The sequence below is a fragment of the Phaenicophaeus curvirostris genome, chromosome 8 (assembly GCF_032191515.1).
Source record: "Phaenicophaeus curvirostris isolate KB17595 chromosome 8, BPBGC_Pcur_1.0, whole genome shotgun sequence".
NCBI classification, from domain to species: domain Eukaryota; kingdom Metazoa; phylum Chordata; class Aves; order Cuculiformes; family Cuculidae; genus Phaenicophaeus; species Phaenicophaeus curvirostris.
The window spans coordinates 3,339,170-3,627,527 of NC_091399.1; the positions used below are offsets into that span (position 1 = coordinate 3,339,170).

Sequence of the window (288,358 nt, forward strand, 5' to 3'; positions counted from 1 at the left end):
GGTCAGGACTTAATAAATTATAAAGGTGATTAATAATAGAATCATAGAATAACCAGGTTGGAAGAAACCCACCGGATCATGGAGTCCAACCATTCCTATCAATCACTAAACCCTGTCCCTCAGCACCTCGTCCACCCGTGCCTTAAACACCTCCAGGGAAGGTGACTCAATCACCTCCCTGGGCAGCCTGTTCCAGTGCCCAATGACCCTTTCTGTAAAGAATTTTTTCCTAATGTCCAGCCTAAATCTCCCCTGGTGGAGTTTGAGGCCATTCCCTCTCGTCCTGTCCCCTGTCACTTGGGAGAAGAGGCCAGCACCCTCCTCTCTACAACGTCCTTTCAGGCAGTTGTAGAGAGCAATGAGGTCTCCCCTCAGCCTCCTCTTCTCCAGGCTAAACAAGCCCAGCTCTCTCAGCCGCTCCTCGTAAGTCTTGTTCTCCAGCCCCCTCACCAGCTTCGTTGCTCTTCTCTGGACTCGCTCCAGAGCCTCAACATCCTTCTTGTGGTGAGGGGCCCAGAACTGAACACAGTACTCGAGGAGCGAAACACAAAAGAGAAAACAATATTGCCAAACTATTCAGTTTGTGGATTTTTCCATAAATTATTTTTAATCCCACGTGTAACTACAGCCTCTTTTTTGAACTATAATACTATTTATTTAAAGCAATAAAGGAAAAATCCACGTAATCGAAATGAAACACCGCCGGGAACATAAACTATCACTGTCCCGCAGCACGGTAAAGGCCCTCAGGAATGCCATCCAGCAATAAAAACCACACAGCCTTTTACAGAAACACCGGACTTGCTCAGAATGTGCAAATAAATAACAAAACCAAACCCTCTCCACATTAACCCCTTAAAAAGCAACTAAATCAAATGATGAGACAGAGGACCCTTCCTTGTTCAGTCACTCCCAGTAGTGCCTTTCAGGCCAAATACTACACCCCGTCCCTTCTCTTTCCACTTAAGGGTAACTTTATAAAGTTTGCTTAGTTCCAAGTGAAAATAACTGCAGACAGAGGCTTTTGCACACAGGTTTGCATGTTGCAAGAAATACATACATAAGCAATACTTAAAAAATGCAGAATTAAGGGCTACAGCCTGAAAGAGAGAGACAAGTGCGGGTTCAAGGAACAGGGCGTTTCCTAGAGCCCTCCTGCGAGACTGGCTGGGTAACCGATTCCAATGCAAACCTGAAAAGCATTGACACAGTTCCACAAAGAGCTTGTACAAAGAGAGTTTTGAGGAAAACGCTGCGCAGGCAACATACTTAGTGCATTATGAGAATCGGGAGAAATAAATTCAAGAATTATAGTAAGCAATGCAGATTGTATAGATGCTGCTTGTTATAAACGTATGGAGTAATTTGAAAAGGAAAGCGACATGAAGGCAAAAGACAAGCTAATAATCAATGAGAATCCTTATACCTGACTGGATATGAAAAACAATGTTTGCTGTGGGGAGAGTCAAGCAGTGGAGCTCTGGAATATGTGCCGTCTCCACCCTTGGAGGTTTTCAAGACCTGAATGTATAAAGTCCTAATCAATCTGGTCTAACTAACCCTGCTTTAGGCTGAAGGCTGGGCAAGGTCTCTTGGTCCCTTGCACTCTGCGTTATGGGAGCATCCCAAACCTCTGCAAGTCTTAGTGGGCTGCTGCAGTACAGACAGGACTTCTTAAAAATGAAGACATCAAAAATAGTTATATCACATGGAAAACAGTAACAAGAAGACACTTCCGGTGTTAAGGACACTAAGTTGATTGCAGAGAGAAAATCAAAGACCCCCAAAGAGGGGAAAAGGAACAAATGCAAACAACAACAGCACGAGAGAGAAAAGTACTTTACTTCTCTTCCTAACTGAACCATGCCTACGAGCGGCACCACGGCAGCAACACTTCAGCCACCGTTAGCCAAGTCCCTTTTCATCAGTTTTTTCATTGTGACACCTAGAAGATCGACTATGAACTCACTGGGCTGTACAGCTGTTAGAAAGTCTGCCCCAAGGGTAAGAAGAAATGGGAATACTGGCAAAGCCAAGGGGAGCATAAAGAAACAGGACAAAGGAATTATTACTGTTTGCACAAAACTTTCCAGTGACATCCAAAACAGCAATAGCTGCATACAGAAAGAACCCAACATGGTACCTCCTGCCCTTTAAACCCTGGGGAAATATCTAGTTAATAATGCTTTCTGGCAGAATTATAAATGAACCAAATATTTCTGACAGCCATTAAAAAAAAATAGTACTTGAAATTTACAGGCAAAGTTGCCCAAACAATACTGCTATCTTAAATAATTTTAAAGTTGAGTATTTTCAGAAAAATCTGATAATCTGATAAGGTTACTCAATCACAAGGTGCATTTTTTTTTTTAACTCTCTCCCCAGCAACTTAAAACTTTACATCAATGTCAATCAAATTTAATTGAAAATTAGAGGAGTCCAAAATACTGCCTGCCCAAGCTTTTATGGAAACCAGTAGTGACAAAAAGGTTCATCAATTCACACCTCAGCTAAAAGAGGCTGAAACAGAAGCTCAGGGAATAGCTGACTGGCAAGCACACCCTGCAAGTACAGCCTACAGCCGTGTGAACACTGCGCAGCACATCTCAACCCCGGCTCACACAGAACAACATGAGCACTTGCTGGACACAGCGTGTGGCAAAACAGAAGGCATCAGAAAAAGCAAAAGAAGGGAAAAGATATAGAACACGAAACAAATCCCTCATCAGCCATGTTGTACATGAAGCAACTTCTGTTACTACTACTGAGCAGCCTGAGCAACAGACATTGGAGTGTTGCTCACTGTGCAACACCAAAGCTTGCCTTTCTTTTCTTACAATCACAAAAGGTTATAAATCATAACTAAAGGGGAACTGATGCCATCTCTGGTCCTATAACAGTAGCAGAAGCCTTCCAAACTCACTCTGACTCCAAGTCAGCTCTCAGATCACCTTGTGCACTGTACGCTGCTAACAGATCCCACTGAGTATTTTCAGAAAGATCATTATCAAATGGTAAAAATTAATAAAGGCAATATATGACCAAATGTTAAAATTTAATATACAGTAATAACATACTTACATTATTTTTATTTAAAAATATGCGTTTTTTATCTTATTATTTGCTTACTTTATATAAATTATATACATTATTTATACTAGAATATATATGTGTGTATGCTGAATTTCAGGACATTTTCAATCCTATTATGGTCAATGCTGAACTAAACCCTTCACAACCAAACTATTTATCAATATTTTCTATTACAGAACTTGCCAGCAGCACCTCTGACAAGAGATGAGTTACACACATACTTTAAACTGAATTTACTAATTCACTGATGTAAAGACTGAAGCCTGAAAAGACCACAATCCATGAAGCTATATTTTGTGTTCAGAATTAACAGCATGCTTTCATATAATTATTTTTTAAGTAAACTTTAATTTAAATAAAAATTAATTTACTTTTACATTTAAATTAATTTAAATGTAGATACCTAATAATTTGATAAAGCTCCCTTCTAAATTCTCACTGCAGGACATTCCCTAAACCTCAGTTTGCACAAGATGCAATATTGAAAGAAGAAAAAAACACCACAACCACAGCATTCTGTAAAAACTTTTATAACGAATAAGTTGTTCCAGCTTGTTATTTTTCTTCAAGTCTTAATTGCGAAATTTCTTCTTCTTCCGATTCCTCTTCCCTGCTGCAAAAGCTGCTTTTTCACTCATGATCTCCTGATACTTCTTTTTATTATATCTGAACAAAATAGATAATTTACTTTTAAGCATTATAAACCAAAGTTCAGTAGAAGATAACATGGAAAGTACTCTACAGACATAATTTGCCAAACTGAGTTCTCTCATATTTTCTCATAAGTTAGATCTCTTTGATTTTGCACACCTTTTGGTAAAGGGAAATCAACATTTGGATTAAAAATAAGTGTACATAAATTAGTATTGGAAGTAAATTTGATTGAGAAATCATTGATTTTGATATAACCAGGGGATTCCTCATTGCATATGCAACCACATTTTGGACAGTTGGCTAAAACACTGCTACTGCTCACAGCAAGAAGATTCACAAATTCCGACAATACTAAGGACAGGTTCTAGACATTTTTATATTGCCTTTTCAGCAAACTCAAGATAATCAAACCTTCTCTACTCAAGACTGAAAGCTGAGACAAGATTTGCACTAAATAATGAACAGGACCTACTTACTGAACATGAGTTGCTAGCTCCTCTATTAGAGATTCTTATGTACCTATACCACAACAGACCATTGCACACTGAGCAGTACTGAGGCTTTTAATTTCAAGACTGAAACCTGACAAACACCTGCACTAACGCTACAGTATTTGCTTAAAGCACTTAATTAGTCACAATAAATTAACCGATCAAATTTCAAATACCTTGATTTTCAAAAATGGCTTCTAATAAATAAATTATAAACCAGGTCAAGTCAGAAAAATAGTTAAGAAACAGCTACACTAACTTGCCTTCCCAACTTAAGTAATTAATTTACAAGCCTGAAATTAACCTTATAATCCCCAGTCACGTACTATTTCCAAGAAAACACGTCAGTGTGTGACAACAGTGTAGATTAACATCACATCATAACCAATATCAAAATGGATCAACTAAGGGATCTGCTCCAGGAATTGTAGGTTAGGCAAACATTAATTAATCCAGTCATATTCTCAAGTAAAACTTCCAGCGAAACTTTGATTCCTATGACAGATGGCAGCCTGACACGCTTATAAAATGAAATCACATTGACTTCCATAGAATTACAGTCAGCACTTTTCTATCAATTATGCCAAGAAAAATTAATCAGCCTTTAAACAACAATAAAAAGTTCATACATAGACATAAATCCCTCATTCAGAACCCATGGCTTTTGGTGTAAGCCTGGGTAGACACTTTTTTAGAATAGGGCTGATTGTTCTCTCTTCATCACTGACATTATTTTAAGAGTGCCTGCCAGTAGTGATGACCTGAGTTGGATAAAATCCTTTTATAAAGATAAAAAATATGCTGTCTCTGTCTAATTTTCCCATCCCTTAGATCTTTTCAATGGCAGTGCTGCTCGAGTGCTATAACAGACTAAAGTTTTCTTTGAAGTATAAAAAAACCTCATATAAGCTGAATAAAAACAACAAATAAAGCTAGACAGTTAAAAATACTCATCTCTTAAGATATTAGAATTACAAAACTGTTTTTAAATACCTTCTGAACTCAGAATCCGCAAGCAGCTCTTCAACAATTGTTCTTTTCCTTTGTTTCTTAGGGATTCGACTATGGTAAAAGTCTATAGGAGAATCAACCACAGTTCCAACCTAGAAAACCAGAATGAAAACATTCTCACTATAGAGCAATAAATTGATTGTTTTGCTTTTTTTTTTTGTTTAAATTCTCTGCAACAACCTACTAAGATCAGAATGGTATCTTAAGAAAGTGCAGGACATAAAAAAGGACTAAGCGATGTTTTGTATGTAGAGCCACTTTTTGTCTCATGGCCTGGGTTTTAAGACTGTAGAGTTTTCAACACTGGGCTACTGCATCAACATTTGTATTCACAAAGAAAACCAAGTCTTCACTTTTAAACATTTTCCTAAGGACAGGAAGGACTCCCTTATGACCATCTCAACTCTTCACTATCCTGTCACTGTGGTGGTTTTGCTAGATGGTTCCACAGCAATTAATTCAGCTCTAATACAGGGGCTGGCATGCGTCGCAGCTTGCATGTCAGCCAGTCCTGATGATTCAGGTTAGCAGTGGAGATACAGAAAGCACACGTTTCATATACTGAAAACAGACCTGCACAGACCTTATTATGTGCAACATGTACAAATTTTTCTGTGCCCTGAAACTTCAAGACATACAAGGCCTACCCCTGAGAGTGAAGTAAAATTTTAAGAAATGAAAACAACTTCCTCAGGCACGCTAGCTGTTTAAAAAGGCACAACTAGATGGAAACTTGTTTCTAAGGTTTCTGCAGTAGGTATCTTCTTTACGCAAACCACTGCAAAGCTGAAAGTTACAGCAGCAGAAATTTTGGCTGATGACAAAGCTAGCTGTCTCCACTCAAACTGTATTACCTAGTAAGAAAACAAACATTAATTATTTCCTATACATTTGTTAGAAAAGGCTAATACAAAGTGAAGATCTAGTCCACTGAGGGTTCAGAATACAATGTTTGTTCAGTACTATGAGATAAACTGAAAGAAACACAGCATATACACATACGTAGTAGAGAGGTAAGCAGTTGTAAACTGCAGCCAAATAATCAAAATACTTTAATAATTAAGATATGAAATTAAATCAACATAGAGGCTACCTACAAGACAGGCAGAGAATAAGAACAGCTATTGAAAACTTCAGCAGTACAATGTCACCTTCTGCTGCTTCCTTACCTGGAAGTACTTGGGCAGACCATCTCTATCATTCTTCTTATAAAAATGTTTAGGATCCAAGGAAGCTCTCATCTTCAAAACTTTAAGATCATTTTTCAGTTCACTTGTCATTTCTGGGGCTTTCATACCAAACCAGCCATCACCTGTTGTTTTCTCTCGCTCTGCCTAGGACGCAATACCAAAAAATAATAAATTTGCATTCAGTGCCTAGGACAGGGTAGGGCAGGAAACTCTTCCCTCTAAAAGATGGATAAAGCATTCAGAACACAACTCTGTATATTTAAATAAAAGTATTATATGATCCTTCAAATACAAAAGTCACCAGCACTGTATTAATGACAGATTTGTACCATTTGAGCACATTATCTTTCACTTTATGGTCCTGGTGACTAAAAGGATGGCTTCTCAATGAATGGCTCAGGGAAGACATCAAATTGCAGCTCATCACTTCCAAGGCCTGTGTACGCACACAGTCCCGGCACGAGGCTTTCAACCAAAGCTTCTTCTGTTATTTGAGGCATTATCAGCTCTCTTCACTTACCCTGCGCTGTTTCTTCAGCTGGTGAAGTGATTCCCTGAAGGGTGGAACACATTCCTTTTTTTCAAAATCTGGAGTTATTATGCTGTTCTGCAAGAGCTGTAAGAATTCAACATTAGACAGTCATCTCACTGATAGAAATGTTACTGCTTCGCCATATTTACGGAACCTGCTAAAGGTATCATGAAGAATCTAAGCATGCACTACAATACAATACTTGAGCTTCTCTGATCCACAACAAATGCAGCAGGGATTTTCAAAACAGAGACCTGGCCAACAACAGAGAGCAGCTGGCTAGTTCTGGAAGAAGCGAGAGAGTAAATGCTCTAGAATGAAGAGGGTTATCATGGGTGAGAAAAAAGTCTCACTGAAAACAACACATTCCCTTTATCTCGAAAGTTGCATTCAAAATTAAACTGGTAATTCCTCATTAGGGAGAATATAGACCTTTATTTAGAATCATAGAATAACCAGGTTGGAAGAGATCCACCGGATCATTGAGTCCAACCATTCCTATCAAACACTAAACCATGTCCCTTAGCACCTCGTCCACCCGTGCCTTAAACACCTCCAGGGAAGGTGAATCAACCACCTCCCTGGGCAGCCCGTTCCAGTGCCCAATGACCCTTTCTGTGAAAAATTTTTTCCTAATGTCCAGCCTAAATCTCCCCTGGTGGAGCTTGAGGCCATTCCCTCTTGTCCTGTCCCCCATCACTTGGGAGAAGAGGCCAGCACCCTCCTCTCTACAACCTCCTTTCAGGTAGTTATAGAGAGCAATGAGGTCTCCCTTCAGCCTCTTCTTCTCCAGGCTAAACAACCCCAGCTCTCTCAGCCGTTCCTCATAAGACTTCCTTGCTCTTCTCTGGACTCGCTCCAGAGCCTCAACATCCTTCTTGTGGTGAGGGGCCCAGAACTGAACACAGGATTCAAGGAGCGGTCTCACCAGTGCAGAATACAGAGAATACCTCCCTGGACCTGCTGGTCATGCCATTTCTGATACAAGCCAAGATGCCATTGGCCTTCTTGGCCACCTGGGCACACTGCTGGCTCATGTTCAGTCAGCTGTCAACCAACACCCCCAGGTCCTTCTCCTCCAGGCAGCTTTCCAGCCAGACTTCTCCCAGTCTGTAGCACTGCACAGGGTTGTTGTGCCCCAAGTGCAGGACCCGGCATTTGGCCTTGTTAAACCTCATGCCATTGGACTCAGCCCAGTGGTCCAGCCTGTTCAGATCCCTTTGCAGAGCCTCCCTACCCTCCAGCAGATTGACACTTCCACCCAGCTTAGTGCCTTGCTGCAGTATTTAGGGATACGGTTCAGTGGTGGACTTGGCAGTGTCAGATTAAACGTTGGAGTCAATGATCATAAAGGTCTTTTCAAACCTAAATGATCCCATGGCTATAAATAGCAGACCTTCAGCTCGCGTACCATTAGGCAAGACTGCAGGCATAATCAGCTTTGTCTTATTTTACAAGATAATGCTGGTATTTGCACTGCTTTTCAGTTTCTGAAGCATCACATATATTTACATATCCCTAAAATCAAATGTAAATCCACACTTGGGCCAAAAAGCATGGAAGTTCTCAGCAAACAGTAAAGCAGGATACGTCTTTAAAAATAAGCAAACCAACCTTATTAAATTAACACCTTTGTGTTACTGTAGTCACAGGTAACTGCATACTCGTAAACACATTACCTGGTCCTTCTTTCTCTCCTTCAGTTGTTTAATTACATTTGGTCTAGGCTTCTGTTTTTTTGCATCAAAACTAATATATAAACCTCCAAGCTTCTTGATATTCAAACCAGGGTCTATGCTGCTGGAAAGATGTAAACTAAAAGAGAAAGAGTTAATGATTAGAATATTTTAACAAGCACGCAGCTAAACTGTCCTCTGAGAAAAATCAACAAAAAAAATATTTTTCTTATTCTTCCCACTTAGTTCTGCAATGATTTTAAGTTTCAGTATCTAGAAGAAATACATAATTTAAAGATGAGGATGAAAAAAACCCATGCCATTACATGGAGTGGGAGCTTATTAAAGAACAGTATCTGTGGAATCACTTCCACAAATCTTTCCTATTACCTCTAATGCTGTATTCTTACCTTAGGCATTACTATCTTCTATAAAACTGAATTCTTAGTTCACTTAACCTTCCCAAAAGAACCCATGAACAGCATCCTCCTTCTACACACTGAGAAGCTTGCTAGCTGAAGAGAAAAAAACCCACAAAAGAAAAAAAATATGGGTGGTAAAAATATTGTCAGCTCTCAGTGAAAAGTATAAAAAAGCCAGAATCCACTGCAGGAATGTTTAAGCCCTTGCCTGTAGAGCAGTACTAGGAATAATGCTGTTACACATCTGAAAGCTGGTATATTTCACATTTTTTCATTACTTCATTCAAGCAGGCAGAGGAATGTATTCCCTAACAATGTACTATAGCTGACTCAAAAGGTTTCTGATTACAAGGATGCTTAGAAACTATAAAGTATCATGGAAAAATACAGTAGTACCTAATGAGGTACAATGGGTATTTATTGGAGCTTGAATGCTTATTAATAAGAGACCTTTGCAACTTTCTATTCATTTATGACTAATCTTCCTTAACGCCTTGACAGTGAATGCTTGGCTAATTTTTTGTAAGACTCCTGGCCTACCTGAAGGTTTTAGTAGATTAAGACTTATTTATTCAACCCAGACAGAGCATTATGCTTTAAACTCACAAAGTAAGGGATTTGAGCAGGAGCTGGACTACAAGAGCCCAAGAGGTCCCACCCAAACTCAATTATTCTATTCTATGCTGGGCTGATTTTACTTGATGTCTCACCATCCCACAGCACAAGAAAAACTGAAAATACAAAAGTACATGTGACTGTTTAGGATTAAAAAGCATGATCTAATTAAGCAATGTGTAAGGAATTTACTGGTTTTTATTATTTATATACATTACTAAAAAATCAGCTTCAGAAAACTGTGACCTGAATATGCAATTAAGTCAGCCTGACATTTTGGTTTTTAAGCCGAAAAAATACAAGGCCTCCAGAGGCTCAAGTATTTCAGTGAGTTCTGTTCTGCTACACACAAAACTAAAAAAAAGCCAAACCCTGAATTTACAGACTATATTTTAAAATCCATGCAACCTCATCTTCCACATTAACACGACTTACTTGATGAGACCACTCCTCATTTATTCACTTTATCATTTAGAACTTAATGTACATATCATGTACATGTGCTTGAATGAAATGCAGATTCTTTATTCCCAGAAAGATACTTACACGTCAATCTTGGTTTTCAACAAATCATCATCTTCATCTTTCTCATCTTCATCTATCAAGTCCTCTTCAGCCTCTTCCAGATCTGAGGATTCTTCACCTTTTTCACTTACCTCATGCTTACTTCCAGCATCACTACCTTGGTCTATCTGATCTAGGTAATACTTTTGGCTGGAACTCATGCCAGGCTCAGTATCAATTACAAAAAGCCCTTCAGCATGCAGTGAACTGTTTTTTAAAGATTTTCTTCGGGGAGAAGTCCCTTCACCTGTCTCTTCCATACATAGATTGTCCTCATCTGTATCTATGTCTGCTACATCGCTATTTTCAGATTCATCACTTTCATCTTTGCTCAGAAACAATGCAAAAGAATTGTTTCCACTGCTTGATCTTTCACTGCTGTGCGATACAGATTCAGCATATTCTTCTGTTTGGTGTTCACCGCTGTCTACACCAATTTCAAGCACCTCGCATCCACCAGCGCTATCAGTTCCTTGTGCAGCAGCGGTGTCCTTTTGTGGGCTGCCTACTGCACCAGACTGGTTACCCTTTTTTAATTTACCAACAGGGGCAAAAGACTGCTGTGCATCTGCCTCAGTATCTGCAATTCTGCATTCTGGAATTTTTTTACTTTCATTTGGCATTATTTGTCCTTGGGACTCTGACAACCGTTTGGGATTCATACAGTCAGTCAAAGAAATAGTCACGCTCTTCGATTTTCCTTCCCTCACAAGTATTTTACTGTGCTGTATTTGGCTACATGCTTCTTCTGAATCATCTACCCCAGGAGACTGTGTATTTTGTAATGCTTTCTTTCCAGGCGATTCAGTGTCCCTTTGCTTCATTTTTGTAAGACTGCCGGGTATCACATCACTCATAACCTGTTCTTTAACATCTTCCCTTGGGGTTGTATTGGCAGATTTGGAAGGCGAATTGGGTTCTTCACCATCCTCAGCGACAGAGGAAATATCTTCTGTGTCAGAGTGAAGTTCTACAGCCGGTCTAGAATCAGAAATTATTACTGGCTCAGATTTAACGGTGTCCTCAGTTGAATTCTCATCTAATGAAACAATTTGTTTTCCCTTCTGCTTAGTACTTGCTGCTTGCAATTTCATTTGCATACTCCTAGTAATTCGTTTGGTAGTGACGGATGGTTCCATGTGAGAACTTGAGCAGCACGACTCTGTATCACAAATATCTTCAGTCTGGGCTTCACAAACTATATCTGGTTGCAATTTCTTTTTGCTTTGCCTGCTTCTCATAGTTCTGCTAACACTAGACATCTGGACACCAGAAACGGCAGAGGAACAAGACTCAGCTTCAGAGACATCATCTTCACCCATAATCCTGCTTAAGTTACTAAGAAAATCTGTCTTGTCTTGTCTTCTTCTGTCAGGAGAATCTGATTGATAAGGAACTCCAATCTGTCGTCTTCTTGTTACTCTAACAAACAAAGGCGTTTGAAGACCAGACACAGTAGAGCAGTCGGATTCTGTTTCTGACATATCCCCTGCAGCTTGTGGTTCAGCAGGTGATTGTGCTGAATGAACAGCTGTGTTCTCATTTCTAGCAATCTGCATCTCTAAGCTATCACTGACATCTGACTTTGTTTCTGCATGTTCCAACTCTTCAGTCTGAGATTCCTGAATTGCCTCTGGATTATGAACTGATTTAGCTCTCCTTCTAGTCATCCTGACTGGTACAGGAGTGCTGACTTCAGCGGACGCCACCTAGAAAGTGAGCGGAAAAAGCGCGCTATCGACAGACAAAACGACAGTAGGAGCAGGGCGCCGCGCGCCTCACTAACCCCTCTGCACAGACCTCTCGGACCTGACGGTACCTTTTCTGCCTCTGGGAAGAAGCGCTAAGGAGCCACCACTCGCTCACTCGTTCCCCTACCGACCTTTAGTGGAGGCGGGAGACGCGCGGTCACAAACGCAAACCGACGCCTTAAGGCGCCCGGGCGGGCCCTCACGGCAGCCCCGCGCGGAGGCCCCGTCCAGGAGCGCCCGAAGCCGGGCTGCGGGCGCGAAGCATGCGGCCGCCACGGGCACGGCCGGGGAGCCCCACCGCCCCGCCACCCCGGGGCCCTCACCTCCACCCCGGGGCCCTCACCTCCGCCCCGGCCCCCTGTGCCCCGCCACCCCGGAGCTCTCACCTCCGCCCCGGCGCCCTGCGCCCCACGCCGCGCCCCACGCCTGGTTGCCACCATCTTGCGCCCGTGCCAGCCCCGCCCCTTCCGGCGGAAGCTCGGGGCCCCGTGGGGCGGGGCCTCACACAGGGCAGAACCCAGAGGGAGGTGCTGGTGTCCTGGGTCCCTCGCCCCGAGGAGGATGTTGAGGCTCTGGAGCGTGTCCAAAGAGCAAGGAAGCTGGTAAAGGGGCTGGAGAACAGGCCTTATGAGGAGCGGCTGAGAGAGCTGGGGTTGTTTAGCCTGGAGAAGAGGAGGCTGATAGACCTTATTGCTCTCTATGACTATCTGAAAGGAGGGTGTGGAGAGCAAGGAGCTGGCCTCTTCTCCCAAGTGACAGGGAACAGGACAAGAGGGAATGGCCTCAAGCTGCACCAGGGGAGGTTCAGACTGGACATCGTGAAAAAAATTTTCCACCACAAGGGTCACTGGGCACTGGCTGCCCAGGGAGGTGGTTGTGTCGCCATCCCTGGAGGTATTTAGAAGATGGGTAGATGAGGCGCTTAGAGACATGGTTTAGTGGCAGATAGGAATGGTTGAACTCGATGATCCAAGAGGTCTTTTCCAACTTGGTGATTCTATGATTCTAATTCAAACACTGAAGCATCTGACAGAAGGCGATCCTATCTCCCACCCTCACATGTTCTCTCTAACCCTACAGTGTTATATGAGCAGGCACTTGAAGAAAGAAATGATTTGGCATAAGTTGCTAACCTAGTATATATCTGAATGTTATGTATAGATTTTGTGATCTTAGAACTAAAATGTAGGATTAGCTTGAATAATAACTAGCCTGTGCCTGGATATTTTTGCTTAAGTAAGGACTTCTAGCAAAGCTGCAGTTAGAAAGAATGGGAAAGAATGTGATTGGATCTAATTAAGCCAGATAACAGTGTCTACAACAATAAGAGAAAGAACTGGCTAGGACCAGATGCAACCTTGAAGAGGTGCCCAAGGAGTCTAAGAGCACGCACAAGAAGGAGAGTTGAAAAGTTCAACCTACCACCTTCATCCAGAGGCCCCTGGAGACCCCCAGAGAGCAGAGCACATGCACCAAAGGGAGGAAACTTATGTAAACAAATTCCAGGAACTGATTATATTAGATACACCTGTTCCAGGAAAAGTGATGAACACGTATGCTTTGACTACATGGAGCCTTTGTGAATTGCAGTAGGTACAGTTATCCCCTGTGCACCCACGTCACAACAAAATACCTTGCTTAATAATCAGATTGGCATTGACTATTGAGTCTGGCTCTTCATGGCATCACACTCTAGAAAAATAAGACCCGATGTCTTGAAGTTCCCATGCCTTAGAGAGTGCACTCCTAAAACAAGTGAACTGTGAGCACCTTACAGAAAGGAAATAAATAACTGCCCCATGAGCTCATTCTTTGCAGGGTTTTAGCAAGGTTCTTGTTCTGTAGCGTTTCCATTAATAAAAGTGGAGACTGGAGACAGGTGCCAGTCCAATGCCACACACAGAGGGACGGCATGGACCATGGGCAGCAGCAGCAGTGACAGCATGGAAAGCTGGTAGGGAAGCCTAAAGTGAGACCCATGTCACTTTGAAATCCTGATACACGCCAACCCATTGCTAAAAGAAAAACCAGAAACCAAAAAAAAAAACCCAAAACAAAAAAAAACCCAAAAAAACAAAACAAAAAAAAAAACCACCGGACTACATTGTGATTAGGAGGAAAAAAATATCAAACTTTTATTGATGCAGTTCCAGTTCCCCCTCCCTCTCTCCTTTATCGGAACTGGAGAAGTGCAGTTGAATTTCCCAGTATTTACCACCTACAGATATTTAAGGACTTAAAAAACATTAATCTTTTAACTTAGTGGAATGGATTAGAGAAAGCTGACACTCCAGACCCTGCCTAAAGCATACAAATCCCACTAGCTGCCTGCATGACAGAACTTGAAAGATGTATGTTGGTAAGAATTAATTCCCTTACAGTGCAAAGCACAAATTAAAGTACAACTAAGTTAGCAAGTACTACTAGTGTGAAGCCCTGCTCCTGCATGAAATCAAAAGGAAAACAACTATTTTAGAAAGTACCAAGCTCCTGCTGAACTACAAGTTGAGCTTTTGCTATCTATTCTGATTTAAAGGCCAAGGAAATGTAAAGGCCTTTATGATAGAAAGACTATATGAAGCCAGAAGCCTTGCCTCAGCTGCAGCAATCTCTAAGATTCAAAAGCCAGTGCCAAATATATATCTAACTTCAACCTAACCCTTGCCTGCATCATTTCTGAATGGTGCTCAGCACCAACATCTCCTTAGCAACCCCAAAAGAAGTCATCCATGTTACATAATCCTACAGTGAACAGCTTCAACGTTTACTGCGTGTTCCGACTTGGCCAATTCTGGTTGTGTAGTTCACTAGTATCAAAAAACAAGCCACAGTTGAGAAGACAGGCACAATTCCATTTTTGATTAAGAGTTTTTTTTCATCACTTGTTTTCAGTTCTTATTTTAAACATTCACACAACAATACACTTCCTATTTCAAACAGTAAAGATGCTATCACACTTGTGCAAACACTAAACAAAGCATATTGAGGCACAAAGAAGCCAGAAGGAATTCAAGTAACAGAAAGTAATTTGGAAGATTCATTTTTTTCTGAATCATAGTGGTCTTTTACACTATATTAAAAATAAACCAATTTTCCCATCCACACAAATTAAACAGCTGACTTTCCTTTATATACATACCAAGTAATGAGTTACTACTTTAATTTTCTGGGGTAATGTTTCATAAAAGATGTCAATTTTCTATAAAAAACTAGTCCTTGAATGCTTGAAATCCATGTACCTACCAGATAAGTAACTATTATTTAAGAGAAATTCATTTTTTCAAAAAAAATAAAAATATATAAGTTTCTCTATACTACCTAACGGCAGCTAAAATATAATGATAATTTTACAGTGAACTGGTCATACAAAGAAAAATATTTTAAACTGTTTCTCTATAGATAACTTCAATTAAAAACAAGCAGACCCCAAATATTTTGTATTTCAAATGAATTGGTCAATAGGTTAAGAAAGAAAAATAATGCTAGATCATTGCAGACACTCTTGCTGACATTACACTGAATAATTACAACTTTTGGTCTTGGTTACAAATGCTGTAAAAGTATTTCTATGAAAAAAAATGTTGCCCCCATCCTCAAGAAATTAAAACAGTAAGCCATTAAAAAAAAACCAAAAAGTTTTAAGAGGCATTTCTTTTAGCTTGCATGATATAGCCTTTGGACTTGATAATTCCTCTGCTTTTAACAATGACTGAATACCGGAGAAGCCATAAAGGAATCCACTCGTGCGCTTTCGTGTTCTGGATGCTTTCCTGAAGAGCTTCTTGGAAACTTGCTTCACTAAGTAATTCTGAAGTTAAAAAGGGATATTCATGCTTTAAATAATGTCATATAAACAGCTGCACAAAGCTAAACTTAGTAAGAGAAGCCTTTTCCTACAGTTAAAAATCTTAAGCAGTGCCACATACTCCACAGATCTACTCTTCTGGAATGCACATACAATAAGAGCAGCTGAATATTACAGAGGAAATCCTCAGGACACTTTTTTTGCAACATTATTTCCCACAAAACTAATTAACGGAAGTTTCTAGAACATCAAATGGAGCTCATCAGCAGAGCCATTAGCAGGAAGAAATAAAAATTTAATTTAAGAAGCTAACTAGACAAACCAGAGGCGAGTAAAGCATAGTGCTGAAATCAGCAAAGTGCTAAGCATTTCTGCAGCCATTGTAAACTAAACATTTATAGCACCTCCCATAACTGGGCTCATAATAACCACAAGCTCAGAAAGCATTATGAAAAATGGGCTTAAGTGCCACAAAGCAGAAAAAGGCGGCATTCCTACTTTTCTCTGGGAAGTCAGTCAAGGAACAATCTCCTTGATGAGGAGTGTTCCCAAAAGATAGTCTCATTACTCTTCAGCTGACCATCACAGAAAGTTAAGTGTAGTAAACAAAGCATAAGGAAACCACTACTTGCTTTGTTTCTATCCAAATGCTCCTCTTCTTCATTTCACTACTCTCTAGAGAATATTTACTAAACTGCAAGTTGCACTTTCAACTTCACAGGACATGGAAACTGTCAGATCGAATGGCAATTAATCTTGTATACTGCCACAGCAGTGCTGATACATGCTCAAGCACTTATGAAATTGATTAGTTGTAACAGCGGTGCTGTAATGCATGTACTTCATAACAGCATTTCAAGTATTGTTTTTATTTGACAGGGGAATGGCAAGGAAGGCAAAGGAAAGAAAAGTATGATCATCGTGAATAGTTGGTAATAAGAAATAATGTAGGAAAGGAATGAACTAAATATTAAAGGCTTCTTGCTTACAATTCCAGCAAAATATTTAAGACATCATTATAGTGAAAGAGATTAAATGATGTTGAGAGAAACTAATACAATATCCAAGAATATTATAGGGAGGTGGTAACTCAGAGTTCTAGAGTCTAAAGGAAAGCCTCCAAGTCCTTCAAGCATTCGGTAAGTGAATCACTACACAAAACAGGCAAAGAATTTACAGCAACTCTTTTTGTAATAATGTTATTTTAAGAAGTCACCACTTTGAAAGAATCCTGCCAAAGCATAATAATTTTACATGTCTAACATTACCAAACTACTCAAAAGTCAACCGACAATCAACGTTTTTATGCACCCTATCTCATAGACAACTTCTAGGCAAGTGGTCTTTCATTTGTCATTTACTGGCCTTCAGCAATACAACTGTCATTTCAATCTGTGTTTTGTGGAAATTGCATATTTTTCGAACATAAGCAGTAAAAATTTCTCAGTAGTTTGTTCTTCTATTTACTTTATTCCTCTGATTAAAATTATGTCAATAAACTATCCAAGACTGGAAGACTCTCTTTTTCCTCCCTTTCTCAAAGAAAAAGCAAGAACTTAATAGAGATACTTTACAGAGGAGAAACTTTTGGAATCCTTTGTTCAGCATTCAAATGTAACGAACTCTGAATTTCAGAGAAAGATTATTGCTGGTTTTGTACTGAATAAATGCATTTACAAGTCTTCTCTTAACTTCTCTGGCAAAGCCTTACCTTTTGGGTCATTGTGAGTTAACAGCTGTATGTCAAACTGTTTTGCAAACGCTGTGAGATCAGGTGGCATCACACAACAGGAAGCTAGGTTCACCTGATTACTACTTGGTTTCACCTGGAAGTAACAGAATACTTTTTTAAGAAAAAAATTAATGTACTTATTCTAATTGTTTCCTCCCTGCCCTCTATTACAACAGAAATTTTGCTTTTGATCCTTGTTTTGATATCTGAACAAGGCCAGTTCTGCATGATGCTGAACAGGCAATTCCCACATCCGCAATTTCCTGCACCACAGAGCCCAAAACAAAAATAAGATCTAACTTCAGGTGCTGCTACAGCAAGATGAGTCCTAACCCATTCTGGCTTCTGTTTCTTTTTTTTCTCACCTCTCTAGTAAAAACATTATAGCAGCGTTAGTTCAAGAAAACTTCAACTAAAATATCCAAACAACTTTTTGTTAAGGATATATGATTTGCAGTCTTCTCTGCCTTCAGGTAGGTGCCTAAACCAGATTAAGTAAAAAGGGACTTCCACTGACTCTTTCTCTGATCATCACAAACTGCGTTTGTGATCACCATGCAGGTGGTCATTAATCCCCTCAATAATCCTCCTCTCAACATACTGAAAACAGTAAGGAGCACCAGTCGGGACTCTCAGCAGATAAAGCGTGGTCACGTACCACAAAAAAAAAAGTGTTCTGAGAGAAGTATTCAAAGAACTAACAAAAGAACAGTAAATCCACAAGCTTACATGAGCATGCGCACACAGGTACAGACCTCCATCACTCAAAGGTTAGGAGGCAATGAATCACACTGGACAACAAAACATTGTGCCACCTCATTCACAGCCTGTCTTCCTCCTTACATTTAAGCAGCATTTTTCCAAGGGGAAATCCCTCAATTTGTAACACAGCTTAAAGTGTAAACAGCTACATTTTCAGAAACACTGGAATAAATCTGAAGGTTTGAGTAACGTTTATACTTCATCCTAAATATAAAAGCATTCAAAACTCAAACCTTCAGTACTTCAGAGAACCTGCTACTGGATAGACCCATGGTTTCCAGCCTTTGCTGGTCTGTACACAACACTGAACTACTAACAGTCACACTTTGAGCCTCCCCCACTTTGAATAACATTGTTACCATCCATAAGATGCAGCAAATAACAGCCTAATTAACATTCTGTATATAAATCCATATCTAACAGACATTTGTAACAACGTGGCAGCCAACAATTACTCTGTCCTAGAAATGCTACAAGTAGGAAGTTTGTTCTCACCTGTGCCCACAGATACAGCTGCTCTAACAGTGTTTTATCTAGGTCAGAGGTACCTATGGCAACGATCTTTTTGTTTTGAACTAGATTTTCAAGTTCTTGCCAATAAGGCTGCAAATACTCCAAGGAGAGGGTAGTTCCATCGTCAAGGGGAGGTGGGGCAATAATGACCGAGTCTAACTGAGCAACTCCGAGGGCAGAACACGCTGAGGAAGAAGAACAGAGACACAGCAAAATCTTGTGTGACAAAAACGTAAGCAGTATGACTCTTCAAGTTCAGCAAAACCCACACCTCCTGTTTCATTCTGCTAGCTTCCCATTCACTGTTTGAAACTGAGTGTATCAGCAAAGATAGCAACACAATGTTTTTAGCAAAGAATCAAATATAGAGCTAACGTCCAAGTTTCAAGGTTCAAATCATGAGGTCTCTTCTGTACAGCAAAAATATTTAAACTAAGCAGCTAAGTAAATTCTTTTTCTGGAGGTTTCCATCAATGTATTTTTAACAAATGATGCTACAACCTAAAATATTAAGAGGCTATTAACTGGGCTATCAATAGAAAAGAATGATATCTGACCCTTTGTTCTTTGGTAACCCCTTATGCCCAACAATTTTCCAGTTCAGTGCTGCTCTCTTACTGCTACATTAGGCTAACAAAACTTCATGTATCATTATAGCCATTGTACTGTATTTTCAATAAAATTTAATTATTTCATCGACTGCTTGCAGCATTGTTTTACTTTCTAAATAATCTCAGAAGTACTGCAGTTAGTAGTGAAGTTAATACTGTTAAAAACAACTGTCAACTAACAACAACTGGTAAGGACTACTGTATCGCTGTTACCGAAACATCACATGCTATTCACTCTTTTAACAAGCTCTGTGTTAAAGAATCACAATTTGCCCCTGCTTGAAGCAAGGAAACAGACTGGAGTTTGGGGACTCAAAGTTACAGCGATCCACATTTAATAAGTTTACTGACTGAACTAATGTGTAAATAGTTTTGATTACCTAAGTCTCTCTTAATAAGAAAACAGGATATACTTGCAACAGTCACTAAGTACACCTCTTAGACTGAAAAGGTTCTATTTTTATTTGTAAATACTTGAGTTAAGAAGAAACACTACCAGAAATTTGCATTGCATACTTACCCAGGTCAACTGCATCTCTGATCGATGAAGAGTTTGATCCAACGATGAAAAGCTTTGCTATTTTCAAATAAATTGGAATCAATAACTTAAACAGCTATTATCAAATACATAGCCATTTACTTTTGCTACATACACTACTTAAGAGTTCTTGAGTAAAGGGTTCTTAGAATATACATCAATCGCTTCAAAAATTGGAAAAAACCCAACCTTCTGAAAAGTGATTACCCAATAAAGATACTGTTCTCCTTAAATTTCAGAGTTGTTGTGCAGTCTCAAAACAAGAAATCATCCATTTAGATGATCTAATAAACTGTAAATCTAGGACTCTAACATTAAGACACTAAGTAATAACCGTAACAACCTGTATAAAAACCCCAAATGTAATAGTACAAACAGACCTCTTCACAACTTACTAAGACTCAAAATGTACTAGTGTTAATTTGGATTGCCTCCTTCAAGTTCACCATATTCAACCTGGAAAAATTATGCAAATAAATGTGCTTCCAATGCTATTTCTTAACTGCAGTATAATCTGTAGTATTTTGCTTCAGAAAGTCAAAGACTCGCAAAATACATGTAAAATGTCCTGAGGGGATACAAGTTAAACTAGAAAAATGCCAAGCTGGTTTAAAATATGACACATGAATTCAAGTCTTCCTTAGCCAACTTCTAGATTTGCCAGAGTACGAGAGCATGCACTGATGTAATTTGACTTTGCAATTAGAAAACACGGTGGAAAAATTATACATATATGAACATTCTAGTAATGACTGCACATGAAACCCTTTCTACGCCACCAGATTTTTGACTATGTTCTTACCTGATACCTTCAGCTCATCCCTTTCTTCAGGATTTATTTTTTCTATAGCTTGAGCTACAGTACATTCCAGAACCTCCAGTATTTCCTGTAGTAAGTACATGAGACTTAGGAACAATTCATGAAGAGGAGACAGTAAGTTCTTGAGAATGTTTTTAAGCAATATAAAAAAAAAAAAAAGCCTTACAGCAGTTAGAAACAAAAAAACCCAAAAATAGTGTAAAAAAAGCAACATCAGAAAGAAAGTAAAACCCAATGCTTCTTCATCCCTGAGGGGAGGTCAGGAAAATGAAGCTTTAGGAACGGCACTACATGTCCCTAATATAAAAAATACAAATTGCTTTTAAGAGTTATTGGAATAAGATTTAGTAGTGTTCTGATTTTCTGAAGTGAACCGATCTCTGTGCCAATTCAAGCTTCCTTGCTTTAAAAAAAAAAAAAAAAAAAAAAAGCCTCATGGCCAGCTAAAAAAAAACCACTCAGAATTAGGAGTTTCGTGTGTTGGGTAGGAACATCTTTGCATAAAAAAATTTTGCAGTTTCTGTGAAGCCTATGAAAAGCCTACAGTGAAAATGCTGTAAAGCACAGATTTAAAACAATAATTTTGAAACTAAAAATTAGGTACATTTCAGAGATTTCACCCTCTGACCTCATTTAAAACCAGGCTGAGGTTGACATCTCATGTCAGTTGGCACAAGGTGACCTTAAGTCTATTGCCTACATGAGATTTTGTATCATACACACAGACACCATCCTGCCCCCAAGCAACAACTCTTTAGTAATTATTGCTGCCCTACCATAAGATCCCTAAGTGAGCCTTCGGGTTGTTCCATACAGTCAGTGTTTTAAACAAAAGTTAACTTTTTTTTAATTACTGGAAACTAATATAATTCATAAAAGAATTATGCAGTTGACATGTTTTGACAAGTAAAACCTTGCTTATGCTAAATAATTAGCTTTAAGTATCTTGGAGACAAATTTTCCCTCCTTGAGCAATGACTGCTCTTCTACAAATCATTCAGCAATCACTGCTTCAGCACGCTCCAGCATGGAACACAGCGATGGGCACTTGATGCCACCATTACACAAGAATAGGTAACAAAACCCAAGGGATGGATGGAAAATTTCTTTTTTTTAATGAAACATGCTAATATTTCACGAAGCAAATAACGTATTTCGTGGGAACCTACCGCTGCTTTGCTGAATTTCAGAAGCAATAGTGAAAGTGGAGTAGGCAAATACACCAAGACCTTGATGTCAGCTGCCTGTGACTGATTCTAAAATTATGTGGAAGTCTTTAACTCTTAAGGGAAAAATTACCAGTTCAGCATCTTCAGAAATATTTTGGAGATAATCAAGGCTACACTTAAGATATCCCCTCCAAACAGGAGGATGTTCTGCTATCTAGCTTGTCACCACCATGGTTTAGATAAATGTGCACTGAGTTTTTACAGGCATGTTAAAATTTATAGCAAACTTCTCAGGTACACGGATTATGTGGTGTGTTTTGGGTTTTTTTTTGTGATTGCCCCAACAATTAACCTGAAATCTTATAGACCAGGACTTTTATTTTCCTAGGAATTGTCTTACTTGTCATCAATGGGTTTCTTTACTTTGGTATTTCTTAACCTCTCCAAATTTACTAAATATTAAAAAAAAAGAGGGAGGTGTTGAGAAATACTCTTTCAAGATGCCTGGAGCTGCAGATACTTTCATAGAAATCTAGTAGATCAATTTATATTTTAAAAGGTGTAACAAACTGCATATTTCTTTGTTTTCACATGTAACATGGATAACGTGCCTAACAACTTTCCTACCTGATTTAGGTCTTGTCCAGTCTTTGAGCTCCATTCCGTCAGCGTTTTCTGAATGCAGTCGCGCACCTACGAAATATTTCTTACAGTGAAGTGCAGGTATATTACAGCTACACAGAAATACAGTGATTCATAGGTGCGCAGAACAGACTGAGAAGGTAAACTAATGACGCCATTCCTTCAACCACAGATGATTCCTCCTCATAGCTTCTGTCTGAAACTTGTTCAAACTAGTTTACTTACATATTTTTCTCTCCTCTTTCACTAAGAGTTTTAGCAGTAATACAAGTAGTGTACTTCAATTTCTCAGACAAATGCCATCCTTAAAGGAAAGAACAATACTAAGAAAGAACTAGGCTGTGGGGTATTTGTTTGGGTATTTTTTTGTTGGTGGGTTTTTTTGTGCAGAGATTCTTATGTTGAAAGGTAGCCAGGTAACAGCATAGGTGCCATGACACTGTTAGAAATGAGACTTTACAATCAATCACTAAATACTGATATTAATTACTTCTCTTTCCAAGATAAATCTGACCCTTTTCATTCATTGCCTACTGACTCCACTGTGCCAGACCACTGATGCTTTTAAGTACTTCATTACTGAACCTTCAGATCCTACCCCATCCTTAAATTTTCCTGCATCCACAGATGCAAAATAGCCTTGACTAGGATTCTGGTCATGGATTTTCTTAAACATAGTAAGGTACAACAATTTTATGACTGCATATTGTACCAGTGTTCGGCTGTAACAAGCTCTAGCTTCCCTATGACAAATCTGGGGACTTGCTACCTTCAGGCTAAGTTAAATGCACTGTTGAGATTGCTGTCTGCCACAGGTAGGAGCACTTTCATGAGTTATAACTTCACTTTTAGCAACATATTTTATAACTATGTGGATATTTACTTTTTGCATCCTTAAATGGGATTTCCTGTGACATCTAACATTAATTCAGAGAGCCCTTAGTACCATGCACAAACTAGAAGCCAACTTCCCCCACAAAACTGGATATCACAAAGTTTAAGATATAATACAATAACAACTTGTGAAAACAAACAAGATGGAAAAAAAAAAACCAAACTGAGTCAAAAGGCACAAATTGACTGCTCCCTAGAAGAGCTTTCCACAATACTGGAACTCTTTAGCCTGTCTTGATGCAATTCAGAATGTTATTCTTTCCTTCCTGAAAGAAAGTGAGACGGCGCTAAATACCTATATTCTATATATTGCTACTTTGCAGCTGTCACACTTCCACATTTCTACTGCAGTCAGTATGCACAAGCCTCTCTCTAAAGCTCCCAAACACATGTGAGAAGCGCAGTGTACTTGACTGCTCTGACCAGCTTTTCCAAATGCAGTTACACCCCCAGACTCCCCATCTTAGGGTTCATAATCTATGAAGTTTTACCTTATGTTCTGCCACTGAGAACGATACACCCGCTAAGTATACCAAATAGAAGAGTTAAAAGCCAATTTATTTCTGATAATTAATGCCAATTATCGGCTTTCTGAATTCCAGTAACTCTGAAAAGCAGGCAGCCTTGTATTTAAATGCAGATTTTCCTGTAAACAAATGAATTTAAATACCTTAACTGATTAGTTGTGCACACTGGACACTCTTTATTTAACATTCTTTCAGAAACTACTCGCACAAGGGTGTCTAACACGATACAGCTACAATTTGCTATGGAACATAGCCTTATTTCACACAGGTCACAGGATGCTGTGATAAGCAGCTAGGCCAAATAAAAAAGTTATTATCACATGAGAGCTAAACACAAGCATGATGATTTTTTCCTTCTTGTTACATCATCCTGCCAGTCACCTTTCTCACCGTTTGTGCGTGGTTAATATGCAATCAACCAACTTCTGGAGGATCAACAGTGCCACTGCATAACCCAGCCAAGCCCAGAGTTCTTCTGATTATTAAAGGCCCATTTCCAGATCGCTGTGTCAGGACAAGGCAGCAAATACAGCGGTTCTCAAGTTCACGGCAGCAGGATCTCCGTTTTATCAGGACTATTCAGTGTCGACACACGCTGCCAAAGGTAATCGCTTTAAAGTGGCGATTAAAAAGTTCTTTCAACTTTTTAATAAAGAATGACCTCTATACTCTTTAAACCAGCAACGACTAATTTTCCGGAGACCTGTCAGCACTAGAAAATTCAATTAATTTCAGGTTAGAAAAGAGAATTTTCACCGTTTGTCATGCAAGCTCCCATCAATCCCATCTTTCTCCTGCTGAAGCAGCATCGAGGGTCTCCTTTGCCCTCACAGGCGGCGCTTAAAGCCGTAAGCGCTTGGATTCTTCATTCCCCGCGCCCAGAAACGCGCTCCGGTTCCCTCAGAGCCCGGGACGGAGCGGGCCGGGCCGGGGGGAGCTCCCGAGCAGGGCAGAACGGGCGAGAAAGCCGTCAAAAAAAAATAAAAAAAGAGGACGAAATCGGCCCGTTTCGCCTCTCCCCCGCAGCCCGGGGCACCGCGCCCGCCCCTCGCCGCCCCGCTCACCTCCTCGCCGGGGGTGGCCGGGCACTTCTTGCGCAGGCAGCCCCAGTTGAGGAGGTTGCCGGTCTGCAGCGTGAGCGTCCCCGCCCGCTCCAGCAGAGCGCGGGCGCGCTCCGTGCCCATGGGGAAGCGGCCCCGGGCAGCGCCGCGCCGTGACTCAGCGCGAGCGGCGGCGGGAGGCGAGCGGAGGGGAGGGCGCCGCTTCCCAGCCGCCCCGGTCACATGGCGCGGGGACAATGGGCGGCGGGGCGGGCCCGGGGCGGGCGGCGCGAGGAGCGGCAGCGCGACTCGATAGCGCCGCCCCGCGGCCGCGCCCTGCAACCGCGCCACCCCGAGCCCCGGCGCCGGGCGGGGGCCTCGGGGCGCTCACGGCCCTCACGGCGCGGTCACGGCCCCCGCTCGTTGCTGTCACAGCCCCGCTCGGTGCGGTCACAGCCCCGCGCCTCCGCCATCTCCTCACGAACGCGGCCGTGCGGTCTCAGTAGAATGAATGACGCCAGGCGATGGTAGCCGCGACAAGGTAACAAGTGGTCCCCGCCAGGCACCGAGATAAGGCCCAGAAGAGGAAGCTAAATACTGGCTTAGGTCGGTTCCGTGTCCGTCCTGGTGAAACGAAACTCGGTGTCGGGGCGTCGCTCCGGTTCTGGTTCTGCTCCAGCGATGAACACACGCTGGGTGAAAGGCCGCTCCCTGGGGATTGTTTTTAAAACCAGATTTCTGGAAAGCCGCACTTTGAGCTTCTCCTACATCAGAGATTCTGAGATTCAATGGGACTGTGCTCTTTCCCCTTTCCCTTTCCCCCTTCCCTTCCCCTCCCTTTCCCTTCCCCTCCCTTTCCCTTTCCCTTTCCCTTTCCCTTTCCCTTTCCCTTTCCCCTCCCTTTCACTTTCCCTTCCCCCCTTTCCCCCCCGCTTTTTTCCCTTCGTAGCTACATTAAGGGGAACTGCACGCCTCGAACTGCAGTTTTGCTGTCAGCTCAGGAATTTGCGCTGTTCCTGACAGATTTTCCTTCCCGAGGCTGCACGTGGCGCTAACAGAGCCGATTTGCATAACTTCTGTCCGCCTGAAGCTCTGCCTGAACGCTTTGTTACTTTGTACGTTCTTTGCGTTCGGATTACTTTCCCGTATTGGATTGATTTCCCGTAGTTGAAACGTTTTATTCGCTGTATGAATTCAGAGCACCTGGAAGTGAAGCATACTGAGGGAAACGTCCGCTTATTTGGAAAAGCATTAATTTTGTTTTCTTTAACACAGAAATCCCCAAGGCCTAACTGTGCCCAGAGGTTAACCTCCCACACTCCATCGGCTTGAGAAGGGGCTCACACCTCCACTCGCCTCCACAGGTTTGCCCGTGTTTACACTCATCATTTACACCCTGTTGGGGCTTCCCGATCGTCATCTGGCTTTCCAGCAGAAATTTCTATTTGTGATGCTTATTCTTTGCTATTAAGAAGCTTTGGCCATTACAATGGTGTGGAGGCAGGTGAAACTGGGGGATTGCAGCGGGTTTTGCCAGCGCACAGCACCGGTCTTTCTAACAGAAATGTACGGCGGTGGGAAGCCGCGCTCCTTTCTAGCGCTGTGGAATTACCTTAAGCTCTGGGAAAAGGCCAGCACGTCATGAAAAGCGGTTGGAGGAAAAGCAACTCCAGCCTCCGTCTGCTCCGTGCCGTGCATTGAATTCCCGGCAACCCGCCGCAGGAGAAGGGATCTCCGCAGAGTTCTGCCCTCGCTCCAACCACCCCCGGAACGCGAGGGGAACTGGCTCAGAGAGAGGGGAGGCTGCTCTCTAGCTCACGGTCAGTCGCGGTTTCGCACGTTACCTCGTTCAGCTACTCCAGATCCGCAAAGATCAGGGAAGGCGATTGATTCCCTGCAGTAATTCCGCACCGTGCGGAGGAGCGCCAGCCGCCCTCTCGAACGGAACGCCGCTCGCCGCCGCTCGCCGCCGGGCTCGGAGCCCCCGGGGGCCGCAGGGCTCGGGCGGCGCTGCCGCAGGGCGCCCCGGGCGGGCGGGGCGGGGGGTCCGGGCGCCTCCCCCCGCGGCCGCAGCGCGGGGACCCGCGGACGGCGGCCCGCAGCATGGGCGGCAGAGCCGGCTTCTTCGAGGTGGGTGCGGGCGGCGCCGGGGCCGGGGAGGGGGGGGCGCGGAACGGGAGGGGGCCGCCCGGGGTCCCGGCGGAGGGAGCCCCCCGGGGGACCTTCCCCTCGCCGCTCCTCCTCCTGCCACCGCTCGGGGGGTCCCTGCGGATCCTCCCGGGGCGGGTCCGGCAGCGCATCCCGGCCGGGAGCGAGCGGGGACGAGGAACGCTCTCGGCACCTCCTGTCCCCAACTTCTCGGGAGCCGATGAGCCTCGCCCCCGGGGCTGTTCGGCGGCGGTGACGGTGCCGGTGCGCCCCGGGGAGGCTCCGGCGGCCGCGGCTGCACCGGGCGGTCGAGTCTTGCTGGGGAGAGTAAGGAATAGCCGGGGAGACTTCAGTGCAGCCGTTCCTCCGCGGGCAGGAGCGCCGAGCGCCCGGGGACAGCGAGGGGAAACGCGTCTCCTCAGCTCGCACCGGCTCCCGGCTGGAATTAACCAGGCGGGCTCACACGAGCGCTCCTGGAAGTGGCTGGTATTGCAAAATCGGGTCGGTACGAGCTCAATGCCACCGATCCTGAACGTGTTTCTGCAGACGCTTGGGTTTCTCCAGCACCAGACTCACCTAAATATGAAGGCAATCCCTACCCTCCCCCCTCCCCCTGTGCAAAATACAGGATAATCGTTGTTAGAATATTAACAGAATCTAAAACGATCTGAAAAAAACAGCCGGTCCTCTGGTTACCATTACCTAAAAGTTCAGATTTTGCTTTTCAAAGCAATAGAAGTGTTTTGGACATCGCTAACAACTCAGCAAAATAAGCTGTCTCTAGCTTTTGTGAGTCTGAGGTAGCCGCTTGCACCATTCCTTTCCCTCTGCAGCGTTGACTTTCCTGGTTTGTTTTTTTTTTAGGAAAAACAATCAAGGTGTTCACTGCCTCCTGCTTTTCTAGTAGTGTCCCAAACTCTTGTGCGATCCAAACGCAGGAGCGGGCATAAGTGCGTTGCCCTCCGGAACGTGTCCAGTCATTGAGTGGAATGGTCTGCAGGTTTGCTCTTCTGCCTTAGTCGCACTGACCTTCTGAAAAGCACTTGTTACTAAAAGACCTCAAAGCGCAGACATCGTCATTGTTACCTGATTTTGCAGATGGAGAAACATGAGAAAGTAGAATCATGGAATGCTTTGGTTTGGGGTGGAATGACCTGATCGGTCTTGCTAGGCAGAACAATAGCAGCAGATAGAGGTCTTTGAGTCCTAAATCAAGATCCTGTGTCTAAGCAACACTAATTCAAACTCAGAATGCCTCGTGAATTTGCATGTCAACCTTGCATGTCTTAGCCCTTTTCTTTGTACAGCATATAATGGGTGGAAACAGATTTGCCTGGATCATCCAGCATGTGTCTGAGCTGAGTCAGGGTGTAGGATGTGGACAAAGACAGCCTAGGTAGCACTGAGCAGTGCTGGTGTGTATCACTTTCTGCTCTGTTCTCCCCACTGATTTGCTTTCTGTTGTAAATTTGATGAATTTGAATTCTGAATTGTATTTCCCCACCATGCATTCAAAACTAATGTATCAAAAGAGAGAAGGCAAATGTTTCACCTCTCCCAATGCTTCTGGGGGCCAGGGGAGGCAGAAATCTCTATTGGCATTACAAATATTAGCATTCCCTGTTTGAGGTACTGGATAGTTCTGAACTTTTCTTTGTACATCTCTAAACCATTTGCCCTCTATTTCCCTTCTGTGGTGCTTCCTTGTAAGAATCATGAAGAGCTTTACAATCACCAAACTGTTGCTGCCTGAATTTTTTAGAATACGACTGTTACAAGTTTAGCAGAGGTTTATTGGTGGAATATTTCTTTCTGTTTGGTTGAGTTTGTGCATTTGATCAAGCTTAGTAGACGACCAGTGTCATAGGCTTCTGAGTATGTAGGAAGGTCCTCTCCCTCATCTGTGGGTAAAATTACTCTTTGGTGAACAGACCTACAAAAAGATGGGCAAGAACATGAGACCGACTGAAAGGGCTGCCAAGTACTGGCACAGGCTGCCCAGGGAAGTGGTTGAGTCACCATCCCTGGAGGGATTTAAAAGACTTGTAAGGACATGGTTTAGTGGTGGACTTGTCAGTGTTAGGTTTATTGTTGGACTTGATGATCTTGAAGTTCTTTCCCAATCTACACGATTTTGTGATTCTGTGGCTATGAGTGCTAAGACACTGGCTGTTATTTCTCTTCCTTTTCTTTATGAGTCTTTCTCAGGCAGCTAAAGACAGGAACACTTACAAAATACGCAATATTGTCTTATGGTGACTATTAAGACGCCAGCAAAAGGCAGAGTCAGCTTTGAAAGTACTTTTAACTCCTTATTTTGAATTGTCTGTGTTCAAACTTAATACCAAGAATTATAAGCAACCATCAAATTAAGCTGAAGTATGCTGGACCTAATGGATGAACAGCAAAAAAACCCTGAAGTGGCTGAGTGATTTCCATCTAAATGTGAGATGATTGTATTAGAAATTATACGCAAAGTTAGATTGATGTACTTCTAGACCTGTCTCTCGATGACTGCCTCTACGTTTCTTACTCTGTAATAATGCTATAATAGGTCTTGTTTACATCATGTATTGGTACGATTCTAATTTCACCTCAGCTTTTTTACCACTAGTAGCTTGAGAGAAGCCTAGCAGGAACAACTACAGTTTAAAGAAATAGATGCGTATTGGAAAGTACTGCACTTGATAATTTGAGGAGATTCCCCTCCAAAAATTTAGGTATTTATGATAGAGACTTGTATCTATATAAGTAATACTATCTAGGAGCGCTCATATCTCCAAATTGATAAGAGAACAACTCTTCTGACCTATTTTAGATGTCTTTCAGAGCTTATGATGCAGTTTGTTCTAAAAGTGCCTGCTTTTCTCCTTTCCATACAAAGTATGTCTGTGACACGCTTAGATGTGAACGTCTGTAGTAGAGAGAGCTCTGAAGTTAGGCTAATGAATTCTACTCTTTCTTTCTACCTGACAGGTTTAGGTTTTCAAAAGCATTTCATAGAAAGAAAATAGCATGGTGCTCTGACTTCCTTGAGGAAAGATACTTGAACAAATACTCTCATACTGTAGAAAATTAGTGTCATAAGAGCCACAGTTATACTTTTCCTCACTGAACTGATTTGGATGGGAAGTGCCTTTTGTAAGCAGTGGTAACCAAAAACGTTTTGGAGTTTTTCACTCCCTGAGGGTAGGTTGAAGTGATATATGCAGTACAGTTTAAAAGCAATAATGTGCTGCCACCCCCCACCTTGCTGGCATTTAAACTTTCTCCCCCTTCTGACTGTGATAAAAACCCTCTGAATGCAAGGGGAGGTGTGAGTGCTGCCTAGCAAGCATTGCTGAGATGACAGAGCTCCTGTTACAAAGGTTTCTCCCACTCAGAGCTATGCTGTCTAAAGCCTCAAGTAAGAGCACTGAAAGCAAGTGCCAAAAGCAGGACTGCAGAGGATTTTAAGATTCTGTATCCTCCAAGAGTTGCCTGAAGAAGACGAGGCCATGTATGAGATACTTGAATGGTCATTTAAAGGGACACTGCTGAAAATTGACCTGCTCTTTGAAAACATCTGCTCTGTTTTCACAAATAACTTGTAAGATTATTATCACACTAAAAGATGAGATGATTGGGAAAAGCACTCTCCCTTTTTCTTCCCTCAGCATTTCTCCATACACTTACCAACATCTTCTACATTCGGTTGCTCTTCTTAACTTAAAAGGGAAATTTGTCCTTTACCTTTATGAGGCTTGAGAGAGAAATTTTTAATTTTGTATAGGAAAATCTGATAGAAAAACATTACTTGGCAGGAAGTACCTGGAGCTACGCAGAATCTGAAGGCTAGGTTAGAAATCGAAAGTCTTATTTTAGAAAAAATAATGGACTTCTTTGAGGTATGTTTTAGAGATTAATACAAATCTTTTGAGTTCACATGTCAGTATAAGGGCTCCAGACTTCCCAGGGCTTCCAGTCTCGGTCAAAAGAAAGCAGACCCATCATTGATACCTCTAGGTAAAAAAAAAAAAAATAAAAAATCTCTCTTCAGTCTCTTGAATTCCATGCCAAAAGCATTCACTGGATGTACATTTTGACATCCATGTACCAACTATACCAAAAATAACCCATGAAGAGTAGTAGTGGAACTATAAATACTGATGTTTGACATTGCAAATCACAGTGCTGGTGCAAAGAAATGATTGTGATATCACAAAAAAATTATAAACCTCTTCTGCCTGAATATTGTCATTATAGAAAATAATCGCTGTAAACTAAAATCCTGAGGCAGTGAATATTCTCTTGCACATGAAAAAGGCTATGCAGTGGTGTTGAAAAACCTGGATGTCTACTTAGTATTGAGTGAAAGTTGGCTTAGGTTCTTAGATGGAGGCACTCCAGTCTGCTGCATAGTGACAGTGATACTCAGTGAATGATGTGACTCTTGAGTATGCCTGGGAAATTGGCAACATGCGGCTCTGTGTTAGCCAGTGAAATTAAATACCCTCTGAGTCATTATAAAGTGGTGCAGGTTCCTTTCCCGTCTTGTGTATCCTCCTGGAAGATGTCATGCTGGTAAAATCTGGAAAGCTTTCATAGGCATTCAAGAGCCAGAATTCACTGTGAAAGCACAAATCTCTATCAGCTGTTTGTGAAAAATAAACCAACCTCCCTCTCCAAGGCAATATACCTTCCTTTCCCTTCCCGACAGACTCATTTTATCCCCTGTCAATTATAGAAATGGATTTGTCTTTCTAAGGGGTGGCCATTGCAGCTCTACACCTGCTACTATCCTCAGGACCAGCTTCACAAAGCGACTTGGGCTTTTCCAAGTCTTCAGATTAGACACCCAGGTTCAAGAGTGGGTATAGCAACTTAGCTAAGGAATTCAAGTTTATGCCACCGTGTGGTGTGCCAAAAGGCATCATCTGTAGGGGAATGCTGAACAAAATGACAATGGAAGGGAGCAGTGTCTGAAGCAGCCCATAGAGACAGGCATTTAAGATTTCTTTTCTCTAGGTCACTGCCCCTTTCACTAGAATACACTCTTGTGCTCTCCTGTCTGTACTTTTTGGTCTCTCTTGAATCCTTGATTCCTTGCTTGGTGGCCCAAGCCATCCAACCCTTCTGTGGGAGGAGTGGGGAGTAGTAGAAGACAGACTAAAGTAATTTTCCCGCTTCCTGGAGGTGTGTCTGACCATTACATATAAAGTATGAAGACCTAGATCATCTCCATTGCTGACAGTTTATTTTCATTTAGATTATTTTCGGAAATAATCTAAATGCTGTGCATTGTGCTGACCTTGGGATAAAGGTGCTTACTGGATCAAGGTCCTTGAGGATTTAGATGCAGTCATGCTTAACTAACAAATCTGAAACAGGTGGAAGACATAAAAATGTACTGAGTTTCAGCACAGTTCTACTGGTGGTTCTCATTGGCTTGCACAGGAGCAGAACTTAGAAAGCTGAAGTGTAAATACCTAGTGTGTCTTGTGAGCTTTTAAATGTTAGGCATTTAAATATTACAAAAGTGCAATTTAGTTGTATAGAACCTTTTGAGTATGCGTGACACTATCTCTTCTCTTGCTGCACAGAGAAATAATGTAATAAGAGTCTAGGCTAATGAAATATGAGCCTGTAGTTTCAGGGAGGAAAGGCTTTACTTAGTTGGACTGCTTACAGAGTAAGGTACAGCACTGCACAGGTAAGACTTTGTGGTTAAACATTTGCCTTGGTTCAGCTTTGGGAATTCTTCAAGCAGCATGTGGCTAAGCTGAGGAACTCCCTGCCTCAGGACACTGTGCATGCAAGAAATTTACGCAGGTTTAAAAGGCAAGTGGATAAACTAATTGAGAAGTCCATTAAAAGCTACTAAATACAAATGCAGCACTTCTGGTGCAGGAGAATCACAGCCTATGTGCCTGCATTCTCCCTTCCCCTCAGTCACTACATTCTTGCCCTGTTTAGTTACTTTTCCTAAAGCCCCTGCTGTTGCAGAGAGAAGGGTGTAGTTGTAGATAGATTGTTTGATTCATCCTCAGCAACAGTTTGTACATTCCTGTGCAAGGGAAATCTCAGACTGGAAGTCATTTGTAGCAGCAGGAGGAGCATAGTTTTCAGTGTTAAGTACACTTACATCAATTTCCCTTTGGCTTAACTCTACTGACTTCAAGAAAGTTATTCTTTGTATGCCCTAGTGTGAGAACACACTAAAGCATGCTTACTTCCTTCAGGAACAACACACTAGACCTGAACAGTCTAAAGATATAAAGAAAATGACTGATCCCATAGGAAAATGAAATGTTTAGAAAGATCTAATTAGGACTGTGGCAACCACTGATTTTATTTTTTAGTGTTAAATTCAAAGAACCCAACAGATGTAAGCACTCTAGTAGTTCAGGGAGAATTAATTCATTCTGCATTACTTTTTCTCTAGCTGGCTGGTTCCTAGACTGTAAAATAAGCAATTTTTTTACTGAGTAATTTAAAAAAAAATCAATACAATATATGCTTGTGTCAGTGCTCATAATCTCGCTCAGCTACAGTTTACTGAATCTGCTGAGTACAAATGCTGCAAATAAAACTTCCAAGATGCACAGACATGATAAGTGTGTCAGTATTTCCGTAACAGTTATCACGTAATTATTGAAGATCTGTTGATCCATAAGCGTTTGATATGGCTTTAGATTGTGGGAGTTAGATCTACTTTGTTTTTGTAATCCTATTGAAGGGACACTGCATCTTATTTTTTTTTTAAACACTTTGCTCAACTCTTCTTCCCCTATGAATAAACTTTTCCCCCTTTTATTTTCTGAATATAAGTTTAACAGTTGAATGTACTTTTTTTCTGCTTATATCATACATTGATTATTCTTCGCCCTCAACTTGTTCTAAACAATAATAATCTTCTGTTTTGAAAAACACTGTCAATCTTTAATCATTGCATACTAGAACAAATTTATCTTCTCAGCATTGAAGATCTATATTTGTAGTCACTTATAAAATAGTTTTAACATAGCTATCTTGCACAAATCTGCCTGTTGACTAAGCTCTACTCAAAGTAGATCTAGCAAAGCTGCAATTTAAAATGCCTTTAAGAAGTCACCAAAATAAGTGGACTGTAAGTCATCCTGCACTGGTGCAGGCCAACAGTCAGTGTTCTATTGTGCTAAATGCTTTGAAAACACATAGAAATTAAAGTTCTCTGAGCCAAACGATTTATGTTGAAAGGAATGATACGCATCACTAAGTGTTCCAAGAACAGATTGCTGGGTATCTAAAAACTGTTGCCAACCAATACATTAACTGACTTGGTGCTGCGCCTGAAGACTGGAAACACTGTGTTCAGTGCCATGTGGGTTCAAGTGGTTGGCCCTTATGTTCAGAAAAGAGAACAGCTTTTGCCTCGGATCAGGCTTTTCTGTCCTTTATGCGGGGAACATCTAAACACTGGGGGATGTTCTGATTCTGCAAAGAGGCGTGATAATTAGAGGAAACAGTCACTTTGTTCTCACTCTGTTATTGCACAACTTTTTATAAGCTGGAGTGGAATCTAAAGTCGTGTACCTACATCTGTCTTCCCGAAAAGGGAGAGAATTTGGTATTTGCTTAGTCTTGAAAGTAACTGAAAGTAACTGAAATGTTTGACATTCAGGAATGGATGTCCAAAAAAATACAGAAACATTGAATTATCTAGATAGCAAAGGACTTCTGGAAGTCATGTAGCCCTACTCCTCCTCAAAGTAGATGATACAATTAGATCAAATAGCACTGAGTCTTGTCCAGTCTAGTTTTAAATACCTTCAAGGATGGAGATCCCACATCCCCTCTAGGCAATTTCTAATATTTGCCCAAGCTCATGGTGAAAAAGTTCCCTTGTATCTGGTTGGATTTTCCCATATTGCAGCTGGTGTCCGTTGCCTCTCACCATTATCACTGTGCACCTTCAAGAGAGTCTGGGTCTTATAGGGTCCTTTTATGTATTTGAAGAAACAGGCCTGTAGAGGTAGATATGTCAGTTTGGCATTTCAAAGAGACATGCTGGAATGGAAACAAGTAACAGTATAGAAGAACTTGGATGATTTGTTTGTTTGTTTTTCACATTAATTCCAAAAGTTCACAGAATTACCTAGTTTTCTTCACAGCCACTTCCATGAAAACCACAGAGTAGAAGAATAAAAAATGCTCTGTAATTTTCAGTCTGGCTTTATGCATAAGAAAAAAAATAAGAATAATTCAATGTAAAGAGTGTAGGTGGCAAAAAGATATACAAAGCACTCTGTAATTGGCCCAGAGAAGATTTCTCTGATACAGCCACTGAAGACCATGGACTAAAACTGCCACTGAGGAGTTCTGAGCCAATATCTATATACTGGGAGTGGATATGGAACAGGAAGAAGACTGTTAAAGCTGTGGCTGCTGCTGCAGTTTGTAGGCAGCCCAAAGGTATTCATTGACAGAAGAGCTTTGAGTTACACCAAAGGTTTCAATAACCCTTGGAGCAACTCAGCATCAAAAGGGACAAGAATCATAGAATCACTAGGTTCGAAAGGACCCACTGGATCATCAAGTCCAACCATTCCTATCAAAGAAGTATCAGTACAGTCCCCACAGTACTTGTTCTGTGGGCTGCAAGAATCAGAATGCTGTATTTCAAGAATATCCCTCTGGGAAGGCAATCTACTTCATTTGCTTTCCGACAGAGATGTCCCACAGACAGAGACATTAAAACTTGAAATGTGTGTTCTTTCAAACGTAAAAAATTATGGGAAAATGTACAATATCCCAGTGATCTGTCACACATTTGTTACATATCACAAAGGAGGAAAAGTGCTTACCTCCCTTGATGTTCCACTTAGAGCTTGCAATACGCAAGTGAAAAACATCACTGGATTAGTATTTCTTGTGGAGATTAGCTTTGATACTTCTGACTGGAGCTGAAGTGCCCCATTGCTGCACCAACAGAGAAAGAATAATTTGGGCCAAGTAAAAGAAGGAAATAGGATACTTGAACCAAGTGATCTCTTCAAAGCAACCCTATTACAAAGATACTGAACTGTGACTCCTATTTTTAGTAAGGAATCATATTTGAAGTCCAATGTTAATCTATCCACTTGGCCAGTTAATACCAAACATAATTAATGCTACATGTGTATTTTTAAAAAAAACAAGAAACTTTTTTGGTACTGAGTGATGATAGTCCCAGTCATTTAGTGTGACAGATAAGCTTTGAACTTTCACTCTTAGCTATACCACAAAGTTCCATTACAAAGTGTTTGTTGAGAACAAATTAAATTAAAACACCATCACTTGATTTTAGGTTTTGTTAGCTTGCTGCAACTGGGCTTTGAAATGTCTGGGGACTTTTTTCTTGGCTATTGATTAAAATCATAACCTTTTACCAAAGTGTCATTTGATCCAGAAATAAACTGCCCTTTCTCTTTTAGAACTGTAGATAAACCACTGCTTGGAATATGAAATGCTAATAGTTACTAATATGGGTGGTTTGAGAGGCAGGAGACCTCTTAAAGATTTGGGAAGCCCAGAGTTTTAACTGCATCTGTTCGTTATGTCCGCCAAGGTTTTCCACTTGCTTTACAATTCAAATATTCTAGGAACAATGCACATTAATCTTCAAGCTGTATGTACTCAGAATATTTGCTTACATTCGTATATATGCATTTTTTTCTCTCTGTTTCTAGTTTTGCAAACCATAACAGTTCTGTTCCTTAGTGATTCTTGTGAAACTTCTCTACCTTTTGCTCTAGCATAAGAAAATGTCCCAGATCAATGTGTTTTGATCAATAAGTTAGCTACTTATGTTTCTGAATATACCTAGCAAGACAGTTTATTTGGCAAGAATAGTATTTTTTGCAAGCTGAGTGCTCTGAGAACCTGACTGTGATTAAAGCTCTCCCTTGAGCCCATCAGAAGTGCTTTTAGCATAGTGTACAGATCAGATTAAAATGCTGTCTCACTCTTAACAATGATTGTGAATTTGGGAATCAGCTAAGAGTTTAGAGGTTATTTAGCCAATAATTAGTAATGATCATTTTGTGTCCTGTCAGGTGGAAATCCTTGATTGGAAGACAAAGGAACAGCTATGCTTCCTAGATAAGGTAAACCAAAAATCTGTTTAAAATGCTAGGTGACTATTTAAAAATTACTAACTTCTTTTAGGTAATGTTAGTGTTTATGAAAGGTATTTATTTAATCTTCTGGTAGCCTTTCTCTGGCCACTGAGGAAGCAACAATTATGCACACTTCATACTGACTGCAGAGTTCTTAACTCCTCTTCCAGATGAAGTTTTTGGGCAAAGAGCACAACTTCAGCTGCTTCAATAAGATGGTGCCAGTTTTGCCTTACTCATTTATAACCCATCAAAGTGTCACTGCTGCTGTAGTAACTCTAGATCACTGCTAGAGAAGCTGCCTCTGAAACAGATGCCACAAATTGCCCTCTGTTTTTCCTTTAAGAAGTACTTTGAATCACCTATACCAATCCTGGCCATCTGCAAGAAAGTTATACTGTTATCTTGTCTGAGTTGCATTTCTCCTTGAATGGTCTTACACCTAGCAGCTGTCTTTCAAAATATGTATCTTACATATGCAATGTTTTCTGTTGCCTAGGTGGAACCAAATGCCACAATTAGGGAGATCAGATTGATGTTCCATAAATTATGTGAGTATAACTTTTGCAGCAGTTCACATCACATCAGAATATCCAGTATATAAATAGGAGAAAATGACATAATCTGAAACATGTCATGCACACACACATAATGCTAAGTAACCTGCACATGATTGCAATCATAGCGAGATTGCAGTATCGTATTTTTATACTATCTTATATACCTTTGTATTTTTTCTGCTGCATTATTTCTCACAGATATTAATGTTGAATAAATATCCCTAAAAATCTTTTCTTGTTGTGTTGCATTCATTATAGTAGCGGATGCTCTAAAACAAACATTGTATATCACACAATTCTGTGTGGTCTTACAGATCCTCGGTGGTATCCAGCAAGGCAGTCGATAAAACTCGATCCAAGTAAGTACTCATGAGGACTAGAGTCACAGAGCTCTGAGCAGGGGCCTGGCACAAAAAGTGTACTTTGCATGAGTGTTAGCTCTTAAGAGTGGGTGTCCAGCTATATTAATTAGCTCTATAGAGGCCGAAGAGAATCCAGAAAAAAAACAATTCTTTGAAAGCATTGAACAGAGTTCCACCCACGTTCCTAGTGCTTGGTAATTAACTCAGGAGTCTGCACATTGTTCCAAAGCACTTTCTAACTACTGAGCACTTTTGCTTTCAAGATAGGCAGTACAGAATCTAGATACTAATTTCCCTTAGCTGCACTGAAATCATCTCCATAATGATGCTCAGCTGGGAGTACTAAAAAGAGGCACGAGTTAGAGCTATCAATTCACATAATCCTCTGCTCTCAGTCAGGAATTACAGTTCTTTTGAGGTAAGCTAATGCAAACCACATTGCCATGGATGTAGGATTTGCTGACAATGCTGATGCCAGCTGGCTGACTTAATTAATACAGTAGTAGGTAGAAGCCTCCTGGTACTTGGCCTGGGTGCACAAAAGAAAGTATAATTGCCAAACTGTGTTAGCATTCTTATTGTTCAGTATAAAAGGTAGCACTTTTTTCTTATGCTTCCTTTAAGCATGATTTTATTTAAACACTCTCTTAAATGTATGCTGGTGAAGATTATTTCATTGTGTACAATCTGTTCATGGAAAACAGGCATTATGGGTATCTTATTTCCTTCTTCAAAGATCTACCTTGTCAGATTCCTCTATGGACTTATCTTGTGAGACTTGCTGTGAGAAAATGCTTGCCTTATGGAGATGCCCCAAAATCTAGGTGCTAAAAAGCTTGAGTACTAGCTCAAGTCCTTCTAGCTGGTTGGTTGCAAAAAAAAAAGGAGGCAATGAAAACCCCTGTAGGAGAGCCTTCCAGTCTCAGCTTATCCTTGCTTCTGTTTGTCTGACAATGAGTGATGAGGAGAGAGGAGAGAGATGGAGGTACAGCTAACTAGGAGGTCAGTAAACTATATTCAAGGGCAGTGACTCATCAGCAAATTCTGCTGTAGCAGTAACGAAGCCAGTCTACTAGGCTAGTCAGGCATATAGGACTGAAAATTCTCCTGACTGTCTTGGTGCAAACAGAGGATCCAGGCTTATGTGTGATTACAGGGATAAATAAAAATAAAGTATAAACATCCTTAGTTTGTTTATTGAGATTCCAATAAACCCACATCACATCAAAGAATCTCACAAATTGGTTAAAGTGCAATGTAAAGCTAGTATGTTACCAAAGTTTTTGATAGGAATGGTTGGACTCAATGATCCTGTGGGTCTTTTCCAACCTAGTGATTCTGTAATTCTGTGATTCTGTAAAAGTTGACTTGAATTTCACTGAGATGTAATTGCTTCTTTCCTTCTCAGAAGGAAAGTCTCTGAGGGATGAGGAAGTCCTGCAGCACCTCCCTGTTGGCACAACTGCTACCTTATACTTTAAAGATTTAGGGCCACAGATAGGATGGACTACGGTGAGCTATGCTTCAAGCCTGAGCCATTCTAATGGCTATTTTTCCATAATTAATCCTTACATCACTTTTTGTCTCTCTCCAATATTTCTGCATGATGCCTGCTCTGGTAGTGGATGCAGGCAATGAATTGTCATTGCTTCAGTTCCTTTAGTCAGGGAAAGAAGTAACAGAATATTCTGAATGCCTAGATCCCTGGGAGAGCAGCAGTGGACAGCTTGCTGCAGGGTAGGTTGGCTCTACTGAACTAAGGTGCAGATTTCAAATGGATTAACATGCCTGCTGCAAAATCACTGAGAACTAAGTGTCTAAGAGCCTTTGAGGATCTGGTTCTCAGGGCCTGCATAATCTTCCAGTCAAAGATCAGGATGATACTCCCACAAGTTTGTCCTGCAAAGAGGCATGTGAGCAACTTCACATGTCAGTGACTGAAGTGACTTTAACAGGAAAACGTACAAAAGTCAGATCAGTTAGCTGTCTGCATGTGGTTGCGTCCCAGGACACTAGTGACAGGCTAGTGACGTGTGATGATTTCTGTAATATTAATAACCCTCCACAAAGATCTTGCATATTTGCTTATCTTAGCACAAATTCAGATTCTCTTACAGCTCACACAGCAGGCAGCACAGCACTGCTGTTTATGCAGCGAGGTGACCGATGCCCCTTCCCATTCTTCAGAAGGTCCATAATGCACGTATTACACTAGTTCTAATGAAACAGCACAGCACAAAGGGGAAAGTAACCTGTAGTTTAAAGGCACGTTTACCATTTCTTAGCTTGAGACATTAATAAAATCTTGTGTTAATGACAAATAGCAAAGACAACAGGAGGTAAAATAAAAAGAATCGAATGTTCTGCAAGACTGAATCTCCCCATCATTACTTTGGATGCAATGCTGAATAAATCAGGCAGCTGTTACACAATCCAAAAAAACAGTAGGACAGGCAAAAAATTCTAATGGCAATGTAGACTCCAGGACACATTCATCAATAGATACCAAAGTATCACAGTGCTGAGTAACACCAGACTTCTGCCATTCCATAATCTCGCCTTTACATTCTGCTCTCACTGCCCTTCAAGCTACTTCATTCAAGTGTAAGCCAAGGAATACTTCAGTTTTACCAAATAAAAAAGACAAACCTCGTCTACAATCTAATCTAATCTTCACCAGAGAAAATGCTGATTGTTACAGAAGTTGATAACACAACTTTCTTGTCAAAATATCTCTAAACACTTTAGAAAACAATGAAAACAGTGGTTGGGTTCAGGTTTTTTTTGGTTTTTGGGTTTTTTTTTGACAGAAGTGCAATCCATTTCCCTTCTTTTGCCGTAACTGAGGTATGGGCCTGTCTTCCTCACTTACAGAAGTGTGGAAGATGTAGCTGTTAATGTTTGGCCCAAAGTCAACTTCAGTTTAAAGTGGTGTTCCTAAGAAATACTCACCCATCTGAAGTGAAATCAAGTTAAATAACAGCTGGTCTTGTTTTCTTTTTTTTTTTTTTCCCCTTTTAAAAAAAATTGTGTTCAAATTAAAGATTGTTTGAACATAGAACGCATTGTTTCCCAGGACATCTGCTGTGCTAACCATTCATACAGATGAGGTCACCTGTGAACACTTATAAGCTGTATTTCCTATATTTATAAGCTGTATTTCCTATATTTATAAGCTGTATTTCCAGTTTCAACAAAATCTGTTGAAAAAAAGCTCCTCTTTTTCAATATAAATTTTTAACCAAATTTCCTTCTAATCCAAAATAAAGCAACGGGTTTTGAGGGCAAGAGGAGAGTGAGAACTGTGTAAATGTAACATGCATGCATATTTATCATTATTATGCCATTATTATCTTTTCATGCCCATCCGGCGTCAGCTGCACTGGCAATGGCTGTTTGTATACAACTGAGGCAAGTGCATTGCGAAGCATCTATGTGCATGTCTACCACTTTCATAGCCCAAGCCCAAGCCCAAACCTGCTGTTCCCTCCCTGCCTCTCTAAATGCCATCCTGGGTCAGCGGAGGTGTTTATCCTACTGCATTAGTTGTCACAAAGAAACCAAAGCAAACCCACCATCTAATTCAGCTGTCTAATTATTTTCTCTCTTTTTGCAGGTATTTTTGATAGAATATACAGGTCCATTGTTCATCTATTTTCTGTTTTATTTCCGCATGCCTTTTGTCTATGGACTGGATGAGAGGTTTACATCAAGCCCACATCCAGTAGTTAAGTAAGTTTGTTTGCAGGCTTGAGCAGTATTTCTTGTTAGCATTGTAGTCTTATTCCAAATGTCTTGCTACACTTGTGTTTTTAAGCACACTTAAATGCTTTTGTCTTGCTGTTTCTAGCTTGGCATGTATCTGCCATTCTTTCCACTACATCAAAAGGTTGATTGAAACAGTATTTGTTCATCGGTTCTCCCATGGGACTATGCCACTGAGGAATATTGTGAAGGTAAATTGTGTCAGAATCTATCCATAGCCCCCTTACAAATCCAACCTAGCCAACCTATGCTCTGCCTCTGCAGCACAGATTTTTTTTGGCGTGCCTTTTGTGGTAATGCACAGCAAACCTCACCCATAAAACTGTAGTTATTTCAAAAGAGTTTTTAATGTCACTGTTGTATAACCCACATGTTGCCAATACTGTAATTCATGTTATAGCATTCTCATTGCTCCTTTAGATTTTAAACCTTCAGCATACTCTTCCCTCAGCTATCTCCTTCTGCTGAAGTTTTTAGTAAGAATGTTAACTTTTAGGGTAGTACAGGTTGGCATAATGTTGGGAGGGTTGCTTTCTCATAAAAAATCTAAGTTCTGTACTAGTGATTTTACATCATCTTTGCCCTTAACACTCTGCTTGCTGTTAAGCAACTGTTAACTTACCTTTCACCCAGTGCAAAGCAACCTGGTTGTTGAGCATTTTCTTCTCCCACAGGAGTGCTCCATCGCCGCTGTGGCAAAGGGCAGCTGTTGAGATGCAGACACCCTGTTTCCTAGATTTCTTTGAAGCTGCACTGTGTGGTTCTGCATTGGCTGTAGTTATTTTACAAACGTTTGCAAGAGAGTACACACCAGTGTTAAAATATACTTTATAGTCAATAAGACAGGAGATTATCATCTACAACTGGAAAAGCATATATATTGGTATTTGGTTATTTGATGTTTGGTATTTAGTCAGGGATACTATGGCAATGATACTTCCAGCAGCTGAAGCTCTATCTTGTGGCTAACTCCCTTCAGCTGTGCATCAGCTCTGGTAGTTCTGACAATAGCTTCATGCTTTCTAAATGGAAGGAGGGTCTGTAGTTGAGCAGTGGCCCTCAGAAAGAATCCTCTCCAGCAATTTACTGTGTTTTCTGGAGCAGAAAAGTGTGAGCCTTGTTAAAAGACTCACAGATCTCTTAAGACTTGTTCTTGACGTAGTAGTAGCTAATGCATGCTACACAGCAGATAAATGAGCAACTTTACCTTGAAAAAGAATCTGTACAGGGTGGTAAATATTTTCTCACAGCTATCTCTGAATTACTCACCTGTTTCAGGCCATACAAGTGTTGTTGCTAAAATTGACATTTGTAGCTGTTATTTTGATCACGTCTACTTTTTCACCTTCTCTGTTTGGTAGTACTTGCTTTCATCTGTAAAGTTGCTCACAGTTCTTCTATAATACCTGCTTAGCACTGCTTGAGTTTTATTTGCTTTTATAATTTCATTGACTTTGGTGTCAACGTTACTCCAAGATTGTGCCAGTGGGAAAAATACCACATCCTCTTCCTTTTTTCTCACACATACAGATGGTAGACAAAGCTTCTTACTTTAAGTGTTTGATCACATACATAGCGGATATAGACAGCTTATTTCCTAAGCATAATGGAAAGCTACCTTTAACAATAGGCACTTCAGTCTCAATAAGCAGAGATCTGAGGCAGGAACTGATGAGGTTTGGGATTTTCATCCTTTGTTTACCAAATGAAAACAGTAATAAATGATGTCATAAAATGCAGCACAGATTCACCAAAACCAGTTTATGTTAGATACTAACAGTATAATTCTTTCTAAGATATATAACTTTTCTAGGCAGTGGAAAGGTAGAATGCCTGATTTATCTGGACTTAGTAAAAAATTGGCTCACGGTGAATGAAATAGGGATGAATACAAAAATTGCATAGTGATAAAGGAACTAAATGAAGGAAAGATGATCATGGTTGTGCCAGAAAAGGCACAAGATTGTTGTAAAGTGTTATTGCTTGCATGGATTCTGAAAGATTCACAGAACAAATTTCTTTCATTCAAGTGGGTTTGTGAAGTCTGCATGTTCTTTGCTGTTCCTATTTGAACCCCACTGGAGGCTTTTGTATGAACAATAAGGCTCCTAGTGGCAGCTGGAAGTTTGTAGTGTTCCTGCTAATGACCTTAGCTGTGGCAGACTCCACTCATCTTAAAGCTCCTTTTCTTATAACTGAGGAATGCTCTTGCAGTAAATCATGTTCTTTGGATGAATAGTACTTGTTCAGTTTAATTACAGCACGTATTGTTGGAAGCTGAGCCATGATAATTTATTTATTTAATTTTCCTTTACTGAAATCCACTGCCAAGCCTAAAAATTAGGGAAAGGTTTTTCATAAGATGCCATTTCAGGATTACAAGAAATTGCTTCCACCTAAGTTTGTACAGCAGTTAGTAAATTATAGGTGGTGGTGGGAGAAACTAGTGTTAGGGAGGAAGCAGCAGTTTATGGATAGGTTGTTCCTCACTGGACTCATTCTTCCTGCTCTGGAACGCAACATGTTCTTTGATACGACTGCTTGCAGCAGATGAGGGGGCTTACCCCTAGCCAGCATTTTTAGTAAAAAGCACCATCAGACATGCAGTCAGCTCGTGGGGGTTGCAGATGCTGAGGTAATCACTTTTTGGGGTATTATTGCTATAAATGCAGCTCTGGTATATACAGGGGGAAAAGGCTGCAAAATTCAAGGTGAAAAAAAATTAAACCAGTCAGGAAAGGAAAGAATGCAGCCTTGGATAAGAATTTTGGCTGTCTGAGCAGGAGGGGAAAGCTGTGAAGGAGAAAGCAGAAAGACCTAGAAGTGTCTAAGGTGTGTGAACCTATTGGAAAGACAAGAAAAAAGCATCACCAGAAAGAGTGAGAGGATTACTCAGGAGTGAGAATAGGAGGGAAGGAAAGATAAGGGGAAGGAAAAGAACAGGTGAAGTGGTGAATGGAAGATGAAGAGCTCAGTTTTGGTTTTGCTGAAGTCCAGACAGTAACCAAACATGCCACAAAACATTAAAAACTGAGGCACTGGGTTTGATAATGGAAGAAATCTTAACAGGTGAGAGGCAAATTTATGATTTGTCAATGATGGTTAATGTCTGTCTGTAAGAGAATGGCACCTAGACATGAGAGCATGGAGAAAGAAGAGGAATGAGCCAAGAAAGGGCCTCCCTCCTACCTACAAATATGTAAAGAGGGAGAAAATAACCTGTCACCAAGATATTAAAACAGCAATGAATATCAGAAGAAAAAACACAACAGGCAGGACCAGGAAAACCAAACAAGCGGTAGAGATTGTCATTGTAAGTATTTTTTTTCATGGATGAGGCCTGTGAACAAACTCTGAGATTGGTCAGGAATGAGTCAGTACAGCCATTAATGACAGTTGTTTTATCAGAGTTTAGAGAATGGAAGCTGGATCACAGAAAGCCAAGGGCAGCAGCCAGAGTGACAAACTAAAGATACTACAGTGAAAGGGCAAATGAGAGTGTCAGGCATGCTAAATGTTACCGCATAGGAAAGAAAGAAAACCAATGGGGCGAAGGAGAAGAGGAAAGGCAAGAGATTGGACAATGCAAAGTAATAAACAGGGAAGAGAGCACAACACCTAAATCTGGTTTTACAGTCTCAGGGATTAGCAAAACAAGTCTCCCTTTAACACAAAGTCTGTATGGTACTTAATCTTTAGATAAGTGGCTTGCCAGACAAGATAAATCTGTTTTCAGTAGTACGATCATACTTTATAAAACTGTTAATAAACTTAAAAGCTCCAAGATATTTGAGGTTAAATCTGACTCTATGAGCACTAGTTCCTTCCGCTTATTTCCCGTTGTCTGCTTCCACTTTACCACACTTAGTATTGTCGTTTTTTGTTGTATTATCGACAACTTGAAGGATCAGCCCAAATCATTGTTATCAGTGGTCCTTGCAGTGAATACTGGCCTAGAGGATTGTACTAAAACAAAGAAAAATTCCCTGTTTTTCAGAACTGCTTATATTACTGGGGATTTGCAGCTTGGCTTGCTTATTACATCAATCATCCTCTTTACACTCCTCCTTGTAAGTAGCCTGACAGCCTTCAGTATGATTTAAGTATTTGTGTGTTTGTATATTAGTACTAATCACATTTAATTTATTTTTTTTATAGCTTATGGGAAAAAACAGATAAATTTTGCTGTGGTCATGTTTCTGGTAGGTTTGCTGCTCTTTTTATACAATATTAAATCATATTTCATGGAGGACTGCATAGGATAAGCAGATACTTAAAACTTGACACTTGGAAAATACTACTAAAACTGACCACTTGAACATTTCAGACATGCAGAAACAACATTAGCGTAGATGATAAAGATGGACCCATTTTTCCTGTGTATGAATAACTTGTTTAGAACATCAGCTGTTCACTTGCTTTGAGAAGCTAATAGTCCATGACGGCAGGATCTCAAAGCAGTTTCCCAGTATGAAAATTCTGTGAGTTGATAATCTATTCCCTATTTATAGAGAGACTACATAACTGAAAGTGCAGAGCTGGGAATAAAACTCAGGACCTCTGACCACTAGTCATTTGCTTTGATAGTTATGTTTTGCAGACTCTAGAGACTGTCCATAATCATATGAATGGGTCATTTCAATACACTTTCTGCATAATTGATTGGGGAAGCATTACTCAGAACCACTGGAGGAAGCTGGGTCAATTACATTTCATGATTCATATAGATTATACTCCAGAGAAGAAAACTTCAACCTGTATCTTCCTTGGGATTTTAGCAACTTTTGAGAAAGCCAAATATCCAAATCAATTTTTGGGGTGTTTTTAAAGACATAAGAATAACCAAAAGATAAAGAAAGTATCTTTTGGATTTCCTGTTATTTCCTTTAGTTTATTGCCTTTAGATCTCATGGGGATTTTATAAGTAATAAATTTGGTCCTTTGGACACTGAGTCCACATTTGCTCGCAAATATCATAGATATATAACAGAGTATAATATGATATTTAGTATCTCAAGATAAATACATAATTCTCCCTTCCCCCCCCCTTTTTTTTAAAAAAAAGTAACCCACAAAATAACAAAAGAGAGAAGAGTAAATAGAAGGAAAGCACTTTTTTAACTCTGTCATGCCTTTTCTTTCAGCTATGTGAAGCTGGAAATTTTTCCATTCATGTTGCACTCAGTGACCTCCAGAGAAATGGTAAAAACTGCATTATCATTTTTCACTTTTGCACAGCCATTCGGTATTTTTACAGTTACTCTGTCTCATGAAAGATCTGATCCTGCAGGGCATTGTTACCCACCATCTGACTGCTATGGGTGTGCAGGTGGCTCAGCACTGTAAAGACTGGATTGTAGGGGAGATCAGACAGTGCAAGGAATCCAGTACTGGACTGTTAAATAGCACTTACTGTAATTTTTATTGGTTTGGGCCAGATTGTGCTGGGAGGGAGCAGTTATTTTAGCTGTACTGGTAAGTGTAAAAGGAAACAGAGCTAGTATAAGCCAAACATCTTACAGATATAACCTATGTCAGCTAAAATCCCATTCTGTGATCATTTAAGTACACCTTAAACTTCTAAATCTAAAACTAGAGGTACCTCTTCTTACAAGAGTAATTCTGATCAAAGACATATGTTGATGACTGTCTATTGCCCAGGGCATTTCCTCAAAGATATTCTTGTGGATTCAGAAGATTGCATATTTTCCCCACATACTGCTTGTCCCCCTGGTAGTGATGAGACACAAATAGGCAGAATTGGGTTGTCTTAGGGAACAATGTATTTAGGAGTGTGAATATTTTTTGATTTGTTTTCTAATCTATAGGATCCAAAATCCGTAAGATCCCATATCCAACAAAGAATCCTTTCACATGGCTGTTTTTCTTTGTATCTTGCCCTAACTATACGTATGAGGTATGTATTTTCAAACAAGACGTTAAGATTTTAGTTTTGATGAATGTATTTTCATTTATTTTGGAATATTAAATATGGAAGGAACCTCTGAAACTGTTCAGCTGAATACATTTCCCCTGCTCCCTTAGACCCCATGAAATCAAATTGTAGACAGGAACTTGTCTGTTCTTCCTCTCCTCCCTTGAAGCAGTACTTATGGACTAACCTTAAAAAGTTATCTCAGACTCCGGCGTGTGCTTCAGTGTGGCTGCTGAATGAGACAGTAAATACATTTAAAAGCAGTGTGGATTTTGCAGCTGGGAACATGGAGATTGCCACTGATCATGTGTTGCAATGAAGGGATGACAGCGTCTGGTGGATTTATAAGAGACCACAGGAATATCACAGTAGGCAAAAAGATGATGGGCAGACAAACAGAAGATATTTTGGTGACAAAACGGAGGGAAAGGCCCAGGTCTCCTTCCCTATTTTCTTAAGACATACGGTTGCTTCTGTTAGTGGTGACTGCTTCAGAAACTTGAACCAATTTATTGCTTCATATTCCTTAATTGGGAGCCAAGCTTCTGACTCAGTTCAAAACCAATTCACACCAGCGCAACCGTGTAAAATTCACCCTTGAACAGTCCTGTTTTGTCTTAGGTGGAGATTAACAGTTGTTAATGAGAACAGCATTTGGCCTCAGGCTATAGAAAGTTATCATTCCTAGCACTGATGGAGGTATGACAAATACAAATTAGGTAGAGAAACAGGAAAGACACTACGCTGTAAAGCTTAACATTTTGTCACGATGATAACTATGGAAGCAGATACAAACATTTTGTTTGTGACAATAAGGCATTGTTCACCTTTTTGGCTAAAGGTTATTAGCACTGGAAACTGATCTGGCTGACCTTGACTTTTTTATTTACCTATACTAGGAAAAGGTTGGTTTTGATCAATAGAGACATAAATTCAAATGCTGTCACCAGAAATATTTTACATTTCCTTGGCCAAACAGGTGGGGACCTGGATCAGTTTCACTATCATGACTCAATGTGTTCCAGGTGAGTAATGTTTTGGTACTTTACCCTGAAATGATGTCAGCAACAAGAACGTCTTTTTAATCTGACAACAAAATGCATCTTTTTCTTCCTTCCTTCCAGTGGGGCTGTTTACCTTGCTTTGCTTCATTCAGATGACAGTCTGGGCAAAGGATAAACACTGCACCTACCTACGAGAATTCAAAGATTATCCAAGTCTTCGAATGCCAATTATTCCCTTTTTGTTGTAAGAAGAAAGGTTTAATTTGAATATTGCATGGAACTTCAAGAAGAAAAAGCTCATAGAAACTCCTGCCAAATAAGTGAATTAATTTAAAGGATTTTGGTGCATGTTCAATCTCCACTGCTGAGGAAAACTGTATGCACTTGAAAGCTACACTTCCTTACATCCAAGAATTCTCAGCTCAGAAGCACCTTCAAAAAAATAAGACTTGCTTGCACAGCTAGTAGTCAAAAGCCCCTACAGTTCACTGTAACATGATTGACTTAGATTTTCCTGTACTAGTCTATTTAGATTGATGCATCAGAGATACTGAGAAGTCTGTGCTGAAAAGCAGTTCCAAATTTAGCAGTGGCATTCTGCAAGACATAAGTACATTGGAACGAGGACATACCAGCTAACTACTAGAGAGCTCAGCTCAGCCAGCAGGGCCAGCTGGCCTGAAGACAGTTGCATGATCTGCCTTCTTTGACTTGAAGAAGAGTGTGTGCTGCCTGGAGGCAGGTGCTTATTAATATTATTTGGTAATAATATTACCAAAGAATACAAATGGTTTCTGGAATAAAGAAATAGGCAATATCTTAAATAACTGGTTTGGGTCTAACCCTGAATTTGCCAGAAGAATCTGAAGTAAGGAGTATTTGTAGTATTTGTAGATGTAACATCCTGCGTTGTTGAGGGTTTTTCGCTTGTTTTTAGTTTTCTTCATTAGTAAATTGCATACTAGTAAATAAGGTTCAGAAGATCCGATCTATGCTGTATCTGTGGTATTTGGCCTGTTTTCTTATAACAAGTCCGTGTGATGCTAAAGGACCTTCTACTTAGCGTTTATGCTGGCATTCTCTGAATAATTTTTAATACACTTTGTAAATACATGAAGTGACTGCTAGTCCTCAGAATTCCAGCTCCCTTCTATTTTCTGAGCCAGGGAGAAAAATCAACCACATTTTGGACTTCCTGTGTTCTTTTTCACAAGATGTTCAGTGGGACTTAGTTGGTTTTGTGCAAATCTAGTAAAAAAAGGCTATTGCAATCTATCTGAATGACATTTTAAGGAAGCTATTTTAAAGTATGAAGAGAATGCATAGATACTGTTTTGTTTAACAATTAATTTATTTCTCTATAATGGATGTATAGGAAGATTTTTGCAACTATTTGTAAGGGTGAAATAGGCAATAAATTCCAGAATATATTTTGGAATCGGTTGAAGTAATTATGGCAAAAGAAGACTACAGCTGGTTGCTGAAGTTTTGTAATATTTTGTACAGTAAAAAGCAAGTGTCCTTATATTAAAAATGAGAAAAAAAATCTACATCAATTGAAGAAAAACCCTAACAAAGCAAAAATACATGACCCAGATTTTATTTCTGTCTAACATATTTTAGAGAAGATTTCTTAAAAGTGGTTAGATCTGGTAGGTAACTGAAACAATACCTCATTATGAATTTGTTTTCGGTATTGTTATGTTCCTCTAGTTTAACTGTGAAGCAGAGAAAATAGCTAAATGTCAAATGATTTCCCACTGAATGCAGCATGGAGTACAAGCAGGTTGAAATTTTTGTTTTGAGCACAGAACAAGCACATACCCTATTCACACTTCACACCCACTTAAGGTCCAGTCACAGGAAAGAAGAAAAATCTGATCTTGATAGATAGTAACAAAGATATCTTTCCAGGCCTCCATGAAAAAAGAAAACTTTTGGCTGATTTGGACACACTTCTTTTTCCTTTTAATCTCCATTTTGACATTCTGCTTCCATTTGAGAAGCTTGAAGGTGAGTGCGAGATCATTTTCATTAAGATTCTGGTTTTTTTAAAAGCAGATTTCTTGTCTGGGTCTGAGATCTGAATTAATTCTTCTCATTCTTGCTGAGACAACTGTTTTCACTGGCAGCCTGGTGAAACACTGAAGCAGTCTCCAAGCACTACTCCCATCAGCCGGCACTGATCTTCTGACCTTGGTAGTCCGGTGCACTCAGCATGTCAGGAATCCCCTTCTAAGCTGGGCAATGGTCTCTGCATTGGGACATGTCTGCTGGCTGGTAGCAGTTGACTTAGGAGTTCAACAAGAAAAACCTACCAACCTGAAAGGACCAGACAGAAAAACTGTCTTTAATGCTCTCTACCTGCCAACGAGGGCGAATGAGACTTCTCTTCTTCTATCTTGCAATGAACTTTATATTAGATGAAGATCCTGTTCTATAGCAAGGACCTGCCTTTCCTTTGACACTTTCAGCATTTTGTATTCCTGATAGAGCAGTAGAAGTTTGCTGTTGCTAAGGCTGTTGCTGTTGTGAGCACAGTGCTCAGAAAGGTGCAAAAATTTCAGTATAACACTGAGCGTGGAAACCTTTGTGTTATCCTTGTACTGCTCTGGTATGGCACATCTTTGCACTGTGCACACTCTAAGTGCTAGTGACTGCAGGAATAGTCTACGCAACTGCCTGCTGCTGCGATGCAGGGGACACCTTTGCTTCTCGGCTGGCTCCAGCTGCACGGGGATGCAAAGGAATTTCCTCATCCTCCATCTGCTGTTTAGCAAAGTTCACAAAAACCTGTGTAAGGAAAGCAGAAAATGTCACATCCCATCAACTGAGATGAGTTAGGGGAGAGACTGTGCAATTGCATCATCTTGGCCTCTCTGCAGGGAAGAGGTAGAAAGGGGAATCCATAGACGTGAACTGAATTGAGACACTGCATATCAGGAGGGATCATTAATTCCTTCTTTATTTTAACTTCTTTGCAACTTTCTTCATTCAGATCCACTTATCTGCAGCTAAAATCCTCTTTTCTCTTAAGCAGGAGATGGGTTCAGGAAGGTTTGCGTGGCTTGCATAATGTAAGTGAGTTTGGTTGTGATGGGAGGGAGGAGACAGTGTGTTTTATTAGGACGCTGTAAGGCAGCCAGGAATGTCTCTTTAGCATTCCCATCAAAGACAGTTTTGCATATGTAGACCCTCAGGTACTCAGGAAAACGGGCAGATGGCGCTAATACCCTCTAGCAAGTGGCTGTTGCCAACAGTCCCCATGTACCTTCCGGTATTTCTGTGTCTACTTAAAGTGCATGACAGAGACATACAAACATTTCACTAGATATCACAGTATCTGACACAACACAGTCAAAATCTCTGATTTAGAATAAAATGTTATTCCAACTTAGCAAGCCTCATTCTGAAGAGATGACCTTGCTCAGACCGCTGCTCTTGAAGGAATGGGTTGTGTGAATTCTGACATCTGGGAAACACTGTCTTACTGGCTTTTAAATGGCTCCTATTTACACATGGAATTAGTAACGGGTTTCATACCTGGTACACCTGCCTTGACAAGGGGCTGGGAATTTTGCCTAAGAAAGAAGTGCAAGATAATTCTCTACTCTGAACAGTTTGGCGCTTTAGTTGTTTGGATATATTCCCATTGCATTGCCTAATTCTCACCAGACAGGCTTTCTCATAGATGCTTTATTTTTTACTCACCTGATCTAAAGTTGTCTGAGACACAGAATATTCTTCAATATACAAGTTTTCCTTATTGGAGATAATTAACCGAAAAATCTTAGCCAGAGAGGAGGAGCAGATCTGATATTGCAGCATGTTGTAGTGTTTCTCTCTCTGTAAACTCCCTGGGAAATTCTTCTGTATGAATTGCTCAGCAGGAGTAGGATCTGGAGGCAGCCCAGACTTTGGAGCTTTGATTTTCAGAGTGACGATGTAGCCATCTCCAAACCTGAGAAGCACATGCGGATTTGGGAATTGGATGAAGAGATGGTTTCATTATTCATGAAGGAAATGAATTATCAGCAGCTGTGAAAACCTTACCAATATCTGAAAGATTATGCTTTAAGATCTAGCTTTGTATGAAGCTCTGTATTTGTCCCACCAAAGTGGTGTTTAATGTAACAGATCTGAAATGAGGTGATACCACAGAGTTGCATCCAGAAATGGATCTGTTTAGACACAGCTCTACATATTGGATTGCTGTATTAAGAACAGTACATGTCACAAACACTAAGTTTTCCCTTTACAAACACCAGAAAAATATTCTACTTACTTGTATTTTAGCTGCTGAATGGTGCCCAGGCATTTGAATGTACCTTTTACCATGATGGCTAAACGAGTACAGAGGGCTTCACATTCTTCCATACTTTGAAAACAGGGAACAGATATTTAAGGTAAAAGCCGGCAGATGAACTTCAGCGACTTTGGAATTCTGAATTCTAAGTCTTTTTACCTGTGTGATGTTAGAACCACAGCTCGCCCATCTCTGAGCACGCTGACAATAGAGTCCCAAAGGAGGCGCCGGGACTGAGGGTCCATTCCAGTAGTTGGTTCATCCTTGTAAGAGAAAGATTAAGACAATCAGAGTCATAAAAGCAGATAAGAAAATCCAGTTAGAATCAAGTTACCATGTGTCTAGGCCTTAGCATTTTACTGCCTCCTTGCTGAAATCTGTGCCATGAGAAATCACTCGCGCCTTGAGAAGTATGTGGGTGAGTGGGTATTAATGTGCTTCTTGGCACAAAGCAGTAAGGAAAGAAGTACAAGAAATTACAGGTCAGAACATAATGCTGTCTCTGTAGGGCACAGCTACTGGGAAGGTGATGCAGGGACCATTACGTCAAAGACAGTCCCCAGTCCAGGGTTTTAGATATAAAAAATGTAAGCATTTGTTGTACCCCCTTATAAAAACATCTAGGCCCCAAAATAGAAATAAATGGAAAAAAGCTCGTACAGTAACAGCTACATCAGATTGTGTCAAGTTTAGCTCCTGTGTTTTGATGGACATTAGAGAAGTAGGTCAGTATAGGGGAGAAATAACGAAAAGAATCCTACATCTGTAATGCCAATTTTAAGACAGAGATTGACACTTCAAATAAAATCTTCCTTTTCTGGGGCAACAGCTTTTGTAAGAGGGGAGTGAGTTCTCTCCAGCAACCTCCTTCCTTACTTAAACACATCGGACACATTTCTCAATACAAGAAGCTAGTGAAGTCATTCTGACTTACACCAGCTGAGGATCTAGTCCTGCATAAATCAGTTAACTGAGTTTGTAACAAAAAATTCTAAACAAATCTTGGAGAAAAAAAATTCATGCAACATTTTGTCTTAGGAAATAATGAGAAAACATTTTATCTGTCTTTTTTACTATGTATGGGTAGAATCATAGAATCATAGGATAACGAGGTTGGAAGAGACCCACCGGATCATTGAGTCCAACCATTCCTATCAAACACTAAAACATGCCCCTCAGCACCTCGTCCACCCGTGCCTTAAACACCTCCAGGGAAGGTGACTCAACCACCTCCCTGGGCAGCCTGTTCCAGTGCCCAATGACCCTTTCTGTGAAGTTTTTTTTCCTAATATCCAGCCTAAACCTCCCCTGGAGGAGCTTGAGGCCATTCATTTGTGTGAATACACGTAAACACATATTAAATGACACTGGGAACCTTACTATTAAGATGTTATGAAAATGTTTATTTTTAGCCTACAAATCAAGGTGGTACTGTATAATCTAAATAAAGAATATTTGTAGCAATTGCACTTAGAATTTCCCTTGAGATACACAATTATCTGATAACTTAGTTTATTTGGTGAGAACGCATTTCAACGTTTCCATAGTTTAGTCTAAATTTGCATAATTTGTTCCAAAGATAATAAAGGCTGCGAAAGGGTGACTGTCTTCCTCTGGTCTGCTGGATAAAGCAGCAAGGTATATGAGTATGTTGTAAAATTATCTTTTACATGAGTGATTATACTCTGACAAGAAAAGTCTACTAGACTGAAACCAAGCATGTATTTAAATTCAGATTTTTCTGGAGTATAGATTCAATCTCAAACTGTTCTTTGTTGAAGATCTTTCTTTCATGATCCCTTGGAGTCCATTGGAAACATAGTTACACATACCAGTCTGTCCCTGAGATTAAAACACTCAGAATTACAACAAGGCAGATGTAAACTGAGGGCAGAAAGGAGCTTGCAAGGACTGTCATAAACATCCCTGTACCTCTTTAGCATGTAGTTTTATGAGATATCGTACCGAACTACCATAGAGCTATGTTACCATGACACTTACTAGCAAGATGAGTGGTGGACAGCCTATCAGTGCAATGGCAGTGGAGAGCTTGCGCTTGTTGCCACCGCTGTAGGTACCAGCCAAGTGGTCTGCATACATAGGAAATCCCAGCTTCTGGATGCCCCATTCAGCAACCTATGAGAAAGACCATCTTTTTCACACACCTGCTGACGCATAGCAGACGGGATTGCTGATACCTCCCTCTTCTGGCAGAGACATGGCAATCCCCTGGGGTTTAGCACATTATTTTAGAACTGGAGCAGGGGAGCTGAAAAAATTTGTGATGATGAGGGGAATTCTAACTACTTGAGGGAATGCCATAAAGCAGACTCAGCTGTAGGCTTCTTATCTGTGCAAGAATTTAAATTATTTTCTTCTGGAATCTTCTTCATGCTTTCTTTTTTATACATGAACAACTTTAAAGAACAGAACAAACCAGAAACCAGTCCAGTTCTGAGTCAGAGCAATCACATCTTTAGCCTTCCACAGTTGGTGCTGCAGTTTTGCAAGCACCATTAATGCCTAAGAACTTGCGCTTGTTAGCTCAGTCTTTTATTAAACTGTCCAAATGACAGGAACCACTCGCAGGGCTTCTGCACACAGAATGGTAAACCCACTTTGGAAATTCTGGCCCTTGGCATGCTACGAACCCAGTTAATCATCACAAATACTCACTATAATAATGTATAAGTCAAAAGCAAGAATGTTTTACCCTCTTGATTTCCTCTGCTGGAACCCCCCGCAGGCGTGCATATAAGTAGAGATGTTCTCGCCCTGTGAGCAGGTCATCAATGGCATCAAACTGAGGGCAGTATCCCATGTTTTGATGGACATTAGAAATGTGGGTCAATATACTGGAGAAACAAAGAAAAGAATCTTAGTTCTGTAATACTAGCTTGAAGGCAGAGACGGACAAATCTTCCTTTGCTGGGGAAACGGCTCTTGCAAGAGGAGAATGAATTTCTCCTGATACGACATTCTACTAAAATACCTGTCTGTTCACAATAGCAAGGAATATAGTTTAATCTGAGTCAGCACTGGCCATAGTAGTAGAAGTACAGAACCAGAGAATGGTTGAGGTTGGAAGGGGCCTCTGGAGGTCATCTTTTCCCCCATCCTGCTCATGCAAGGTCACCTACAGCAGGTTGCCCAGGACCATGTCCTGACAACAAAATAGCTGTTGAATCACATCAATGGGCACAGAATCAAATCTCAATTACAACTAACAAATCAAGACACACAACCTGGAACTAAACTCACATAAGCTAATTCCAGATCATGCTGTATTAACTTGTGATATTATGCCAGCACTGTGTAAATAAAGATGCTAGAAATAGCCAGCGGAAAGTCCCAAAGCTCAGATCGAAGTACCTTGTTAAACTGGTTATCTTATCTTTGCAAGCTCCTGCCGTTAGATCCAGTTGCCTCCTCCCACTCTTAGCTTTAATTTACCCACAGATTTTACAACGGAATGTTAAAAGTATAAAGTGCCAGTGTGTATTAACTGTGGTCTTGTTCAGTAACATAAAACATAAAAATAACTGCTAGGTCACCGAGACTATGATCTGGGCAGTTCTACTGTGGTAAATGGACTGTCATGGGAGTATTTTTAAGGTACTTACCTATTGCCAGCCACTACAGCATCTCCAGATGTCACATCAGTATCTCCAGTCAGCATTTTGAATGTTGTTGTTTTGCCAGCACCATTCACTCCCAAAAGACCAAAGCACTAAATTACAAAATTTATCACGTTCTTTAGTTATTTCCAACTTGCAAATCAGCAGGGACTTGAAATCTGAACTGATCTATGGAATGTGATCTAGTGTTATTGAACAACCTACCTCTCCGGGACGGATGCCAACACAGAGTCTGTCCACTGCAGGCTTCTGTGTACCTGCATAAAACTGAATCGGTAGAAAAAAAAAGAAAAATCCAATTTCAAGACATTAGACAAAGAAAATACTATTTTTTTTCTGTTTGATGCTATTTGGATGAGGCAAGTTTAGAAACAAGATAGGAGTAAATAAAAAAAAATAAAAGAAAGAGTAAGCATTCTACAAAGTTACACATTTATTTATGATAAATAACTGTGTAGTGACCCTTGAAATTAACAATTTTTCTTCATACAGCCTTTTAATTCATATCTTTAGCACTAGGAGAAAGACCTGATGCTTTGCTGGGACAAAGTATCTCTGATATATCAAACCACAGTGGAATAATATAGCAAGATAGTCTGAAGTATGATACTCCAATTCTCTATTTATGACATCCCAGCAATGTGAGTAATTTTTGTATTTCTGTAGCTAAAGCTCGGATGCATTCTGATAGCATAACACTGACACGTTCAGTGTCTGGAAAGATGATAAATTAGCAATAACTACAGCCCTTAGTGTGAAAACAACCAAATGGTTAACTTGAGATTAAAACTCACTTCTGGAAAAAACAGCTTTGTAAAAGGAAAGATTAGTAGTAGAAATGGACACTTCACAGATAACAGTTGTGTCAGATTATGTGAGGTAAAAACAAACCCCAGACTTAAGCAGGGACAGTTGTACTGTCCTTGCTGAACTTCACTTTGGTTTGATTTTTAATCAAAGGAAATGTCCAAATAACATGTTAAGCTTTGACTGCTACAGTTTGTTGTTTTCTAAGGCACAATTATTGTTTTGAAAACAACATCATCTGAATCCATGGCTGACATACATACTGAAAGAATAAATTTACACTACACTAGATTGTTTCATTCTCCTCAAAATATTACCTTGGTCAGTTCTTGTAATTCTAAGATATTAGTTTTGTTCCCTCCGTTCATAATTCTTTTTCTTTCTTCTGCAACGTCTTCATCTTCACAAATAACAGGTGACATGGCAGTCTCAGCAAACCTGGAGAAACCCAAGAGACTGCTTGCAGAAACAAAGAGTTGCCCTGGCTTCAGTTTAGAATAACAGCATGAAACAACAGCAAATCAATTGCCAAAAATGTGACTAGTGGAAGCAGTGGGATTGAAACTTCACAATGTGACATTGGCTTGAGTATTCCTACTGTTGGGAGCATCCTTGACCTTTGGTAGTTAATCCCTGAATACTAAAAAGGGAGGAAATGGCTTACTTAAAAAAGTATGCCTTGCCAGGTACTGACATAACCTGTCCCTCAGCCACAGCTTCCACTACTTGTCTTCCCTTCAGTAGATGGTGGTTGTACTACAGAACTTTTGATTAGACCACCCTGTAAGACAATATTTTTATGACTGTACCAATTAGTACTTGTATTGGCAGTTGTGAACAGGAGTGAATGACCCACTCACACCTAGAAGGTAGCTGCTTTCATTGAAATAGAGGCACATTTGTAAAGCAAAGTGGGGAAGCTGCAACTGTCCTGTGCAGTGAGCTAGAATTACTGCTTTGGAATGTCAGGCTAGTATCTCATGCCAGTACTTGTGACACTACAAACTTTCTAAATAATTTTATAATCTCACTGTTATAGTGTCTTACACTAAAAAAAATTTCTTAAATACATTAGAATTAAAATTCTTAAATACTTTCTTAAATCCTGTTATGATAATGCACATTTGTGAATGATTTCTTGAACCATGATATCAACAGTTTAGGATGAAATCAGGTAAGTAAGCAGGAAAAAAAAACCCAGACAAATTCAGAGAAAAAAAGAAAAAAGATGCAGAAGGGACTTGGAGAATAACAAAAGCATGGAGAATAAGAAAAAATTCCTGTTAATAAAGGAATATTAATACAAGCTTTCAGACATACCATCTCGTGGAGAACAAACGTTGCTGCATAAGGAGATTCAGAAGAAAGAATGCAACCCCTTGAACAGCCATGGCAACCAGGTTCTTCCCAACAAAGTCCCACTGAAATGGATTGGAAACGTGCTCCTCACCTTTGGAGAAAGAGCAAGGTGAAATACTGCTGAGGCAAAGCACTGTTTCTCTGAACAAAAGGCATAATCATAATGATTTATGATGAATATCTGTACTTTATTTGATCATGACCAGTCAATGTTTTCATTTTCCAGTGTCTTATAAAGATTCTTAAGAAAATACATTTCAAGCTCAGCTGCTGCATGGGAGCAAAAATGAATATAGGATTTCTGAATATGCACTGATTTAGAAATCATAAAATAGAATTTGCATGGATTATATGAAAGACATAAATTTTCTTAATAACAACACTTGAGGTCTGCTATATGACTATTCCTTTAATAAGAGGTTGTCTGATATCAGACAGCCATATCCCAAGAGGATGCATTTGAAGAATAGCAGTCATTTTAAGCTTTAACATGAGGGCTGCTGAAGTATTCAAATTATATGAAATAATATATTCTCGTGTAACGATCTAAGAACTTCAGAACAAGTGATAAAAAGACACCAGAGTCTGGCTGTGAACAATGAGTTCATTTCCAATACGGATTCCTGGTTGGACCATAGAGTTCTGGAAGATGTATCAGAAGCTGTGATTTCATCAAAGAGGTTGAACTTTCATACTCCTCATCCACTTGATGATGTGAAAGGGGAGAATTTCAGAAACCGCCACTAAGTTTCCAAGATAACACTTCCAACCATGTCATCCAAGGTCAGGACATGTGACGCTGATATAACTTGTTGCTTATTGGCTCTCACTTACCAAACCTGGCATATACTTCAGTCACAGCTTGGTTCATGGCCAAGTCAATGAGTCCACGGCCCAGGCAAAAATGTGGGAAGACAATCAGCACATTTTTCAATGTTTTATTAAACTTCAACAAAGACTATAAGAAACAGAAACAACATAATAAGCAACTGAAACTAGACTTTTTAAAGAAAACATAGCAACGTGAATGAAGAGGTGGTCTTGCCAGAGAAAATGGATGTTCTGTGTTATTACAACAGAAAAAAAAGACTATTTATGAAGTTACATCTAAAACATCTGCAACCTACAATGCAACACAACAGAATGCTGGCATACATGGCACCAGACAAGGTACTTGTGAAAAACTGCCAGTGGGGAGAGGAAGTTAAACTTTGTAATGAAATGTTTCTCTGTGCTTCAGAGGTAACGTGTAATTCTTGTGTCAGCTGTTATAAACAGCTATGAGCATCAAGAAAGAGTGATATTTTTCTGTTGTAATACTACGTATTTCCATACTTCCAGACTGCCACAATATTGAAAAGTACCAGTATGTGGGCATAGCTATGCAGTAGACTTTGGTTTGACAGAGAGATACTCAAAACAGTGTAAGTGCCAGGAACAACCTAGCTGCACCAACACTGAATCCAGAGAACGGCAATTTTCCCTCTGGACACACAATGTGTACAAGAGAGACATATTCTTGAAGATAACGATACTGGCCTACTATCCCACAGACTGAACGGCACTAGATTGAACCTTGCACTGGCAAGGAGCATGGCTGAGAATCAGGAGCATCAGGGACTGAAAGTGTTGTAAAGCTGGCCCTTGAAACCATGAACTGAACCAAGATCTGTTTCTTCATCCTGGCAAACTTGATCAGCACGTGGTGTTTGAAAGTGTACTGTCAGTAATGATAGCTAATTTTGTTGCTGTCAGATGTAGACAGGGTGTCAGTCTCTGTGGCCAGAATATCAGCAACTGCAGAAGTGGTAGCAGTAATAGTAGTACATACAAGCCAAGTGTTTTATAAACTCATCTCTTAGTCTTTTCAAGAACTAATTTTGGCACCCACTATATTCTGCCTGTTCTTGTACTTTCTGTCACCTTCCTGGTGGGGTTAAACCATTTGGGGGTATAGAAGCCTCTGTAAGCAGAATATCTCTAACACAATGACTAGCAGGACTTTCTTTCTTTAATTAGCACCGATTCCATGATTTTCTACCATCTATCTCTTCCTGTACAATCCAAGTTGCAGAAGCAAGCAAAAAGTGCCATGTCCCCTCCTCTCCAGCTGTGAAAATGTACAGAAATTTGCTCACAGGAATGAAAAACAATGTCATTCCTTGTGTGTAGCCCAAGGTATCAACTGGCCTGAGTTGCTTCTCTGGGTTATTTTCCTCACCCGTCCTTGCAATTACTCAGCAATTCCCCACTTGTTTAATGCCAGTAAAAATGGCAAGGTAGAGAAAGACAGCTACTGTTAGGGATGGTTATGCTTGGACACCATTTGCACAGCTCTTTAAAACCAGGCATCAACAAAATTGTTACTTACAGGGTTATTTTCAAATAACTCCAGGATGAATGTAATGGCACTGCTGTTGATCCCCACAAAGAGATTAATACAAGACAATGCAACATAAGCAGTGCTAGGAACACTGAAGAAAGAAGAAGCAGGGTACATCATGGGAATTACTGCCCATCTGCATGCAAAAGATAGAAAAACTCTTATAACAGCTTCTTGGTATTCTTTCTGCTCAGTCTTTTTTTTTCTGTTAAAATGCAGGGCAATAGAAACTGCTAAAATTGAGAAAAATTAATGCTAGTGAGGTTATTGTCACCTCAGGTATTCTTATATTGTGCACCTGGAGGGAGAAAAAATGTTAGATAAAGCAAAGCTGATATGTCATGCTTTGCAAGGTACCCCTCAACCTTTGGAACCGTTCAGAGAAATCAGAAACTCTGTACCTTTTGAAGTTTTTTCCTAACTTCTCTACCATGGATTTTTATGCAAAGTTTTAAGATTTCTATGCCATGATTTTCCTGTGCCATGATTTCTAACACACGTTCACCAGCAGCAGAGGGGTACTCCCGTGGAATATATTTAAAATGCTTAGGAGCATTTACTGTGAGTAGGAGGAATTCAGTAACAATCTGGATTGCTTAACATCACAATACATATATGGTCAGAAAGAATCATTCTAAGTTTCCCATTGTGACTGGAGCTGTATTCAAAGGCTAATATAAAACCCTATGACTTTACATTCCTTTTTGGTTTTAATTTTGAGTAGTAAATTGTGAAAACATGACTGAAGTGGCTGCCATTATATTACATTTATTCTTAAAATTTTATCTTGGTAAAGTTTTAAAATATGCAGAGACATTTTAAATGTCCATCCACATGGTCATGAATATGCAGAGGCACAAACAACTTATTCAAGATACCAATATTGCCCTTTAAAAGGTGCAGTATGAATAAAAAATTAAACCAAATGAGCATTCTGTTAGAATTTTTTCACAACAAGAATTTTACAGAGATTAAATGTTCTCAGAATTTTCATTCAAGGAACACACAAACTTCCAAAAATTAAAGGTAGTTTGCCCAGAAAAGAACTGTTTTTTCTTAGGCTTAATTTGTGATACACATAGGAGAATGTGAAAAGTTTAATTTCTTTCTTTAACTATAGAAATAAATCTGATCGATCATTCTGTGTAACCTACATCAGTTGCAGGGCTACCAGGAATATGATTTTATAGATAAAAATATATGATCACTAATTAAATGAGAGAAAGTGATTTTCACTAAGCCTTGTAAAATGCTATTTTGCCAGCACAGATACTAATTTGAAGTTAAAAAAATGTTGAAGACTCAGTACTCTCTGCCCTTGGGTTAAATTCTGAGAGATATTTTAGTATTGGCTGTCAATGAGACAAATAAACACTAAATTCCTACACAATGTACATGTTAGAGAGCAGCAAACCAAATAAATGTATTTTCCAGTAAGGACCATATGTTATGCTTAAATATGTGAGGATGTGACAGAAAAAATTCTCCTTTACAGCACGTGGCCAGATAGAGTGTGTAAATATACTGGAGCAGGGGGAGAATGCAGTTCTAACCTCTATTGTACACACACAGTTTTATTCTTTAAAGCTGGATTACACTAAGTACAAAGCTCAATAACATGAAATCATTTCCATGTGAAATACAGGGCCCCACATGCAGGAATAAACCTTGAACACTCACCCATACAAAAGCAGCAAGGCAACAAGCACAGGAAGATTAGTCGGAGAAGTGTATGCTTTCTTGTTGAATCCAGCGAATATAACCACAACCATTCCAGCACTCAGTGCATAATTCACCTGCCACATCACAGGGTGAAGATCATTGTGTAAGACCTGGGAAGGTCTGCAGACATATCCAAATCCTACGCATTATTCGAAGAGGATTTTGTGCCAAGGAACACCAGAATTTCTGAGCTAGAGTAGTCACACCCAGGCTTTTGGATCAATGAGTCCCTGGCAGCACTTGACATTTTCCTGAGACATCTTTTATCAGACTGTTCATCAAAAATACAACACACATTATTGTTTATTAGATTGTGGTTTGGGAGTCAATTATTTCATGGTCCTGCCAGCCAGCTGCCCACAGAAAAAAAGGCTGTGGGTATGCAAGGAAAATGCAGTTTCTGGTGATGCAAAGGATGTGTAGGAGGGAAAAAGATAGTTACTTGAGCCACATTCCTGGGAGGAGGCTAAAGAGAATTTGCTTGGCCACCGCTTTTCTCAACTTCTCTGTTCCGCATTAGTAGTGCTAGTCTACCACAACACACAGAGCTCCCCATGCAGAATGGGAGGTGGCATTTCACAGAACTGCTAACACCAGTTAATACTTTGCATCATGCTGTCAAGGGCTAGAGCCAAGCAGAATTCCTGTTAAGGAAGCTGCTGGGAGGCTGCTGTGACCAGCAGGGGACAGTAACTCAGGGATCTGCTTCTTCTTACTCATTTACTAAATCTACGCTCTGCATTACCCCTCACCTGAAACAGTACCTTCTGAAGCCTGAAGAGGTTTTGGCTTTTCAATTATTTAATTTTTTTTTATCTTTCTGGGGTATTTTTTTTTGGTTTTTTTTTTTAAATTCTCTGTTCATGGTTCTCTTATTGCACAAGCCCTTGGCCACTTTCTTTGTTGAGAAGTCATGGCTAGAAAACAAGCCTCATGCTGTGCCTTAACCAGACAAATAATTTGCTCTTTTCTGACAAAGTGGCCTGAGGAGTAAAGGGAGGGTAACTGAGCCCTTTCTAAGCAAGCCTGGGCCTGTGGTCTAAATTATTCTGGAACAACACAATGAATACAATTCAGTGACCTAAACAAGTACATCTATTTCATTTTAGGCACCCTGGAATATTTTGTCTGGCCTCCAGCTACTGCTCCAGAAGCCTTTGAATCTCCCATTTAGATTTCATGAATATCTTGAAACACATTATGAATGTTTCAGATGGCATGAGTGAGGCAATTGGGCTTTCTCCTAGTATGATAAATTGTACTTTATTGTACATTCAGTTGTAAGGACTGAAAACTCTAAGATTACAACAACTAGTTAGGAGGTCAGATCTTTAGCATGATCTCTGAGAAACACTTAAAGAAATGAATGCTTTGCAATGCTCAGAATCACCTTCACTCAATTCACTGATTAGTCCCCAGTTCATGCAAACCCAGGAATAATTGCAGGCTATGAAATCCTGCCAGCAGTTACTCACTATGTCCCACATGAAGTTAGTTAGCCAGTAGACTGCAGGGCTCACACCACTGACAAACTGTAGGTGTCTGGCTTTTGTTATGCGTTCTTGAATCAGGTATAAGACAAAACTGGCTGGTATAAAGGACATGGCAAAAATCACACAGATGGCAACAACAGCATCCACTGAAGCGGTCAGCCTAAAACAGAGCACAAGAAGGGACTATGAGCAAGGGAATGGATGCAACACAACACTATAGCAGCATTTTGAGAATCTGGAGGAAATTTTAAAACCTAGAAGTAGCAAGTTTATTTTGTAAGTAGAATATTTTTCCAATTTCAAAATGTGCTAATGTATTTTCCCAGTTTGTGCTGGGGATTGTAGCTAGCAAATGTGGATATTGGTGGCACCATTCCCTGATTTTTTACTGGCCTTCATTGTCTGTAACAACTCAACTCCTTCATGTATCTCAGTTTGAGAGGTTTTCCTGTATGGTGTGTCTCAAACTAGATAGTAAGGCACAATAATCAAAGTGCTCTGGGAGGTGGGAAAAGAGGGTCTTAAAGAGGCAAGTTGCAGACAGTAAGATGAAGCACAGATCTTGCCTCCGTGCTAAAGCAGAAGTTTTCAGTTTTGCTATCTTCTGGGCTTGATAGGACAAATGAGTGAGAAATCATTTCTTCTTAGGGGTGTCTTTTTCAAGAAATTATGGCTTTTAGATTCTGGAATTCACCAGCCCTACCCTATGCCATTGAAAATCTACCTATGCTCTGGCCTTGGCACCAAGATGGAGGTTGTTGACTACTGCTTACTTGTAGTCAAAGATAAATTCTGATTCCTCTTCTGATTATGACCTCTGTGTTATTTCACAAGTAGATCTATTGGCTTTGGAGCTTGAACAAAGACTTCTGTGCTTGGGTATCAACAGAAACATCTAATCATGCGTAATCAACAATCGTAGCACCTACATGAGATGGGAATGAACTCTTACAGGAATATAATGGGACAGAAAGGATAGATTACATATCTGATTCTTGATTAGAATAAACTTCAGGGAAAAGCCTCCACAAATTGAACTATTTCTTCTCAGAGTGTGAGTCCATCAGAGGTGGCAAGCTATCAGGAGAGGGAGGGGTAAAAGCCAGCAGCCAAGCAGAAGCAGACTTACACGGTGACTTCAGAGAGTTGCTCCTTAGTGAGGTTCAGAGGATGGTTTACAGCAGTGATCCCATATTCCTCAGGGGCTTGGCCAGTTCTGAGGTTAGCTCTAAGGATTGCATTATTTGCTACATTAAGGAAACTAACCATAGCATGCCAGCCTTTATTGTTAAACCACACCTAAAAGAGTCAGAAAACACAGATTCTTTTAAGAAGACTTCACTAATAATCCTAACTGCAGGAGAAAACTTGACTGCCTTTTGTCTCCTTTGGTGGGCATTGTCAGCAAGGAAGAATCCAGAACTAGGAATTCACAGCTCCTAGGCACAGTCCAGCAGGAGGGGCTCACATACTATGCTTCTACAGGGGCTGGATGACCATGTCAAGGTGTTTTATAGGAGCACATTTTGAAATCTAGCAGAGTGTGTCCTGCTTGGAAGTATTTAGGACAGTAAGAAATACCAAGAGCATGGTTAAAAAAATCTCATATTAGAAATAATTTTGCATTAACACTGTATTCCATGTCACTTATAAGTATAGCATTTCAGTTCTTGCATTTGAGAATGCCACTAGCAATATTCTCACAATTTGAAGTCTATGTCAAGAAAGACTGTGCGTTAGCAGATTACTTCCAGCAAATACCTTAATATTATCTTCAGTTTCCATGTATTTAAGGAAATTAGACATTTCTTTAGCAGCAGCCAGTGAAGTTTGCCCCTAAAATAAAAAGGAAAATGTTAAAGTTTGGCTGTCTGGGTGAAATCCACTGCCACAGGTTTTCAGATTTCTAACAATTCTTTAGTAAAGGGATTGAAAAATAAAGAATCTCACTTACTCCTGTCACATTCATCATTCGGCCAAGGTCACTTAAAAAATTGACAACTTGATCTCCAGAAACATGAAGGACTGGGAGCCTTCCTCCTATGGAAATTCCTCCATACCTAGTAAAGAGAATAGTATCATTAGTCACTTGTACCACAGGCATAAAACTCTGTATGTTGATGGAAATATTAAAAATCCATTTAATCTAAGTTTGATTTCTATACATCATATAATTAATGAATAAAAATATCTGCTCCTTTTCTAACAAGTTGTCTTAGATCTTCATAGGGCTTACAAATAATAGAAGTTCTATCAGTTTCTGAGGTGTTCATGCTAGGATCCTGAGAAAATTATTATTTAGATAGATTTGGAGAAAACAGTTATTTGTACAGCACAAAATTTTAAAATCAAGGTAATAGATACATAAATGTTTGGACAACATAGAGGACTGAGGACAGCATTGGTCTCAGCGAAAATTTCAGTTCCCTTGAAAGGAACAGGTATTCACCAATGCTGGTGCCAGCCAATACACTGTAATGATAAATACTATTGCATGAGATGAACCAAAGCCTAATCCCATAGAAAGTACATAGAAATTACACAGAAAGCAAAGCTTGAACATGAATAAGCAGATATTCCTTGAAGGAAGCCAGTCACCCAGCTGCTACCTTTGAAGTGAATTTCTACTGCTGCTGAAATACTAGATAATATGTTCTTCAGACTAATGAGTTATCTTCTAAGCTTAGTATCTACAGTGTAGATGTCACACCAGGGTTAGTTAGTTGATGCCCCTACATAAATGTGGAGCACTAGTGGTATCTCTTTTATAACTACTGACAAGTTCAGAGCAGGGATGAGGAGCTGTGGTTCTGTATTCAATAAATAGGCTGGTGTCCAGGATTCATCTTACCTAGGCCCTTTTTTTTTGGAGGGTTTGAAAGAGCACTTTGAAAGAGCACCCTACACTTTGAAAGAGCACCCTCAGAGCACTGTCATAATGGAATGCAGTATTGCAGTATAACTTTCCACCACTCAGACCCTGTTAGTCCGACTCTTATAGAGAAAACTCTGATAGTTCCATTGTGTGCCTCTAGCCTTCATCCTTGTGGGGGTAGTCCAAACAAATACAACCTCTTGTCTTTATAAAACCCTTGCTGACTCCCAACCTGTTTCCCACTGAAGCCACCTCTTTGTTCTGTACTATCTGCTACAATTCCCCTTGTCCCTTCACAGAAACATTGTGCGGCTTGACAGTTAAACAGAAATTCATTGTTCCTTTATTTACTACAGTAATCTCTGAATTGGTTTCTTACCTTTGCTCATTCACCCAGTATTTGCTCTTCAAGCTGAAACAGACAAAGAGAATACTGTCTCATAATGCACTGAACCAAAGGCAATGGTATTGTCAGGCTTAAATTGAAATTAAAGGTGAATTCCTATGCTTTGCGGATGTCCAGTTTCCCCTAGATAGCTGCTTTTTTTTTTTTTTTTAATTTGCTTTCTTTTTTAATTGCTGCTGATTACTTTGTTGTGGGGTTGTCAGGATTTATGGTATTCCCTGCAGTGGGGTTTTTGTTTTGTTTTCTGACACGGTTAATCTCCAGCTCATACAGAGATAAGCAAGATTTCTGAACTGAGTCATAATAGCTTCATCCTAAATCCATAATTAATAGATTTTAAAAGATATATCTAAAGCAATTATGACATGCCCTAAGATGAATCAGTCAAAGGCAGCCAGTACATAGCTAATATAATGGTAATTTCAAGAACGCTGCTGGAAATTGAAAAGTTAGCAAGACTTGATTTAGAAATAATAGGCCATGGACACTGCACAGATAATTACCACGCACAATACTCAAGCAAGCTGAGGAGCTATCATTAAGACAGATGTCTCTATGTAACATTGTCATTTAGCTTTTTGGCGCTTCTGGGAAGCAAGTGATAATTAACTCAGGCAGATGGTCCTGCTGGTGCAGCTACAGTTCTTCAGGGGCACAGCCTGGCATCTCTGCAAAACAGTTCACCGTGCTGTGCAGAGGCAGCAGTTTTCTCACCATCAACACAGTTACCATTAACATGGCATAAAGGAGTATGTTTGTAAAGGAGTACCTGATTATAAAAATAGATATAGTTAAAACAAATTAACTCCCTTAAAATGAGCATCTCCAATTCTTACATCAGGAAGATGAACATCATTCTCAAGTCTGCAAAATACTGTGGCACATCAGGCGCTATGCTATTATTAAATGAGAATTTCATGGCCAGGTAGCACAGATGAAAACCAAAGAGAGACTCATCCTTACCTCCCTTTTATCAAAGTGGGATATGTTTTCACCAGAAAATCTGAAATATTTCTGTGGGTCAGATCTTGAAGAATTTCTGTGCTGTGCTGCACTCTCTGGAAAGAAAAGGAAACCTAATCAACCACAGTAAACTTTACAGTCTCTAAAGCTGTTAAGTAAGTGTTTGTCAGGAAAACAGCAAAAATACCTTTGGTTCAGAGGGATTGCTCAGGTTCACAGTATCACTGGAATTAAAGAGGAGCATTCATTTTCTAGCCCAAATATCCTTACTTGACTAAGATTTCAGAAGAAATCATAAAATCACAGAAATCTGTGATGCCTGACACAAAACATCTGCACTTCACTCTGAAACTTGACCTGAATTATTTGCAGCAAAGGCCAGAGTTGCTTAAGGGTTTTTCTTCACTGTGAAACAAGGAAGATTTTCAAATAAAATGAAGTCCTAGTAAAGATAAGGCAGTTTTCTATGATTTAGCAAGTTGAAGTGAAAATTAATATGAAAAAATCACCTTAACTAGCATGTTAGATACTTAGAATGAAAATTACTCTCTTGCTTTGTAATAAAAATGATGCCACATGATGCCTTTGTGAGACTTTTGCAAAAACAGGGTCACTGAAATGCAAGAACTCAAACTTGCTGAGTTTATAGCAACAAAGAATATTCTTTAAAAGTTTCTGGGCAGTTTCAGAGGGCAAAGCTTGCAAACTGGAAGGGCCTAGGAACGACCTAGAAGGGTGGAGTGATGGAATGTCCAGAAGTTCCCACATTTGTCCACAGAGAGGCAGTACTGGATGAGATGACACAGAAGATACATAGCAGTTGTCTAGTTGATTCTAGACAGCACAGAGGAAGACGGGTTAACATTCTCATAGTGCCTTCATTAAGCGAGCTGTCTATGCACAGATGTACTTCACAATTATTTACATACTGTTGCTTCTCTGGAGACTTGACTGTGAACTACGTCTTCCTGACAAGTTACATAAAATTAATACGTTCTGCAAAATTATCAGGATAATATAATGACAAATACATTTCCCTGAGAGGATTAGACTCCCTATAAACAAACAAAACTATAATTTTGCATCCTATTTGGATTTTAAGTTTTAGCCAACATTTCCCTCTCTAATGCACTAGCACGCAATTAGCAAAATTCAGCTTTCGCTGGCTTTTGGGTGGGGATTACTTGGAAATCAGAAATAACTTGGGATACTGTGAATAAGGTTAGCATATAATCTCTTTATTAATTTCTTCTTTTTCTTCATAGACAGGAATTTTACAGATATTTAAAGAAGCTTTTCTTTGTTATTTTGTGAACAGTGATAGAGAAACTAAAGCAAGTTGAATCAGCATTTGGATTTGGATTCAGAAACTGATTAAACTTGTGAAATTAGTGTTAGAACTAGAATTATTTTAGTCATTTGGCTAATGTGTGCAGCCTGGCAAACAGGAATAGTAAAGTTAAATGGTGTGCATGGTGAAACATTATATTAGTGAGTTATTACTCAGAGTGGCTGCAGTTCTGTTTTCTTTAACTTGTTAGAAAAACATTTAGAAAATGTAAACACTAACAGGCTGTAATTTTCCTTTGCTCTTCAAAAGAGTAAGCACAGTTTATAAAGGGCACTACTAAGATTATTCATTGATAGGAACAGGTGGGAATGTAGCTCTCATGTCTACATACGACATTAGTGGTTATTAAATTACTTGTCTTTTTGCATGTGTATACAAAGATGTATGGCTTAGCACTTCCTAGAAATGGAACCAAAAGACATGTGAAAAATAATAATTCGGGGTTGACTCAATATTAATTTTTCATTTTTTAACGATTGCTCCAATCCATGATTTTCAAAGTCATGACATTTTTTCTTTCCTTCCTTTCTTCTTTCTCCTTCCTTCCCTCCTCTTCTTTAAAGGCAGGTGATCTTCTAAATCAAACTGTTCTTTGAGGCAAAAAAACCCAAACATTTCTTAAAATTATTTGATAAACTGTTAAAATTTGTTAATTTCTTCTATATGAAAAGTTTGTAATTTGGATGAAGATAATAATCAGATTTCATCTAAATGCACAAGCTTTTCCAATACCTCTAAATCTGTATTCTAGATTCTAGTAATTTTTGCTCCCTTAAAAAATGTACTAGATTTTTTCCATGTATATTGGCCTGGCAAGGTACTTGGATGCTAATCCCTTTTCCAGCACTTGCCATGAAACTTTTCTACCAAGATTTATGACACAGGGACAGTACCTGTGGTGGCGGGAGGCCTCCTGCGCCTGCAGGGCATTCTGGCAGCATCGTGAGCTTCTTGCGAGTACTGCACTTGCAGGAAGGTGAAGGATTCTCAGGAGTCCACTTCTGACTCAGCAGGAGGCTGCTTAGGTTGGGATGAACAGCAGGTGTGTTCCAGGTAGTTGGCATATTACTGCATGGGTAGTTCCTGGGTAGGGGAACAGACCTTTTAAGCTCTGCAGGGATACAGTTAATGAGAGCTCACAAATCCACAAAACCAGAATGTTCTCATCAGATATTCTCCCCTCAGCCCTTATCATGTGAGTTATGAATTATAAGAATGTTTTGCAGTACTTGCTAAACATGAATAAATATAATCTCCCCCTACATTTCTGCCAAGTTCACTGTCTTCAGCTTCCAGATAGGACATTGAAAGAAAAAAGGGACTGTGTTTGACTCATCAGCACACATGGAATCTGCAGTGGACACATATCTTTGCAAAGAAACTATCCTTTTCCTTACACACGTGGTATCTTTTCCCTCTTTAATTTTTAAAGTTTAATCTTTGTTCCTGCCACATCAGGCGGAGGAGAGGAAGTGGAAGAGAGAAGAGAGGACAGCCAGGAGAATCAAGTTGGTGGATATCCTGGCTGAAAGAGGCGGGAGAAAAGGAACAAATGGCAAATCATAACATTGAGTGACAAATGCCTTCACACAGGGGAAATGGGTAGTACAATAAATATTGATGTAAAAGCTCTACTAACGCAGTCCTTCAGAGTGAGAATAGCTTCAAATCACAGAGCCTGTCCAATTGCTTCTTCACAATCTCAGCAACTGCTGAAGTTGTTGTATCTGAACACACCAGTGGGAACAAGAGGAACCAGAGAGGACTCACATGTGGAACGTGCCAGGGAAGCCAGGAAGATTTGGGGTTGTGCCCTCTGGCCTACTGACATACATGTCAAAGTTGCTTAATTCTCCATAGAAGGCTACATGAGCCTGTTTCCAGTAGCTAGAGCACTGTGAATCATTCTTAATCCAGTGGCATTGCTGTGTTGCTGTTTGTTTGTTCCTTTTGACCCAATATTATTACCTGAAGCAATCAGCTTATTGAAAATTCAAACCAATTAATTATTGTTTTACTACTCAAGTTCTGCTAGTAATACCCTGCTAGAATCTTGTTCAAGAGAGATTAGCTGATGACTTACAGAAGAGGTTGATTCTTCATGCAGCGATTTCCAAATCCTGGTTTATTCAAGAAAGCATCAGTTAGGGAGATCATCTGCTCACTGCCAGGACGCTCATTGCTAAGGGAATAAAATAGGACTTTCTCTATAAATAAGTTTTTCAAACTATTATATTAGGATACACATAACAACTGGTGAAGGACAGCCATACGGCAGAACCAACTGCCCCCCTCCAAATGATGACAATTCAATTATTTTATTTATTCATACAAAGCCCCAGCACCTTCCAAGATGGTTAACAGGCTAAAGCAATGGTCTTTCTCTCCTAACAGTAAAGCATGACTTCTGATGTAGTCCTATAGCAATCTTCTCCAAAAGGGCTTGAATCCACATTTCTACCCTCTCAGCCCTGTCATACACAGTAACGAGCAGATGAAAAACATAATCTGCATTTTCATTTGCTGAGGATAAAAGACAATGCTGCTAACAGTGAAGTGTCTGCAACTAACAACCTAATAACATTAGACTACAGCATATTGCTAATGCCAAGTGTTATACAAGTATAAATATCAAACCCTGCTCCATACACTAGCATACGTAAATTAAACTGAAGTTTCATGTGAATTTTCAGTATGAAACTCAAGGAAAATTCTTCAGAATAATTGCGTTCAGTTTTGCTGCTTTCTGCTAGTTGCAACCTAGTCTAGGACTAGTCTAGGACACTGTTTATAAATTTCCTCTGTATTGCACGTTTTGAACAGACCTGAAGGTTCTATGAAGAACGAAAGGAAACAAAGTGCTAGTAGACCAAAAAAAAAAAAAAAAAAAAGAAAAGAATTCAGACCCAGTCAAAGGATACTGTGTGAAGCAGCATTATTAAAACCTAAGAGTCTCTGCTTTCACCTTGTTTCATAACTTTGCCAAAATACTGTACTAACTGTAAACAAATCTACCATAGGTCAGCAGACAGGCTTGAATATCATTGTTCTTTAAGATTATCAATATAGGAGTAATTCACTGGCATATCAGAAGCAGTAAGATTTCTTACTATCCTCGATCTCCTGTTAGGCAGGATATGTAACTTTATGAGGGTTGAGGTCATGAATTCAGGCAGGAAGAGGAGAGTACCAAAGACAGCAAGATATTTCAAGGACTTTTGGTTAGACATACTAGCAGCTGTTTTCTCCACGTGCACCAATTTCACGCTGTTCTAAATATCTGGTGTTAGTACTTTTTCATAACAACCAGAGTGAGAAAAGCTCAGTAAGACAGGGCCCCATGGTCCTAAATGCTAGGGAGAAAAAGGTTTATGAGTGGCAATATACTTTTACTCAGTGGTATATCTTACCTGAAGAAAGTAAACTGTTGTCCATAGATCCAAGGGTGTAAGGTTAAGGCAGGATATTCTCCAAATGGAGGAATAATGACTGTAAGTATTAAAGACAGCAACACAAAACTAGCAGGGAGAACAATCTGCAGGGAACATGAAAACACCACACTCAGTTACTAGATATGTGATGTAGGGTGACACTATACACACCTCATAACATATACAAATAAGGGAGGGACAGTAGGAGCACAGAGATTGGATCTGTTTTAGCTCCTGAATACCAATGATGTAATTTCCAATGCTTTCAGTCAAGATTCTGGTTGCCAGAGATCTGTATTATGTTAAGAATAAATTGCTGGTAGTGACTGAATCGTGAACTTGGTGCAGGTGTGATGGGTGGTTACGAACCAGCGGTCATTTAATGAGCACCCCAAGCACTGAGCAACTCATGATAAATGAAATAAAGGCACCTTAGCATAAGGCCTTACAGCTTTGCATGTATGCCTCATATACACAGGCCCAAAGTTTCTCTTTGCAACATCAGGGAGCCACTCATTCTCGTACTCCCTTAATTCTCACGGGAACTGCCCCTCAGCCGTCCTTGGTTTGTTACTTCTAGTGTATCAACTCATAGGCTGGATTGTTCTCATGGCCATTTTCCATGAAAAAGTCCTTCAATATTCCAACACAGGTGAATAGAAGTAAAATCAGAGGCAGAGGACAGGAAATCTTAATTACAATAGTTGGAGACACCGTTACCAATTTGCAGCATCTCAATTGTTTTGCATATAGACATTGCTAGGAAAGAAAGCTGAGAATGTTGTGGAAAAGAGTCAAGAACAGCAAAAGCAAGTCAATACCTGGGATAGGAAATCCTTGTGGCTGCGGGAGGCATGGTGGAACCGTTTGATGAGCAATGCTTTGATCTGCTGCTGTACAAGCTGAAAACCTTTGTACTGTCGGGATCCTTTGCCTTCATTTTGATCTCCTGCTATGCCTACTGGCATTCGAGAAGCGTCATTAGTTTTCAGAGCGGTTTGTTCACCTGGTTTATTCTCAGTAGAAGTTTTGCCAAGAGCAGAGCCATTTTCTTGTGTGTCTCCTAAGATGAAAAGGGACAGAGAAGGTACTTTATACTCCATACATAAAGGAAGCACAAACATTCTAATGGGCTTCAGATTTTACCAACTATGTGTATCACATCACCAGATAGCTTTAATTACAACTGTTGCACTGGGGCTGTAGCTAGGGCATCACATAGGTTGATGCACCTCTTACTCAGCAGAATGAACAAGTCAATCATGTATGTAGTTTATGGGCTAATGGTCAGCGAAGTACTTTTTACAAACACTGTTAAGACTATTGACATCTGGGAGCTTGACTCTCCACTTTTATTTACATAGTTAAGAAACTCATGCAATCTAAATAAAAGTCAGTTGACTTGATCTTTTTTGTCGGATATCATGTCAGACCCTATAAACAGGTATTTGTTGACCAAATTTGTTTTGGCAAGAACACCATACAACAACTGAAAGTTCTGAGGCTGCTTTTCACTTGATTCATGGATCTATACCTGCTTTTTGCATTCCAGGGTCAGCTTCTGCTGTGACCTTTAGGAAAACCTGCCATAGACAAATACATCTCCTGGTTAGGAACAGAACAGGTACAGTAACCTGACCTCTGGAACACTATGCATCATCCTTTAATGTAACAGAAAAAAAATTAGATGCCTTTTCAGTACGCCGGCTTATAATACAATCAGAGGTCTCTTATAAACTATATCAGAAAAAAAAGAAAGGAACAAACTAAGATAACAAAGGAAGGCAGATTTCAGGCGAATGAGGCATGTTCCACAAGGCTAACCTAAATTAAGACTTGGATCCTCTCTCTACACCCATCCCAAAGACTTTGAATGTGCCACAACATATGTGACTAAGTTTTGAAGGGGCTACTGGGAACTAGTATGATTATCTGTTTATGAGCAGGAACTGTCTTAGGAAATATCTTGGGTACTGATGGCAAGATCAGCAGATGTTTTAATGTCTATTACCTCTTCAAGTGGTGTATCAGAAACTCCAAAGCTGCTGAGTCCCAGGTCATCCAATGTTTCCTCCAGTTCTCTGAAGAGACTGGCATAAGATCGCTGTTTAAAGTTTTTATTGGGCAAAAGGTAAATGAGTTCCTGACCAATGCTTTCAATTAACTTTGCTTCTGGGATATGATGATGAATTACTTCTGCTAGCTCATCGAGATTTCCTGTGAAATGTCAAAACAGTGTTCAAAGAATGACTATTTAACCATGCTAAGCATGATTTCAAAAGCTGTTGTTTTCACTATACAAAAGAAGACTGAGCTATTACGTAACTCACAGATATCTCAGTTAATTCTGTACTAGACTGGGCTATGTTGCTAATTAAGCTCTGGAACTATGTAGCAGAAAATTATTGCAGTTTATTAATAAAAAACTATCACATCTTTGGGAATATCTGCTTAAGTTCTTTTCTTATGTAGAAAAGCCAAAATTACTTTTTCTAAGAAACCCAGTCTCCTTTGCTCTGGATATACTTTAATTTTCATTATCAAATGACATATTTGGTGCAGAGTAGTTCAGAATGCAGTCTACACTTCTAAAGCACATAACATTTCCAGTTCATTATCTGTACCTGAGATGAGCTATACATCAAAAACAGGCAACAGTAAGAAAACTCACAAAAACTCCTTATCAAATTCATGTTATGATACAATACAGGTGTTAGACACAAATACTGAAGAAGTGGACCTCAGCAGCATTGATCTGCAAGATGAGATTGCAGCATAACAGAAGACAGCTATGTGCTGGAAAGTCAAACCATCCCACTTCTTACCATCCAGTTCCTGCTCTGGAACTCTTTCTTTGTCCCCACGTGCACAAATGGAGCAGGAACAGGAGCACTGAGATCCACAGCTACAAAGTGACTAGCACGGACAAGCAAAAGACACAGAGATGAAAGTGGTTCAGATACATGCAAAACAGGATGTAAGGGTTGTCAGCCTTTGAACAGCTGGAGTCAGCGAAAATATGTCATATCTGGAGCATCTTGAACATAGACCAAAAGTCATCTGAGGACTGGATTAAGCAATGCAGAAAACATAAATCCACCTGCACAAAGCATATCTGTCAGTTCTAAATTGCATGCAAACTACCTGGGGAAATGTGATCAGTAAGTAGTGCACATGAGTATACTGATCGTGTCGCTACTAACACTGGAAGTGCTACTAAACCTGGGAGCGCTACTAACAGCAGAAAGCCTCCAGGCCACCACCTCTCAGGCAGTGTGAGGCTGGTTTACTTATAAACAAATCCAGACTTTTCTGCTGTCTGAACTAATTATGAGACTACACTATGTTTACAACCAGTGTACTGCAAAAGCAAGCATCGGAAAACCTGTATAGGGAGAAAGGCAAGTTGACTGATAAAAGTTTGAACATATTTAACTGATGAGAGTGAACTACAGACCACTGAGGGCTTCATATCCATCTATTATTTTCACCTGTCTGGCTGGATATATATTTATAAAAACAGGGGAGATTTTTACAGACAGATTCATCTCTCCATATGCTTTCATGAGATGTCATCAAATTTTCCTATTGCTTTCTTCGATTTGAAGTCAGTTTTGTACACAAGCAAAACTTAGCTGCTTCCTACCCTGATGCAGTGCACGAATGCATGTATGAGAGGGAGCTACATACTTACTGAATCCCTTCCAGTTCTGGTGTTTTTCATCTTTCGAACAAGAGTGAGATAGAAGCCAGATCCAAAGCAGTTCTTTAGGAACACAGGAGAGCCTGAGCAGAAGAGTTTCCCTTGGGATATGATGGCTACTCTGTCTCCAAGGATGTCTGCCTCATCCATGTGGTGGGTTGAGAGGATGATGGTTCTGCCTGGAAGGAAGAAGGAGGAATGTTCAAGGCAAAGACTTGCTCTGATACTCAAAACTCTGCTTAGTCTTTAGGCAATTAATGCAGGGTTTTCTCTGCACCAGAGCCATATCCCAGGTTTGCCACATCTTAGGTATCTGTTCAAAGAATCTTATTTGCTTGTACTCATATTACACTACTTATGACAGTTTACACAGCAGGCACATGCTGCATCTATGACAGGTTTAAAAAAACCAAAACCCTCAAACAATTCCCACTCTCAAACCTGTTACCTGAGCGATACTTCAGCAAAAGATCCCAGATAGATCGCCTGGAATATGGATCAACTCCAGAAGTGGGCTCATCCAGGACTACGACTTTTGCTTCACCCACAAAAGCAATGGCAACAGATAGTTTCCTTTGCATTCCACCTACCAGAGGACAGACACATCCAGGAGTCTGGGATGAGTTACGTAAATGGCAGGGATATAGTTAAGACTGCTATTTAGAGTGGGGGCAAACTGATACAAGCAAAGCAAAACTCCTCCTCAGCCAAATATTTCTTCAAATTGCCAGTTTTCTTCCAAATGTTATTTTTTTAAAATATATTGTTCACCTACACATTGCATTTTCTGCTTCTTGCAAGAAGCACAAGCAGGAAGATATGAGATATGAGATATGTTATAGCTGCAATTAGGACAAAGTAGTATGAGGACACCTGTCTGTTTATTCAAATCAGCTTTTGAATCTGAAAGAGAAATGTGTTCAAATGCACTATGAGCATTTTTACTTTTAGAATGAAAGAAATTACTCCTACCAAATAAAAGAGTGTTATAGAGTACTGACACAAACAGTAGGGCAGTATGATAGTACAATATTAAATTTGTCTTGAAATAGTAGAACATTGTCTTTTGTGCTTTTTCTTAAATTGACAGTTTGTTTATATATATACTCATTTAAAAGTAACAGCTTAAAGTGTATTTGAATTTATTGTATATTTGTAAGAAACAGAAGTGTTTAAGACAGGTTATGCCAGCTTCCTTACTTGTACAATCCCATTTAGTCTTCGAGAGTAAAGACCACCCCAGTGCAGTGATGTGTCAGAATACAGACCCAAACATGTAATTAAAACAATATTTGTCTAAAGAAAAAGAAAAAGCTGTAGAAAAAAAAATCTTAGAACAATCCTGTGGTCACCTGACAAATTCTGAGCCTCTTCATTCCTTTTATGGGTGAGGCCCATGTCTTCTAGCATCGTTTCCAGCTCTTGCTCAGCTTCATCCCTGGATCTCCCTTTCAGTTGAGAATAAAACAAGATGTGCTCAGCTACAGTAAGGCTGTGAAATCAGACAGAAAGGCACCAATGTAATTTAAATGAATAAGCAGATTTTTTTCCTAAGCAGCAATAAATTCACTCTAGCTTTATCTTGCTAAAGGAAGAGGGGCTGCTTTACCCTAAGTCTGGATCACAAATCTTCTCTGGGTGAGGTTCCTCTGAGATATATCCACTGTCAGCACAGTCAGAGAAACTTTGGGGATGTGTCAAGCATGTAGTTTGGGACTCGTATTCCTAAGGCTAGTACAGAGGGATACTTACTGATTGAATAAGATGTTGTGCTGAGGGCACATGCCTAATCTGTGCCGAATGGAGTCCATGTGAGTCTGAATATCCAGGCCACCAATCAGCACAGTTCCAGAGGTGGGTGGGAAGAGGCCAGTCAATATCGACCTGGGAAAATAAAATGAGGACATTCCCACTCTCCTATCTTTCTGTGCCGGATTAGGAAGATGCATTGTGTGATTCCACTAGATGGAGCATGATGACCTCTTACTATGGGGCTTGATGCAACAGCTCCAGTAAAAGCATGCGTATAAATACTCTTCCTCTGCTACAGTGAGGATCTTGTAGATCTGCCAGCACAATTTTTGATGCACCTGTCTGTAGGGTTGTGGCCTGCATTAATAAAATGTTTTAGTCAGCTACTCTGTTTCAGAGTAGTTTGTTAAGCTTTTATATCACCCCTATGTACAAATGAGTCTAAAATGAAGCTCATTAGGACCAAGATAGACAATAATGGTTTGAGCTCTCCAGCCACACTGACTCATACTCTCGACATGTATATTTTTGTAAAATGGAATTGGGCCAAAATGTTATGTTGCAAATGGGTGGAATATTTTAAAACAACCCATGAATAATAGATTTTTCAGTTCTGAAAATTTTAAAGGAACAGAAATTTTTGTTGTTGTGAGGAGAATAGACAAACAAGTTTACAAAATTTTTCAGCATATTAGAATGCTTTTATTTTATGTCAAACATATTTCTTGTGGAGCAATTTTAAAAAAAGCAATTTAAAGTGCATTTGAAATAGTAGTATTTTTAATTAAAACCCCTGAAGTGTTCTGGGGAACATCGTAACAAAATAATTCTTTCAACATTTGGTGAACTTGTCACTGACTCATGAAATGTTTTCTTCATCGATTAAGCCTATTTTACCAAATAAATTTCTGTATAAAGAAGATTAAAAGTTCCTAAACTTTAGCTTCCTGAGGTGTTAGAGTTCTAGGATCAGCAGAACATTTTAATCTGCATATGGATCTTGCACATACATAATCATTCTGTCTAAAGAGGGCCTATATTTTATCCTCCTTTGCACACAGACCAAAAAACATGACTGACTTTAAACCAGTTAGACAGAGAAAACAGGAACACGTGGAATGTTGTGGCTTTCAAATCTTCAGCTCTTTCAGCCAGATAATCTTTCTCCTTCTCATCCTATCTGGAGTTTGGCCATGGGAAATGATTTCTGGGGGAGAATTCCTTCTCTCTAGACTTTCACTTGTTTGTGTCGTGCATTGCCTTCCTCCCAGGACTTTAGCTAATTGTGGATATCTTCTTTGGCTAGGGGCAGCATTTCTCTGTCTGGAAAAAATTTCATGTCGTCAGTCAAGCTGGCTGCAGGGGTGGTACAGAAAAGTGAAAAAAAGATGACTGCTCCTCAGGACAGAGCAATAGAGCACTGCCCTGGATTTGCTTCTTTTGAAATAAGGACTTACATTGTGGTTGTCTTTCCTGCTCCATTGTGACCAAGGAAGGCTGTGATCTGACCCTCATAAAAAGTAATATTCATCCCATCTACAGCTGGCTTGGGTCTGTTTGCAAAAATCTTCACCAGGTTCTGAATGCATACTCCTGGAATCAGTCCTGTTGGCTCAGGCTCAAAGAAGGCATTTACTTGAAAGACAAGAAATCAAGAATGAAAAAAAGAATAAAAGCCCACGTTTTAATCCCAGTTCTGATGATGACACATCAATAACTGCAGAAGCAACAGCACATACTCAGTACAAGACAGTATCATGTGCCTGGGCCAGATTCTCCAGTCACACCAGTACCAAACTGAGGCAAGATTTCTAACAGCAGTGCAATTAATTTGAATTCATCCATGTATCAATGACAGGAGAAGAAGACCAGAATTGTAATGATCCATGGAGAGTTAGCTCATTGGATCAGGTGAAGCTGAGCATGCTTTCTTTTTTCACTGTGCAGTAGGAAGATTGGGATTGTTGCCTGTAGATACTTAGATAGGCTGAGAGATTACATTAAGCAAACAGCAGGTTACTTTTCTAGCTAGGCTGAAACCTGTCATTCAAATCATCTGTCCAGCTGTGCGTTCTTTTACCATGATGCCTTTTAAAAAAAACAACATTTGCCTTTAATCCTGGTAGGTGAAATTTACCCCCTTGCTGAGGCCAGCCTAAGACTTAGGCAGTACTTAAAATCAGTGCTACATGGGATGGGTTTCTCTCAGGATTAAAAATGCATTATTGTAAATAGCATCATCAGTATGTTTTATTGCATCAGCTTCTAGACAAAACAAACTTCCTTTGAAGTAAATTAAGCCCTTGGGCAATGTGAACTACAGGAGTTGAGAAATTTAAACTAAAGACCCTGTCCACTTTTGTTTACATGGAATGCTTAAGGCTTTGCAGGGAGGCTTGTTTTGCAATTGCAGTTTACTTAAATTGTTCAGTACCCAGCAGGCCTGTGTGGAGAATGGCCAATGCCAGCTGGGTGAAACCAGCCCCACCTCCATCAGTGGCTTGTATGACTGTCGTTATAAACAATACTCAGGAAAAAGTCCCACATATGTTGTACGTGAGGGCTGTGTACACCACAGAGCAGCTGAAATAATTCACCTAGAATGGGTAGCTTTATTTTAAATAGAATTATGTGTATGACAAACTTTTCTTTTGCTTTGTGAAGGAACCTGTGCTTTCTTTTACCTTACTGGACAAAATACAAACATCCCTGTGTTTACAGAAGTTCACATGAGTTGGGCCAGATAGTCCTGCATATACTGGCAACTGAGTTATCATCCCTGGTTTCGTATGCACCATTAGCTCAATCCACATTTGCCTGCAAGACTCACTGACAAGTTCTGAGGTAAATTCTCTGATGATATACCCCCGTATCTGCTTTGAATCACCTGAAGGATGCTGGTGGAGGGTTGAATTCCATTTTTTTTTTTTTTTTTTGTGACCTGCATTTCTCCATTCTGATGCTGTCGTCTCAGTGCAATTTCAGGCCATTTAGGTCTTCAGGCATGGCAGCATTTGTGGGGGATGTGAATGGGGCTTTGGTGAAAGCTCTGCTCAAAAGCTATCAAGCAGTTAGAAAAGATTGAGGCTGTGTCTGCTCTGCTTTGCTAACTCATGCTAGTATTGGACTGCGCTAGAGTTAGCTAGTCCCATCCCGTTACTCTTACATGAAGCTGTTGTGGAAACCATCTCCTTGAAACATAGCAGCCCTGCTCTTGGCTTCTCTATATGCCACCCTATTCCTGTGTGGCTGGCTGAAAGGCAAGGCAGGCTTATTTGTGCAGTGACAGGCACTTCCCCTGTGGCCATGGAGCAGCTGGAACCTGAGAACTGACGAGTGCAGCACCACAAACATAAGGCAGTACCAGGAGAAGATAGGCTGAAATAACCTTTGCCCTCTGCCTGTCTTTTTTCTTTTGAAGTCCTGTCCTGTTTCCATTCACCCTAAATGCATGTTTTCAGTGCCTACGTGAGGAGCTTTGATGACCCCACTTTTATCTCTAGCATTTCAAGAGAGTCCGCGTGGGCCCAAAGCTGTCTGTAGCATTTACTTTTGCTACAGAATCCACATGCTTTCCTCCAAGCATCACGTAGACAAAACTCCTCTGGTTCCCCATAAAAGAAGACAGTGGGACTTGAAAAAAAAAGGCTAGTCATTCAGGAATTCTTAGGTGGTGGCTAATGCCAGCATCAGAAAGGGCTGCAGACACACAGAGCACTTCAGATAAATCCTTTTGAAACCAGTTTCCCTACAGATGCAAAACACTAAAGATAGATATACACACAAAAAAAATGGGGCTGCAAGGGAAGAACATTCATCTTAGCAGAAGTATTTTTACTGCTGTCATGGCTCTGTTTAATTCTAAAGAATCAATGTATGTGTCTCTAAGACTTCCCTCAGCATGAACGCTAACTTGCTACAGAAACAGACAGCATTTGCAAGATAAAAAAGAAGTTAAAGAGCTCTTCTGGAAGGCAGCTTTCTTATGAGTGGTGACTAAAATATTCTAAGTGATTGTGACAATAAAGGAATAAGAGGGGAGCTGAGAAAGTCAGTGCTTAGCTCTGACAGTCACATGTTGTAGTTTGACTCCAATCATTCCTACATCTAATTTATTGTGAAGCACAATATATCTCAGGTTGCTCTTTCTCCTTACTATTAATTTCATCTTTGTCCTGGACATCTGTTTTAGGCTTCCCCTGCTTGCCAGGTTCTTTTTCTCGTTTGTGTTTACATTTTTTGTTTTTACCATCCTTCTCCCCCTGGTTGTCACTCTTTTCTTCTGGCTTTTCAGGTTCTTCAGATTTCTTTGTTCTGCTTTCATTTTTTTCCCCTTCCATGGCCTTCTGATCCACACAGCCTTCTGACTCTGGACTTTTTTCTGTATAAAAAGCAATCAACATTTAATTAACCAAAGCTTAAGTTCCTCTTATAACTAGAGGTGGTCTGAGGGAAAGGAGGTAGTCCTAAGCCTTGAACTCTCCAAGAGCATTAATCATCAACTCAGACTAGGAACACAGCACGCAAAGCCATCTAACTTAAAATGTGTTTCACAATGTCAGGAATAGATATTTAAGGAAGATGACTGACAATTTTGAAATTGCAGACTCAGAGTGGAAGATCCTGACTAATATTAGGTATATGCTTTATATTTTGTCCATGTGGCTCTAGACCAAATTCTTCAGCACATGAAGAGAAAGACCGTACAAACATTCCCTAGGGTTACAGGGAGTGAGAGGAAGAAAAATAAAATGAAAAGGTTAAGTGAAAAGCAAACTGCTAAGTTGCTACTTAGATTAAGAGACCAGCTCCAGGTTGGAGTGAATGAGTTGGTGTAATCTTTGTACAAGAATTTCTGGCTTTCCAATTTGCTGTTAGGCCTTGCTGCCACGAAGGAAAACAGTCATATAAAATCACTAATGGAGACAGGCTCGAGGCAGGAAGAAGAGGGAGCTCCTAAAGGAACTGTTTACATAAGACAAATACAAACTGGCAGGCTAGAGTGCAGCTAGGACAATTGTAATTCACCAGATGGCCTAGGACTTAATTTTTCTGCTATATGAAATTTTAGAACATAAAACTGTATAAAAGTACCTGCTGCACAAACAGCAACATAAACAGGTTCACTGCAACACTTAAAATGCCCAGTGGGTGATACAAAAGTGCACGGATAGAAGAAATCTTTAAAAGCAGAAAGATAATTTACAAGTTTAATGTCATTTTCGGCTGTGCATTTACATCATCTTATATTTTCTTATGCAGTTTTCATCCAAACACATTAACCAGTTACAATAAATTAAGAACATGCTTAGTATTACCCTTGAAGGAAAGATAGGAGTTAAGAAAAGTTCTACAGTTGTTTATGTAAGCTGAGGCACTGAAGAGTCTTAGTTCTTCAAAAAGGTAAAAATCACATGCCTTCTACAAAGGAACTAATCAGAGATGACCTTTCCAACTGTACCTGAGTGGGGAAACCCAGGGCAATGCTTTGTGGAAGAGAGGATGAAATAAGTATCAGCACACTCAGGCTAGCTGAGATAATAATGGGATAATTAAGATCAGAATGAATTTGCAAGATCTCCAGTTCAATCCTTAAAAAAATAGGGCAATTCAGATCACAGTGACTGTCTCCAAAATTGGAGGTTTCACAATATTTCTGAGCAACCTCTTCCAATGCTCTCTATCTTCACAATATTTTTTTTTCTTGTATTGAATCACAATTTCTGTTTTCCAGCTTATATCCATTGCTTCTCTTGCTTTTCCCTAGGCACATCTGAGAACTCTAGCTCTATCCTAGATTTCTCTCTTAAGGCTGAGCAGATCCAGCTCTCTCAGCATCTCCTAGTATGTTATATTCTCCAGCTTCTAATACACTTGGTGGCTCCCTCCAGTAACTCCATGTCTTCCTTTCAGCAATGATCCCCAAACTGGACAACACAGTACTCCAGGTGCAGTCTCACAAGTGCTGAGTAGAAGGGAAGAATCACACTTCCCTTGAACTGATGGCTATACTTTTGTTAATAAAGTTCAGGATGCATCTGGTTTTCTTGGCTACAAGAAGGCACACTTGATGTCTCACGTTCAACGTGGTGTGACCCAGGCCTTTTCTACAATGCTGCCTGCTAGCCAGGAGGTCAGCCTGTATTGCTGCTATTCCATCCCAGGCACAGTATTATCCATTTACTTCTGTTGGACTCCATGGGGTTCCTATAAAGCCATTTCTCCAGCCTGTTGATGTCCCTCTGAAGAGCTGCCCTGCACTGCACTGTTCCCTCCAATTTGGTATCTTCCACAAACTTGCTCACGGTGCCCTCCAGCACACCACTCAGGCAGTTAATAAAGTCAGACCCCTGCCACTGATAACTGGTCCCTTGTCACATTTTGCACTGCTGATTACAATTCTTTGTGTCCAACAGTTCAGTCAATTTTCTACCCACTTTGGTGCTCACTCAATCTCATCAATCTGGCTATCACAGTACTACATGACTCCATGCTAAAGCCCTTGCTAAAGTCAAGTTAAATGGTATCCACTGCTCTCCCTTTGTCCATTGATCCAATCACCACAGAAGAAAATCAGGTTAGGCAAGATTTGCTCTTGGTAAATCCATGTTCATTATTTTCTATCACCTTCATGTTTTTGGCACTGGTCTCCAGAAAGATCTATCTCTTAGTCATATCAGGAGTGATAACCATCAACAGAACTAGGATGAGAGCTGTGGAAGGGACTGCAAGATTGCCCCATTTTTTCTAAACAGTGAACTGTTAGATCAGCTCAGCTATCTGATGTAACGTCACCTACGAAATAAACTCTAGCCTTCGATTTAGTAAATTTTTTATCTAAGTAATCTTAAAAAATGTTATTAAAAATAGCATTAAAATAAAAAAAAAACTGGCAATACAGTAATAGTCATTATCTTTTCTGTTGTTGACGTACCTGAGCCACTGAATATTTCAGGGTTTTCAAGCTTTCTCACAACCTCTAGTTTGGATACTAAGAAACCGTGATTCTGTCTTGTATTGGAAACATATCAAAGGACTTATTAGTCATTAAGATAACCTGAAAATTGATTTAATTTCAATTAAATTTAAGCTTAAACTAAATGAATAAAAAAGTGTTTAAATCCTCTAGGTAACTGTGCTCTGAGATACTCAAAGGAGCTCTGGTGCAGGCTATGCCCAAATTCCACAGAAAGTCAATACAAAGTAGTGGCTGACTATCTGGGTCTTTGGCAACTTTTCATTCACCTATAAACATGTCCCAAGTCCTGCTTTGTCTCTTTTCTCCTCCTTCCTATACAGTCAAATTCTAATCTGGTGGGCAGCATTTGCAAAGCTGAAGCAAGTAACAAACTGCACAGTATCTAGACAAACCTCTACTATTCTGAATACCCTCACAATAAATCTAAAGGAAAACTTGATCATTCCCTTAGAATGCACTAGAAGGCAAAGCCTCTTCAAAAAAGCCCAATGTTATAATCTCCTCTTTTCTGATCAAGACATGTGAACAGTGGACACATGACCAGCATGTTCACAGAAAGGATTAACTCTCTTCTAGTTTGTAGGTACCACCCTAAGACTACGTTGTCAGCAGCTAGTCTGAGTTGATGAATGGTAACCACAGTAATGAGAAAACTGAAGAACTTATTTCTTCATCTGTCTTTTTGACTGGTTTTACTGTTACCTTGTAAATTTAAGACAGATTTTAAAACACCACCTTTAGCAAGCCTCTACTCCAGACAGTAGTCATCATTCAGCATTAATTCCTATGTAAATACAATCATCCACATGTTGTTCCTAACTACTCCAGTACAAATGCACAGAAAAAAATTTGCAAAGCCAGGACTTTTGCACTCATTCAAGTTGGTCCAATGGTGGCATCAATTTTGATCTTGCTTACAAACTCAGAATAAACAGACTTATTTTATTGTCAAACTAGACAGCAAAAAATCAGGTTTAGAAAGATGAGGGAGCCTCGGTGTAAATAAGATCAACATGATATTTCATTTTGACTCATTTCACAAATGCCGCATTGGGCAATAGGAACTCCTTGAATGTCTCAAAAGGTGCTGGTTAGAGTAGGAGTTTGATGTTGCTTGCTAACCCATGGTTTAAAGGCTCTCAGATGGAACAGTGACTCACCTGTAATAACTCTAATAATAGCAGGACACTTCAAGTTCAAAGGCACCTGCTGAGGTTCCCAGCACATGGCTGTCTCTAATCTTTGCAGCAGCACAGGTAATGGAAATGTTTCACAGCTACCTCTAAGAGGATCAACAGTTTTGAAGTCATTTCTAAACACCAAACTTTTAAAAGAACTTACCATCAGCAGTTGCTGTTTTCTCAGCTTTTGAGTTTCTAGAGCCAAGCCAGTAAGATTCCTGTACAGGGAAATACCAAGGCTGTGGTAGCCCATAGTCTCCTAAATCAAAAATAAGTAGGTAAAATGCACCTTATAAATATATTTCTCACTGGGCACAAATTCATCTAGGCAAAGTCTGAGCTAAAATTATGAACACCTGCAGTTCTAGTGTTGCATATCAGAAGATCAAACCATCCACCAAGTACCTGACAGAACAGATTTTGTTTGCAGGATTTTTTTTTAATTTTTGGACAGGAATAAAATATTCAGAAAATGTGTGATGTGATCGACATTACCTTCTCTTAAGCAGAAAGTGGTTTAATTACAGAATGCAGCTACTCCCTACGCGGGGGCAATTTGAATCCGCACCAACCCATCAGCAGCTGCTGACTGCTTAAGATGGGATCCCAGCCTCACTCAGGGGTTTCATTTCAAGGCCGCTTAACACTTGAGGGCTGACGAGTGAAAAAAAAATATTTACAATTTTTATCCTGGGCCTGAATTCACAACTGGCAATGAGAAATTTCAGCACACAGTTATTTCAGCACACAGCCTTGCAGGAAATGTGACTGTAACAGAGTAATCCTTTCTTTCAGAAGAAATGGGCTTCTTTTGGTAAATTCTGTTTTGAAAAGAGAGAGTTTAAAAACATTATCAGTTTTTGCCAGGCCAGATCAGAGCTAGTGCAAGTCCGCACTGCTTTCCTGGATCATATTGATTTACAGAATGCAGGGATTTAAGCTGCTGTGTTAAAACTGGCATCCTTGTGAACCCATGTTACTAGCCTTGTGCCACTTATTCAAAATAAGTTACGGGAATGTGTAATGCTCACTGAAAGATGATCAGTTTTTCTACATTGAAAACCACTGTTTATGAATGTGTCTGCTTACTTCTGACTTGCCAAAAATACCGTGTATTTCAAGCCACCCCTTGTACCCTCATTAATGTACACAAATGCTCAGTTTGCATCCATAAGCCATTTGCCTTGTGCTTGTTATGGACTGGATCATACCTCTCAAAAACTGGTGGCTAAAACAATGGCTTCTCATTCAGGATGAATGCAAAACCCAAGTGAACTCCATTATGGAGCAGAATGCTCAACTAGCCAAAGGACCAGTGTGCCAGTGGTTGACTGCAGAGAAAACTTGAGCAGGAGCTGAACCATATGTTCCAAAGGATTATCTAGGGAACTCATAGGGTACGCTCAGAGACTAAAGCATTGATTTGTTAAGTCTGCATGTGTGTGACAGAGAAATGCTATGAGAAATTCCACAGAAACAGAGGAGGAGAAAGCCTAGGAGGCACTCAGAGCAAATAATGGGAAGAACTGAAGCTAATGAATAGAAGCCCTAAGAGACGTTGCTCTTGTGTAAAGTGCTGGCTGAAAAAAAATTATTTGGATCTATGTGCAAAGAAACTCCTGTTGTTTAATTCCTGCTGTGTTCATGGAAATGGGTCATTGTCTATGCTTTTTCAAACAAACAGATTTGCAACATGGGCTTCTCCAAAGAGGAACTTTTTTGAAAGTTACTGTAAATCATCTTTGAAAATAAATATGTTAAAATCACATTAAACTTCTTTGTGAGGACACATTTGTTAAAAACTGAAAAGGCGTCAGTCTGGTTTAGCACAGCTCACTTTGGTAGGGACATAAACAAAGCAGACATAAGGTCATGTTTTAATTTTGAAGCAAAATATCCTCAGACATATCTAAAATTATTTATCAAATCCTTATTTTTTCTTGATTTGGATTAACTATCATAAATGATGTGTGCAGACAAGCATCATCTTACCTTACCCATCATTAATTTTCCTTCATATCTAGAAAATATGCAAGATCTCAGATTCTGAGTAACCACTGAAGAAAAAAAAACCCAGCGTAAGAGATCTTCCAAGAAACTGCAGTTCACACATGGGAGTAATAAATTAATGAAAACTCCCTTCCTTGTACTGCATAAGATTCTGCATTTACTATATTTTAACTATATTCAATAATAAGCGAGATAACCATTGAAGCTACAAGGGCACACTAGTTTCTCATAAAGAAAGTTCCCAAACTTTGTGATGGATAATGAAGAAAATCCTTTTGTGAACTCACACTAGAACCAGGGTTCCCTTTTAAAGATAAAATATATCCACACAGGAAATTTCACTTCTGCCTGGGACACAGTATATGTCTCAAGAAACTGTACCGTGGTCTATAACAGCTGGCCTAATGTGGCCATAGTAGAGATGTGAGCTAGAACTGTTATTTCTATATTTAAAAAAAAGTTCTTGCTAGAAATGGTGGAAACTTCTGAAAAGAAAAATATGTATGCAAATTTGCTTATTCACAGATGTACCTGTAGATTTACTTTCTATTTAAATTTTCAAATAGGACCAGAAATTTCATCCTCCTTCATATATTTTCTTCCTTCTCCATTCTTTTCAGGACTGAAATAGGAGGAAGGCAAAATAAAGAGAGAAAAGCGCAAGCCTCTAATAAACTAATGTTGTCATATTGGATAAGACTCATGGTCTACAATATCAAATACATTTAGATGCTTTTTTTTTTGACAGAGAAATAACCAGAGACTGATTAAACCATCACATTTTACACAACAACTACCACTACTTTGTATGAATAAGAAATTGGCATACCTGGAAAAACATGATCGAGATACCAAGAAAGCATTCCATAGAGAAAAGCATCAAAAAGCATCATTTTGATGGAAAAAAGAAAACTATATTCGTCTCCTTCCAAGGGACTGGTTTGGATGTTGCCCCACTGCAGGCCAAGACCTTGCTCTTCATAGCGTGACAAGTATTCTGTACCAAAACCGAAAGCTACTTGAGAAAGCAGACTCTGGAATAAAGGAAAAATGACATTCAACACAGAGAGAGGGACGATTTGTAAAGCAGCCACAAAAAAAAAAAAAAAAAAAAAGACCTTTAGGGACTGGACTTCAAAACTTGATAATGTTTAACAAATTGTCAGGGAAAAGTAATTTCACTTTTATATTGGACTGGGATGTTTAATCCACTGAATGGTGGCAATTCTAAGCAATATTTAGCCATAATAGGCTGAACACAACTTTGGCTGTACTTTCTTTAGCTACTAGGCAGCCTTCACAGTTTAGTTTATTTTCCATTAATTTCTCTGTTCACATAACACTATAGATGAATCTACAAGTTTGCAGTGTATAAGTTTGCCTATCCTGGAGAAAAAAAAATTCCTACTCTGTGGGGCAGGGGCATTATGAGTAACATGACAGAAAAGTACACCAGGTGCTCATGATAAGGAAAAACGCAACCATCCCTTCCCCTGGTGTGTCTGCTACATATCAGACAGCAAACTAATAAAGCAGTGTAGTATGCAAATATGCTCTTCAATGTTGCATCGCAAAAACAGAGCAAGAAGTGATTTAATGCTGTTTCACAGGAATGCCAGACCTTAGGAAAAGGAGGGGACAAGAGGGATCACAAAAGGAACTCTCAGTGACAAATTATCATAGCAAGCTAAGTAAAAAATGTTTGTTTTTCAGCAATACATTCATTGTTAAGTTATTTTATTTGTCCTTAGTTTTTTTTTTTCTTCCCTACATGTGCACACCCTGCCCTTTACCACCTCTGGTGATCAGCTCTTCCTCAGAGACCAACCTTTGAGCAACAAAGACAAAAATGTCAGGAACAGACAAAAATGTTTATGCTTCTGGCCAGCAAATATAATTTCTTGCACAGATGCCTCCTTCTCCACTTTAGGGTGAGAAGAGAGCTGTCTTTAGGCTTAGACTCCGCACTAGTCTCAAAATTTCTTCCCAGCTCAGAACCTATCAGAGGCCAACCCTACTCATCTCCTGACTTAATGACAGGATCAAGTTTTGACCTTTATTGCCTCAACACGTAAAACCAAAAATGGTATATACTACACCTGTATAGTATATCAGTTAAGAAAAGAGTTTCCTAACCACATTTACACTTAGTTATAGCTTTCAAAGAGTTCTGTTTTCTTTCTCCCTTTTCATTAGATTTTCTAGTATAAAAGGTGAAGACAGTACTTCTTTTACCCAGGTTGTTAGAACGTTCAGCGAAGATGGAGAGATTGGATTCAAACACCAGCTCCCTTTCCTGATTCATTGGGCAACAGCAAATCAATGTGAGTAATTTTGTAAGTTCACAGTTCCATTTCAAAATACAGCAAGAAGTTTCTAGGTACACTGAATAGTTAAGTATTTTGCCTGTTATGGAAAAGAACCAACAAGGAAGCACTACATGGAGAACATCTACAACTTCTTAAATGGAAGATATTTCTCAGAGCTTTGACACTCGGGTTCAAATCTTAACTCTATGTTCATTTAAAGAAGGAATGTGAACCAGAGGTTTTCTCCTCCTCAGATAGTACCCTGCTAACCAGGTTATGGCACACGAGAAATATAAGTGTCCCCATTCTGTGAATTGTCTTTGTTATTATTAAGAATAGAAGTTAAATTTGCTTTGACTTATAAGGAAGTGCTCAAAACTTTTTGAACATTATGCTAACTTCCTAGCATACAAAATGTGAAATAAATTTTATTGAATTTTCTAGAAGCCATGAAAATATTTCTTGGCCACTAGGCCTGCTAAAGGCTTATTCACTTGCAATCCCTAATTATTTGAGAAAGGTTCAGAGGTCTCCCCCTCTGAATCAAAAAAGTAGAGAGCAAGAAACATGAAATGCTTTGTTACTAACATACGCACAATGAGAAGGGCAGCTGAAATTTGAACACAAAGAAAGCAAATAATCAGTGAAAGGCTTACTGCTAGGATCTTCAGGTTAACAGTCATGCGGTCCTGCCAGACAAAACAGACAATATGAGGCAGGTACAAGGTGAAGTAGATGACTCCACTGCAGGCAGCTGCCAGATTGGCTTTGGAGAAGAAGGTGCTGAACAAGAAACACTGCATTATGGTGGCTGTGGTGAATGTCAGTAGGAACAGAAAGAAGAGAAGTGGACTGCTATAATGCAGTACTTGTCCGCTCTGTAAGCAAAAGAAAAACAGAAAAATTTAGAGGTATTGCCACTTTCTGAGCTCGCAGAAAAGGTCAGGATTGCCATTGATATTTAACATGTAATGAAAAATAAGCTAGCCTTTCTTACCTACTATGACTTCTAACTCTCCCAGGCATTAATGTTTCAACACCTGTTGTCATTACAATAACAGATCCTTCATCTAACTTTATCCCTGATCCTGGATTGTGACTTCAAGTTAATACAATAGGCTGTGGAGTTCATATTCATATTTGATGACCGAATTAAGGTCATAACTGATTGAAAGCAGGCATTCTGTCCCTGTCTTAATAAGCAAATCATTATAAGCAAGATGTGCCTGTTGGGAAATTCATATATTTTAAATAAAACTATTTGAAATATCATAATAATTTTTCATTGATCACTTCTCATCTTCTCAGTCCACTTGCTTGCAATTCTGAGTCACAGAAGCAAAGGGTGAGTGTTTTTTCAAGCTGTCCTGAAAATTCTGCCCTTGCGGTCTCTTTTTCCTTTGAAATAACGGCATAATTTCTAAGTAGGCAAGCACTGAATATTATAAATCGCATACGGTAAATTACAAGATGACAGTTCTTCATACTATGATCCCTTCTATTTAAAGCAACAGTTTTTATATATTGGGATATCTGCCTCTTTCTACAGGAAACACAATATAGAAAGTAATCAGCTTCATGTGTTGTTCTGTAGGGAATCTTAGAATAAATTTTACTAGTGAATTGTGGATTTATCTTTCTATCTCTGCCAAGTGGTGATGCTGTCATGAGGTCTTTGAAGAGTGTGCCTGCTGCATGCTCTGATCACAACAGGCCACCCAGCCATTTCACATCTCCCTGGCTACTCTTCTTTCTCAACAGCAAACTGGTATCAGCAGCCCAAATGCAACAGTGAGTTTGAGAGTGGCAATCCTTACCATAATCAGTATTGTGAGGAGGAACGTGCTCACAGCCATCATGCCAAAGCTGTCGAGGAACCAAGTGCACCAAATCACCCCATTAGTTATACCTCTGTTCTTCATAGCCTCTTTCAGACGCATTTCCTTCTCCAGCACTATACTCTTCACAATCATGGAAACTGAATATATCCAAGCTAGCACCATGAAGATGGGAAAGGCGCGGTTTAAGGTGATCATGAAGCTACCAAAGCAAGAAGGGAAAAATTAATTCAGTTTAGGTAAAATGGAGAAATATTGGGATAAAAACCAAGAATGAAGATGAGTGGGGAAGAATACATTTTTTTAAAATGTGGGAGTGGAAATTATTCTAAGCATCAACAACATGTTGCTAGTGAGCTTCACAAGATAAAATGTTATTTCTATTGCACAAATAGGTTCTAAAGGTTAGCAAAGGCTACAATACATGTGGTGGCTGATGAAAATGCGTTTCTCTTCACAGTAAATTTCCCTATGATGTATGAAGAATAGATTAAGATCCAGGTTATTGTTAAGAATTTGAGAACGTCACTGTCTTTTTGTGCTCCCAAGATTCACTGCTAGAAGAATTAGACAAATTAAGCATTAAAAGCATCAGATGCTGCCAGCCAGGCTGCTGAAATTCATACCAACCATGCCTCAGGGAATGTGTTGGTACTGTGTCAGGTAATGCCACTTCCAAGCTGGCAGTGCGGGGACAGGCTGCTGAGGGTGGCCCTTCCTGTACTGCGATGAGGGTGCTGCTGCCTTTCTCCATCTCTCCCCCTCAGGGTCTATGGCTGCTCAGACCTGGCATATGCTCTTTTGTGAAGCACTGCCCCAAATGTGCTGTCAGGGTGAGGAAGAGATTTGGGGGTGGACAAATTGAAAGTGTTTTCTGTGTATTTGGGATTGCAATTTTTCAATGAAATTACCCTAGAAACCAAATGTACTTGATTCTTTAGAGGCCAAAAGCTTAAAGCTGCTAAAACCAGCAAGGATCAAAAAACCTTCAGCTTCCTAAATCTGAGCTTTACAGAACTATGTTTTTGCCATATGCTATGATAGCTGCTCCATTGTCAAAGTAAATGGTAAATCTTCACTTTTTCACCAAGAAATCCTGAAGAGCAATCTGGCCTTTGGAACAAAGCTGTGCTTTTGTGGAATGGCCTGGGATACACTGGGGTTTGTGGGCTGGGGGGCACACGTAACCCAATACTAGCCATGTGTAGCACAACATACATGTTTGCCATGAGGATGCACTTGCTTTGCTTTAGCAGGCTCTCTGCAGAAGCCGTCACTGGGTTTGGATACAAGCCCTGAACCCTGTGTGGCTGCTGCACGCTTCATAGGACTTTTGCACACATGGGGCTTCTGCCTCTTCAAGTATTCTCAGAAGGTAGGAAATAAACAGCAAGCTTGTCAGGGTGATGTTTTTTCATACTAACATGCAGTGACTGATGGGGATGACAGGTCAAATTATGTATGCCTGCAATCTGCCATACTCTGCAATGTCAGCATTTGCCTGCACAGAGCACATTGACAGAAGTACAAAATTATTTCTGTAGCACCTTTTTTTTTTGAAGCAGAATGCATACCAAGACAGTTGCTGTCACACAGATTGCAGCACTGGAACAGGCACACTGTGAACAGGGAAGAGGCATGACTTCACAAAACCAGGAGCACACGGGCTGGTTCAGGCAGTGCTAGTGAGGGGTCACAACATCCACTGCCCCTCTGCCTCCACATAGCCATGAAATCTCCACACCCAGGAGCACGCTTTCTTCTTATTTATTACAGAGCAACAAACCACCTCTTTCTTCTCTAGCTTCTTTATTCTGCTCTTCACCAGGGAAAGAATCTCCTGGTGCCTGCAATAATGAACTGCAGCCGCAGTCCTGGAATCCTTTGCTAGTTTTATATGAGATTTAGTATAAAAACCAGCCAATCTGCATAAAAAATGTGGACAGGAATTAGGGAGAAAAAGGTTAGAGTACATCAGGTTATTGCTGAAAGTTGTAACACACACAAGGGAAGGAAAAAGGTTAATGTTCACAGAAACAAATGTTCAACAAATTCAATTTGACTGTAGGTACTAGTCATATAGTTATAAATGGAATTCTGTTTAGGAATGTGGTATGGATTTTGGAAAGAAAGTTTCAAGAGCCTCAGTTATTTTGGGATTCTGCAAGGCTCTGTAGATGTCTTCAAAAACCAAACCCTACAGCTTTTGGGATTCTGGTATATCTAGATAAGATTAAGCCCGGGGCTAAGGTTTGTTAATACATTCAAGATGGGGCTGTTTGATTTTAAGGCTTACAGAGATAGCAATAGAGGTATGAGTTCCATTAGGACAAGCATTTTCTGTTCAGTTTTAATTTAGGACGTGACTTTTCAGACATAAAGAAAGCTGGGTTTTAGAAAATTAGGGAAAATAAGCTTACTACACTCTGCATAGTTAACTGAAAGATGTAATATTTGCTCTAATATGGTCTGTGCTTTGTGTTCAGTTTTGCCGCAGGCCCTGGTCATATGCTATGAGGCTCAGTTTTAGTAAGATAAAAACTTCCTAAGTTTCACATTTTTACTTGGCTGTGCGTAATCACAGCGGTAGCTCCAGGGCTGAAGTTGCTAGGGATCACCGAGTTACAATTGAGGTGTCCTCATCATTGAGATTCTCAGCTGTAACCTATATGAAGGTTTATATTATTATTGTTGCCTGGAAAATAAGGCCAAAAAGCCTCAGATTATCTTTTGGATTTTGTATGATATGCAAAATTGGAAGAAAACTACTGCTTTGAAGAAGCCAGTGTTGTGTGTTCATTTTAGGTCTGGACATTGATTTCCTAGATGCAACAAAGGCCAGGATTGGGATTAGAGGTAGAAATTTGTCAAAGGCAGCTTCAGGAGTCTGGGTTATGGCAGGATAAGGAAAAGAAAAATTCATTCACTTATGTCTCAGTTATTGCTCTTGCATTTATACTTTAGGACTAGGATTAGAACTGGTGCTCCAGAGTCTTAAAACACCCAGAAATCCGGGTATTCGTCAGAATTAAGACAAACTGCTTTTACTCACACATCATCCACAAAACACGGATATGGCATTTGCTGCAGATAAATTCCAAATGGCACTTCAGTGTTGGTCTGGGTCTTTATAATCCCATGCTCTATCATGTCTTGAAGATATGCAAAGCCTCCCCAGATATAACGTAAATCATCTACAGGATCAGCTCTTGGACCAGGGTCCCAGTACCTCAAAAGAAAATTCATACGGAAATCATTTGGGTAAACAGTGGCTTTAGGGAAGGGGCAGGGAGAAATAAAGAAATAAAACTTAGCTACTGGAGTTGTCTTGTCTAGATTTTGGTCTGTCAGACCACATGGCTTGAGAAATTGACCTGGGAGGTTCTTTTGTTTCCTTTAACTTTCTCTACACTAGCACAGAAAGGTAATTTTGGCCAAAACTGTACATAAACCGGATGACTGCTCCAGGATAGAAATAACTGTATTTGGAATATGGTATTCTTGGAAATAAAACTAGAACAGCTGGATTGCAACTACCAGACATCATTATATTATTCTATGTAGACAATCCTGAGAAATTCTTTCTGCCATCACTTTTAAGTGAGTCCATTTGAGGGGAATTTCAGGAGGAACAGCTGAGAAATTTGGTTGTCTGGGTGGAAGAAGGCTTGGTCACAATCCACATAGAACTTCCTTGTCTGCCTCTCCTAATGATGGAGCCAACAAAAAACTTAAACACCTTACTGGATAGATTCTGAGCAGAGTCATTCCCTTTGCCGTGTACCCATGCACCTACCTCCTACCTGGCCTGTCACAAGAATGATACCACTTCTGTCAGTACTTGGTGACAGGAGATGGATTTTGTACTGCATTACATACTAACTATTCGTGAACATAGTTGGATTTAATGCATTAATCCAATGCAGGTTCTAATGTCCTTATGTCTCGTATTCATGTTATGGCAGGCAAGAACTGAGCAGGAACCATCAATTACCTGTCTTTGATTTTGTTTGTTTTCTCCACTGCATCTATGTCCATCCGGATCTTGTATTTCACATGTGGTGGAATACTGCTGGTTGTAGGCTCTATGTCTGGAAAAACCACACCAGCCCAGAATTTGTTTTCCTCCAGCAGATGTAGGGCTTGATGAGTCAATTGAGTTTCATCAGGATAACCTTCAAATTTATCTAAGGTCAAGCACTACAAATAATCACAATGAGAAAAATTGTATTGGAATTAACTAGTAAGAGGTATACATTAAAGCAAAGAGGAGGGGTTGAAAACAGAAAAGAGGAGTAGGTTCCTGTTGCTATTTCAGCTTTAAAAGGTCATGCTGAAACTCTTGAAAGTTGACTCTCCTTGCTGAATGCATTCTCATTCTTAGTCAAATTCTTATGACAAATTCAAAACATATAGCATTGTCAATATGAGCTCAGAAACATCATTCTCCCTAAAATCAATTGTAAACCTCAGATTTACCATTTCTGTGGTCAACGTGGGCAGATGAAATAATTTTGAAAACAGCTTATTCCTGATGTTTAAGGATCGCTTCCTCAAAGCTCAAGAAATGCCCATCCTGACAAGTAAGAAATCAAGCAGAGGCGGCCACCGAAGCAAGACCTACTATTGCAGTTTAAGTATGACGGGGCAAATTTAGATGTACCTGTACAAAATGTGTAGCCAGTACTAGGTTCAGCCAAAGCCAGTGGTGCTATGGTTACTAATTAGATAGAATGAAATAATTTTTTAAAATATAATTAAGCCACTGTTATCATTCAGCTGCAGAAACTTGAACTCTGCCACTTAACCTATACTTGGAAGTTTCCCTCAAAAATGCAAATATCTGAATTGGAAGGGCTAAAGCTGCAGCACAGATAAGGTTCCAGGATCAGGAATGGTCTCTGTAGTCTGTAACCAGGAGATACAATTAACTAAGCTATAAAATAAATCTGGCCATAAGAGCTTTTTAGCAATACAGTTGAAGAAAAACACTATTGTTTTTCAAGTTTTGAGGCCTTTTTTCAACCTAGAAGTGCCTGAGTGAACACCAGGGGAGCTAAAGGATCCATAAGAAAAGCACATTAGCCATAAGCTTGGCTGAAAAGCACTTGTCAAGTGAAACACTGACAAAGTCAGAGCATAAATTTGAATCTTAGTCTCTTAGGTATTTAGACATTTATTGCTGCTTAATGCCAGCCAGCTACTCAGTTGATCTTACTGATAATAATGTGCACCTGCTGAATTCTGACATGTGATTAACTTGCTGGCTTAAGTTTACATGCTTTGACTATTTCAATAACAATATATAGTTTACCCTTCACAGCAAACTCTCTTCTTTCTTACTCTCTGTCATGATTGTGAAATTTATTATTATCGCTCCATATACAAGACTCATAAAAATTGAAGCTCTTTATGTCTCCCCATTTAACTCCTACTTAACAGGCATAGTAAGACAAAAAGACTGTGAACACTACAATCTCTACCATTTACCTGTAAAATTACAGACTTTTGTTTACATATTTGGCTTCCACACTTCAAAATTGACATGACATTACCAGAAATCAGAAGTATTTAACCCCTTGATGGACTGGGAAAACACTTTTTGAATAACTTTACTTCATAAAATTCCACTAATCTAAGTAGTTTGATCTTGTCCTCTTGATCATCTCTTGCAGGTCAATTACAGAAAATTGCTCCACATCAAAGTGCCCAGACAGGCAACTTGTTATTCAGTGGGCAAACATCTTAAAGCCTCCCTTATTTAATGTTTGCCTGTGATAAGTCATACTCTGTTTCCTTCAAAACTTGAAGCATCAAAGTTTAATGGGATCTATATGAAAATATATATTTTAATTGGCAGCAAAATAAAATAGCGTTTAAACTGCTAACATTATTTAGTAGCCTGACTCTTCCTGGTGTTTTGCAAATGTTCATTCTCCCAGTTTGCTTTACAAAATTAAACTACGTAGAATTTCACATCTAAAAGCAAAGTAATGCAGAAAACCTTTCTGGTTTGTATGCCAGAAGAGAAATCAAATTAAACTGATGGTTCAGATTGTGTTAATTTGGGGGGGATATGTTTATCCCACACAGTTAGCTGAGCTCTGAAACTCAGTTTAGTTCTTTCCAAAGTATCGGTGTTTTCATAGCAAAGTCCTGCTGTGGAACTGTGTCTTTGCAGTGTCTGGAGGACTTTTTGCTGTTTCTTTGTTGTAAGGAATTATTTTCAAGGTACTTGTTGCAGGTGCAGAAGAACTCATGTAGTTCTCCAGGGTAATCTGTGGGAACAGCAAAGTACTGACAGACAACTGACCTTGTCTAGACTTCCACTGCAGAATAGACACTGCCTGGACTGGGCTGTGGAGCAGTATATGCTCGTAACCAGGGGTCCAGTCAAGCAAGCAGCGAGTGCTCGAAACAGAAAAGTTCTACGTGAGCAGAATGAAACCAAAGCTGTTATAAGAAGATAGGCAAAGACACCAGTTTTGCAATAATTCATTCAGTTTGAAAGTGAAGATATTTTATATTGTAATCTTCTAGCCAAAATCTAGAATTTCTTTGTCTTAACTCTACTTGCATTCAAAACAAAGGCTGTGTGCTCTACTGAGGCTTTTTTTTTTTTTCAGTGCATTGCAACATAGCTTGTGCTTTCATAAACCTTACTTTATCGAAATTCATTCATCAGCCACTCAGGGAAATTTATTTCAGGTCTCCCAGTAATTATTTAACAATTTAAAATAGTCTAGTGAAGATGAGAAAACCAAAACTAAAATATGAAGAACAAGTTTGGAAGATAAAACCAGAAAATAATAAGCATAAAGAGGCGACTAGGTAGCTCTCACAAACAGTTAAGCTGTTTCACGGCCTAAGGTAATCAAAGGGAAGAACAGGAAATTCTTGGTGTGGTGAGGGTAAACAGCCACTGCATAATTTGTGGGATTCTTTACTGCACCACAGCTCGCAGGGGAGATCTGGAGTCTCCAAAGGCTGCTGGCAGCACACCTGACTGCAGACTATGGTAAGGAGTAGGGTGTCCTGAAAGGTAGCTGTTTGTTCCCATTGTGCATGGCACAGCTTGAAAACATTCTCAAATGCTAACAACTCAGTGTAAATAGCAGGCTTAAAAGAATAAGCTTATTACAAAGAACTTTAGGACACAAAGATCTATCACCAGGTACAGTAACTGCCCTGATACTGTGAATGTTTCAGCACCGACCTGCTGCAAGCAATACATTTCACTCAGCTTGAGTAAGAAGTAGTTCTGTTAACGTGATACAAAAACATTATCAGAAGAATCAACAGAGCTTTGTGTAAAAGCGTCATTGTTCCCCTTTGTAATAGCTATAGGAAGGCAGATACACTCTCACTTCCTGCCTTCTTGCAGGGGATCAATGGTCTTTTAGACTGAACTGGAACAGAATTAGGAGAGCTAGGCTTGGTCCTGTTGCCTACAACCAGCATAGATTTTCTCTGTGAGCTTGAGGGTCATCTTATTTAACCATTAAATAATAACTAAATGTTTACTTTTCTTTCAGAGATGCTTGTAAGATGTAATTAATCTCTACAGAGACCCTGACCCTCATGCCAATGGTAACAGTTTTTTAAGCTCTCGGAGTTAACCTTCAGCATTGTAGGGTCCACTAACTTTGCCAGGGCTTGTAATTTTCCAGAGAAGAGCTGGCATTTAATTTATCAAATCCACTCCATCTCAAGTCCAGTTGCAAACATATTTTACCTGCAGCCGGAAGTATACAGAATTTAAAAAAAAAAAATAAAATCCATCAAACCCACAAAACTAAAAAAACAAACCAAACCAAAAAAGTCCTGGCGTCACTTACCCAGCACTAGGAAGGAATGGACGTAGCAGTTTGCCTAACCCTCTAAAAAAATATAACATTTTTTGCACTGAAATTAGTCTGGGTCTAATGAAATCAACATAAAATTAGATTGCTCATACCAGAGTAACCTCTTACTAAAACTATCTTTCAAAGTACTTTTACAATGGCTTGGTATTTTCATCTACATTTTTAGCACTTTTGATTTATGTAATCAAACTTCACTTCACTTTCTGCATTGTGGCTCTCAAAAAGCCTTGGAGAGTTCCACCAAAAACACAGCATCCTAGATAAGGGGTGGTACAGATTTCAGGAAAGAGACACAGACATTTTGTCAGAAGTGAATACAAAGCAAGTGGAAACTCCCTTACTGGTTTCAATGGAATTTTGATCAGGTGCATACAAATCTGAAAGGGGACTTGCCAAAGAACTATTAGCTTTCTGGTGCTGGTCTTGCTGAAATTAGTGGCCTGTCTGTTATTAGTACTTAACAAAACCATTTTTTCAGGTTTTACATTCATTTTCTGCCGCCTGGCACCAAAGTGTGTTCAGACATCCAACCAACATTTTGAATGCAGCATATGAGGATCATCAAATTGAAGGTTATTTTTATAATAAGTTTTCATGGTTTTGTGCTGTAATATTAATTTAAAGAAATGTTTTTAAAACACATTAAATTTGAAACAAATCAGGAAGTCTTGGTGTTTTAACCTTTTTGTCTGTCGCCACAGACCTCAAGTACTTCCTACTCTGCTTTAAGATACTCTCTACAAGTATTCCCAGCAGTGGGAGGATTCACCTTACCTCCAGGTACTGACTGAGCAAACGCAGAGCTTGGTCTGCAGGACTGAAGATGTTCCGCCAGTCAAAGTCTGCCATCCCCTCCTCCCGGCTCCCTGGAGGTCCATTGTGGAGAAAGTTGATTATGTGTTCAGCGGTTAAGCCTTCAGCTCCCAGCTGGCTGTTCAAGAAGCTCCTTACTGTAGGGTGCTTCAGAGAGTCCTGAAGAAACACATCAGGAGAGCTTCAGTACAATGACCCTCTTCACATGCCCTGTTTAGCTAGGAAGTTTTCCACTTCCATAGCTCTTTCTAAGCTACAAAGTAGTACAAAAGCATATGCTAAAGAATTGATTTTATAAATAGGTGATTGCATAGCTGACCTGGAGGTGAGACTTGAAGAATGGATGAAAAGAAATTTATTCTGACCATTTATAGCATTGTTTCTTTATAAGCAAGAGAATAAAAATAATAAATGTCTAATCTAATACAGAAGAGCGCAGAAAGCCAAATGTTTTCTCTAGTATGAACTGCCTTATAAAATTTAACTGCAGATATTCCTTTCAGCTGATGAAAGTCAGATCTCAGGGATTTGGAAATAAGCAATTTCCTGAGGTTGTAAATTGCTGGGCTCAGTAAAAACATGGTCCTACTACCTTCTTTGCCTATGCAGAAACCATGAGAATCAAGTTGTCTGTTCTTGAAGGACATTCTGGAGAGACAGGGAAGCAACTCACGCTGCTTTTCTGAAGAAGACATCAACCAGATTTGAGAGAGTGTCCACATCTGAGGTTTTGTCACAGAGACACTAATGCATCTGAGATTAAACTAGCCTTCAAACCAAGCCCAGTAACCAGTCCTACAGCCTTAAACGCCACAGATTACTTGCTGCAAAGGCCGTGCTTCCAGCCAAATCTTCCAAGTTAATTCTCTTATCCCTTAATAAAAATAAAAGCTCGTGAAATGCTGCTCTTACTCAAGATCCCTGCTAAATTATAACATACACGGATCATATTCATTTGCAGGCTGTTTTGAAAGAAGTACCACAGCTGAGGTCCTATTTCTTCCCAAGCTTTGGTCAATAGTCTGAGGCGTTCAAGTTCCTCAAAAGTGGAGTTTGCCTGAAGGATAAAACAACAGAAAAGAGTTATAGAAAGCTAAGGAGATAAGCAGATTTTTATATCCAGTCATTCAGGGACAGTGAAACCTGTAACTCACATATGTTGTAGTTTGTACCTTCAAATACTGAATAAACTTGTTAAAAGAGAGGCTAATAATTCTCAGAAAAAGAATTTGTAAAATCCAACTGGAATCAAAGTCACTTAGAACAAAGTGCACATTAATGCCAGTTAACTTTGATTTCTCTAAGTACTTGGGTTTCAGGTAAAAAGATTTCCTTCTCTCTCTTTCCTTTTTACTATTTCCCTCCACTGATAATTAAAAATAAAGTTGATGATGTGGGTAGACGAATAAATGGGAGGCAGTTGGAGAAGACAGATACTGTCATAGTTAAAATATTAGTTAAGATTTGAAAAGTCTGTCTGCTGTGAATCTGGTGTTTTCACGCGTGAACTATAAGCAGCAGTCCTCCTGTGCTGTATGTAGATACTGAGAGTTAGCGAATTGCTGGTTATGAGGTGGCCAAAACCTAGGTCATGTATGACCTCTATTTAACTGCTTAGATTCATTCACCCATCTTCAGGTACTTAGCTGAAGATTCCAGGGTCCATTATGTTTTCATGAAGTGAAGATTATTTATAATTTCAACATAAATAATACTAACCATGAGGTTGCTATTGGATTGTAATCTCTCAGTGCTAGGCCTTCATGAATCTATCCAAGCCTCAATGCTGCCTTATTTAAATATTTACTGGCACAGAGCTGCTGATATTCTTAGACCTGTAATATATAGACAAACATCACTATTTTTACTAGTGTAAATCATGCCAAGAAAAGGTTACTTGAGCTGGGAAAAGGATGTAGTGTGGACTAAGATGGGGCGAAGCAGTGAAGATCTGTCTCCTGTTTTTTAAACAAAGAGTAACCGTCCCTCCTCTGATGACCATCAGAACAAATGGAGTTCTGAGAAGAGAATCTGATTAGGTTGAGGTATTTGGGTCATTGTTTTTCAAAAGATGTATCTTAGAATTCATTTTTTTAGAAATACACATTTTTCTATCTCAGAACTTCTTACATTTTTTAGAATTTGTCGCACGGAAGGTGAATCAGGAGCAAACAGAATTTTTCCCATCAGCAGGGGCTTCACAGCACTCCAGGCTATCTTTGTTAAAGGGTTTGATTCCAAGTTCTGGATCAATGCATTACAAAAGGGTGCTAAAAACAGAAAGAAAGACAATCTTTATGTAACTCTACTCAAATCCTATCATACATAACATCCTGCAGAGCCTTTTTACGGTTAATATGGACAGTCTAGAGATTTTTGAATCCAAATTGGCTAAACACATGCTGCAATGTAGACGTACAACATGTGAACAGATGGAAAAGACTATTAAGTACGTATTAGATTTGTAAAGTAGACCCCATGGAAATTGGAAAAGAAAACAATAAGTAAATTTAACAATTTGAAAGTTGCCGTTACTTATAAGGTATTACAAAAGGAAGAAAACTAACCAGCTCAGATTTCACTGAACAATTTTGAGCTCTAATTGCTTTTTTCCTAATAAGTTAGCTCCTTTGTATTGTACTTAATACTGACACAAAGCTATTTTTCTCTCCTATTAGTGGTTAATTATTACACAGTATAAACTCTTGGACTGTAGATACAGTAGGTTTGCCTGTTGCACTCTGGAACAGTTCAGAACTGGATCCTACAATAATTTACAACTAAACATGTCAATGTAAACATTTCTATCTTACTCCTGCACTATAAGATAATTAGTTCACTTGGATAGCATTCAACTATTTTGTTCCCTGGCTGAAGAAATGGAATATTGGGCCTTTTATAGGTCTTTTGAAGGTTCAGACACATAAATAGACCAAAGTAACAACATGAACAGTGAAAGGTAGGAATCTCTCTACCATATTTATCATAGCAGAAAGGACACAGAAATATACTACCAGCAATAATACGACTCCCAGTGCAGAAAAAAATTGCTGTTGGTTTCAAGGTAGAGAAAAAATAAATAGCAAACAGAAGGTGTCATAATAAAATGATAAAATAACAAATGGCAGAAAAGATAAATTGCTTCCTGTTTGCATTCTCCTCTACTATAAAAGCAAGAAGATAAATGAGGAAATTAAAGCAACAAAACCAGGTACATTGAAATACTTTCTCTATAAGATCTAATTATGCTGTAGAGCATTACTCCAACAAAATATATGTAACTTTTATGCAGGAAGAGAAGAGATGTCATGTATCAAATTGAATATCATTTAAAAGGAGAGATTTTAAAATTCCTATGCTTGAGGCCTTTAATCACTTTGAGAGACTTTAGAAAAAAGAAACAAAAAACTATCCTGGAGAAAATTAATTCCAGAATGCAGCACAGTATTTTCCTGAAACTCCTTCGGAAGCACCTAGTTCTTCCTGATATCGGTAGCATATATTAGATGATAAGACAGAAGGACTGCCTTAATTATGATGATTACGATAGAGGGACTGTGTTAATTATGATGATTATGCTGTTTATGCCTTCATACTGAAAAAGCAAATGTGGAGGAATAAGGGACATCACATGACCAATATGATCAAGTGAAGCCGTTTTAATCAAAGTTCACAACGCATTTATACCTGACTTAGCTGAAACAAGCCATTGTGTAACAAGCTGGTGAGGGGGCTGGAGAACAGGCCTTATGAGGAACGACTGAGAGAGCTGGGGGTGTTTAGCCTGGAGAAGAGGAGGCTGAGGGGAGACCTCATTGCTCTGTACAACTACCTGAAAGGAGGTTGTGGAGAGGAGGGTGCTGGCCTCTTCTCCCAAGTGACAGGGGACAGGACAAGAGGGAACGGCCTCAAGCTCCGCCAGGGGAGATTTAGGCTGGACATTAGGAAAAAATTCTTCACAGAAAGGGTCATTGGGCACTGGTAGAGGCTGCCCAGGGAGGTGGTTGAGTCACCTTCCCTGGAGGTGTTTAAGGCACGGGTGGACGAGGTGCTAAGGGGCATGGTTTAGTGTTTGACAGGAATGGTTGGACTCGATGATCCGGTGGGTCTCTTCCAACCAGGTCATTCTATGATTCTGTGATTCTAAGCTGATTGGACAATTCTCCTTTAGCAACAAACAATCATTAGTTACATACACTATTATACTTTCCCATGGAAAACAGCTATGCGAGCATTCTGGTCTACAAATTGATAGACTACAAGGTAACAAATCAAGGACTACCGAGGAAAGTTACCCCGTGAGAAACTAGAGGAGCACAAGGCAGAACAACTCCCTAATGTTACAAAGAGAAACCTTAAGGACAGCGTGTCCTCTACAGTAGCTGCTTCTTCTGTAAAGTTAGCTTTAATTCTGGTGCAAAAGCTGGGTTGCGCACGTCTAAATATCCGTGCCCATTTTGGTCTAAAAATTCCTCAACAAGCAAGGGCATATTTCTGTCAGTTCTCAGTTCCTGGGCTTCTCCACTTTCACCTATGAAGTAAAACCGTTTCACTTGTCTCTAATTTCACTTTTCTCTAATTTCCGGCCCCAGTCCCACTCCAGTCCCCAATCCCAGTCTCTGTTCCAGTCCCCGCTTCAATCCTCGCTTCAAGCTTCACTCCAGTCCCGCCCCAGTCCCTTGCCAGTCTCCCACCAGTCTCTGCTCCATAGAATCATAGAATAACAGAATCACCAGGTTGGAAAAGACCCACCGGATCATCAAGTCCAACCATTCCCATCAATCACTAACCCATGTCCCTCAGCACCTCGTCCACCCATCCCTTAAACTCCTCCAGGGAAGGTGACTCAACTCCCTCCCTGGGCAGCCTCTGCCAGTGCCCAATGACCCTTTCTGGAAAACGTTTTTTCCTAATGTCCAGCCTGAACCTCCCCTGGTGGAGCTTGAGGCCATTCCCTCTCGTCCTGTCCCCTGTCCCTTGGGAGAAGAGCCCAGCTCCCTCCTCTCTACAACCTCCTTTCAGGGAGTTGGAGAGAGCAATGAGGTCTCCCCTCAGCCTCCTCTTCTCCAGGCTAAACAACCCCAGCTCTCCAGTCTCACTCCAGTCCCCCTCCAGTCCCGTTCCATCCCCGCTCGGCCCTCGCTGGCTGATGACTCTCCTCTCTCTCCGCAGACCAGCATGAAGAACATGGAGCGAGAGCTGGTATGCCCCGTGTGCAAGGAGATGTACAAGCAGCCTCTGGCCCTGCCCTGCTGAATGAACTGCTTAAAAATGTTATTTTACAAAAGAAATAGTGGTATTTGACATAAGTTGCATCTGCAGCTTTCTACAGTCTCCATAACGGCTTGATGGAAAACTTACTGGTTGTATTGTCATAAAGATAACCAGATTTCTTCCTTGTTGAGTCAATCCCCAGGAAAGCTTTGTAGTTATTATCTTCATACCAGTTGAAGGAAAGTACTCTGGATCCACCTCCTTCTGGGTAGCCACAGAAAAGGTCAGACAGGGAGCTCACCAAGTGGCCTAAGGATTCTGGCCTTCCATCTTGTACAAATGGTTGCAAAGCCTTCAAAAGGTCCTGAATGCTTGGCTTCCTGGCTAGCTGCAGTAAGACAAGACTTTGTTAATCACAGCCCTCAAAGGAGACCCTGTTGAGGTCTCAGTTCTGCCCCGTTTTCAGTTCTTGTTCTCCTAGGTCGTTTCTGAAGAAAAGAACACGCTTCATAACTGTCAGTGCTTTGTCTACCTTTATTTTGGAATGAGCAAAAGAATCGGCTCTTTCTAAAAAAGTCTATTTTCTTTCTGATAAAGCAGGTAACTGGAATATAAAAAGAAGAAAGGAAAAGGAGGACTATGCACTACCCAGAAAAGTGATGTCACCTATTATTAAACCACTGACCTTTTGCACTGCTTTGGAGACATTAAACAGCACCCTCCCCCAGGTCTTCAGGTCGGCACCTGGCGAGTTTCTATCCAGTACAGTGGGAAGCTGTGAGTACATCAGAAATACAGATGAGTTTTATCTAGTTTCAACATGACAACAGCTACTACAGTGGGAGAAGAAAATCCAAATAGCATCTCTTTAGTCATTAACTCTGATTTATTTGGAACAGTGAGTCATGTAAGCCTGTCTTGCGGGGCCACAGCTGCAGTGCCCATGTGCAGACTTACACAAGAGCCTGTATAAGTGTTCTTACTAATATGAGGCTGAAACAGTCACAGACCACTGAAAATATAGCTTGGGATTTGTTCTGCTTATCTAAGCCCACTGTGCCAAAAGGTGCAAAAATGAAGGAGGAATACAGGAACTCAGATTTCTGAGGAGCTGCTTCTCACGGAGGCTGTTCTTCCAGTGACACATACGGACTCTTGGTAACTTCTGAACTTAGCGAAGGCTGTGAAACAGGATTTGCTGTAGAGGTAAGTAACTGGCAGTACCGTACACTTGAGAGATTTCCTGGTGTTGGAGACAGTTTGGTCTTCTCACTGACAGATGTGGCAGAAACCATTATTCTCCAGTCTCCTGCAGACCTGCCAAATGGCCTTTCTAGCAGAAGTTAATGTTGCAGTTATCACTGGCTTCTTACAAATCAAGTGACACCACAGCATGCAGTCACCAACCACATTTCTTGCATCACTGCAACCTTCTTTGTCAGCTGCCTAAAGAATCATGTGTGCTTGGAGTTAACATTCTTCAAGCTCTCTGAGGCAACTATTTTCTTCTGGTACTACAATAAAATATAAAGCTGAACTTTCAGATAGATAGGCTAATATTTATGAATTAAGTCCCTAAAAAAAATTCCCCAAAACTGTGTAGCTATACACCCTGCTGATTCCCTGCCATCCCTTTCAATCAGTAGGTGGTTAAGGAAGAAGGAGACAGCTGTACTGTGTAGGTACCTGGCAGGGAATCACAAAGCCAAGAGTTTTTATGGAAAGATTAAGTTAGCATGTTCTGATCTGTCACTTGCAGTTCAGGCAGGAATTATACATACACAATGCTTTGAAATAGTCTTTTCCTTTGTTCCCTAAGGGAACCAGTCTCTGCAAAGTTTATACAGGATTCTTGGAGCACTTGCTTTAACCTGGCCTTTTTGAAACTGAGCGACAGATAGCGTAAGCAATCTGAGGCAAAACAGAGAAAAGCCTGGGATAAATATCAAATTAAGAACCTTCTTCATCTAGCTAAAGGAAAAGAAAAGAGAAGAGAAATAGGGGCAAAATTACACATTTGCTCCTAAGTGTTATTTCTTGCAGGAGGCATCCGGTATGAATTGTGTCTTAACAGAAATATCCTAAAACAATTGAATTTGTACTTAGCTAGTTCATGTTCTCCAGAAGCACACACATGACAGGATTAGCAGACACTACATACAAACTACACTGACCTAAATATCAGAGCATACACTTGGGAATGTTTATTGACCCTCAGTACAGAGAAGAATGAAAGCTTTCCCCAAAATAACCATTTTCATATTCACTGGGAGGGACTATACTGTCATGAAAAAAAGGAAGAGCATAAACATTGAACGGTTTCTTTCCAGTGACAGAAGGCCCAATTCTGGAATCCATAGTCAGCCACACATCCTAAAATAAGTCCTGTTAAAAAAGGCACTCTGCAAAAATGATTTCTGGTATGTGATTCATTATACAACTGTAGCCTGAAGACCATGAAGTGCCTGATAGTGTAAGAGTGCAGAAAGGAAGCATGAATACAAACATATTTTTAACTCAGAAGTTTTGAAAGTAATGTAGAATTTAAAAAAAAATATCCAATGGATATTCATTCTGCATATGTAATTGAGGGGAGATTTAAGCTCAGTTTGATTACTTATCAAGTACACGTGGTGATACTGGCCAAGCAGCTGTTTCAGCAACAGCTCTTCTTTCTTAGTGAAGAACTGGTTATCTCCACTCAAAATTGCAATAAGATATTGAAGAACTTTATTTTCATTTATTTGTAAGTTTTAAAGAACTTCAAACAAAGGTTAAACAGGCAGGTTTGAGAACCGCAGTGCTCCAGAAAGAGGCTCATTTTCCATGTCACAGCTGAACCAGCAGACAGTAAAGGAAGGATCTTATTTTTCTGGTTTTGCTTTACTATCAAAAATGTGAGTTGCTTTAATTTCTGGCAAAAAAATCCTAGAGGATATTTGTGAGCACATGCACAATTTGAGCGTATGCTTATGCACACACATACCTGAATATGTTGATCACAAGTTAAAGAAGAAACATTAATTTCAAAGCGATAAAGAAGCACATTGTGAAAATAACTGTGGCAAGGAGTGCTTATACACAGTCTACCTTTCAGTTTAACAGGAAGAACCAAGATGGATTTTGATCTAAAAGGAAGACTTCTGCCTTGGGAAAAAACAGAAATAGATTAAATTACTATCAAACTGCTGTAATGTTGAGAACGTGGGAAAACTTCTACCAACTTGAGGTCTCATTGTGCTAGTCATCATGAAAAGATAATTCCTCTTCTCCACAGCTGAGTGCACGTTAAAACCCACTGTGAATCAAGCTATGGATACCCTTCCAACACAAAGACTTCTGATACTCAGGGGAAGTCTTGGCAGGCAGATCTTGTAGTAACAGACCAGACTGCAAGCCTGCATCTGAACACTCAGTCTTTCACAGCTCCAGAATTTGGTTTCAGGTTTATGTTCCAATTTCCCAATAGGAGCTTATTTTTGTTTAAACACAGACGACTGCTTCATAAAATCTCATCTTTCCATTTTATTTGATATGGCAGCAAAATAATGATATGTTAGCAGCTTAATTTTAAAGGTGGGCATTGCAGTGTGCATACTCACATGAAGTCCTTAAATGCTGAAAACCTGTCTTAGAAGTACAGTAGCACTAATTGTCTGCTATGTCCAGCAAGCATCAGATCTATAAAAACATCTGAACATACTATTAGAAATGAAAAATAGCAGCTTCAAAAAGCTGACCACAGATTCTTATCAGGATTAGCAAAATCACATGGTCACAACGAATGATTGTTAATGCTGCAATTACCAAACAGTAATTTGGCTGGTGTGTCAATGAAAGCTTTTGGCATCCTCTGTTCCCAGTTCTGAGCAACTCAAAGCTGAATAAAAAATTCATGGTAAATTAATCATGATGTTAGACTGCTGTAGCAGAAAAGTCCAATCCACTTTCCATGAATCTTCAGCAGCTGCTCATACATCCTGCCTGGTGTCTACAACAACGTGACAATGTAATGGTTTCATGACATTAAGTTACAAGGTGGAAAACCAGCAAATTAAATTAACTGTTAAAAAATGCAGAGTCTTGATCATGTAGAAAACAAACACGAAAGGCATATACACATTGAAGGGTTCTGAACTGGCTATTGTGCAGAAAGAGATCTTGGAGTCTTTATGAGTAACTCCCTGAAAGCGCCAGCTCAGCGTGCAGTATACTAAGAGAGCATAGAAGCAAAAGCAATACCTTCCCACCAGTAAGCCATTTCATATATATAAATAAATATATAAAAATTACTACTTTAAAATATATAACAAAATATAAATAATAAATGGATACATATAAAAATGGCATGATATCTCCATACTGAACCAAGGTTGCAGTTGTGGTTAATTTAGGGCAAGAGCATTACAGTAGAAACAGGAAGACCACAAAGAAGGGCAGTGCAAATGAGCAGAGGTAAGGAAAAGCTTCCATAGAAGAACTTATGTTCTGATTTTTTTAAAAAAGGCTCATATGGCTACCCCAACACAGGCTGCATTGCGGCTTTGAATCATAGAATCATAGAATAACCAGGTTGGAAAAGGCCCACCGGATCATTGAGTCCAACCATTCCTATCAAACACTAAACCCTGCCCCTTAGCACCTCGTCCACCCGTGCCTTAAACACCTCCAGGGAAGGGGACTCAACCACCTCCCTGGGCAGCCTCTACCAGTGCCCAATGACCCTTTCTGTGAAGAATTTTTTCCTAATGTCCAGCCTAAATCTCCCCTGGCGGAGCTCGAGGCCGTTCCCTCTTGTCCTGTCCCCCGTCACTTGGGAGAAGAGGCCAGCACCCTCCTCTCTACAATCTCCTTTCAGGTAGTTGTACAGAGCAATGAGGTCTCCCCTCAGCCTCTTCTTCTCAAGGCTAAACAACCCCAGCTCTCTCAGCCGCTCCTCATAAGGCCTGTTCTCCAGCTCCCTCACCAGCTTTGTTGCTCTTCTCTGGACTCATTCCAGAGCCTCAACATCCTTCTTGTGGTGAGGGGCCCAGAACTGAACACAGGATTCAAGGAGTGGCCTCACCAGTGCCGAGTACAGAGGGAGAATGACCTCCCTGGACCTGCTGGTCACGCCGTTTCTGATACAAGCCAAGATGCCATTGGCCTTCTTGGCCACCTGGGCACACTGCTGGCTCATATTCAGTCGGCTGGCAACCAACACCCCCAGGTCCCTCTCCTCCAGGCAGCTTTCTAGACAGACTTCTCCTAGTCTGTAGCACTGCACAGGGTTGTTGTGCCCCAAGAGCAGGACCCGGCACTTGGCCTTGTTAAACCTCATGCCATTGGTCTCAGCCCAGCGGTCCAGCCTGTTCAGATCCCTTTGCAGAGCCTCCCTACCCTCCAGCAGATTGACTCTTTCACCCAGCTTAGTGTCATCTGCAAACTAAGGGTGCACTCAATGCCTTCATCCAGGTCATTGATGAAGACATTGAACAGGGCTGGACCCAGCACCGAGCCCTGGGGAACCCCACTTGTCACTGGCCTCCAGCTGGATTTCACACCATTTCCCACCACTCTCTGGGCCCGGCCAGCCAACCAGTTTTCCACCCAGGAGAGTGTGTGCCCGTCCAGGCCAGAGGCTGACAGTTTCCGAAGCAGAACGCTGTGAGAAACTGTGTCAAAGGCTTTGCTGAAGTCCAGGAAGATACATCCACAGCCTTTCCCTCATCCAGCAGCCGAGTCACTTTGTCATAGAAGGCGATCAGGTTAGTCTGGCAAGACCTGCCTTTTGTGAACCCATGTTGACTGGGCCTGATCACCCAGTTCTCTTGCATGTGCTTCATGATAGCACTCAAGATCACCTGCTCCATGACTTTCCCTGGCACTGAGGTCAGACTGACAGGCCTGTAGTTCCCTGGGTCCTCCCTGTGACCCTTCTTGTAGATGAGCACAACATCAGCCAGCCTCCAGTCCAGTGGGACTTCCCCAGTCTTCCAGGACTGTTGGAAGATGATGGAAAGGGGTTTGGCCAGCACATCCGCCAGCTCCTTCAGTACCCTAGGGTGAATCCCGTCTGGCCCCATAGACTTGTGGGTGTCTAGTTGGGCTAGCAAGGCTCTGACCACCTCCTCTTGGATCATGGGAGCCTCATTATGCTCCTCAAGCTCCTGGGTTTGTACACAGATGGAACAACTTTCTTTACAGTTAAAGGCTGAGGCAAAGAAGGCATTAAGTACCTCAGCCTTTCCCTCATCCCCTGTCACTGTTTTTCCTCCTGCATCCAATAGGGACTGTATGGTCTCCCTAGTCCTCCTTTTATTATTTATATATTTATAGAAGGATTTTTTGTTATCTTTCACAGACTTTGCCAATCTGATTTCTAGTTGAGCCTTAGCCCTTCTGATTTTTTCTCTACACAATCTCACTTCCCTCCTGTAGTCCATCCAAGAGACCTGTCCCTTCTTCCAGAGCCCATAAACATTTCTCTTCTTCTTGATATCTCTCTGTTCAACCAAGATGTTTTTTTCACCTGCCGGCTTTTATTCTGGAACATGGGGATGGCTTTGACTTCAGCATAAACTTCTGCCGTGCTGGATGCAACAAACACAGAGTGAATTGTACGGGGTATTTTCAGAACCCTCAGCAAGGTCCCTCTAGGTCTTGCCACAAACTGGTTTGCTACACAGACTGGAAAGACCAGAAAACAGTTCCATACACATTCTGATTTCAAAATCACGTTTGAATCTGTTAGTTCTGTTAGTTAGTTCAGTACTATGAATTTAATCTGTTTCACCCCAAAGCGTACTCAGAACTGCCTAGTGTCCTGCTGATGGTAGGTTAACAGTCACACAGCCGTAAGCTTACATTTGCAGGGGTAAATAAACAAAGACCACTTGGAACATTGGTGATGCATTACAAAGGAAATTCTTGAAGGACAACGAAATATCAGCCAAAACAATGATGCCATGAGGCAGGATAATTGTGTTGATACTTACCAGCTGAAATAGCTTAAAGAAATCTACATTTGCATACAAGGCATCTTCTACTCTCTGTAGGCTTTCCTGGGACAAGGCACACATGGCCTTGTGCACAGAAGGGAGAGCTCTTCGGCTGCTGAAGATAATAAAGCGTTCTAGGAGCATCTGACTGCAAGCAATGTCTTTCAAAGTCAAGTTAGGAACACCGTAGGCAAACTGCAACAAAAAACAATGTTTCATTTACTGTTGTGGATCCTTCATGTTGCTCAGGAATGATTAAAGATTTATCAAAAGCAGACCCCTTGATATCAGCCCTGGTAATATTTTCATGAGCGGCAGAAGGATGTGGTCAGCTGAAGCACCAACTCTTCAACCACCTTCACTTGATGTTATGCTAGATTACCTTGCCTTCTGTCACATTTTTCTCTTCTCATTAGTGATTCTTCCTTTCATTGTAAAAGTCCTTGGCAAGCCTTCTTCCCTTCCTCTCTGTCATCTAAGCGCACCTGATGCCAAGCCACCCATCCTTGAGCTTAAGGAGAGGTAGCTAGAGCTTGCTTGGAAGTATTTCCCTAGGACCAACTCAGTTGTGCCACTTTCACTTTGCTTTTCATGTTGAGGCTAGTTACATTTTTGCTGTAAGTTGCTCTAAGAAAAAAAGGCCAGTTCCACTGATTCGCAAGCTTGATTTCCACCAGTATTTTACTTCCCTATTCCGCCTCCCCTAAGCCATTATTCATTTTAACTGTGCACAGGCAGTACAGCCTGGCTTTACAAAGCCTTTTTACATTAAACCACACCCATTTACTGATTAACACTCCTAATATAAACATGGAACAGGAAAAAAATAATTATCCTTAGTATTGAACCACTGGGAACAGATTAGTTTATAAATCAATGCAAATACAGAATAACTCCTTAGAAATCAGTAGATTTACCCAGGATGTACATTGCTGTAATGGAATACTCTTGGGTAGTCTTTGATTCAGTTCTGCTCGCTTTATCATGGATATAATACATGGCAATATAATAAAAAGTAGCACTGGAAATTGTTCATAATTCAATGTTCCTACCCTCAGTACGAATTGTAAGGAAAAAAAGTTCACAACACTAGTGAATATAAATGCCTACTGTGTTTGAGATGAACACAGACTTTGAGACAAATAAGAACTATGTGCTGACGCAGCGTAATTATGTTAAATCAATTTAATAAGCTGCATAGAAAAAGAAAACTTCAAAATCTGCACAGAACATAACTTTATTTAGAAAAATATGCTGATGAGGATTCCAAGCTAAGATCAAAACAAGCAAATCACACTTATACCCGGCCAGACATAGTTTCTAAGAAAATTAACAAAGTCATCTAAGGGGTTCTGAATGTTATCAAAAATGTATAGCTGTAAATCTCCTATAGTTAGCAGCTGAGACTTGTTGGGTGGTGCCTGTATAGTGAAATATTTTAAAACCCAGAGGAATTAAAAAAAAATAATTCAGTTGCTCTGGAGAACACAGATTCAAGCTCAAGGAATTATTCATAAAGTGCTTCAGATGTCAGAAAGTACCAACAAAACTGCAAGTGTGTGGAAAGTCAGCATGCAGAACAGGAAAGGCAGGGGGAGAGAAGGCTAGGACAACATTGTATTTTGTCTACCATGACTGCCCTGAGTTTCGGCTTATGGAGCTGCAGTTGACAAAAAAGAAACCCAAATCAAGCACAGGTTGTGTACTGGAATAACGATGGGATGTGAACTTCTACTGACAGTATCTGAGAGGTGCTGTCACTGTCATCACTACAGCTCTACCCGGACAAAGGCATTGTTACCATAAGCTGGACAGTGTGGAGAAAAACAGAATGTAAGAGGAAATGCGACTGACATATACAATCTGGTTTGGCAAAAACCTCCAAAACCAAACACCACCACTGTCCCTCAAATTGGAGCATCTGAATTGGATTTAACTAATTGCACATCCCTGAAAGTATTTGCTTATTTGCTCAGTCATTTATGTCCTGGGGATACGTGTGAAACAATCATAATTTTTTAACCACATACACCTGATCTCTCATGGTCTTCATCAACCAACATAAACTGCAATGAAATCGAATTGCCCAGGGAGGCAGCCTGGGAACCTTGTTTTGCCTTGCAAACTGAGGAAACTGTGACATTAACATCACTGAGAAGGATTAAACGCAGATAAAAAAAAAAAGAGAGGCTATTTACAAACTGTAAATGCATTTCAAGAATGTTCATGAACAGATGGGATTAGAAAAACATGAAAACTCCACCCTTCAATTTTTCCGGCAGGGTGGACTGTTGCCAATCTTTCCTGAATTCTTGTTGTGTTTTAACATCAGTCTTTTAAGATAAGGATAATTATCTTAAAATGACTCAAAAAAGCAGGCCCTCAAAACAAAATTTCAAAGTTTTTTTTAACCAACGAGTCACTGCTTGGCCAAAGGTGTAAGATGAAGTCCAAATTATTTTTTCAGCTAGTTGGCTGTTTGATCAGGTTTAGCTTTCAGCTGTTTGTGTAATTTCCTGCACTCCCAGGCAGCTCAGACCTAGATCTGCAGCCAGTTGTTGGCAACAGTTAAGCTCTTGTTTACAAGTTGCTTTCAGGTTGATCAGCTCTCTGCCATCAAAGCCAGAGGGAGAGGATGTCCAGTGGAATGCAAGCAAACAAAGGGTAGAGCAGCATGAGAAATTCATAGAATCATAAAACAGTTAGGGTTGGAAGGGATCTTAAAGACCATCTAGTTCCAACCCCCCTGCCATGGGCAGGGACACCTCACTAGATAAGGTTACCCAAGGCTCCGTCCAGTTTGGCCTTGAACACTTCCAGGGATGGGGTAGCCACAACTTCCCTTGGCAACCTGTTTCAGTGCCTCACCACTCTCATGGTGAAGAAATTCTTCCTAATGTCTAGTCTAAATCTGCCCCTCTTCAATTTATAGCCATTCCCCCTCATCCTATCACCACAAGCCATTATGAATAGTCCCTCTTCAGCTTTCTTATAGGCTCCTTTCAGGTCCTGGAAAGTCGCTGTAAGCTCTCCTCTGAGCCTTCTTTTCTCCAGGCTGAACAACCCCAACTCTCTCAGCCTGTCCTGTATGGGAGGTGCTCCAGCCCTCTGATCATCTTTGTAGCCTTCCTCTGGACCCGTTCCAACAGCTCCATCTCCTTCTTATGTTGAGGATTCCAGAACTGGACACAATGCTCCAGATGAGGTCTCACAAGAGAGGAACAGAGGGGCAGAATCCCTCCCTCGCCCTGCTGGACACGCTTCTTTTGATGCAGCCCAGGATACAGTTTGGCCTTATGGGCTGTGAGCGCACATTGCTGGCTCATGTCAAGCTTCTCATTGACCAGCACCCCCAAGTCCTTCTCTCCAGGGCTGCTCTTAATCACATCATCCTCCATCATGTACTGAAATTGAGGATTGCCCTGACCCACGTGTAGGACCTTGCACTTGGCCTTGTTGAACCTCATGAGGTTCTCACAGGCCCAATTCTCCAGCCTGTTCAGTTCCATCTGGATGACATCCCGTCCTTCCAGTGTGGCAACTGCACCACTCAGCTTGGTGTCATCTGCAGACTTGCTGAGGGTGCACTCAACCTCACTGTCAATATCATTGATGAAGATACTAAACAGCACTGGTCCCTGAGGGATGCCACTTGTCACGGACCTTAATCTGGACTTGGAACCATTGACCACTACTCTTTGAATACGACCATTCAACCAGTTTCTTATCCACCGTAACCTCCATCCATCAAATCCATATATCTCCAATTTAGAGAGAAGGATGTTGTGGGGGACCATGTCAAAGGCTTTACAGAAGTCCAGATAGATCACATCTGCCGGTTTACCCGTGTCCACTGCTGCAGTTACCCCATCATAGAAAGACACTAAGCTGGTTAAAATAGAGATGAACTACCAGGGTTGAGGCTTAAAATGACCACAGATCTAGGTTCTAGTCATGTTTCTGCAGCTTCTGCCTCAACCAGCTAAAAGTCCAGCCCAAGTAACTTAATTCCTATAGAACTCCTTGATAAGCAAGTGATTTATCTCCCCATGGGAGATCAAAGTGTTCAATTTGTATTGAAAATAATTCTTTTGTGGTCTTTTGAAAATTATTACATTAATTTTTCTGCATCAGCTGCTCTTAGAGGGTGTATTCGCAGCACTTTCTTTCCTCATAGCTGTAAATCAGCTCTTGTGAGATGATCTTGTATCCCTGTGATTACTGCTAACAAGAAAATTTCATGGAGGACAGCAAAAGTGATATCTAATACCAGGTCTCCTCCAGCTCCTTCCCACTGATGTTCTGATTTATTTAATTTCCAGCATAAAGAGCACTACATCTCCTTCTACATCAACACAGAAAATACAGCAGAAAGACACCATGTTTCAGCAGATCTCAATCATACTTTCAATGGCAGTGTTGAAAACTTCAGACCTGCATACACTGGCAGGCAGAGTTTAACAGTTAATGAATGTCACCGGGGAGCTAACAGTGACTAACACAGCAGCACACAGTTCTCCTGGTGCAGGTCTCTCACAAAGAAGTGGTTAGGGATAAAAAGGGAAAGAGAAGCCCAGCATGACATCCGTATATATTGTACTTGTCACAAGCAGCAGAGAAACGAATTTGCACAATTTCAGCTGATACTGAGGTGTGAAAATAATACTGGCTTTGCTATAGTCTTGTGGTATTGCTTCACGACAAAGTGAGGAGAGGGAACAGCTTTCCTTGGTACTAATCAGGAATACAGCAGATAAGTAATCTGGCTGCCAGTCACTAGCTGGAACCAGCAGTGCACAAAAGGAACTGCATGCAATTTCATTAATGCCCTCCCTCTTTCTGGAAACACTCAGTTCCAGCATTTGTGTTTTACGCGGCAATGAAAAAAAGGAATTGCGTCTTTCAGTCTCAATTATTCAGTTGCTTCCTCCCACACTCTAGCACAGAGTAGAAACTGTTCCGGAGTTCTGATTCAGCAACATTCATTCATTAATACAACATTCCTTGCAGAACTCCTAGACACCAGTACATGCAAAGGCAGATACAACCTGGACTTGGCCAAACACTCTCCTGCCTAGCTGCTCCAGGAGGGATTAGACCTGCAGTTTTCACTTTGAATTTTCTGAGCACATCTATTATTCAATCAGAATCCAAGAAAGTGGATCTTCTTCTCTACTCCCACTTATTCGTGTGAGACAATAACATAAATACCATATTACTCTGCTGACACTGGGACACAGAATTTATATGTTAAATTAAGAACCTAAAGTATTCCTCTGACAATATTCATCAGCACTGTTGTCTGAAAAGGATGCACAGCTGCCTTATGCTTTTGAGCCAAGACTTTAACCATGAGGATGGATGCACAGCTTAGCTGTACCTTTTATTGATGGTCACTATTCGGGAGCAACAGTAATATTGAACTAAAAATCTATATTTAATGCATATTCAAAATGTTTTTTAAGGACAAAATGAATACCTCTTCCTCTACATTCACAAAAAGCAAAGGAAGAAATTGTACAGACAACCTATAAGGCACCAGATACTCTGAGCACAAGACCCTCGCTGAGGCTACTTCACACATACAACTCAAGAGATTGCATTCCGCAGGTAACAGCTTGGTTGCCATTGCACCCCACTCACCTGTTCAGGGCGCACTTGAGCATTAATCAGCTGGAAAACAACAACATCTGGGAGACGAGCATCTTCTAGCAAGTAGGAACTGAGAGTCTCGCCGTCTTTCAAAATGTCCAGAATTCGTATTCCTCTTCCTGGTTGAAGAAAAAAGTGCAGAGATCAGAGAGACACCAAACAAATGGAGTTAAGGAACAACTTGTACCTTGGCTTAAACCTGCAGAAAGTATGCACTTCATCTCATATACTTAGAAGTATAACTAATGGAGTCCAAAATTATTTTTTAAATCCAAAATAATTTTTATCCTTTGTTGGGGAATGATCATCAGAAAATGCTGAGCATTCTCTGCATATCTGATCTCTTAAAGTTGTTTCAGGCTAGAACTTCAGCAATGGAAGTATTGAAAGCATCTCTGACTGCATTTGGAAGTCTCTGCCTTTTTTCTGAGGTAATGCCTTATTTTAAACATTCAGATCAAAGTGTGCTACTGCTGTCAGTGTCCTTTCCTCTGGACCTTGCGTAAACAACTTTAGCCAACCCTTTATGCATACACTGATTTATCACCTGCTTCTGATTAATCTTAACCAGTTAATCTTATTCTAGAGTAGTGCAAAAATGGCCCTTGGAAAATCTTACAGGAGAAAATGCTCATTTTCCTTGGAGAAGAATGAACTGGTTGTATCTTAATAGTCACATAAAACTAGATTACCAACTATTAAAATAAAAACTGGCAAACCTCCAGGCAAACCAGTGAGGCTGCCCGCTGTCAAACTAAACACACAAGTGAGGCCACAGAATTTGCCTAACCCCATCTATAACAATATTCAGAATACTGCTGCTCTTCAAGCCAGAGTGACAGTTTTTTATGATGTGTCTCTTATGAATCAGTATCAGGGCGAATTCTGCCTCATTATGGTACAAGTAAAAGCCAGGAAAGTGAACGTTGCTTGGGTCATTTGAACATAGCCTTCATTAGAGGTAGCTCAAATAGCATCAACGGACCTTGGTAATGAACGCTTGCAAAGCATGAAGTTTCTCTAGTCTTTAGAACAGGCAATGAAAACTGATGGGAGCAGCATGTATCATACCGTTAGAGGGAACGTAGCTTTAGACATCTCCACAAAAACATGCACAAATTTGCTGCTGTCTCCGTTCTGCGAGTTAAGTAGAATCTTACTAGAGCTTGACAGCTAACTTCCACAATTCCATCTGCAACAAGCATATTCTGTCCTAAGGCTGCAGGGGCTGAGCAGAACTTCAATTGCTCCTCCACCTGTTTATTCAAGCAGTAACCACTGAAAACAATAGTAGAGGGCTGTCCCTCATTCTCACTAATGCCTTTCCTGGCACTCAGGCATTGTGCAGGAAAGTACACTACAGGAACACATCTCACCAAATGTGTCTGTGCAAGGGGGGAATGGGACAAAGCAGAATTCAAGGTAGACCTGGTTTAAGGAATCAGGAGAAGGAACAATCTCAGTTCTGAAATCCGTTAATTTTTCATTGCTCAGCTTTGCAGTTATAACAATATACTGTTATGATTATTACTTACAGGCAATAAGCAGTAAGCTACACACAGAGAAAGTACTAAATTCTGCAGTACTTTCTTCTTCTGTATGGAAAAAGGCAGCTATTCACATTTTATTTGTTTAGCTCCTGAACTGACTTTGTTACTTTATTTTATGAAACAGGAGATTCCAAACTTTTTAAAGTAAGATATATTTTAAAACACCGCAGATTCTAGAAGAGCATTAACATGCATCATAAGAGGAGGGAGGAATGTACTCTATTTTCTTTTTAGTCCATATACAATTTTCCCCAGGGATCGTGTTTTGAGTTTGGTAGATTTTTTTGAGTAAAAAATAATGGAGCAATGTAATTTTCAATTCTGTTTATAAGAAGTGGGCAATGCCTTCTCTCTCTAAACACATCATGAAAACAGGAAGAGAGTGTTTCCTTATTCAGTGGTCCAAACCTATTTCAGCTAACTGTTGAAACAAAGCATCTCTAAGCTCTTCTCTGAGTTCTGCTCCTAGTATATATATTCAAGCACATTCCTAGCTTTTCATTTCTCTGCATCTTCCAGTGATGCTTCCTCACTGCTTCTGCCTCTAGCATAATAATAATGAAATCCCTTCATCCACTTTACTTAGGGTGGTCATATATCCATATTTTTTTGTTTTAAGTTTTGCCTACTGTTATTTAAGGAAGAAGGCTGTAGAATGGAGCTGCTTGCCTCTCTCCTTTCTCCCAAATGAAATGTGTTTATTACAACACCGGACGAGTTTTAACTTACCCTCTCTCACAGTAAGCAGAATAACAGCCACATGCAAAATGTATTATAATATTGTCAGCCTGCAGAGTAACTACTTGTTAGCTCTCAGAAGGAAAAATTCAGTAGTCTAAAGGATACAGACAGAACAATTACCTGCAATTCTTTCAGGATTAGTTCTCATTGTTTCCATAAACTGAGTCATAATGATCAGTTCTTCCCAGATTCTGCCGAGGTCACGAAATTCAGGGGCTTCCAGTAAGAGCTCCTGAGCATCTTGATATACCCTTGCAAGGCTGAAAGAAGAAATAGCAAACCTACAATAATTTAGGACTGATGACTCTTAAGAGCCTTACACATAAAACCCTCTCAAAACCCAGAAAACTAAAACCAAGCCCCAAATTGGCTTTCTCTTGTTAGGGATGAGGAAAAAATAAGCTGTTTTGTCCTCAGTCTTGAAACTCAAAGCTCAGTTTTGTGGTGAAAACAGAGTAGTTTCACGGGGCATGGGATTCAGTTACATTTTGAAGTCTAGAGAAGGTTTAAGATTGTGTGGCAGAAGGCTGGCCTCTCCTACTTTTTCTTCATTAGCCCCGCTAGTCTTGCTGGGGAGACAGGACCTTCCCCAGACAGCATTCACTTCATAGCTATTGTCGTAAATTTTCCCCAGTTCCCACCCTGCTCAGACAGGTAAGGGACATGGAATCACTCATACATTGAATGCTCCTCCCCCTCCCAGCTCAGTCCCCTCCAATGTAAAGGTGGTGTTCAGGTCTCTTCAGAACATTACTGCTAGGAGAAGTAGGAAAACGGGAGTGAAACTGTCACCAGCTGGTCACCTATTGGTTCTTAGTAAGAACAAGCAGTTCAAGCAAGGATGCAATTAGGTCCTGTGCTTATAAACAAGTATGGAAACATTCTTATTAGCAGCAGGGGAGGTCATTACATTTCTTTAAGAGCGTTATGTTTTTCCATACGTATTACAGTATATCTCAGTCCTCATAACTTATTTTAGCTCACAGGAAATAGCAAACAGGAAGGACTAAATTCCCTCAGCAAACACAATGTGTTTGCTTCCTCCTTCAATGCACTGAATTTACTCGGACTCAAAGGGACAGTTTGCAGTGCAATACGCTATGTAGAAAAGCCAGAATGTATAGAAACAGAATCCTCTGGCTTTATTGTGTGATTGACTGCACCTCACAAAAAATACAGCTGACTATTTTAAATCCTGTTCACTGGGCACAAAAGATCAAATAATAAGTTAACTGCAAGTTACAGACTTCCACGTGACTGGAGCTTTAATGGCCTTGACATTGTTGGCTCATGAATTTTAATCATTGGGTGCTCCAAAGTGGACTATTTGCAAAAGGAGATTTGGAGCATATTTTTATAGCTATTCTAACAGGTTTTTAGACTAAGGGTCTTTGTTCACTATGCTATCTTTCATGACTCATCTATAGAAGGGCAATGAAGCACTCCCACAGGACTTTTTGACTAACAATCTGGAAGTCTCCCATCCTCCTATTTTGTTGACAAGCCTAGTAATTGAAGGTTACTATGCTGATTAAAATTGCACAAGTATATGGCCAAAACAGGTGCTATGTAAGAAGTGGCAGTGCAGAATTTCCTTTGCTGCTTTTATTCAGAGGGGACAACTCAAGCAATGAGAAAAGACAGCTTAGGAGTTTCACACTCTTATCAAAAAGATTTGTCCCGCGACATTCACTAAGGCAACATAGAAGATGAATTTTTTAAAGTGAGAACACATTCCTCGTAGAGGAATACAACTGAACTCTTGAGAAACGCCTAAACCTACCATAATGAGCTCTATTTCAACTTTACTTGGAGTGAAACTGGTGTGTTAGAACAGAAAATTTTTGTCTTCCAGTATTTGCACCCTAGTGCCTTCTTAAAAGTTGACCTTTCTGTTTTCAGTCACATCACAGAACATTTCTTTATAATACCATTCAGAGCACTGAGGGATCATTCTAAACAGACTGAGGGTGCTCCATCTTCTCTCTCTGCATCATTCACACCCATGAACGCTCACCAGGTGCCAAGAGCAGGCTACCAGCTGTCACCTAGCAGGCATGTGTCGCTGCAACCCAGTCTCACACATATAGCTCTGCTTACATGGAATTGTTGTAGTTGGACACAACACCTGGACCCTCTCCACGGGTTGGGCTGTGGAAACAGGGGTTGTTCATGTTACAGAAGATGCCATGTAACCATGGCAGTGTTCCTGCAGACGGCATTGCCTTGTTTGGGAAGTGACCTAGAGTATGGAAACAAAATACAAATAACTAGGTGTCTTTTCTAAGGCAGCCTGTGTAAATCTAAATAGTATGATGGGTTGCCTCATTACTGAAGGAATGTGATGTAAATCATATAGGTTCCTCTTTTACTCAGAAAAAAAAAAGTCTCCAAGATAAGAAATGTGGCTATTTTCAGCTGAAACAAATTCTAAGCTAACTTTAAAAACAAAAAAAAAAAAGCAAGAAAGTACTTTCTCACCAAAAGAATTAGAGAAACCTACAGCCTGACAGAATCTTGAGATCTCACATAAAACCAACAACAAATTATCCCACAGGAAAACTAGAGTTTGTTTTTTTTTGTTCTCCACACCACTAATTCTTACAATACATGGCTATATATAATGAAACTACTTGAAGTAAAATCTGTTCACTTGGCATTGTAGAATAATAATCAGCAAACTGGTCCCAGTATCTCCAACTGAGAACTTGTAGCCATTATCTAGCACAAGTCAGAGCACTAAAATATCTTAAATGTTCTTACATTCATGCTGGCGATACAGTGGATTAGCTTTCCTCAGCCAGACAAGGGCAAGAAATAATGACAAAGGCCATACAAGCTCCACCAGAAAACGAAGCTGGAAAAAAAGAAAAAAAAATTCAAAATAAAATTTTACAGATGAGCCGTGTACAGAGTCACTAGGTGACTAAAGGGCTGAGGCCCCTTCTTAGAGAAGCAATACCCAGTGCAGTACGTGCCCATGATTATCCTTGGCCTGTTTCACTGTTCGGAAAGGACACCTATAAACAGCAAGGATTTCATCAGAGCCCCGTGAAACATCACCATTAGCTCAGCTGCTTCTCCACCTCTTTCTAAAGAAACATTTAAGCATCCTGACCGAGGTAAAAAGAGGTGGCAGGTAGGACTAGACTGCCAGATAGATCAGCTGGAAGTCTAAATAGCTTTTAAACAAAGTGGATTACTATAACAATACTGGAAAACAGGATTAGGTGCAAGAAATAAAAAAAGTTGGGGTGGTTTTATCCACGTTTATGCAATGCTGGTCTGCTTACTAGGCTGTCAGTGCACTGTGCTTCCCCAGACTTAAAAGACTTTAGCATAAGATTACACTCTTTGATCTTAAATTTTGCTACTTTCTGTCATAGTTCATTTCAATATTATTAATTTTCTTATACAGGTAGGAATGTATTTGTAAGATCAAAGACCTTTATTGCCCAGATCTTTCAAAAAGCTTAGTACAGTCACCAGCCGCCAGCCATGACAGAAAATCAAGGGCACTGCTTTACCACAGAGCAACATCCTTCCTGGTTTTCAGTCTGTTTCCTCTACTCCTGTGTTTCAGTTTGTTTTACTGCCTCTGTGTGTTTTGGCAGAGGCTTGAAATGACAGCCCTTTGATCCTGTGGGATTTGGGCTCTGAGGACCAGCTATGGGATTTTTGTGTCTAGCCACGTGGCACTTTTTTCTCTTCCCTGTGGGAGCCAGGACAAACTCTCTGCAGAACTAGGGCTGTAGCGCACACACAGGAGAGCCCTCCCTGCCTCCTTTCCTTTGCTCCTGCCTCCCTGACCAGGCAGCAAACATGTAACGATAACACACACAGCAGTAAAGCCAGGAACAAGATGGGTCATGTGTGAATGAATTTTTTTTTCTAGACTGAGCCCTGCAGTGCAAAAGATATTCCACAGCATAATTAAGAATATGTTTTTGGAGATGCCCTTTTTTTTTCCCTACTGTATTTTTGTCTAATAGCTAGATCTACGCACAGCTTATACTTAAAGCACAAAGATATAAAGTTTTTCATCAGGCAACCATTTACTATTTCATTCCCTTATGGCTTTCTTTTTAAAAATAGAATAACGACCCAAAAATACCCTCCATTACTAAGGCAGTTAGGCATGCCTGATATTTTAAAAGCCAGACAAAAATCTTACTATCAGCAGAAGGCAGATGACACAACTGCTAAGAGAAAGAAAGCTGCCACTGCTCTTCTCGACAGCCGTCGTGCAGAGCTCAGAGTGTTACAGAATCTTCTCAGCAGGGTCCGTGGGCTTTCATTAACACTCATTGCCATCTGTTTGATAAGACATTTGGGACAAGCACTGCACACCCATAAACTAAGAAAGGTAAGAGCTGGGAGAGCTCCTTGGTTGTTGTCTTTGCTGCAGAGTCAGTGTGGGTTATTGCTCAAATGTCGACTCTTACTTCATTCCCAGGAAACACAAAATCCACAGGCTTGAATTCAGTAATTCCCTTCTGATTGAGCAAACTACTTTGGAAGGGCTTGAACGCTTAACTGAAAGGGAAGCTTTCTTTCAATCTGGTACACAATGGGTGGTATGAAAAGGACAGAACAAGTACTGTTAGCCCTCTGATTCTTTCCTGTGATCCTTTTCCTGAGGACACACAGGTGTCTCAGAACTCACTAGAAGGATCAGAGAGCAGTCCTTAAGCCTCCAAAACCACAAGACAAATATCCAGAAATCCCAGTAACTTGCATGGAGAAGTGTAATCTCCAGATGGAGCTCTAATAGACCAAGTACTGTTGTATAATCATATAACTTCGACAAACTTAATTTGGCTATGGATTGACTGTTAACTCTGTAGCGAAGTCTTTCTTCTTGTGAACTAGATTAGACTAAATGATGACCTTGAGTGGAAGATTGGACATACTTCCATTTAACAGGCTAATTTTCCTGGAAAACATTTTATAGCTACTTCTGACACTATGGATTTTTGTTTTGGCTACCTCATTTCTCTGTGCAGACAAATAAGCAGGTAGGTTTGTATACTTAGAAAATTAAATTATTTTTACTGACTCTGTTGTAAACTGCTTTACTTTTCAGAGTGGAGAAAATATTTCTCTGTTGTGGATTTATCAGTCTGCTTATAAGCTAGGAATGATCTTCACAGTAGGGAGTCTCTGGCAACACCAGGAAACATGCAGTTAGCCTTTTTGAAAATTCTGTAAGAAACATTAAACAAGAAAGAAGAGAATTCCTGAAACCCAAGCAGGCACTTTAGGTCGCATAGTAGAGCAGATTTGCTGAAATAAGGCAGTATTTCATATACTGAAAATAATGAAGAATTACATAAGGATCCATTTGACAAAAACTGGACAGTAGTGTCCAGTTCTGTTAGCATACACACTTGAAGATCAGAAAGATGTGGAATTCTGTTTGTTTTTCCTTTCTGACCCAAACCAGTAACTGAAGTCCAGCTTCAAAAAAGGGTCCTTAAATTTGATGTAATCAAGCTCAACCGTGATCTGGTGACTACAATACTTTATTAAATCATAAACCGGCAATGTTATATGCATCGTATGCTCTTGATTGCAATTTAGATTGTTGGAGAAAGTCTGCTGGGAAGCTATGAAAGAAAGGACATCCAGTTTTTCTATGAAGAAAATCAGACAATCTTTTGATCCTGGAAATTTCAGCCATTCATTTCTAATGACTAAAGTCAGATCAGCATAGACAAGATTTCAAATCATTTGACGGTTCAGCTTGACCCTACTGATCTCTGTTATGATGGCAAATGACTGTTACAGCCTTGCTGTTGCCCTAATGTGCTTTTAAATTATTTTTAGTTTGAAACAATTAGTCTGTCTCGATAGGACATCAAATGGACTTTCTATTTCTGGAAATCAGAGAGAGGGACTTTATTTGCTGGGCAGAAGTAGTTGCAGTACATCAGATGATCAAGACCCTAGTTGAGGTTTTATTTGACTTCAAAAAAATTTGATGCAAAAAAAAAAAAAGAAAAAGAAAAAAAATGAGCAATTGTGAAATAAGGTGGGAAGTAGTAGATAAATTTGCACTAACACAAAGCATCATAAGATATAAAGATTTGAAAGACTTTAAAATACTTCTTTGATTTTCACTTTACTTATTTAATTCAGCTGTATTATAAAAGATAAAACCTCTGTGTACTTTGCGGGCCCAGCTGGATTCATGTCTAAGAGCAGCTATGTGTGAGGAGCAAATGATGCCCATGACATTTTCTAACAGCAGATCTTTTAATGTGAAAATAAAAAAAAATATTCCTACCCACAACTCTTCTCCTCATACACGATCTATTTGTCAAAGAAAAACCTAGGGCAAGTACTCTATGTTTAGTCTGTAAAGAGCAGCAAACTGTGCAAGACAAGATCTCAGATAGGGGGCCCATAAAGAGATCATACTTGATTCTTCAAGAAATTCGTGATTTCCAAATGCCGATAGATGTACCTGTCATTTCATCCAGTGGAGCACATGGTCCAAAGCTGAAATCCAAAGAATGATATCTTACCTTTTGTCTTTTCCGGAGGATCCAATTCTTCCAGAGCAGAAGTCTGACTTGCCTGAAAAAGCTCATTCTTCTGCATCGACACTTCTTGTTAACCTGTGGCAAAGGATACGCGTTGCTATTTCTCAGCTGACAACTGAAACAGACCTCAGAGCAAAATAACAGCTTTCTATTCCTATTTTAAGATTATGTTATCATAGAGATCAGTTCCTTTCATTGTCTGCACCATTTAATTTTGTACATGAGACACTATCATGCATGAAAAATTATGGTTTTCCTATGTTTGGAGGCTGTTTCCTGTGACATGTTTCTCAGTGACAAGAAGAAATAGACAGGAAAAGCATCTCTTTCGAATAATAAAAAATAATAAAAAAAATCATTATCATTGAATCCAGTTATTAACTTGCATTTGCAACAAATGAAAACTGTTAATTGTTGCATCATTTATCAAATTAAACCCATACTTTCAAACTATTGTTTCCCAAGAAAAGATGGATTTACAACTGGACATTAGTTTATAGAAATCTACTTGATTATTATTATAAACACAGAATTAAGTTTTCCATTCAGACACTAAAAATCTATATTGAGTAACACAGCCTGGAATGGATTTTTTTTAAATGCAAATCCATTTTGTTGCCATTTTATTAAAAAATACAGAATCTCATATTTTTATGCTCTTAAATTCAGGAATTCCCTCTATATTTTATTAAGTCTACAACAGAATTTAAGCCATTGTATGCTCTATTTTGTGGCTCATTTTAATCATCATGACTTTTTACCTTCAAAAGGCAAAAGAGAATTTGACGTATAAGTCTAAACACCAGATACAGCGATCTGTTAAAAAATAAACAAATAATTTGGATTTGCAGCTTGTATCAACTTCCCACTTTATAGCTGCCCTATGGGATTTAAATAACTGAAGAGTAGTTTCATCACAAATGGTTAGTAACTGGGAGAGAGGGAAAAAGAAATGGAAATTAGATATTGGAAAGCACTTTCTAATGAGAAGAATGGTGAAGTAGTAGAATTGATTGCATGGGAGGTTTCCATTGCTGGAGATCACTCAAACCTCTATGAAGATTTACACAGGTAAAGGTGATCATGGATTAGAGGATTTGTTGAGTATCTCTTGCCACTATCTTGCCACTATTCTTCTAGAATTTTGTTCCTGGAAAATCTATCAAGTGGAAAAGATTTTGCCTGATTTTTAGGGACAAAGTTTGGAAAACAGATCAGAATATTTTGGCCTAATGTGTCAACAAAGCATTAGATAAAAGCGTTAGATGAAAATTAGTAATAATTATTTACCTTCTTCAGAAAACCATCTCAGGTCTGTATTGCATGAATCAAAAAGAAATTCAGACCTCAAGCAGGGAGGAAGTGGCCAGCCCTGGGGAAGGGCTGGCACCAGCCCTGACTGACTCTGCCGGAAAGGGATCCTAAAGAACGTGCAGATCTCTTCTGACATAGCGCACATGGAAGGGATTAGAGAAAGATATTTAAGGCCAAACTCAGTTAGAATTGGCTCTGCTGATCATCATTCAAATAATGAAACAAATATTCTGCAGAAATAATATCCATGCAAAACCAATGATGCCAAAATCTGGAATATTTTCTGTATTTTGCAGAGCAAGTTTCATGCAATGTTCCATATCACTCCATCAGCTCTGTGTATAATAGTTCTTATTCAGACATTTACCCAATCCAGGGCATTTCTGAGCTATTAGTGTTGGAAGGGTTTAAAATCCGGGAATAAAACTAGCTGAGTGTCATCAAGAAAAAGCAATACTTTTGCAATTTTTCTAGTGGCAGCAAGTTCTGCAACTGGCTGATGCTCATAGGAACATTCTCATGTGGAAAGTTGTTCTTTATTTGGTTGCAGGCAGTACCTAGCAGTCACCAGCTTGCAGCTGCCATTTGTACGGCGTGCCTGCTGCTCTTCAGGAGTTTCCAGCAAAATTCCCTTCACAGAGTTGCCAACTATGAGCAGTCAAGTGCCTTTCTGACACTCACGGACAATCCAAGGCTCTCTAACCTGATGCTATCATGAAGAACTAATCCTGCAGCTGAACAAATAAGGAAGAGCCAGTTTTGATGCAGCTCCTCTTCCCTTCCTCTAAACCCCAGATGGACACCACAATCTTTTGGCAACAGCCATGAAAGGAAATTCAAGCCTTTGTGTCAAGGCCATAAAATCTGTAGTCTGCCAATAACCTGGCCTCTCTTCTTCCTCCTAGCCCTTTACTGACCCATCAATCATTGAGAGATCCTCTCTCTAGGAGAGATTTCCTAGTATTACACAGAGTCTGAGCTCATGTTCTTAAACCTCTTGCTATGTACAGCACACCTGCACCAGGACTGCCAGGTAAAATTGCTGCTAGCATTTGCTCTGGAAAATCTAGCTATTTTTCTGAGATTAAAAATACAAGTGCTGAAGAAGCCAGAATCAATAAGGTTGGGGAAAAGCAGGACAGTAAGTAAGATTGTCCAGATTGTGCTTGATGTTTAACCTTTAAGGGTTTTTACATCTAACCTTGCTAGTTAATTTTGTTGACAGAGATGGGGAGAGATATTCCTTATAAGAGGAGTAACTCAGACAGAGGCTAATTAATACACACAATCTGCCAAATTAACAAATCTTTAACAAAGTGATTACTACGTTGATTACCAAGTTTAAGATTCTGCTAAATGAATCAGAATTTAAAAGTACTTTTTCTTTTAGCCTTAATCAAGCTATTTAAGTTATGGCATTAATACATGAAGTGCCATCAACATATAAAAATTAAAGAAAGATTCTATTTGGCTTATCAGACACTTCAGAAACACGTCTAATTCTAGGATGAACAAGAATGCATTAGTATTTCCCCAGACTGCTATTATTATGAAACCTTCCCTAGGAGCTAAAAGGCAAACCCCTTGCTTTCCTAAATGGAACAGCTTCATAGATGTGAGCACTAAAGTGTATTAACTTTTGAATGCTTAGAAATCTGAACTAGCCAGGTGAACATGAGAAAAAGTGTAGGAAAAAAAGAAAATAATGCAATCAGAAGACACCGGACAGATAAGCCTCCAATTCTGTGGCAGCACAGAATAAATAAAGAATAATTAATTGTTGATCCTGAAATATCCTTTCCTGTCTGGGCATTACTCATACAGACCAACATAAAATTGTGTGGTTAAATTTCAATCTCTACTGATTTAAGTAGAGCAAAACACCACAGGATCATGAAAAAAAGAGCACCTAGATATACAGTGTTGAGAACCCTACTTGGGCACAGGAGGTACGTGAGCTTCTAGAGTGATTAGTCATGGTGGAGATCTATACTCATTGTTTAAAGGCAGCACCCTGCTCAAAAAATCAGGGGTGGCTTGAGATATCTGCAATTAGAAGCAGCACAGGTGCTAGAAGAAACTTCATTTCCAAAAAAAAAAGCAAAGTTTTATAGAGGTATCAACCCCTCCACCTAAAACCAGAAAAAGCCTCACACACTTATGAACCATTTGATTGTTTTTTCATAAGAAGCTAAATTATGGCTGTTACTATTTAGAACAGCATGTGCTTGCTGCCTGAAGACAACATGTTCAAGGGATATGACATACCCATGGCATACAAAAACTGGTGTTTTGTTAATATTCCTTCAGCAGAAACTTATTTCCTTTTCAGGAGGCTGATTGCAAGGGCCAACAAAAATAACTTGGTTCTGTCACCAGCTTACTATTGAAACACTGGAAAGCTCTTACAGAGCCTCAACTCAAGCAAATAATACTAAAAAAAAAAACCCCTACTTTTTTATTTTTGTCTCTTTCTGCTCCAGCAGTTCATACTATAACAAGAAAGAATGATTGCCTGCATACATTCAGAAAGAGAGCTGACAAGTAACATTGACAGAAAATAATAAAATGATATAAATTAATCTGCTACATCAGTCATTACTGCTAATTTTAGTACACAGTAAAATAAATATAAACACTGATATTAATTTCTTAAAATAAATTAATTAAATTTTTACATCTATAAAATCTAATTTCTTGAAATTCAGTCTTAACTTACAACCTCCAGGACAACATCATAAGAAAAGAAATTAGGGTTAAAAAGATTTTAAACAATGAAGTAATAAAACCAGGCCTTTTCTTCACTTTCTTTCCGGCTGTTTTTGAAGGCTTTTTCCCTTCAGCAGGGAAATATGGTGACAACCGTGTTTCTTTTATTGCCTAGACCTTCTTGCAAATATTTTAGCGTTAGAGTTGGAACCACAAAAAGGTGTCAGGATTAGGGATCTAGTTAACCATCTATTTCTCAGCTGATGGCACATGAGGCTGAAGGCAGTCACCCAGTGAATCAGTTACTTCTATATTTCACTTTATGGAAGGTGACAGTGAGGCCTAGATATGAGATAAACAAATTAACATCTTGTAGAATAAGGTTTCCTATTTTGTCTGGCTGCTAACAACAAACAATAGCTCTTCCCTGACTTCATCCTGGAGGTTCAGTAGAACACTCCCCACCTCCAGATTGTGAACAGCAGTCGGTGAAGGGTCCTCTTACTGCACTTGTACTGTATCAATTACATTTTATTATCAAACGTTATCAAGAATTTCTCTTTAATTTAATCATTACCTGGAATATGTTCCTGCTTTTTCTGAGGAGCCCAAGCTGGAGTGGCTACTGCCACATCACAGCCTTCCCTTTTACTTCAGGTTATGAACAGCGCAATATGTTCATTAATCCTGGAATTCTTCAATATTACTGTGACAAACAAGCATCTCCCTCAGTAATTTTATTAGCAGATTCTTTCAACTATATGTGTACTGATACGGCATTAGAGAAGGCAGAACTCTTTCCCACTACTTCAAAACTTAGTTCGTGGACTTTGAATACATTCTCTAAGCTCCATTTGTTTCATGAAGGTGGCACAAATGGTTTATTGTACTGTAGACAATGTTTTAGAGACTGGGAATTTCTTCTAGGCTTTCTAGACAAATCAGAACTGCTGTAACTGAAGACAATGAATTTTTTTTTCACCCCGCTCATTTTCACAAATGGTTTTGACAAAACTAATGTCCTCACTGTTGCTACACTTCCCTTATGAAAAGCCTGGGAAGTTTCTTCTTGGAAAATTCATGTACGCAGAAATACAGGTAGTCCAGTGTATTTCTTCCTGGACCATCACTCTCTGAGAACAGAGGCAGTGAGACACAACAGTAACTGTTTCACATCACTACAGGAGAAAAAAAAAATGCATTCTTCTCATCTAATCTTCATTTTTATATTTCATACAACTTCTAAAATGACAGCAAGCTGCAAGCCCACATAGAAATACATTGGGCTAAATACAATATGACCTCATGTGGATTCAGACTCAGACCACCAGAGATGCAGAGAGCTTTTCAACACTGTACTTCAACTAATACTTACAAAATCTAGTTAAGTATTAGCATTAAATGGCTCATTTTATATCACCAACATATATTACCCCCAAGACCCAGAAGCAAATAAAGCATTGAGCGAACCTTGAATTCTTCAGATTTTAATCTGCAAGGGCTGAAAGAGACAACAATGCAGCAAAACCTCCCACCATCACTCACACCAGGCAATAGCTCTGTGTGTTATCACAGCTTCCCTCCCTGCCTCACTGTGACTGCTTTTCCAAGAGAAGTTGGGCACCAGTCCAGCTTTCATTATTTAAAAAAAACAAAAAAGGATGAAGCAGTGTTCGCCTTTGCAGGGCTTCGGGGAGACCTTTGAGAATTCTCCACTCAACTTCCTCTCACTGAATTTAACAATTGATAGGTTTTCACCAGTTCTGACAGCGACTGCTTCCTTCCCAGCACCATCTCAGGACCTTCAAGGCTCTGCACAGATTTGCTACCTAAACCATTGACTTTAACCCACCTTCCTTCACTAAAGGTTACATGGCAACCTCCTCTTTTACAAGTGACTTTGAACTCATTTCTGTTGTAGATACATTCAGCCTCACCTTGCTACCATCTTGACAGAGAAACAAAGGATTTTCTATAAAGCCACAGAGGTAAGTCCACTGTAATTAGTGACCGTGCAAAGCAGAGAAACTAGTGCTGCTGCCGCCACTCGGCTGTAGACTACGTGTAAGCACTATGTCTATGTCTGAGGTAATCAGTATTTAATACTTAAATTCAGCCAACAAACATTTTAACCCTGAGATTCTAAGTCAAGTTATTTTAAGAAAATAGATCCTTTTTTTGCTCCCCGCATGAACACAGAGACAGCTCTAACAGATTAAACTAATCTCTCCTAATTAGATTTTTTTACATCACAATTGGATGATGGTAGGGTTATTTGTGTTCTGTGTTCAGCTACATCAGCTGTGCCTGTGACCCATTTTTGCTTTGTAAAGAGTGAGATCTTTGACAGTAAACATAGGAAGCTTATGTGAAACCTATCAGTTCACATGGGAGGGGAAAGCACAGTTCAGCTCATGGAGTTCAGTGCACAATTTCTCTGGTAGCTCTACCCACAGTTGCCACTATCATTTAGGGATTTCCAAATGATCTGTAGTCTGGTGCCAGCAGCAGCAAAAAAGGAGACATCCCATTTATGTATCAAAACATAATGAATTGCAGCAAGCGGAAAGTTTGGTGATAGTTCTTGCACTATGCCTACAAGAGATACGTGATAACATGCAGGTTCCCTGTGCTGCATGTTCATGAATGCCTACATACAGTGCAGTATGTAAGTTCTGATGGAAATTTCAAATACCACCGTCTTATCAGCTTTCGTATTTCCAGTCTCATTCCTAACTTTTGACTACAAAATCCCATATGGCTAAATGCTGTTTGTCCGACAAAACAAATACATCCCTAGTAAAGTGTCCAGCAACACAAAGATTTCTCTAAAACTACCTGAATTTTTACCTTACCTGAAAAAATAGCTTTGAATTATGCATGTCCCTGTATACTGGGTGTACTCATGGGTGAACACTTCTAACTTTCAGGAATACTTCTTTCCAGCATCCAGGCAGTTTCTTAACTGGTGAGATGTTCTTTCTTAAGCGTGTAGAAGAGAATGTTCCTTGATACAGCCTTACTAAAAAATTGATGCTGACACTTAATTCAAACACAATTTCGCCCAAGTAAGCTGTAGGAGCGTGCGTGTATAGGTGTATCTTACACAGATAAACAGATACATCTACGTGTGTGCATAGAGAAAACGACACGCACACAGTCTGGGGTTTTCTGAATTAAGACAGATTTTGCACACAGCTATCTTAAACTCCTGGGGAAAACCCGAACAGAAGAGGTTTTAAAATTTTGCTTCATGTGTTTCAGAGGCTTTCCTCCATGAAATAGGTAAGGCACGACCTGAAGGAGAAGAGTGGGAAGCTGTGGCAAGCTGTGGTCAGATAATATTTCTTGGATATGGCTGCTAGTAGAAAAGTTAAAGAAAGGAGATAGAAAGAGAGGAAACGAGTTGCACTACTTGAAGAGGTGGCAAAGAACAAGTTGCAGAGAACAGAGCACAGAGAAACTGGCAGGAGCTGTATTATTCACAAAGTTGCTGATACAATAGTTCAATGAGAGTGCTGGTAAGAAACCAAAGAGAATAAGAAAAGGTCCAGTTAAACTTCCCATTCGAAAGGTGTATTTCTAAGAATCAAAGGCAAGCAGAATTGGACTCTTCCACATGTCAGACATAGGGAAATGGGGCATCTTAAACAGATCCTGTCCATGCACAAACCCAGCAGTTGGCTAATTGCCCCAGTCTGTGGTTAAATGAACACAAAGCCCACCAAGTGCTAACCCAGAAGGCACTTTTTCTACTTCTGGCATCACCCAGTTTATTTCACAGACTTTCTTCTTCCACCCAGCAGCGTAAAAGCTAAGGAGCAGGGATTTCCTAAAACCTTCCTCAAACATTTCACATTTTAGAGGATTTGGGATGTATTTTCCTTCTACCTAGGAGTGAAAACATTTCAAGGATCCCACGCGTCTCTGAATTATAAACAGAACTCCTCTTTACAAAGTTAAATGGGCAAGCAGGCAAAATATTTTATTCAGAAGGGGTTGCCTCCAAAGCATCCTCCTGTGAAACATATTTCCATGTTGACATGTTTATATAAAATAGCATCGTTTGTAACCATCAGACCTTCCCCCCTCACTCTGCTAGTGGAAAGTTGAAGTGGTTTGTCCCGTTTTCCAAGTATATTAAGTCTATGCTTACATGGACAAGCAGGATGGCCCAGTAAGGGCCAATCTATAGAGAGAAACAGAAAGCGCTGAGGGCACAGCACACAATGCGTCTGGGGGTTGCTTCAGGTGGGTTCCAGTCTGGCCCCTTGTCTGAACATCGGTTAGGAGCTGCAGCACACCAGGTGCGCTGCTGAAGCACACGTTCCACTTTAGTCTTACCCAAAAAGAATCAGGTCTGTGCACTCTGACCCAGAGTGACATGTAGAGGAGTTACTTAAAAAGTACAAGCAGGCTCTGAACTAAGTTATCGATGTCAGCGTACGCACGCAAACTGGTTTTGGAGAGCATTTTGTGTCAGCTTTCAGATGAACTCTGTTAGGCCTCAGCTACACTACAGAAGCTAAAGAAAACCATGGATTTGCAAGCAGAACAAGGACTTCTGAAATAAGAGCAGTAAAAAATGGCAAAACTTACCACAGAAGCTTACCTCACGTGTGAGCACTGCTATGCTATGGAAAAGAGAAAGGTTTCTGAAGGAATGTGCAGCTTGATTGCAAAGAAACACATATCTTGTATGGAGTTAGCGCCTGCAGAATAACACTGCTCAGCTCTAAGGAGATTGTTTTAATCCTCTGCTTGATACAGAACAGCTCAATCTGCAAGTTTAAGGTCTCCAGAATAAAAAAACCTGAAATATCCAATACGACCAGCACAAGCACAATAAAATATGAAGTAGGAGGTTGCTACTTCTGAAGGTATTTCTTCAGATCTGAACAAACCCTGTATTTGAAAAGATGCTCCCAGAAGTGCAGTTCTGGGAGCAGAAGGGGTCCTGATAAACAAGCAGCTGTCAGGACTAATTAGGTCAGGGACTTACAAAGTCGTACTCTGCCAAAGCTGTAAGAGGGATGAGACAGTGCATTACAACTTCAGAAAACACAATTACCAAGCAAATCTGGCACAGAAAGTTTTTCTCTCCAGCAGGCAAGCTGCAGGGTGCTGGCAACCTCATGACCCAGAGCCTGGGCACCTGGGGAGAAGCAATTTCAAACTCATGTCCTGGGCAAATCCGAATCCACTGGGACTCCTCGCTGCGCTGCCGGGTGGGCAGGGGTGGCTGCACTCACAGAATCACCAGGTTGGAAAAGACCTCAGAGTATTGAGTCCAACCATACCTATTTGCCACTAAACCATATCCTTAAGCACCTCCTCACAGGGACAGGGAGGCCTCAGGGCACCAGCCCAGACAAACCGCAGCCTCGGCGCCAACGTCCAAGCATTTACAAAAACTGACAAATTAAGAAGTGCCCTTAAGTCACTGCCCCCCAGGTGCCTTAAGCTACCCGTCCCGTCTGGCAGGAAGGTTTTGGAAAAGCCCTCCAGTTCTGCATCGCAGCCCTTCCCACAGTGTCACCACAGTGGGGAGCAGGGTCACAGCTCTTCAATAAGCTCCAAAAGTTTTCATTTCAGAAGTGCACTCATTCCTTCACTTTTATGCAGTACAAGGAGTCAAAAGTGTCATGAAGCATAATTCATCATTTGTAAGTGATGATTTTTTCACAAACTAAGGTGGCTTTAAGGGACACCTACTCATCCACACACACAGACATCCAGAAGAACACTGCGCTCTCCCACTCGCCGCCAGGCCTGCCAGTAGATTCCTGGCTATGGAAAACATTGAACCAAGACCTGAGGCACATTTGAAACAGTAGAAACCATAACACTAGCAGAACATGGAAGCAGATGGTAAACAGAAAGCAGCACGCTAACAAACAGTAGTAACAGGTATTAGCAATTGATTAAGAAACATCTGTATCTCACAGATTGCCATATACTACCTTAACTCTCCATTTCAGCAGCCTGCTTGGGGTCGGAGGTGAGTACTGGAAACTCTCCATCCAACTAGGCAAACAGTTCTTTATTACAGTTTCTTAAGCTATTAGCATATTTAGCGTTAGGTAAATGCTAGCAACACCATCCTTCACAGCTGTGCTACAAGGTTCTGCTACAATGCCTGTAATGCTTCAGTAATGCTATTTCTGCTTATTAACCAGTTGTGTGGGGTGCCCCCATTCATTCTCAAAGTGGAACAAACCTTCATCTATGTCAAGAAGCCTTTATCCCTCTTATTTTATTGTGCAACTCACAATACCAGTCCAGGCAGACAGCAGCATCTGGTATCCTCAGCTTTTTCAGCTTTTCTGCAGCATGAGGCAGGTCCCCAAAGCAGCAGCTCCTAGGATGGCCAGAACCATTCAGAGGTAGCATGGGTTTTGCCAAGAGGACAAGCCATTCTTCCATGGAAACGTGACAAGGAATCAGAAGTTCAGCATTGCAAGTTTAATGTTTTGTTCTGGAACCTAAAATCAGATGATATCCGCTGGATGCAGTGTGGGATTCTATTTGGGATATAAAGAAGGGCAAAGGGAATCGAGTAGAAAAGCCCAGTACATTTTATGATGTAAAATCAGAAAAGCAATTCTTTGCTTCTTCTGTCCTCCGAGAGTCCTCTTGGCTCTTACTTCAATAGATGGTACCACACTAAAATAACTGTAAGTATTTGAGAAAGGATCAAGCTAATTGTAGTCCAATTAAGGAAAGCGTGTCACCCCCATCCCCAGAAGACAGATGCAGAGTACTATACTATTGCAAAGGCCAAATGTCTGTATTTTAATAAGTTAGAAGAAATCCAGATATAGAAGCCATAGAGTCACTGAAATGTTAACAAGTTAATATATTTTAAAGCAAATATAACAGTGTACAAATAAAAAACATTTAATACAAAGTGAAAACCAACAGATGCACCTACTAAAGCAGATTTTTGGTTATTTTCAGTTCTTTCACTTAAACTTGGAAACTGCTCTTCATTTCAGCTACACCAGGTTAAATGGTGAAACTGATCTATAGCAAGGAAATCTCTGCCTTTTCATCCAGCCTGGGAAAGACAGCGCCACTGCAACCAACAGTCTCTCTAGAAGGGCATCCAATCGAAACAGGCTGTGCACATTGACCCCACTCGCTAAGCTACACAAGAAACCAGATGTGGATCGATTGCTGCTTCTGTATAGTAAAGCTCAGTAAGTGCATCCTTGCTGTACAAAAAAAATATTTAAAGTGACAACATAGAAAACTGGCAACAGATAACCATGTCTGCCTAAAATATACACATATGATACATAATTATGGGCCATGCTGGACAGTACATGAGTCTGTTCAGGAGCAAAGCTTTAATTGCACAGATTGGAAAACCGAACAAATGCCTTTACAGAGCAAAGCACAAGCTTTGGTTTATGCTTAGACAGTGAACATTAAACCTTCCATTTTATTTATAAAGTCTATGATGAAAAATGGCTCCTTTCACTGCTACATGCAAGAGTTGTTTCTCTATGAATAAGCATTCTATCCCATACGATGGAATGAAGCTCAGTGTCTTCTTCAATGAACCCATTAGCTGTCTATAGACTGGGAATTCATTAAATCTTTATAAAAAGCTACTGAACAACAAAAAGTTTGACTTCTTTCCTTCAAAATTCCCCCTCCCCCCATTTTTAAAATGCTCCATATATAAAAATAACTCCAATATGGCACAAATGTGGGATTCTCGAGGGAAGGCAAAGGATAGAGGGGCAACAGGAAGCCTCCACTGGTAATGAACTGCATACAGTCCAAGAGGAATTTGCACCCTATACAAAATGAGCTTCCCTGTGTTCCAGTTCTTGGATCCTTTTTGGTCTCAGTCTCTGGTAAGTAGGCTTCAGATCTGTGGGGTGAGTATCCTCTGAGCTAGTTTTCTGTTCATTTGTGTTTTGTTCAGGATCACCTGATGGAAGTGCAGAGCTCCTAGCCAGTTTCACAGTATTATCTTGGTGAAGCACAGAGCTAGCACTGGTTGGTGCACAAGCTTTGGCAGAAGAACCCTCTTCATTTTGTTTTGATTTACTAGCAGGGGGCTTATAAAATGTCCCTGGGGGTGGCTGCAATGTTCTTGGTGCCCTGAAAGCAGCCAGAGGATTGGCATCAGTACCATTCCCTTCTGTTGCTGTCCTTCCTGACCTGACAGAAACAGAATATGGCTTATTAGGAAGAATGGCATTAGCTGAATTGTTACCAGTGTTGCATGATGAAGATAAGGCACCTGCAGTTCCACTCTCAACTGCTCGGTTCTCCCGGGGCACATTAGTCACAATCATAGCTGTCCTTGCTGTGATATCATACTGTTTATATTGCTTGTCCCAACTTTTTCGCAGCATCTGGGTGTCGTAACAAGGAAGTCTGCAGCACGTATCATCAGCAGGGAGTGCCTTCACCTCTGAAACTTCTTCAATAGTAGGACTCCTGCCAAGCTTCTCTGGACTTACTGCTCCTGCATTTCGTGAATTTCTTTCATTCAAAACACACGGAGGAAGTATTCGTTCTACAGGTAAGCTCACAGGGCGAGTAGTTGGTTTTGTCCTAGGAATCCGCAATGGAACTTTGGTAATCTGACGGTTAGGTTTTGCAGGAAATAAGTTAATTTTACAGCTGTCTTCACTTGGGGAAACAACCAAATCACCTCTCTCTGAAGCTGGACTCACAGCATCACCTACAAACAAACAGATGTGACTGGATCTTTGGATCAAATATTAAGAGAAGTCAGCAAGACTTTTGTCAACAGAATATGAACTTCATTAATGATCCCTTGATAGGATAACAGTTTTTAGGTATACCTTGTACACATACTAGGAGCATTCTACTTTAACTAGATGTTATTATTTCAATAGCATTAAAGCACATACCGTACAGACAGAACCAAGGAACAAACAGACAAAGAGACAGTGCACTTTTTTTTTTTTGGGTGGTGCTTTCCCCCCCCTGAACATTTTCAGATTTAATAAGTTTCAGAATGTTGTACTGTTAATGTACAGGACATGAATAAACTCGTAACACCAGTTCAAAATCAGTATAATTAAAAGGGATCATGTATGGTTAGTTACTCCTAAATGATGTAGATGAAATCATGCCTAAATAAAACCAAACCACCATAGCAGCACAGGCAGATAAAGAGAAAAAAACACCCAATGCATAGAAGATATTTAGTTAAGTTAGCAAATGTGGTTTTCTTGGAGCAGAAATATTAATATCCAAAATGCTGGTAGCTAATGAACCTGACAGAGAATTACTCTTCCCAGAGCCTTCTGGTTTAGTTCCAGTGAATGGCAATGATAAACATTTCAGGGAAATCGAAGGTCAAAATGCGTTAGTTGCAGGATATTAGTTTGCAGCATCACAGTGAATTTCAGAAATCCACAGTCAGAGCCATAACTATATCTTTTTTTTTTTTTAAAACACGAAAAACCAACACACTTGTATTCTCTTGCCAAATAATTTAAACTCTGATTCCATAAACAGTTTTTTTGAAAGGCTCTAGAAAGATTTAATTCTCTGTTCTTCTTACAAAGATAAACAGTGTATCAAGCAGTGATAAGCAGGTTTTATCACTTGCTTCTGTTTAAACTGAAGAGCTGCATGCACTATAATCCAATGCCTCCATGACTGCTTATTCACCCATGCCAAGACTTAATAGAAGTGCACTAACCAGTTACAGATGAATCTACTTGTTCTTTTGTATTCTTGCTATTGTTTGATTCAAAAAATGATGCAGCTGTTTCTGAAGCTCTGCTTTCACTTGGAGATATCAGAGCACCCTGTTAACAAAAGTCAGAGCAAAAGTAAATAAGAACTCCAGCAGAAAGGTATTCCTTAACAAGAAATCCCACAAATATTTAAAGGAAGTGTGCTCTGAAACACTGCAGGATTTGACACAGAAGTTACAATGGCACAAAGAATATTGCAGCAGCACAAGTAAAGTCACTCACTTCCTTGACAGCAACAAACGACTTCCTGTGCTGCTGTGACTCCCTCTCTTCTGCTGATAAAGCAACTCTTACTGTTATGGCAGATTCTTCAGACTGAGATGTGCTCAGAAGTGGTTTCAGTGAAACATCAAATATCTTTTCATAGTATGTTATGAGCAGCTCCACTACCCGGGCCTGGTAAGGGTAATCCACAAGTGACGACAAAGAAACTGTAGCATCTGTTTGACGTGGCCTGATGAGAGTTGGGCCAAATATTATGCCAAGGTTGCTGGCAGACATTTTATTTTCATCAGACCGTTCTGTAACTCTGCATAAAGAGGGAGAAAAAAAAAGACACCCAACCCGCCGAAAGTTAGGGTGTTTTGCTCCTTCAGAAATATTTTCAATATTAAAATATTATTTTATTACAAGAGTCTAAACAACAATAAAAAACCTGAAGGTCTGCCCTTGCTACACAGGCAGAATCTTAAGTGCAGACTGTATTTAACAGCAGCTTGGTCTAAATGCTTTCCACACAGGTTGTTTTTACATCTTACTTGGTTAATGTTATTTGTGGCTTTTGGCATTTCTGCAGTTGGGAAAAAGAACGTCTCTTTCATTCCAAATAATAATATAGCTGTTGCCCAATATTACCCATTTTTATTGATCACCACCAGCTTGGTACGTGCTCACCACACAATATCATAAAATCCAGCATTCCAAGGACAAGAAAGTGAAATGTAGCTGGAGAATGGTTATTAACAGACATGATACAAGTTTCAATTTTCTGTAATAGCCACCAAATCACTGTCCTATGTGGGTCATATCCTGATTTAAATCACACAAAGGTCCCTGCGTTTGTCACTAATTGCTACTTGCTGATCTAACTGCTAGCAGAGACTCAAGAATAATTGAACTCAGCTCTTTCCCTCTCCTTTATTTCCATTTCATATTCTTCTCTAACCTGAGAATTCATTACACTGGAAAAAAAACCTCAGCAACAGAATAATGTCTTCTAAGGTATATGTAATTTCTGCCTCTATAGTCATCAAAAGGGTACAAAAGCTTCCTAGTACACAGAATGTAGTAGTTTGTATTTTAACACCAGTATGCATTTAAAGTCTTTTCTCACCTGTGAAGGTGCCCAATAAGGAACTGAAGAGTGTTATAGTTTGGTACAGGCAGTTGTTTCAGAAGATCTTTAATTTTAATGATGATCCTATTCAGTTCCATACAGATTGACTGTCTTTTCTTTGATTTGGGGCTAGCTTGTTTAGTGTCCAGTTCCTCATTAACATTCTGGCTTTCTTTTGCAAGTCCAATGAACTCATTGTAAAGTCGAAACAAAATCAAGGGTTCTGGAAGCTGAAGAAATAAGAACATTTCAGAAACATACGCAAACCTGAATTTTAACTTTTCCTTCCTCTTTTTCTTTAGCTTTGTCTGGTCTAGCATCTTTTCTAAGATGATGATATTATTTAATCCTTGTTTGTTAGTCCAAGCCACAATTTGTGAAATCCAGTCCCATGTAACAAGAACACTCCTCCTATACCTTTCTCTGGAAATGTTTTGCTAGCCCTTTCCCTGCAACAGCTTCAAGATGGAGTATTTATCAACACAGGCACAGATTTCAAGAAAGCAATTGCTCTCAGGGAGTTTTACGCTGCATATGCACAAAACACCTGGCAATAGAGCAGTCATTTACTTTTCCAGTCTTTCTTAGTATATAACGTGTATCAAGTTTGGTTCTGTATTCCATTTTTTAGAACTGGATTTTGGGTCATGTAACATTAATTTTTAATTGTGATATAAGTATTCCCTCACTACAAAAAAGATAATGTTAATAATTGAAAAAAAGGAAAAAAAAATCCTCAAATATGATCTGGCTACTTGCATTTCCCCAGCTTAGATAAAAGCAAGAAGTAGGAAGACTAGATAAAACTCAAAATAATTAGTTTTAATAATTAGTGTCAAATAGAGTTTAACTCAGTATTCTGTCTAAAAGTGTCTTAACTGCATGTTTCTAGGACTGTTCCTTCATTTAAAATGAGCAGGCTTACCTAAAAATCACTTCAAACGATCAGCCACAAATGAAGTAACGAGATCAGAAGAAATCATGCTATTAGACTTTTTTTTTTTTTAAATTATAAACCCTGTTCAAAATACAGCACAATGCTCAAACACCCAGCAAATACCCCAGTATGGTGTATATAATATGCTACCTTTTTACCTGAATAAGTAGACAGAATACATCTTTGTAATTTTTCAAACACAATTAACTTAATGGTGATGATCATAGGACTAGAATGCTCATCTCTGACAGCCAGTGTAAGAAAGAATACAGGACCATGTAGCTAGGGATAATTCCTCTCAGGTTTAGCAAATTTTCAGTGATTCAGTAATTTCACTGGACATCATCCCAGCCCCGTTTGTTCAGGTACATACTGAAACTATTTCAGAAAACTCAGTCGTGAAGCTTTAAAGTGACATTTTGGAAGAAAAACATGCATAATCCCTCCATAATAAACACATTGTCATCACAATAATGAGCGTTTCATGAAATTTTTGTTAGCCATCTGTCTGCATGAGGAGCCAAGAACATGGGAACCTTTTACACTTTACATAAGACAGATGAATTCAGTAACCAGAAGCATTTTAGAAATTAAAGCTTCACTATACATAGATAAACCTTTTTCTACATACGGTACTAATATTTAAAGAGATATTATGCCCATGTGGAATACAGGTTGTAATACCAGCAGTCAGTAACCTCACTGCCTTCCCTGCCCTGTCACAGGCTCCACGTGAAAATCAAGAACCCTACTGCAAATATACAAGGCACTCATTTAAACTTTTGCTCTAGTAATGCTGAAAAGGATTTTGTTTCCCTCTTGTACTGATGGAATATACTACACTACTTAGGATTTCCATCTCATTTCTCAAGTACATACCTGGCGGAGATACAGCTTGAGAACACTGCTGATATCATGTGCATAGAGTTCCGAGAGCTCGACCAAATCCTTTCCATTTTCAAAAGCTTGACACAGCTTCTCAACTCTTGATTTGGCTCCATTCACACGATAGATGCCCTGAAATTAAGAGACCAGCACAACTCTATCTTAAAATCGAAAGGCAATTGTAAACCATGGATGATATCAACAGTACAGCATTAACATCTTAAGTTTTTCTTTTTAAAATATATTGTTCATACTTAAGTTTTATAAAAAAATTTGAGCATACCTTGACATTCAGTGCTCTGCTTTCAATTTCTGATGTACACTTTTTGATGATGAAAGGAATCCCATCGGGAACATTTTTAGCAGCTTGGGCAAATTCCACTCCAAATAAGTGAAGCCTTCCATGAAGTTTTTTGTGCCCACATTGAATAGCTAAAGTCTCTAAGCATTTTTTATGGCATGCAAGTGAACACTACAGGGGAGGAAAAAAGCACATAGTGTGATACAATCTGACACTATAAGAAATATTTCTGCTGTTTTTCACCCCATATACAAACAAAAGGAAAGACATATTAGTCTGATGTGCTCTTGCTTTGAGCTCACAATGATTCCGTAAGCCACAAAGTCTGTACATTTTATACAGAAAAATAATGCAAGTTCCCAAAACTCCCAATTTTACATAAATCCCAAGCAGCAATTTATACTACTTTTCAACTTACCTCCTCACATTCAGCTCCATGAAATACCACTAAGCTGTCACATTCTCTGCATTTAGATGGAGCTCTCAGCTTCCGTAGTTTGTGTGTTTGTGCTGCTTTGGACATATTAGCATTTCTAAAAGGTCCCGGAGAATTTGCAGTTTCAGATGTCAGATCATTTAAACCTGGAGAGAATTCCTCTGTTACAGTCATTATAATATCTACTATTTGGACAGCATATTTATTCTGATTTTTTTAGAACTGTGCTGCAGAACACAGAATTCTGTAAGTAATTGCAACTACCAATGTAATAAAAACGTTTCAGTCACAAGGAAGCAGCACAATGTTATAGTTTACATAATGGACACATTAACTATCAAATAGTCTTACATAAAAGTGGAATCAAACAATCAGTTTTGCAATTTTAAGTATATCTGCTTTCTCCCTTATTAAAGGCGTGTTAAAATATTAGGATATTTATTTCCAACTGCCCTTCAGCTCTGGCAATTATTCATGAGAATTTCATTCTGTTTATTTCAAAATCCTGCACTAGATGATGAAAGATATTATGGTTTGGTCTGTAGTGTTTCTGAAATACTTAATTCTTTCCTGCAGCAAAGTATTATTTTTTAACATACACTGACAGAAGAACCTATATAGAAAAGAACCAACCACTTTCATTAACTTGGAGAGTGAGTGGAAGTTTGCATTCTTTAATATGCTGCCATGCTTCAAATATGAATCTACATTATTGTTAACCACAAGTGCATTCCTAGAAGGCAAAGCATACATTTAGGAAATCAGGACTAACAGAAGAATTCCCTAAAGGTTTTACTGTGTAAGAGCTACAAATACTTCAGAACTAGTTTTTAAGTACTGCAAGACATCCCACAGAACTATTTCTGATAATCCAGTTATTCAAGTTTCGGTACCTGTGGCAACATTGTCTTTACGTAGTCAAAATTCATTTGGAAATTAGAAATAGGGTGGTCAAATCTAGAATAGACATTACTGAACTTGCTTATCTAAGTTGAAACGGATAACATCTCAGTTAGTACCCTAAACATTAGGATCCACTTTTTTCCAATTTGCCAATTACCAACTCTTAGTTTATGTGCCTTTCACGTCGAAGTTCAGCAGTGACCTTACAAACCTCAGTGCCATACAACTAATTTTATATGTGAATGTTTAGAAGGAATGGTTTGTGGATCATTTACATGTACCTCAGGAGAGTGAAGACACTAGAAATGTTCAAAGGCTGCCCATACAGTTGATCTAAATGTATAAAGACAATCCTGCACCACTTCATTAAAGTGACCTGAACATTATTCTTCAGGTCTCAACCTCAAGCAGATGCACACTACATTGAAAAACAATGCTGCTGGTAATCACAGTCTTGTTAATGCCCTTTCCTTAAGCACATTAAAAAGAAAAGCCACACTCAGCAACAAAAAGCATCTTCTGGGGACTTCAGGTATGGAAACAACGTTACCACAGTCCGAAGGAGATGGTGGCTCTCTTTCATCAAGATCATCTGCAGATGACATAGTACCCGTGGAAGGTGTTCGGGGAAGTCGCCTTTTGAAATCTCCTAGTAGATGAGAAAAAAATTCAGGAAGCTTTAAGTATCAGTTCCACCCAACCACTCATTTTCATTATAGGCTCTGTCCAACACTTGCTAAACTAACAATGATATCTTCATTAATGCGAAACAGTAAAGAAACGACTTCTAATTACTAAAGCAGTGAGTGTAGCTGTACCTGGGCTAGCAGATGGAGAATCCATGGATCGTGACTCGCTGCTTCCTCCTGCACTTTCAGAATCACTACACATTCCTCCACTCTGGTTGCCAACCGACCATGATCTGAACGGTGGTGGCCCTCGAATCGCTTTTGAAAAGAAAACCCACAAATTGCAAACGTCAATAGCAAAACTATATTATTTTCTTTTTATTTAAAGACTATGATTATATTCAAAAATATAATAGTTCAAGTTTCACAAATATGCAGTATAGTGAAAAAAAACATAGCACGTACTCCTGTAAAAGTGGCATGATGTAAGAAAGTTAGTTTCAGAAACTTGACACTTGTGCTTTTGCAGAAGATTGGAAATCAACATAGTACTTAAAAAAACCCAGGATTTTAAATTGCTATAGTTAATTGAAATGGTTTAGTACATTGAGCTTGACAGTACTTGCTGTTTGAATTGCATCTCACCTTTGTTGTCAGAGAATCCAGGTATGCATATAGACAGTTTTCCATTTGTCTTCAACTCAAGCACAAAACTGTTTCTATATGCTTTGAACCTTAAAATGCATCTTTTTTAAAAAACCTTCAGTGCTACATTTCTGACTGTGAGAAAACAAGTACCTCATTTTCTCTGGTATTTTTTATATAGAGACTGAACTCCAGATGAAATATAGCAGAAGTACCTTGAATATCTGTGCTGCTGGAAGATCTCTTCTCTCCAATCTTTTGTGAACGATGATAAATTGGGCTTCCCACATCATCTATTGTCTGAGCAGGAAAATCTCCTGAACACTGAGATAAGTTACCATGTGACGTATGGACACTGTTGGTTGACTGTTTATTAAAAACCCTTCAGAGAAAGCAGAAAGTAATTTGAATATGATGGAATTAATAAACAGCAATGTCTTTTTTTATACCTGAGTACTAAAAACGCTTCACTTAATTGCTGTTCAGGTTCATATTTGACACAAATATTAAAGCCCAAAATTTTTAAAAAGGGGGTGTGTGGCAATTTACTTTTAATAATGCAGTTTCCCAGTCTTTTCTCCCCCTCTGTAAGTTTTTCAAACCTCTGCAAGGTATTACAACATTTTCCAGACTTTGGAAAGACTGCATATCTGTTCCTCTAAAGATCAGAATAATTCAGAGGTGACTACATCCTACTTTTATGCTTTTCTTCCAAAAGATTGTCTGCCCAACCATAAGGATCATTCACCTATAAATATACAGATGTTAAAATGCTGTTTTAAAAGCACAGAAAACATGTTGAAGCTGCCAGAAAGCTTATAGATCAGTCCACTGTGTAAATCTGCTCTCAAGATAAAGACAGAAAACTGTTAACAGTAATTACTGGAAAATTACTGTAGCACCCTGTGGACAAAGTGGCCTGCCAGCCAAATTTAGCAGTCAAGGAGCTGTTCCTTAATCACTTCTATCCAGCTGAAGGAAATAAAGACTTAAAAACATTAATATTCACATTTGTTGAAGCTACTGTCCCTTAAATAAATGCAAACATAAACAATAAATATGATCTCTTCAAGTACAGGAAAAATCACAAGGCCATGTTAAAGAAAACAAAAGGTGGGGAGAGGGGGGAGAAAAAAACCCCACTCCCATAAATCTTAAGCAGTAAATAGCTGGGAAAGCATACAAAGAGTTTGAAATTTCATGCTCATCAGTTTCTCAGGGAGCTGCATAGTTAAATCCCCCTAAGTCAAAGTTTATGAGTACAGCCCGAATCAGTCTTAAAAGGCAGGAAATTTACAGACAAGAACTAAGAATCTCTGCTTTAACTTTGAATTTCCTGGCTTTTGTTGGTAGAAGTCTGACTCAAGCTTTAGGATTTTTTTTTTTATATAGTTTCCTTTTGAAAGAGAATGACATCACTTTCCTGTAGAACTGTGAAACACACAGATTGGAATGGATATTCTGGTGCTTTAGTGCCAAGATGACTATTTTACGAGTTAAAGGTGGAAAAGCATTTGGCACACTGACAGAAGGAGTTGTCTCTTTTTCTTGACATCTTTACTTCCACACAGCTGTATCTTTAATAGATGAAGAATAAGAACTACTCTTTCACACAGGTTGGAAAAAAAAATGAAGTTATACCATAGGGACATGTGACTTTACACTTTTTAGACACACAGCATGAGACAGAAATCAAGGAACACTTCCTGCCAAAAAGTTGCCAAAGGTAAGTGATATGAAAGAAGATACTGTAGCAGCAAGGCCTGCAGAAGAGTAAAACTACCTCCTCAGACTTTGTAAACTGATTATCAAGTACTACTGCCACACCCCACTATGGAGTTCAAAACTTAGATTTTTCATACTAACCATCACTTACATTAAAATAGTGACAAGTCAATTCTTGTACAATTGTCAATATTTTAGCAAGTCTTATTACACAAAATGACATTCTGCTTTGGAATTTAAAGTCAAGTTTCAATGTCAATGTTTACATATAATCTACCAAAAGATGAGTCAAAGAAATAGAGAATGGTAAAGCATGGTTACACACCAGGTTTCACAGAATCACAGAATCACAGAATAACCAGGTTGGAAGAGACCCACCGGATCATCGAGTCCAACCGTTCCCATCAAACACTAAACCATATCCCTCAGCACCTCATCCACCCGTGCCTTAAACACCTCCAGGGAAGGTGACTCAACCACCTCCCTGGGCAGCCTGTTCCAATGCCCAATGACCCTTTCTGTAAAGAATTTTTTCCTAACGTCTAGCCTAAACCTCCCCTGGCGGAGCTTGAGGCCATTCCCTCTTGTCCTGTCCCCTGTCACTTGGGAGAAGAGGCCAGCACCCTCCTCTCTACAACCTCCTTTCAGGTAGTTGTAGAGAGCAATGAGGTCACTCCTCAGCCTCCTCTTCTCCAGGCTAAACAACCCCAGCTCTCTCAGCCGCTCCTCATAAGGCCTGTTCCCCAGCCCTTTCACCAGCTTTGTTGCTCTTCTCTGGACTCTCTCCAGAGCCTCAACATCCTTCTTATGGTGAGGGGCCCAGAACTGAACACAGGATTCGAGGAGCGGTCTCACCAGTGCCGAGTACAGAGGGAGGATAACCTCCCTGGACCTGCTGGTCACGCCGTTTCTGATACAAGCCAAGATGCCATTGGCCTTCTTGGCCACCTGGGCACACTGCTGGCTCATATTCAGTTGGCTGTCAACCAACACGCCCAGGTCCCTCTCCTCCAGGCAGCTTTCTAGACAGACTTCTCCTAGTCTGTAGCCCTGCATAGGGTTGTTGTGCCCCAAGTGCAGGACCCAGCACTTGGCCTTGTTAAACCTCATGCCATTGGACTCTGCCCAGCGGTTCAGCCTGTTCAGATCCCTTTGCAGAGCCTCCCTACCCTCCAGCAGATCAACACTTCCACCCAGCTTAGTGTCGTCCGCAAACTTGCTCAGGGTGCACTCGATGCCTTCATCCAGGTCATTGATGAAGACATTGAACAGGGCTGGACCCAGCACTGAGCCCTGGGGAACCCCACTTGTCACTGGCCTCCAGCTGGATTTCACACCATTTCCCACCACTCTCTGGGCCCGGCCAGCCAACCAGTTTTCCACCCAGGAGAGTGTGCGCCTGTCCAGGCCAGAGGCTGACAGTTTCTCAAGCAAAAACATTGGTTTACTGTTTGACATGTGCGCCTAGCACTTCATTCTAAACCAAGCAAATGCCACCTCTGTAGTTTGGGGACTCACCCATCAACCTGGGAACTCTGGATTTCAAAAGAACCCGATTCAATGTGAACATCTTCCCTTGGCAAACTTTTCACGAACTCTGAATACTGCTGACCAGGGTCATAGAGTTTGGCACTTTCACAGAGGGACTGGCAATTAACTGGGAGAGATACAACCTGAGTGTGCTGCAGCTGGAACAGGTTAACTGTTGCCTGTTGGGAGAAAAAAAAAATTAAATATTTGTAGATCATTTACTAGATATTTCACTTGCACTTTGCTCAACCCAAATTAATATCCCAGCAGATAACTATTTAAACTATAAGACTAGAAAAAAAAATCTAGAAAATAGTAACATTTGTAGGGATGGACTTTGTGCAAGGTTCCCAAAAGTCAACTACAAATATTTCATCTGCAGTATAGATGCTAGTATTCCTCTTCTCTCTGGGCTATTGAATCCTGCAGGTGGCAAAAGTAATTCCAATGGCTTTGTGCTATGGGTTGATCAAGACAAAGGTTTTTCGCTAACAAAAAGGCATTTTTCATGCTCTGGGGGGGTTTTAGCCACTACTACAGTAATGAAGTACTTGGAGGTCCAAACCCAGATGAATTCCATTTCACTTTGAGACAAGAAATAGATAAAACTCCTTGTCCCAGCAGAACAGATTAAATGACTACGTTTTTTGTTAAATTATGTAAAACTTCTAAACTAATATAGCACAAGGCAGAGATGAGGGAATGTGACACTGCATTGCTGCTTCTTCAGCTTCAGGCTTGCAAAGTAGTTTCCAATTTAGATATACTTGAAATAACAAGTTTGTCTAAGCTTTCTGCTAGTCTCATGGGTGAGGTTTTGGTTGCCTGGGAGAGGGGAGAGCATTTATCTTCCATCCCCACGCCCTGCCCCAGTATTATATTGGCTTTGTCTCATCTTAAAAAGTACACATCCACATCTATTGGCATATATAATTTGGTTTTTAAGCTTTTTTTAAAAAAAAATCTGTGTGTGTAGATATACTGTTTTGACAACCCTTTGCTTATTTATATGCATTAAATTAATAAATTAAAGTAGTTGCAATGGATCCTGTAGTAAGTGAGATTGTTAGAGATTAGCAGGCTCTATGATCCAGTGTATTAATGTCCGCTCTGCACCTGAGCCAAACATCTTGCTAATGCACTAATGAAACTGATGGGAATGAGAGCTGTACTCTTCAGCAAGAGTGACACTACCGCCATCAAAACTCTTAGAGACTTTAAAAGGAATGTGTATTCAGGGTTCCCGCAAGGCAACAGCTAATAAAAACACCAAAATCATTCAAGACACACACATTTCCCCATTTTTTTTTAAAAAAAACTACTAACACAAAGGGAACACTACAAACATTAAAAGTTTTCCTCCTTTTTTCTATTGTCTTGAACTCTGCCCTTTGAAAAACTCAGTTTTAAAGCAGGTAACACTATAGATGGGGCTGTCTCTTAGTTTTAACAATATATATACACTTGGGCAAAATACAGTTTAAAAAGCATGCTTACAGCTTTAAGAGTAAAATCACAGTGGTAAATAAGCTCCCGAAGCTGTGTTAAGACTTCACTTTTAAAGCTTTCCAAATAATTTCTTTTTTCTTCAACCTCTGCCATGCTGGCTTTATAGTGTTCACCAGCCTCTTCAGCCTAGAGAAAACACAAGTATAAAGGGCTGTTGGACTACTGGCTTCGTTACTAGAAGAAAGAATAAAACCCCCACAAGATGCTTGTAATTAGAGATTCTCATTTAGGATGAAAGCCCAAAAGAACATAGAATGATTAAAAATTATGAACACAATACTTGCTCAAATACTGCCACTGGAAAAGCATGAGTAAAACCAGTGTAGGCTTAACTTTAACAGCAAGGAACAAAACCTCTTACTTTTTGAAGAGCTTCCTCTTCTAGCCTTCGCTTTTTTTCCAGTTGCTTGCTGAAATCTTTCACAAAGCTTCCACTTGAGCTAAGATGTTCCTCCTCAGCACGAGCAGAGCAGGATTTTGCCTTTTCATACTCATCTTGACGCTGTATATATAGTAACTTTGCTTTTCTTAGAGCACCTTCCAGCTCTTGCTGCAAAATGCAATCAAACAAAAAATCAAAACAGGAAAATTTAAATAATTGATTATTATCTAATGTGATGTTTAAAGGAGCTGTCATGCACAGGTCTGTACACTGCAGTTCAAAGCACATGGTCATTGAAAGATAACCTTTTACAAATACAAATATATCATGAAATTGACTGTTAGTTACTGCATTCAATAAGTTCAATAGATTCTACATGTGTATTTCAGTGTGTAACAAGCTAGTTTTCAAGTTTTGTGCTTTTGAAGAATTTTAGATTGAATATTGTTAGATATGAAAGAAACACAAACCATTTTTTTCTGTTCTCGCTGCCAAAGCTCCTTGATATCTTTCCTTTGTCTATCCAGCTCATTTTTTCTTCCAAGAAGAGGCTAGATAGGAAACATTAGAGAATGCATAAAAGACTTGACAGGCTGCAAGTTTGTTCTGGTGAATAATCTGTGCCGTTACAAAGCTTTATGAAAACCTAAACAATATCTTGGTCTTTTTCTTTAAGCTCACCTGCACAAATTTGTTAGACTGGAGAGCAGCAGCTGTTTGTTGCCAAAGTTGACTGTTCTCAATATCATTTTGAAAAGCATTAATGAATATCGACTGGAATGGCATATAATCCTAAAATTACACACAACAAAACAAACGTTCAAGGTAAGGTAGAGGTACATTGACATTCTAAATGTCTGTATATTTGAAGTAGATTTTCAATTAAACTTAGCAAGGTATTTATGTGTTAGTCAGTTAGGTATGAATACAAAAATTTCTCGCCTATACATCATTTTACTATGAAAACACTCTGAAAAAGAAGTCTACAAGTCCAAATCACAGAGCATACAAGACAAAAGAACATATTGAGAAAATTATATGGCATCCAATACGTGCTCAAGACTATTTTAAAGCCCACAACACATACTCACCTGGTGTCCAACAACGGCTTTAGCAGTTTCAGCCATTTTTGCTAAGTTTTTAGCACACTCCACTTCTGTTAAAAAAAAAAAAAAAAAATCACAGTTATTGTTTACACTAGCAGTTGTACCCCATGCTAAATGTTTTTTACATTCTTCCTTTAATAGATAGGCTACACAGGGGACCACCTTCACTTTGCTACAGACCTTTAATTATAGGAAATATACAACGGTTCTGTCTACTTAGGCAGAACAGCTACTAATTTAGAAATCACATTATTGACAGTCTGCAGCACAGAGGCCTGACGAGATTTAATTTCATCATGACAAAGCTGATTAAATGCCAGAAAGAGCCACTCACCCAAGCTAAGCTTTTTTTCTACCCATGCAACTACATCCTTGGTATATTTTGACCATGCTTTAGCATAGGACAGTGCTGATTCAATTCCGCTGTCATTTCTTAGAAGCATGCTATCAACCTCCTCTGCTCGAAGATGTCCTGAAAATAAAGCATCGAACACAAAGAAGTGATTTTTAGACATGACCACACACTGAGAGCAAAGCCAGTATTAGCCAACTGTGAATACTTAAGCAGCTCTGATCTTGAGTTGGTCTTTAATGCTAGTTGAATCTAAACAGGACTGACAGAGGTTTTAGAACAAATTAAGGGTCATAGTATTTTACCTATAGTAGTCATATGGTCAGCATAACTTTCTTTAAGAAAGTGACCTAACAAAACACCAATCATATGATTACATACACAAGTGCTTCAGACCTTGGTTCTTTTCCACCCGCTAAAGGCAATCGAGGTTGATTTTCACAAAAGCATAAACCCTCTGTAACTGCAAAGTTTTTACAGTGACATTTTAACGACAGCATAGGTGTAAAAAAGCAACCAACTTACTCATCACATTCTAGAAGATAACAACATAGATACAGAATAGCACTTATTAATACTAAATTAATAACCTACCTTGAATATCATCCCTTTCATGCAGTGAACCCCCAGACTCCACAGAAAGATTCTCAAAAGACTAGTGTACAAGAAACAAACATTAAGTTAGAGAAGAAAAGCTCTCACTAGAACTGACAGGCTAACATAATAAATGGCATCATCTGTCCCCTTTTTTCAGATAAAACAATCTGTGCTACAACTCCCTCTCATCTAAGGCACAATATCTTCTAAGCTCCCATAGCTGTTGAGTGAAACATAAATAGCAAAGAATCATTGTATACTCTGAAACCAATAATCTTGAAAGGCTGTTGTGAAATATCAACCCAATTAACTCTTTAAGTGACCTGCAGCTTTTCTTAGATCCCTACCTATCTTTCAAAAGCATTTCACACAGAGCTAACGTATGAATAACAGACACTATCTTACATGCTATTAGAATTCTGTATTTCTTCAAAGCAATAAAGTTATTTCTCCTAAATTACTTGCAGGTGTGCACTGCAGGCACACCACCTTGCAAATGGAGCCCTTACAACCAGCACAACGTGACAGAACGCAATGCAGTGTAAAAAGGAATTTAGCACAAGATTTCATCCCTACCTTTGTCCTCATGCTGCATTTTGCTACTCCTTTAACTGTGCACGTTGAACTATTTGTAGGACTGTGCAGTAAGCCAGGTCACTGAACAAATTTAAATTAATAAAAAATTTACCTAGTAACCACCCCAAACAAAACCCAACACAACCCTACTTCATTTTAAATGAATGAACTTCTCGAAAACTAAGAAGCAGCAAGCAGGCAGAAGACAAGAGCTGAGAAACAGCTGCAAAGCGGCTTTAAGCTTTACAAGAACAGCTTGTTTCCACTTTAGAATTTGGTAGTGTTTTATTTTCAGACTTAAAGCTGAAATGGAGCACAGTAACAATGATGCAAGTAGCTCTTGTTTGTTTGTTTAAATGCAAATGGAAAGTGATCATAAATCACACAAAACTCCAAATCCCTCAACAATCACTGTTTACATCACTGTAAAACCTGCTTTTCCATATACTAAAACATGCAAGGTATTAATCATCAATTACACTCAACAGAGTCAAATTACAGTCTAAAGAACAGCCCCATTCCTAAGGAAATGGAAGACTACTATATTTGCTGTACAAGAGTTTCAGTAAAATAGAAGAGCTTTTTCAAAACAGGAGGGAAATCCGTCCAAAGCTGTCTATTAACCAAAGAGTTGGTGGAAAAAAAAAAAAAAAAAAGGATCAATATTTGGCTACACAGAGAGCCTGAACATTCCTAGATTTAATTCTGACTTGGGTGTCAAGTATTACTGTCTTCAAGTAGATTTTCAAGTGGCATACAGTTGTTAGGGAAGAGGAAAACCTCCATATACTTAATATTAACACAGGAGGTACTTATAAATTCTGGTCCTAAAAGTTATTTCCCATTCTATAAGACCTAAATAATTTCAGTCCAGAGAACTATTCACTCCTTTCCAGTAATTCAGACACATAATCTGGTTAGGGTAACTAATTGATGCTCACTCAGGCATCAACATTCACCCCATTGCAAATATGTAATAGGTTTTAAAAGCAAGCACATGGACACTCTTGCTTATGTTGTACAACTTAGCATCAGAACTTAATCCATACAGCTTGATGCCTCAAGCATCCAATGACTCATCCCAAGGAGCATAGCAAGAAAAAAAAAAAAAAGAAGAAGAAAAATAGCCTGACTTTTAGATGGATTTAACTTCTTAACTTTAACCAGTCTCTTCTGCCTTTTTTTCCCCATTACCCAAGAGCTCTCACCCTGACAGATGCAAATCTATGCACACGTTTTGAAAATTTTATCATTCTCCATTATTATGATCTCAGATCCACATAGCATCGAACAGTATTCAAATAGCTCACTGAGGAATGAAAGGTCAGGCATGCCTGTCGCTGCTCTTTCAATGTATTTGAAAGGTCTTCTGTTTTTAATTAAGAAATATCTTTGCTTACACCTTGTACTTCTGATTGTACTATAAGGGCTAAAATGAGAACAATTACATTTGCTAAGAGGGGGTACACATATTTAACTTGGGAGCTTCCAAGCGGAATGCCTGAACTAAAGAATGTAGACTCCCCTGCAGTCAAGAGAAGCAAGATCAGCAGCCCCCTACTCCCCCCAACAGCTTATTTAGGGCAGTCCCTAACTTCACAGGCAATTAAAAATATCCTCCTTTAATTAACCCCTAAGGGTTTTATATGTTAAATTCTACCAAAATATTATGCTCTAATCTTTTTAGGATACAGCTACATTCAAACACTAAATGCACACATCTACAAGACTGAAAAGCTAAAACTACTACTTAAACATTTTGCACCTAACTCCTCTTTACACTCAATTCCTTGTTGGCATTCAAACTGCTCTCCAAATTGTAAGTCAAAGTGAAATGATTTATCCGTTAAATGTGTATTTATTTGCCTGAACGAAAATACACTTAAGACAGATTTCTAAGAAATCGAATCATATTATCCTATCTCCTCCAAAATTTATATTTTTTCCCTTCCACATTAGGAAAAGTAAATGACAAAAAAGGGATTTTAAATATAAGCTGGTGACTTTTGGAATATCTAGAATAGAATTCCTTCTTCATTGCACTATACTCTAATTTCCCCTTGGTGTTCCGCTACCCCCATGTTCAGAACAGTGAACAGCCAAACATTCACTTCACAATACATATATACACAATATATGACCATCTTGTTCCACAGGAACTTACTTTTGCATTGCAAAGCAATTACAAGATTAAAACATTGGCAAATTCAGCACCTTATTTCTGCTGGTGAACCGATTAGCAGAAATAGTACTTGTTCAAATCATCTCATTTAAGTTAATTGAAATGCTGGCTTCTATGCTATTTCATTTGACACTTTTAATCAGCAACCTAATCCTCTGATTCCAAGTCTGCTGGAACCAGTTTTCGGAGCAGACTCCTTCTACTCCATGTTGTCTGTGAAGCTGAGTTTTATGGCAGCCTCAGAACTTCTGCGATCATCCATCCTTCTCACACACGTGTTATCAAACACAGTGAAAACGTGAAGATGACTGCTTAGCTGTAGCTGCACAGCATCACTATGACCAAGCTCGTACGAAGGAATGCTAAGCCTTAGGTACGTTTCAATGAAGCCTTTAAAAAAGCCCACAGCATAAAATTTTTAACCTTGCTACAACTTAGTTTGTCATACATACCGATTACTAACTGTGTTTTCCTTGTTTGTACATTTTAATTTGGCTTGATTTACTTGAAAGTATGTTTCTAGACAAAAAAATTCAGTACAGAATTTTATATTGAGCATTTTTTAATCTCACCTTCAAAGTGTTTAAAGCAGAGTTTAAAACGCTAATGTTTTTCCTTGACTACCTATAAGTTGATAGTGCTCTGCCTCAGTTCTCTTAGTGAATTGTTGATACAGCTACAGAAGAAACTGGGCTCTAGAAAAGTTTATTTTGTAATGTGTATTAGTCTTTAAAAGCCAAAAAGAGGGCATTAAACCTTTACCTTCTAGGTCTAACGGGTCTATTCTAACTACTCCAGCATGCAAATCATTCAAGTAACTTACTTTGAGGTATTTAGTTCATCACACTTAACCACTTTAAAAATCTCAACAACAATTACAGCAGGTTGTCATTTACATATTAGAGCATTAGCCCTGTTAAGTCATCACTGGTATTTAGAACAGAGAATACGTTCAAGAATCTGAAATCTTGAAGTCATTTTTTTTCATGGGCTTAACCTTGTTTTAACACACAGAAAACTCCAAGTGTCCTTGCCCCCTCATGCAGAGTTTCAGTGGAAATGAAAATCTCCTTTAAAAGATATAATTCCACACCCCAAGAGAACGTGCTTAGCCTACCCGACTTCTCCGAGATACAGGAAGCCCCAGTGACGAGCCATTGTCTACATCTCCCATAAGGAAGTCTGAAACACTACAAGAAAAACAAAGAATTGTTTTACTTCATTACTTTACCTCACCAAGCATCTTCAGACCACTGAGAACAAAAATTCAGTGTTTCTAATTTCCTTTAAAAGTTCTGCAGAACAATTTTAGAAGTAGTTCTATATTCCCTGCAAGTTCTATATCATGATAATTTTCCTTGTTAAGGAAAAGAACCCAACAAAAACCCACATCCCCAAACAAAGCAGTAAAGCTGTTCTGGACATGGTTAATTCAAAGGAGTTTGTCAGCTAATATTTGTCCAAAATACAACTAGTTTCTGTTGTTGTTGTTTAGTCCTAGTTTGATTCAGCTCCACAGAGCTCCTTAAAACTTCCTTCTGGATTCCTACTTACACGTTTCCAAAGGTGAATGCCAATGTCTCAATGGAAGAAAATATTTCACTGAAAAGTTCTCTCTTGTTTTCTTCATTAGCTTCTTTGAAGTTCACCGCTTAGGAAAAAAAATGAAAACCAAAAGGTGAGAGGTGGGATAAAGCAAGCAAGTTTACTAGGCCTAAAGATAACTTTATATGTAGTCTTCTACAGAGCATGCAACATTCTACTTTTCTGAACAATTGAAAAAGCACAGTCTTAATGAAAAACACTAAACAAAAGATCCAGGAGCTTCTCGTAATGAAATCAGATTACTCTTCCACTTCCTATACTTAAGAAACTGCACTGTGTGGGAACATGAGGATAATGTGAAGGGAAGAGAAGCAGTCATTTATCAACAAGTCAAATCACACAGCATCAGCAACACCATAAAGCAGCTCAGAAACACAGTTAAATATTTAAAAAACTGTTTCTTCCCTGGGTAGCAATTTCGGAATCCAGAACACTAGCCCTAGTTTATGGGGGGTGCCCCCTTGCCACACAACTATATATGATGATCCTGCATATGTACCCAGAACATAGAATTTCTGGCTAGAACACAGGCAAACAGAAAGCTATAAAAAGGTGGTGTCCATTGCAAAACCCTTTAATTACTAGCTCCATCATCTGGCAAAAGCCCCTGAGTTGTTCGTGTTAAAAGTAGGGAAGAACTTAGTATAACTATTGCTGTTCCAAAGTGGGAAAGGGAGCATTCCTGGACAAACTAGATAGTTTAAAAAAGATGATGAAGACCAGTGTTTATGCATTCAGCACTGAGCCTTTTACATGCTTCCATGACAAACTGGAATAAAAAGACAAGAAGAATGACTCATCCCGAGTATCTATTTACAACTACTGGACAAAGGAGAGGAGGGAGAAAGGAAAAGACAAAAAGCACAAACATTTTTTGCCTGTTTCTAACTAGATTCCTTAATCAATGGAAATTTTTTGTACATTCTTTTGAATCGGAGGCAAGCCCTCTGGATAGCTTTCCCAGCTTTACATTAGGAGAAGTGACTGCTTCACATTAGTGTTTATTCTTTTAAAGCTATTTTTTTTTAAAGCAATGCATTATTCTTAATTATTTAAATGTCTAAATTGCACTTAAAATTATCTGTCCCAGAGATACTGCAATGAGACATCTATTCATCACTTCCTGCAAAACCTGGGAAAATGTTAATTTACATTATCCTTCTCACATTTCAAGTACAAGTATGGTAATAGTGGCCCACAAGGACTTCTAGAAGTACCAAAAATTAAATCACGTTAAAATGTTGCCTATTTTATACACATGTTTTTAGCAAATTAAAGTAACAGACTTTACTTCTAAAAACTACCCAAACTTCCTGCCAGGTGCCTAAACACTAATGGGTAACAAACAAAGAAAGTACAGTAATCTGCTCCCTCATTAGACTTCCTTTGTGAAAGGAAAAGTTTTTAACCAGTAAATTAACGCAGCTGAATCCATTCCTTTTTACACAGCACACCAACAGGTCTGATCAACATTTTTATAACAACTATTTCTATACAAAGCTATTATGGAAAATATGTATTCTTCTCATGGGCTATTTACACAATTACTGGCAGATTTGGAAAAAATGTGTTGTAATAAGCCTACAGCAATAAAACACAACATTGCCACGTATTACAAAAATACTAACAGTCTCTGTTGCCACAGTTCACTGCTAAATTAAGGCTTCTTCTACCTCTTCATTCTTTTACACTTCGTAATTACCTAAAAAATGCCTCTGGCACCTTTGTTTGAAATGAGACTCAAAGCTCAACAGATAGATTTTTTTTTTAACAACTTTGTAAATAGCAGTAGATTTCTTTATTTTTTTTAAAAAAATTCAGGTTGGTTGGGAACCTCAGCTTTCCAGAGACAACACTGTTTATAAATGTAAACTTTGCATTCCAAAACATTAAGCAACAACAGTTATTACAAAATCTATTGATTACCAGCTAATAGCGAAAAATCATTTGAGTGCTGGCATGAAAAGCAAACTGTTTCAAAACTAAAACGGAACCATCAAAACTGACTGTAGATTCAAAGGACTTACCACTGAAACATTTGTATATCCATTAGCTGCGCTGTCTTCAGAGAAAGAGCACTTCTTTCACTTTGCTAACAAGACATCAATACAGATAGCCTCTCCCTGAAGAAATGCTGTTTCACTCTGCCTTCCTGTTCCAGGAAGAGTTTTGTTAAGCTTTACACGTTACACACCAGCTAAATCCTTTCTTTTCAGGATCCATCTCATGGAATAACCAATATCCAGTTTTTCAGAATTACTACTTCTCCCAAAAAAGTTAGTCCAAGCTATTAGTAATTCAGTGGAATAAGAACAGCTTTCTTCTAGCTTACTGCCACTGGAATGCTGATGTACTTAACATCAACTTTAAACCATGCACGTTCTTTCCCCAGGACATCCTGACTGCACACAATAGCTACTGACAACAATGAACTACAGTAATCTTTCCATGTCTGGAAATGACAGCTATCTATCTATAGTTCTACAGATTTCAAAGCAAGTGTACAACTTAACAATGCTTTTAAGTAAGACTTCAGATGCCACATAATGAACTTTATAAAAATCATATGACAGCAATACATTAAAATCCAGAATCCAGTACCTGAAATGCAAGCTAGGCTTGTATTGAAGTGGACCTGCATTTCCAAAGCTAGCAAGCCTGTGTTCAAACCAAGGTGGGTTTGCTAATCTCATCAAAAAGCTGCAAGCCACTGCAAAGTTTCAACTCTTGGGTGATGCCATCAAGAGCTTTCTGAATCAAGCACAGAACAGGCTGGGGAACCAACAACAGCCATGCAAGTTTTGGAAGCCAGAATCAGTGCCTGAGGACATTTGAGCAATGCTTCTGAAACTATGACGAAGAGGCTGTCAGCTGTCAAGACCAAACTGCAATGAAGGCCTTTAAACCATGATGCTTAGACAGCTCACGGCAACCACAGCACAGCACACAAGCTTCTGCAAAGCTCACTTGTCCCCTTGCAGACAAATCAAGGCAGCATATAGGACACTGCTGTGTCGGAGTCTGCAGGAATTTGCTTGCTTCCTTCCTGCTCCCTATAGACTTGTGCAGGACTGGCAGCAGCAAAGCTACCTCCCCAACTGTTTGCAGAGCCTGGACAAGCCAAAACTACACCAGCCTGCAGAGTTTACTCTTTACCGGCCAATTTTCTCATACCTAATAGACAGGTATAGTAACACCACCATAAGCTTCCTTAGACAGCAATACAGCTTCAATCCATACCTTACTAGCTGATTTTAAGCAGTAAGCAATTGGCTCACTAGTTAGAACTAAATAACTTTGAAACCAGTTTTCTGTCCTCAAAATCCCAACAATGCTTTCAAGTGATCTCAGAACTATCAAAAAAAAAAAAAAAAGCATCACACAAGCAAACAAAAAACCCAAGCAAGACCAAAAAAACACTCCCTCCTTCAAAATGTAGATTTGGAATACTTATTGTTATTACTTCTTGTGGAGGATTAAGGGACAACACACGACCAATATGATCAAGTGAAGCCGTTTTAATCAGAGTTCACAACACATTCATACCTCTCTTAGCAGAGGCAAGCCATTGTGTTATAAGCTGATTCGTCAATTCTCCTTTAGCAGCAAATAATCATTGTTTACATACATTATTATGTTTTCCCATGAGAAAGGGCTATTTGAGCACTCTGGTCTACAAAGTAACAAGTCAAGGACTACCGAGGAAAGCTTCATGTAAGAAACGAGAGGAGTACAAGACAGAGCAACTTTCTAATGACACAGAGAGAAACCTTAAAGACAGCGCGTCCTCTACAGTAACTGATTCTCTTGCAAGGCTAGCTTTATTCAGGTGCAAAAGCTGGGTTGTGCACATCTAAATATCTGTGCCCATTTTGATCTAAAAATTCCTCAACAACCTCTCATCTTTAAAAATGTGTGAAAGAATGTGGGGGGGAAACATGAGTAAAGGGTAGTAGCACGCAAACTGGAAAGACACAGAAAAGGAGTGGTTCTTGGCATCTCACAGCTAGAGATGATGAACAGGCTGGCCAGGCTCTACTGCTCTACTTTTAGTGTTCTCTGCTATATAATTTCACCAGCCTGTACTTACCAAGTTTTGGCATCCTCCCTAACTAGCTGGATGCCAACAAGACAAGTTTGAGGAACTGTTTCCTATTCCCTCCATAGTAAAGTTTGCTCTGAATTTACACCACAGATACACCGATAAAACTGAAATTACTTCACCTTGCTAGAGGTATTTAACTTTGATGCAGAATGATTAGAAAAAAAAAAACTATAAAGTAAATTTCTACAAGACAAATGCAATTTTCAGCCTTACCAGGAATTTGCATTCATTTTAGCGATTCAGTTAAGTCAAAAGGCACAATTTAGAGCAAAAGATCTTCTATTCAGCATGGGATCAAGACAAACATGTACTCTGTGCCCATAAACTATTTAAAGACACTGAGAGGGAAAATAACAATTATTAGTATGATGGTGTGCCAGACTGGGAAGTGACTTCCAGAAACAGGAATATAAACAGGTCTCAGGCAAAATGCTGCAGTAAGTTTCAATTCTTACAGATCGAGGTGCCTTGAGTAAGCAAGGATGAATAGTAGTTCAAGCAAAAAGCCCTCGTGAGCCATGTCATGTTCCAGATATAACCATAGAAATCAAGGTTTCCCCCCCACCCCTATGTTTTCCTGCAATCTCAGCATAAACTGGTACAAGTCTGACATTATCTGTTCTGTCAAACATCATTCTCTGTAGCAAGATTAAGGTAGCACGGTACAGCTAGTTTCTCCTTCACTCTATCCAAAAGGAAAAGCATTAGACATCCAAATCAGAACTACAAACATGTTCACATCATTCCCACTGAAGGGCCTGAGAAAAGGCTGAAAGAGCACAAGCATTCTAATTTTTGCTAACATTCAAAACATTCCCACTTGCAGTAATTTAAAGGAGGTGCTCTGTCTGCAGTGGACATAACATTTAAATCACAGTGCAACTTGTCATACTTAAGAGAGTATTTTACAATCCAGAGTAAAGTGGCAGTCAGCGGTTCCAAAGTTATGGTAGCTGGTTTCATTATGAGCAAAGGCAGATGTTTGTTAAAATAACCATTTGCTCTATGTGAAGTTCCAAATACAAACTAGATTTGAAACTGTAGCATTATGCAGAGGTTCAAAAAGGTCTTTCTAGAAGCTGTATCAGTTATGCTTCTCTTTCTGAAGGGAGTGGAAAAAAAACCCCACAACACCAATGTGTAAATCCCAGCTTGTTTCTATTTCATCCTCTCCTAAATAAACATCTGAAATTTTCCATGCCAGATTAATCTTCTTTGTAGTCATAAATCTGACTACAGATACAGAACACTTCCACATCTTTTTATAGTTCTGTCCTCCAATGACAAGAAACAGATGAGTCAGATGAACTTCTTTCATAATGTCACATTAACACAGTCTGGGAAGACAGAGGAAAAAGGATACTGGTTCTGTCCTACCAGCTTCTCACATTTTCGTAGCTTCCTGTTTATTCAAAAGTCACATTACTTCCAGTGAAATAACCACAGCTGAGAACCTGTGAACGCATGTGTGACAGGCCACTGTAATCAAACTTGAGGTCCCATATGCTTACAATTCACCACAACATGTGGTATTTTCACTTCAGCTTCCTCTGTTCCAGCAGTTGTACACTTCAGTTTGAATACAAAATTGAAGCACTATGATCCTCACACAAAAACCAGCTGTAAAAACCAAACGGCTCCTAAAGAGACAGACAAGCTGCCTTCACTTTTACCACAGGTTATGTTGGCAGGGAGGTAGGCCGTTTTCATACAGCAAAGGTCTTGCTGTTTTTACAGAAGTAGGACCAAAGTAACTCTTGTCACTCGCTGTTTCCATCTCCAAACACGCGATAAATACAATACATGACCAAGCAAACAGCAACAGATATTACTACAGTCTTCATATGAAAGTACTTGTTTATATGAAAGACTACAAATATTGAGGTAGAACGGACCAAGATCACCTTCTTTAGTGTGGTCTAGAGCTCCCTTGCCTTACAACTAACTTGGGAACTATGTGAGACCAGGTCACAGCACTGGATCACAGGAATGACGATTCACCACAGAGAGAGTTTGTCTTTGCTTTAGCCAAAGAATAACCAGTTTGTGCCAGCCTCTCCATTCTAAGTCCAGAATGCATGCTGTTTGCGGGACAGATGAATAACTCAATGAGGAATTAGTGTGAATGCTATGAATAGCAATTGCTCGCCTTAATCTTTTATTCCACCAGAAAACACTTTTTATTTATTTATTCAAGCTGGAAGATCACATTTATATTAGATCAGCGCCATGCACGGTATCATCACTGTACTTTGGATCGTGTAGCAGGAGTCTTAAAGCTAGATTTTCAGTACTGTCAAACTGTTGCCCATGAGAAAATTATTCAGAATGATGTAACCAACAGTGAGAAAAAAGTCAAAGCCTGAGCTCAGTTTCAGCTCAAGGAGAAAGTCTGTTACCATAACAAAATCAACTCCTTTCATGCCTTTTTCTTTGAGAGGTTTCTCATCATACAAGATCATATTTAAGATAGTTCAAGTGAGCTATGGCTGAACACAAACTTTTAAGATGTACCTGAAGTACGATATCACAACCTGACCCACTGGAAAATAACTGACAGAAAATGGGAAGATATGACTGTACTGCTTCTGGCATTCTTAGAATAAAGAGTGGAGTGACTTTCAACATTCTGTAATGATACAATATGCACAATGCTTTCTTAACAGCATTTTTTCCTTCCATATAGAAAATAATGCAATCTCTCCATGACTGTAGCTCCTCATAAACTCAATATATTAACAGGGAGTGAACTCTGCAACATAAGCAAAATGCTAGCATTTAGTTTATTTGAAGTGCAAACATGTTAATTATATGAACTAAAATCTGTTCGGTGGAAGCTAAAAGGAATTTGTGAATATCTGTATTGCCAAAAAAGGCTTAGTACTGAAGTTACCATCAAGAGAAATGAACGAATCTTAAAATAATTCTTCAAAGAACATCTTCTCATCAAACCAGGCAGAAACAGATGCATATAAGAGAATGTATGAAATGGCAGTGTATCTGCTTAGGGCTCAGCACTATTGGAACTGTAGGATGGAAGAGTGTGTACCAAGAGGAAGAAAAAAGCCCCTTACATCTGGCATTGAATTCAGAAGGTTGCCAGTAGTCTAGGGGAATGGATTACGTAATTCAACAAAGTTCTTAACTCTCCATGTCAGTAGATCTGGAAAATTGGTTCAGCAGTAGAACTACATGAAGTGACTTTGGCCTTATAGTGGACTTTAAATCAGATATAAAAAGTCTCAAAAAGACCAACATAATTATGGAATCAATGCAACGACATTACCATGCGAGACATGCAAAGTAATTCTACTGCTTTACTCTGCAGTGGTAAACTTGGACCTTATAGACAGTGATCACCTTGGGGCATTGCTTACCGGGAACAGCCTTGATAAACTATGTAATCTGGAGAGGACAGATATTATTACAATAATATGGTTGATGTAATTTGACTTCTTTGGATACCTTAAGTCAGTTCTCCTCAACATTTCCTAAACTAAAGAAAAAGCAGTTGAACATTGTCCTGTGCCCATGGAATTTAGGGCAGAGTGGCAAACTCACCACAGCACTTACGCATGGAAATGGCTTGTCTAAGGTGGATGTGGAATTATGGTCACTAAACATTTAACCCATTCTCATGGATAAATACCTGATTACCATTGTACACATGCACTTAACTGTTCCTCAGATTAACAAGACAAACACCAGTCTCTCAGGGATGCCCTCTGCATTTCTACCATTATGTACAGCTCTCTAAAGCAAGTTCAGAAGCTGCAGAGTTATAATCCTGTGATCATTTCTTATACCAGGGACAAACCTATAGGAAACTCTACATGTACCAGGAAGAAAATGCAAAGTAGGCTGCTAATACCTGGCAAGATCAAACAAGCTGGAAAAGCTATATATTGACAGGAAGGATGCCTAAGACACTTGGAAGAAGCCAATCCAATCTAAGATATAGGAATCAGGCAGCTAAACAAATTATTTTAACTGATATTCATACTTTGCTGAGTCAGCAGTGTATCTTCAGAGACATTAATATGATCAGAAAAGGAGAAAAACCCTAGAACAAGGAGAAAAACTAAATTATACATCTCTGAAGGAAGATGTTCCACATGATTTAACACAAGCAAAAGGTGGAGATTTAATCCTACATAAAATGTTCTCCATGCCACATGGAAAGAACTGTACTGATTCTACAGCAATAAAACTGGACTTACTCTGGAGTGGGGAGAGCTGCAGTAAAAGACTACACAGAAAAGAAATAGGTGTGATGTCTGGGAACGGAGCAAATGCATACTTCACTAAACACATTTATCTGACACAGAGAAGTTCAGCAGCAAAGGCAAGCAATAGAAAGTAACATCTAGGGCTGCAAGGCTTATTTGCTGCTGTTTACACCATGCTTATGATTTATTAGTAGAATTTATAAATAAGTGTTAGGTCATTCAAACGTGAATCATTCATTTAACTATTTCTTCATTTGACATAAATACAACACCACCCCTTCAACAGAATTAAGCAGAGTTTTTTGGTAAATCTTTAAGTGGATAAACAAGAGGTTTATCCTTCTGTGATACTATTCCGCAACACAAAGGTTAAGAAAAACTCAAGATCAAAGACTTGTGCTTTTGGAATTCAGTATGGGTTTGCAGCTAGCTTCCTATAAACAGAATTTAGTTACAACAACAGGAGAACAAGCTATTTATTATTACTTTTCATTTACAGAAGATATTTTCAAACAAATGTTAAGGTATTACTATTAACCCTCCCCATTTCTTCTGTATTCATAGAATCTATAATCCCAAACCAGAGTCAATCAAGTCACTAAATATGATTTTCCAAGAATATGAAATGTAGTAAATTCCTTACCTTTTACTTTTGCAATAACAGTTCCTGCAGCACTAAGAATATCAACAGAGTTTAGAGTTGGATGCTTATTTATCACTGCTTTTAAAACACGCAGCAACTCTCCCAGGCGTTCATGTACTACTTGATGCAGGCCCTCTTGTTTTTCTGAAAAAAAGTAAAGGAGGAACTACATTAAAACAGTGAATTAACTCCCAATCACATTACTCTTCGATAGTATTCAGCTGCACTGAAGTCTAGGCCATATGGAAGCTGGGCCTGCTTAGAATAAAGAAAATGTTAAAAAAAGTTACACAAGCATTTGCTCACAGTTTACTTGCAATGTTGTATGCTGTTTACATATAAATTAATTTTCCCAAAAAGTCAAGCATGTATATTTTTTAAATAAAAAGGGGGACCACTCTGCATCAACACTCTAAAGTTTCCGAATTAAATCATCATCTTTTACTAATGTTATTTCATCAACCACCACTTTTATTATTGCATATATTTAATAAAGAGTATTAAGAAAAGCAGATTTAGATTGTTCATTAGTTCTTCACCCAATACAAATTCAACACCATTTCTGTATATTCAAATAATTAAACAAAGATTTTTGGCAAATGTTGATTAGCTTTCAACTTTAATGTCAGTACAATCTTAAGCACCTTTAGTATATAAGACTAGATCTACAGAAGTCAGTCTTTAAGCATGTCAGTTCTGGTAAAGAAGTTGAACACCTAAATTATTTTGCAGAATCAGGCCTAATTTAGAAATATTTTTCGACAGGCATACATGTAGGGCAATAGCTTTTGCACATATACCTCTTGCTACATGCTCCTGTATCCTCACTCTGCCTTATTATTTAAATAAATAGTACTTGTTGCATACATGGCACAGGTTAAACCACAAGCTCTTCCATTCTGTTACAGAAGAGGTGCTGGTGCACGGAATTAAAGAGTTTCACATGCACTAGAGTGCTGCGTTGCAAGTTGTGGTAAAAAGCTTTCAAATTCAGGAAAGTCTAGCTTATGAAAAAGAAAAAGAGGATCTAATACAAGCTGACTCACTTCCCCACCGTGCAAAAAAGGAATGGCAATTCTGTGTTGCTGTGGCCATGATAAAAAACAGGTCAATACAAACAATTACAGTACAGTGCAAATTGATTCATTGTTACTCAGAGAACAGTTTCAGAAGTGAGCCATTTAGTTCTGGCTACAGGATCTTATATTTAGGCTAGAAGCACCTAAATTTTCTAATTTTTCTGAGAAATCAATAAAGATGACCCATCAGCACAGTATATCACTACTGTCAGGTAGGTAGATGGAAGGGACTACATACAAATTGCATGAGATTTTACCAAGTACAAAACCAAGCCTCGTAAGGACCATTCTGCATCAGGCTTTATCTCCCTAGGTGTCAAATATGAGGAGATATTTTCAACTTGGACTAGCTTATACATGGTCAAAGGAAAAACCTTGACTTGGGAAGCAGACTAAGGCAAAAACTTCATCTACTATTCACCAGCAGTTCATGTGTTTGTTCCTGCTGGAGGGGAGTAGGAAACTCTGTATCCTTAATAGGACACACAAGTCCAAGAAAACACATCTTAGACAGCAGTAAATTAAGAAAGATCAATATAATTTATTAAAGAAACATAACTGTGTCTTTTGCTTCATTTACTTGTATACATAATGGTTTTAAACTGAGGACTTAAAAGCAGCAAAGGCAAAAAAATGTCAAGAGGTTGGTACTAAACATGACTATGATTCAATGCATACACTTTAGTAGCAGAGGTAGTTTATAACAAACACACACTGATGTAAAGGCTCACTATAGCTCAGATGGCAAAAGCAATCCAGGCTTGAAGTAGGTTCCACACAAGCAACAACAGCGAAAGTTTGGACTGTGGATAAAGATGATTTATAGAGAACTCTATAAAATCGTGAAAGGCATGAAAATCATAGGTAGAATCAATTGCTTGCCAACGGCTTCCACTTAAATAGAACACAGCTCAGATGATTAAACAGAGCAAGCAGGAGCCAGATTCAAAACAGAACAAGGTGATTCTTTGTGTAAGAGACCTGCGGAAATTCTTGCCAAAGCACAGCACTGACACAAGAAGTTTTCATAGAAACAAGGAGACAGGACAAGCTCTTCCACGTTTTCCTGTGGGTTACTAATGAGACAATAAATGCCTTGCCAGGTCAGGCCATGTGTCCAGTTAGCTTGTGCCTTACACAGCAGTGGGTGAAGCTGCTTAGAATACTAGACGAGACTGTCTGCTTTCTGCAGTCCAGTCCCCCAGCACTCAACTGCTACCACAATTGTTCCTATGCACTTCAGTAACTGCTTACAGACCTGCTGTCTTTGACTTAATTTAATTCCTTTTGGATCTGCCTCCACAACTTCTTTTTACTCAATCACTCCTCTGAACTATTAAGCATTGTACTAAAAACACGTAACTTGCAACAGCTCAAGGACTCCTCTAAGTAGAAACAGTTCAGAGGAGGGGTAAAGGTATCACATATGTACAACTTATCATTCTTACTTTTCTCTAGCTATTCATTTTTGGAGTCATTAATGCTCAGACAGAGTTAGACACAGATCTAGTCTAAACCAGCATGGCCATTGCCACCTTCTAGCACCTGGAGAAAAATCTATAGCTGTCAAAATGAAACCAGATAATTTTAAAGGATCCTTCAAGTTTTAATCCATTGAAGACTCAATTGTACTCCACCGATACAAAAATAAATGCTGTTGGGAGTTGCAAAGGCAGCAGGGAACAGAGAAGACAGCAAAGCTATACTGATACCCACAAACCCAAAGTGGAACAGATAACATAGAAAATGTATCTGAAAATTATAGTAACATGTTATTTCCAGGCAATAGGATATTAGACAGTTAAAGGTAATTCCAATTCATTTGTCAAGTAACATGTCTAGTGTATAGACTTAAATTCTGAAATATTTAAGGAGGAGGTAGTCTGTGGAGCTAGTGAATTACGTCTTCTTACAAACCTCCAGAGACAGACAAATATTCCACAGCCCCTTTCTGGGACTAATTTACATGGTGAGGACTGGGACAAACAGGTTTTTATGGAGGCATATTTGAAGGCTGTATGCCACAAAATTTCCCCATCAGCTCTGTCAAACCAGTATTTGTGCAGTCCTCACGTGCAAAGCATGAATTTTGTGGTCAACTCACTAGAAATAGTCTGCACAAGTGCACCATTTGACCAGAACTGCATCTCTTTCCTATCCAAGATTAAGTGTCCCTGTGTTCTGATGCACAGATGTCCACTTCTGGCTAGAGAGAGAAAACTTCCTAATCAAGCGATTAGGAACATCTATGCACATACCCCATAACCAGGTCCTTTTGGTGACATGATAGATAGACTTTTGGACCCCAAACAAGTAGGGGAGGGAAAACAAGGAAGGAAAGCAGCAAAACCAATCTACAGGTTACTCACAGTCTGAGAGTCCTCAGAGGGGAGCGCATTGCAGGCAGACAACAAACTGCATGAATTATTTCCCCAGAGTTCAGTGTGACTCACAAATACAGGTTTGACATTACAGGATGAAACAGCCTCTTGAGGCTTCTCACAGGTTAGATGAGGGCAAAAAAAGAAAAAAGCGGTAATACAGAAAACTAATTAAAGCATATCTGCTCCCAAAATGCAGTTCCTTAATATTAAGACTTCATATCTTACGAGACCATCAGAGGTGGGGTAAAAAAGCAAAACAAATGGGAGAAGGAGAAAAGAGAGAAAAAAACTTAAGGCACACAAGTCTCTTCAAGTCTGAAACAAGTAGTAAGCTTCAAAGGGAAATGCAAGATGAAAACAACTGCTGAGTTGAACTACATGTTTATCATACTGTCCAGGAGAACACTATCACTAAAATAATGCATTCAAGGATAAGATTAGTTGCTTGTACTCTCAAAAGCAAAGGTCTGGGTACACCCAACTGAGATTTCTTTGTATTCCATCACAGTATTATTTGTTTACAGAATATCTGGAACATTGTTTCTGTGCCTCTAGAAGACAAAAGGTTTGTGATACAAGGGTGTTTGGGGAGGGGTAGGAGCAGAAGCCATAAGGAACCACAACTACATTGCATTCAGCAACTGACACTCACCAAACAAATGCTAAAACAGAGATTTCCTGTTCGGGACAGATTTATAAACATCAGGTAGTAAACCAATCCAAATATGCCAGATTAATAGAAACATTTTTAATACTAAGGACTCTGAAAACGGCAAAGAGACCAAAGCAAGCGTAGAGCAAATACTGTTTACTGTGAAAAGAATGCATGAGGAAATGTGTCTCCAAGAAGTTCCTGCAGCAATTCAACCTGACGTAATTAGACATAAAAATTAATATTTACTTTCAGTTTTTCTTCTGTTCCTTGTCTCACTGCATATATTCATTTATCTACATGAAGTCAAGCAGGAAATTCTTCCAGCAATGGATGCTGTACCAGGTCTAAAATCTTTCAAGCTTAACTTAGAAGACTAGCTAGTACTTGAGACCAGAGGACTGTGACTGCTCCTGAGCCTGCAGCACAGAGGACCTCCCTGGACATGTGAATCCATCTGTTTTCTTAGGTGACAACAATTTCCTGGAAGAATAAGTCAGTCCTCTACCCCACAAAAGAAGGAAAAAACCCCAAACCCCAGAGCTCTTAAAACTTGTGGAGAGGAGGGCCGAATCCCAAGGCTTGGAGAGAGCTTAGTAGCCTATCTGTGAAACTTCTTTCACTGAGTTAAACCCCATTTTCCTGTCAAAAAACTGTCATTTTTCTTGGCTGGAAACAAGCTATTCCAAACTGTGAAGACAACCACACAAAAGCATACTCTGCAGAAGTGGAGAAAAGAATAGGGTAAAAAAGCGTGTATTCAAAGCTGACAAACCTAACGCAGAAGAATGGTCTAACAAAGCAGCCAGGAAGCTTGTCAGCGTTAGCCAAGCCATCTCAGCAGCACACTGTTGTTATTAGCATCCAAACACCTCAATGGTTTCAGTCACCACATTTTATAACCACTCATCTATCTTTAGGGTAAAACCAGCATAAGGTACCTATTTCTAATTTCAGAAATTTCTCAACAGGAAGTCTTTGTTTAGTAAACATTAGCAAGCAATAATGGCCTTACAGCTATGGGTTCTGTTCACGCAAAACAAAACAAAATTTGCTCATCGAGCTTGTCAGAGCCAGTCACCCTCCCTGCCAAGTCAGGGCTGGTCACAATACATGCAGTTGGAAAAGGCACTGCTGTGTCAGTTGGCTGGTATTCTTTTGTCTGACCTGATTTAGTGTTGGCCCAAACATTTCTGAAGCTGTTTGCTTCAACAAATGTTTGCCAAGATAAGTCTAAATACAGACTAACAACAGCTTTTCCCCTCCGTGACCATGATATATCCTACATTGGTGCTCAGACCCATGCAGAAGATGCATGCACCATACTTGCTTACTGATTCAGAAGATAAACTCTTTCTAACAGCAGCAGACTTTCCTTCTACTACCCAATTTCCACCAGCTCCATAAGAGAAGGGGAATCACCAATGCTAGTATTGTTTTGACATAACTTAAAGTTTGTTTAGAACTGAAGTTGGACACATTGATGAAAAGGAAAGATTGATTATCGACCTAAAAGCATCAAAAAAGTAACACCTGTGAAAAATTCTTGATATCAGATTACAAACAAGACTTTCAAATTAAATATTCTAGTGCACACCATCTAATAAGCCACAACTATGCTTTCTATATGAAGCTTTTTAAAAGTAGAAAGACGTGATTATTTACTTCACGCATTCAACTGTGAAACTACCTGCCATATACACTCTCCACAGCCAGAAGCCTACATACATAGACCAGACTTTTGACTATGTAAACTCATCTCACCTGTTATGAAAAATCTTACTATAAACAAAGTACTTCATATATTTGCACAAATACTTTCTCAGTCTATCCTCACAAACGCAATTAAATGCCTTGTCTTTTATAAGTGTCTGCCATGAACTAACTCACTCACTTTATGGATGTTACTGCTAGTTTAAGATGATTAACATACAACTGAATGAGAACATTGAAATGCCAGTTGTGTACAAAGCCACTGGGCTGCAGCCAGTGGTAGAAAATATCCATTACCCTCACTAAGTCTAGCCCCCATTTTGAGAACCCCATTTGTAAACCACTGCTTTACTGGGATCAGCCGAGGAGCATGTGATTCAGCTCCCTCAACACTTCCACTGAAACACCGGAGCTTCATTTCTAGGTTTAAGGATGACCTAACATCTTCTACATAACTCTCAATCTCCTTCGGAAGAAAAGGAGAAGCCAGACAGAACAGCCTTGCAGTGTGGTGGCAAGAATAAGCCCGTAAACTGAGAAGCAAGTTCTCCAATATCTGAGCACCTGGATCCAGAACTTTGTTATTAAAGATTCACCTTAAGGAGTGTGAACAGTCAACTCCTCATTGCTTTTGATCTTGCAAGGATTCAGAAGAAATAAGTCTGAGTAAACAGCTTTTCAAACTGCAAGACTAACATCTCAGCTGAAAGACTGTGAACTCTTATTTTTGGCATTAAGGTAAATTAAATCCCTCTTCCATTATGTTGCACAGAAAGACTGCACAGTATCAGTAGCTATGCTACCCAGGTCAGGGAGGGGTGGTGGAAAAAAAATCAGCTTTGGAATGAAGGTAATCCAAAGAAAGACAACTTTAAACTAAAATCATGTTACTGTCATCTTCAACATCCATATTGAGTACTATGAAACTGTCAGCACTCAGTTCTGAACCTGATCCAGGCTATGAGACTTCCCAATGAGCATCACAGCGTAGGCAAAACAAATCATCCAACAATGAACTATGTGGAAATCACTTAATTCCCAAACTGCAGATGCAGGAAACAGTCCCAGATTAACCCATTATTTTATTTTTGCCCTCCTCCCCCTATCAGTTCCATTCTAACACGATCAACAGCCTGCTGTATTTGTCTGATTTGACAGAGGTCACAGTCACCACTCAAAGCACGAGACCTACTCAAATACATAGTGAAAGCACATCTTGCACTTTGGTTTGACCATATGTGAAGACGACCTTTGTCACTGCTCCCTAGTCTAGAAAGCTTTTGTAAGGCAATAAACACATGAGTTAGACATGATTTTCATTGATGATACAGTTATGAAGTGAACAAAACTTTTTTCCTTTAATGATGGGGTAAATATTTTATTTGTTGGTGGCTGCAGTTCAGGAATGATGAGAAAAAAGTAGTCATCCTGTCCTATTTCTTCCTTGATTTGGGTCTATAAACAGACTGCAGACGTAAGGAATGAAACATTTTAATTCACTGAAAAAGAAAAAATCCTCAGAATTTCTGGAAGAATTTATCCTTGTAGAATCTTTAACAAGGCTGGGAGCTGCCAAAGGCACTAGTGAAGTCATTACATTTCAACCCTGTGTTATGACGCAGAATTAGAAACTACCTACCCATCCCTATGGCAAGAAACATCATACTTGAAGCTTTCAAAAGAGCAAGCTAGCCAGTCCCAGCTTTTTTGTTCATCCGTATCATGGCAACCCTTGTTGTCATGGCATCAAACTACACCAAATTCATACAGTCTTTGGCAACATATGCTCCAGAATCTACTGCAACCAATGTTCTAATCACATTATATTGCAGCAAAAGCAACAATTTATGGAAAACAAACTGTGAAACAATTATTTCAATGAAGAAAACTTAAGGACATGTGAAGTTTGATTAGGAATGAGGATAAGAAAGGAATAAAAAATAGTAACCCAAACCCCTACATTTGACATAAAGGCATTAAAGTTTGGGAGAAAAACTAAAGTTTTTAGAGAAAAATAATACAAAGATCCCACTCAGTGACAATGCATGGTAATTTACTGCAAAGAGCTTATTGAATACAGTATATTGGAAGTAGTAATGTTTTACTTAATTTATCATACACAAATAATGTTTTTATAATACAAGAAACTAACACTTGGTATGTCAGTTGCCTATCTATTGCTAAATTACTAAATTTGATCTTAGAATAAGCTTGTATGAATTTAGGTTAAAATTAAAAAGCACCTGGTATTTACAATTTTTTTTCTATTTTAAGGGTGGAAGTTCTCTCTTGACTTATTGAAATAAACAGTACGGAAGAGCAGGCTCGGAATTTTTGAGGAAAAACTGCTCTTGTATGAAACAAAACTATCCCCATTAGTCAGCCTTCCAGGTAAGATTTATAGCACAATGAACTTCTGTTGTGTACCACAAACACACAAACAGTCCTTTTCAGAGTTGTCATTTGCTATCTGTGTTTGACCAAAATACATCAGTCTATCCATTTAGATTCAAGCATTACCCACGCTGACTAGCTTCTGCAACGCGACTATAAGCTATGGTGTCTTTGTTTGTTTATTTTTAAACAGGGCTAAAATTCCTAACTCATTTTAATTATGGACCAATTCTGTACTTCTGAAAAGTCAAAGCTTATGTAAGAAGTCCTTCTTGCCTATGTAAAAAAGGGCAAACCAAGACATGATTAATTTTCAGAAGTTAAAAGAAACTTGTAAAAAAATCAAGAGGTCTTAGAAAAAAAAAAAATCTTTTCAGCAGTCAAGAAAATAAATACTGTGCCTGCAAAATAGATCAGAACAAGAAAAATCTTATAATCCTGCCTACGTTGAAAGCAGTTAAAAATTTTCAATATGTTGGTTTGCCAGCTGACATCAGCAGAACAGTTGTTACTTCACATTCATTTCACATTTAAATTCATAGATGAACTCCCCGTTTGTGTATGTAGGGTAGCCTTTTGGAAAAAACCTACCACAATGCAGCTTTTCATTAATCTATTTCAATATGCTGTACGCCACATTCTTTCAACTTTTGTATTCTACTAGCCTTGAGATTCCAGTTAACTAACCTAGATGTGTTCAGCCATGCAGTTTAATCTTTAGAATACATTAATCTTTTATTAATCCAAAATTTAAAGGACAGAAACCAGTAATGAAAATTGCTGGGGTTCCCTTATTTACCTGTTTCTGACAAAAGAGAGTGAACATATTACATTGCCATTTTAGCCACTGTTCATATCATTTCCATGAGTCTTTCAGGAGTTTAAGCACAGAACTAGGTGAGGATAATGCTACAGCACTTTCAGGACACATATTAATTTAGGGTTGTAAATTGTCAAGCAGATGTAAGACTACATTCTTTGATGAATACATTTGCAGTAAGCCTGATCGCTCACATTTCACCAGAAAGTCATATCCACCAGCATTTGTGACTATACTTTTAGTGATATGCTGCTTATTTCATATCCAAGGGCATTTCACCAAAACTTAGTAAAGCAGTCTCTGGATGGAACACTTGCCAATCAAAGACACTTAAAATACAATGAGAAAACTTTCATGCTTTAATAAACTATGATCTTTGCATCTTTGTTCAAGTTCTGAAAACATATGAAGTAACACTCACTCAGCATTCACAGTACAAATTTCTGAAAAAAAGAACAAGTCGCAAAAGGAAAGGCTACCCCCAGAAAGTTGATCTTACCATACCAAACTGACACCAAAGGGGCAGCATGGAAGTCTGGTTTTCTACATTCAAAAGAAAATAAGTTTAACCTTTGCTAACCCACATCAAGACATTATAAAAAAAAATACTTAACCTTTAACTCATTTTACCTTTAGTCTAAAAATACTATTTGTTCTACATGGCTGCTCCTTCCACTTTTAGCCTAAGTCACTGATTGAGCAAAGAAGCTATTTTACTGCCGCCAGCCCACCTAGTTTTCAAAAGAACACACAAAGCCAGGATTATGAGATTATATGGTGTTAAACAAGAGGTGCACTACTCTGTATTTCTTTTAAGGATCTTTGCAACACAATTACGGACTGCTATAAAATGCGATAGTATCCCGTTTCTGTTTTGTTGATTAAAAGAAAGAACTTATGCAAAACCAGCTTAGATTTTAAGTGGGATTCAAAATGCAACAGTAGCAGCCAGTACCATTAGTTGTCTAGAAAACTGGTGAACATAAAGAATTAATTATCTGAAGTTCCAGCATAAAAGTCCTGCTGAAACAACCACATGAGAGAGTAAAACCTGACTATGTGACTTGTACAGGTGACACAATAGTGATGAACCATTTAAATGCTGAAGAGTAAATACTTTCAAAATCTCCCCATTTCCTAAATTCAGGAACAGCCAACCTCCTTTGCCATATAACATTTTGCTATCAGAAATTTTACACAAAAATTATCTTTAATGATTTTGCACAAGGAGAACACACTACAACACTGTCATTTCAACAGTAACCAACGTCACACTGCCACTTGCACACAAAAATGCAGCCTTAACCCACTGCACAGCTCCTGATGCTTTTTTAATTATATAGTATTTCTTCACAAATACCCTGCAATAAAAAGGTGAAAAAGGCAAACCACAGAATCTGTTTGCTTTATGGTTCTGGATTTACATTGCAGTTACCCCCTAGTACCAGTTATGTTGCCATTCCAGCCAGTCAATGCTAAATTAAAAACCAAAGGACGTGCATTCCAATAAAAGCTACAGAACGTGAAAATTACAAACAGGCAGAACGTGGTCAACTAGAGATTTGAACAGTAGCCCCGTGCATTTAATTTTTCTTCCAATGAAATGTAGCATTTGAGGTTGTATAACAAGCTTCTCTAATTATTAAGAATCTGATTTATCTATACACTCCAGACCTGCTGCTTTCTTTCCAAACTAAGTTTGCAGCCATCTTCTCCAAAATCATGTCTAGTCATGATCCGAAGCCAGCTACTGAATACCAGAGAGCATCTAATTTGACGACTCTGCAATCTTAATCCTACTGTTAGTTTCCCCTTTTTTACCACCGGTATAACCTATTTATCATGGTTGCTTTCTCAAAGCCATTCACAGTCTTCATTCAATTATCACAATTCAGAATTCATGTATGCTACTAAACTTTCAGATAAACAATTTGTACCTTACTGAAGTGAAGCACAAAGCATATAGGACTGTCCCTCCAAAAAAACTGCCTTCAACTGCTCTACTGCTGGCAGTGGTTAACCTACTTGTGGGCTGTGACCACAGCCCGTTTTGTTGACCAGTACTGTTCCATTTCTCTGGGCCTCCACTTTAGTAATTCCAGTAAACATGCTTTTCCACTTGTCAACATTGAAGAACTTCTGGGCAGACTTTTTATTTCCATAGTTTCAGTAGCATCGAGAACAAAGTACCTTAAGTACTCTATATACAATGAACGAATGGAAAAAAAATCCCCATAAAAAACCCAAATCCACAAAATAATTTCAGCATCTACTAAAGAATCCACTCATATCAGCATTAACACTAAGACAGCAATAGGAATTTGTGAACACTGAACAGTCTTTAAACTAATGCTTCAGGAATTCCCTGTCTGTAACTATTTCAGCAACAACTGATCTTACAAATAAAGCCAAAGACAATGTTCTAGTTTTGGACTGCAACATAACCAAGATGTGAAATTTGCTCATCACACACAGCCCTAAACCAATCACACCTGCATGAACCAAATTCCAATACAATACTCGGAGACAAGCACTCTTTGGAAATCCTGTGCTACAAAACTGAAATTAGGTGCAAAACCCTAAAGATGGCAAAACCTCTTGTTGAAAGAGATCTGGGATGAGAGAGGACACGTTTGTGTTTTATCTCCACTCTAATTATTCCACTCTAGGTAATACCTCCACTCTAGGTAATTATTCCTACAAATTATTGATCTCTAATCCTGCAATTAATTTTAAACAAAGACAACATTATTTCCAAAACACCTAAGCTTAAAATTCCTTAAAAGGCCTTGCACATCTTGTGGATTCCTAAAACTGGAAAAGGATTAAGACATTACAAGAGTTAAAAGAAACATTTTACTCTTTCCAAAATAAGAGCCTCCATCTAGCATTCCCAGTATGCCCAGCCACATACACAATACCACAGTCATTCTGCGTCTCATAGATAAGTAGCACTAACAGAACTTCTAAAAATGTAATGAACTGCTGCAACACTCACTGCGGGCCCTGAACTCAAGTAAATACATAAATACAGCACAGAGGATTAACACACTTCAAAGTGAACATGGTACATTATTACAGTAGCTCCTTGGAACTGCTTAAGTGATCAGAATTTGAACCTTAAGCTCCTTATTTCTTTCATACATTCTCCAATATCCATTTACGTTAAAAAGCAAAAAAGCTTACATTTTATTTTATATATAGACATGGAAGAAGGCAAGAGACTAGAGCCCCAGCATTCATTCTAGACCAAAGACGACATTAAGTTCTGCTTTTTCACAAGCAAAAGAACTGCGTAACTTAGTGCCCTAATCCCAGAAATCAGACTCCTTTAAGTTCCTTCAAAATCTTTTCACTGCTCCTTGTATTAAATATATTTTCATTGTCATTTGAAATTTAAACAGTAATGGGGCTTTCATTTCCCTATTTCAGATTTAAGCAATAACTGGACTTACTCAAATATCTGAAGAAGTTAAGTCATGACAGACTGCAACTCTGAAGAGTCAGGTTTGATAAACCAACCTTTGTATTAAAGTTTACAGGCTCCAAAATAAAGACAACCAAACTTTGCAAATAAGAATTCCCACATATTTTCAAAAATTAGCCCAAGATAGTATAGGGAGAAAAAAGAAAAACCTTTTCTTCAGCTAAATCACAGCCTCTACAAAAAAAAATTCCTCAAGCCCTGTTTTCCAGTTACCATGTTCTGTAATAAATGCCATTGAGATGAAACTTTAACCCAAACGTAACTATTTTCTACAGCCTTACATAAGTCTTCTATAAAAAGTGGCATTTCAGGGAGATAAAGGAATGTGTCCCTATAAAAATCCCTACTTTCTTTAAAAAAGGAAAACAGCTACCTGTGAAGAACAAGGTCCAGGCTCAGTATCCAGTCTCCGACCCTGCCACGCAGTTCTAACTCCAATCCATTAATGAGACATTAGATTTAACATAACCAAACCACTGCAACTGCCAGATTAGATCAACACTTGCTTGGAATTAAGTAACAAGTCAGCTTCAGTTCTGTGACCTAGCTAAATAAATAGGAAGAACAAACACTCCCAATGAAATCAGTGCAAAAGGAATAATTTAGACTGTGAAATCTTCATGAAATCAAGACCATTAAGATGACAGAAAGTCACAACTCATAATCCTATGCTATCAGGCATACCAAAGTTACTCATATCGATATTCAAAGTTGATATTCAACTTTGACAAATTGATGCATGAGAAATGAGAAAATGGATTATTATTGTGGACACTGTAACACATTTTGTCAAGAGTATGAAGCTGATTTAGGACAACTGGGTTTTGGGGTTTGTTTTTGGTTGTTTTTTTTTTTAAACACAGAAACTCCTATCCGTATACAGGAATTGCTGTTAAGAACACAATACTTCACACTGGGTATGGATCAAACCTTATTTTTCAGGTATCGGGGCAGAGTTCTTTGAGAGATACAAGTTTTTATGTGCAAAGACTTCCCTGTTTAAGCAAGCTGCAAACCGTATTAGAATAATTTTTGTTGTTGAAAGGCCTACCTTTCCATTCAAATTCAAAAAAGAAAGTCTGACTATTCATCCTCTTCATCGCTACTCGCCTTTCATCTTGCTAATCATGTTATTTCAGTGTCATTTGTCTAGGTGCTGTGATGGAAAGGGAAGATAATTCTAATTAACAAAATAGCTGAGGCTCTAAGTGTTTCAAGATTCTTTTGTACATCTGAAATGAAAAAAGGAGGAATAATGGAGTTTCACCTTTTATTACATTTTTTGTACTTGGCAGGCAACATATAAGAGAGCACAGGCATTTTCAGTTTTTATGTAGCTCAGAGTTTTCCTGAAGACAGTTATGCTAATTATTTAAGTCAACGAAAATATCCGGACTGCACATAAGGGTTGATTTTACATTTTAAACACTCACAGGCCTTCAAGACACACACACTCCCGTTCTGACTGCTGATCTTAGACACTATAGCAACAAGTGAACATTTGTTCTAAAGGAATGCGGAGTATGCAGCTGGGGGAGGGGTAGTACTATCAGCCACAAACTTATCTGCAGGTCCACTGGGTTAAATAATAACTTCAATCTTCCCTGAAACTGAAGAAACAGCATTTACTATCCAATGTTAGCAACTTGCATTTAACAGGCAGCTTACGCTTTGCCTATGGAGAGCACAGCTTTGCTTGAATGGAACTTTAAGGAGAGATTGCTTTTTCTCCTCTGTACAGAAGAATTGTTTCATGACTGCAGATTAACTAAGCAGTGTTTTAATACTGCAAACCTGCAAAGCAAAAGAAAATGTCCAGCTCCTCTAGCTCTGGTCACAGTATCTGAAAGTTCAAGACTCCCTAACAAAAGCCTGTAGGATGGCAGACTTGCAGAAAACAAGCAGCTTTGGCAAAACAGGTTGTGGAATTATCAGGAGTGAAATGGCAAGAAAGGGGAAAGTTCTTACTCCAAGTTTAAGTGTAACATTCCTGAGGATATCTGTGGGTGTTTCTCATAAACTCTGACTGTAAACTATATTTTGTTGGATTGTTGGAGACTTGCCTTCATTCAGGTTTCCCAAGTGCTTTCATTAACAGAGTTCTCAGGAGCACACCAAACTTCTGCTCTCTTTGCAGAACTTCTTGGGTTTGAAGAACCTAGCACTGGACAGGAACAGGATTCAAAGCTAGGGATCTCAGAGCTCTCTGCTCATGAGAGAGTCCAGGAAGAAAGGATAACGGGGGAAGCATGGGAAAACTACCAGGAGGTCTCTGGCTTGCTGTGGTCCTAGAGCTCTACTACAAGGAGATGCTGTCATACTTCTTTCCCCTCTGAGTTTTGGTTTTGCCATAAAAAGCATCAGGAACCTTTAAAGAAAAGGAAAAATAAGGAAGTATTTACTTGGTTCTTCTTCACGTCTCTTAGCTTGCAAGACTTCCACATATGTCAACAAAACTAATATTTAGAAGTTACTACTACCTGGAGATGTGTGAAAGTGTCTACTAAGGAATTTCCTGGTCAGAAAGACTAGAAGCACATATGCCTCTGCATATAAGCAGTAGGTTTTAAGAAGGCAAGTTTAAAAAAGGACTGTCAAATGTAAATATGCCAAAAGCTCGGAGCTAAGAACACTGATTTATTTGCCATCTACAAAGAGCATTTTCTGCTTGCTGTTCTCCCCCTGCCCTCCCTGCCCCATATACCCCTGTCAAACTTGTGATTCAATAGAGGAGAACACAAGAGTTGGTACAGGGTTTAGCAGTGCATGCTGTAGGGCCAGGGCAGAGTGCCACGCCAGCTCTGCCTAGATCCTCACAGCCTCACTCCATTTCAACCTCTGGCCACTCATTCCTTTCCCAGACACCTTCTCCCTCTTTTGCTGGTACTTAATACAACTTTACAATCAGCCAGCTCATGGAACAAATCTGGCTGAAAACTAGTCCCCTCCTTCCCAGGACTAGTTTTCAGGCAGAATCTATACCCCGTCAATGTCCCCCCCAGCTGGCTTACTATGTAGCCAATACAGAATCCCTGCCAGTGCCAGGAAGAAGTGGTGAGGGCACAGCAACTTGCACTAAAGTTTCTTCCTTAAGCTGCTGTGGAGATACACTATTAGCATGGTTTAAAACAGAGCCCTAAACATACACTTTATAATAAGAAAACAACAATTTCAGATGCGTCTTGTAGATTTTCAGCAGTTAGAAAACTGTACCATCAAGTCAGCTGTTGAGAAGGAAGAAAACCCTGTAATTTCTGCAGGAGCATCTTCAGAAATTATTCTTTCCAGCTGCCTTACACCTTCCTAGGTCTGATCTAATCCTGGCTTCCCTGCTACTGTGGTTTACAAGGTTACTTCTGCCAACTCTGGTATGAGAACAATAACATCCAAAGAAATAAATACAAATTGTCAGAATTCACCTCTTAACACCTTATTTGGTTCAGCAAGAGAACGAACGACGTTATTACAGGCTAACACATTTGAAACATGTAGTTGGGTCCTTGTGGACCAAGTTTGTGTATAGCTACAAAATAGAAAAAAGGTTATTTTAATAACAAGTTACAGAATTACTCTTCAGATATTACAACTAAGTAGGACTTGGAAATTATTAACATTAAAATGCCACTTCATACTATTTGTCAACATCCTCAGATGTTGTGGATTCTGTAACAGGCTTTATTATCTAATAGATAGTTTGTTTCCCTCTTTTTTTTTTTTTTTTTGTGCTACATAGACTAAGAGAAACAATGTGGTACACTTTACATGAACTCCTCCGCCCTTTCCGAGGAATCTTGAAGGTCATTTAATTAATTCACAAGCAGATTGTTTGCTGCCCTGACAGCATTCTACTCTCCCTTCTCCCATAAAGGTAATAATATCAAATACTACAATATACATAACAGGATCAAACAGAAAAGCAGCACCGTATTTCTGAGGGATTTTAAAAAAATCAGTCCAACTTCCATCAAAACAATCCCCTCCCCAACATCCCTTCTAGACCCTGTTGCAAAGCAAAACACTTTCAGATCCTTATTTAGAGCTGTTTGCCCAGCTACCCAGCATTCATGCTATGAGGTGGCATTAGACAGATAAATACATCCAGTTAAAGGTGAATCAAAGACAGTATCTTTCATTGAGAAACATCAAAACTTGAATAAAGAACAATCAGCAAAATTATGCCTGGTATTATAAATAATCATATTTCAATCTGTAATTTTCACTGCAATAGCTAATGAATTTCAGATTTAACTAGCAAAACAGGACAAACTGACTTTCAAAAATACTGCCTTAGGAAAAGGGCATTAATGTTGTACACACTAAGTAAATAAAGAAACAAACATATAATGCTAAAAATACTACAGTGCCTTAATTGTACTAAAATATGGATAGTACCAGAAAAGCACATATTATCAAGCCTGGAGGGGCTGAAGAGAAATCATTCATCTTTGATCATTAGGCACAAAACGCAGTAGACGGCTTCTGGCTTTTAGTGCAGTATGTGATTAATTCCAACCTCCATAGCACTAAAAGAAGGGTTTGAAGTCACTAGAGATTACAAGTTCCTTATTTTGAGGAAACCATTTAACTTGACACACCTTTAAAATTGTCCCACTGGGCTGAATAGCTTATCCTTCAAAAATAAGGATCTGATAGGTTTCAAGTTAGGTTGCATTCCTGATCCTTTTGAAAGTATCAGTGCTGCTATGAAGAAGGCGCAGACATTCCTGACCAGGCCATCCAGCTTCACCAGTAGTTTCACCTCTGTGTCAGTTAACAAAAACAAAAACAAAACAAAAAAAAAACCAAAAAAAAAAAGCCAAGAAAAACACCCAACACCCCCCCACTTCTCAAACTAAGAAGCCAGACAGCAAAATCCTGTCCTCAAAGAGAAATCTATGATGAAAGGCAAGAGCTTTATCTTGCTATTGTGCTTTCTAAGACATGTGGAAAAAAGGGTAGATTAACATTTTAGAATAAGTTATAATTTAGATTAGTTGAAGATAGGATGAACTTGAGGAAAAATGTTTTTGCTCATGAAAAGGATGCAGAATTATCCACATGAAGCATACAATATCACACTTTGAAGATTACTTCAAAGTTCATGATAAAGCAAGCAATAACTCCAAATATATTCTGAAATACAGTCAAGACAGTAATATATTAAGTATAAAGTATAATTACTCCTGCACTTCTCAACCACATGCAAATTTTACCCTTACAGCTATTCATAATGAAACACAGTATTTCCCACAGTCCCAAGGTCAGACCTTACAGTACATTACATTTATTACAAAAATAAATAGCAGATGTCACAAAACTAGTAGCTAACTATCTTCAGACTAGGGAAACAGGAATGTCTCCTCCAGCTCTGACGCGGCACAAGTAAAAGCTACTGTTTAAAAGTGAAACACTTAGTAAAATTTCTTCTAATTAGGAATATTCTTTTGTGTGGTCCTTTTAAACCTGAGTAAATGAATCTCATTTGAGGAAAGACCACACAGTAGCATCATTTGCTTAAAGCAACAGGGGAATTTATCATATGCAGTAACAACGCAGACCGTAGTGTTGCCAATCTCATACATAAATAACTATTCTTAAATAGATTCTCAGCTTTGCATATCTATGAAATAGCCAACACTATTTTCTAACTGATAAATTCTCCAACAGAAGTTTGTAAGAGGTAGGTTCTGCGTGTTTTGTCCCAAAAAGTGGCTTTCATTCTTTTTATACAACTTCTATGAAGTACAGGCATCCTTAGATTTAGAAAATATCGGAAAGTATATATCAGTCACTCCATATCTCCTATTCTCCCAAAGAACATATCATGCACATAAAAGTTACCCAGCCTCAGAATTCAAAAGTGCTTACTCACAGATGCATTAAACCCATGCTTTCAGACAAGAATTAAACCTCCTCAAGTTACAGGATTTAGGTTAAGCATGCCTCACACACACTTCAAATTCATAGGTATTTTTAATACTGTGGTCTTGGTAGGTCACTGCAGAAGGCAAACAACTTCTCAGTTCCTAAAACATTCTCTACTATGAAAAGTTACTTCTGAAGATCACAGATAGCTCCAGTCTTTAGATTTTCAAAGAGGGGTGCAAGTTGAAAGCAACAATTCAGTTCTCTCACTCTCAACCAAGAGCTGAAAAGTACTATCAGAACTCAAAATACAAAAAGAAAAACTCATCAGCTTTCAAGCCATTATGTCTTAACAGTTTGCACTTAAGATGTACATTAAAACTGAAACAAGAACTAATCTTGCAGCATATCAAGAATACAGAACGTTATGAATAAAACTGAAAACTCAAAAGAAATGTCTTAAGAGTAGTATAGATTGCAGGCAATGAGCTCAGTCTTCCAGGTGTTAATTCAACATATATACTCTTATAAGTATACTCTCAAGCTTGGCCTTCTAGGCAGGGATTTCTAAGGAACTGCTTTCATTTTCTTATTAGAAAGGAAAGAAGACTGACTTATTTTGAGTCTCCTCACTACATTTTAATTATCTCATAAAGTACAAGTGCTACAAAGGAAGGTGATCTTCCAGTTCGGACACAAAGACACGATGACAATATAACTATCCTTACCAACATCAGTCATCTAATACAATATCACTCATTTGGAAATGTAACTGAAGACTGGAGCAAGAGACTGATGCACTGACAGTTCATGCAGTTCAATCCACTACAGGTTCAGCCCGTCACAAGGCAAAATTAAATAAAAAAAATTACTTGTGAAACAGCACTGGATTCATTGACCTATGTTCAGAAAATGCCCAAATCTCTTTTCAAAAGAAGACATTGGTAAAGTATCCTGACCCTATGCCTCAAGTTCGATTGTTATGTCCAGTAAATACAATGCCTAGATTCGAAAACGAATTAAAAAAAAAAAAAAAGACAGTAAGAAATGAAGTGTATGGAACACATGGCACTTCACTCAACACCAGAGGCAACTGCAGTTCCTTTACATCTGAACAGCTGACAAACTTTTTGACTTTACAGTTCTGTTCAGAGGGTTTTTGTTTGCGAGACTGAGGTGGGCTTTTATGGAGGAGGGAGTGGAGGAGTTTTGGTTTTTTTATGCAAAGTTCCATTAAGAAACAAGTTCCCTACTTGGTGCCAGCAAGAAGATTCCAAGTTTCTTTTAGATTTCAGTTTATACAACAAACACTGTTGGGTGAGAGTCTGAAAATAATCAAGTAACTTACTATGCTGGGTTTATATTTTTGAAAAGGAATACCCAAAATTTATTCAGTATTATGACAATGAGAATACTGTATGAAATTAAATTATCTTAGCATAAATAATGCAAAGAATTAGCCTTGAAAGCTACCGAACATTTCAGTTACATAGCACTCCCCTTAAAATATATCTCAACTTATTCTTCATATTATATATGGACTTGCATTGGTACCATACAAAACACAGTAAAAATCTATAATTCAAAGGCACCTTTGATCTAGTTCAGACACTAATACATATTATAATCCAAAATAGTATCTTGGCTGAAAAACCTGAATCATCACTACCTCAGAAGAATGTTAAGTGAATCACGTGTGAATAACTGCCAGACTCTTCCAAAGCAGCCCAGATAACAAGCAGAGAGTACAACCATCAGTCAGTTTGAAATTCAAGGCATGCACTCAGTGCAATCAGACTACCTGATGACGCAGACACCCGCAGAGGAACAGCCAGCCCTGGTGAACAGGGAGCCACATGGTTAAAAGTGAAGTTACTGTGCATTACAAAGGAGTTTTTAGACAAATCTGCCAAACTGGCGAGTTCTATGACTAATAGTCGAATCATAGAATCACCAGGTTGGAAAAGACCCACCAGATCATTGAGTCCAACCATTCCTACCAAACACTAAACCATTCCCCTCAGCACTTCGTCCACCCATCCATTAAAGAATCCAGCTGAGGGAATACTATTTGGAGGCTGGAAGAAAACAGACTCTGGGAATATTTGCCAAGCAAATGTAAGAGCTCACTGATGCAGCCCTGTTGCACCAATTACATTTGCTGCTTCTGAACTGCTTGAAGACGCATGCAGCACATACACATCACAGTAATTTATTTTCTGTAGCTAGTAGCAGAATTTGTTTTTTGTTCTTATTTCATAAACTTTAGAGCAAAGTTTTATTAGTCAATAAAATCTACAGGAAGTCAATAGATGAACGTTGTCCAAAAAGGAAGAAATTAAATTCCTATCCCTGCAATTGATTCCACCTTGGAATAATTCGTGTGACTAATTTCAGGATGGTGATAAGCTGCAAGCACTGGGAGTCAGAATGTTATGTGTAAGAATTCTGTTCAATCACCTTACTAAGTTTTTGTCATTTTTTTGACAGACAATTGTAAACATTTCCCAAGATAAGCAAGATGGAGAACTACAATCCAAAACACACAGCTTCCAGAAGGCTGTCTCCAGCCAGCAGTAAGCAAGCTCAGCACTACAGAGCTCACTGTATTATGAGATTCTGGGCACAGAGGTCAAAAAGAACACTCCCAACCATGGAAAAGAAACACCTATCCTTTATGAATTACCAATTCTTTAAATGGGCAACACTGTTTCACAAACCAATTCCACAACATAGTATAAAACAGGAGGACAACTACCATCTTCCATTTTAGTTTTTTTGGGTCTTCTGAGTCCAAAATTTTAAGCTAGATATTAACTAACAACAACTGTGTGGTAACTGGAACACTTCAGTATTTTGATAGTTCTTTCCTACAGGATACACATACCAGTGTCAGTAGGCACCAGACACCCCATCTCACAAACAACTCTGCTCAACCTCTCTGCTCAGCAAAAACATTGATGACATGAAGTGATCACTAGTTTCAAATTATTGCTCTGTTAAGATTTGTCCACACCTTTTGCAGAGCTATTTCAGCTGTGTGCAGACTCACTTGAAACAAGGGTGACTATGAATATTCAGCACTCAGGATATCTTATACAAAACTGCTCTGGATGGTATTTCAGCTACTAACACAATAACATTTCTGTACAAGTTAAATAAAAGCTTTCCTGCTGATGACCAAAAATGGACTAAAACCATTTCCCTAAAGGAACACGAACACACAATAGTGTATATTCCTCATAAGTAAGAAAATTGGCATTTTCCACCTCCTGGCAGAAGATGGTATATACTTATCTTGTAGAGGAAGGAAGCACAGAGTTACATTCTACCTTACAACTCACACTACTAGTGTAGAGACCTTTCAAAAACCAAACCAAAGCAGCCTAGAAAACTGAAGCATCACTGAAATGTTAATAGAATTCTTTGAAATGACAAAAAATATTCAGGTGGTTGAAAACTAATCAGTTGATGGTCTTGTTAACTTTTAGCATCAGCCTAGACAGCCTGCTAAAAGCCTGTTTTCCCTTGTTATGATTATGAAACAGATTTCACAGTATTTTGATGAGGAAATACAGAACCCAAACTAACAACCACCATTTCCCGTGTCATGCTGGGGGAGGGGAAGGTGGGGAGGAGGTTAAAGGGGGAAGGTAAAAGGCAAGGGAGAATAACCACAGTAAAGGCTACGGAAAAACATACGAACAGAGTTATAAGAGTTTCAGAAAATCCAATAATTAAGAGTAAAGAACAACTGACACACCTTCTGAAAGAATGGCTTCCTTCAAATAGAGTAGCACATCTGCAAATTTTCTGACATCATTCACCAGCTGCATGATATATTCTGGATCCACAACAGGATTATCATAGCAGTCAGAGTTGGAGCTAATGCTGCTCAAAGAGCTGCTCTTCGTGCTGCGCCCCATTCCCCAATTTCCTGAATTAGAGATGGTGAAGAAGTTGGAGGTAGACAGTCGGGCTAATCCCAAACCACGCTTGTTACTTCCACCGTTCTGTCGCAACATCCCAGCAGCCGCTGTGCTTGTAGAGCCCTCGCAGTTAACACTCAGTGCCGCTTACTGTCCATTTGACAAGCCAAAGATGAAACTCTTAAAAATTGGAGTGGGGGGAGGTGAAGGAGAAAGAAAAATGCTGATTAGTACAGAAATATATGCGAGTACTGACAAGGTCCAAAACTTCTTTCAAGATTATATTGCTTTACATTACAATGCTTAACTGAAGTATTATAAAGGTTTTTCACTGTTTGAAACTGTTTTTATTTGTACAGCAGATACACAGTGTTGCATAAAAATCAATGGTATGCAGAAATTATTTCAAAATCTAATTATGATGCATGCTTATTTTGTGAGAATAGTTTCTTTGCTGGATATTTATTCTTGAAACCTTAAAGGTCAAGCTCTTTACATCTACTCTGAGACCTGAAATGTTACAACCGAGTACAACATCCCCTCTTGCATCAACCACCAAGCTGTATTCAGCATCCTGTCTCTTAAGATAACAAACAGCCTTGATCTGATAGGATGACTTTTCTTTGTGTAGATTGTGCCAAGCAAGAAACTGTGGCCTATTACAGTTTGTCTCAGAAAGAAAGATATCCTGCAATAAGTTATGGAGGATCATCAGCCTGCTAACTTTTACTATGAAAGGCAACCAAAGGAAACCCCCATGTTGGAACTAGATGATCGTTAAGGCCCCTTCCAACTCAAACCATTCTATGATTCTATGAAAGATGTAGAAAAGTGAAGAGATTTAAAAATATTTTAGTATCAATGTTGATCTGCAAATCTCAGTGCGGTTATCTTGAAGTACATTGCTCTGCTTCAGTACATCTTGCAAGTTCCATCATAAAAACACACAAATCTGAGGGAGATTATATCAGTATAGAGAAGTGACTTCCCATATTCATTTCATTTAGGAAAAACAGAACACTACTGCAAATTTCCCCATGTCAGGTTAAGCGATTCATTTCAAAGCAGCAAACTCAGGTGGCAGAGTCAGGTATGGTTCCAGCAGCTCACACAATACCTGCTATTATTCTCTCAACACCGGGAGAGACTCTCAATGTTGACACTATATGGTAAAAACTACTGGGGAAAACAAATTGGAACATGACAGCTAAAAAGCTAATGTGGGCTGCAGTCACATCTGCAGCAAAATCTCAAATGAGGTATTTGTAGCTAAAAAGTCGTTTATTAAGACAGAGAAATGCAGGTTGAAACAGGTTATCCTGCATGTCTTTTATTTGGGTAGCCCGGCTGAAGAAGTGGTGCCTTTAACACTTTGAACACTCCCACGAGGTATTTCAAAAGGCATCATTCTAATGCACGTCAATTATTTTTCCATTATTTCTGCTTTATTTATTTTTGCAATTTAAAAATATCAGAGGACGTGGTCAAAGCTGTTGTTTTTGTAATTAATCTGGCAGCCTTCCCAGGTAGGGTGTGCTGGGGGAGGAGGGGGGGCTGGACACAACACTTCAGAATTTAACACAAATTAACTGCTCTAATTTCTCTTTACTGTTTAAAGTCAGTACCTATAAGGGTACACATGGGACTACACAAATAACGCAGATAATTAAGCAATTCCAAACAGCTCAACAGATTGAAACAAGGTTTACATCAAACATTAAGCACAACTTTTAAGCAAGTTTCTTCTGTTCCCACATGCAATTCTCACGGCTACAAAGCTATTTTGCAATTCCTCCTCGCAATTACGGGAGAAAAAAAAAGCCACATAACCTTCTCTCCCTTTAACAAGTGTGATATCTATTTGTATCGAGACAGAGATTTTCATATTATTTGAAAGAGAAGCCTCTTTTAAGTCTAGCCAGCTTCAGAGTCAGCTTGAAGCGGCATGAGGTGCTAGACCCCTTCCTGCAGCAAGTCCACACTTTTAAAGCTGCATTAATTTAGATACGTTGCTTTTTAATCATTATTCAGACGAACAACAAGTAGCACAACGCCACCACTTTGAAAACGATAAAAGTGACGGCAACGTGCTTCGGAACCGGGGGAAAAAAAAATAATAAAAAAAAAATTGAGAGAACGTTGGGTCCAAGCCGCCTTTCCCTCGGCACCCCCGGCTCCTCCTGCCTCGGGAGGCAGAGGGGGCGCCTCCCCCGCCGAGCACATGCCTTGCATTACCGAGGAGCGTTTCAGATTTCCTCAGGAGGCTCCGGCTCGCAAAAGGAAAAGCGCCCACCCGCTTTTCTCTAAACGCCTCCAGACTCCTCCGGCTCGGCGCGAGCCGCTGCCAGTCGACGGGAAAAAGTGGAGGGGGGTGTGGGGGGAGGGAAGAGCGCCAGATATTTCAGAAATTTGCTCTCCCAGCACAATTTCCTCGGTACGGAGGGAAAGGGGCGAAAACCCCGAGCGGGCGCCGCCGCGGTGGCCGCTCCCCCCGGTACCGTACCGTACCGCACCGCGCCCCCCACCCCCCAACCCCCGCTTCGCGACCCCCCCCGCTTACCGGAGAGCGGCGGCCGAGCGCAGGCAGCAGCCGGGCCGCCGCGGGCCCTGCGCACTCGCGCCCCGCTGCCCATGGAGCGCCCGGCCCGCCGCGCGGCCCCCCCCCCACGCCCACCGGGGTCGCCGCGCTCCCGGCCCCGCCCGCTCACGCCCTCGACGCACCATTGGCCGCCCGCTAGGGGAGGGGCGGGGCTATGTGGTGGACACGCCCACTTTCGCGGTCCGCCCCGTTCTATTGGCTACTCCCTCCCTCTTGGTCACGCCCCCTCCTCTGACCACGCCCCCTCCGCGGGGAGCCCCGCGGCCACGGGGCAGGGTGGGCGCCTGGGCGAGGAGGGGGGCCCGACGGGATGGGGGCCATAAGCAGAGCAATGGCCGATGAGACGCGGCAAGGGAGGATTCCCAGCGTAAGAAGGATATGGAAGTGCTGGAACCGGTCCAGAGGAGGGATATGAAGATGATCCGACGGCTGGAGCACCTCTGCTATGAGGACGGGCTGAGAGGATTGGGCTTGTCCAGCTTGGAGGGGAGAAGGCTCCTAGGAGACCTTAGAGCAGCCTCTAGTACTGAAAGGGGCTACAGGAAAGCTGGGGAGAAGCTCTTTATTAGGAAGTGAAGGGATAGAATGAGGGGGAATGGTTTTAAGCTGAAAGAGGGAAGATTTAGATGGGACGTTAGGAAGAAATTGTTTACTGTGAGGGTGGTGAGGCCCTGGTCCAACTTGCCCAGAAAAGGTGTGGATGCCCCATCCCTGGAGGTGTTCAAGATCAGGTTGGATGGGCCTTAAGCAGCCTGGTCTGGTGGAAGGTGTTTCTGTACGTGGCAAGGGGGTTGGAACTGGATGATCTTTAAGGTCCCTTCCAACCCAAACCATTCTACGATTCCCGTCCCACTCCCAACCTTTCACGGGAGCTCAGCCCTGCCACGCGGGGATCTAGGGTGCGAGCAGCGCTCTGGGAACCGGGCTGCACAGAAGCAACTGCTGTGCACAAACCGAGTTCCAAAACAGAGGAGAAGTCTAAATTCAGACTGCGTGGTGTTTAGCAAACAGGGTTTACTTTTAAGTGATTTGCCTCACAAACAAAACCACTGTGGTAAAGGGGAGAGTACATTTCTTGTTCTCAGCCTCCCACACCCTCTGCTCCTGGATCCAGTGTGTCGTTCATTGCACAGCTGCCAGTATTATCAGGAGTGAGTAAGACATGTGCGTGCACACACACACTGCTTTTATTTCTGGATGAGCTCTGTTGGCTACCTGTGGGGAAAAAAAAAAGCAGTAGCAAAACAAAAATGTAACTACACCCTCAGGATGGGAGTGGATCCAGCTACCCAGATAGCCTGGATTTTGGCATACTGCAGCTTCTGAATTCAGTTGTGTGTGCACATATATGCACATTTTTTCTGGTTAAGAAGAGAAATAAGTTGCAAAAGCAGAAATTTGCAGCATAATACAGAAACTCAAATAGATCCTGGGAGCATCAGGACCTTTAGACCTCTGCACAGACTTCTGTTTTACTCAGAGTGACTGATGGCAGCAGTAGTTTTTCCATCTTCTAGAGGCAGGGACTACAAATCCACACTTTATTCAGTGCTAATAAAAGACCATCTAAATTCAGCAATCTTAGATCCAATGCTCAAGCTCTGGAATGGGACATACTCTCGATAGCACATTGAAGCCTTTAGAATCTAAATCTTAGCCTGGTCCTTCAGCCCTAGCAGTTTCAGGCTTTACCTCTTGCAATTACCTATCCTTGCTCCAGTCTCCTTTGCCAGCACAATACTCATTCAGTATTTTGTGTCAGAGCACCAACCTTCTCCTCAGTCCATTGTTACTCTCCATATATGCCATATTTTCTTCTGTTGGAGGAAACTTATTCTGTTTCTGTTAGCATTTATAAAGCCTGAAACTAAGCAAACAAACTAAAACAAGCTGTGATATTACCTATCTTTAGTTTCAAAGTTAAGCACTGTTCTTTACCTTACCTTACAAAAATCCTAAATAAAACGTGATGTAAATTTAGAGATCCAGTAAATGGTTATAAATTCTTCAAGTCTTCTAAGTACAGAGAAAAGCAAACAAAGAAAACAATGCCCTGAGCTTCAAAAAGATTTTGATCATTCATGTAATTGATCCAGCAGATGTCAAAGTCAAGCCAGAGCAAACAATTTTAAACTAATTCAACATGAATGCAAGGGGCTACAGTAGGGAATGCAAGTTAAATAGTACAATCAATGATCCCATCATCAGAAAAAGTATTAAAGGTTTATTGTGGGAAAAGTCATTGAAACCATTAGGTAAGTGTCCAATAGCAATAAAAAACATTAACAAGAAATTCCGCCTATACTTATCAATAGACGGAATATAGGGCAAAGGATACTATTTGGTCTGCCAAACCTTTGTTAGAAAGAAAAAACATACAGCTGAAGCAGACTCTCTCTCTTCCTTGCAGACACTCTTTGAAAACAGAAGCAGCTTTATCTTGCCATATTCCCACCATTCCCAGGCACATTTTAGAAAATGCAAGGAAGGATAAACCCAGCTGTTCCCAGTACATACACAGCTGTAGTCTTTCAGTATTTCTGAAGTAGACATACGTTTCGTTATGCTTCAGTCCCTGCATGCATTAGTCTTCTTTCTCTCATCTCAGCTCCCACATAGGCTAGCCCGTGTCTATACAAGAATTCAGCAAATTCTTTTGGGTGAATTATTTATTTGCAAAAAAAAAAATCAGTTCCAGAGGTCAAACCGAAAGTGACAAAAAGCAAACCCACTAGGATTGCATGGCTTTATTCTTCTGATATATTTTGTTCCAGGTGCTTTTGATTTAAAACATAAAAGTGTTCTACATTGTGGGAGGCCTAGCTTCAAACATCTTTTGAAAAAAGAATTTGAGCCCACATCTCCCACATTACGTGAATGGTTATTGAAGTTTTGGTTTTTCCTCAAAGTAGAACAACAAACAATTGTCCTTTTTCATTTTAGTTGTTCAGAGCTTTTTTCCTCCCTGTTTTCAGTTTGGCTGCCAAATTGAACACAGTGTCTTCTGCTTTCCCCCTGAATCAAGACCAGCACAAAACAGCTGCAACCATGTCCCAGACTGTACAGTGTTGATTACCTCCTAAACTGCCTTGGAAAATGGAAGAAAAGAAATGGAAATAACAGATCTACCTTCAAGAAAATATGGTGTGTATAAAAGGCCAGGTCTATATCACAGCTTGCAATGTTTGCTGCACTAGATAAACTGGAAGGAGGATTAAGGGTCTGACAGCTGCTGTATTTTGATCATCCTTTGCTGCTGTACAGAGCTAATACCCCTTTTTTGCCAAGTATAACCTATAACATCACTAATGCAAGCTTCAGGGAAGCAAGAGAATTTAAGCAGGTGAAATGTTGTGTAAATCACCCTTTTTCTGCTCTTCATCCGACTATCATAGTTTGCTTGGAATGAACAATCAGTTCATTCAATGAACAATCAGTTAGTTATTAGGCAAATAGTGAAGACTGGGGCAATGAGAATAGTGCAGCGTCTCAACAATGTAAGAAGTTTGACACAAAAACCCCAAGACTAATCATATAGCTCAGGAACCCAGAGTGAGAGGAGAAAGACAAAAGGGTGGTTATAGAACATGTTCTAACCTGCCACCGTCAACCACTTCACTGAGTAAGGCTGGATATGTGTTCAAATATAGATATTTTCTTAGTCTTGGTTGGAAAATGTTGGTGTGTAAGAGTGAACAGCAAGTTAACATTGAGGCAACATGCCAGCCCACAATGCTTTGTGTGTGATGCAGCTTTTAGCTAATAACAACATCATGGTGCTTCAGCATCCACTCTGTTTGCCAGACCTGGCTCCCTCTTCCCAAAGATTAAGTTGATGCTCAAAGGAACACATTTTTGCCTCAGTAGAAGATGTGAAAGCAAAAACATTGGAGATCCTCAACAGCCTTTCAGAAAATGATCTCTGAAATTGCTTTCAGCATTGGCAGCATTGTACATTGTACATTGTGTGTCAACTCAGAAGGGACGTATTTTGAAGGTGATCATAGTTGATTTTCTTAATTTGTTAAATAAAAAGAGTTACAGGCACAGTCTTGGACTTTTTTTATTGTGTGTGTCAGACCTTATATTTTCCAAGAAGAGACACCAAAATTGAATTTGTCTTCATTAAAAATGCCGAATTTTCCTTTGAGCAGACACTGAAACCTCTAACTCATTAAAAGCCACTTGTGTGATTCTTTTAACAGTTTATTAGATTTTTTTTCTGCTAGAGCATGTGTACACAGTGAAATAAAAGAAATAGCACATCTCTTTTAAAAAAAAAACAAAACAAACAAAAAAACCCAACCAACAATCTATGGACTGAAATCCAAGTGCCTACTTCTCCCTTCTCAGTGTTGAATAGTGCTTTACCCATACAAAAGTCCCTTTGAAATCCAAGGAAAAGCCTACTTGGTGAAAGCTGCTCTGTATGGCAGCTTCCAATCACTGTCAAAAGAAACATTTCTAGGTGGCAGCATTAATGTAATTAGAACTGGGAAATTTACATTTGTTAAGAAAACAGTTTCAAAATGCTGCCTCTATTCTATGTATCTGCAGAAATGCCAAATACTTAAGAATATCTGGAGGACATAAATTATGAGTATATAACTTACGGCATGCAGTAAGAGTTCAGTATAGGGCTGGGTACTTGTTACTATCATTAACTACCATGTCAGAAACAGCTGAGAAGGGAACCCAATTTGAGCCACATATTGCACGTCACTGTAAATAAAATTGAAGAAATCACTTAGAGAGTTATCTTGTTAGAAGTTTCCACCTTCTGTTTACATTCCAGCAAGCAGAATACTGTTCTCAAGACAAGAAGCATTTCCATAAACCATTTATTTTTCAGTATTTCCATAAACCATTTTTTTTTCAAGAATCTTATATACAGGTTCCTGCAAAAGGCCAACATCACTTGTATATCAGAAAACAGATCAAGACTCAGCTCCTTTTAAAAGAAATAATGTGACATTTTTGGTAGAACAAAACCTTGCCCACAGCTACATTTTAAGTTTTAATGAACTGTCAATGAAGAATAGCTAGAACTCAAACCTGAATATTATGAAGTCAGAGAAAAATCAGAAAAATTGTTCTCTCAGCCCCATTGGATCTACTGCTGATTTATAGAAGAATTTAACTTTTTTCTCTCATGATATCTCTGTTTCAGCTGTAATAAATGCCACCCATCTGCCTGAGAATCCACTGAGATACCCAGATTCATATGCACTTCTGGAACATCCTACATTTCAGCCAGTGCACCAAATGCCCTTAGGGGAGCTATGTGGGTGAAACTGTGGGAGCCACAATGCACTGGAATGAACCTGCAGAGCCAACTGATAGAGAACAGAAACAGCCCATCTCCTGCAGACATGCTTCTCCCTCAGGGATCAGCCATCTCTCTTTCTTCCTGGTCTTCAAGGCAGATCAAAAAACATTTCAAAAGATGAGCAAGAGAAATGAAATTCATAGCTTTAGCAGCTATTAGAAACTGTATTATTTGTTTAATGGCTCATTACCCTTCACCCCCAAGGTGATCCCTCCGTGTTTTTAACATGATGAACAAAGCCTCTCTCTTTTCTATAGGAGATAATCACATCTCGCCCTGCTAATAGTCCTCTTTATCACTAATCTCTCTTCTGTTTCACAGTTATTGACTATTTTTTTCTCTCAGATGACCTAGCTGATATTTAGTCCAATGCAGAGCAGTTATTCTCAAACCTGATGCCCCAAAACTTGTTGGCTTTTTCTTTTCAGATTTATCAACGAGTCTGATTTAAAACTTTCCTCCCGGTCTTCGCTCTTTTTATACAATGTCCTGCCCTGCTCAGCATGAGCTACATACCGTCATAAACTGTTCTTCAAAAATGATGCAAGGGTGGAAGCATGATGTGAGAAATGCAACTGGACGCATCACAACTCCATTTGCTAATCCTTCAGGGAAAAGGATTGCCATGGGCACAGGCAGCACCCCATTTCCTAACTTTTAACAAGCAGTTTCTTAAAAAAACTTCCACCTTAACTAGTAATTGCCAAAGAGGACAGTGGGTGGTGAGGAATGAAAGACTGTATGAAGGAAACAACTTCCAGAACCTTCACAACTTGCCAAACGCACAATTAACCAACAGTAATTACGGCCGAGCGACCTGCTGCCTGGGGAGCCGGGAGGCCCGCAGGTAACCACCCTGGCCCAGTGAGCCCCACCTGCTGCACCACTACCGGCTGGATTTCAGGGAGAGAAAGTCCAACAATTAAGGGTTAGCAGAGAAACAGGCTGTTTCTACAGGGAACAGGAGGTTGTTTTGGCTGGCAACTGTTTGTAGGTGGTATCCTGCCAAGGGCTGACAGCCAGGCTGTTGGTTTGATGTGCTTTGGGTAGCAGGGTTACTGCCTGCCAGCTGAGGGAGAGGTGGGAAGCAAAGCTGTAGGTGCTGGATTTGCCTTGCAGGAGAAGGGGGTCGTGATGTAGCTTCTGTTGGCTCTGTATTTTGAATTAAGGGTTTGAAGTAGATTATAAAATACAGAGACAGTGTCACCCAGCTCGTGAAAGCCCTCAGCATGCCAGGCCTGCAGGAGCTGTAGGGGCTCCTGATGCCCCTGGGTTTCTCTCTCACTGCTCTGGAGCATGCCAAAATCCTCCCCAAAACACTGACCATTGACACTCTTAGCTGCAAAGCAAAAATTCCTTTATATATTCTTGACAGGTTTTAGTTGCTTAGGTGTTTGATAAATTGGATGAAAACAAGACCAACAAAAAAAGTGTGGCTAGAAACATTTCCTCCCCCTCATTTGCATAATTACTAACACAACAGTAAGTCAATTTGAGTGTAGCAAATACAACCCCTCATACTCCATAGTTTCATTGCTATTGTTAGAGGAAAAATAAGGTGTAAGTTAAAAATATTTGCCAGAGATAACAGTGTGTTTCAGGTTGGGAGAGGCAAAGTCCTTAAGCGGCAAGCAAATGCATTAGGTATGATTAAGTGGCTGCTAATTCCAGAGCTGTGCTTTTCCCTCTTCCTTCCTTCTCCTGTCTCTGATGTTGTGGCATGATTGTCCAAATCCAGTCCTGATAAAATGATGCAGGTTAAAAAAACCCCTATGGTTAAAGGCCTTGCAGTTCACTAAAACTGTTTTTGCCAAGACAGCAAGTACAGCTTGCCTTGATGCTGGCAAACCCAGGCATAATATCAATAGTTCGTGACGGCATAGGGAGCTGCAACCTTGCAACCTGCTTCAGGTGAAGCTGGGATATTTTTTCTCATTGTTGTGTAGGGTTTTTATGCTAGTCTCACAGGCTCTATTTGGCTTCTATATATGGTTTTGTTGCCAGGGCTCGTGTTTTTATGTTGGAGCCTAGACAAATAAAAGAGAGACTCAGCTACAGATTAGCACCATTGATAGCTCGGTTGTTGTACAGTTCGTCCAGGAAGAAATTGTTTCATATTCAGTTTTTATGCCAATGTATCTGTTCCAGCTACAATGGTGTATATTTCTGGACTGTTTTCCCCTCCTCAGGAGGGATAGAAAAAAAAAAAGAAAGAAGAAGAAAGAAAGAGTTAAGCGAAACTATTCCTAGCTGCTTGCAATTATGTAAGAAAAAAACCTGCTTTATTCTACACTTAAACCAATATATGATATTCTCAGTATAGGTGTTCTCATCAGAGTGTAAGTGAACCTTGTTTAGCAGTTGTAGTTAAAGAATAAAGATGGCAGATATTGGAAGAACAAGGAAGATATAGGCAGATATAGGAAGAACAAATGAGCTTATCATGGTGAACTTGAAGCACAGTGACTATGTGTGCTGTTATAACAGTATATCTGAACTGCGGCTAGAGGACCGCTCTGGTATAGAAGAGGGGAAGTTGATGAACTGCATTCTGCTGTGCATGACTACTGGCCACATTTTAGTACTTCAGGATGAAAAAAGACTGGAAAACACAGGTTATTCTCATCACTACAGAGCAAAGCATACATTACTCTTACTATAGCTCACTGTTAATTAAGCTTTATGCTAAAGTAGGTATGTCTGATTATTCTGCTCTCTAACTACAGAGGCAGCATCTGACTGTAATATTACCAAGGCTAGGAAAACATAATCCAGCTAAACTATATAGCTGATCTGAAGTTTTACTGAATTTCATATGCTGGTTACATGCCTGAAGAAGTATTTTTTGTACAAGTTGCTCATTCAGTGGTCTTCATTCTGGACTTTATGTCTTGAATATCTCCATCAGGTTCTTTCTAACATCTTCTTACCAAATTAGGTATTACAGTCTACTTTGTGATACAGTAGTCTTAATAATATGTATTAATTTAGTTTTTTAAAATGACATTCTACTTCATTGAACACTGGTGAGTATATATGCTAAAGTATATATTAATGGAACTGCTGAAGCAATTACAATGAGCTCATTGGTTTTGAAAGTTCCATGCTATTGCCTGTCTCTTTTGGTGTTAGCAAATTCAGATCAATATCCAGAGGCAATATTGTCACGGGGATTCTGTAGCTATAGATATATAGCTATTGATAATATAACTAGATTAGCAACAAACATCAGCCTCAGGACAGAGCTCTACCCCTATTCCTGTGTAGCAGTTTACATAATTTGTCATTGGATTTTCTCAGCTGAAAAAAAATCTGCTCACTTCTGTCAATGATAGTCATGAATGCCTCATGATCATGAATATGAGCTTCAGACAAAGCTTCTAGGAGAGGACTTGCTACTCTTATGTTCTTCTTTTACATTATCAACATTCTATTTTGGGTCAGGGGCCGAGGTTTTCCAACCATCAGTATTTCCTTTGTTTTAAGGTATTGGATCTTCACTCAAGGAATGTAATAAAAAACGGGGAAGAAACATCTATCATGCAGTTTTGAGACATGTCCATGTGAATAGATCTGGCATAAATAAATGTAGGTAGAAAAGACACAGGTATGGGCTCTTTAAGGGCTTGAAAGTTTCTAAACAACTCTTAAACATCTTTGAGTATGCTAATCCCTGAACTACTGCACAAAAGCTTCAGGAAAAATAGTGAACTCTTCTCAGTTTCTGATGCAAACTGTTGTAGATGCCTGGTCCCAAGGGACAATTCCTGAGCTGCAATCTCAGCCGTGAACCTTCCCACAGCCTAAGTGCAGCATCTACATTCCTGAAGGGGATTTCCTGCTGACCTTAATGGCTTTTTGCTCAGGGCACAGGTTGTTCAGCTGTCCTATAATGAGGCTCCTAAATCTTCCCATTCACAATACGGGGAGTGTAGGTGCCTAATACTGGATTCCCTGCAGGCGGTGGGCTGGGACACCAAGTCTTTCACTGGTCTTGGCCCAGAAGTTGCCAATCCAACCCCATGGTTTTGTTTTGTTTCCTGGTTTTGCTTTAAATAGTAATGATGAATCTGATTAGCTATTAAGACAGCATATGCTGTTGTAATATAAGATTCATATAACAGATGTGAGAACATCTTGCTTTAAATGACATGCTATTTATTATTATTCATTTTCTTGTGCTATGGAATCCAGGTTTTCTGTGCTTTGAGAAACTCCTTACGGAAAAATATGTACAAAATTGGGACCATTATTATTTTATGCATATATGTAAATCTGAAAAATATAATTGCTGTATCTAAAGGAGCAGTATATATTTTAAAAGGTGGTACCGATCACAGAAGGGTTAAGTGATATGCTAATAGAACTGATCTATTTCTGTCATTTCATCTAGGTAAAATAATCCAAACTGAAATTTGTGGTTAAAGGTCAACAAAGAAAATGTTTACAGTTCTTACTTTTGCTTATGTATATGGCATAGAAATACGGAATACAATTCACTACACTGAAAACCAGTGTTTTAGCACTTTTATTCTGATAAAAGCCGTAAGTGGCTTGCACTTACTGATAGCTCTTAAAAATTAGTTTAGTTTCAGGAAATATTGCTTTATAAATCCATAGACCTAATGAGATATCTGAGTATATTTAAATAGAAAAGTGCAGTATTAAATAAAAATAAATAACCTAAGCCCTACTTTTTTATGTCCAAGTTATTTAATGGCACCTTAGTGATATGGAACTGTCTGTGATAACAGTATAAATGAGAAATTGAAGTTGACAGGCTTGCATATCTAGTGAATGTCCACAGATGTCTCCTGAGCTATGGCAGAATGCACTCTGGCTGGAGACACCCCGCAGCTTTCTCCCATGGATCCGCTTTCATTGGTAGGAACACATGGTGATTCCATGTGAATACCCAGCTTGCCCCATGATTCAGAAAGACAGTAATTCCCACATGCCATGAGGTGCCTCTGTGAGGAGACTTAGACCACATGTCAGGTTAAGATGACTGCAGACAGAGCCCTTTTGCTTTGGCAGATCGTGTTGATAGCTGCTGTGGGAAGAGATGTCTGAGTAGGTACAAGCCTATGGGCAGGCAAATTCCATTCTCCCCACACCAGAGGTCTGTACTGAGGGCATGCCACAAACCTGGCTGGTTCCTTCCTTGCTACTCTGATATTGTTTTGCAGAGCAGCTTTGGAGACCATGCTCTTCATCCAGCCAGCCTTGAATTCAAGATTTAGCCATTAAGCAGCATATAATCAAGAAAGCAACACTGGCAATATTTAGCATAGGAATGTGACTCCAGTGCTGATGGAGCATTTGCCATCTCATTTTAGTAACTTCTTCCAGCCAATAGAAAAATCTCTGAGACAGGCTTGACTGCCAGACATTGCAGGCTTTCAAGTCTGCTGGAAGGTAAGAGCTATGTGTCAGTGACCTACAAAATCATCAAAAGGTATGTGAGGGAATGCTGTTGCAAGGGCTTGAAGCTGGAAATCTAAAGAAAATACTCAAAGATAATATTAAAGGACTTAAAAGGTAGGAGATATGTAGAAAATCCCCTGCTAGTTTTAACATCTGACAGTCACGGCCACTGTACTGAGATTCAAACCGAGTTTCTGAATCTGTCTCCTGCTGTGCAACTCGTTCTGTGAAGACAGGCTCTCTTGGAACAAACTGCAGGAATGGGTTCTCCATCAATGCTTGTTGTGCAATGAGCAAAACAAATCAAATAGAAGAAGGAAACAGCAGCAGCGTATGATCTTGAACATCAAAATGACCATGTAGAGACATTTTCAAAATGCATTATACCACACTGGTGTGTGCTTTTATGTGGTTTGCCATGGTGCCAGCATGCACAGGGCTGTAGAATTCCATTCTTTTTGTGACGTTCTGTTTTCAATTTTCAGTGTGTGGCAGTGTTACCAAAAATGGGAGAATCTGCTACCGCTCTGGGGATGCATAACAGAGACAGATTTTTTATTATTATTATCTTTTTTTGTTAATTCCAGTGATAAATTCCCTGTAGCCTTCAGTGTGTACAGAGAAGCTTACAGGGAAGTGGAACAGTAGATCAGAATTTTCCTGCATGCAATAAAAAACACCCAACCCAATCAAAACTGTGAAAAAGAATGATGTTTAATATATCAGATACAGTAGGAAGGGTTAAGCTGTTCAGATCACCTGCTTCAGAGGCAAAATAAAACTTTTTTTTTTTTTTTTTCCCTCCAGGTTGAAAATAAACAAGTTCCCTTGTCCCTAGGGTGGTAGCAAGCCCTAACAAGGAAAAGCAGGACACATTCTTTCCTTCCTTCCTTTATAACTAGTCACTGAATTGCTCCCAACACATTCCAGATCTGGTAGGATAGCTTAATTATCTTCACCTGGAGGCCACTGCCTGAATTCCTGTCAGTTAATATAACACCTATGGAGTGAGGCATCAGGACTTCTGTCTGATGAAAGTGGGTTATGCACTCAGTCCCATCATGAGCAGTTTCTTAAGTTTATTTGCCTATGAAGATCTGTGAGTTTCCTGAGAGTAACTGTGCCTATAGAAGTTGGAGTCTGCAAGCATCATCAAACATAATTCCTCCCTAAAGAATTAGAACAGATATATGAAAGATAAAGAACTATTTATTGGAATAACTTGTGGTTAGGAGTGAAATTCTTAATTGCTTCCTTTACAATGAAAGGTTTGTATGGAGAAGGGAATGCTGCTGGTTTGCTTTCACTGGCAGTGAAACAGGGAAATTTCTCTAACAATTTATGATCAGGTATGCAGTGTTATTCCACAAGGCAGCTGAAGATTTTGCAAAGCTATTCAGACAATAATTCTTGTCACAGAATACTACCAACCAATACTCTGGGTCATAATTCCCCTATCATTATAGATACTATTCATGCAAAAAGTCAAGAGGAGTCCCAAGATTCAAATCCTAAATTAGTAGCAAACTAGCAAGTTTATAATTTTTTCCAAACAAGTAGCTAGACAATTAGACTACAAAAATAAAAATACTTAAGCATATGGATTCATACAAAGTAATTTCTCATTGTTGTGTGCTTGTACTATTCTACCATAATTTATGAAGTGTTTTGTAACAAGCTTTGAAATCTCACTTGTGTTGCCTGATTCTCTTCCAAGTGAAGTGACATGTTAATGTTGTTACAGGTAAAGACTCTGGAATAGCATTGAAAACAGTTGCTTCCCAGAAAACATTTTAACAGTTCGGTGAGGCATCAGGGAGTTCCCCTAGACAGCATCTTATCACAATATTGCACAGCCAGCCAGGAGAAGTTTCAGCATAGACCGGTGATGGCTCTTTATTCATTTGTTATTCATTCATTATTTATTCAGAAATGCAAATATGGTAAGTAAGAGCAAAAGGCCTCTAAGGCTTGAAAAAAAAGGTAAATACGCCTCCAGGAGAAGAAAAAATGTGCAAGACTGCAACCAGAATGATAAGCAACAGAGTACTAAGAAGTCTATTTTTACCCATGCTTATCAATTTATAAATTTTATCAAGTGGAATAATGATATAATATGAGACTTCAGACAACGAAATGAAAGGATTACATAAGTGGGAGACAAATACAGAGGGGAATGACAAAAAATTTCTGGATAAGGAAAGGCATGTTTTCCCAATGCTATCCTGATATACCCCTAAGTGTTACTCTAATCTAAACTAGACTGAAAGCTTATATAAACCAGAGCTTTGGATTCCCTTGGACAAAGAAAGAAATATTCCTTTTCAAAAACTGCATAAAATTATTATGTGCTGTATACTCTTGTATATGTCCTCCATCAACAAGTCTGTATTTTGGATTGTGTTCAGATGCTGGAAGCTACATCTTCCAGTTGTATTAGAGTGAAATTAGTGGAATCATTTTCTGCTTAAGCTCAAACGATTCAAGAAAGTTCTTTGGCAAAAAAGAAAAGGCATCTCACTTCAGTTTTACTTCACAGATCTCTCTCTGGATACTGACATCAACTGTTGCGGTTATTTAAGCATTCCTAGGAACAATTTTTTTTTCCCCTTTATGTGAAGAACCTTCACATTCCACAGGAAAGGAATGGAATACCTGTTTCTCAGGTGTCCTGTACAAATATATCTCTCCATTACTTCTATAACTAAAGAAACATTACCTAAAAGAGACCAGCAGTGACTTATACTGGTTTAATTGCTATGACAGCCAAAGGAATATGCTCATGAAATATACCTTTGGTTAATTATATGAAAAATTAAGAGATCTGTAGATTGTTAGCTCCACAGTTGCATCGCTAATATTATTTCTGCACAATGTGTTTTACGGAATCTGTAGAAAATCAAAGTTACGAAGGCAAAGAGGGTTACACTGTTCAAACGGTGATAAGCCCTACTGTCCAGACACTCGCTCAGGCTGTAGTCAGTCACAGAGTCACCTCTAATACTTACGTGGGACTTGGGACTGACGACTGGACTTGATGATCTTAGAGATCTTTTCCAATATCTTCATCAATGATATAGACAACAAGATTGAGTGCACCCTCAGCAAGTTTGCAGATGACACAAAACTGAGTGGTGCAGTTCCCACACTGGAAGGACGGGATGTCATCCAGAGGGACCTGGACAAGCTAGAGAAATGGGCCTGTGCGAACCTCATCAGGTTCACCAAGGCCAAGTGCAAGGTCCTACACGTGGGTCAGGGCAATCCCTGGTATCAATACAGGATGGTGGATGATGTGATTGAGAGCAGCCCTGCAGAAAAGGACTTGGGGGTGCTGGTTGATGAGAAACTCGACATGAGCCACCAATGTGTGCTCGCAGCCCAGAAGGCCAACCATATCATGGGCTGCATCAAAAGAAGCGTGGCCAGCAGGACGAGGGAGGGGATTCTACCCCTCTGTTTCTCTCTCATGAGAATACCACCTGCGCTACTGTGTCCAGTTCTGGAATCCTCAGTGTAAGAAGGATATGGAGCTGTTGGAACAGGTCCAGAGGAGGGCTACAAAGATGATTAGAGGGCTGGAGCATCTTCCATATGAGCACAGGCTGAGAGTTGTTGTTGTTCAGCCTGGAGAAGAGAAGGCTCTGAGGAGACCTTATAGTGAACTTCCAGGACCTGAAGCGGCAACAAGAAAGCTGTGGAGGGATGGTTTACAAAGGCTTGTGGTGATAGGACTGGGGGCAATGGATGTAAACTGGAAAGGGGCAGATGTAGACTAGACATAAGGAGAAATTTCTTCATGCTGAGGGCGGTGAGGCCCTGGCCCAGGTTGCCCAGGGAAGCTGTGGCTGCCCCATCCCTGGAGGTGTTCCAGGCCAGGCTGGATGGGCCTTGGGCAGCCTGATGGCAGGGTGGTTGGACTAGATGACCTTTAAGGTCCCTTCCAACCCAAACTATTCTATGATTCTTTGATTCTATGAATACAGATGAAGAAAATAACACACGTAACTGTAGGATTTAAATGATCTGCTAAGATTACAGCAAGTACCGCCCGCCAATCAGCGATGCACATTCGAATGGATTATTTCCTTCACCATCAGCTTTTTTTAGGAACGCTAGTGCGAGTGGCAGCCGGGCCGTTCCAAACCCGGCCGCATGGCACCATCCCGTGGCCACACCTGATAACCGCACGGCTCCCGGGCGCTGCCGCCGGGCTGTGACCGCGGGGGAGCAGAGGGGAGCCCCGAGCTCTGCATTCCCCAGCAGCGCTCAGGCTCCCCCAGCAAAGCTTTACCTTACCCGTGGAAAAGCGGTTTGAAGTGAGGGGAGTTTTGCCTACTACTCTAAAATCGATTCAAATATATTCCTCAGCCCATGGCTACTATTATCAATATAAATAAAATATAGATTTGGGAGATGTGCGTTTGAAGGAGAAAAAATCAGATTGCGTGGCCTGAAAAAATCTTCATCTCAAAACCCTGAAACAAACTAAAGTAAGAAAAATGTGGGATCAGTTCTGTGGGACCTGGACATGGTTGAGAGATGAGCCTGTGCAAACCTCATGGAGTTCAATAAAGCCAAGTGCAAGGTGATGCATCTGGGTCGAGGCAATCCCAAGCACAAACAGAGCCTAGGCAGGGAATGGTTTGAGACTAGCTCTGAAAAGATGGACTTGGGGGTGCCGGTGGATGAGAAGCTCAACATGACCCAGCAATGTGCACTTGCAGCCCAGAAAGCCAACAGTATCCTGGGCTGCATCAAAAGAAGTGTGACCAGCAGGTCAAGGGAGGGTATTCTCCCCCTCTATTCCACTCTCTTGAGACCACACCTGGAGTACTGCATTCAGTTCTGGAGTCCTCAGCACAGGAAGGACACGGATCTGTTAAAGCGAGCCCAGAGTAGGGCCACAAAGACTACCAGAGGGCTGGAACAACTCCCAGAGAAGAGAAGGCTCCAGCAAGACCTTTTAGCAGCCTTCCAGTTCTTAAAAAAGGCCTATAGGAAAGCTGGAGATGGGCTCTTTATCAGGAATCACAGAGATAGGATGAAGGGTAATAATTTTAATCCGAAAGAAGGGAAATTTAGGTTAAATATTAGGGAGAAATTTTGCCAGTGAAGAGGCACTGGAACAGGTTGTCCAGAGAAGCTATAGAAACCCCATTCCTGGAGGTGTTCTAGGCCAGGATGTTTTGGGTTTTGAGCAACCTGATCTAATGGAAGTTGTCCCTCGTGGCAGGGGGGTTGGAATTGGATGATCTTTAAGGTCCCTTCCAACCCAAAACATTCTATGATTCTATGATTTCAAATATTAAAGTCAGAGTCTTATGTGATTAGAGAACAAGCTACAAGTGTCTAAAGGAGAGAAAGGACAGAAATGATTCATCTCTGAAAGGTCCCTGAATTTGACCTGAGATACCTGCAGTAATTTAAAGCAAAGAGTGAAGTAGTGAATAATCACATGTAAAAGTAGACATGAATGTATGTGACTTAGCTGGTTTTTTTAAAAAAAGTAACTTGAATTTCTAGGCAAAGACAACATCACAAACTTTATTCAACTGAATATTAATAAAACACATTGCATGGTGCCGCTCAGAAATTTATTAATGAAGATGGCAAAGTTGATGATTTTTATAAGGATTATAATACAGGCTAGGAACTGGAAAAAACTGTAAGATACTGAGTGATTTTGAGTGACAAATTCAGTTAGAAGCAATGTGCTGAAATGCTTTGTTGTCAAAAAAGAAAAAAAAAGACAAAAAAGAAAGATAAAGAAAAAAATAGGAAAAAAAAGAAGCTATCACTAATATCTGCAGGAAAAAATTGGATAATTCCAAGAAGTGGAGACATGAAACAGAATGAAATTCTACAATATAAACTATAACATCATATTTCTGGAGAATAATAACAAAGAATTGCTGTAAGGAGAACACAATATTTCCAATCAGCAAAGCAGGTTGACCTAGTTCTATAGGATGATGAAAATTGTGATACAGCTCTAAAAACATCAGGGTTTACTGATCATCTGAGATATTTCCTGCAGAAATAGGGGTGACACTGAGAAGACATTAAAATGGAATACTCAAGTAAATAAGTGTGCAGAAAAGACACACATCACTGGCACAGGTGCAAAAATTACTATTGAGGTGCCCAAGGGAAGTAAAAATGAAGGCTAAGTAAGATCAGGCATGATTGTTGCATATAAATATGTTAACCAGGTAAATACCAAAGAGGGTTATCTGCTAAAGTGAAAGAACAATGATGATGAAGAACAAACCAATATAAACTGTCAATTTAAAAATTAAGATTAGAATTTAGGAGAAAGATCCTAACCTAGAGGAGTGGGTTTCTTGAACAGATTTCCAGTTGGAACATGGGAACAAATTTTCAATGTTGTATCTAAACAGAAGGACAGAAGTGATATAGCGCCTCCAATAACAAACTTTAAATGTTGTTGAGCCTTCCCTGAGCTGTCAGCACAGCCTTGCCTGTGGTGTATCGGATATTTCCCAGATGATCCTATCAGCTAAAGACTTGTTGGATATATTAACATATTAGAGCCAGCTGGGAAGAAGCTAACTGCTACCTTCAAAAGGTGAGAATGTAGTTGAATAAGATACCTATACAGGAATGTCTTTACAGTGAGTGGTTGTAAGCATACTGAAACTTCTTATTTTATGTCATATGTTGATTGAAAATTTTGTGCTACTGCTAGGTTCTTGTTTGCCTTACTAGGTTCTAGTATTGCCTTAGAAAAGCAATCAAACAAACAAAACCCACAACCAAACTGGACATGTAAAGAGCTAGTCTAGCTTCCCAATCCAAGAATTCGCTACTACATATACAGTAATTTTGACTTCTTTTTCAGAACATTGTTTTTATTAATTAGTATCTGGGAGGAAAACTAGAGTTCCTGGCTTTTGGCTGGGTGTTAGTCAAAGTATTTCTTTCTGTACAGGGAGACTATGTAGCTTTATAACAAACCTTAGAGCACTTTAACCCTTGCTCTCATGTTTGCTCCACTCATTCTCTTGCAATCTCTTGCTATTTAATTTCAGTTCAGTGATGGAATCCAGAAAACAGCAAATTCCAAGAGTACAAGTGAAAATACCCTCAAAATGCTAGCACTGTTCACTGTGAAACTGCATTTTCATTAAAGAGGAAGATGCGGAATCTAGAATTTTTTTGAGAACCTTAAAGTTAGTTTGAATCATTATCCAAAGTTTCAAAGATGAGTTAAATTGTATTGAACCAGTGAGGCACTGCTTACGTGGCTACCACTGAGGTGAAAGAGCTTGGAGTCAAGACTTGCTACTGTGAATGACAGGTCCCAATATCCACCTCTAGAACTGCTTAGGAATGACCATTATGACTTTATATTACATTTGTAGGAACCTGCCCCCTCTTTCCTCCTTCTTTAAACTTTTCTTGCTTGTTTCAACCTTTTGTTCTGAGATTTCAACTACTACTTTGCTTCCCTCCTTCATCCAAGGTAGGAGTCAATGCCCTACTTTCCCTGAGATCCTATGATATCCAGGCATGTAATCTTTTCCTCACGGGTATTATCTTAGCAGCAGAAGAGAGAGCATAGGCTATGGTTGTACTACATTGATACACAAGCCTTATTTCCATTATGAACACAAACTTCAGGTTTGCCTTACTGAGAATATCTTGGGAAAAGTAGAGACAAATGTTTCTTAAGACATGAAGGATTGGACTCCATAATTGGAACAGTCATTTCAAGCTGTGAGAAGGCACAGAAGATGAGCCTGTCGAACGTCCATCTGAGAAACAGCAGTTTCAATGCTGTCTGAAGTAAACTCCACAAAATGTGCCTGTAAAAACTACTCAGTATTTGCGTATCTCGATCTTTTGCCTACTTTTATCAATTTTATTCATCCTCTTCCTCAGGCCTAGAAAGCTTCTTGGACATAAAGTTATCTTGGCAATAAAATCCAGACAACATATCTGCTCTGCCTCTCGTTTACCTTGCTAGTCACAGAGATCAAGCCGTATGATTTACAATTTCAGATTACAAAAAGCAATATATAATAAACCTAAGATTAGGTCACAGGTGCTTCTGAAGGTCAAATGTATGACACATTTAAGTTTAGGAAGAGGATTAGGAGCACTAAATTCATATTTCTTTTGGCTTTGTTACCATACACTAACGGTCCACACATAGTCTTTGGTTAGTTCTGCTGATTTTTATGCTATTCCCATCAAATTAGTGTGAGATAAACTAACGTGTGAACATTCAGTGCACTAACTAAGCTGTGATAATAACATGGAAGCATGTCTTTACTTGTGGTGAAAACTCACTCTCATTTCAGATAACAAGGTAATTGACAGTTGACATCTGTCTCGGAATGTTGTAATTTGGGTGACTATTTACTTAATAGTTAAACTGTGTGTCTTCTATTTATATATTCTGCATTAAGATGGACTATGTGGGTTCGGTCTTGCTGAGCTGGAGCAAGGAATCCTGCCCTACCTTATAAGGTGCGCCTTAGCTTGCAGGCAGAGAGCATGAGTTTTCAGCTGTGGCTTAGGGTGTAACTCTATGTAGGAAGGAACAGAGAATTTTCTCACGTTGATTAGAGACATATAACTTTATGCCTTAAGGCTGAAAACTAATGTATTTTTTTACTTCTGCTAGAATGGGATAATACTTCACTATTTATTTTTTCCTATAAAGTGGAGATTAATTTCTTTTCTGTATCGAAAAAGGGAAAAGTGTGCATAAGAATCTGTATTTATATATGTGCATGTGTATGCTCACTTTTCTATAGGAAAGATGCGGACAGACTTTTTATCAAGGCCTGTTGTGAAAGGACAAGGAGTAATAGTTTTAAACTAAGGAAGAGTATATTTTGACTGGATATAAGGAAGAAATTTTTTACAATGAGGGTGGTGAAACACTGGAAGAGGTTTCCACAGAGAGGTAGGGGATCCCCCATGCCTGGAAATATTCAAGGTCAGGTTGGTAGGGGCTCTAGGCAACCTGATGTAGTTAAAGATGTTGCTGCTACTGCTGGGGTGGGGTTGGACTAGGTGACTTATAAAGGTCCTTTCCAACCCAAAGCATTCTATGATTCTATGATTCTATATGTATATTTACACATCTGCAAAAACTTTCACCTTTTATTCTAAAACATGTGCAACGCTGGCATATACAGCATCAGGGCAACCATCCTGACGGGTGTTACATTCGGACAGTAATGTACATTATATTCCATGAGTAATTCAGTTTCAAATTTTAATTTCCAGTGGACATGAGCTATACTACAAAGCTCTATAAGCAGTATCTTCATATGCTGAAGAAGTTGAAATACATTTAACTGCAGTTGTCATGCCAGAAGGACGCAATATCCTCCAGAGGGACCTGGACAGGCTGGAGAAGTGGGCCTCTGTGAACCTCATCAGCTTCAACAAGGTGAAGTGCAAGGTCCTACACCTGGGTTGGGGCAATCCACAGTTTCAATACAGGCTGTGGGATGATGCAATTGAGACTAGCCCTTTGGAGAAGGACTTGGGATACTGATGAGAAATTCGACACGAGCTGGCAATGTGCGCTTGCAGCCTAGAAGCCCAACCATATCCTGGGCTGCGTCAAAAGAAGCGTGGCCAGCAGGTCAAGGGAGGTGACCCTCTACTCTGCTCTCATGAGACCTCATCTGGAGTATTGTGCCCAGTTCTGGAATCCCAAACAGAAGAATAACATGGAACTGCTGGAATGGGTCCAGATGAGGGCTACAAAGATGATCAGAGGGCTGGAGCACCTCTGCCATGAGGATAGGCTGAGAGAGTTGGGGCTGTTTAGCCTGGAGAAGAGAAGGCTCCAGGGAGACTTTATGGAAGACTTCCAATACCTGAAGGGAGCTACAAGAAAGCTGGGGAGGGACTTTTTACAAAGGCATGGAGTGATAGGATGATGGGGAATTGCTTTAAGTTGTAAGAGCGGGGAAGATTTAGATTAGAAGTTAGGAAGAAAATGTTCACGATAAGGGTGGTGAGGCTCTGGCACAGGTTTCCCCAGGAAACTGTGGATGCCCCCTCCCTGGAGGTGTTCAAGTCCAGCTTGAATGGGGCCTTGAGGTTGGCAGGGGCGTTGGAACTGGATGGTCTTTAAGGTTCCTTCCAACCCAAACCATTCTATGATACTGTACAATCTTTGCTGAAGACCACCTGGATGATCTTGAAGCTACCCTCCAGCCCCATTTTTTATGATTCTGTTGTCTTTAATCAACACTGAGACCTAAAGCCTTTCTTGTTTTCCTCAATTACATTTAAGATCCACTACTTCTGTACCTCCTGTTTAGTTCTACTGCATTCTCTATTTTCTTATCATTAGACAAGTATCAGCCATTCATGACTTACACCTTTCCTTGTTGCTTCTTCCTCTGTTACCAGTGCATTTCCTTTCAAAGCTGTGAGTGAATTCAAATGCTTTGAGAGAGGAAGAAGGCAACTAGATCCTATCTATTGGAAGATTCTTTGATCCAGAGATTACAGATCTAAACCAACATCTCAATTTTGACAGCTACTGGAAGCCAGCGCAAGCTGTAGTAAAGCACCTTTTTGCAGAATATGTTGCTAAGTAAAGCAGCTGGATTCTGTGCATGTGTCTTCTGGAATAGTCCCAAATAAGTCTGCCACAAAAATGATCTAAAACTGCCCAAGAAACTTGAATTAAGATTGTACTGGTATGCAACCTTTAATTAAATGACTTCATATGTTTTTACCATGGTATTGCTCCCCCATTCTGTGAGTAGGCAGTTACTTAGTACTCACTTGTAATATTAATTTGTAATAAGTATCTAGCATCAGACTTTAATAAATACCATCAAAATATGATACAAAATTTAAAAATTTATTATTAAATGCTAAATGTTTCTTAAAATGCTGTGTTTTTAAAAGTATAATATTTAAAGAAAGCCCCATTTAACTGCCACCACTTAGCACAGAACACTCCTACAAATACCTCTCTGATATATCTCATCACTAATATTCTGAAAATGGGGGAAAATGCAATTGTAGTCCAACTTTGAATGTGTTAGGTAACTCATCCCAGGGGCAGCATCGTACAGTGATTCTGTGGCAGAGTTAAAGTGCTAGTTCAGATCATCTTATTTAGCATTTATCTGCCTTAGTCATAAAACTGTCATTTTTCTTCCTGTTATCATCTGCCTCATATGATATGTCTCAAAAGTTTTGTAATATATGGCAGAGCAGGCCTGTAGGCAACAGCCTACTTACCTGTACAGTCCTAATCCAGCACAGGTTTATGCGAGAACTGCACTTGAGCTCCCTGTAAAATGGCTCTCCTACCACATTTTCTCCATTTCCTCCACCATAAATTACTAGCTCAGGTATCAGAGGCTTCTAGTCCAGCCAGTTTCATTTCACACTGTCTCATTAGATTTAAATTTCCTTCTTTCAATCTTTTTCTTCTTCAGTCAATTAGCTCTAAATCCCTCCATTCTGTTTTGCCTAGCAGCTCCTAGCGTCATCCTCCAGTTTTGCAACACACACCCAATCTGCTTTTCTTGCCTAATCATTTAATGCCCTCCCAATACCAGAATCATTGTTCAACCTGTCTAATCTCCTTGCTTAACTGGTCTCTAGGTCCTCTTTCCACTGTCTTCTTGACCTGAGGTGGATTGCCGCCTTTCCTAAATACTGTCTTGCTAAGCCACTCTGATTTCTGTAGCGTTTCTTCACTGATTTCTTGTCAAGCCATTTATTTCTTTTCCACTCTGAATCTTGCTTCATCCAAATGCATTTCACTAATCCCTTATCTGATTTTATCCACCAGCATTTACATCTGCGGGATCATCCTTAAAGCCAAAACCTGTTATCTATGCTTGGTCCCCACATTTTGCTGCGTTTTGGTATATAACAGCCATTACCAGAAAAGCCTTTGAGCTCACATTACTATGTAGTATTTGAGCAAAGCTGATTGCTTAGTCTGTGTGGAAGATTACAGAAAACTGAATGACATGATCTGTAAGGAAACTGATGGTATGTAGTTTCTTTACAGTGTGATACAGTTTGCTCAGCAGCAGCAGTTGTGGGGGACCTGAACATACCAAATGATGGAATCTCCAGCCCTGATGGTAGCCCAGAGCCAAGACTTGTGGCAGAACACATACAGATTTATTGTTTAGAAGTCAATAATTTGGCAGTGTGAAGGAAAAAGTGAAAAATCTTACTCAATGACGCTACACAGGGATCAGATGTGACCTGTTATTAGTGTGGAAGAACAGACCATTAGGCTCCTAGAATGTTCAACATCTCTGACATGGTTGTACAGAAGGGCTGCTACAATAATTACCAACTTGTGAAACAATGGGTGGAGACAGGACTTCAGTTTTGGAAACCCACTTCAAGTTACCACATTGCTCCTCCGCCTTCTATCTGTCTTCAGCTGGTGAGTGTGTATCAAAATGGTAATTGATTCTGAGTGTTGCATACAGAGGAGAAATCTAGCTCTATAATTCTCAAAAAAAAAGATCTGAACTATATTGACTCAAAGCAGTGATCAAGAAATACTGTACTTGACAAGGACAGAAGTTTAATGTGTAAAAAATACTCAATTCTAAATAGTTTAAAAGTCTCTGTACTGGGAGGAAGTAGGAGACAGTAATTTCCAGTCTTAAGCCAAAAGGGGAAAGGGTTGTGCAGAGGCTAAAAATTGGACCCTCACTATACTGATCTTTCACGGTGATTAACTAAGCAAATAGATCTCTACACAGAATGTATAAAAATCCTTGTACTATTATATTTGTATCCTTTCTACATTACCAATGCTAAAACCAAATTATACTTTGCCTAAAGAACATATCTTCATAACATATATTTGCAGCCATAGCTCCTAGGAAACAGAAAGAGGGTTCTGATGAAGATTGTGGTTTAAAACTTACATCTGATACCTCTTGATCAAGTATGAGAGAGGGATATGATTCCTTTTTGAGTGGTTGTAACAATTCAAGCTTCATCACTTGGAATAAGAAGGAACCATAGCCTCCACAGTCATGATGACACAGTTTTTCACAAATTATATCTTTCTCACAAAAGCTAGTCTCTGCCAAACTTGAGTCTGTATTGCAAAGAATGGCAATGAAGCACAACAACCTAAAAATCATGGTCTGTAATATTTTCTTGACGTATTGAAAGTTATTTGTTTTTCTGTTGCTTTATTTTCAGAAATAACTGGACCACACTGGCTCAACATCTTTTTTTGAAGAATTAATATCCAAGCTGAGGCAGAAAATTCCTCCCAACTTTCAGTTTGCATCATTACAAATCAGATATAAAAAGATATAAACAGCTGAAAAGCACCATTTATAAGGGAATTGTGCAGAAATATCAATAAAAGAATTACAGCTCTACATAGGAAATGGGAAATAGTAACAAACCTATTTTATATGCCTTTGTTTAAATTACTGAATTCAGATATACAGCCTGACACCTTGGCTTTGCAAAGATCCATTATACTGCTCATGAATGCCCTTTCAGTAAAATGCTCCTTAAAATCTTCCTTCAGTTTTCTCACTTTTTGATGAAAAAATGAATAGTTTTTTAACCAAGCATTACACTAAGCATGATAGGAAGTCAACATCCACGAGTTCTTGCCTTCTGTTTTATGTATCTAATAAACCATAAAAGAATACAACATTTGAGATAAGCTAGAAATAGATGTTGAGCAGTGAAACACCTTTGGCTTTCAGATTACCAAAAGGTATCAAAGTCAAACTGCACCACGATTCACTTCAGGGAAAAACTGAAAAAGCTAAACAGAAACATTTAGTTTCAGTTACCATTTTCCTACCTACTAGGTAGGCAAATGAAGTACAAAATATTAACTGACACTGACTGTTGAAAAATGAAGAGCATGGCTTTTTTTGAGGAAAAATCTAATTCTATATTTCTTTCACACAGCTTGTCCAATGATATGACTCATGAAAGGAATATCAGGATCCTTTGCATCAATATGGACAACTCAGTGAAGACATTTTTCTGTAAAACAGTCAAAACCAGCAACCAATTAACAGATAAAGCAAATGAAAACAATAAGTAACATATAGCAGAATTCTTACTACAACTGAGTAGTTTGCTCTCATCTGAAATATTAGGAGTGCTTTCTCGACCAGCAGAATATGAGTAATTATAACACTTAATGACAACAAAAATTAGAATGGATCTCAAAACCCATACTTTAAAACTAAGTCAGTGCATAACTGAAACTAGAGTAATATTCACTATGAAAGCAGATATGTGGAGTCTATCTTATCTTTTAGAGTATGTGGTGCTATCCATGTACAGACAGGAGATCAGATAATCTCTGAGTCTGTTCTAATAATGTCAATTCCTATGTACTTCCACATTTTCACATGAACTTCTAAATCTGTGAGCCGTGCTTATAAAAAATGACCTGTTGTCTTATATTTTCGGAAGGCACGAGGCATTAAGTAGAGGCAAGAGTTGTTTTTACAGAAGGTAGATGACAATCACATTAAAAAAACAGGCAAGTAGGGTCCAAAATCAAGGAAATGCAGAAAGTAGACTCGTGTGTAGCAATTAAGCTCTGGTGGGTTAAAGATTAGGAAAAGTACTGTGTCCCAATGCAGTGAGGATGTAAGACAGTAAATAGCACAGAAAGTCTGCAAACATCAATATATTTTAAAAATGAATCTCTCTCTGTCCTAAGATCTCTAAGCATCCTTTTTCTAAATGCCCTTTTTCTTCTTCTCACCATATAATCCCCAAATTTTAATTTCTGCTCAGAAAGAGTACCTTCCCATGTCTTACATTCCTGTAACATCACAGTCATCTAAGGGGCATGCAGGAGGTGGGTAAGAAAAGGGCAAGAACAAGAAGAAAAAACAGGAGGTGCAAAGAAATGGGAGCATGTCTTCTCTCTCTGTTCTGCAGATCAAAGACAGTTTATGTCCATTTCAATTTCAGCCTGTAGAACTCACTTTGAAGATCAAGCCTGTGTTATAATCAGCAAGTGTTTCATGGGGGTGGAAGCTTATGTGTTTTGAGTGGCTGATACCATATCCATACTACTTCTTCCACACCGGAGTTTCAAGTTGTATGAAGTGAGTAACCAAATAATGATTCCATTTGGTTGATATTAGTTGTATCAATGAGGTTGTCACTGAGAACAGTCCATATCATTATCCATCTATACACATACATACGTATATGAACTGATACATATTTAAAGGTAGCTCAACTTCAGATGTGTAATTTCCTTCTGTTAAAAATGAAGACACAAACTAATATTCTGGTACAGCACTTCGCTAGAATGACAAAACATTATCATTTAATGCTGATGACTGCATTAATAAAGCAGTGCATTAATTTCCCTGCTAACTATGTCAAATTCTACAACTAAGAGATATACCTAAGAGATAGCACAGATTTCACAAGAGACCACATCAATCCCTGGAACTGTCCTTCTTGCTCCACTAGTTATTAAGTTTTCAAATATGTATGTTACATTAGACAAGTGAACAATGTTATGAATTTATATGGACTTAAAAATGAAGCAAGTGCAAGTCTACAGAATGGAGACCAGCACTAGGTGAATTACCTTCAAACTTCAAGCACACATGGTACAGTCTGCATCTTACAGTTTACCTCAAATTATATAAATCAATCTCACTTTTCTGCCACCTTTCACAACATTTTTAAATTGCTGTCCCTGAAATTAATGTTACATTGGATCTACATTAAACAACGTGATTTTTCATTTAATTATTAGATGATATGTTGTTCTCAGGATGTAGCTGGGTGTTGTATGCCAAGTGCCAACAGCAAATAATACAGGTTCTTCCAGTTCTGAGAGAAACCAAATCAGAGCACCTTATTTGTTAACATAGACTCCACTTAAATGAAACATATTCACATAACTATTAGTAGGACAAAACATTCACTCCATAACAATTTCTTGTATTCCTGACACTGATTCACTCCTTGACACTCCACTGGCTAAAATCAAGATTGAATGAGAACATGACTTGAGAATCTGAACTGTTAGCAATCTTATCACTGTTTTATATTAAGCAGACTTATTTATATATATATTGTGAAATTTAAGAATTGCTTGGGCAGGTACTTCTGCTTAACACTTCAGACATGGGACCATAGCCTATCGCTAACCTTGCTATTATGAAGTTTCCTGGTGACCATTACAGGGTTTTAAGGCTTTAATAGTAAACATGCATTTTTCTTCCTACGGGCTTCAGTCTTCCAGAGTGCACTTTCTACCTTAAATAGCTTGTTTTCAATGGATGCTCTCACACAGCTAGTAAGACATTTGAACCATACCACAGAGGGTATTAAAAGAATAGCTGCCAATTTGATCTTGCTTCATCAGAGAAACTACACACACTGTTATTAATACAGGTGACAAATGTGGTACTCTTTGCTTTGCTCTCTTCCAAGTCACCTTTCCACTTCCAGCTTTTACATTTGAGATATCTTCGAATTAATGGTGCTGTTATTTGCTACCTTGGAAAACTCTCATAGTTGACTTGTAACAAGAATACCAAGAAAACAAAATGGCTGCAACGTAGAAAGTATTGAAATGCATCAGATCGCAAATGATAGAACAAAGAAGGAACTTTTGTCAGAAAATCATTTGATCAGTGTGGGTGATTTTAGCAAGGATATGCTAAGCCATCAGTGTTGTGGGGAAATGATGAAATAATGGATCAATAACAACCTTGTGTTTTGAAGCACCCATTTATCAATCATGCCAACAAATTTATTCTAAAAAAAAAGCAACATTCAAGAGTGGAGGCAGTAGAAGAAAAGGTGGAAGACCAAATGCATGAGACAAGTTTCTCAGAAGATGATAGGCGTATGTGAAATTATTAAAGGACAGGTTAGAAGAGAAATAAAATATGTAATAGAACATGGTATTGCCTCAAAAAAGTGAGATAAGGACACTGCGGAAGACAAACATAGCAGAACGCAAGTCACACAGTCGTGCAAATAACAAAGGTCAGCATGGCCCAAACAGATGGGCACTGTAGGTAGCCAAAGGTGAGCTCTACTAGATAGCTAGTTCTGTGGAAGGGAACAGCAACATAAGCTTAAGGAGGGAAGAGGACTTGTAAAGAAATGTACTGCAATACCACAGCACTCTTGATATCTGCACAGATAATGAGATTAAATGTAGCTGTAAAACTGTACTTTAAAGATGCACTAAACCTGAAAATTTGTAGACATTTTCATTTTTGTAATGATTTGAATAGAAGAAGTTTATTTTGATGAAGAAACTACATCTTTTTAGGCTCTCACATTTACCAAAGTATCTAAGATTTAAAACACCAAGGTATTTTTACGCACATTCATCTTGTAAAAAAAGGTGAATTTATTAATGCTGTGTGATTCTGCTATGTATTTTCCTGAACATCAGAAATTCTTAAAATAGTTTATGACTTTCCCCACTCTCTCCAAACACTCGTGTACAACAGGTATTTTAAAGCAAGGAGATTACCCATTTGTCCAGCACCACAGAACAAGGGCCAGAGAAATATCTGCAGTAGACCTGACTTAGGTGGTCTAGAAAATGTGAACAATTTGATGTTTGGAAACTCAGGCTTTTATATCAAAACATAAACTTGCCGCAAAATTCCTGATGATACCAAGGATGGTGAGGGGGAGAGACAGAAAGACAGAAAAGTAAATGTGGTGATTCACAATGAAGAGACAGAGATTACTTCTCAGAAAGCTGCAGGTTCAGCCCTGCTACTCCAGGCAAACATATCTGATAGAAATAGAAATGCTGGATAAATGGACGGACCCATGCACACAATCTTCTATTACAATAACAAAAGCACAACATTCAAAGGTATTCAAATGTTGACAAAAGCCTTTATGAATAGCTTTTTTAGACTAAAAATAGATACATCAATTCTAACTGCATTTTGATCTGCATTTAAGTTTGACCAAAGAAATTGTTGTTTCAGTGTCAAGCATTGCACCAATGCCGGCTTTAAATACATAGCTGGGCAGTTCCTGTAGAAAGTACAGACACTTGGTACACAGCGTCTGGTCTCTTTCCTGGGGCTATGACCACAGGGGAAGATCCAGTGTTAATACAACCATGCTCGCAAGACTGTTTCTGCTGATATAGCTCACCTTGGCAAACCATCAATAACTGCTGGAAAAAAGAACCTGGGTGAGTGTAACTGGTTTTGTAGAAGGCTGGCTGGTGTCTCCCACTGCACCTGGTGTGGCTTTGTCCGTGACAGGGATTGTTTCTGATTCAAAGGACGGAGCTTCCAAATCCCTTTACACTCTAGCACTCCTCACAAAAGTGGGAGGCTAGGTGCGGCTGGGTAAGGATTCTGAGATAATTACTCAATAACTGGATGGTTGTTATTAAGCAGGTATTCTTTATTTACAGTGCTGGGTGCAGGGGGAATTGCTCCTCCAAACATGCACACCAAGTGAGAAAACCGTGCATCTTTTATGTTATAGTTCTATGCATATTCATTTCACCTCCAAAAAATGTTTTACGTAGTCATATTTCCAAGACATCAAGAACATATCTACATGCCTCGATTGCATGTGCAGTTGGTCCTTTGAGCGGTCTTGAGGACCCCTCCTAGGGGTCCAATGATGAAGGTTTGAAGTCTTCCTCATTGATAAGCTTTCAACCAGGGGGCAGGAGGGGAGAGGTGCAGCCCAAGCTTGTCCTTGTCTGCCAGTGCACCTATGTGGCTTCCCTGCTTCCTTATCTTATCTTATATGATGTCTGTTCATTGATGATAATAGATAGCGAGATTGAGTGCACCCTCAGCAAGTTTGCAGATGACACAAAACTGAGTGGTGCAGTTCCCACACTGGAAGGACGGGATGTCATCCAGAGGGACCTGGACAGGCTGGAGGAGTGGGGCTGTGTGAACCTCATCAGGTTCACCAAGGCCAAGTGCAAGGTCTTACACCTGGGTCACGGCAATCCCCGGTTTCAATATAGGATGGTGAATGATGTGATTGAGAGCAGCCCTGCAGAGAAGGACTTGCGGGTGCTGATTGATGAGAAGCTTGACATGAGCCACCAATGTGTGCTCGCAGCCCAGAAGGACAACAATATCATGGGCTGCATCAAAAGAAGCGTGGCCAGCAGAGAGAGGAAGGGGATTCTGCTCCTCTGCTCTCATGAGACCCCACCCTGAGTATTGTGTCCAGTTCTGGAATCCTCAGTGTAAGAAGGATATGGAGCTGTTGGAACAGGTCCAGAGGAGGGCTACAAAGATGATCTGAAGGCTGGAGCACCTCCCATACAGGACAGGCTGAGAGAGTTGGGGTTGTTCAGCTTGGAGAAGAGAAGGCTCTGAGGAGAACCTAGAGCAGCCTCCCAGTACCTGAAGAGGCAACAAGGAAGCTGGGGAGGGACTGTTTTCAAAGGCTTGTGGTGATAGAACTGGGGGCAATGGTCATAAACTGGAGAGGGGCAGATGTAGACTAGACATAAGGGGGAATTTCTACACTATGAGACTGGTGAGGCACTCGCACATGTTGCCCAGTGAAGCTGTGGCTGCCCCATTCCTGGAGGTGTTCAAGGCCGGGTTGGATGGGCCTTGGGCAGCCTAATCTAGTGGGATGTCCCTGCCCATAGCAGGGGCATTGGAACTGGATGATCTTTAAGGTCCCTTTCAACCAAAACCATTCTATGATTCTTTGATTCTATGAATACAGATGAAGAAAATAACACACATAACTGTAGGATTTAAATGATCTGCTAAGATTACAGCAAGTACTGCCTGCCAATCAGCGAACACCTATGATTCTTTGTGAAATTGGTCCTCTTTTAGATTCACAGTTTCTTTAGCTTAAAGCACGTAACACTATAAGGTATCCAAGATTATACAACCACCATTTATCATTTCCCTGGACTCATACAGCTGACAACTCACTGCACCCTATGAAAGTCAGTCCTGGCAGCTCCTCTTATGGCCATAAAAATCATTATAGAGTCATAGAATACTTCAGGTTGGAAGATCATCCATCCTTAAAGATCATCCAGTTCCAACACACCTGCCATGGACAGGGACACCTCCCACTAGTGAGAGCTGCCCAAGGCCCATCCAGCCTGGCGTTAAACACCTTCAGGGACAGGGCAGCCACAGCTTCCCTGGGCAACGTGTGCCAGCGCCTCACCACCCTCATCATGAGGAAATTCCTCATGTCTAGTCTAAATCTGTCGACCTCCAGTTCATATCTGTTCCCTGTTGTCCTATCACCACAAGCCTTTGTAAACAGTCCCTCCCCAGCTTTCTTGTCGCCTCTTCAGGTACTGAAAAGGCTGCTCTAGGTTGTCCTCGAATCCTTCTCTTCTCCAGGCTGAACAACCCCAACTCTCTCAGCCTGTCCTCATAGCAGAGGTGCTCCAGCCCTCTGATCATCTTTGTAGCCTCCTCTGGACCCGTTCCAACAGCTCCATCTCCTTCTTATGTTGCGATTCCAGAACTGGACACAGTACTCCAGATGAGATCTCACAAGAGAGGAACAGAGGGGCAGAATCCCCTCCCTCGCCCTGCTGGACACGCTTCTTCTAATGCAGCCCAGGACACCGTTGGCCGCCTGGGCTGCGAGCGCACGTCGCCGGCTCACGTCGAGCGTCTCACCGCCCAGCCCCGCCAGTCCGCCTCCGCAGGGCCGCTCTCAGAGCGGAGCTCCCACCGCTGCCCCGCGCCGTCCCGGCTCCCCGCCCGCCCCGTCCCGTGCTCCGCGCGGCGGCCCCGCCCCGGGGAGGTGCCGGCGGCCGCGAGCCCCGCCCCGCCCGGCCCGTCCCGGCATCCCCCGCTCGGCCGCGCTGGGCTGCGGTTCACGATGGCCGCCTACAGCAAGTACCTGACCGCGCACCGCTCCGCCGTGGCCGGGGCCGCCGCCGCCTGCGCGCTCCTCTGCCTGCTCAGCAAGCGGCGGGCGGCGGCGCAGCACGGGTGAGCGGGGGGAGCCGGGGCCGGGGGAGAGGGGCCGGGCCGGGGCCGCTCCGGCGGGCACCCACCCGCCCTGACGCTCGGTGATGTTCGGGTTCTCCGTTCTCCTGGCTGTGACTCGGCACTGGCGAGGCCGCACCTCGAACACGGTGTTCAGTTCTGGGCCCCTCGCTACGAGAAGGTTGTTGAGGCTCTGGAGCGAGTCCAGGGAAGAGCGACAAAGCTGGTGAAGGGACTGGAGAACAAGTCTTAGGAGATGCGGCTGAGAGAGCTGGGGTTGTTTAGTCTGGAGAAGAGGAGGCTGAAGGGAGACCTCATTGCTCCTTACAACTCCCTGAAAGGAGGTTGTAGAGAGGAGGGTGCTGGCCTCTTCTCCCAAGTGACAGGGGACAGGACAAGGGACAATGGCCTCAAGCTCCACCAAGGGAGGTTCAGACTGGATATCAGGAAAAAAATTTTCACGGGAAGGGTCATTGGGTACTGGAACAGGCTGCCCAGGGAGGTGGTTGAGTCACCTTCCCTGGAGGTGTTTAAAAGACCGGTAGACAAGGTGCTCAGGGGCATGGTCTAGTGTTTGATAGGAATGGCTGGACTTGATTATCCAAAAGGTCTTTTCCAGCCTGGTGATTCTGTGATTCTATGATAGGTCAGGTTCCAGGGATGTCTCAGGACACCCTATTTGCAAACCGTGGGCCGCAATGGTGGCTGTGACCCCTCCAGGGACAGGGACAGCAAATCCAAAGGGGTTGATGCTTCCTCTTAGGATGTTTTTGTGGTACAAGGTGTGCATCTGCTAATCTCTTGAGAACCCCTTGGGTACCATAAAGAGTGACAAATGAGGAATATGCCTCAGACTCAATCATTTTGTGATTTTAGCCTGTTTGCTCAATAATCTGCAGCCAGGTATCCACAGATGGAGGATGTTATGGTAGTACAGTTAGATATTGTGTAGCTGCTGCACTTATCCCCGTACTAGGTCTTGACTTAGTCAACAGACTTAAGTAATAGCATAACAGCGATTAAGCAACAATCCAGTTTTATTTTGCCTAGTTCATTTCATAGACATGTGTCATGGTTTGGCTCCAGCTGGCAGCTGAGCACCAGGCAGGTTCTAGCTCACCTTCCCTTTGCAAGGAGAGGAGAGTGAAAAAAACTAAAATGTGTGGGCTGAAGTAAAGCCGGTTTAGTGGGACAGCAAAAAGGAGAGAGAATAAGAGTAGTAATAAGGATAGAATATAGAAAATGAGTGATGTGCAATACGATTGCTCACCACCCGATGATCGAAGCCCATCACCATTCAGTGGTCGCCTTCCCCCCAGCCAGGTCCCTCAGTTTATATATTGAGCATGACATTATATGACATGGAATCCCCCTTTGGCCATCTTGGGGTAACTATCCCGTCTCTTCTACCTCTCAGCTTTTCATGGGCAGAGCATGGGAAGCTGCAAAGTCCTTGACTTAGGATAAACACTGCTTATGCTGATGGTTTTAGTTGTTGCTATCAACTTTATTCTCATACTAAATCCAAAACAGAGCACTATATCAGCTACTGGGAAGAAAATTAACTCTGTCTCAGCCAAAACCAGCACAACATAGTATCTTAAAGAACCTCATGAAGTTAGGTAACTTTGTCATATAACCTGTCAGAAACTGATATGCTGCCAGCAGTTCATGAATCTACTCCCTTACATTGTTTTCACAAGAGCAGAAACAAGAAGATCCCAAACTAGTGCTGAGAGTTACTTTTCTATCAGACTCTCAAGGAGGGATGGTATTTTTCAGTTATCTCTCTTATTTAGTGAAATACCATTGTAAAAAAGGAAAAAAGCTATATAGAACGGCATAAAAATTATCAACTGGAAGAGATACTGGCAGCGTAGTGCAAGATTTTTGTACTTCATATATTATAAAGGTGTTTGTAAGAAAGGCTAGGCCATACAGATGTTCCAGGAGCATCTACATTTTAATTCAGATCAAGAGTATTCTTTTAAAGTGAATCTTCCACTTGTCCATGCTTACCTTGCTCTTCCTTTATTGGGGAGTGATCTTGGAGCACCTGAACTAGATTACGTTCAGACTGGTGCATGTGTTCAAATGTAAATGCAAGTCCAGGGTAGTTTTGAAGTGCATTTAGTGTATTTCCACTACTAGGAGCATTCAGTTCACAGGAGCAGGCTAGAACTTGTTCAGAGTAATCTCCTGATCCCTGAAATAAATACAGTGTGGATTCTGTGTTGTCCCCATAAACTATTTTGCTTGCAAATCTTCTGATGTTGCTCTGCAGGACTTGACAATGGCAATGCATCTGTTAGCTTGGGAGTCAGTACACTGAAAGTAAGCATTAGCCTTAATGCTGAATACTGTATTTAGAATGAATCCTTCTGGTGTGAATCTTCAGGTTTGCCAGTTACAATGTTAAAAATCCGAGGCATTGGTATGTGTTAGGTGGACCAAACACTGTAGCAATGTCAGTGAGAACTGGAAAGTGGATATAATTAATGAATTATTTTCTGGTTAATTCAGTAGTTGAATGGAGTTGAGAGGGCCTGGCCCGATCTATCCCTTTTCCTCTGTCTGTACTGCAGTCTTTCTGATCCCTCACCCTTTGTTGCTGCAATCTTCCTCTCTCAAGCCATTTTGCATTCATAGATCTATTAGAAATGCAGTTCCTAAATAAAGTACCATGCTTGCAAACTTGGTTGTTCCACTTGTGCATGTGTGTTGCTTTATGCTTTTGAGTCCCCGGACAACTTAGATCCTATTTACTACTGGTGCTGTATTGTGGCCATATATTCCAAACATCCAACTTTCAGTTGTTTCAGTAATAGCTGTGCTGATGCTTGAATGCTATTTTTGAGGATGGTTTTTGCCTACTGGTTGTCATTCTTGTCTCTGTGTTTCCCTGTGAGGCAAACCTTGCCAGGAACCTTACAGAATGCTACCTATCAAGACTAGGCAGTAGGTAAGCTGTGTTGCCTCTGCCACCAGCCTAGGCAAAAACATCTAGTCATTACCATTGCCTCATCCTCCTTTAGTCTCAGCTCATGTATCATTCATTTCTTAATGCTTCATTGCTAATGTAAATTATAGCTTACTTTTGGAGAGGATTGTCATTGTGCCAAATCTTTACATATTCCAGCATACTTGTGTTGGTGTATGGTGCTGACATAATAACAAGTGGTAAACCTTTGTGTAGTAATGATAAAAATCTGCAGGGCCTGGTGTACCCTGTGATTCCCCTGTTGTGTATCTCTCTGCCTTATTGGGAAGAGGGAAAAGTTGAGCGAGTATGGCTGTCCTATATTTATTTACTTATTCCGACGGAGAAGAATTTCGCTTGCAGTCTCAGTAGTCTGGAAGAAGACTGGTAGTGTACCTGCTCCCAAGGTTGACTGAGTAAAGTGTGTGAAGAACAGTGGTGATTTTGTTTTAAGTGTGTGGATTCCTTTGTTCTCCTTGGTATATAATGCCTGAAAATGTTGTGTCCTATTAGTGTGAGATGAATTTCAGCTTCTTGAATTCTGGAAGGTGAAATTCTAGTTTTACACTTCCTAAGGGCAAAAGTGAATGTTGCAGATGAATATAAACAGCAAAGTACTGGCCTTAATATTCAAGTGAAGTGATTAGTGCAACTGTAGACTTTACCTGTGAAACATCCTCCTTCTTCACATAGTTTATTTAAGAACACGCACTTAAGTATTTATGCTTATACATACTTTATGTTCAAAATAAGATATACTGTTATATCATGTTTTCCTGGAATAAGTGAGTCTATTCTGTCTATTTTATGTCCTTTTTTAAAGCATTGCTGGCATGTCAGCCTCGTTCAGTATCACTGTTCAGTATCGCTGCTGGTCAAAGTTGAAAAGGAAAATAACATACAAATTAAAAAAAAATACAGTTAAAACAATCTTCTTTTAGTAAATCAAATATGTTTGAATGTGCAACAAAAAATTGATGTTACACAGACTTTTCATATTGTGTGTGTTAATTTTCATATAGAATAATAAGTTACAGAAATGATAGCAGGAAGGAAAGAAGAGGCAACTTTCACCTACTTTTCTGCTGTCAGACAATAGAGGCAAGGTCTGGGACAACTATCAAATAGTAATGTATGACTAATTAAGCTGTATATGTTATGCTAACTTGCCTTAGTAGGTCAAAGATCACTTAATTAGCGCTAGCTGGATTAGTCACAGATGTTCTTCTCTGAGAGCTATTACATCGCTCATCAGATTTGCGGAATTGAGAGGTGGTATCGCTTGCAGGTTACAATATATTTTAACCACAGCTTTCTAAAGGATTCTGCAAAATACAACAGCATAGAACTGTTTGCTTATAGTAACTTGTTAGTATTCCATCTTACTTCATTGGAGTAAAGCATGGAAAGAAAAATGCACGATTTCTCCATTTGAGTAGCTCTCCTCAAAGTTTGTTTCCTTGGAAAAACTTCACTTCTTCTTGGGAAGGATGAACTTGTTACGTGTAAATGCAGTTTTGAATTCATTTGTAGTATTTGGGGTTTTTAGAATGATAAGAAGTTGTCTTGTTTGAGAGATTACATTATCCTGGGTATGTGATGCAGGAAAAAGAATCATGAATTTGATCCATCGAGTTCTGTTTCTGCACACAAAAGTGACTCCAGCACTGAAAATCAGTGTTTTGACAGTTGAAAATGTTGATTCGATTTGGGGAAATGTCTCATAAAATCTATTTTAAAGACCAGTGGTTCTTTTTTTCCACCCACTTTTGAGTATTAGAAAAAGATTTATAGAGTGGAAGAAGGAAGGGAAGCCAGCAGAAGTTGGATCAGTATTTGTACTTTGTTCCCTGCTGATTAAAAGCAAGAGAAAAGTTGAATGTCCAAAACTTTGTCACTGAGCAAGGTCTGGAAAGACTGATATTTTAAATGGATTTTTTAAGCAATAAAAAGCATTGAAATAAAACTTTGAAGTAATCCTTACTATTTCCATAAATGATGCATTTTGCTGTAATACAAGTTCTGTCTGGTTGTGTGCAAACACAACAAATGTTTCTCTTTTTAACAGCTGCTGTTACTAGTGGATAACAGTTTGCTATGATTGACTATTTTAATTGAATGTGAATAGTCTCAATATTACTGGCAATGCATGACTGGGAGTTGTAGTCCATATTTGCACCATTTTTAAAACAAAAAAAATGGCCAAAATTGTTGGAATGCTCAACCCTCTTCACTCCTCTATCTGCCAACCTTTACATTTCTGCTTCTCCAATTTGGTTGTCCTAAACAAGACATTAAGCCCATATTAAATATAAATGCACAAAAAGGATTGTACAAGGAAAAAAAGCCTTTCATATGCAACATATGTAAAATAAAATGGAGTTATATGTTACCTTTCATCCACAAAAATCTAATCCCTTGTCTGTTTTATGAGCTTTGTCTTGAGTATTACACATTACTCTTCAAACAAGAAGCAGCAGAGTATTTGCTTAAGATTTCATTCCTTCAGAAATAAAACCTTAAAAAGCGTATTACATAAAGGAGCTGGATATTGTCCACTACCCCTCTAGCGAGAAGTGTCCCAGAATATCCTTGTAGTTTGAAGCGCAGGACTTGCACATTTGGAGAATGAACTTAGATTATTTTCCAAAAGAAGGTGTTTAACTCATGCAGCTTTCTGCTGCAAGAAGGGACTGAAAAGAATAATAAGAGGTGGTTAGGGCAAAGAGTTTGGAACTGCAAGATTGGGGAAGGGGAAGGAACAGAATGGACTTGATAGGAAGGAATTTGTAGTATATGGTAAGGAAGCAAAATAAAAGTTGTTAGAATCTGCTTCTAGACACACTTGCCTTTCCTATCATAGAATGGTTTGGGTTGGAAGGGAGCTTAAAGAGCACCCAGTTCCAACCCCCTGTCATGGGCAGGGACACCTCCCACCAGACTGGGCATCTCAAGGTCCCATCCAGCCTGGCCTTGAACACCTCCAGGGATGTTGCAACCACAGCTTCCCGGGGCAACTTGTGCCAGAGCCTCTCCACCCTCATTGTGAAGATTTTCTTCCTAATGTCTAATCTAAATCTTCCCCTCTCCAATTTAAACCCATTCACCTTCATCCTATCACTCTATGCCTTTGTCAGTTATCCCTCCCCTGCGTACTCATACACCCTCTTCAGGTACTGGAAAGGTATAATAAGGTATTCTCAGAATCTTCTCTTTTCCGGGCTGAACAACCCCAACTCTTTCAGCCTATTTTCATAGCATAGATGCTCCAGAGCTCTGATCATCTTTGTGGCCTCCTCTGGACCTGTTTCAACAGCTCCATCTCCTTCTCTACGTTGAGGATTCCAGAACTGGACACAATACTGCAGGTGGGGTCTCATGAGAGCAGAGTAGAGGGGCAGAATCACCTGCCTTGACCTGCTGGGCACACTTCTTTTGGTACAGCCCATGATACAGTTTGCTTTTTGGGCTGCAAACGGACATTGCTGGCTCATGTCGAGCTTCTTATCAACAAGCACCCCCAAGTCCTTCTGTGCAGGGCTGGTCTCAATCTTGTCATCCCCCATCCTGTACGGAACCTGGGGAATGCCCCAACCCAGATGTAAGACCTTGCCCTTGGCCTTGTTGAACCTCCTGGTTCAAGGCCCACTTCTCCATCTCATCCAGGTCCCTCTGAGTGACATCATGTCCTTCTGGCATGACAACTGCAAACTTGCTGAGGGTGCACTCAATCTTGCTATCTTTATCATTGATGAAGGTATTGAACAGCACTGGTCCCAGTATGGATCCCTGAGGGACACCACTTGTCATGGATCTCTGTGTGGACATGGAGCCATTGACCACTACTCTCTGAATGTGACCATCCAACCAATTCCTTATCCACCTAACAGTCCACCCACCAAATCCATCTCTCTCCAATTAAGAGAGAAGCATGTTGTGGGGGACCGTGTCAAAAGCTTTGCAGAAGTCCAGATAGATCACATCTGTTGGTTTTCCTGTGTACACTGTTGTGGTTACCCTATCATAGAAAGCCACTAGATTGGTCAGGCAGGACTTGCCCTTGGTGAAGCTGTGCTGTCTGCCTCTAGTCACCTCCCTGTCCTCCATGTGCTTTAGCAGAGCTTCTAGGAGGATCTGTTCCATGATCTTTCCAGGCACAGAGGTGACGCTGGCGGGTTTTTAATTTCCAGGGTCATCTTTTCTACCCATCTTAAAAACAGAGTCACTGTTACCCTTCTTCCAGTCACCAGGGACTTCTCCATGCCTGATTTCCTACATCTGGGGACTGAGCGCTCTTGTGCTTTATGGAAAGCATCCTTAAATATTTGCCAGCTCTGTTCTGCTCCCTTGCTCCTGAGGACCATATCCCAGGGGATCCTACTGACTAACTCCTTGAAGAGCTGGAAGTCTGCTTTCCTGAAGTTTAGGGTCCTGACTATATTTCTTGCCTGTCCCATATCCCTCAGGATCTTGAACTCTACCAGTGCGTAATCACTGTGGCCCAGGCTGCCTGCAATCTTGATGTCACTGATGAGCTCATTTGCATTAGCCATCATTAGGTCTAGTATTGCATCCCCTCAAGTAGGGGTGTCAATTACCTTGGTTAAGAAATTATCTTTGGTGTACTCTAGGAGTCTCCTGGATTGCCTACAGCTTGCTGTGCTCCTTTTCCAGCATATGTCAGGGTGGTTGAAATCCCACAGTAGGATGAGAGCTTGTGAGTGTGAAGCCTCCTGCAGCGGGGGAAGAGGGTGTTATCGGTAGGGTCTCCTTGATCAGGTGGCCTGTAGTATATACCAACCGCAAGGTTCCTTTTGTTGCCTTGGTCTTTTATTCTGACCCATAAGCTTTTGACCTGTTCGTGGCTACTCTTCAAGGACAGCTCTTCACAGTCTATTCGCTTTCTGGTATAGAGGGCAACGCCTCCACCTCTTCTTCCAGATCTGTCCCTTCTGAACAGGCTGGAGCCATCAATTGCCACACTCCAGTCATGGGATTTGTCTCACCAAGTTTCAGTAATGGCAACCAGATCATAGCTTTCTAGCAGCACGGTAGCTTCCAGCTCCTCCTATTTGTTCACCCAGGCATATCCATTAGCATCCAAGAAGAGGCTAGAGTCGGGACATTCAATTTTGTATTAAATGAATTTATGAAACCCAGGTGTTTGGCATCTTTTTCTGTAAATTAAAAAAACCAAAAACCAACCAAAAAAACATGAGGGGAGAAAACTGTGTGCTTGGGCTTTAAAGGTTAGACATGATTAAAGCAAGGGGAAAGAGGCTCATTTGAGTTCAGAGAGGTCAACAGAGTTGTTGACACTGTATCAAATAGGATTTTACACAGTCTTAGGTGACACAGGAGCTCTGCACTTGCCCGTGTTATGTTTCCTCAGCCTTTTTCTTCTGATAGAGTGGAAGTAGATGGTCTGCTTGTATCATTGGCTGGACCACCCATGAACCTGCAGTTTGGCAGTGATTGGTACAAGTACAATCAGAAACAATAGACACGTGTTCAAACATTTAGAGGTACTTTCAGATGTAACACTGAAGTTTAAATATAGCAACTAGCAGTTGTAACTTGAAGCAATTAATGCATTTTTATTCTGGTTTTAGGAATATTTAGGGTGTTATTCTCTTTTGTTGGTTTGCCTCATTTCTTTAGGTTCTGAAGATGTTTGGGTGAGCCTGTTAGTGAACTTCGCATGAAGGGACCTGTTCTAGCAGAGCCTCCGCTGACTGTTTGGCAAGAAGGGTGACATTACATTGCACATTAATAGACTGTTTCCATGTATGTAGAAGCTTTAAAGGGAACCTGAACTGCTCTGTGGAAAGGTAGCATGTGTCAAAAAATAAAAAAAAAAAAAAAGAAAATCTCTACACAACTACATTAAAGTAGGTCTATCCAGAACATGAATGTGACTGTTCAATCCTCTACTTGCTGTGTGTGCACTAGCATTTAAGGAAAAAAAAAAAAAGCAAAACATACAGATAGAATTACTAGATAATGCATCTAAACTCTGATCTTGTAGAAAAGCCTGCCTGGGGCTCAGAAACCCTGTATTCAGCTGGAGGCTATGGAGACAGGAGGAACCAGATGACTCAGCCCTACTCCTAGCATTCAAACTGCCTTTGCTTTGGACCTAGGTAGTTAATTAGTGGTTTCATTCTTATTAAGTAGCATGAAATGATTGCTCTGTAAGCCAAGATCTAGTGGGAAGTACATGTAACATTGTGAAACTATTCTTTTTCACTTTGTAGGGAACTAGGTAGAAGTCTTTTTCCACTCTTACCTATGAAGGAGAGCTCCAGCCACAGCTCAGACCAGAGCACAACCTTATGGAAAAACTAATAGCTCTGAGGTTTTTCGTAATGTTACTTTGTGACCAAGATGCAGACTTCTATTGAAAGGTAGAACTTCCTCTACAACAGTTCTGTTTGTAGAAACTGTTTGAGCTTTAGCAGCGCAGAGTGATTCAGAGCCCCTGCTTGTAGTGACATAGCTGTCTGTGACCTTCTCAGAGTCCCTGTCTGAGTTGCCTGGATGCATTCCCCTTGCATTATTTTTGGTTATGCTGCAACTAGCCGTCAACCTAGAGCCAAGAAAACACTGCACTTGATTTCCATGTGTGCTCGGGGTGTAGTGTGTAAATGGGCATGCTTTTGGACTATGCCCAGGCTTCTGAGTAAGGTGACTGCCTTTGACCTGAAGTAAATGTACTGCTGCTCTCTATTCCTCTGAGGGGATATGCGCTATGAAGCTGTGTCAACCAGCGAGTGTGCTATGAGCGACACTGTACTTTTCTCACTATAAGTATTTCTTCACGCTGTAACAAGATATGCTGTTGCCTTCCATCTTTAGTAATTTGTTTTGTATTCTGTCTTTATAATGTTGCAATAGTATCTTGGCTGCAAAACTTACTTGAAATAATCGTAAACTGTTACAAAATCTTTTACCTTGTGTGTTTTTTTAAAGCTATGAAAATTGCTTGGTGCCATTCTAGAATGTAAGCTCTGCAAAGTATAAATACATAGATTGCTTAGAGGTGACAGCTCTTTGAAAAGCCCTTATCCCTAAAACAAGTGTTCTTCCTTTGCACTGTATTGAGCAGAATCTATTCATCCTGCTCACAGAAGGAAGGTAGCACGTCCTGAAATGTGCAGCTTTTTTTGCAAGTAAGCACAACATAACATTTTCAAACATTTCTTTCCTCTCCACCCCTGTTCAAACTGGAAGCTTTGCTTATCTCTCTTCATCTGCAGTTCCCTGTTGTTACGCTTAGCTTGGTGTAGATTGCTTCCACTGAACTTTGTTCTGGAAAGAGGCAGTAATCGTTTAACTTTTTCCTGTTTGCTAATAAATACCACAGAACTTGTATTCCTGAGACCTTTCAGTAAGAAGACTAAACAGCCTCTTGAAAGCTTTTCCACGTTTCTCAAATCACTTTCCTCTGTAGTGTTGAGAATGATTCTTTTTGAGTACATTTCTTTAGAGAGAACAGCTTCACTGGTATGGAAATAGAGTTAAACACAAAGACTGAGTGCTGTGACGAACACTTACTTGGGGAATGAAATTTTGTGGTATTATCACCAAGCTTTCTGCCTCCCCCCCTTGCTATTGTGCTGCCCTCGAAGCAGGATCTGCTGCCAAATATAGAGAGTCCTGAAACTCTTTATTAGTTTCCTTAAAATATCTTGCTGGTTTTGGCTGCTCGTATTTCTTAACGTGGGGGGAAAGTGTTTTGTTGTATTGCCTACTGTCTATCAGTTAAGTACTTGCCAATTTACTTTAGTGAGTTGGTATTCATTCCCATGCATGTATGAATGAAAAGACTGGTGTAGTTGTGTCATTCCAGTCCTGATATCTTTTGTCACTTGTTGCATGTATGTTTGCTCTAAAATCTGTGCAGTTGTTACGAGTAGCCCGCAGCATCGGAGATGCAGGGGGGCTGCTGTTTCAACTGTGGTGATCTATGGATGATGTTCTGCTTTTGAAAGTAGAAGTTGACTTATTGATTGCTTCAAAATTTAAACCTGAGACTTTGGAAGTTTGGAGAAAGACTTGACTAATGTAGTAGTAGAAGCTGCTGAATACAGGTGGGGATGTATATAATTAACATTTTTAATGGTTCCATGGACAACTGTAAAGAAACTATGCAGGAATACTTCTTAATTGTTGCTTCATCATGGATTGTCTGTGTTTCTATCCTCATTTTTATGCAAATTAATAGATTTGTCTCAGCATTAGAAATATTGTAATACCACAATTTATCTTACCTTTTTTCTAAATATTGTCTTGTAGCCCTTTTCAAAAACCTCACCACCACCACCCCCCCTTGTGTGTGAAGGCACAAAGGAAGCACAAAAGTCAATCTGTCCGTTATTTACTTGTTAGTTAATGAAGTCTGCTATTTCATTACCCTATTGGCAGATCTTTTTTTCACAACTCCCTGGCAGTAAACTTAGTTTCAATCATCTTTTGTGTGGAAAAACTGAAAAGCAAGCAGATATTGGAGGTGAGTTATAGTAAGTTAAGTGATTTTGCTACACAACTCTGTATTCTGTTGGTACAGTAAGAGCTTGGAAGAAAGCTAGCTTTAATATTTCTACAGGTTTATTATTTCAGAGACATGAATTAGAGTGGTTCAATATGCAGGTTTTTGTGTAGTTTTGAGTAAATATTACTGTATTAATCTGTGCTTGACTCATGCTTTCAAAGTATTCTCTCTGTATTTAAACTGTCATGGTTCAGTTTAATATCACATTGTTATTTTTAAGCTGCAAAGTTAGGCAGTATCATTCTGATTGACATTTCTTTGTGGTATATGCCATACTTTTTTCCTTGACATAAAGTTGTCTTGAATATGTGTTCTTGTAGTCTTATTTTATCACCTAAAGCAAGGTCCTGTATTGTGTTAGTATCTGTAATGTAACTATTGAATTCTTTTTGATAAAATCTAATGCCTCAGGGGAACTGATGGCTGCAAGTAAAAAAAGCAGTTAAAATCCACGGAATGGTAGGAAAAAAATTCCTAGGACTTTCTGATATAGAAGGAAAGGGGGAGAAATTAATGGTGAATGGTCACTTCATGGTTCTGACTTTGAAGTAGAGAGGAACACAAACGTGTTCCCTATAGGGCATGTTTCACATCCCTGCTGAATCAGATGCTACTCCCATTCAAACTGGAAGTTGTTTTTACTTTAAGATCTTTCGTTGTCCCAGCCAGTCCAGCTTCAGCCTCAACACATACTCAGTGAAAGGTTTGATTGTGAGTACCTTGTAATGAAATGAGAGTGACTAAAGATCAAAAGTAGAGCTCTTCTGCAGTTTGATAGTACCTACCTGAATTGTAGTAGTATTGACTGAATAAGCATCTGATGAATTGTACTAACCTAAGCTGTTGTAGCCGTGACCCTACTGCATCACTAAGTCAAGCACCCGTAGCACTTGAACTTAAAGACATTCCTGTGATAATAAGAAGCCCAGTTTAAATTAAAACGGTAAGTGTTGATAGGATATTCACTAAAGTTAACATTGCAGTATAAAGCAGCCTTGTGTTTCTGTTCCAAGCTGTTCCACTGTGCTGTTTGACGCTGGCCCCTGTGCCAGAGTAGTTAATTGCGGTAGGAAGTTGGGACAGCATGTAGCCTTTAATCTTCCTGCACCAGTAAGGCTTGAGATGCTCCAGCATTAAGGAAAGGAGAGGTCTGAAACAGTTGAGAGCTTGAATCTATTCCAAACGTTAGAGCTCTCTGCTGTAACCAAATAGCCTTGTTGTATTCGTGCTGACTAATTGAGGGTGTTATTTAGTCTTTAAAGTCAATGAGAATGCAACCACAATTCTCACAAAAGAGGTTTTACAATAGTGTAATATAGTCTGGAGTAGTGCTGGTGGGTATCGGACTGAAAAATGAGACTCTTGAGAAGGAAAAGATCTGCAGTAATTGGCCTGCGGAAGTCTCATTCCAGGCAGAACTATGGCACAGTCTTTTGTTGCAACTAAAATGGTTTTACTTGTTAAAATAACAATGGATTATTTATCTTACTAGCAAGAGCAACATTTTTGGAGCTATGTAGCTACATTTATTTTTCTCTTAGATAATCCATGCTTCATACAGAAGATTTGTGTTCTCATTGAAGTATTAGTCTTGTTTTGAGCTTGCATTAATTTTTTTAGAAAAAGAGCAAAACACTGTTAAAACTCTTCTTTTTTCATTAGGTTTTGAATTTACAAATACTTAATTTTAGCTTAAACTTTATAAATTCTATTTAAATTTGAATTCACAATTAAATGCCACATCACTATTTCTGAACAGTCCTTTCTCTTTAATGGATACTTAGCTTCGTCTCAGCAGTTTCAGATACTGTATTTCTCTCAACAGCTACTGTACGAAGAAAAGTATGAATAAATGCATGAAAGGTATTGAACTGCCAGAATAATTCTGGGCCTAATCATCTTAATATATTTTTATTTTATTGTATTAATTTATGATCTTTCTAAAGCTGAAATAGTTGTAAGTGTTGTGACTTCGACCATTGGCAGGCCTCAAAGCAACAAAGCTAGGAATTATTATAACATAGCTGGAAGAGCAGCATGTTTTCATTTTGCTTTACTGCCAGCTGGGAATCATCTAGGGAGTTAGCCACTCAGTTTGATCAGAACTTATTCACACCTAAGAATACTCCTTTTCTCCTAGTCCCAAACCAGATGTGATTGGACTGAATGATACTCAAAGATATTTTTAAAAAATAGGTCAATCTTTTCTACTTTGGAAAAATTACAAGATGTATGAGAAGTTCCTTGTACCAGAAATACATTACTCCTACATCACCAGGATGTAGTCTTTTAACTAGATTGTCTCTTGGACTTTGCACGCTGTTACCATTTCCGCAGATATGTTTCCATTGTGGCCTGATTAAGCATTATATCCCTTCTGAACTTTTTAAAGTTACTTCTAACCCAGTCTGCCCTCTGCTGCCCTTCATGTTCTTTGTTCTGTCTTTTGCACAAGTAGTCTTACATGATTTTTATCTCTCCTCTCAGGCTTCCATCAAACCATTACCTTTAATTAAGTTCTTGTAGAACGGGTATCCCTCCTTTCTCACTTTCATGGTCTCCTCCTTCCCTTCTTTTCTCATATTTTCTGCTACCTTGCCTCTTCCTTCCCTAATAATTAAATTGTTTTTATTCATTGGTCAGTGACGTTCATAGATCTTCGTAATCATTGTAAATTAAAATAGGCATGGCTTGGACCTAGATATTTTCTTTGCAGAACTTTAAAGCACAAGTGTGAAAAGGTGCTGTTGATAAAGTCGTGGGGTAACTGGTTGTGTGGCAGTCTGCTCTTGTTTTGATGTTGTAGGCAGTAGGGGCTGTGCCTTTCATAGTTTCTTCTTCCCTGTAATTTCCTAGGTGCTGTCTTGAAAGTGTATGAGTATTGCAGTTTTAAGGCAACCTGCTCTTCATGTTTTAGTGTGATGGTTGAGAAATGGTAGGTTACGTTTTAGTGTGGTTAGCTGTCGCTTTTAAACTACATAAAAGCTCTCCCAACAGCTTTATGCGCTTATCCGATGCTTGAATGTTCAGAGAGGAAGAAAGATGAACTAGAATGGTCTTATGTGTGAGTTTGCCTTTCTTAAAAGGAGAGGAAGAATAATAGTGTTGTGCTTTAGAATGTTTGTTTAGCACTAGTTGATAAATATTTTTCTTTTAACTGTTCTGTAAAATATAGGGGAAGGAAAAAGAACAGAATAAAAACCAGCTTCCCTTCCAGTACACGCCTTTGCAGGAACTTGGTTTCATGACTTTTTTTCCCCCTGCAGCACATGTTTATGAACAAATCATCTTTATATATAGTAAAATGTGCTGTTTGAAAGTCAAATACAATGCAAAACAAATCTGTTTAGGTTGTGTAGATAGTGCAGAACATCAAAGTCAGGTTGCATGGGTTGCTGCATCTGCATTCATGTGGCTTTCTTTTGTGGTCGGTGCAACCATGGAGCCATGCTTGCAAAGTGTATGTTAGAAACATAAAACCACTAGGAGCTCATGGTGCAGAAGCCAAGGTAAAGCAAAACTTGGAGATGAAAGAGGGAGACTTAGTTTCCCTACATGAAACTGAACGCTGGGCGGATAAGGTTTCATTGCAATAGTATAAACACAGAAGGTAAGTTTAATATAAAAGGTAGCCATCCTATGAAGACACTGTACTACTTTGAAAGAAATAAATAGGGAGATAATCCCAAGCTTTCCTTTTTATCTCTTCTGTGTAGAGATCAAGGCAGAGAGATGTGTGTTAATAACAAGTAAAATTTTTTTTTTCCTCTACAGTAAAAGAAGTGGAAAACAAGCATTGCAGAACAATGAGGTAATTATTTCTTCATGTAATACATTCTAATAATTTTGGAAAGTACTGATTTTTTTAAAACTTAATTTCTGTAATTGTAATTTTATTTTGGACAGAATGATGGCTCTGGTGCAAGTGATACTTTCATACTTGCATTGGTGAAAAAATGGAAGAATTGGGTTAATCACATGTAGCTGAAGTTTGCCTGGATAATGATATGTTCTTGGTGCATATCATGGGGTTTTTAATCTGTTTATAGCTTATGGCTGTTTAAGCACTAGTGTTTGCAAGTTTGGCTGTATGTGTAGCAACAAACAGCTGCCTGTAGATTTGATATGACTTCTGTTTGCTTTGTATTTAAAAGAAAAATGTATGGAACAAGATGTAGAGTCTGGCCATTTCTAAAAAGTACTTCAAACTTCTGGTAGGAGGTTGGGCATTTCCCTGGTCTTTTGTGTGTGTGTTGATTCATTTATTTGAAAAGGAGATATTATGTCCGCTTTATCAAATTTTTGTTTCATGTTCACATAAAACATGACACCCCAAAGGGCAGAGCCCATGATTAGAAATATTGGGTTGCATGGTGGTATGAATAGATAATTATTCCACATCCTTCCACCTTTGCTGAAAACTTAAGAGTAAGACTTGCGCTGAATAAATACAAAGGTGTATGCTAGCATTGTATTAATTCCTAGCCAGACCTTGACTGCACTATCTGCCATAAACACTTGTATTTCGCATAGCTATACCTATTTGTAGAATTTTTAATGGGTTTTCTGTTATTCCTACCCATCTTGGATATAATTATACTAAATGAGGAAGTAATAGTCTAAGGAAAAAAACCACAAAACTCTGAGAGAGAAGATATTGGAATAAATGTAAGTGTAACACAAAAGTTGGAATGGGGAGGAAGAGATGGATAGAGAGGAAGAATAGGTTCACCTCATACATCAGCTGCTTTTAGTCAAGTGTCTGTAGAAATTTTGCACACCAGGTATTGTGTTAGTAATTTCTGTTACAGAAGAGCAGTAACATGTAGGGTCGTGCTTCGTTAGGCCTGGAAAGTAGTCTTTTGTTGTTGGGATCACTTGGAATTTTGTGTAAATGAATTTTAATTTAAATATTTTTATCACCTACTTTAAAGAATCCTATCTGGCTTAAATTTTTATCTGTAGTTTGTATTCACATAATGTTTCGAATAGGACGTGACTATAGTTGACTTCATGCCATGAAAAACAGATGTATATTCGTCACAGAGCATTCAGAGAAAATTTGTGTTTGCTGGGGCTCAGAGCTTGCACTTGTTGCCTGTCACATTGTATACGTAAACTGTAACTGAAGAGATGAAATTGGGCTCTTCGTGCAAGTTTTTGAGGTTTAATTATCCTTGGAAATAAAAAATTAAGTTCTTAATAGGATTGTCTGAGTTGATTAATGATGAATCACAGGCCACTTTCTTTGTCTTCTCTATCCTGTCTCCCTAGTTTTGTCTTCCACGTTTCCTGTCTGAGTATGTTTAGTATTAGTATAGGTGTTGATAACTTAAGCTTCGCATGAGTCTTGGGTAGCAAAAATAGCAGGGTTAGGCTGATTAGACAGGACCTGGCCGTACACATGTACTTTTAGTCTGTTTTCAGGATTTAATCCTATGTCACAGCTGTGAAAGGAGAGGAAGAAAACAAAGGAAAGAACGAAAATATACTTGGACCATTAGCTTGTTAAAAAGTATTCAGATTAGGACAGAAGATATGGTTGTATTAAGTAAATAAACTGACCCAAATAGAAGATGTTTGGGTATAGGAAGGGGTTTGAGTCTGGTAGATTTAGCTCAGTAGGAGTATGGAGTTCTGTTTTTTAGAAGAAAAGGAATAACAAATCCTGGTTTCACTCAAATCAAGTTTGAGCTGTACAGTCAAGGTGCTTAAACCATTGATGGTCTAGACAAATGATGGACGGCATCTTTAAAAATACTGGCTGATGGTGTCTTCAAGGGACAAGCAATGTTAAGAGATGGCAGATTACATTAAAACTGGTAATTGGGTGTTTAATGCTGTGGTCTGCATTGTTTTTATGTCACTTCTAGCATTCACGTGACATAAATATTATTTTGTATCATGGCAGCTACTTCTTATTGCAATTTATTTTGAGACCTTAGTTCCCTTATTTAGAGTTTCTGCTAGCTGTGGGGGCGTACATTCCAGATTCTTACATTTCATTTAACTCGTGTCAGTGAGTCAGTCTTAAATTGGAGGGAAATGTTGCAAATGCTGAAGAAGGAAGGTAGCTGTAAGTAACTTGGATAGGGAAAATATCACATCAATATTTAAATAATACATTACAAAACCCCCTTTTTCTTATTTTGCTTGTTCTACTTGAAGCAGAAAGATGGAAAGAAGGAGCGAGCAGTGGTGGATAGAGTTTTTATTGCAAGAATATGTCGAATCCTGAAAATAATGGTCCCTAGAACACTTTGTAAAGAGGTAAGCATTGCCTGCAGTATCAAATAAAAATAAGCGGTTTTGGAGTCAAGGTTTCTTTTGTGATTATATCAGAATTTAAACGAAAGCGTATACCTTGTTTGAATAGGACCAAATTGTACTACATGTTTTAAAGTAGAAACATTAATACAAAAATCAACATATATGTTCAGTTGTTACATTACTAAGTTGCATTCTGTTTTCAGTTACAAGATAAGCCATTAACTGTCAGCTAATAACAACTATCTGTAGCCTATCTTTTAAAAGGGCATCCAGGTTTTGCTTGATTTGATGCAAGTGCTAATGTCTTCCCTAGTACCCCAACAGCCAAACTGGATTGGCTGCATGAGTGGACAATAAGGTGGATAGAAAACTATCTGAGCTGTTTGGCTTGAAGCTTTTTGGTCAGTGGTTCAAAGTCTGACTGGTTACTAGTGACCCTGGTTTGAGTGGGGAGTTGGAGTAGGTGACCTTCAGAGGTCCCTTGCAACCTACGTCACCCTTTGCTTATGGCAGAAAAGTGTCTCAGAATAGCAATGCTTTGTTTATCCCTGCAATCGTCTATCTTATAGGATGTCCGTTACATGTATCAACCAAATGCAGCTTCTTAAGAGACAAACTTTCTCCGTAAAAATCTAATCAGTATTTTATTAAAATATATGCTAATGTGTTGCCTGCAAAGTCAGCAAGTATTTTGTTAGCTGGGGGCATGTATTCATGACAGGGCAGCACAGTGATAATTTTTCTGCTTGATACAGTTAGACCATTTACTAGAAAAAAGTGATGAATTTTTCCATTGTTTAACTGTTTCATTTTGGTTTTATTTTAGACAGGTTATTTGCTGCTTATTGCTGTCATGCTGGTAGTCCGTACATATTGTGATATTTGGATGATTCAAAATGGAACAGTCATTGAAAGGTATCTATAAACTTGCTGGTTTAAAATCCTTTCTTGTATTTAACAGGGAAAGCAGTCTGTATCAGAATACATACTCAGAGCTTTTATACCTTGCTTATTTATTTAAAACATTGGAAACCTGATATTGTTGTAATTTAGGGGAGATCCCTATATTTATTGAAAGAAAAAAAATGAATATACTGTTTTTTCACTGATGTACACAATTGTGCTTTTTAGCTCAAAATTTACTTATTAAATGAGTTTCAGTTCTTTTGGTCACATTTTGTACACTGATGACTCTGAATCTTATATTAATCTGAATATCCAAAAGGAAGCTTCAGAATAGCAGCATGGTGGTTCTGTGTCAGACTCAGACATTGTGTTTGGGTATTAGGACTGTTACTTCTTCTACCTGACTGTTTGCTATTTAGATTGATAAACATAATGCTTTCAGTCATATTATTTCAGAAGATGTTTTCTAAATTACATATTATTCTTGTTGCTAATTGAAACAAGTGAGAATTTGTCTTGATGTGTGACTTCAGAACAATATTGTATTTCAGGAGAGGCTTTCTGTGCTTTGTAGAATGAAAGGACTACTTTGTTTCTCTTTTGAGAATCTATGAAAGCATAGAAGGAAAGAAACTAGTATTCTGTGACCTTCTCAGCTGTTAGTACAGGCAGTTACTGCAGGAGCAGAAGGAAGATAATTGCCTAGTCTGTCACTTAGCACTTAAAGAAATCTGTCATACTGAATCCTGCAGCTGATACTGGAGGTTGCCATGATAATTTTTTTTCTCTGTGATCCACTGAGAATTTGTCCTGTTAAGACATGCTTGTTTGTACTTGTTTCTCTTGTAACTAACTCTTAGCTGACAATCCTTTACAGCGCTATCATTGGCCGCAGCAGAAAAGACTTCAAGAAATACTTGTTCAACTTCATCGCCGCAATGCCTGCTGTAAGTGCTTTTCTTGTACCAGCCTTTTAGTAGAAAATATTTGAAATGTAAGTTAAGAATTTGAGGAAAGATCTCAAATAAGTCTTCAGACCCATGGAAATGGGTTGTTTTACATGCAGTTCTGTTTTAAAGCACATTTCATTTTCTGACTCCAGGGTATGGGAGGCTTTACCAGCATGTTTCCCTATCGATTGCAGCTGTTATTCTGACAGATATGTTTAGGTTTTCAGGTTGATTTTGTTGATTGGCAGTTTTGACTGATAGCTTAATGCGCTCTCTGTAGTACTGCATAATAGCATCTTATAGATTGGATCATGTTCCAGTGTTGTAGGTTTGGGATTCTTTTGACACCATTGAAGGTTAAGATTTCTTTTTAGTCTTTAATTTTTATATTTCTTACAGCTTCTTCTGAGGCTCATTATGTTTATCTCCTACCTTTAACTTTTCTTCAGCTTGTCAACATCTCTGACCTGCATATAATAATTGTTACTACCTAATAGATAATGTACCTGCTTTACAATAACCTAGTATTATTGTAATACCTGTTCAAAAAGCAAATTGATTAGTTTAAGGTAGTGTTTGTCAAATGATGACTCTTTTCTAGAGCTTATCAGAAGAACTGAAGATATGAACATAGTTTTATATTAAATCTGTGAACTGGAGTTTTCAAAGATGTAGGCAGAAACCTGATCAGTGGTCCTGCAGATGCTACGTGGTTGGTCTTAGGTGTGTTAATAGTATTATTGACTTCAAAGGGAGAATTCAGCTGTTCCGAAGTGTTTGCACAATCTATGCTGCAAACTGATCTAAGTATATTAAATCTTGTTAGCTAAATATTGAAACACTGTCTCTTATTTTAGATCTCTTTAGTGAATAACTTCCTGAAGTATGGTCTAAATGAGTTGAAACTTTGCTTCCGAGTAAGGCTTACCAGATACCTCTATGAGGAATATCTTAAGTAAGTAGCACCTTGTTAATGTCTAAGGGTTTTAAAAAATAAATTTATTAAAATCAAACCAAATAATTTTAAGTACCTATTAAGAAGGTAGCAAGGTGCTTAATAGATTAGGTGTACTGGTTAGAAAAGTCTTTGGCTTTTGGCAATTAAGTTGCAGTTAAGGATGAGTGTTTATCCTTGCTGCATATTGCACAGAAGCAAAGACAGCAGAGTTGGCTCAGTTGGGGAAAAAAAGTAATGCACTGTACGTTACTGGGTCAGCTCTCAAATTGCTTCAGTTGCTTTCATATGATGCTAATAATCCTGCAGATGGAATTGGACGCATGAACTTGAATAGCTCCTTTTGTCCCTCTGCTCTGGATTTTGGTAGTCAGGTGTGCTGATGCAGAGTTTGTGAGGGTTTTCTAACTCACGTAGATCAGCATGGGCCTGAGCTTCAGCTGAGACATCCTGGAGCCTAAACAGTTATGCAGGATTTTATGTGAATCTGGTCAGGCAGAAGCACAAGCTACGTTGATTCTATAGAGTCAATTAATGTTTGCACTGCTTTCCATCTCAGCTGTATGAAGCAGGGGTCAAATTACTTGAGATCCCAGGTAATGAGGGTTTTTTTTTCTGCTGCTATTGTTTTGTTTCAGAGCTTATACATATTACAAAATGGGAAACCTAGACAACAGAATAGCTAATCCAGATCAGCTCCTCACGCAGGATGTGGAAAAATTCTGTAACAGCGTAGTGGACCTGTACTCGAACCTTAGCAAGGTAAGTCTTTCCAGAGAGAAAATAGCTATGGACATTTAAGATGTGATGTCGGAGCTCAAAACAATTGCTTGCATTTATATGTGTATTGCTTAGAGTACGGTGCTAAAAAGGATTGTTTATGATATTATGTTGTTTTACACACTCTGATTTCCATGACCTCTGCTAAAAGACTGTTATGGATTGTTACAATTTGTATTTAATTTTCTTTTAAAGAACTTACCACACTCTTTGGCAGTTGCACAGTGATGGGTATGCCTTCTCAGCTAGTTAGGATTCAGAAGAAAACCAGTGGCTAGCTTTTAGTTACATGCAAGTAATATTTTGGGTAGGGAGGTGTGGTTGAATAAGCGTTTCCCTCCGTTTCTGGTGTAAATTGTAGGGCGTTTAGGTAATGAAGTAGAATACTGTTGACATTTTTAGACTAAGTATTTTTGATGCTGTATTGTTTATACAAGCATAAGTATAAAGCAAAATGCATGTTGATGTATTCAAAAATCTTCTGTCTACAAAGCCTGTAGTTCAGCTGCCCTAACTTTGACAAGGTTTGTATGGAGCAGGGTGCTTGCAAATTGGAATATCCCTTCTATCAGGTACGTAGCCAACTATATGGCATTATTCTCCTGAGTATTTCTCACAATTACTTCAGTTAAGAAGTAATCATGGAATCTAGTCCAGTTTGGCTTAGTGTGCTGTGTTATTACAGACCTAAAATCGTGAAGTACTTTTTTATACGCTGTATGCTGTATCCGAAGATTGTGATGCTTTTCTGTTCAGTTTTTGAGTGAATGTTTTCAGGAAAATACCACGTGGCTTAGATTCCTTTTGTTTTGGCATTTAGTTTGTATAATAGGTTAACAAGTATTGTGCTTCTAATGCAGAGCTCTAAGTGTTCTTGGGGTGGCTGGTGGTTTCTGGACCATTTTATATTCATGTTGTGTTGCTGTTCTAATGCTCTTTTTTTCTATGCTTCTCTTACAGCCCTTCTTGGATATAGTTTTGTATATCTTCAAGCTAACAAGTGCAATAGGAGCTCAGGTACTTTGAGTAGTGGTTTTAGCATTTTAAGCAAATTTTTCCCTCTTTGAGTATAGCCTTATACCTATTTGGAGTCTGAGGAAAATCTAGATGTTGATTATAGATTCGTCTATTATTTGAAGAGATATACCGAAATATGCTTTTATATGTAATATTTTGTATACTTTAGTGCTCTGTATCTTAAGGCAAGCAAAATAAAAACCAGAATCTGCAGGTATTTGATCAATTATTTCAGGAAACAAAATTCTTTATTTTCTTATAGCAGGTCCTTTGGAATCCCGTTTAGTACAGTACCCTTTTGCCTGCTTATATCTTTGTGACTTCCATTTCAGGGAGAAAATGAGTTTTCTCTTTCTTTGTAGCCCTTGTAATGGGGAGCCATTTCTTGCATGGAACTGTATGACTGTTATCCCCCACCCAGTAAACTGAATCACTGCAGAAATAATTCCTCAGCTTAGTAAAACAATGTGTCATGAGAAATGTTCAGGGTTTCACAAGAAGTAATTCTGGGACACATTATATAGATTTTGTAGAAACAGACTGGAGTAAGGCTTACCTGAACCTAGGTAATTTTTCCAGTTTCAGATGTCTTTACATTGTTCTCTGGTACTTGGTTACTACTACATATTTAGTATATTGGCAGTTCATGCCAAATAAAGTTATGCCTTTGATTTTATGCTGTGCCACACTTCAGTAATATTTGAACATGCTGTTTGGGAGGCTTGGTGTATTGAAGCTTAGGATCCAGAAGAATAAGAAATCCCTACTAGGACTGCTTGAGAGAAGCAAGAGATGTATTGGAGATGTATGGATCAAAGAAAGGAAAAGGACTGAAATATTGAGTGCTGTGATAATGTAGCAAATATACAGAAAAAGAAATAGAAGTGGAGAGGAAATGAGAAAGGACTAGGAAATTATTAATGTAATAAGCTAGGGCAGCGGGACACGGATATTGCAGTGGGTAATGCTAAAAACTTAGCTAAAAGGGATGGGAAGGACATCTGGGGACAGAGAATTAGTAAAATTAGTATGACAGTATCTACAACACGAAAGGAATGTGATGAAAATTGCATGAGTAATTGAATTGGTAAAATAGACACTTGGAAGGTGAGAATCAAAGGATTCATGCTTTCTGGGCATTTTGCATACAGATGTTCAATTTGACACGTTCTAGAGGGTAAGCTTTTTTCTTTTTGATATTCACAGGGTCCAGCTAGCATGATGGCCTATTTGATTATTTCAGGGTTTTTCCTTACACGATTAAGGAGACCAATTGGCAAGATGACTGTTATAGAACAAAAATATGAAGGAGAGTACAGATATGTCAACTCGCGGCTTATTACAAACAGGTATAAATTGACTTGGATGACAAGATATAAGTGTCTAAGTAATACTGTGGTGTAAATAGAAACTATATGTTAAAATGTATTTGGAAAGTCTGATGCTCTCAGGTCTGAGCAAAGTGTTTCTATCTTTATGTAGATTATATTAAATAATTTGTATGTACATTGTTTTCCTAATTTGAAAGCTAACCTTTAGCTAGGTTATAATAGACTGTCTTTAGAAAATGAGGTTTCATTCTTTGTGGTTTTTTTTTTAGTGAAGAAATTGCTTTTTATAATGGAAACTTGAGAGAAAAACAGACTATTCACAAAACCTTCCGTAAACTGGTAAGACTTCTTTTATTACTTAAAGCAAAACTTCAATTGATTTCATCAAGGTGATTCATGACATATAGAAATTGATGTATAGCGTCTTGGTGTTTATGCTGCTACACTGATTAGATTAAAAAATAAATTAGTAGGCTGTGAACAGCCTTAAGTAAAGAATTTCCTTCTTTATTAAGATGACTGTTTCTGTAAAGGACCCTTCTCTGGCAAGAAATCTACCCTTCACTCACTCAGTTAACAAGTATGCTGTATGCAATTGCTCCATTGCAACATTCATCTATTAAATTTCTTGCCTAAATGAATAAATGAGACAATGCTTCAGAAAATTTGAAGAAGAATGCAACTTTTTCCTGATTTGTGAAAGCATTAGCAGTTCATTACACAGGATAGGTATTTTTAAAGGTTCACTCTCTGTAATGAGATGTTCTTCATTCATTTTCAGCTTCCTAATTGCCAGCTTTGGTGATTTTGCGCATTTGCTTGGTGGTAAATGGCTGATGGTCTCAGTTCTTGTAATACAACTCCTTGTGACAGAGAGGATAGACTTAATTATCTTTATGGAAACATAAATACAGCTTAATTTGATATACGTGCCTATACGCATTGTCTATCATAATTGTTCTTGAATCCATTGTGGCAAATGCGGTAGAAACTTCCAACAGTATCGGTACTCTGGCTGTGGCTGCAGACATTGGGGATTTCTTGACATTCATTCTGATCTGAAAATAAAGAGCCACAGTGAAAGTTAAGGCCTCTAAACTACAGGACTGGAAGGGTGCATTAGCAGCAGCTGTGACAGTTAGAATCCAGTGCATGACCCCAACTTAAAATTCTAATAGTAGCAAGAGAAAGACCATTCTTGCTTCCATTTCACCCACCACAATGACTATTCTTTTACTGTTTAGTTTCATGTGCACGTTGTGTGGATCTAGAGCACAAGTCTTTGCAGTGGGGTCACTTGTGCAGTGCTTGTCACAGTTAATAGCAGGCATTGTTGAGGTATCTGTGACGTGCTAATAAGTAACTATATTTGGAATCAAACTTCTATAAAATAATAAAAGATAGTAAAATGAGTACTGATACAGTTTGACCTTTTTTCCTTCTGTAACTTACCAGGTGGAACATTTGCATAATTTCATCTTGTTCCGGTTCTCTATGGGTTTTGTTGACACTATCATTGCCAAATGTAAGTGTTTGTCCAGTGCTAATGGATTGATACAAATAACAAAAGTGCTATTTTTTTTTAAATGAGAATTTTCTTTTTTTCATATTGCTTCAATTAATGTGTGACTTAATATTTACTCTTAAACTGCAGACCTTGCCACTGTGGTTGGTTACTTGGTTGTTAGTCGTCCTTTTTTGAACCTGGCTGATCCTCGTCATCAAAATAGTACTCATGCAGAACTCTTGGAGGTAACCACAATGAAATTTAAACAATTTCTTGACTTTAAATTTTGATAGTCCACATAAAGAAACTTTCTTCTACTCTAGGATTACTACCAAAGTGGAAGAATGTTACTGAGAATGTCTCAGGCTTTGGGCAGAATAGTCCTAGCAGGCCGTGAAATGACAAGATTGGCTGGGTAAGCTTAGTAGCAGTTCTGTAAGATGATCTGTCCTGAAGTTATTTTGTTGCTGTTTCTCATCCTTTTAAGAAGCTGGCTGTACAATTAGAATAAAATGAGCTTATGTGCTGTGTTCGTTGCAGCACCCCAAAAATCTGGAAATGAGAAATATTTTATGCTGAAAACATATGTGAAGATGTGCTAATTATGTCTACTAGTAATTTTGTATCTGAATAGTAGCAGCGTAGAGTTTGATTGTTCATTTGAAAAGACATTGTCAAGTGCTTAAAAATGAGTTGTGTTGATTGTTTACCAAACTATTCTTTTTTGTTACACCTTAAGAGGAAAAGTTATCAAATATTTGACTGTTACAGCAAAGGGTTCTTGTAAATATTGTGAATATTGGACAACCTCAGTGCAACTCTAAAATGTAAACACTCTGTTTCTGGCTGGGTTAAGTAACTGTAATTTTGACAGTTTAACTGTACTTAGAGCTTCTGTGGATTTCTAAAACTGTGAAAGATTACTTAATTTTTTTAATCTTTTTTTGGTTTAGATTCACAGCTCGAATTACAGAATTAATGCAAGTTCTGAAGGACTTGAATAGTGGCAAATATCAGCGTACTATGGTATCGCAAGAAAAAGGTATGTGTGACATAGTATGCAATATGTGCATGTCTGTATAGCGCTTCAGTCTCTAATACTTTTTTCTTAAATTAAGATGCAGATAAAAAGCAAGCTTTGCCTTTGATACCTGGATCTGGAGAAATTATCAACGCTGATAACCTTATCAAGTATGTTTACAAAGTTTCCACAATTTCAGTGTTTTTGACATAGTCTGACTTTGAATTGTTTCCCTCTACCAGTATTAATAGAGGTTTTAATACATGTTATAACAATAACCAGTTCCTGTTTTACCATAGTTTATTTACCAATAATTCCAACTTCTTCCCACGCAGCATTTCTATTCTCTAAGTCAATCTTTTTCCTCTCATGTTAGCAGAAGGCATAATATGCTCTCTGGACTTAGAATACGATTTCCTAGACTGTTTTGTTAACAATTTATCAAATTTCTTCTTAGAAATAGGATGGCTACAGATTTTATTCCATGATATAATTTTGCTTTAAAAATCAGGGGCAAGTCTATATTCACTTTTGAAACATTTGCTTGTATTTCTGTATACTGGGACAGCTTGTTGATGTACTCGAGTAGCAATCAGTTCCTCAGTTCGTTGCAGTCAGAGGAACACAGTATTGACACAGAAGTGCTGCTTAAAGGCATGAAATGAAGCCAGATAAGGGATGAAATAGCCTCAATCTGGTTAATGTGGAAAGCAGATAGTGCTGAATTAGCAGATAGTTCCTGAAATCTCTGAGTAAGCGTGCGCTATTAGCTGCTTTCAGGCAACTGCTCATTTTTTTCTTTTCTCCCATGTTGCAATGCAAATAGGTTTGATCATGTTCCGTTAGTGACACCTAATGGAGATGTTTTGATTCAAGACCTTAACTTTGAGGTAAGTTTTTTTTATACCATGGAAAATTATATTCATATAAAATTTTAAAGACTGTAATCTCAGAGGTAATCTGGTTTATAAAAAATATGTGCAAACAAAAGTGGGGAGGTGCTTACATGGTATGCTTAAATTTGAACTAAATTAATAATCATGTTAGTTTAAAAAGAAAAAAAAGGCAATAAGCTATTTCCCACCCAAAACTAACTTTTTATTGTTACAAGTTTATTTTCTTACAACTGCAGTTGGTCCTAAATTAGTTGGAAAAATTAATTATTGGTGAAAATTACTCATTGTAATGTCAGAAAGTGCTGTGCACAAACCTACAAGGATACCAGCTTGTCTTGTTCTTAGTAAATCTATAAATAATACTTTCTCACTGTCTTTTTAAATGTGCTGGCTTTGCATTTTTAGGTTCGATCCGGTGCAAATGTTCTGATTTGTGGGCCAAATGGGTGTGGGAAGAGCTCACTTTTTCGTGTTCTTGGTGAGGTAAGGGAACTTTTAATAATAAACCGATGAGAATCCAAAGCACTGTTGTAATTGGACTTTTTTTGCTGACGTTTACACCTTTTCTTTATTGCAGTTGTGGCCTTTGTTTGGTGGACGTTTAACAAAGCCCGTAAGAGGAAAGTTGTTCTATGTTCCCCAGGTGAGGCAAAGTACTTTAACTGACAGTAGTGATTTCTTTCTTCCTACTTTGACTATGTTTAGAAATATTCGGCATACCTTTTTTTTTTTTTTTTAACTGTACCTCAGAGACCATATATGACTCTTGGGACACTCAGAGATCAAGTTATATATCCAGATACTGTAGAAGATCAGAGAAAGAAAGGGATTTCTGACCAGGTAATGATACTTTAGTTCATTAACCCTTTATCTTACTCAAGATGATTAATGCTGCAGATCTAAAAATACTGAAATTGCTATTAAAATCACTGCATTTGGTTTGTTTGTAATGTTTATCAGGGTGGTGGTACACCAGTGTGATCACACAAATAACATTTTTCAGTCATTTCTTTATTAAGGTTCACTGAAGCTCTCTTTGTCATTCCTTTTTCAATAAAAGGTGCTGAAGGAGTATTTGGATAATGTCCAGCTGGGTCAAATCTTGGAACGTGAAGGAGGCTGGGATAGTGTTCAGGATTGGATGGATGTACTCAGCGGGGGAGAAAAACAGAGAATGGCTGTATGTCTCAAAAGCATAATTGGTTACCAAATACAGAACCCAGGTTGTAAAATGTAATCTGAATTGTAAGCAATTTTTGTTTACTAAATATTAATTGTTTACTTAAAAGAAGAAACCCCCAAAACGTGAAATACCTGGATACTAAAACAAACTTAAAGTAGTGCCTCTTATACTCAGAATTTTATAGGAAATGTTGACCTTAACCATAGGTTACATTTTGATTATATAAATGGAAGTTTTAAAATAATTGTTTTTCAAAAAAAAGTAAAGCCATGGTTTGTACAGCTTGAAAAAGTGGTTGCAGTTCTGTATCCACAGTAGCTTTTTGGTTTGCTTTCCAGATGGCAAGATTATTTTATCATAAGCCTCAGTTTGCAATTCTGGATGAATGCACCAGTGCTGTTAGCGTTGATGTAGAAGGCTACATTTATAGCCACTGCCGAAAGGTAAGCTCTCTGTTTCTAGAATGATAATTCTGTATGCTAACAGGCAATTTGAAATGATACAAGATGTGCTCTTCCCTTATGCCTAGTGCAGACTGAAAAAAAACCACAAACCAAACCAACTTTGGAGGGCATGCAAGGATCTTTTATGCACACTAGAATTCAATCATTGTTCTGTGGTCTTATGATGTACATGCAGCCTCTCTATCAGAGAACTCTTATTGATAAGTAACCTTTCTTTTCCAGATAAACTCTTAGAATGCCAAGTGAAGATTAAACTAATATTTATACTTCTTTGAGGTTTGCGAGGTGAAATATATACTTAAAACCTAAAGTGGGAACTCAAGGAGCCCCCTGTAGTAGTAATTGACACTGGATGAGGACTACAGAAGAATGGGTGATTTTCCTTGAATTAATTTTACCACTTTAATATCAATACCTTGACAATTCTCTATGACTGTTTTGCATATACTTGTTGTTCTGTTAACTTGAATGTTTATTTGTGCTTTTACTGGAGAGTTAGTGTTGCTAAGCGGCTAATGCATATTACTGAAAATCAGAATTTCTGGTTATGTGGACCTTGCAGAAAGAAAAGCTGTTGCCTTGCTTTGTCTGGGCCATTTTATCCTTTAATTGCTGTTACTGTTAGGGATACATAGTTAACTGAGTTTCATGGAAACAAAGGAAGATTATTCACCTTTAAATTGTCACTTTAAGTTTGTAATTCATTAATAGCTTTTGTGGTTTGGGTTTTTTTTCCTGTTTAAGTAGACTACTTTTTGTCACCAGGTTTGTTTGTCTTATCTACCTCCTATCATACTTCCCATGCCCATTTTATTCTACATTTTGCCAAACTGAAAGAATGGAGAAATCCTTTAAAAAAGATAAATCCCTTCTGTTTGTTTGCTTGGTTTTTTTGTTTATTTTACTGCAAAATCTTATATTAAGGTTGCATATGCACACTGTAATAATAGAGTCTGGAGGTTTGTGTTCAAGAATTTAAGTTCTTCAGCTGATACCATGCTGAAAAATAAATAATACCTAAACCATGAGAAAAAATAACTGCTTTATTTTTTCATCACATAGGTTGGCATCACTCTCTTCACTGTCTCCCACAGAAAGTCACTCTGGAAACATCATGATGTATGTAGTCTTTACTTTTGCTAAGGGTATCTGTAGGTAGTAGGGGGTTTGTTGTTTGACTTTCTGTTAAACTGACTTTACAATTCAAGGTGTTCTCATTTTACATCCTGTTCTTTTTTAAAAAGGTTTAACCTTCATAAACCAGTTACACTATTTGACATATTCTTACACTTCTACTCATAAAGGGAAAAATAACCAAAAATCCTTAAATGTATGTGTAAAAGTAGCCTCAAAAATATGACAGGCTTCCTAGATACTTGCCTTCTTTCTTAGCTTTGAAAAAATCGTTAAAACAGAATCTGGTAAACAGCATTGAGTTTTTGCTTTCAAATTACCTAATATATCTACTCATTAAAAAAAGTTCATCTCTAGTACATTGACTTCTTTTCTTCCAAACTAAGACTTTATATTTTATATTGCTTTTTATGCAGAGAGACTGTAACTGTGGGGAAAATACTGAATTAATACACAGTTAATTAATACAAGTATATTGTCACAGAACCCAAGACAGCAGTGTTTAGTCCAGTTGTGACAGTTAGCAGACTGGTGGATAATATGAAGAAAAGCAGTTTAACTTTTTTTTCCAGAGGCAATTCAATTTAATGAACTGAGATGAAAGAAGCTTACCCTCTGGCTAGCCGAGTTTAGGATTTTGCATTAAAACTACTTAAAAATGTAATTTATTTAGGCATTTATACACCTGGTAGTTTTTAGGTGGTTGATAACATATGTTGTTTTATTTCAGTTTTACTTGCATATGGATGGCAGAGGAAACTACGAGTTCAAGAAAATAACTGAAGACACAGTTGAATTTGGATCTTAAAGTCATTAAATGATCTGCTGTTGAGACTGATGAGTACGGGGTTGTGTAGAATGGCAAACGTTGTACAATAAACCTACTCAGCTTGTTTTTTAAAGAAATTAACTAGAATAACCCAAAACAAGCTGTTAAGCGTTTACTATTATGTAGGATATTGCTAATTGTGTATATGTTGGTTTAATTATTGATATGTACTAAGAATGTCCTTATTCTTGTGGTTTAAAAACCTGCCTAAATTAAATTGGGCTTAAATCAGTGTAACCTGATTCATCCTGGGATGCAAGGCATTTGAAATCAGCTGATTTGACTTTTGTAGACCTTCTTTCCCTTCAGTGCAAAGCCCTGTTAAAATTAGGGTTGCTACCTCTCTTGTTCCTGCAAAGCAGTTTTGGATTTTTGCTCTGTTCTATGCATATTTCCGAGTTTTCTCACAGGTGCAGGACATTCTCCCATCTTTGGATCTGTGCCCTGTTAAATGAAAGAGCCTTTTCCTTGACCAGGCCTTGTGATGTAGCCAATATGCCCTTGCTGATAAAGGATGGACTGAACCTAAATGACAAAACTAATTCTTTCTGCTACAAACATAAAGCATGTTTTTGTCTGGATTTTGTATTCTATTTAACATTTGTCTGTCCATGCAATGCTCTGTGCTCAGCAATCTCATTCTTTCCCAGTTTAGCAAGAGTTTAATCCATCCCCCACCTCAGCTGCTCCTTTTTCTGCCAGAGAAATACTACAGTAATGAAGTGCTGAGAGGAGGTTGAGGGAGGAAAGGCCTGACCAAGATAAAAAAAAGAAAAAAAAAAAAAAAGGGAAAAGATGTTCCCTGTATCAATCACGTGCATGTTTTCAGCTCTGATGAAATGAATGGCTCCCATAAGCAGAAACAAAGAATATGGATCCAAAAATTCTTCTCTTGATATCAGTAGGGGTTAGAACAGATTCAAAAATGTTAACTTGTGAAGTAGCAGACTGTTGTATCCCACATGTGTTCAGTCCTGTAACACAGCAGAAAAACAGATCTCATGGTTTTAGCTGCCCTTTAGGTCAGAGCTTGAAAGCAAATGATAATGGTAGTTCCTGTTTGGTCTTCTATGCTATGAAGCCTAAAATGGTGCTTTCATCCTTTGCATTTATTCTCTTAATTGCCATGAGGTTTCTTGATTTCTGGTGCAAATTATTTGCCAGTGATTCACACTGTTGTCTTAAGTCCCTGCTAGTGTTCTCGTTCCAGCTGCCAAATCTCCTTGAAGAAACTGGATTCTTCAAATACTTTACTGGAAGCATTTTTTCCATACAAATGATTACTGTGGTTGCCATGCGACTTTGACAAACATAAATGCAGCAAGATGATTTTTGTGATCAGGGAATAGGAAGGTATAACTCAAACTGAATTGCTGTTTAAAAATTTAAACAAAATTTATAATACCTGTTGTACAGTGAAGGTCTAGTAGTTTTTAAGTATTCCATATAAGATATAATATAGGAATGCACTACATGAAGGCATGCATAAAACATGCAATAAATCTGTTCTCTGTGCATCTTTTATCAAAGGTTTAGATTAAAAACAAGAACAAATTTTATAAAATGGACATATACCTGGATGAACTGGTGTCTGTTAGTTTTTACCCAATTTGATTACTTGTCATCTTTCATGTTGAATTTGCTACCTGTTAGTACTTTTCCATTTATGATAGTACTGACAGGTATGGGCAAGAACTGCTATTGTTTCATAATACTCAAATGCAAACGGATAACCTGGTGTATGAATCTGGTGACCACAGTAGGTTCGTAGCGTGAAATGGAAATAAAAAAGCCTCTCTGAAGTGCAGAGTACCTAAGAGAATAAGGTACCAGAAGAAATTTTTATGCTTGGTCCACAAGAAGGCAATGGATATCTCATTTTACTAATTTTTTTTCTGTTCATTCAGATTCTCACATCAGCCATAACGTAGCCGGTAGCAGCATGCTGTATGTGAAGTGATAGTCTTTTTTAATCCAAAAATATGGATGCCAGATAGCTGCCTTTTTTTTTTGGTGAAAGTTCTCAGCACAAATGCAATTTCTTCCCTTGGAAGGGATGTTTTAGTAGCCTTTTAGAGAGACAAAGAAGAAGAGTCTCTAAAATGAGAAAGTTGCTATTATCCTTGTGATTAGGGCAGACTTTGCAGTGGAGTAGTGACCTTGGGATACTTTAATGTATTTTTAACACTGACAAGCAAACCCACACACAACACACTTATATAGCACCCCAGCAGCCAGTCCCAAGGTACTTTACAATTCTATTGGTCAGTAGCAGAATTTTGTGTAATCTCAGATCTATTTTACAAACTGAAACAAAGAAAAATTTAAAATCCAACTCCATAACCAAGGAGGGTTAGGTTTGCCTTTAGATGCCATGGAGTTCATTGAAACTGAGGATACCAGTGTTGCCATAGGACCAGGACTTAGTGTTTCTAAGTATACTGGAAAGAAAGAAAAATATTCTTCTGCACTTGATTGTAAGAGAGCCTTGAAAAGAAAGTGTAAAAAAGAATGATTTTCTTAAAAGGCCTTACATTAAAGTATTTTGGGATGGACTTGGTCTAATGAAAGGTTGTAAAAAAAAAGAAAATCTGATTAAAATGATCCAAGTCTTAGTTCTGTTGGAGAATTGCACTGTGATACTGTATTTTAGCTGTTAGGTCTTTTTAATAGCACAAGCTGGAAGATTGTAAATTGGAATTCTGAACTATCTTAGTAAGACAAAGTAATAATGGATATTTTCAGTCTCAAACTGTTGGTGCTTTGAAGATGGTACTGGTAATAGATGCCTGCATTTCAACAGTGGTGGGAAACATTCCTGTATGTAAATACTGTAAAGTGCTCTGGAGGGGGTGATGGCGCTATATAAATGTAAGACATTAAGTGCCTCTGAAATGATAATAAATCTGAAGTTAAAGTGTAACTAGGCTTTTTATGCTTTTTGTGTTTCTTGGTGATGTGGTTGGGAATCACTGCATTGAGTGAATGCATACTCAACAAAGCCCAAGTTGCTTAATGAGCTGACAGACTTGTGTTCCATAGCACTGCCTGAAATTCATCTTGGAATCACCAAGGTGATGCTGTCTTAACAAAAATTGGGAGCTTGGCACTTTAAGATTGTGCTTAGAGTGTTTGGATTATAGGTGCATTAATCTGTTTTAAGTCTGCACTGATTCTGACCTTTCTCCCATCCTTGCTGGCCACCTCTTATTCCTTCAGTTTTTTTGGTTTTAGAATGGTGTGTAGGTCTGAGTAAGGTTAACACAACATCAGTACTTAATGTGGCAATTCTTTTGAGTGCTCTTTGTACTTTGAGGAAAACATGATAATCACTCCACCTTTATTATATTTGTGATTTTTAATATTTTTCCTTTGTTGTGGTAGACACATCAGTTATCAGAGTACTTGAAACTCGGTAGAGTAAGACTGAAACCATGATATGGTTGAATGACCTGACTTTCATAGAATCATAGAATCACCAGGTTGGAAGAGACCCACCGGATCATCGAGTCCAACCATTCCCACTAATCTCTAAACCACGCCCCTCAGCACCTCATCCACCCACACCTTAAACACTTCCAGGGAAGGCGAGTCAACCACCTCCCTGGGCAGACCGTTCCATTGCCTTAAAGGGTCTTCTCCTGTAATTTGTGTTTTCCAGTGTTAATTAGTACTAATTTTTCCTTCTCTTAGTTTAGTTGTGCAACAAGTGTGTTGTGTAGCATTCTTAAAGGCTAGAGCTCCCTTTGAAAGGAAGTTCCTCAACCAAGGATGTATGCAACCAAGGATGTATGCAACCAAGGAGTAGCACAAGACTAGAATAAGCTGCAAAGTGAACAGAACACCACTGTGATCCTTGTCATCTTCCATCCCAAGTGCAAACTGTGCTTTACTGCATAATGGTCTTTTTTTTTGCCAAAAAAAACTCCAGCAGAAATACACACAAAAATACAACCTTGGAATTCTTCTGGGAAAAGCTGTCAGCGTAAGCTGCCTCGTAGCCAGTACTCAAGTTGCAGAGGTGTTGCTCAGATGTGGCACCAGTAAAATATAGTAGACACACCTGTCTGGACAGCCCAAATGTAAGATTACTTTAGCACCATTTGAAAGTGGCTTGTACTACAAAATTTCTGAGCTAATAAAGTAGCAATACATCCAGAACTATATCCTAGAGAAGATGACTAGTGAGAAACAAAGCCGCTTGGATTGCTATCATTACACTTACTTTTAAATTAAGTTGCCTCTAGTGTCACCAACTTAAACGACTTTTTATGCTTCTGCAGAATAGGGAATTCAGTCTTCATGTTTCTTAAATCTATGAAGAAGAAATAACCTGTGGATTGGGACTGGAAAGAACTAAGTCATTCTTCCATAGGAGTCAGCTCTCTGCAGACTAAACAGATACAAGTGCATCACCTAATCTTCAGTATTCTGAAGCAGTCTAGAAATGCGAAAAAGCATTAAGATTTCCTATCACCAAGATGGGAGTTAAAAATTGATTATTAAAATTTCTATATAATTGTCATACATACTATGAGATGTCCATAGAAATGTCCGTGAAAATGATGACCTGAAATCCAAGTCTGAAGAAAAGTAGAGGGGAAAAGTTACCTTGGTTTTATAGAAAAAATTAACTGCAGCTTTTATCTGTCAAGAAGAAAATCAACAGTGTGCAAGTTCAAATTTCTGCTTGTAAAACTGCTGTTGAACACACTTATTTCTATACACAATATATTTGCATCTTTATTAGGTGTAGATACGAGTTGGATTGTGCCTTTCATGAGCATGTAATGAAGTTTCTTGGTTTTATGAATCAATGATGTGCAGCTGTTTTGGGAGGAAGTTAATTGATTGGTTTTCCTTTCACATATTGTGATTCCAGGCTCTTGCTAGCACTATGGATAGTCAGATTTTTATTAATGATGCCTTAAACTCCACCTGGAAATTTAGAATGGCTGTGCACATTACAGATTCCTGTAATATATTTGTTTATGTGTTCTGATGAAACTTGCCCCATCGTGTGCATTCAAACATAAGATGAAACTGGTTTCATCTAGAAACAAATATAGCCATAAGCGAGGTTACGCTGAAAACAATTGATCTCTTACATTAAAATCTTAGAAGAGTGTTCACTTCAGAGTTGCGTAGCCATCTTCAAAATGCTGCATCATTTTTGTTCTTTGTACGCAAAAGCAGAGCCAGATGACAAGCAGCCTGGAATTTCACAGACAGAAGCTGTCTTAAGGGAATAATTTAAAAAATATGACAGTTTCAGGGTTTAAATAGAAACAATATGCCTAAACCTCTGGTGAAATAGCATGGGGATTGACTTGGGAGCATGAAGACATTTTGCCAGTAATCCTGTGAAGAATGCAACAGTACAAGAATAATCATGCAGATGGCATCTTAAATTGGAAAGAAGAGGAATTTGAACACTCCATTTCTATGGAATGTACCTTTCATGAACCGGGGTTGACAATCACGGTCTGTCAGACTGGTTAGAAACCTCACTCTTCGTAAGCTTTGACAAGTCTGAACTATAGAGATTCAATGCAGTTGCTTTTACTGGCAAAAGGAGCTCTTGTGCTGCTGTGCCCAGCCCCGTTCCCTGCTCTGTGTACAAACCTACATGCTTATTCCCCACCCATCCCTTGTTCTGGGAAACAAGTGCCATCTACATATGATGCTGCACCAAAATAGAAAAGAATTGTAAATATGAAATCACTGCTGTCTGGACAAAACTAAGACTGCTGAGGTTGGTTTGTGTGGGTAGAAACAGGGAACTCCACCTACATGACTGAGCAAGTTTTCTGCATTAAAGAAACCTTCTTATACAGTTTGGCAGAAATCAGATAATTTTTTAAAGCTTGATTGTAGGAGGTTTGGGCAATACTGCTGTGGAAAAGACAACGTGCAATTGAAGAGACATTCTACGTAACAAAATATGCCCTTCATTTCCTTAGACTGAATAGTTTAGTGCAAGCAGCTAGGAAAAACCATTTAAGTCACTTCAATAGTGAAACATGACAAGGTAAGTAGTGTGAAGCTACTTACCCCAAACTAAGCTAGCCTGTATTTATTTACTTTATTGTGGTATTCTGGCGTGGGCACATATTGGCACAAAAGCAACAGAGCTAAAACCAGCTGTGTCAGAAGCTGCTAATGTGGCAGACTGACTTTGTTATCTTTGTGGTTTACTATCTGTAAAGGGGCTGATAAGTGGATGTGTTTGGGAAAATAATGATTAAAAAAAGGCGTTTGTGTTGGAGTCTATTCTTAATCTTCCAATGCAATCTTACATATTGCAACAGGACTTTGGAGAGCCAGGAGCCATTACCAAATTTGTTTGGAGCTTAGCAGAGAATTAAGGGCCAAGGTGAAATCTGCATATGGACACTCTTGTCTTTTTTAACCCACAAATACTAATGAGATAATAATAAAATTAAAGTAGGTGTTTTTATTGGAATGGTTGTATTTATCATAGACCTAAGTAAATAATTTTGAAAAGGCTACATGCAGTTAGTGCTGCAATATTCACAGAAACCTTTGTGCTTGCCATTCTATCTCTGTAAAGTTCCACTGAGGCACTGGGGTGCTTGCACCAGTGGGATAGAAAGTAGTTGAATCAGTGGGTCTGGTAGACATTAGTAGCCCCTGTGAATTTTTGTCCCCAAGGTTGATACACAGTGTAGTGACCTGTCTGAGAAACCCAGTAGTGAAGAGCAGCCCCTCACCTGGAGCCTGTTTCAATTTCTTGTGCCTGTGCCTCTAGAGGGGAAGGTCATTCCCTGAAAAGACTTTTTTGGGGTTGCTTTTTTCAAGACAAGCTCAGCTCAAAGCATGTAAAGGCCAAAGTAGCCCCTGTTACAAATACAGCTGCATCCCAGCTATTCCTGCTGTGCCTGCTGGACAGATGGCATGTTATCACAGTTCCAAACATAGCTTGTACTTAACTTGAAGGACTTTTACAGCTCAATGAATGCCACATGCAGTAGTAGCTTGTTTTCCAGTGCTTCTAGAAGACTTCTGTCCCTTCTCTGAGGTTCACAATCCACTCCCCTAAGAGTTAAAAAGGCAAGAAGAAGAATCTGTTTTCTGTTTGAAGCATACCAAGAAGAGAAAGTCTGGTAAGAAGCTTAACATTCAATGTGTAAATCTCCTAATTCTGAGCTACTCTGGAGTTTTCTGACACTAAATGACTTTGTGAGGTGAGAGAGTATTTTTTTTTGAGGGCTTTAACACCATTGTGCAAACAATAGGTAAATAAGTACTTGTTGCTACCAGCCAGATTGCTAACTGAAACCTTATTTCCAGCAGTGCTTGAAAACTGAATAAGACGGGATGTGTTAGAACCCAAGATCCCTGGAGAACCTGGAAAAGGAAGCACAGACTAAATGGAAGACAGGGAGAGTGTTCAGGGAGAAAGAGCTGCTTCTGCCCCTCCTATCAGATCTCTTTGAGCCATTCAAACTATCTGTGGCTCTTCATTATTAGGAAAGTGAAGATTAACAAATTTCACATGCCCTTTTCCTTCAAATTTTGGTGAAATCTGGATTCAGACTGAGTGTTGGGGTACTAGCCGTTTAGGAATATTTGGTCTGTTAACATACTGATTATGCCTTTTTAGGCCACTTGGGGTCAGCTTTTCTAGTCACATGAGGCAATATATAGAATATCCTGTTGCAGAATGAATGGGGTCGAGATGGCTCACAGAGTATAAATTTGAACCCTCAGTGCTATAGTTCTGATGCAGCAGTGAGAAGAACAAAGAAGGAGCAGACCTGTGGTGCTCGTGGTTCCACTGCTACAGTGGCATCTGCAGCAGTGATGTATGATGCCACCGTTGCACCCTTGATTTGTGGACACAAATGAGCATCTTTTGAATAAAATGCAAACATGGGAAATCCAATTGAGTATCATCTCTGGAGATCTATGAGTCTGATGTGAAGGGATGGTAAAGTACAAAGGCAGCAGAGGGAAAACTTGTGTTAAACAAGGATGCACTGTTAAAAAAAAAAAGAAACCCCAAACAACCCCTTTTCCCCGGAATAATGAGTACTTTTTATTGGAGTAGGTTTTAAAATCTCATTTGTTATCCTAGCTCTTTCATTACACTAGCTTTTTAATTGAGTTATGTGATTACTGAAGAAGTAATTAAAATATTATGTGATCTCATGGGGAAAATATTTCTCTATTCAGAAGAAGGTTTTTAATTAAACTGCCTTTCCGATGAAATAGTTTTGTGAATATAACAATGTCTGAGAACTTTGCTATTTAAATAGTTCTTGAAGTAATAAGGTAGAAAATTCGAGATTAAAAAAAGAAGAAAATGCATCAGTGAAGATAACTCAGATCTTGAACTGTGAATGAGTTCTGATTAATAACATCATTGCTAGTTAAACAAGCCATAAAAAAATTGTTAATATTTAAAGGTAATTAAGTGTCTGAGAAAGGCACTCAGAGCAGTGTTAGCAACTGTTCTGGAAGTTATCAATCCAATTGCTGTGACCAAGGGAAGCTGTAGAGAGTAAAAAGAAATACTTTATGCTATTAATATATTCTTGATTGTTGATGGAGGGATATGTATTTATTCAGGTGCTATGTTTATATTTAAATGAGCTCCTAACCTGCTGGTTGCAGAAATGAGACAATGTTTTAATCTCTGGGGAAAAACAGGTAATGGAAATGAGTAATGGATGGAGGAGAGCAATGGAAACATTATCAATGAAGCCTGGGGGTGTAAGCAGCAGAAATGTTGTGAGCTTCTTCCAGGAGCACATCACTGAAGTATAGAATCATAGAATCATTAAGGCTGGAAATAACCTCTAATATCATGAAGTTCAACTGTCAGACCAGCACCACCATGACTACTAAACCACGTCCCAAAGTGCCACACCTACACATTTTTTAAACACCTCCAGGGACGGAGGCTCCACCACTTCCCTGGGCAGCCTTTTCCAATGCTTCACCACAGTTTCAGTAAAGAAATTTTTGCTAATACCCAATCTAAACCTTCCATGGCACAACCTGAGTTAATTTCCTCTCGTCCTGTCACTTGTTACTTGGGAGAAGAGATCAATACCCACCTCACTACAAACCACTTTCAGACAGTTGTATGGAGCGATAAGGTCTTCCCCCAGCCTCCTCTTCTCCAGACTAAAGAACGCCAGTTCCCTCAGCTGCCACTCATAAGACTGGTACTCCAGATTCTTCACCAGTTTTGTTGCCCTCTTCTGGACATACTCCAGCATCTCAATGTCCTTCTTGTACTGAGAGGCTCAAACCTGAACACAAGATTTGAGGTGTGACCTTCCCAATGCTGAGTACAGGGGTGCAATCACATCCCTACTCTTGGTGGCCACATAATTTCTGATACAAGCCAGGATGTTGCGGGCCTACTTGGCTACCTGGGCACACTATGTCACTGACAGGGCACAAATTTTGATATGAGGAACAGGCACAATCCCTGCAATTGGACCTGGCTGTAAAAGCCCTGAAGGCAGTCAACGTGGTTGTGTCTTTATTCACAGGTACTGACAAGTTTTGCTAGAAGAAATCACTCCTGAGGCAAACCTTCCTATGAACTTTCCTAGTTCAGCTACAGTTAGAGGCTGAGGAATTACAGGATTTTGGGGATACTGAAATGGGCTCTATGGGCTGAACAAGATCCTGTGCCGGAAGCCACAGAAGGATCTCACTAATGGGAAGATTTCTCTTCATAAGGTGGAAGGAAGAGGAGATTTGCAGCGTGTCTGTCCTGGTCATCATGCCCTGGCTCTTGCAAGTGTCCTGCTGCAGAGCGTTGGAGGCCACGCACCAGCAAATAAGGGCAGCTTTCTGTGATCATTTCTCTTTGTGGAGAGAATAGGCATGCTGTGTGAGAGAGTATGCACCGTGATGTGTAACACCACACCTAATGGTAGAGGAAAGATTTTTAGCTGCCCAGTTCCTGCTTCTGTCCTGTCTAGCAGGTTGTTCTTTTTTGGTTTTCCTGTCTTCCTCAATCATGAATACCAGGACTTCTCTCTCTGTCCGTGACGAACACAGACTATAGAAAGAGTGGTTATTTGCATGTGGATAAATACTGCATAATTACAGGACTACTCAATTGACTCCTGCATCTATTACAGTCAAAAGCCCACTCATTCCTGTGTATGACAAGGTTCTGAAATTGTGTAACAATCACTGCTAACCTGCAAAATAATCAGCATTACAAAACAGAACGAATAAGGCAACCTATCACAGCTGTTTATTCTCAATTACTTAATGCAGAAAGTCTTTGTCCTGAGTTGTCACATAACTAGTGATCCAAGTTAAGCCTATAATCACATCTTTATCACTACATGCCTCTCAGCAGCAGCCTTCTCACGGTGGAAACCTGAGTCTGCGAGCTGTAGATTAGCTAAGCCGTTTGCTGCCCTATCGTATATACATGTGTGAAGTCCTGTACTTTTTACAGGATGAAGTTGTTCATTTGAAGAAATGACAGTCATTTTATTGTCTGTAGCAATGTTAGGTCAGGCAGAAAAGTAGTATAACAATATCAGCCTTTATTCGCTCACATGAAGAAGAATAATGTAGTCTTGAGCAGTGATATAAAAAGAAAGTGTCCTACGCTACGCAATGTTACACCTTCACTTGTATAAGGTGAGAACACAGGTACTGTGTTAGGAAACTGTGTGAATGGTTTTCTCCAGGTGAAATAGCTGGATACGTTTTTCTGCAACACATGATGAACAAAGTAGAACAGCGAAATTGGAAGCATCAATGGGAACACGCTTTCTTACAGAAACCTGTCTAGAAGATAGGCCGGGGAACTTAGGCATGTAGGAAAAGCTTTCCCTTTCTCACACTGGGTGGGTGCCTCCTTCTTAAATTGGTGCAGCACTGAACTAGCCACATGTGTGCAGCAGATAGGATATCATTGTTCTCCCTAGTGACAGTACCTTTATTCAACAAGTCCTTTTGCCCATTCTGATATCCTGAGAAAGTTAAATCTCTGCATAAAAAATTTTGCGTGGGCTCAGTACACTGGCCCAGGGGATAATGCTTTGAGAAGTTTGCCATAAAAAGCCCCTTTCTCAACTGCCTCCACAAACAGCAAAAACTCTCTTTGAAATAGGATCTGTGAGCCCCGTGACTCTGGTTACTCAGCATTGTTGGATGACAACACACTGCAGCTAGGGAACAGAAGCACTTCAGGTTTCCAGAACTTCTGCAGTAGAGGGTCACCCTTATGCCATTTAAGGCACTTGTTTGCATTTCTATGGGTGCTCTTTCTTTCCTTTAGCAAAAAAAAAAAAATTAATATTCAGAATAAAGCAAAAATCTCTTAAGTATTGAAGCATGATTTATAACATCATTTCCTGTAGCTTGTGACAATCAACTGCATTATCTAGTTTTAAAACTGCTACAGTGTAACCTACAGGCTTTCTTTTTCCTATGAGCTCTTCCCTTTTCTGAGCCTGGCTCTGAATGAAGCTGAGGAAGTGCAACAGCCCGGGGAAGGAAGTAATGAGGGCAACTTTGGAATGTTTTTAAATTTACTCCCACAAGTTCTCATAATTTTGACTGCTATTGTAAAATTCCTCCTCCACAGAAGGCTTATGCAACAGCAGAAAACGCATTAAGCATTTATTACACAATATTAAGAAAACGGGGTTTGTTTTTTTTCCTTTAGGGGTGGTGTTAGGGTTTGTATTCTTCCCTCTATAAATAAAGAGAATTGGAGAACAAAGACGACTCCCATAAATCATGCTTGCACATTCACAGGAGTGTTAATCCATACAAAGCAAGTATCTATAACACACTAGATGAAAAACAATTCTGTAGAAAGGAGTATATTGGGATATTAACTTTACATTAGGTTATTCCTTCTCATAAACGCAATGGGTATCTTTTTAGAACCTGTATAAAACTTTGATACACAGCCAATTAGCACCAACTACAAGATGTAGAGTTTTTCCAGTCTCTTGACTTTAATTTTTTTCCCCCTGTGCGTCTATATATCACCACCATTAGCAGCAGCAGTAAATTCCAGCACTAGTGGCAGCAGTTCTCACTTCTGGGTCATGTCCCATAACACCTTGAATGAACATTAGTATCGCAAGGAGTACAGGCACCACTGCGTGAATCCTTGTGTCGTGATACGACCGAAGAGACGTCTGGCATACTTGGCATTAGAATGAGAAGGTGTCTACCCAAACCATGAATAATTGCTTGCATAAGCAGACAGCTGAAAAGCAACTCAAGACTCCTCAAAACCTTTCAGCAGTTTGTCAAATAAGACTTCTCATATCGTTACCCTTACAGGTAGGTCTCCTGATGATCTGTTTTTCCTGGTTAGACTCCCAGCAGCTTGCCTACACTGCTACCACAAGGTAACTTTCCTAAATGTATTTTTAGTTTACTTCTGGAATGAATGCTCCACTTTATTTACAACAAGGAAAAGAAAGTCTTATTTACCCAGCCACCTTTATTTCCCTAGAAAAGTATAAATTACTATCATAAATACAGACATCACCAGTATAAAAATTATTCCCACATATAAAATAAATATTAAAACAGTCAAAGCAACAGGCCTCCAAATCCCATCACCAAGATGATTTGAATCTATAGCATAAACTATTCACTCATCAACTGTTTAATTAAAAATTATGTTAAAAATGCAGTAAATACTGCTACCTACTTAGTGCTTGCATGAAGTGAGTTACTGACTCAGAAACTGCCAAGTATTTATCTTGACACTTGGAATCATCAGACTACCCTGACTGTATAAATCTAGCTGTAGTGTAATCCGGGTATGCTTTCCAAATGGATAGCAGCTACTGACTTCAAGTGTTCCTTAGAAGTCACCAGTACAGTAGTTCCAGTTTGTTTACCTTTGATTGTCTATATCCAAAGTTATTTAGACCAACTTAACTTTATCCAAGAAGTAGTAATAGCAGTATCCTTATCACAACTGAACTAACAGATCATTTCACCAGTTAATAATGTTAAAAGTCAGATAAGTACAGGTTTTGTTTCATGGAAACAAAAGGACGTTCCTTTTCTTTAGGTAAAAAAGTAGTGTTTTTTCCAAAGTAGTGTTTCTTTCCCCTCACAAGTACCATAAATCTTCTGGCTCAGTAAGGCCATACTTCCAGAATGGCTGTAGCTGGTAAAGTCAAAGGTCCATCCAGTTCAGAACCATGTTCCAGACTGGACAGTAGAAGGTGCTTAGGAAGAGTATGAGCAGGGTTGGGCTATTATAACAGATTGTCAGAATGCTCTCCAGCCTCTGGCCACCAGAGTCATGGGGGCTTCCTGATACTTGGATTTTCCACCTGTGACTGTCTAGCAGATTTATGCATCCATATAAAGTCTGAGCTTTAAAATTCCTGTATCAGAGAGGCTAAAAGGCTCTTCGCAATTACCCAATTATTTTTTGTTGGGATTTTTTTTTTTTTTTCCTCTGTCTTCGGAGCTGCCTCTAGTGTCCATGACAATTTTTCTTCAGACACCATTAAGCGGTTCCTTCTCTCTTGGAGCTTTTGCCTTCTTGCGTTTACACAGGAACACTGCTAGGACAACGGCAAGAGTGATGACTGCAATTGCTATCACTGCTATGATAATAAAGACTTCTGCTCCGTATTCTGTAAGGGAAGAAAAAAATTCCAAGATTCAGTTACCAGAAAACCATAATATCACAGTGCTACAAACTCTTAGAATCCACTCTAGTGAACTAAAAAAAATGCTTTCTATGTTTTACACTATCACAGAAGTGGAGTGATCATCTTGGTGTGAACTGAATTAATTTTAATGTAAATTTGTTAAACTGAGGTAAAGCTTTATTTCACCCACTTCACACTGGGTTTAGTTAATGCGCTAAAATACCACTATCAACACAAACCATGCCCCTTACCCCTGCATTGTCTCTGAGAAACTACATCCAAGTGGAAATTTATTCTAGGTTTGAAGCTAGAAAACACCAACAGAAGCTATTTCTATTCAAGTTGTAGCTTACTAGAATTCATCTATGGTGATAAAAATATATATCTAGACAGTATCTAGATAAAGTTAATTTGAGGGAGTTAATCTGCCAATTTTAGAAGAGCTTTTCTGCTTGAAGTGCAAATATTCTTATCTCATGGAGCACAGTACAGAAATGTAATATTATTTTATAAATATTGATGACTTTATATTGAAGAAAGTGTAATCCAGATTGTTTATCTGGAATTAGACTGGCTGATTCACTGACCACACACTAACTTATTTACCAGTAAAGAAGTCAATCTACCTGCCTCTGGCCTTGTATGTAACAATAAAGAAAGCCTTAGTCTTCTCATCTGTTTTAGAGATAATAACTACATGTTAAGTTCAAACTACGGGTTTGTGGATATGTAGGTTTCCAGCATTCATGCTTTAAAGCTAATCCTTCAAGCACTTACTGTGGGACCTGTTATTGGAAGTATCTGAAGAAAACAATCAGAAAACGATCAGAAAACCAAAAAAGAAAAGCTGAAGGCTAGCAATGAGATCTGAATTTAAAACTAATCAAAACAGTTTAGCAAAACCCTAAAATCAACTCCAACTACCCAAACACGGTGGGCTCCCACTGAATGTGAATTCTTCCTATTAGTTTCCATATTCAGTCTGTGTCCTCTCACTTCTACAGTAAATAACTTCTACTGTAAGAGGCATCGCAATTTAAAGAGGTATAAAAATATACTTGGAATTTAAGCATCTTTTTGCTAGAATGCTAACGACCGTATGTCAAACTTCACCAGATACCTACCATCTAAGATATTTCTTCCTATACTGGTACAAAACACCGCACTTTCTTGACCATTACGATTTTCGCTGCGGGAGGGAATAGTTCCCTGTATGAAGAAGCAATAGTTCTTTGCACTGTCAACGCTTAATTCAAACGTATGGCTTTTTGTTGTTGCATCTTTCTGTAAAAGATAAACATACTTCAAGAAAGCATTCTCTGGAAAAGTGTTGGCTCCTAAGGTAGCATAGAAGTTGTGCAGCTATAATACAATTACAGGATATGTAAAAGGTAGTTACACTTTACCTTTCCAGAACTTTGATCTTTCCAGTAATAGAGTTTGTATTCCAGGTCGTGTTGGAAAATGTCTCGAATACTTTGAAAGCTTCCATTAGGAAATGTATATGGTGTAAGTGGATCTTGGAACACAACACTCAGTTCGGAACCTTTTTGTGTGTAATTCTTTATCTCCGGCTTTCCTAGAACAGCTAAACAAGCATTTTTGGAATTAAAACCAATGACAATATTCTCTACACAACATGCTCTTTCTGCTTCTTCCCTCCGCTTCCTTCTTTTCCCGAATATATTACAAGTTTACAGAGCCAAAGTAATGCAGTGAAATCCTGGATTATTAACAAGTATTCTCATTAGTACACAACGTTAATAAAATCATCTGCTCACTGCAGTAAAAAACAAATAATAACAAAAAAGTTACACGCTCCCCTACAATAGGGAAAGCTTTGTGCTGTAGGGAAAATCTTTACGCCAAATCTATACCTTGTTTAAGACAATGGAAGTAACCATTACAGGAAGTTTATGATAAGATTTAATTGGCAATCCTACTTACTCTGACTGTAAGGAGTAAATTTTTCAGAGACTGCAAAAGGGGGTTCTTCGAAGTTATCCATCCCTGAGGACGGTACAGACAGTATGTGTGCTGTGTAGGTCTCATTTACATTCCTTAGCACATCAGTGACATCACACTCTGTTTCTGATGTCAGTATACATTTTTTTTTAGTGTCAGATGTCTGTCTGAAAAGAACAAGAGAGAAGCTTCAATACCTTCCAAACAAACTTTTACATATTTAGATATGTTAAAAAACATTTTTCCGCCCCTCAAAATATATAGATTTCCCTAATCCAGTGGAACAGTCTTGCAGTCCCGCTAGGCTGAAAAGGAGAAGCAAAAGCCTTGAAAACCCACTACACTGTACAGCTATATTTCACAATTTAAAGTAGAGTCAAACGAATAAAAACTAATCCATATTAATTAAAGAAAGGTTATTGAATATACACGCGAACTAAAAATTCAGTCTTTTATACAAACCAAACAGAAACCATAAATAGTTCCAATTTTGGATTTTTCTGCAGTTTTATTTTTAAAAGAAAAACCAGACAACAAAACACATAAGATGCATAAATCACTTTGGAAGTGTTATCCCTGATGTATTTGAAAACTATTGCCTTAAGAAGCACCAGTTGTCCAAGGAAGCTGTTTACAGCAATATGAATTATTTAATGTGACAGCAAGGTCCATTTACTTGAGAAGCAATAATGAAACCAGGAAAAAAAGTTAATTCCCCATTTTACTTCCGAATAAGACGAAATTAAAAAAAACAGATTAGGTATTCCCGCTTCATTTTTTTTCTTCTGTTTTTGCTGGTGAACTAAGGAAACTAAAAATTGCATGACTTCAGCTGAAAGAACAAGACTGTTAGGAAATAAATTATCAGTTTATTCAGGAGCTCCCTTCCCATTGCACCAGATTTCTTACAATGTCACATATTAGTGATAGTGTCCTAGAGATGCCTTAAAAAGGGACAGAGGAGATTTGATTTTTGTGATCAAGCAGGCACACTCTAAACGTGTATAGATGAGAAGGCAAACTTTTAGGCACATTTTATCCATAACAGCAACTTGCCTAAAGTGTCTCCATATCAGCACTACCTCTGAATCTATACTGGATCTTGGCAAACTGACTTCAATTTTTTGCAAACACAAATGGCTGGGAAGAAACTCCAGATTCATAAACTTCATAAAACTCATTCTGCTACTGTGTGCTTTTAGTTATACTAAGTTAACCCCTCCCTTAAAAAATAAAAGGGTGCATTAGGCCATTTGCACTGGTATTTCATCCATTAGTCATAAAAGAGCTCTCATTTCCATGCCACTTTTACAGACAGAAGAGACTACAGAACCATTTTTCCATTAATAGGTAGGAGAGCTGATGATGCAGCTTAGCTTTGGGGCATGTTTAATAATGGTCTATGAATTAATAGAGGAGCTAAGAACAGTAGCTATTTACTACTGAACACCATGGAAACTATTCTGCGGTATCAAAAGGTGTTGAGATACTTCACATAAGTTTGTTACAACATCCAAAATATTTCATAGCTTACATAAAGCATGTTGACAGGGGAAATCTTGACAGAAGTAGATGAACAAAGGTAATTTATAGTATTACCCAGCAGGACAAATTATTCATTCACTGTGATTCACTGATTAGAATAAAATGCAGACTCATATTTATCAGACACCTCCCAAGTCTAAAGATAGAAAACTCAATCCAGACACTTTTGAATGACATAAAAAGGTGAAGCTCCATCTAATACACAGTATGTCAGATTGAGTGTCAGCTTCAAAGCCTTTTGAACACCTGGCTGAGCTTCAGATCAGTCTGTCGGCTGGGTGTGGTGCAGGCCAGCTGCACTGGAGTTCTAAGCCTGGAGATCTGAAGCTCAACCACTTCTGAAGTGGGCAAAACCAGAAGCCTGAATCAGGTATTGTAGTCGGACACAAAGAAGTATTACCAGCTGGACTGGCAGTTTTCCTAGATACGCATGTTTGAGCTCTTTTCCTGCTACACTCACTCTCAGAAATATTCAAACACACTCAATTTGCATCTTCAATTGCCATTAATGGGCACACCTTGGCATTCTTTACTTACCCGTGTATTTCTACTGTATAGAAGTAACCTGATGGTTTCGGTTGCCACTGCAGTATAGTTTTAAAATTGATTGAAGACCAAGTTATATTAACTGCTGTTGGTAGTTCTGGATTGCCTTGAAATACAGAAAAGAGTGCCATCAGTCATATTACATGTAATTCCCGCTTCTCTGCAGTCATTGTTTAGTTAAATAAAGCACTTGTTGTTAATTGCTACTTGGAACAGTTCTTTTGGGAGAAAAGATAAGGTCCTGGCCTCTGGGCTCATGCCAGTCTTACTACAAGAACGCGTCCTGGCATAAATGAGAAATACAAGGAAATCATTTTCCCCCTTATAACTCCCAGGTTGCTGAGGTAACTTATTTGGGGTCCTGCCTATTGCTTCCTTTTTTTTCTTCAAGACCTCTGAAGAAGCTACAAAAGCTTAGAGATGCTCATGAGAATGTCCAAGCGCCAAATAAGTGCAGCGTAGGTTGAAATCATCCCCGGCTGTATCTGCTGCAGGAGGCAGTCGGCTTCTGGTTTCCCATTTATTTATGTTGGGAAGATTAAGTCAGCCCGTGGTTTCCCTGCGGGCTCTCAGGGCCGAGGGGACACCCCGAGGGGACACCCCGGGCGAGGCCAGCGCAGCCTCAGCGCTTCGAGGAGCTGCCTCGGGGGGAGCCGGGGCGGAAAACCCAGCACAACCTTCGCGACCTCGGGGAAACAAGCGTTTCACTGAGCGACAGCCCAATTATTTTTCTAAATACCACCTTCTCTGCCTCTCCGACAAGCTCGGAGACGAGGGAGAGAAAACTCGCGGACCGCCCCTTCCAGCAGCTCCGTGCAAGTGCCCAACCCCAAGGCTGACCCCGCGCACCGGGGCTCGGCCACCCAACACGGCACCCGCGGGCCGCGGCGACCCTCGAAGCGGGGAACCCGGGGGCCGCGGCGACCCTCGAAGGGGGGGAACCCGGGGGCCCCGGCGACCCTCGAAGGGGGGGAACCCGGGGGCCCCGGCGACCCTCGAAGGGGGGGAACCCCGGGGCCGAAGCGGAGCCGGATCCCGCCGCGCCCCCGACGGCCGCCCCTGGGTCGGCGTGTGCCCGCCGGCGGCAGCGACCCCCCGTCACCCACCGGCGGCGGCCAGGCGGCAGAGCAGCGCTCCGAGCAGCACGGCCCAGGCCGCGCAGTGCAGCATCCTCGGCGTCCAGCGCGAAGCTCCCGCGGGGGGCGGGCGCCCGGCCTTATATCAGTGCGGGGAGAGGCGGGGACTGCGGGCGGCAAGCGGAGGAGGGGAATCTAAGAGGAAAGCGGCGTTGCTGTAAGCAGAAGGGCGTCGAGGGGAGAGGAGGGGGCGGGAGGGGAGGGGAGGGGTGGTGCGTCGCGTCCCCCCGGCGGCTCCGTCCCCGCAGCGCGGCCTCGGGCGCGCGCTCACCCGGAGCCGCCAGCCCGCCTGTGCCCACCTGCTCGTGTCCCGGGCGCGGGGAACACCCCTCGCTTCCCCTCGGTTGCCGCGGGGTGGGATGTTAGTGAAACTGGGCAGCGTTGGACGACCAGCTTTGACCAGGACAAACCTTCGGCTGGCTGGAGAGGGGGCGAGCGTAGCCCCGGCTCGGAAACGGCTGCTCTGCGGGGTGCGGGTGTTGGGTTAATTGACTCAGGTCCTGTAGAGCTTGAAGGACTAAATATGTCAGGTTTTTGGTTGCCACACAAAACATTTGACAACTGTTCAGCTAGCTCACAGCCTCTGTTCCCTCAGCCCCGTGTAGGCACAGGCATAGAATCACGGAATAGTCTGGGTTGGAAGGGACCTTAAAGATCATTAAGTTCCAACCCCCCTGCCATGGGCAGGGACACCTCCCGCAGCCCAGGCTGCCCAAGCCCATCCAACCTGGCCTGGAACACCTCCAGGGATGGGGCAGCCACAGCTTCCCTGGGCAACCTCTGCCAGTGTCTCACCACCTTCATGGTCAAGAAATTCCTCCTTATGTCTAGTCTAAATCTGCCCCTCTCCAGTTTACACCCATTGCCCCCAGTCCTGTCACCACAAGCCTTTGTGAACAGTTCCTCCCCAGCTTTCTTGTAGCCATTTTAGGTACTGGAAGCTGCTCTAAAGTCTCCTCAAAGCTTTCTCTTCTCCAGGCTGAACAACCCCAACAAACTCTCTCAGCCTGTCCCCTTATGGAAGGTGCTCCAGTCCTCACATCACCTTTGCAGCCTCCTCTGGACCCATTCCAACTGTCCCATCTTCTTCTTATGTTGGGGACTCCAGAACTGGACACAACATGAGCCCTGTCAAGGCTCACCTGTCACATGAGACAGCAAATAAGGTTCAAGCATTCAGGGATTTGTACCTCACCTCTCTCATAAGCCAGGGACCTGTTTACCCTTTCCCTACAAGCTTACATCGGAAAGCCATGCCATTTTCACGGGTAACAGGAACTCTCTGATGGAAAGTTTTTCTGCATCACAGCCTGCAGCCTTTGTGACAGGCTCCCTGGCCCCTCTGGTGTATTTGTTGCTCTTTCTCATGGTGCTGCCTTTCTAAGGACTTAAAGCAGGCTTTTGGAGCTGGGGGGTTGCGTGCCGTGTTTTCATCCGATGCTGTATCTCCAGAGGGAGCTGTGTTCGCACTTAGCTCATGATTCAGGGGGGTAGTGGGAAACAGGCTACACAGTAGGACCGACTAAGTAATTAGGCAGGATAGATGCATTTTGCAGTGTTAAACTGACTCTTATTTTTATTTTGTACAATGTTTTGTACCTGGAAAATATAGGCAGGAGGAGAAGACTAATGAGGGAGTTACATAGCCTTTAATTTCCATGGTTGATGTGTACTTAGATGCAAGCAATCAATTCTGTCTCATAAGGCAGAAAAGATGCAAATGGACCAAACTACAATATCCATTTCAACCACAGCCTGCATCAGAATTCATATAGTGTGTTCCAAGGTGCACCTAAACCCTTGATTTTTAAACTGAAATTCATTAAAATCCAGCCATACACCTCCTAATTTTCCTGCCTTGTTTTTGATCAAATTTCAGCACTGTCTTTATGTAGCCATATGTCAGCATTACGTCAGCCAAAAAGCTCGTATGCTCTTAACTTTGTGTAGAATACAGATCTTGTATGATGAGGTTTTCAAGACTGTGACCTTATAAGATCGTAGTTGATTTCCAGGGAACATTACAGAGAAAAGCAATACCCACTTGTTTAAAGGAAAGAGGTGTTTATATAAAACCTTAAATCATATTTGGGCTCTAATTCCAACTAGTTTTCTTGTAGTTCAGTCACAGAAGATGGAAAGTGGATCAGCGGTGGTTTCTGTTTTTTATGGAGATGGTCTCAGTATTCCCTTTTCCTGCCCATCCGTCCTTCTCACTCCCACCTCTTCTGTCATGACCTCCCATACTTGAGATAGATGGGGAACTCTGCAGACCCCCTCCGGTCTAAGCAGCTTTAACAGTGTTACCTTATTCCGTTTGCCAGCAAGATACTCCAGTGTTCACTAATGCTTGGCTTTTAGATGTCCTGCTCCGTACCGCGGCATGAGGGAAGGAGACCTCACCAGGTTTACCAGAGTGGTGGATCAAGCAATCAAGCAGAGCCTGGGGGAGGAGGGGAGTGTGTAGGAGGAAATAAGGTAACTTTACTAAGCTAGCCATTCAAGGGAAGAAAGTTGAAGGGAAAACTTGAAAACTGGGGGGAAGACAGCATGCCGAGGGAACAGAGTAGCTAGATCAGGTTGGCAGGGGAGGGGTGTGATGGACAAAGGAGAAGCAGTGAGGTGAGGAACTGCTGCTGCTGCCATCTCTGCTCTTTTTTCTCCTCTTTCACCAAGTCTTGGTGCAGATTTGACTGAAGAATGAGAATTCCTCAGCACTGCCTGACTCCAGGCACCAACCGGTGTGGTAGAGGAGAGGAACCTCGCACTGCCCGACATGTGCTGATGCCTCTAAGCTGGAAGTTTGCTCAGCAGATAGTGACTTAACTATGACATTCTGGTCACATTTTCTGCCCACTTCAGTGGTATTTCAACAGCTCATTTAAGATGGAAAATTCCCCCCCTTTTTTCAAATATGTATTGCTACATGCAGGCAAGCATTGTGCTAGGTTAGAGCTCTGACAATTTATCTAGGAGTGTAGAATTTCGCTCCCATAGTGGAATGTCAAAAAATAAGCATCGATTCTGTACGTGTCTCTAACTGATTTAGTCATCCTCTCCTCATTTTACAATCAGCAGAGAAAAAAATTAATTCCTAAGGTGAAATCCATATTTTCCTGGTATAAGCACCTAAAGCAAGTCAGATTCATCTGTTTAAATATTGAAATAAATGAGAGATTTCTACTGAGGCCGGTATCTTACTGTGACATTTTTAGGCTGTGTGAGAGACACGCAAGAGCATGCGTGCATTATGTTAGGAAATGAGCTCTATCACACTGTGATTTCTGTGACTCTGGTGAACCCAGTGGAATCAAGGTTTTTCGATATTAGGAAGGTCTGCCAGATTATGATTAGATTCTGCAGGTTTTCATTCCTTGAAACATATGCTGTGGAACGAATCCACACGTTGATTAAGGGGCAGGTAAGGAGAAAAGTGAAACTAGATCTGTAATACTTCAGGGTTTTGGAAAGAGATACATATATTTTTTGTACGATCGGCCAGATCTCTACCCTTGTTAGCTTTGAGAGAGCTACAAAATAATTTCTTTCTCGGGGTAGCGATTTCAACATTGTATTTTCTGTACTATCCTATATAATTGTTGACATTGAAGTGGAATGCCTCAGGTTACATCAGTAACAGATTGGCTTCATTACGCTAATAGTTTTGCAAGCTTCTAAGGAAAATTTTGTAATACTTATGAACGCTTTGAAATTTTGTTGTGCTGTAAAACATTGATAATTTCATGCTAATATAAGAGTCAGCAGTATTGTCATACCCAATAGTGTAAAATCTACTTGTGCAAGTAAGATTTGAAATCTCTGGGAGCGTTTTCCAAACCAAAATTGCTCCTGATAGTTTTCCTTTCATTTGGCTTTTCAGATATTTGTTTAATTTGTCTCAGTGACTCATATGATTGGGTAATTAGTTTATGTATACACTTACTTATATTTAATTAGATAAAACAGAAGTTTAGGGAGCAATCTCTTACTTGGTACCTGCTTCTGTAAATGTTATAGCATTGATCTTACAGCGCTGCTGCATTGAATACTGTATTATAAATGGATACAAAGACTCACAAATACCACTGCCTTTTAAAAATTGTGAATTAGCAGTAATTAGTATAGTAAGTTAGTGAAATAGTTCTGTGTATCTGTATGTAGTGCAAGTAAATAGGCTGTGTAGTTCAATAACCTACATTGCATGTGTCTGGCATAGGTCTTTGTTCTGAAAGTCTTTTTCCATATCAATCAAATTCAAAGGAAAAAACCCTTCAAAAGTCTTGAAATGAGAGCAAATTTACATCAACACTTTCTGCCTGAGCCTGTAAATGCCTTAAAATAATAAATTAATTTCTGTTATATACGTCCTGTGGGTTGTGTTGCACCAATTTTATGCAGAGGGAGGAAACTGTGTTCACCCACCTTTTCTATGGCTATGCTGAAAGTCTGTAGTGAAATCAGGAATGTACAGAATTTGATTTTATACTAATTTTTGGTTTTGTGTCATAATCACAGGATTATGCTTTTTTTTTAAGCAAAGAAAAATTTCTTTCTCTGGAAATTCTCTAGTGAAGATAAAGGAAAAATACAGAAAATTATATTCAGTATGTAGTTAATAATACTTCATAAATCTTTAAAAGCTGAGTAACTTGTTTGTACTAATGTTCTGCACCAAGGTATGGAGGGTGGATGTGTAATTTGACTGACCCATGTGGTAAACAGTGTGTAATGGAGTGAAAAAACAACTTTATTACCTAAAAGTTTGTTCCTAAACTCTCCACACCAACTAAAGTCCCAGTGTGGTAAATTCCTTGGGCATCTCTGATTTTGCCTAAAACTTTTTTTACCTGAACTATTAGAAATGATTCTTCATTTTAAAACTACCTCATGATTTTATAAAATCACACGTAGCATAACAGAAAATAACAAAGTTGCACTGATTTAGAACCAGTTTAAAATTTAAATGCAGGTCTGAGGTTAATGGAACTTCCTTTTTACTTGCTGAAAGGAATAACAAATAAGTAAAATCAATTTAAAAATTGAAATCAGCAGAAGATATTCCTTACAGTACTATAGGAATCTCTTGGTGATCTTAGAAATCCTGAAGCAAATTTTGTATGTTTTTCTGATATTCTGTTTTTAAAATGTGTTCTGTTACAACCTTAATCATACATACATCCCCTCACTTATCCTATGGACTCACAGATTTGCATATGTTTAATTTCTGCAGTCTCCAGGGATGCCTTGGGGTAAATAAGGCTGTGTAAACATAAATGTAAACTACTCTTTGCTTAGTTCAACACACAAAAGACTTTTCAGAAAGTGAGTGGCTATAGCAATAGCTCAGGTGTGTTGTTGGGAGTGGTAAGGTATTGCTGTAGTGTTGTACACAGCTGTGTTTGTTTACTAGCAATTCTCTCCTGCTACAGGACAAGTAATTCTAATTTGTAATAAATGTCATTGAAGCACAACAGTAACTATAAAGATAGAGACACTAAATTGTATGGTGTCCTTCTGTGCCTATATGCTTTTGGCTAGTCAAACTGAACTGTTATGAGGTTGAATGTGTTGTTTGACACTGTAATGCTGTCTGTCTTCCCTGTATCCCAGCTGTTTCACCACAATTGTGAGGTACCTTCATAGAGTAATTCCTTTACCCCGGAATATCTTAATTACATAAATTAAAAAAGGCAGCGCAAGCATTATGTGACAATAAAGCCTGTTTAAAGGAGGTATGTACATTAATGGTAGCATCTTTTTTACATACTGAATCCAGATTCTGCTCATGACTTTGTAATGAACTGAAATAGATTAATTTTACTAGGCAATTATAACTGTTGGCAAAAAGTATTTCCCTTCCTTACCAGTTGTTAAAAAAACCCTGGCTTTTTAATAATAGATGTGGCACGTATAACTTCTCAGTTAAGGTATTGGTAGTCAGATTCAGTGTTCTGTAAAAAATATTTGGTGTGAGCATGCCTGGAAGGTTAAGCAATTATACAGGTAAAATAAGCAAAGCTTCAATTTGAACAAATGTAGTCCCTAGGCTGTCATTAAACCCGTTCTTAGGAACTATGAGAGAGGAAAATGTAAACTATACTATATTTGACTTGGCTATTATAATGTTTAATTCTCTTGTTATACAGCTTTCTCTTTTGGAGTAATTTGATAGAACAAAAAACATTCTGCAGTAAAGCTAACCAGCAAAACGAAGTTGAGGGTTTCTTTACTATCCTGCATCTCTATTCTTCAACATTACATTACTTGGTTAATTCTGTCTTTACTGGTGACTTGGGGGGTTCGTAGATTAAAGATAATGGGAAAATGGATTGGTTTACCTGTAAGTGAATGATTCTGGATTTTCTAATTTTACAGAATTAGCCTCCTACACCACTGTAGCTTGTCGATTTTACAGCCCAGGGTATTTTATTCTGAAATGGTTTCTCCATTTTCCACATCTGGTTATGTGTGTGTCCCACCCAAGAAAAGTCAATGAGCTTGTCAAACATAGGTTTGAAGTTTCAAAGTATATCAAAAGTTCCTATTCAGCACTGGAGTACAAAGAGGACTTTTCACTGTCCTGTAGTTTGAATTACACTCTGTGTACCAAGAATGACAGTAGGTTGATACAGCTTTGCTTCTCCAGCTTCAGACGGTAGATTGCTGTGTTCCTTCAGTCATCTTTCTATACCATGACAGTACTGCATTTTCCTCCTTCCTGAAGAACATTAGCTGTGTTGCACACTGCAGTTTGTATGTTACTATAGCTTACGACAAGACTCAGCATTGATTGCCTTCTTGGTTAGAGGCAGACCTTACAATTCCAAAAATTGTCTGTATAAGGGGAAATGCTTGATTTATAATTGGCATGTATCAGTCATAATACAGTCTTTATTTTGAGCTTTCTAAGTTTGCATAGCAATTAATTTAATGAATTAAAATTATGAATAATCTATGATCACAGATGATCATAATCACTGAAATTTAATAACATTGTATTTCTCTTTTCTTCAGAAAATAAAGCATACCAATAGGAGCTGGAATTGTAATTCATAAATTATTAGTTGCTCTGTGTGCTTAAAGAAAGGGTTTTGTTTAGTGGTTCTGAAAATGTATAATGATAATTTGTTCAGAAAAGTACAGCTGAAGTAGTATCTTATTCTTTAATAAAATCACAATGGAAAGAACATTACCCAAACACTACCTGTCTTATCTATTTAACTTAAAATAATTGCTCATAATTTCCCAAATAATTGAATATCACTGTAAAGTGACATTATTTTTTAAAAAATACAATATGTAAAAACCCCATAGTATTTACTTAAATTAATGCACTTATATGCCCAATGTCAGACTTGAGATTTTATTTTAGAGGAAGAAAAAAAATATTAGAAGATTTAAATGGCTAATGCAGGGCCAGTGGTTTGGTCTCAGAGTTCATCATTATGACGAGAAAGTGAATTTTACCTTCCACATGCTGTGAGCAAAGGAAAGATTTGACTCTTGCTGTTCTCTGATGTTAGTATTGATTAAATAGTGGTAGAGACCACATCACTTATTAGATGTTCTCTGCTGCTTCTTATTTGTTATTTGTCAATTCAAATCATAGAGGTCAGTGTAAAGATCTTAAAAATTTAGTTCTGCCAAAAAAAACATGCAAAGAGAGGGGCTGTTTCTAATCAGCTTCTGAGCTGTCGAGTAGAAAGGGAAAGGACAGATCTGATCTAAGGAGAAGGTCTGAAGTGGGTTTTTTGAGTGTCTATACACTGGTCCCTGCAGACATACTTGTTCTCTGTATCTGAATGTCACGAAGAATTTTAACTCAGCCAGTGTAAGGACAAGATGATTACAGTATGAACTCAGGCATTACATTCCCGTGTGTGGAGCAATCATCCTGTAGCAGCCAGCACCCAAGCAGCCAGCACCCAAACTGCATTCTTTCACCATATCAGAAGGCTACGAGAGTGCACTTGTACTTAACTTTGGGAATTTTTTTTGGAGTTAGTGAAGAAGGGGTGAAGGGAAACTTCCAGTAGCCAGTATTTAGTGAGAAAAGCTGTGTGGTTTGTAGCAAAGTGTTGAAGTTTGAACCCTGAAAGTCTCAAGGATTTTAAAATAATATTTTGTGGTTTAATGCATTAGGAGTCAAGTTAGGGTCTCTTGTAAAGTCTAAATGCTGGCATTCCATACTGTTAACTTTGACACAGCTATTTGATTAGCTGTGTTTGGAGCTTTGTGAATGGAATGGAATGTAGAGTGCATAGAGGAAATATGTTCTTAGGTTGAATGTTTTCCTTAGAACAAAGAAAATCTAAAAATTAATAACATTGATCAGTCTGAATTTCAAATGCTCATAAAGAATGTGTACTTCGTGATTATTCTATTAACAGGTAGAGAGAGTCTACATTTTTAAGTTTGAAAAACTGATTTGAGCCCCGTTATGTTTGTTCTTTCCCCATACTATTAAACTTCAAAATAACATCAGATCAGATTTTGTTTCCTGGTAGCAGTCTCTATCATCTAAACCACACTGGACCTCATAGACTCCTGCTGATACCAGCAGGAACATCTTGGGCTACGTACTGTCTTCCCTACCTCCTTCTTTGATGTAAACAGTGTGGTTGGTATCTGATTGATACAACAATTGTTGATATAGGAGGAAAAGTACCTTTTATATAAAGGCAAAATACTCCTTAGGTATCTAACATGTCAATAGAATCAAAACCAACCCCCTGTAAAGCTCCCAATTACAGAGTTAGGCTCCTCGGGGCTTTGGTGAACTACTAGTATGTCTGCTAGTGGTAGGTCCTCAGGTCAGTGGAAATTTTGGAGTGCTATCACCTAGCTGTCTTTGCCAAATGTTGCATACTATAGCATTTTAAGGTTTTATAAACTCAATGCTAACTTGCATTTAGACAAAAATCAGAACCATGCGCTCTTTAAACAGGATAATATAGAATAATGCAGAAGAGGAATGAAAGTGTATGTTTAAGTTCTCTACTCATTCTTTCCTGCAAAACACAGTCCTGTCCTGTAGGTTTGCACTTTTCTCCACAATCTTTCCTGGTTGCAACAAACTTCACAGGGTCCCTTTAAGTCTCTAGAAAAAGCTTTTTTTTTTTTAAAGTTCCATTTGGTGAGTGGGCCCTGTGTTCTCAGAAGTCTCCCATTCTCTGTTTTTATTGCAGGCTCTTCCTTGCTGTGCCTCTCATTCAGTCTTTGTCTCCTTTTCTTTTTAGCCAAACATAACATACAAGACATAATAAACTGCAAACAAACAAATGAGATAGCTTCCATTGCACCACTAAAACAGACCTCAATTCTGCACTAAAGATTCCTATGTAACAAGAATTCTAAAGAATCTCAAGTGCTACAGACTCTGAATTTCGTGGCTAAGCATTAGTTTACATGTATTTGCTTACTTTTCCTTGTGGGTCATTTGAACCAAAACCTCATCACTTTTAAGATAATTAAGTACCACAATGAAATGATGTGAATTGTGGTCTAATAACTCCCACAGACTTGGCAAAAGTCTTTCAGACTTTCCCAGGTTTATAAAGCAGGGTCTTAGGAGGGATGGGGTCATGTAGGTCAAGGCGCAGCTGGAACTGAACTTGGCAAGGGAAGCAAAGAATACTAAGAAGGGCTTCTCCTACAGCAATGCCAGCTAGAAAAGGAAGGTTAAAGAAAGTGTATCCCCCGCCCAATGAAGGAAATGATGACCTTGTATCAATGGATGAGGAGAAGGCTGAGGTACTCGACAACTTTTTTTGCCTCAGTCTTCACTGACAACTGCTCTTCTCATCCTTCCTGGATCAATGGACAACAAAAACAGGACCAGGAGGGGGGTAATGCCCTTCCCACTATAGCAGGAGATGAGATTCTTGACCACCTGAGGAACTGGAACATATATAAGTCTATGGGACCTGACCAGATGCATCCCAGAGTTCTGAGGGAATTGGCTGATTTGGTTGCCAAGCCACTATCCATGATACTTGAAAAGTCATGGGAGTCAGAAGTCCCTGGTGACTGGAAGAAGAGCAATATTGTGTCCATTTTTAAAAAGGGTAGAAAGGATAACCCTGGGAAGTATCGACCTGTCAGCCTCACCTCTGTGCCTGGGAAGATCATGCAACAGATCCTCCTAGAAGCTCTGCTGAAGCACATGGAGGATGGAGAGGTGATTACAGGCAGAGAGCACAGCTTCACCAAGGTCAAGGCCTGCCTGACCAATCTAGTAGCTTTCTAGGATGGGGTAACCCCACCAGTGGACACAGGAAAAGCAATAGATGTGATCTGTTTGGACTTATGCAAAGCCTTTGACATGGTCCCCCACAACATCCTTCTCTCTAAATTAGGGACATAGACTTGATAAGTGGACTTTTTGGTAGACAAGGAATTGGTTGGATGGTCACATTCAGAGAGTAGTGGTCAGCGTCTCCATGTCCAGATGGAGATTGATGACAAGTGGTGTCCCTCAGGGATCCGTGCTGGGACCAGAGCTATTTAATATCTTTATCAATGATATAGACAGCAAGATCAAGTGCACCCTCAGCAAGTTTGCAGGTGACACCAAAGTAAGTTGTGCAGTTGTCACGCCAGAAAAATGCAATGTCATCGATAGGGACTTGGATGAGCTGGAGAAGTGGGCCAATGTGAACATCATGAGGTTCAGGAAGGCCAAGTGCAAGGTCTTACCCCTCGGTCATGGCAATCAGCAGTTTCGATACAGGCTGTGGGGTGATGTGATTGAGACCTGCCCTGCAGAGAAGGACTCGCGGGTGCTGATTGGTGAGAAGCTCGACATGAGCCACCCATGTGTGTTTGCAGCCCAGAAGGCCAGCCAGGCTGCATCAAAAGAAGCGTGGCCAGCAGGTCAAGGGAGGTGATTCTGCCCCTCTACTCTGCTCTTGTGAGACCCCACCTGCAGTATTGTGTCCAGTTCTGTAATCCCCAACATAAGAAGGGTATGGAACTGTTGGAACACGTCCAGAGAAGGGATATGAAGATGATCAGAGGGCTGGAGCGTCTCTGCTGTGAGGACATGTTGAAAGACTTGAGGCTGTTTGGTTTGGAGAAGAGGAAGCTCCAGGGAGACCTTATAGTGGCCTTCCAGTACCTGAAGGGGCTACAAGAAAGCTGGGGTGGGACTTTTTTCAAAGGCAGGTAGTGATAGGCTGAGGGGGAATGGCTTAAAGTTGGAAAGGGAAAGATTTAGATTAGACATGAGGGAGAAATTATTCCCAATGAGGGTGGTGAAGCACTGGCACAGATTTCCCACGGAAGTCCATCCCTCAGGGAAGTGTTCAAGGCTAGGCTGGATGGGGCCTTGAGCAGTATAGTCTAGTGGGAGATGTCTCTGGCCATGGCAGGGGGATTGGAACTGAATGATTTTAAGGTCCCTTCCAACCCAAACCATTCTATGATTCTGTGACTTACTCTAATACTGGCACAAATACATCTAAAATTCCCACTAACGTATTAGGGACCGAGGTATAAAATAAAAATATTTTCTATCTACAGAATGTGATAAACTCAAGGGTGTGTTAGCTACAGAACTCTTGTAAGCAGTCCTCCATCATGGACACTGGTGAATGATAGAAGACACTAATGAAATTAGCTAACATGTAGGTAATGCGTGTCTGAAGTGCAGCTTTCCACAGAAACTTCTTATTTGACGTTTGTTGTACACCTGCACCAGCCAGCCTAACCTACTTCAATAATGAATAATGTGATATGGAATAAGAACATGCAGAAGGGGAAAAGCACATGTTTTTCAGGTCATCCCTATGAAGAAACAGACCTTGATAATTTTTTACATCAAGGAGACACATCCTAGAAGAATTAAAGCTTGAGTGTTGCCTATGGGTATACAGTTGAGCAAAGTGTTCATTGAGCACCAGATTCTTCTGAGCAGGGTGCACAGAAGGCATCCCTTCAACAGCAAAGTCTAGTCATCTCCACAAAGCAGAAGTTGTAGTTAGTAGGACAAACTGTAGTATTCTCCTAAGGCCTCTAAGGTACAATTGATGTTACTGTGTAGTACTTCTCTATTTCTAAAATAGCTTCTAAATCCTATATAGCAAGTTATTTACTAAATCTTGTTAAAAAAAAAATCCAGTATTTTCTACCATCACATTTAATTTCAATGGCATTTAACGTGCTTTTAATGTAACAGAATTGCAATTAAATTCAAAATGCATGACAGAGACATAAGATTTCAGAACCATGATGCTTATCAACTTGAGAAATGAGTTTAGAATTCTTAAGTCCTCACGAGATGTTCACGGAAATAAATGGGATTTTGTACTTACATAATGAACTCCAGTGCATGGAAAAAATAGCACCACTTCAGCAGATAAAGGGCTCCCTGTTTGAGAAGAAGGTTGAAAAAAGGACTGCTTGACCTGTAAGTCTCCTGTTCTAATTTCTCAGATACCAAATAAGCCTAATGTTCAAAGAATATGCAAAGCAAGTATGGTCTCCCCCTGTTATTCAATGCAATTATTACTTGTTTTTCACTTTGGCATTTGGAGAAAGGACATAAAAATAGGGAAGCAAATAGAACAAGTTTGTATCTGATAATAAAGAAGAAGCATTCTTGCATTCACACAGGTATATAAACACAGCACAGTGCACCTCATACTGAATCACATATGTATATGTCCAGCAGCTGATTTTGTTGGAGGTAGTTACCATTTTCTAGTGCAAATCCTATAGGTAGGCAAAAAAACGGAGTGTAAAACTTGCATAGTTTCAGCATGGATGCCTTTATGCCAATAAAGGTCAGGATATACATTGAGTATCAACTCAATAACAACTCCCTGCACTTGCAGCAGGATAATCTGTTAAGATTTATCTAGATATGTGTAGCTTTGCCTTTCCT

At 39.6% G+C, this 288,358-nt stretch overlaps 7 protein-coding genes across 18 annotated transcripts; 2 read left to right on the plus strand and 5 right to left on the minus strand.

Annotated features, from left to right (window-relative positions):
• Positions 1-3,607: 3,607 nt before the first annotated feature.
• Positions 3,608-12,464, minus strand: DNTTIP2 (deoxynucleotidyltransferase terminal interacting protein 2). Its single transcript, XM_069862130.1, has 7 exons — positions 12,386-12,464; positions 10,231-11,957; positions 8,651-8,786; positions 6,960-7,055; positions 6,419-6,583; positions 5,232-5,341; positions 3,608-3,759 (listed from the first exon to the last, which is right to left on the minus strand). Exons 1-7 carry the CDS (start codon positions 12,437-12,439, stop codon positions 3,666-3,668), a joined length of 2,382 nt encoding a protein of 793 aa, XP_069718231.1. The 5' UTR covers positions 12,440-12,464; the 3' UTR covers positions 3,608-3,665.
• A 1,645-nt stretch (positions 12,465-14,109) lies between these two features.
• On the minus strand, positions 14,110-25,223 carry GCLM (glutamate-cysteine ligase modifier subunit). Of its 2 annotated transcripts, none has more exons than XM_069862133.1 (7): positions 25,077-25,223; positions 22,577-22,642; positions 20,763-20,847; positions 19,943-19,999; positions 18,794-18,996; positions 17,516-17,630; positions 14,110-15,807 (listed from the first exon to the last, which is right to left on the minus strand). In XM_069862133.1, the coding sequence occupies exons 1-7, from the start codon at positions 25,194-25,196 to the stop codon at positions 15,638-15,640; spliced, it is 816 nt and encodes a 271-aa protein (XP_069718234.1). In that variant the 5' UTR covers positions 25,197-25,223; the 3' UTR covers positions 14,110-15,637. The 2 variants fall into 2 exon arrangements, with proteins under 2 accessions (XP_069718234.1, XP_069718235.1); XM_069862134.1 differs by having other exon boundaries at positions 15,728-15,856.
• Positions 25,224-26,777: 1,554 nt separating this feature from the next.
• Positions 26,778-50,303, plus strand: LOC138723201 (very-long-chain enoyl-CoA reductase-like). Of its 4 annotated transcripts, none has more exons than XM_069862122.1 (13): positions 26,778-26,872; positions 37,256-37,306; positions 37,818-37,869; positions 38,193-38,237; positions 39,649-39,752; positions 41,857-41,972; positions 42,091-42,196; positions 46,003-46,075; positions 46,164-46,207; positions 47,150-47,207; positions 47,834-47,922; positions 48,920-48,965; positions 49,065-50,303. In XM_069862122.1, the coding sequence occupies exons 3-13, from the start codon at positions 37,854-37,856 to the stop codon at positions 49,190-49,192; spliced, it is 825 nt and encodes a 274-aa protein (XP_069718223.1). In that variant the 5' UTR covers positions 26,778-26,872; positions 37,256-37,306; positions 37,818-37,853; the 3' UTR covers positions 49,193-50,303. The 4 variants fall into 4 exon arrangements, 3 of the variants coding, with proteins under 3 accessions (XP_069718223.1, XP_069718222.1, XP_069718224.1); XR_011337827.1 differs by lacking the exon at positions 26,778-26,872 and adding an exon at positions 27,117-27,182 and having other exon boundaries at positions 48,840-48,965; positions 49,065-49,167; XM_069862121.1 differs by lacking the exon at positions 26,778-26,872 and adding an exon at positions 27,117-27,182.
• A 27-nt stretch (positions 50,304-50,330) lies between these two features.
• Positions 50,331-137,649, minus strand: ABCA4 (ATP binding cassette subfamily A member 4). Of its 5 annotated transcripts, none has more exons than XM_069862119.1 (50): positions 137,449-137,643; positions 128,796-128,888; positions 125,029-125,122; positions 124,366-124,507; positions 122,386-122,525; positions 119,966-120,093; positions 114,320-114,517; positions 108,028-108,117; positions 107,490-107,730; positions 104,259-104,398; positions 103,069-103,185; positions 102,090-102,287; positions 97,445-97,650; positions 96,503-96,679; positions 93,430-93,652; positions 92,269-92,490; positions 90,133-90,337; positions 87,454-87,552; positions 83,383-83,514; positions 80,591-80,768; positions 79,134-79,265; positions 78,734-78,873; positions 77,830-77,967; positions 77,373-77,560; positions 76,504-76,594; positions 75,690-75,895; positions 75,213-75,261; positions 74,500-74,741; positions 73,658-73,782; positions 72,331-72,429; positions 71,141-71,330; positions 68,897-68,991; positions 67,907-67,939; positions 66,607-66,712; positions 66,414-66,488; positions 65,782-65,951; positions 64,635-64,812; positions 63,118-63,233; positions 61,426-61,573; positions 59,889-60,012; positions 59,016-59,145; positions 58,013-58,151; positions 57,093-57,155; positions 56,874-56,980; positions 55,964-56,105; positions 55,252-55,386; positions 53,410-53,513; positions 53,230-53,322; positions 52,656-52,905; positions 50,331-51,737 (listed from the first exon to the last, which is right to left on the minus strand). In XM_069862119.1, the coding sequence occupies exons 2-50, from the start codon at positions 128,859-128,861 to the stop codon at positions 51,615-51,617; spliced, it is 6,927 nt and encodes a 2,308-aa protein (XP_069718220.1). In that variant the 5' UTR covers positions 128,862-128,888; positions 137,449-137,643; the 3' UTR covers positions 50,331-51,614. The 5 variants fall into 5 exon arrangements, 4 of the variants coding, with proteins under 4 accessions (XP_069718220.1, XP_069718217.1, XP_069718218.1 ...); XM_069862116.1 differs by having other exon boundaries at positions 83,290-83,514; XM_069862117.1 differs by having other exon boundaries at positions 83,290-83,514; positions 137,436-137,643.
• A 1,873-nt stretch (positions 137,650-139,522) lies between these two features.
• On the minus strand, positions 139,523-194,216 carry ARHGAP29 (Rho GTPase activating protein 29). Of its 3 annotated transcripts, none has more exons than XM_069862126.1 (23): positions 194,091-194,216; positions 191,365-191,710; positions 169,208-169,351; positions 160,180-160,276; positions 159,743-159,815; positions 155,865-155,925; positions 155,253-155,390; positions 154,904-154,968; positions 154,494-154,604; positions 154,283-154,363; positions 153,792-153,980; positions 153,419-153,556; positions 151,910-152,100; positions 148,882-149,048; positions 148,211-148,339; positions 147,946-148,041; positions 146,472-146,635; positions 146,036-146,224; positions 145,747-145,884; positions 143,928-144,160; positions 142,817-143,123; positions 142,537-142,645; positions 139,523-141,543 (listed from the first exon to the last, which is right to left on the minus strand). In XM_069862126.1, exons 2-23 carry the CDS (start codon positions 191,624-191,626, stop codon positions 140,645-140,647), a joined length of 3,981 nt encoding a protein of 1,326 aa, XP_069718227.1. In that variant the 5' UTR covers positions 191,627-191,710; positions 194,091-194,216; the 3' UTR covers positions 139,523-140,644. The 3 variants fall into 3 exon arrangements, with proteins under 3 accessions (XP_069718227.1, XP_069718226.1, XP_069718228.1); XM_069862125.1 differs by having other exon boundaries at positions 147,943-148,041; XM_069862127.1 differs by lacking the exons at positions 169,208-169,351; positions 191,365-191,710; positions 194,091-194,216 and adding an exon at positions 162,258-162,576 and having other exon boundaries at positions 139,524-141,543; positions 147,943-148,041.
• A 31,510-nt stretch (positions 194,217-225,726) lies between these two features.
• On the plus strand, positions 225,727-259,551 carry ABCD3 (ATP binding cassette subfamily D member 3). 2 transcript variants are annotated; one of them, XM_069862131.1, is made up of 23 exons: positions 225,727-225,854; positions 241,160-241,196; positions 243,554-243,655; positions 244,482-244,570; positions 245,439-245,508; positions 246,369-246,466; positions 247,105-247,228; positions 248,207-248,263; positions 249,470-249,612; positions 249,864-249,933; positions 251,050-251,119; positions 251,249-251,346; positions 251,425-251,516; positions 252,055-252,143; positions 252,220-252,292; positions 252,949-253,012; positions 253,424-253,501; positions 253,596-253,661; positions 253,769-253,858; positions 254,079-254,198; positions 254,540-254,644; positions 255,728-255,784; positions 256,530-259,551. In XM_069862131.1, the coding sequence occupies exons 1-23, from the start codon at positions 225,742-225,744 to the stop codon at positions 256,605-256,607; spliced, it is 1,983 nt and encodes a 660-aa protein (XP_069718232.1). In that variant the 5' UTR covers positions 225,727-225,741; the 3' UTR covers positions 256,608-259,551. The 2 variants fall into 2 exon arrangements, with proteins under 2 accessions (XP_069718232.1, XP_069718233.1); XM_069862132.1 differs by having other exon boundaries at positions 243,557-243,655.
• Positions 259,552-269,083: 9,532 nt separating this feature from the next.
• F3 (coagulation factor III, tissue factor) lies at positions 269,084-275,514 on the minus strand. The gene is made up of 6 exons (XM_069862128.1): positions 275,443-275,514; positions 274,328-274,442; positions 272,228-272,412; positions 271,687-271,868; positions 271,405-271,564; positions 269,084-270,262 (listed from the first exon to the last, which is right to left on the minus strand). Exons 1-6 carry the CDS (start codon positions 275,504-275,506, stop codon positions 270,123-270,125), a joined length of 846 nt encoding a protein of 281 aa, XP_069718229.1. The 5' UTR covers positions 275,507-275,514; the 3' UTR covers positions 269,084-270,122.
• Positions 275,515-288,358: the final 12,844 nt, after the last annotated feature.

What these genes read in the sequence shown, in the direction of transcription:
- DNTTIP2 (XM_069862130.1), bottom strand. Translation starts at nt 12,439, where the DNA reads ATGGTGGCAACCAGGCGTGGGGCGCGGCGTGGGGCGCAGGGCGCCGGG. An exon ending in AGGAGAGAAAGAAGGACCAG is followed by an intron (nt 7,056 to 8,650) that starts GTAATGTGTTTA and finishes GAATTCTTACAG; the next exon opens with CTCTTGCAGAACAGCATAAT. An exon ending in AGCTGAAGAAACAGCGCAGG is followed by an intron (nt 6,584 to 6,959) that starts GTAAGTGAAGAG and finishes ATTGCGTCCTAG; the next exon opens with GCAGAGCGAGAGAAAACAAC.
- ARHGAP29 (XM_069862125.1), bottom strand. Translation starts at nt 191,626, where the DNA reads ATGTTGCGACAGAACGGTGGAAGTAACAAGCGTGGTTTGGGATTAGCC. An exon ending in GCATTCACCTTTGGAAACGT is followed by an intron (nt 159,816 to 160,179) that starts GTAAGTAGGAAT and finishes TTTTTCTTGTAG; the next exon opens with TGTTTCAGACTTCCTTATGG. An exon ending in CTTATTGGGCACCTTCACAG is followed by an intron (nt 143,124 to 143,927) that starts GTGAGAAAAGAC and finishes CTCTTTATGCAG; the next exon opens with AGTTACAGAACGGTCTGATG.
- GCLM (XM_069862133.1), bottom strand. Translation starts at nt 25,196, where the DNA reads ATGGGCACGGAGCGCGCCCGCGCTCTGCTGGAGCGGGCGGGGACGCTC. An exon ending in CTGGACAAGACCTAAATCAG is followed by an intron (nt 20,848 to 22,576) that starts GTAGGAAAGTTG and finishes TACTTACTACAG; the next exon opens with GAAATACTGGAGGTTCTGGA. An exon ending in AGCTGTATCTGTGGGCACAG is followed by an intron (nt 17,631 to 18,793) that starts GTGAGAACAAAC and finishes TGTTACTTCCAG; the next exon opens with GTGAAACCAAGTAGTAATCA.
- F3 (XM_069862128.1), bottom strand. Translation starts at nt 275,506, where the DNA reads ATGCTGCACTGCGCGGCCTGGGCCGTGCTGCTCGGAGCGCTGCTCTGC. An exon ending in CTGCCGCCTGGCCGCCGCCG is followed by an intron (nt 274,443 to 275,442) that starts GTGGGTGACGGG and finishes CTGTATTTCAAG; the next exon opens with GCAATCCAGAACTACCAACA. An exon ending in ATTTACTCCTTACAGTCAGA is followed by an intron (nt 271,869 to 272,227) that starts GTAAGTAGGATT and finishes ATGCTTGTTTAG; the next exon opens with CTGTTCTAGGAAAGCCGGAG.
- ABCD3 (XM_069862131.1), top strand. Translation starts at nt 225,742, where the DNA reads ATGGCCGCCTACAGCAAGTACCTGACCGCGCACCGCTCCGCCGTGGCC. An exon ending in TGTACTCGAACCTTAGCAAG is followed by an intron (nt 247,229 to 248,206) that starts GTAAGTCTTTCC and finishes CTTCTCTTACAG; the next exon opens with CCCTTCTTGGATATAGTTTT. An exon ending in TGACACTATCATTGCCAAAT is followed by an intron (nt 251,120 to 251,248) that starts GTAAGTGTTTGT and finishes CTTAAACTGCAG; the next exon opens with ACCTTGCCACTGTGGTTGGT.
- LOC138723201 (XM_069862121.1), top strand. Translation starts at nt 27,156, where the DNA reads ATGGGCGGCAGAGCCGGCTTCTTCGAG. An exon ending in AGCTATGCTTCCTAGATAAG is followed by an intron (nt 37,307 to 37,817) that starts GTAAACCAAAAA and finishes TCTGTTGCCTAG; the next exon opens with GTGGAACCAAATGCCACAAT. An exon ending in AGCCCACATCCAGTAGTTAA is followed by an intron (nt 41,973 to 42,090) that starts GTAAGTTTGTTT and finishes TGCTGTTTCTAG; the next exon opens with CTTGGCATGTATCTGCCATT.
- ABCA4 (XM_069862116.1), bottom strand. Translation starts at nt 128,861, where the DNA reads ATGAGCTTTTTCAGGCAAGTCAGACTTCTGCTCTGGAAGAATTGGATC. An exon ending in ACAAACAAAATCAAAGACAG is followed by an intron (nt 96,680 to 97,444) that starts GTAATTGATGGT and finishes TTTTCTTTTGAG; the next exon opens with GTACTGGGACCCTGGTCCAA. An exon ending in CCGTGTTTTGTGGATGATGT is followed by an intron (nt 93,653 to 96,502) that starts GTGAGTAAAAGC and finishes TTGCTTTGGTAG; the next exon opens with CTTCATGATCACCTTAAACC.